Consider the following 270,371-nt stretch of genomic DNA (forward strand, 5'->3'; position numbering starts at 1 on the left):
TTGTCTACATGTATGCACGTGTACCTCATGTGTGCCTGGTACCCTTGGAGGTCAGAAGAGGGTGTCAGGTCTCCTAGAAGTAGTTACTGATGGTGTGAGCCACCTGTGGGTGCTGAGAACCAAACCCAGGCCCTCTGCAAGAACAAGTGCTCTTAACCTCTGAGCCAACTCTCCAGCCCTAGTGTTGAGTTTGGACCAGGATCATCGGGTTTCATGTGATCCAGGTTTGCCTTGAACTCACTATGTAGGCAAAGATACCCTTGAACTCTTTATCCTCCTGGCTCTACCTCCAAAGTCCTGGGATTTCAGGTGCACACCACCACACCCAGGTTATTAATTAGGTGTTGACATTGGATGCACAAACAATCAACTAAATGAACCCTCTAACTTTGTCTTAGATTGCTTTAAAATCACTAATTATGGAGGCCACACACTGTTTCCCGCTATTTCTCTACATATCACACCTAAGAGGTGTTAACATTTGTCTACTTTACTCTGCCAAAACATGAAGACCATTTCTGCTAAAAGCACAGTGTTACTTTTCTAATCTCTGGGATGAAAACCTGACAGAGCAACTTAGTTTTATTTCAGCTTCTGTTTCTGCCACAATGTAAGGTCTGTCTCCACTGTCAAGTCCAGTAGGCCTTGCTGAGTCTGTTTCCTCATCTGCAAATGGAACCTCTCAGCCTATGACAAGGAAAGCTACACCGTGCAGACGTGGCATCCACGTGCAAAATTTTATTATTAAAGGGGGAGGGCAGAGGAAAGAGAAAAGGCAGCCTCCTGGAAGGAGAGGGAGGGAGAGGGGGAAGGGGCTTTCCTTTAAAGGGGACTTTATGTAAGATGACATCATGCTGGGCAGGTCCCCAAGGGGAAGGCCAGAATGCTAACATTTATACCACATACAACTAATTAATTGGATAATTATGCTTTTTATTTATTTTTATGTGTATCTGTGTTCAGGTATGTGTACATGAGTACAGGTGCCTATGGAGGCCAGAAGAAAAGCATTGGAGCCTCGGTGGTGGCGTGTCTTTAATCTCAGCACTTGGGAGTTGGAGGCCAGCCTGGTCTACAGAGCAAGATCCAGGACAGGCACCAAAACTACAAGGAGAAACTCTGTCTTCAGATCTCCTGGAGCTATGAAGTGAGGAGCTGTGAGGCTGTGGGCTGCCTAAATTGGTAGCCTGGAAACAAACTACCAGTTAGTGCTCTTAACTGCTAAGCCACCTCTCCAGCCCCCAATAATCCACCCTTTTATTTCAGCCACAAAATCACCTGTATAAGAAGCAATATGGCATGTTAAGAATGTCCATGAAAAGTTCTTAACAGGAATAGTGTGCTGAACAAAGAGTGTACTGTGAAATTATTTTTGTTTTGTCAAAGTCCCATACATACATATTATTTGTATTTTATGTCTACAAAATAAGTCTCACTACGTAGCCCTGACTGGCCTAGAACTATGTAGATCAGGCTGCTCTCGAACTCACAGAGATCCAGTTGCCTCTGCCTCCTGAGGTGCACCCCACACCTGGCACACTTCATATACTTCTAAAGCATTTTGTTTTTTAAGGAGATGCACTCCCAACATACACTCCCATGGATTAAACTCAGGACTTTCTATGTGTTAGGGAAGCACTAAGCTAGGTCCCCGACCCTCCTTTTTAAAAAGCATCTTTTTGAAATAGTCTCAAAAAGTTCTTGGCTAGCCTAGTGCTTGCTATGTTGGCCAGGCTGGCCTCAAACTACGGTAATTCTGCCTCAGCCTCAGCAGTCCTAGGGTTACAGCCATGTGCCACCAGGCTGCCCATCCCTCCTCCTCTTATGTGAGAGTGTCTCCATAAACTGCCTAGATTACTATTAGCTTGTAATGTAATGACAGTAGATAGTGTGTTTTAGTTTTTTGGGTAATTTTTTTTTTTTTTTTTTTTGGTTTTTCGAGACAGGGTTTCTCTGTGTAGCTTTGCGCCTTTCCTGGGACTCACTTGGTAGCCCAGACTGGCCTCGAACTCACCGAGATCCGCCTGGCTCTGCCTCCAGAGTGCTGGGATTAAAGGCGTGCGCCACCACCGCCCGGCTGTTTTTTGGGTAATTTAAATGAATTTAGAAGTAATTGTGGTTCCTGTGGTCCCAGCAGAGTGGTTAACAGCGTTTTTCCTGTCTCCACACCTGGCACCTGCGTCCACGAGGGAGCAAGAGAGGCAGCTGGAGCATCTTTAAGATGCAGACTGGCTTCAGAATCTGAAAGCCAGGAATCAGCATTTTAGGTGCTCATCCATGCCAAGTGGCAGGTATGGAACTGCAGGACACCCCGTCGTCTCAGCAGCAGGTTCCCCCGGGCTGCGGGGTTCTTTCAGGATCTGGGTCACTTCAGCGGCAGGTTCACCTCTGACAAATTCCGCTCTCCACAACTTCAGCACTGTGACAGATTCCCCTCGGCAGCAGATTCGTCTCACGCACAGCAGGTGGCTCTGCGCCCCAGGTTCCCTTCGGTGGCGCATGGTCCTCACTAGCAGATTCCCATCAGCACCCGGTTCGCTTGAGCCGCGCGCGGGCTGTCCCCAGCCACAGGCTTGCCTCAGCTGCAGGTCCTCGGCCCGATTCCCCTCAGCAGCAGATTCGCCTGGTCCCGAGGTCTCCTGAGTCCTAGTCCCTCCTCTTCCTGGCTCCGCCCGGCTCGGGAGTGCGTGGCCGTGGCCGTGGCGCGCGCGGCGGGGCTCATGGCGGCCGGGCCGCAGTCCTCGGGGTCCGCCGTGTCGGCAGCCGCTTACCCCGACTCACCGGTGGAGCTCCCCGCTCGCCTGCACGCCGGCGCGATGCGGCGCCGCTTCTGGGGCGTGTTCAACTGCCTGTGCGCCGGCGGGTTCGGGGCCCTGGCCGCCGCCGCCGCCAAGCTGGCCTTCGGCAGCCAGGTGCGGACTGCGGGGGCGGGCGCCTGCCCGGCGGGGGGCCGGCGGGAGGGGAGGGGGGCCGCCAGCCTTGGTTCGGGCCTCCTGGGGGAGGACATCCTCACCCACCTCCCACTTAAGCCCCTTGGACCCCGTGCCCCAGCCTTTGCATGTGACTCCTCGGGCGACTCCTCTTCCTGCCTTTGGCAAGAGCTCTGACCAGTGAGCACCTGGGGAGAGGAGCGGATGGCCTTCCCACCTGCACAGTCTGAGTCTTGAGCCAGCCTCCGCCTCATAGAGAGGCTCGAGACATCGGCAGCCTAGAATTCAACCCTGACCGGAATAGGAGACTGCTTGATTCTTTACATTTATGGCGATTTAGAGCCAACCTAGTAGTTGCAATTGCCAAGCTTGAAGCGCATATCCCTTTGGGTGTTCATCGGTGCATAAGTGGTCCAGAGTGAAATGAAGGACTCTAGACCATGAAAGTGTTTCTTAGTCTTTTTCAGAAGTGATCAATCAGGCTTTCATTATCCACTGTGTAAGCAGGCTGCCCTCGGCCCTTACGATGCCCTTTGTAAATCATCCCTTTCCAAAAGACTACTCAGCTACAAGAAATTTGAGGTCTACACAAAAGAAAACTACCCCCTGCCTACAGCATCATTCTCTGTCAACAAGGTCTGCATATTCTTTGTAGGAGACTCCAAAAGATCCCCCAGCCTCTCAAGTTTCTGTCCATGGTGGTTGTAGCTGCAGTGATACTTTCTCCTGCAGGTGAATATTGGCTTTTGTGTCTTAGGCATTATTGCCATGGCAAGCACCAATTCTCTGATGTGGACCTTCTTTAGCCGGGGCCTCAGTTTCTCTATGTCTTCAGCCATTGCATCTGTCACAGTGACTTTTTCGAACATACTCAGTTCGGTGAGTAGCCTGGTGACCTTGTTCTTACTCAGGGTTCTAGGTGAGTTGTCCTTGGGGAACCCCTGCTTTTTCAGGCTCAGGAAAGAACAGGAAGTAAAACAGGTTGGAATGGCGCCAGCTAAGGAGCAGTTAAATATGGAGAGCTTAGTTAGGAATGAAATCTGAGTGTCATTCTGGGCTAACACCAGCCATGTGAAGACATTCCTCAGCATGTCTCTCATAAATCTGGGAACTTTAGCTATGGGGAGAGAAGGGGCTGGTCAAGGTTCTTTGTGTAAGTCCAAGGCCAGCAAGGTGGAGCAAACCCAGTCAGTCCTGAAGTGGAAGGAAAGACAGCCTAGGTAGGTTTTATGATTTACTGGCCCCACCTGCTGGCCTGTGTTGGGCCTGTTGTTCAGTTGGTGTAGCTCCTGACTTCTGCAGAGGAGACAGAAGTGCATGGATTGATCTGATGAAGGTAATAGCTGATGTGAAGCAGCAGACTTTGGCCAGCCGCTAAGGAATGGTAGAGCCTACTAGAGTAGGCCAAGTCCCTTAAAGCTGTCTCTCCCACAGGCCATCTTAGGCTACGTGCTGTATGGAGAGTGCCAGGAGGTCTTGTGGTGGGGAGGGGTGTTCCTCATCCTCTGTGGACTCACCCTGATCCACAGGAACTTCCCACCCACCTGGAAGGCAAGCAAGCAGCAGTGACACCAGTTGGTGGATAGACCACGGTAAAGATGACCATCATGACACCATTTGGTGGATAGACCACTGTAAAGATGACCATCATGACACCATTTGGTGGATAGACCACTGTAAAGATGACCATCATGACACCATTTGGTGGATAGACCACGGTAAAGATGACCATCATGACACCTTTTGGTGGATAGACCACTGTAAAGATGGCCATCATGACACCTTTTGGTGGATAGACCACTGTAAAGATGGCCATCATGCCCAGCCATGGATTGACAAGTAGGCCTGCTTCTGGGGTGACCCAGGAGTGCAGCCTTTGACTGTCAGCCACAAGGAGATGCCAGACCAACCACAGGCCTCTGACCACCTCGCAGCCTGGAGGGTTGAAGCATTAGCTCCTGTAAGAGGAAGACCACCACCACAGCATGAGGACCAAGTCCTTCAGCGTTGGTACAGTGCTTTGATTCTTGTGCTCCAGGGCTACCTCAGTGAGTCCTGGAGGACTCTGTGATCTTGCCCAGCAACATGGCAAGTACCTGAGAAATGTTGTGATTATGATCCTCCTACTTGACCATGACCCTTCATTTACCCCAGAATCGGCAGCTGGGGAGCTTCCTAAAGAAAAAAAAAAAAAACATGTGATGTGTCAGATAGTCTGTCACATCCATGAATCCATAGCAAAAGAAGGACATTTGGGCTAATAAATACTTATTTGTAAGTATTGTTAAAGCTACTGGGTGTGGAATCTTAATTCTTTTCCAACTGTGAGGGTAAGGGAATGTAGCCAGGTAGCTGAATTCTCAGAATTGGATTAGTGGAGATTGTGTGCCCCTGACTCCATGTCAGCTCTGCCCTCCCATACTCATCTGACAGAAAGAGCATACTGACACACTTCCACTGCTTCTGCCAGCTGGGACCTAGCCTCTCGTCAACATTCACACAGGAGTTTCTATCTTGACATCTTTTCTGTTCCTGCATACTGAAGTCTCCAGTGACTAGACATGTAGTATGGAAGTTCACAAGGTCCACTTCTGGTGTATGCTTTTGCATTTGCTCTCTCCTCTGCCTTAGACTCCCTCACTTGCCTCACTCTTGGGAACAACCTCTGTTCCTAGTTCCAAACGCCTTTAAACCCTCCTGGGAGCCAAGACAAGGCTGTCAGTTTCTTAGTCCACTTTGACATATTAAAACCTCTTGACCACTACATGAACAAGATGCTCTAGTATTTGTAGATGAATTGCTGAACCGTTTGTTTAAATTAAAAAAAAAAAAAAAGTGAGCCAGAACCTGGGAGATCAGAGGAATAGGGGAAGCCACAGCTAACCTCACCTCACCAACTCTGCAGCTTCCAAAGAACACTACTTCCTGTATACCCACGCCTATATGCCTTTCTGTTCTGCCAACTCATTTCCTCTCCGCCCAGCTATATTACTTCCTGCCTGTACAGACCTCCAGACCTTTATGGTTAACTAGTGTTGGAATTTAAGGTGTGTGCCACCATGCCTGGCTCTGTTCTCAGTGTGGCCTTGAACTCACAGAAATCCAGACCAATCCCTGTGTCTCAAGTGATAGGATTAAAGGCATGTGCTACCATTGCCTAACTTCTATATTTAATATAGTGGCCAGCCACTCTGTCACTAACCACTTCCGTGTTTATGAGGACTTCATGTTCCATGTGATGGTCTGTTTTGATCTTGTCATTCTCCCAGAGAGAAGAAAGCCATTCAAGGCCCCATAAGGTGTGTTCCCATGTGGGCCAGGTGCCAATCAAGACCAAGCATGAGGGCTAGAAAAATGGCTCAGCAGTTAAGAGCACTTGCTGTTTTTGCAGAGCTCCTGGGTTCATTTTCTAGCACCCACATGATGGCTTACAACTATCTGTAACTTAGTTCTAGTGCATCTGATGCCTTCTTCTGTCCTCTGCTGGCACCAGGTGCACATATGTCACTTAAACATATGTGCAGACAAAATAGTTACTCACATAAAATAAGTCTCTTAAAAAATAAAAAAATAAAAAAGACCAAACATTGAAGGTTGCTGAGAGCCCCTGGTAGGGTCTCTCTGGGCAAGCCATCCCTCAGGTCAGAAGTCTCTCTTGGCCCAGGTACTATCCTGAAGGGATTCTGCCTCCTATCTAGATTCCTGCTGAATTCGTAGAGAAACTTGATACTGGCTAGTCCACAGATACGGAAAACCACAAGATCAAGATCTTTTCCTACAGAGAGGATGAATTGTTCTCTGGAAAGCAGAAATGTCTGCCTCTGGAATCACCTAAGAAGACTGGCAGCATTCATATCTTTGTTGCAGAGGGTGGTTCTTTTGCAAAAAGAATAAACCACAAGACAATATTTGTCTTTCTGATGTGCATCCTGGATTGTGGCTTGAGTTTTGTTTGCTTCAGGGCTGGAGATTTGACATCAGGTTCTTTTTTTTTTTTTTTTTTTTTTTGGTTTTTTTTCGAGACAGGGTTTCTCTGTGTAGCTTTGCGCCTTTTCTGGAACTCACTTGGTAGCCCAGGCTGGCCTCAAACTCACAGAGATCCGCCTGCCTCTGCCTCCCGAGTGCTGGTATTAAAGGCATGCGCCACCACCGCCCGGCCTGACATCAGGTTCTATAGCCTGTGGCCTTGATAGGGTAGTTACCATTTTCTGTTCTTGTTTTTTATTTATATTTTAAAGGGTGCAACTCAGCAGTTTTTTGGTATATCCACAAGATTGTCAACCATCATTAATTCCAGAACATCTTTGGAAAGATGTACTCAATAAAAGTCATACCCATCAGCAGTTATTCTCTGTCCCACACCTCCTCTCCAGTCCCTGCTATCACAAATGTTTCTGTGTCTGTGAATTTGTCTATTCTAGATATTTCATATAGTGGACTTTTTCCTATGGTCTCTTGTGTCTGGCTTTTTTTTCCCCACTTAAAATGCTGTTTCTAAGGCTCATTATTAATGTAGCACATTTTAATACTTCATTCCTTTCTGTGGCTCAATCCCACCCTACCTTGCAGGTAGTTTGATCTTGTTTTGGACAAGGTTGTTTCTACTTTGGGGCTCTTATAATACTGGTACAAATATTGGTATTCAAGATGTTTTGTGGAAATGTAATTTCAACTCTATTGAGTATATACCTAGAAATGGGATTACTGGGACACATAAGCCATTTTAACTTGGTCTTTTTCTTTTGTTGTTATTTTGAGACAGGGTTTCCATATGTAGCCCTTGCTAGCTTGGAACTTGCTATATAGACCTGGATGACTTCAGACTCACAGAGATTCATCTGACCCTGCCTCCTGAGTGCTGGGCTTCCTGTTTAACTTTTTGAGGAACAGCTGTGCAGCCACACCATTTCATAGTCTAACCCTTCAAGGATGAGTGTCCCAATTGCACCACTTCTTTGGCAACACTATTATTACCCATCTTTGTCAGTTCTTATGTTAATTGTACATTAATTATGACATTTTCATGCATATAAAATACTTTGATCATACTCAACCCCCACCTTTGTTCTTTTTTTTTGTTTTTTTGTTTTGTTTTGTTTTGTTTTGTTTTGTTTTGTTTTGTTTTGTTTTGTTTTTCAAGACAGGGTTTCTCTGTGTAGCTTTGCGCCTTTCCTGGAACTCACTTGGTAGCCCAGGCTGGCTTCGAACTCACAGAGATCCGCCTGCCTCTGCCTCCCGAGTGCTGGTATTAAAGGCGTGCGCCACCACCGCCCGGCCCATCTTTTTTTAATTTTAATCATTGTTTTAGTTTCTTTTCCTGTAGTTGTGATAAAATACTCTGACGAGTCAGCTTGAGAAAGGGTTGATTCTGCTCATGTTTCCATCACTCTGGGGAAGTCACAACGAGTGGAAGCAGTTGGTCACATTGCATCCACAACTAGGAAGAGGGAGTGATCAATGCTTGCTATTGCTCAGGTCCTTTTCTCCTCTTACACAGGATTCCAGCCAGAGAATGGTACCAATCACAGTTGACCATTCCCCACCAGGCATTCCCAGAGGCTTGTCTCCCTGCTGGCTCAAGTCTGTGGGATTGACTATTAACACTGTCACAGCCATCCTCGTGGTATCTTCTATGACTTCATTTACATTTCTATAGTGAGGACCGTGTCAAGCATCTTCACTATGCTTATGAGTCATTTGTGTGTTTTCATTGGGAAAAGTGGCTTTTTTGGGACTTTGGGCATTTAAAAAAAATCAGACTTGGAGAGGTCTTGGTTTGGGTTTTGATTTTTATGATGAACTCATTATATAGGTCAGGCTGATCTCAAAGTCATGGCAATCCTCCTGCCTCAGCCTTCTAAGTGCTGGGTCTATAGGAATGAGCCACCACACTTGGTTGGGCCTGAGAATCTATAATAAATGATGCTTTAGTGTCTATCTCTGCAAGGAACTGGGGTTAGAGATGACTCCAACTCTTGCCCAGTTTTCCTAGCTGCTGCTTAGGAGAAACGCTGGCCACTTGGCACCAAAACAGCTGAGCATTGAAGTGGGGTAAGAGAGAGGAGAGGGCAGCAGAACTGAGATCCTCAAATCCAATTCATGCTGTAGTTTCTGCCTGAGGGGAGAGGCTCAGGCAGTCCTGGCCAGAGCCTCCCACACTCAGCCCTGCCGTGGTGATGGTTCACTGCCCAGAGCTATTTGTGATCTCTGCTCATACACTATCACATTACCAAAACTCAGTCCACATCTAGACCCATCCTGTTCTGGCTAGTTTAATGACACAAGCTAAAGTCATCAGAGAGCCTCAATTGAGAAAAACAAAACAAAAGGCTCAGTGGAAAGAACAGGCTGTGGGCAAGCCTGTAGGGCTTTTTCTTAGTGATGATGGAGAAGAGCTCAGCCTCCTGTGGATGGGGCCATCCCTGGGCGGGTGGTCCTAGGTTCTATTTAAAAAAAAAAAAAGAAAGAAAGAAAGAAAAAGCAGGCTGAGCAAGTCACGATCAGCTCCAGTAAGCAGCACCCCTCCCTGGCCTCTGCATCATCCAAGTTCCTGCCCTGTTTGAGTTTCTGTCCTGACTCCCTTTGATGATGAACAGTGATACTGAAGTGTAAACCAAATAAACCCTGTCCTCTCCAAGTTGCTTTGCTCATGGTATTTCATCACAGCAGTGGTATCCCTAACTAAGACAAAGCCTTTAGTCCTGGATACAGACAAAAGGAGGGAGGCCCCTCTGGACCAAGGGCCTGAGTACCTTCCAGGGGCCTTTCTTCTATTGAAAGCTAGTCTCTGTCTTGAGCCCTCCTAAGGGAGGGTGGCCTTAGTTTACACCCCATCTCTTTTATCAGGACCCCCCACCCTGTCCAAGCACAGCACCCAAGAGCTCTGACTGGGTTCTCTCTCTCTCTCTCTCTCTCTCTCTCTCTCTCTCTCTCTCTCTCTCTCTCTCTCTCTCTCCCCCCACCTTCTCCTCCCCCCCCCCCCCGCCCCCCACCGCCATGTGCACCTCTCTGTCGGCCTGGCTTCCCCTCTTGCTGTAGGAACACTGACTTTACAGGTGTCTGCCTTGCTCAGCTTTACATGGGTTCTGGGATTGAAGCGATTTTAAAACTGGGTTATTTTTTTTAAGTGATAATTGTCATATTCTTCAAAGTATAGCACAAAGTCCCTTAGCTGTATGATTTGAAAATACTCTCTCCCTTTGCGGAGTTGTCTTTTCACTTCCCTGAACTGTCAAGGTGCCTTTTGAGTCAATGAGTTGTTTGTTTGTTTGTTTGTTTGTTTGTTTGGGTTGTTTGGTTTTTAACCTTCAGTTTTTTTATTTTATGCATATGGGTATTTTGCCTGCATGTCTGTCTGTGCACCACCTGGTGCCCGAGGAGGCCAGAAGAGGGCATCAGCTCCTCTGGGACTGGGGTTAGAGACGATTCTGAGCCACCATATGGGTGCTGGGAATTAACCCTGGGTCCTCTGGAAGAGCAGCCTGTGTTTTTAACTGCAGAGCCATCAAGCCCTGTGAATGAGTTTTTCACTTTGATGAACACAAATTGGCTTTTTTTCCTTTTCCTTGTGCATTTGGTGTTATCTCAAAGAATACAGTCAAATAAGAATGTGAAAGCATCCAGATAATACAGATCATTGAAGTGACTTTCTTTTTGACTCTAGATAGTTAACCCAATTAACATTTTAAAGGGTTAGTTTATGTTTAGAACATTCTATGGAAGGCAAGGGCAGAAGCGGGTTGTTGGATCCCCGTAAAGCTGGAGTGACAAGTGATTGTGAACCATCCGACATGGATACTGAGAACCAAGCTCAGGTCGTTAGAAGAGCCAGAAGCACTCTTTCTTTGATATTTTGGTCTTTTGTTTGTTTTTTGAGACAAGGTTTCTCTTTGTAGCCCTGGCTGTGCTGGAACTCACTGTGTAGACCAGGCTGGCCTTGAACTCAGAGATCTGCCTGCCTCTGCCAAGTGCTGGGATTAAAGGTGTGTGCCACCACAGCCTGGCTGCAGGAAGCACTCTAAACTGCTGAGCCATCTCTCTAGCTCCAAGCCTCACCCAAGGTATTTTTTGTGGGAGACCCCAACAAGGTACTCTTGAGTAGGGAGAAGTGAGAAATATTTGGATAGAAATATAGAGAGGAGAGAGACAGAAACACAGGATAGCCTCTGGAGGGCCTGGATCAAAACCCACCCGCCCCTTCTGTCTCTACAAAAGGACTATTTATAGAAATGCCAAGGGGTGGAGCAAAAGACCTTCCCCTAGCACAGCCAAGTGCAGACCCTCCAAACTTACCTGGTAACCACACATGTGGTCAGTCCATCCCATATGCAGCCCTGCTGGGTAAAGGAAGCTCAGCTCTATCTCACTAAGAAATTTTGTGGGCTCCCACAATTTTAAGGTGGGGCCAGCAGAACTTTCTCAGTGCTCAATGTGAGTATGAAAAAGGATAGTTGATGGTACCATGATTTGGGTCCGATAATTGGGAGAGGGAAGATGGCAGCCATGAAATGAAGGCTGTAAGAAAAACCTGGCTGGACAAAAGGCCTTAAATGTGGGGTTGGGGATGTAGTTGAGTCATAGATCTTTTGCCTAGCTTGTGTAAGGCCCTGGGTTACAAGCATGCATGTGCACACATATACACTAATGTAGACCTCTTAATTTTTTAAATGTTAAGAGGTGAGAGCACATATGATACGAAGCTCAAGAAGAAGCTTCGTAGTCAGCCACACAAAAGAGGTACTTGAGATCATGAGTGATGAGACCTTGAGGGAGAAGAGACCTGGAGACTGAGCCTGGGCATCAGAGTCGGTATGGCAGAAACCAGATGAGTAGGAAGAAATGGCTAGTGAAGTGGGATGACCATACAAGAGTGGCCACCTGGAATCATTTCCAGATTACAGTGATTACCCAAACTAAAGCTGCTAAAGAGTAGACTTGAAAAATGGCCACTGGATTATTAGAGATGACTGACAGGATCGCCTCTGAGGAATGGTGGTGGCAAAAGCCTGGCTGGATTAGATTCAGGAAAGAATGGAGGATCATCTCCATCAATTCAGAAACTACATCTGACATACTTCAACTCCCTTACATAATAAAAAGGGAAAAATAATAGAAGAAAATTTCCTTAATGTACTACTATCTAGAGCAATTAGTCAACAAGAAGAAATCCAAGATACCCCAATTGAAAAGAGAAGTAGAATTACCTCTTTCACAGGTGGACTAACAATGAGAAATCTGAAAGCGACATTTATAAACAATTCCACATACAACATCATCAAGAAGAAGGGGGAAAAACTGCCAGGCAGTGGTGGTGCATGCATTTAATCCCAATACTCAGGAGGCAGAGGCAGGCAGATCTCTCTGAGTTCTAGGCCAGCCTGATCTACAAATCAAGTTCTAAGACAGGCAAGTTACACAGAGAAATCCTGTCTCAAAAAACAAAAAACAAAAAAAGAAAAGAAGAAGAAGGGGGAAAAAATCAAATAAGTAAATTTAACTGGGAAATTACAAAACATTGCTGAAAGAAATTGGGGAAACATAATAAATGGAAAGACATGTTCATGGATTAGAAAATTCAGTATTGTTAGGATGACAATACTACCTAAAATTCATATGTAATCTTTTTTTAAATGTTTTTAATATTTTTATTTCATATGCATTGGTGTTAATAATTAGAAATTTTTGAGATAATAATATCAATGGGGAAAAACAGAGTGAAGACAAGGCATGGATTGTGTGGATGAATAAATCTCAAAACTCTAATTTAGGGCTGAAGAGATGACTCAGTGGGTAAGGTATTTGCTGCACAAATATGAGAACCTTGAGTTCAGGTCCCCAGAACCCACTTAAAAGCCAGGCATGCTAGTACATCTGTAATTCCAGTCATTCTGTGGCAAGATGGGAAGCAGAGGCAGGAGAATTCCTGGAGGTTTGCAGGTCAGCTACCCTCTCATGTGTAGCGCTGTGCCAAACATTACTTCAAACACGGTGGAAGATGACCCATACCCGAGGTTGTTCTCTCTCTCTCTCTCTCTCTCTCTCTCTCTCTCTCTCTCTCTCTCTCTCTCACACACACACACACACACACACACACACACACACACACACACAAAGTGGCATGAGTATGCCCACACACACATCATACATACCTACATCATACACACACCATAATGTGGAGTCAAAAAAATTAAGGACACTTTCAGTATACTACCCTTTATAAAAAAACTTAAAATTAAAAAAATTTTAAAATAGTCACATGGATGGTGCTTTTAAATAAACAAGGGGACTGAGGATATAGCTCAGTAGTAGAGTGATTGACTAACTGGCCTGAGGCTCTGCATTTAATCTCCAGTTCTTAGATAGATGGTAGATAGACATATAGACAGACAGGCAGAGATAGATAGATGATAGAAGGAATAGAGATATGATTAGATGATGGATAGAGAGATGATAGATAGATAGATAGATAGATAGATAGATAGATAGATAGATAGATAGATAGATAGATAGGCAGATAGATGATAGATAGATAGATAGATAGATAGATAGATAGATAGATAGATAGATAGATAGATAGATACAGATAGATGATTAACAGACAAGCGGGTGGGCAGGTGGTAGGCAAAAGAAGCCCTAACACAGAGTAGTGTTTACATTTTGACAAGGCAGTGGTGTAGGAAGGGGACACAGGCTGGGGCATAAACGTAGCCACAATGTTTTAGTTCCTGACCTTGAGAAGGAGATAGAAATTTGTATTCCTTTTCTTTTTATAAGTCTTGTGAGTCTTTAAAGATTTTCTTTTCTTTTTTTTTTTTTTTTAAGCCTACAGCACCCGGTATTCCCAGGCGGTCTCCCATCCAAGTACTAACCAGGCCCGACCCTGCTTAGCTTCCGAGATCAGACGAGATTGGGCGCGTACAGGGTGGTATGGCCGTAGACGAAATTATGATTTTCTTAATTTTTATTTTTGGTTTTTCGAGACAGGGTTTCTTTGTGTAACAATGGTAGCTGTCCTGGAATTAGCTCTGTAGACCAGGCTGGCCACAAACTCACAGAGATCCGCCTGCCTCTGCCTCCCAGGATTAAAGGCATGTGCTACCACCACCCAGCTGAAATTAAGATTTTTAATATGAAACATGAAGTTACAGTTGCTTTGGTGGTTCAGCTAGGAAACACACATTATTCTCACTGGTCTAGCTGTGCTCTGCCTTCTATGGACCTAGACAAGGAAGTGTGGCAAGTGAGACATGTTTGGTGGTGTACATTGCACAGTGGATGCCAGTGGAATTGGCCCCAGAAATGGGCTGGACAGAAAACGGTTCCTCAAAATTCCCTTCTCATGCTACTGACTTTTTAAGACAGAGTCTCATGTAACTCAGGCTAGTCTCAAACTCACTATATAGCTGAGGACGACTCCTGGTCTTTGCACCCCTGCCTTCTCATTGCTGGGGCTACAGGTGTGTTCCACAATAGTTATTCACATCCTACATCCTAGGAAACAGGGTTCAGAGAGCTCATGTTTCCTTACATCTACCACCTGGACATAGAAGGGGGCGGACAGCCTTCCAGCTGCACTTCCTTGTCCCCTGGCTGACTGCCAACAGCATCCTGAAAGGTCTTTTTACTTGAGACCCATGACCATCAGTCCTGATCATCCTTTGCACAGTCTGTCGCAGATGACAGACCTTAATCAAGTCAAGGAGTCAAGCCTCAGACCCACAGCAGGTACGGCAGAGGAAAGCACAGTTCTTCACTGCCTGGCTGTGCCTCCCAGCCGGGCTGATGGTGGAGAAATGCCTGAGCAAACACAGGGACTGACCTGGGCCTGTGAGCAGGGCTAACTCTGAGATCAGCGTGTCCCAGGCAGCCCTGCCACAATCAATTTGTCAAGCACTGGAATGGCTTGATGAGTAGAGATTTCCTGGTTTACTGGAATCTTTTCTTTTCTCTTGTAAAGTTTGTGTGTGTGTGTGTGTGTGTGTGTGTGTGTGTGTGTGTGTGTGTGTGTGTGTGAGAGAGAGAGAGAGAGAGAGAGAGAGAGAGAGAGAGAGAGAGAGAGAGAGAGAGAGAGAGAGAATAGAGATAAGCAGAGGTTCATGTTTACCAACTCCTCCCTGTCTCCACAGACAGGGAGGTCAGAAGTAAAAGAGGACATCTTTATGCTCCAGAACCAATGTGTGGCGCCAGGCAGCTCCTGTGTCGGTGGGATGGCTGCCAGGCCTATGGCTGCTCCTTTCTCAGAACTGGGAGGTGAGAATAGAGGTTGGGTAGGAGGGCAGGCATGAACCCCCCAAAGCATCCCTTCCCAGGCTTCCCTTCTGGGAGGAGAGAACCTTGTGTCCCCAGCTCTAGGAGAAGAACCTGGCTCACAAGCTATCACTCAGGTGTCCCCAAGGTTCCTTCCACTGTGTCCATCCTGTGTGCCAGCTGAGCTCTGTACCCCGGCCCTGGCCAGGCATGCAGTTGCCACGGCCCTGTGAGCCACATCCTCACACATTAACTTAGTTAACTCAGTCTCTTCACATACCCAGTCCTGAGCAAGACCTCTGAACATGAGCCCAGCGGTGGGGTAGAGGCAACAAGTGGACAAATTCCAATCCTGGCAGCAGTTTCATGTCTAAGTGTGTTTTCTGTCTCCTACTTCTCACCTGCAAGTTTCCAAATCTTTCCTGCCATCCCCCTCTCTCCTCCAAGACTCTGCCATCTCTGGATTGAGGTCAGTGGTACCCATTTCCCAGGAAGGTGCATTCAAAGCCTCTGTTTCCTGGTGGGACCCATGCCTGGTCACCTCTATGAGCAGAACAAAGGGTGTGGGATGGGGTGATAACTCAAGCTCTACCACCAGGCTCTGGTACACCTTAAATAGCAGTTCTGGAAAGTGACAGCCCCTGTGATATAACCAGCTACTGTTCGCTGTGGGACAGACTGGGAAGATAAGAATAGGAGGCACTTAGCTAATAGTGAAGTGCCACAAAGTAAAGTAAAGGCCAGTTCCAGAGGAGGCAGAGAGAGAGAAGCTGGCTGGGTTCCTTACATAACACCACACAGGGCTCCTCACTATAAAGTTAAGGCAGCATCCTTTGTGGAGCATACCTTCTGTTCTAGGTACCAAGAGCCTGTTGAATAACATGACCTTGAAAGCCTTCTCATAGCCTGAAGCATCAGCATTCACCATCTCCCAGTTTCTAGAGGTTGAAGACAAAAGCACAAAGAGGTTATTCAAGGTAAATAAATAAAGAGCTTGTTCAAGGTACACATTCTATTCTCCATGGATATGTCTGCTCTTGCCCTGGTACCCTGGGTTTTTGGCCCATGACACTGGAGGAAATTTATGCTTTTCAGGTCCCTCTTTTGCATAGACCAAGAGACTAAACACAGACCCTGTGGTCCCTGGGCCAGGACTGTCCAGAAGCTTCTCTCTTTTCCATTTGAAATGATGAACAGCTTAGTTTTACATAATCCATGAACATGGTCCTAAATTCTGATGCTATAAGAGGAAATAGAAAAGTAAGTCACTTGCTAGTGTCCTTGGCCTGAAAGCACTGTGTAGAACTCTGCAAGTGAGCCTACCTTGGCTGTTCTGTTGGGAAATATTGTTTTAAAGTGTGTTGCATTTTTTTCCTACTGCTTTGGTTAAAATTCAAAGATGTGTTGATTAAATAAAATTAACCTGTAAGCAAGAGGCTGAGGCAGCAAGTAGCTGACAGGAAGTGGTAGGAATGAACCATGAGTAGCAAGAGTTTTTAAATGGGAACTGAGAGAAGGATGTGGGGGTTTTTTGGAAGCTGCCAGCAAAGGGAGAAGGTTAGCTACTGGCTATTCAGCCTCTCTGAGCAAGCAGAATTGCACCTAAACCGTTGACTCATGAGTTCTTTAGATTTAGATAAGTTCCCTTATTAGCTCTGCAAAAGCCAGTGCCTGAGGAAACAGAATCTCCTCAGGCTGCAGCCCTTGCTGTGGAAGCCCTTGCTTAAGGGTCAGCCATTGCAGATGATGAAACAGTTAACAACACCGTTCTTTTTTCAGTTCCAAAGCAATTTGGGACAAGTCTCGGCACTTAAGGTCTGCAGGTGCAGATTCCCAGCCTTTTGGTGCCAGAAAGCTCCCTGATATCCAGAGGGACAAGGGCCAGTGAGGGCCATTGCTGGTCCATGGGCCGTGACCCAGAAGAAACTCAGGCCCTCTGACAACTTTCCAAGGACACAGCAGCAGTCACTAAATGTTGAGGCTCAAGAGGTCTCACCCCTGCTCTGGGGCTTTTGCTGCAGTGTCAAACCAGCTTTCACTAGAATCAACATCACTGAGAAAGTTACAAGTATGGGAAGACAGTTCAGTGGATAAAGTGCTTAACCAACGTGAAGACCTGAGTTCAGATCTCTAGAAACCATATAAAGCTGATATGGCAGTGCATGTCTGTACCCCAGTGCTGGAGAGAATGGAGACAGTAAGATCCCTGAAATTCGCTGATTAGCCAGCCTCAGTGAAACAGTGAGCCCCAGATCAGGGAGGAACCTTGTCTCCAAATAATAATGTGGTTAGGCTTTGTTGGACCCAAAGTCTGATGTCCCCAAAGACCACTAAGAGACCGATCCAAATGTAAAAGCAAAGAGTCTTTAATTCAAGAGTTTAAACTTGGGCCCCTGTCCATCCATCTCAGTGGCGGAGTGAGAGGGACCCCAAGCAGGAACAGGATAAGATTTTTATAGTGGTTAGGGTCGGGGGTCTAGGGGAATTCCAACTCTATATTGTTACAAGCTCAGGACTGGTGCTTACTTCAGGTTGGAGATGCTTTGTTTGAACTGTTTGGAGAGTTGCAGCTGCAAGGAAATTGCCATATCCTCTAGCAGTTTATGTCATAGCATCTGTATCACGAGCAGACCCATTACCTCTGACAGTTAGACTTCCCATTTTTATCTGCAGGAAACTCATTCCCTCTGACAGCTATGATGTGCAATCTATAACAGCAGAAAACATCCCACAGGACATATCTGGTGCTCTGTTTAGTATGCCAGTTATGTTATATCATATCCTTTAGATTATGGCAGGAAATGTCTGGAACTCGTTTTTGTGTAACTCCTAATTGTCTGGGTCTAGGGGCAGGGGGACAGCACATCCTCTGCTGGTTTTTTTTAGAATAATTTGTTCAAGGGCCTGCTGCCCCCTGTCCGACCCTTCTCTAAGGTGGCTGCAACCCTGTCATCCTCTCAGGCTTGACAGCTGCTCAGCAGCTAATAACACTTGCTGTTCTTGCAGAGGATCTGAGTTTGATTCCTACCACCCACACTTGGCAGCTCACAACCACCTATAACTCCAGCTCCAGGGGATCCAACACCCTTTTCTGGCCTTCATGGTCACCTGCACTGCATGTGTACATTCACATACACACATATGTGCATAAAATAAAAATTTTAAAAGGTGGATAATTTTATAAGGCAACACCTGATATTAACCTCTGGCCTCCAGACATATGTGCACAATCAAGTGTAACCTGCACATAACATGTCCAGGTGAGTGTACCTACATACACATGCACACATAAATACAAACCCAATCAAACAAAAGACCTTATAGGTACTCCTAAGGAAAGCAGAGAATAGCTGCCCACGAGGCACACATCTGGGCATGTTTGGACCAGTAATTCCACAGTAAGGCCTGTGGTTCTTCCTATAGACACAGGATAAGGATGAATAACCTCTGTGAAAGCCTTTCCCTGCAGCAATGAAGGGAAGGAGCTGCTGTTTAACTGTGGGAAGAATGATTGGCTTAGCCACATGTGGACAGCAAAGTCTCCAGCACCTCCAAGACCTCACTACAGATTCAGAACACAATGGTATGTGTACTCCATGTAATACACATACTGTCTTCTCAGTGGACACAGCATATCTGCCAAGGCCTAAAAGAGAGTGAATTGTCTGTGCAGTATATGTTCAAATTATAAACAAAAATAAAAATATTAGTCATTCCTTATTTAAAATAAATAGAGCTGTGAAATAAGTAAAGATCTTCCCAGCTTCGCTAGAGGACACAGGATCCTGGCTTTTGGTGGCCTGTTCCTGGGGTCATGGGAGATACATGGCGCCGTTCTCTGTGCTCCTTCCTTTGAAGTCAGCTCATCTTGTCTCCTGATTTCCTCCTAGGGATGATATGGAAGACGATTAAAGTTTTATTGTTTTTGATTGATATGGTCCTCAAGCCTCACCCCTTGGCAGCCACTGCAAGGTCACATCTACCCCAGGACCACATAAAAAGGGCCACATCCTGCTCTGAGAATAACTCTCGCAGTGCTATTGGCATCAGACTGGAGTCTGACAGGGCTGCAGAGAGAGGCAGTGGGACCATGGACACCAGGAAGGGTGAGTGAGTACAATCTGCACAGTGGTACCTTGGCCTTCTGAGCACCTGTTGCTGCCCAGCCCTCTCATCCAGCCACTTGCCCAGGGCGCCTGGGCCATTGTCCTCCTGCCTAATCCATGGCTTGCTGTCTTATTCATTGAAGAAAGCCAGCTTTCAGATACACAATAATCAGATTCCCCAAACAACTGCAAGAATAATGCCTGTTGACTTTCACTCATGCTCCCTCGTGCTGACCACATTTAGTTTTTCACGTGAGTCTGTTAGAGTCTTCTGTGAGCTGGCATCAAGCATCATGCAGCCTCTTTCTGGATGCAGAGCCATGGTTTGGGCAAGGAATGACTACTTTAGAGCTCTGCAAAGGGGTGTAGTTTGAGTGACATTGAATGAAAAACATGGTTCTTCATAGTCCCTAGGCCACTTCGATTCTTCAGATGGTTGCATGCTTGTCCACATTCAGAGGAGGCGTATAGAGGGCCAGGGGCTTGGTAAAGGCTGTGTGTGCTAGGAGGGGTCTGCTGGTCAGGGAGGTGGCTGAGGTTGAAGTTTGCTGTACACTGGTTAGCAGTGTGGCTTTGGGTTTCCCCAGCCATCATAAAAGACAAGTCTGTGAAAGTGCTTTGCGAATGACTAAGGACAACTGTTGGCTTGTTCACGTCAATTTGACACAGGCTAGAGTCATTTGAGAGGAGGGAACCACAACTGAGAAAAGTTTCCATCAAATCAGCTGTAGGCAGGCCTTTAAGGCATTTTCTTAATTAATGATTGATGTGTTGAACGGTCCAGCCCATTGTGGATGGTGCCTTTCCTGGTCAGGTGGTCTTGGGTTCTCTAAGAAGGCAGGTTGAACAAGTCATGAGGAGCAAGCCTGTAAATAGCACTTCTCCACGGCCTCTGGATCTGCTTCTGTCTCCAGGTTCCTGTCTGGTTTAAGTTCCTGCCTTGGCTTCCCTCAGTGGACTATGACTGGGATCTGCAAGCCAAATAAACCCTTTCCTCCCCAAGTTGCTTTGGTCATGGTGTTTCATCATAGCAATAGAAACCCTACTAAGGGGCTGGAGAGATGGCTCAGTAGTTAAGAGCATTGGTTGCTCTTCTGGAGGACTTGGGTTCAGTTCCCACTACCCACATGGCAGCTCACAGCTAGCTGTCTGTAACTCCAGTTCCAGGGAATCAAACAGATATACATACAAGCAAAATACCAGTGCACATAAAATGAAAACAAGTAAATCATTGAAAGAAAGGAAGGAAGGAAGGAAGGAAGGAAGGAAGGAAGGAAGGAAGGAAGGAAGGAAGGAAGGAAGGAAGGAAAAAGAAAAAGACAACAGCATGAAAAAGGATGTAGTTTCTTGGCCCAGCCAGCATGTTGAGGGGAGAAATGGCCAAAGACTACAAGTTCAGGGTCACCAATGATGGAGTATTGTGGGGAGGGCCTAATGCATTTGAGATGTCCTTTTTGATGACTGAGGACTTTCAGAATGGGTGAGAGGATGAACCATTTCTTTAGGAACAAAAGAATCACAAACAAAACAAGTAATAACTGGTCATTGCAAAAATTGACCCTATCCCACCCGTGGCTCCAGCCCCTTCTCTAGCGGTGGCCAGGACAGAGTGTCGTCACAGCGGTTGTGTCTGCAGCAACGGAGGCCTGTTGGTCGCAGTAGCAGGCTTATTGCCAGGTGTTTAATCCTCTTCCTAGAACTGCGCTGACGCTCACTTTCTCACCACCCCAGTGACCCTGTCCTTTCCGTGCTCCTCTCTTCGTGGACTGTGCGCTCCCTGCTGCTGCACCTCTTCCTGGAGCTCCCCTTGTCCTGCACACTGGGCCCTCTCACCCACTCACACATCTCTAACTCACTTCCATGCTGACTTCTGTTTGTCGAGATTGGGTCATGCTCCTGGGCTGATTCCTAGATCACAGTTCTAGTTATGTGTATGCTGATTAAACTTGTTTGCTGGGTTTTTAAGAGAGAGAGGAAGAGGGAGGGAGGGAAGGAGAGAGAGAGGGAAAGGCTATTACACAAACATGTGAAGTCACAGGCAACTAACAGGGCCCTGTTCTCTTTTCCCATCATGGGGGTTCTGAGGTTGGAACTCAGGTCATTAGGCTTGGAAGCAAGCACTTTTACCCACTGGGGCACCTTGCCAGCCCTTTACTGTTTTATTTTGTTTGTTTTTTAGTTTTTATTTATTTTACTTGTGTGTGTGTGCCTGGTGCCCATAGAAGGCAGAAGAATATGTTGGATCTCCTGAAACTGGAGTTATAGGCAGTTGTGAGCTCACAAACTTCTAAAAATAAAAGTTATTGAAACTAAACACACAGTGAAGGCAGCTGGAGAGATGGCTCAGTAGTTAAGAGCTCTGGCTGCTTTTGCAGAGGACCATGGTTCAACTTTTATTTTTAGAAGTTATTTTAAATCTATCTTGTTAATATTCTTTTATTTTATTTTGTTTCGCTTTATTTTATTATATATTATATATATTATTATTATATATTATTTATTATATATATATGAGTGTTTTGCTTACATGTATGTCTGTGCACTACTTGTGTGTCTGTTGACCAAGAAGGGCCGAAGAGGGCATCTGATCCCCTGGAACTGGAGTTACAGATGGTTGTGAACCACTATGTGGGTGCTGAGAATCGAACCTGAGTCCTTAGAGGAGCAAGAAGCACTCTTAACTGCTGAGCCATCTCTCCAACTCCCCCTCCCACAACTTTTTAAATTTCTTATGTCTCTAGCAGTTTTTTACTTATCTATTTCATAGTCCAAAGCATCTAATTTATTTTCTTTTGGAGTGGAAGTGAGACAGATTTGAGACTCTCACTTTGGCAGCCCAGGCTGGCCTGGAATTCACTTCGGCAGCCCAGGCTGGCCTCACCCTTGTGCCAGCCACCTGAGTGTAGAGATTACTGGAGGAGCTGCTACCTGCTGTAAGCTTTGGTTTCTTTGGAGAGAATACTTGTACAATTTTTGTACAGTGGATAATTCTGTTTTTAAATCTGCAAATTCATCTGTGGAAATCCTGTAAAATCCTGGCTGAAAATGAGTTCGTTTGATGAGAATTAACATGTGTTCTCTGAATCACTGACAACTCTTTGGCATATGTACCTAGGGCAACAGTTTGCACTCCCAATTTGGAGGGGCCCCAGCCCTCTGCAGGAAGAGGTAATATTTAGAGTGCTTAACGATTGCTGTGTTCAGTGGGACTCCTGTGCCCTGTATAGCACTTCTATTCAGACTCCAGGAATGCCTGCTGGAAGCTGCTGGTAGCCTCAGCAGACCATGAACACAGTGTCTTAGTTAGGGTTTCTATCACTGTGATAAAATACCATGACTGAAAGCAACTTAGGAAGAAAAGTGTTCATTTCAGCCAACAGCCCTCAGGTCACACTCCTGTCATTCAGGGAAGTCAGGGCAGGAACTTTGAGACAAGAGCTGATGCAGAGGCATGGAGGAATGCTACTTACTGGCTTGCTCATTGTGGTTACCCACCCTGCCTTCTTATAGCGCCCAAGACTACCTGCCTAGGAGTGTCACTGCCCATAGTCAGCTGGGACCTCCCACATCAATCACTGATCAATAAAGCACCAAATCTGGGACTCACTCATGATCCTTTGAGCTCCAAAGGGCTTCCCTATCATCCATCACACATATGGCTTGTTACTAGGCTCAGGCCAGCTCCACTCCACAGCTGCTGCTGCTTTTGTTGGCTTTCCCATGTATTGACATCTCTAAATTGCTCTGGTCTCCAGTGTAACTGTGCTGAACTTTTACCAATAGCCTCTCCTGGGCTCTCTTCAAGGACTCTAACCCTGCCACATGGCCCAAGCCTCAACTTCTCTCCATGATCCCTTCAATTCTGGGGTTTTCCATCTCTCAGCTCAACCCCCTGTAATCCTGTGAGGCCAGTATGCACACACCCATTTTATAGGCAGGAAACCAAATCTCAGATTATTATGGCCTGCAGGGATACGATAGGGGAAACCCTCTTCTCTTCCCTGAACTGTCAGAGTTAGGAATCAACCCTGTGTCTTCCCACATACTGTGTGCTAACAGCGCTGGTGGTTTACTCTGTGAACATGGAGAAAAAGGAGAATGCTGCCGCCCACCACACATTGGATTTCCAGACCACTAAGCTTGTGCTCAGACGTGGACAGTTATTCAACATGAAGGTGATACTAAACAGACCTCTCCATCCTCAGGACGAACTGAAGCTGACGTTTTTTGTTAGAGGTGAGGCCTCAGCCCCAGAAGCAGGATGGAGGGGTGGGACCACAAGGCTTATGAATGTGCAATGGTCAAGAGTGATTTTGCTCCCTAAGCCTTAGCTTCCCTATGCTGAGAATGGACTGGGAACTGGGTTAATCACCCTGGCACAGTTGATGACACCCTTGGCCAATCACTGGAGATGGCCAGGGAAGGGTCAGAATGGACAGAGGCCAGCCGGTAAGATCTGGAAGCCATTCTAGTGATGAATCACAGGACTGTTTGCTGACACTGTAGCTCTGTAGGGTTGAGGCAAACCATGATAGTTATCAAAAGTCCAGTGAGTGGTGTGCCTGTCATACACAAGCATGAGTACCCGAGTCTAGGTCTCCAGTACCTATGTGAAAGCCAAGCAGTATGGTGCATATTTGGTGGAGCTGTAGACAGACTGGTCCCTAGAGCTCACTGCCCAGTCAGCTTGGGCTAATTGGTGAGCTCTGGAATGAGTGTCTCAAAAAAAAAAAAAAAAAAAAAAAAAGGTGGAGGGGCTGGAGAGATGGCTCAATTCCCAGCAACTACATGGTGGCTCACAACCATCTCTAGTGGGATCTGATGTCCTCTTCTGGCATACAGGCATGCATGCAGATACAGCACTCATATACATAAAACAAACAAACAACAAGGTGGAGAACGACTGAGGAAGACATTCAGTGTTGACCTATGACATCCACACGCACATTTACCCACACACTGCAGTTTGGCAGGAAGATGATTAGTTTAATGCATGTTGTAGTGACTATACTGGCCAAGGCTAAACAGTTTAACAAAGCAGATAGAGATGTGCAAGAGAGGCCTGGGCTCTGGAGTTATAGGCAAGGATGTAGAAAGGAGATGGGGTAGCCTTCACTAATTTGAGCAGACAGTGCAATTTAGATAGCCAAGGTGGAAGAAGACCATGCGCCCCTGCAAGGCAGAGGGACCACCTACCAACTGAGGACTGCAATCCAGTGGCTTGGTGAGTGGGGGAAGATGGCCATCCTGGGGTTGATGTCAAGACTCACTTCCCTGTTGGTGTTTCCAGGATCAAAAGAGTCATCCTTGGTGGAGCTTAATCCGATGACATCCTTCCGTTCTAAGGGCTGGCAGGTGAAAATTGCCAAACAGTCCGGTGAAGAGGTGAGAGCCACAGTGTGGGGTTATTGGCTGTTGGCTTCTGGATAGTTCCCTGTCTCAACTGAGTAGTTCCTATTTATCCATTCCTTGCTTTCTAGTGTATAATGCTGCTTACCACCAGTAGCCATGGCTCTGGGTACCTCAGCTTCTTGCTTACCCATAGCACACAGTAGCTCTGACTAGCCAGATGCTGTATAACTCTTGTTCCACATTTATGTTCACTGGAGGAAATGAACAGAGGAAAATGAGTAAGAATAACCCATCAGGGCCAGGCATGATGGTGCACACCTTTATTCCCAGCACTTGTGGAAGACAGAGGCAGGCAGATCTCTGTGAGTTCCCTGCCAGCCTGGTCTATATAGTGAGTCCCAGGACAGCCAGGGCTATAGAGAGAGACATTGACTCATAGAGAGATGGAGAGAGAGAGAGAGAGAGAGAGAGAGAGAGAGAGAGAGAGAGAGAGAGAGAGAGAGAGAGAGAGAGAGGAGGAGGAAGAGGAGAGGGGAGGAGGGAAGGGGAGAGGAGGGGAGGGAAGGGAAGAAGAGGGGAGGAGAGGGGAGAAATAACAACGCTTTTTCTTACAAATGCAGTTGGTGATTCTTCCCTCCAGGCTTTTTGTTTAGACTCAAAGCGGATGGAAGCATCTCCTTTTCTTAACAGTGTTCCTTTTGGTTAGGTTGCCAGCCTAGCATGCAGCCTGCTCAAGTGTGTGGGCTTGGGATGGCTTCTTTGACATTCTTTGTAAAGCTGTCTTCCCAGTGTTGGAAAGTCTACCAGCTATCACCCTCTCCTAGCTAGATCTCTGAACTAGTAGTTTATGGCCACTTCCTTTGGACGTAGCCTACAGATCCCATTGCTAAGTTAATTGCAAGATTTAAAAAGGGCAATGATCTTCAGGTTTTCTGGAAGCAGAATTTGCAGCTGACAAATGAGTGAGTGAACTCTGTTTTCAGCCCCTCCCCCATGCACCTCTCTTTTTCCGTTCTTTCTGGCCAGAACCAGGGCTCCAATTCCTACTTTGCAGCAGCATTTTGTGTTTCTCATGTATTCATGACAGACTCTCTAGGAGAAGGCCTTTGGCTCAGTCTCCTTCTCTAGGAGCCTCAGTTTTGGTTATGGAGCTGGAGGGAATGGGACAGGGGATGGGCTAGCTTTCTTCACTCAAAAGGTGTTGCTAAATATTTTTTGTTTAAAATTGTTTATTTTTTATAGCACCCATGAAGGAAGTGAATCTTTAATACCCATGGAAAGGTTTTTTTTAAAAAAATATATAATTCTTTATTTTTAATCAAGTGTGTGTGTGTGTGTGTGTGTGTGTGTGTGTGTGTGTGTGTGTACTCTCCACTGATATGTATATGTGAGTCAGGTGCCCAAGACACTGGATCTCCTAGAGTTGGAGTTAAAGGGAGTTGTGAGCTGCCTGACATGGGTGCTGGGAATTGAACTTGGGTCCTCTGCAAGAGCAGTGTAGTTCTTTAACTGATGAGCCGATGAGTCATCTCTCCAGCCTGTTTTTTTTAAACATGTGAGCACATATGTAGGACCCTGTACAGGTCAGGGTGTCTGACATTACCTATACCATGGAAGGGTGGGCTTCCTGTGTTGCTCATAATAAAGGATGGCGAGGATTCTAGTCTGTGCTGGGATACAACAGGAAAGACCTTCCTTACTAGCCTAGAGCTCTGCCAGCTGAGTAATGGGGAATGGGACTCTGTCCCAGCTGTCCTGTTGATGCTCAGGAACACTTTCTCGTGAAACAGCCCCTAATCAAGACAGCCAAACGCCACTGTAGGTGAGAGAGGACATTCTGCCTTCTAAGAGGCTCACTCTCCTTACTGCCTTGTGTATGTGTTGCTCATTTAATTCCCACAACCACCAAGGGAGATGGAGAAGGAGTTAGCAAGCTTTCAAGCAAGGAAACTGATGCACATGAGAAATTAAGAAAGTAGCCAACACCATTCAGCTAGCAGAAGGCAAAGCTAGTGATGGAAATGGCAGCCATTGCTCCTAGAATATACCTTTTTTTTTTTTTTTAAGTTTTTTATTTATTATGTATGTAGTGTTCTGTCTGCATGTTTGCCTGCAAGCCAGAAGAGGGCACCAGATCTCATTACAGATGGTTGGGAGCCACCATGTGGTTGTTGGGGATTGAACTCAGGACCCCTGGAAGAACAGCCAGTGCTCTTAACTTCTGAGCCTTCTCTCTAGTCCCTAGAATATACCTTCTAATAACAAGTATCTCATAGATTTGGAAAACCCTGGGTTGTGTGTAATGATGGGAAATAAAATTCTTAGTACAACTATAGGTGCAATAATATCTATGTCTTAATTTTTTACCCGGCCACTACCTACCCTAAAGCACTGGATGGCAGCCTAGGTGCCCTTGCAGATGCTTGAGGCACTACAGGGCTGGAATATGATCTAGGATTTCCAGCATGCTGGGCAAGTGCTCTACTGCTGAGCAGCACACGTACCCTGTAGAGAACAGGAGCTGACATTTTCTTTGCCTCTTGAAGCCCTGAGTGCTAGATCAGGCTCCTTATATTACAGCCATAGAGTCTGCCTTATGATCTGGGAGGTAGCACCATCTGCATGCAGGAGTGAAGGGAATAAAGCTTGGGATAAAATGCACCTATGAACTGCAAACCCAAGTTTATCTGCCACTTTGGGAAACCTTCTAGACCTTCCTGCCTTGTGAATCACATCTTTTCCCATTGGGGTACCCCTGGTCACTGGGCTGACCCTAGAAAGGATAGTTTGTCAGAACTGTTGATTCTTCTGGGAGGCTTCATAGGATTCAGAGATGAGTCAGGGATGAAAGTGTCCACCATGTCTTGTGTTTCATGTAGGTCAAACTGACTGTCATCAGTGCCGCCGATGCTATGGTGGGAAGGTACAAACTGCGTGTGAATGACTATAAAGTTGGAGAATTCTTCCTTCTCTTCAATCCATGGTGTGCAGGTAACTCAGAATCTGGCTCTGCTGTGGAGTGTGTCTCCTCCACTGGCAGGTCTTGTGTGACTCAACAAAGAGTGCCCATGCTTGTGCGGAGTTTGCAGGGCAGAGTCCCTGAGGAGCTGTTCTTTGCTCTCCAAGTATTCTCAAACCAGCTGAGAACGTGGCCCGGGCACCGTTAATGCATGCCCAGAAGATCCTCTGGGGGCCAAGTGCATGCTGCATGCCTCTTCTGCCATTTCAGCTTGTCTTCACTGCCTTGCCAAACCGCTCAGAGGCTGCTGGGAGCCACAAGTGACTCCTCTCATCGTCACACTTGGCTCTTCTGCCCAAGTTATCCCTTCCTGGCTACCTTTGAGCCTGTATACAAACATCACTCTTTTTTTATTTTAAATTTTTCTTTTTTTAATTTAATTTTATTTTTCTTATTTTTATTAGTTCTTTGAGAGCTTTGTACAATCTGTTTTGATGATATTCATCCTCCTCCCCCAACTTCCTCCAGATCCACACACTCTTCCCTATCTACCCAAAGTGTCCTCCTTTTCAAAATTCATCAGCCTTGTTCCAGAAACACAGGAGCAGAGACACTTCAGACAAGCTCTGCTCTGATCTTTTCTCACATTGCCCTGCAGCCTTTTTGTTTGTTTTAATTTTTCAGTGTGTGTGTGTGTGTGTGTGTGTGTGTGTGTGTGTGTGTGTAACTTGTCAACTCAGGTCATCAACCTTGGTGGTAAACAGCCACCTCACCCACACAGTCACCCTACTCGTTCTTGACATGACACTGATGGTCTGGTGTCAGGGACAAGGACAGAATCTCTAGTTAGTGGAAAAATACAGACCCCCATAAGACGGGGAACTAGATCAGCTTACAGTCAGGTTGCCTAGTAACAGGACATTGAGTCAGAGCCCTTGACCCTCTCACCCTGTAAACATCCTATACAAACATCCTGTTAGCTTGCCCCACCTTATGCAGATGACAGCTTCTTGCTCCCTCCACCCTGCAGGAGCTATATAAACCTTTCTGGAAGGAAATAAAATTGCACCTTGTTCAGACTCTAGACTTGGTGTATTTTCCTTTGTATTTCCTGTCCCTACATTCCTTCCTTAGGGTGGTCGAGAACCCATTGTAGCCCTGCAGGTGGGGCAATCTAGGGTAGTGGTTCTCAACCTATGGGTCATGATCCTTCTGGGGGATCACATCAGATATTTACATTATGATTCATAACAGTAGCAAAGTTACAGTTATGAAGTAGCAATGAAATGATTTTATGGTTGTGAGTCGCCATGACATGAGGAACTGTATTCAAGGGTTGCAGCATTAGGAAAGTTGAAAGTCACTGCTTTAGGGGAATAAGCTCCTCTTCTCTTTAACAGAAAAATCCTAATTTTTGTGATTTGTCTGGTGATTTATCATTCTTAGATTCAAGCCACATGCTCCTACCTGGAATATTATGTGAATTATGTTGAAAATCATCTGGAAGCATAACATATATCCTTGTTCCTTAACTGGGAAACATTAAACTTGCATCATTTGATCTAGATATTATCTGAATTCCCTTATATCATGATGATGTTTCCTTTCATAGCTAGTAAGCAGCTTATGTGGAAACACTTTACAACCATGCCGATATGTACTCCTCATTAGAACCTGCCACTTCTGAATTTTGTCTGATCCAAGCAGTCTTCAGTGGGATGTTATGCAGATTTTCAAGCCTCAGCCCTCCATCCACTCTTACCAGATGGACCCTGGCATTCTCTTGTTTCAAGAACTCCCTCCCAATCCATATTCATCCATCCATCCATCCATCCATCCATCCATCCATCCATCCATCCATCCACCTACTCATATTCATCATTAATCTGTCCATCCACAGCATCCATCTATCCACATCCATTATCCATCCATCCATGATCTGCATCCACCCATATCCATTCATCCACACCTGTCTATCCACAAACACCTACATCCCTACATACCCATCCATCCATCCACCCATCCACCCATCCATCCATCCATCCATCCATCCATCCATCCATCCATCCATCCATCCATCCATCCACCCATCCATCATCTCTGTGAACTTATAGATTCTCTCTCTTTTTTAATTTATTAATTTTATTTTATGTGTATGAGTGTTTTGTTTGACTGTGTACCACATGAGTGCCTGGTACCTGGGGAGGTCAGAAGAGGGTATCGAACCCTCTGGAACTTGAGTTATGGATGGCTATAAGCCACTGCATGGATGCTGGAAATGGAACCTGGGTCCTCTGCAAGAACGAGTGCTTTTAACCACTGAGCCATCTCTCCCAGCCTCTGGATTCTCTCTTTTATTAATGTTTTATGATTTATATTTCATCATAATTTTCCTTATGTTCAAATTTCTCCACATTTTTTCAGTTGAAAGAGCTTTACACTTAGCTCAGGATGTCCTTTTGGAAGTTCTTTGTATTTTTGTTTTTGTTTTTTCAACAGAGTTTCTTTATGTAGCCATGACTATTCTAGAACTCTCAATGTAGACTAGGCTGGCCTCAAACTCATAGAGACCCACCTGCCTCCCAAGTGCTGGTGTCAAAGGCATGAGCCACTACATCTGGCTGTTTGTATTTTCAATGTATTACTGTGATCCTTCCTGCTTCCTACACCCATTCCCCCAACATTTGTTGTCTCAACTCTATGGTATATCTGCCTCTATCTCAGGAGTAGTCAATAACCCATGTTTGCGGTCTTGCTCCAGATGACAACGTTTACATGCCTAGTGAGGAGGATCGGGCAGAGTACGTCCTTAATGATTCCGGCTACATTTACATGGGTTTTGCCAAACAAATTAAAGAGAAGCCCTGGACCTTTGGTCAGGTAATGGATTGTCTTCTTGTGGCTGCACCATGCATGTTTCTTTCTTAGGGGTTATCAAACAAAGGCCGTGAAGCAAAGTGGGTTCACTTCAGCTGAAAACCTAGACTTACAAGTGTGAGACTGGTCTGAGAGGACTAAGCTACACAGACCCCACAGGAGAAGTGGTTTGAGCCAGAGACCCCTTGCTCAGAGCCCACCAGTGCCTTTCTTATCCTCTGCTCTGTCTGATCCTCTATATTCCAGTGCATTTATCCAGCAACCATTTAACAAGTCCTTATGAAGATGCCTGGTGACAGTGTGACCAGGAGACGTAGAAAACTTGGGTGCAGAGGTCCTGATGGTGGAATGATAGGTGTCTTTGTGCAGCTATGAGAAGAGTGACAACATGGGTGGACACAAGTGTCACTGTGTCAGCATCATGGCATGAGAAACTGCCAGTCTTCCCCTCGAACTTCACAGGAAAAAATACTCTTCCAAACTTCCTCCTATCCCTGAGCTCTTGCTCTTGTTTGGTCCTTATGTTTTGCTGTCTTTCCCATTGGGTTACAACATGACCAACACATATCACTTCCATGGACAAACACAGACTATGTTACCTTATGGGATGTTCATTGTATCTTAGTAAAACTGCTTAAACAGGATTTAAAAAGTAACTCAGGCCTGGACTGAGCTGGATACAACTGGCCTAGCTTGTGTGAGGCCCTGTTTCCATCCCTAGTAATGCTTATCACAAAAGACTTAGAAAATATATAGGCCAGGTTTGGTGGCACATGCCTGTGATAAAAACACAAGAGAGGGTGAATCTGAAGCCAGTATAGGGCAAATAAAAAGATATTGTCTCAATACACCAGTGTGAATCAGGCATAGTGGCCCAAGCCTTTAATCCCAGCACTCAGGAGGCAGAAGCAGGCAGATCTCTATGAGAATAGAGCCAGCCTGTTCTATATAGCAAGTTCCAGGACAGCCAAGGCTACATAGACCCTGTCTCAACAAAACAACAATACCAAAAAGACCTACAACAATCATCAGCAAGTGGGGAGGAGGAAGAACAGAAAAGACACTACAGTACATGCAACAGAATGTCAGTTTTCCTTGGTGATGACTTTACAGTTTAGAGCATTTCATTCTTTTAAATATTTGTTTGACATTTATCATGTGTGTGTGCACTGTAAGTGTTACAGCTCTGAGGGAAAGGCTTCCCCAATGGAGGTCTTACAGCTCTTGGGGAAGGCTTCCTAATTCAAGTGTTACAGCTCTGAAGGGAAAAGGATCTTGGCAATCGGGAGCTAAGGAACACCACAAAGTCACGCCACACAATAAACCTCACACAAGAGATTTACTGGGAGAGAGACACAAGAGGGGGGCTGCCTCTGCTCAGCCGAGAAGCAGCAGGACACTGAGGAGACAGGCTTATATAGGGTTGCTTGGGGGTGAAGTTTCCCAGGGTGGAGATTGGTGGGATCTCCAAGCCAAGCCCAGGGATTGATGGGTTTTGAGGCTCAGGTATTAGTGAGTCTTGGTAGGTTTTCAAACCTGGAAGTGGGCTCAGACTGTTTACCATACATGCACACATGCCACAGTGTGTGTGTGGAGGTCAGGACCATTTTCAGGAGTCATTTCTTTCTTTCCATGGGGTGGAGCCTGAGGATCAAACCAGGTGCTTTTACCACTAAACCAACCTCCCTGCCCTATACTTTATTAAATGTATTTATTTATCTTATGTGTATTTTGCCTGTGTATATGTCTGTGCACTGTGTGCTTGCCTGGTGCCTGTGGAGGCCAGAAGAGGGCACTGGATCTCCTGGAACTGGTTATGAGCCACCATGTCAGCGCTAGGAATTGAATCTGGGTCCTCTTCAAGAGCGACAAGTGCTCTTAACCATGGAGCCGTCTCCCCACCACCCCCCATTTATTTTTTTATTACTAATACTAACCAAGTTGAGATAATATTTCTTGTACACAGCTTGGCAGCTTGTTTCATTTATTTAGCTTGATTACGAAGGAATCATGGTACTTTGTGTATTTCTTTATATGTGTGTGTATTTTACCCTTTGAGCTTTCTTCCCAGCCCCCTGTGTTCATCTTTTCAAGAGCTGTGCCCTGTGAACCTTTGGATGTACTTAACTGGTGTCATGTGTCTGGCTGTCTAGTGGCTTCTACTGTGGAATGTGGAGGTTCTTTGGGGGGATTGTAGGCAAGTTCTCTTACTTGGGAGATGAGTTATCCTTCAAGGCAATGCAAATTAGTGTCTGACACAGAGCAGAATCTTGATGTCTCTTTCTCCATGACAGTTTGAAAAGCACGTTCTGAGCTGCTGCTTCTCCCTGTTGGAACAACTGGAGCACGTTGACATGCAGAGCCCAGTAAATGTGTCCAGGAACATTTGCACTATGGTATGTGGAGAGGCCAGACTACGTCTGGGCTCCTGGAAGTCTATAATTAACACCTGCTCAGCTGATGTAGGTTTTCCTGCAAACAGTAAGCTGCTCTCCATGAAACACACAGGGAGCTGTGGCTGAGCAGTTAAAACTGCCAAGGAGTGTATTGTTTGTCATTGTCCTTCTGAGCACAGGCTCTCACATTTGAGTTCAGAAGGCCAACTTTGCCACTTCTAAGTTCACCTTAGGAAAGTGACTTTTCCAGTCTACAAAATGGTGTAAATATTCAAGGTCCTCTCCCTTCCCTGTAAGCCTGGCTGCAGCTGGGATAAACATTGGCATGAGTGCAGTACATAAGAATTTGTTGACTAATTTACAAGCAATGTCAGTTTCCTTAGCAGCAACATACCAAATAAGTAGTCCTGATTTGCAAGCCAAGGCAAACATAGGTTCTTTTATTTCAATCCTATTAATATTAATTCTTGGATTACACATCACATACTAAATAAATCTACATATATGAATGTGTGTATGTATGTATGTATGTATGTATGAATGTATGTGTGTATGTATGTATGTACAGATGTAAGTTATAGAACAGTCACAAAAGGGTCAAAGAGGCTGTAGCAGAATTCAAGGAGTTTGAAGAGACCTGAGAGGCAAAAGAAGCTGATAGGGATGCATGAAGGTTCTCTGCTGGGCCTCTGGTGTGTGTGTGTGTGTGTGTGTGTGTGTGTGTGTGTGTGTGTGTGTGTGTGTGCTAACTCTGCTGAAGATATATTGGAAAGTGTGGTAGAGTAAAACTGTGGGATTATAGGATTGAACCAAGCCTTAGGGTCAAGTATGGCTGTAGAAATGAGGCATGGAACAATGGAGGCATTGGGTGATGTGCAGGGCAGGGTCCTGACGGACAGCAATTGAAGCAGCCCTATTGTCAGTGGGGATAGAGCTGAGCAGAGACCCTTGAGACAGTCAGTTCCCTTGACAATAACAGATGCTCAGATGACAGGTTGCTTTTATGTTAGTTGTCCTTCACTTCAGGGTCCAGATGAAGGTGTGTGGTAAGGTATTGGGCCTGACTTTCCTGTTATGATTTAAGATGCCTATGTGCTCTTATGGTTTAATTTACTTTGATACATCTGTAAGCTGGTTCCTTTTTACTGTTAGGCATGTCATGTATCAGTCTGTACCTCATAGGTATTCTGACAAGTAGTGTCTATGTGCCTGAAAGCCATCCTGCCTCTGCATCTGCTCCCCGAAGTCAAATGCTGTTTGTAAAATGGAGGTACTCAGAACAAGGCACAGCCTACAAAACCATCGTTTTACACAACATGGAACAACTTAGGCAGGGCTTCCTGAGTTCAGTAAGTATACTGGTCCAGGGACTTTGCTCCTGTTAGCAAAGGACACTGTTTTGTGCTAGATACACAGATGGTCAGCCACCCTCGTCTATTGTAGCCTTTTAAGCAGCAGCTCTCAAACTTTGTGGTCTCAGGATGTCATGATATTGTCCAAAAGTACCAAGGATCTCAAGTAGCTTATATTTATATGGCTTATGTCTATAAATATATAGAAGTTATATTTTATGATTGTATTAATATACACAATATATTACAGATGTATAAACGTATTTAGAAAGTATATTATTTCTAAGTATTTATTCATACACACATACATATATTATATATATTAGAAATTAAAACTGAGTTTAACTGGGCTTTGTGGCACAGGCTTGTAATCTAGCTACTCAGGAGACTGAGGCAGCAAGTGTAATAGCAGCCTGGGTAACACAGCAGGACTGTTCCTCAAAATAAAAAGTAACCAACCAACCAACCAACCAACCAACCAACCAACCAACCAACAACAAATAGAGCTGGGTTCAATACCCAACACAGTAAAAAGAAAGAAAGAAAGAAAGAAAGAAATCCTCAGAAGTCTAAACATACTTATTTTAGCTGGGTATGGTAGTTCATACCTCTCAGCACTCAGGAGATTGAGGCGGGAGGATTGCTTCGAGTTTCATGTAAACCTGGGCTATATACTGAGATTTTGACTCAAAAAAGAAATTTTGGGTGGCTGGATGGGTGGCCCAGTAATTAAGAGCACTTGCTGTTCTTACAGAGAGCACAAGTTTGGTTCTCAGAACCCACACCAAATAGTTCATAACTGCCTGAAACTGCAGTTCCAGGGAGATCTAGTGCCTGGCTTAGATATCTGCTGCAATTCGCATCCATGGAGGAACCTTGTTACATCATTTTGGTTAACACAAGTGAAGACGGTCTGTCTCACGTGGGCATATTGGCACAGCCTTTCCAGATTACGGTAGATGCTCTTCTCTGACATTTTACTCTTGTTCAGTGAGTGATGGTTTCTCTGGGGGAGTACAGCAAGGAGAGACCGAGCCTCCCTGTGTAGTCAAGGCTAGCCTTAAACCCGTCCTGAACAAACTCCAGGGTCTGGGGAGAGCACGGATGCTAACCCTGCTCTGTCCTGTGTCAGATGTGCGCTGCGAACAATGGCGTGCTGGTGGGGAACTGGTCGGGAGACTACAGCAACGGCACCGCACCGTACGTGTGGGCCAGCAGCGTGCCTATCCTGCAGCAGCACTACTTCACCAAGCTGCCTGTGTGCTTTGGCCAGTGCTGGGTTTTCTCTGGAATCCTGACCACAGGTGAGCTGCCGCTGGGGCAGGGGCCACTCCGCCCCACAGACGCTAACCATCCTGTCTGGGGTCATTTCAGCGTTGAGAGCAGTGGGCATCCCAGCTCGCAGCGTGACTAACTTTGAGTCAGCCCACGATACAGAGAAGAATCTCACAGTGGACATCTACCTGGATGAGTCGGGCAAGACAATTGCACACCTGACCAAAGACTCTGTCTGGTAGGCTCCCTCCTGGCTGGTTGGGGTTCCTCTTCTGTTCTCCTGTGGGCTTTGCAGCCTCCTCTGTAGACTGGTTCAAGCTGTGAGCAGTGTCAACTCCAGAGATCCACTTCGCATAACCAACCTCATTGTGTGACCCAGAACTCCTGGGAAGGCTTGTTAAGCATAAAGATCCCTGGGCTGTAGCCCCCATGGAAGAAAAGGCCAAGAACTGCCCTTTACTTCGAGCTTCTAGCCCTGGAGACTGAGACAGGCATCTGTGTGCCACCCTCTGATATAACTGGCACCCCAGTCAACAAGAGGTACTGTTTCCTCTGCTCTCTGACCCAGTGCAAAGCACCTTGCAGGCTAAAAGTGCAGAGATTTTAAGGGAGGGAGAGTGTTAGGAGGGTTGGGTGGGGACATGGCTCCAAAGCTGGATGTGACAAGTCTTTCACTTTGGCACTATATGTTGGAGACTCCAAACTCTGTTAATCCATATGATGTAACTGTCTTAAAAATAGCAAAAATAAGCCTGGCAGTGGTGGTGCATGCCTTTAATCTCAGCACTGGGGAGGCAGAGGCAGGCAGATCTCTGAGTTCAAGGCCAGCCTAGTCTACAGAGTGAGTTTCAGGACAGCCAGGGCTACACAGAGAAACCATGTCTCAAAAAAAAAAAAGGCAAGAATATGGAATATTGTCCAGCTACAAAATTATTCATCAATAAAATCATGAGTGGGGAAAAAGGTTTACAGTCATTTGCTCATTTCATTCATTCATTCATTCATTCATTCATTCATTCATTCATTCATTCAGCAGAGGCTGAATGTGTCTTCTGGCATCTGTGAGTCTCGGGAGCCTCTCCTCCACTGCCCATCTGCTCTAAGCTCTGCTCTCTACACAGCACTTCCCACTGTCCTTGCCTTTGTTGATAAAGGTCCTCCACTTCAGAACCTTAGAGGGCTGTGGTGACAGGTTCTCTAACTGCATGGCTGGCCCTGGTGGGGCTGTTTCCACTGCCACAGGAATTTCCACGTGTGGACAGACGCCTGGATGAAAAGACGGGATCTACCCCAGGGCAATGATGGCTGGCAGGTCCTGGATGCTACGCCCCAGGAAATCAGTGAGGGTGAGTTTGTATGGGGCACAGGAGGTGTGGGGATGAAAGCTATGTCTGGGCTGCTCTTCTGACTAGTCTGTGGGTCTTGGATGGTGACACTCACACTGAGCAAGGCCTTATGAAGAGGACACAGTGACAGTCACGTGATATAACAGTAAGTGCAGGTGCTCACTGGATGTACAGCTTGCAACTCACCTTTTCAAAAGTTTTAAAGTTACGTTTATTTATTTACTTGTTTGTATGTACACACACATGAGTCATGGTGCGTATGTGGAGTCCAGAGGACAGCTTGTGAGTCAGTTCTCTTCCTTCTACCGCATGGGTGTAGGAACTGAATTAAGGCTGCCAGGCTCAGCAAGTGCCATAGGCTACGTGGCTGTTTCATTCGCCCACAGCTAATCTTTCAAAGCAAGTTTTGTCATTATCTGCATCTTGCAAATCCAGGCTCAGGGAGGTGAAGTGAATGTGGCTTTCAGCCATAGGTCCCTGAGCAGTGGATCCACAAAGCCCAAGTTGGATGGAGTGGGAGTGTCACACCTTGCTGTTTACCTATTATCTGGTCCTCGGTGGGAAGGAGCTTGGGGAGTTTCTGGGCAGGTAAAATCTGGTCTGAGGTTACCTGGGAAATCTATGGAATTGTTATAGAGTTAATGTTCCTTACCAGTGAGACACTTCCCTACACATTTAAAAGATTAGTAAAGGAGAAAGCTCTTTAAGAGGGTGCAACTGTTTCTAGCTAATGCACAACAGGGAACCAGCCTCAGACACAAAAACTTTCCAGCTTATGTAGGCCTTAGGCTTACATATTTCATTTATACTGTCATCCTTAAATCTCTTTCCCATCCCAGCCCCGGGTTACACTCTGAAGAACTGAAACAGACACAAGACCTCAAGTCTGGCTACTTGGGCAAATGGCAGATTTACACAGCAAAGACATTGCCAGAATTATTTCTTATGTACACCAGTGCTGCTCTTTATGAATGGTTGTTACCCAAGTTTATCTTGCCCACCTGGTAAAATTATGCTCTTCTGATAAGAGCACAGGAGACTTAGTGGCAGACCAAGACTTAACGATGTTTATGACCCTGCACTGCCCCTAGAGCTGTCCATATTAGAGATCTGTCCCTTTATATGGGGATGGGCCTCCTGGCCAGTTTTAAGTAGGGGTTGTCTCCTTTTGTTATCAGAAATGAGACTAATCTGAGATAATCTTGGTGAGCAAACATTAGCAGAAACTTTCTCAGTAACCCTAAACTTCAATTTTGGTACAGAATTTTTGTTCCTACCATTTCTAATAAGTCTGGTTGGCACACTACCTATCTTCCAGTCATAGTACATGCAGCACAAAATTTTTTAGCTTTAGCTAAATTTTACTTTGTGTAACTTAATATTTCTTAAGCAAGTTTACTAGTAAATCCTTCATAGCATCAACTTCTTTCAAGTTTCTCCTCCATCAGAATCAAGTTATCTTCATTAATCTATATTATTTATTTAAGATTTTTCAAACAATGACAAAAGAGGCCATAATTTTGAGAAAGGGCAAGGAAGGGAATATAGGAGGGTTTGTGGGATGCCCTCTGCTATGTTAGAAACAGAAGTGTTAGTTAGTAGCCTAGTGGTGAAATTATTAAGGCCACTCCATGTAGTTAAAAGGGAGGTTTATTTTGTGGGGTAACTTACAAGTGAAGGGATAGTTTACAGAGTCTGGGAAAGGCGTGGCACAGTCCGGCAGTGTTCTCTGGAGAACAGTGCTAAGTACCATTATATATTACTTTGTTTGATTTTTGATGTTTGATGGCCTTATGAGGTCAGTACTACCTTCATACCCAATATCCAGGAGATGAAAGTATAGGTCCTACAGGGAATAGGCAGCGTGCTGTGATGAGTGGAAACAGGGGCATGGTTCCTTACCTCTGGGCCTGAGATTTCCTGAATATTTAAATTCTAAGCTGGGATGTGTCTTTGATGGTAGATAGCAGTTCAGGCTGCTGGGGAAGCACCTGCCTCCTCTTGTTTGTGTGGGATTTCTTATGGTTACTGTGATGAACTTAGGGACAGGAAGCAGGGTGAGCAGAGACCCCAGCAGCCATCCTCTCTTACTTCCCCTCAGGAAGCTTCCGCACTGGACCTTCTCCACTGAGTGCCATCCGCCAGGGAGCAGTCCAAACCCAGTATGACACCAAGTTTGTCTTCACGGAGGTCAATGGTGACAAGTTCATCTGGCTAGTGAAGCAGAACAAGGGGAAGGTCCTCCTCGCCGTGGAAACTGCAAGTATTGGCAAGCACATCAGCACCAAGATGGTGGGCGAGAACAGACGTGAAGACGTTACCTTGCAGTACAAGTTCCCAGAAGGTAGCTGTGCAGGGTTTCTACCACTACAGGCTGGTCCCTGGCACAATAACCCAGCCTCATGCTCTTTGGCAAGAATGTGACAGCATCCCAAGCAATGTGAGATGAGGCTGGACATGACTCATAGTGTGTCCACTCAAGGGCAAGATGAGGTAGCCAGATATGGGGAGGTTAGGATAAGGGAACTGCTTTAAGTTTGAAGCCAGCCTCGATTACACTGTGATGTCCTATTTAAAACAAAAGTTGATTGCAGATTGCCTGGGCATGCAACATACACCAGGCTCCAAATGTATGGCATCCTCTGTTCCCGTGACCTTGCCACGTCCTGCAGTGCTACAGATGCTTTAGGAAGCAGGCACAGAGTTGAGAGAGGTCCAGAGATGTTCTCATTGACTTAGATTCACCCAGTGTAAAGTGGCTGAGTCAGGACTTTTTTTTTTTTTTTTTTTTTGGGACAGTCTCACTATGTCACTATGTAGTTCTGGCTATTCTGGAACTTACTATGTGATGTAGGATGGCCTTGAACTCACAGAGAACTGCCTGCCTCTGGCTCCTGAGTGCTGGGATCAAAGGTGTTGGCCACAATACCTGGCCTAGGGTTATGTTTTTTAAAGTACTGGAGCTGGAAACTAGGGTTTTATGCACATCAGGCAAGCACTCTGTCAGAACCACACCCCAGGCTCAGGTCAGGCTTTGACATGGGAGATTCTCTGTCTCCTGTGTCTGGGTCTGCCCCACTGTGCAGTAGATCTGCCTAGATTTCACCAAGCCAGGCTGCCTGGAGAATTACCGCCTGTGGGCCATGGGACATCTGATGCTGTCGTGCAATGTCTGTTCCTCGGCCACTAACAGTGGGTAGGTGGTCTTGAGGAAGAGGCTCCAGACATGGTGGTTTGTTCCCTAGAGCACAACAGACTGTCCATGAGGGAGGCAATCAGAAGAGATGGCTTCAGGGGTTGCCCTGGTGTTGCCTTCATCCCAAGACAGCAGTCATTCCTGTATCTGGCCTTGCTCTGCTCACCCAGGTCCTCTCTGCCTGTCCATGATGGTTGTGGTGGTGGGGTGCTTGTGGGCAGCAAGACACTCATCCACCTCCGTGACAACCCTGTTTCTAGGGCTTCCCCGTTTCTCCAGCCCAATTCTTTGCTGGCTGGAGATGTGGCTCAGATGGTAGTGTGCTTGTTTAATTTAATAGAAGTCCTGTGTTCAGTCCCCAGCACTATAAAAACAAGGCATGATAACACATGTGATAGTCCCAGCAATGAAGAGGTAAAGGCAGTAGTATCAGAAGTTTAAGGTCATCATTCACAACATAGTGAATTTGAAGCTGGCCCAGGATGCAGGAGGCCAGATCTGAGAGAGAGAGAGAGAGAGAGAGAGAGAGAGAGAGAGAGAGAGAGAGAGAGAGAGAGAGAAAGGAAGAAGAAAAAAGAGAGAGAAGGGTGGTGAGTGTGAAGAAGGCAGGAGCTGCTTACTGTAGTGTGAGAGGAGGGAGCAGTCTGAACCTGTGAGCTGTGAGCAAGCAAGTATGGGTTAGGACTCAGGACAGTGTCTGCTCTCTGTAAACAGCTTGTCAGGCTGGCGGTTGTGGAATATTATTTTAAGGTGTGTTACTGCTTTTGTTAACAATGCAAAGACATGTTACATTTGTTTGATTAGATTGATGTGTGGTCAAGAGGCTGTGTCAGCAACTAGTTGACAGAAAGTGGTAGAGTGGAACCATGTGTAGTGGGGGTTCTTAAGTGGGGGCAGAGCAGAAGGATGGGTTGCTTTTTGGGTGCCGCAAGCAAGGAGAGAAGGTTAGCTCTTTGCTATTCGCCTGAGAGCAGAATTTTACTTCAACCTTTGAATCCTGTGTTCTATAGAAGGGTAAGGATTAGATAAGGTTTTTTTTTAAATTGTTGTTTATTTATTATGTATACAGCATTCTGTATGTGCCCCTGCAAGCCAGAAGAGGGCACCAGATCTCATGACAGATGGTTGTGAGCCGCCATGTGGTTGCCAGGATTGAACTCAGGACCTCTGGAAGGGCAGCCAGTGCTCTCAACCTCTGCGCCACCTCTCCAGCCCTAAGTAAAGTTTTCCTTAGTTGCAGGGCAGGAGCAGTAATAAAGAAAAACGACAGGGCAGGTCCTTCACCCCCTGAGCCATCCCACTGTCCTGGAGGAGATTTAAGAAAGAAAGAAAGCCGGGTGGCGGTGGTGCACGCCTTTAATCCAAGCACTCGGGAGGCAGAGCCAGGGGGATCTCTGATCTATGGAGCGAGCAGGACAGGCACCAAAACTACACGGAGAAACCCTGTCTCAAAAAACCAAAAAAAAAAAAAAGAGGAAGAAGAAGAAAAGAAAAAAATTAGACTTAGGCCTGCCTCAGGGAGAGAGAGGGCTCCGTGTACTGTTGCTTTTTCCTTCTGCCTTGAAGACTAACCTAACCTCAAATCTTCTGATGGTTTCTTGTGCAGTCTCTAAGCTGTTATTGACTTTTAAACTATTGCAAGTTCTTTGTTGATAGTCTCTGATGAGCTACTGCTTTCTCTGTCCTTTCAGTCCTTGAATATACTTACAATGGTTTTGCACTTATTTAATTTTGTGTATGTGTGTGTGTGTGCATATGTGTGAGTGAGCACACCACAGTGTGCATGCGGAGGTCAGGGGACAACTTGTGGGAGTCAGCTCTTTCCTTCCACCATGTGGGTCCTGCAGATTGAACTCAGGTCACCAAACTTGGAGTAAGGGCCTTTCCTGGCTGAGCCATCTCACCAGCCCCAGGTTTTTCCTCTAATAAGTTCCAAATCATGCTTCTGCAGGGGTTGGTTTCCCTTGTGGGAGGCCCATACCTTTTGAAAGCTATAATCTTAGAGGATACACTGGCAGTCTGGAGACCAGACCCTGCTTGCTGCCCCTACTGTGTGCATATGCATTGACTCCCTGAAGCACCTCTCTGCAGTCTGTACTAATCATGAGTAGCCTCCGAACTCTTCTCCCATTCGCCCCATGGTCAGCTGGGGACTGGTGTGTAGCTGCTTTAACTGTCTGGGTAAGTGAGTAAACTTGCCTTGGCCCAGGGACTGCATCCAGTTGGGGGACACTCGGCGCCCTGCTTTCTCCTCAGTTGTACAGAGCCTCATGATGAGAGTTCACAGCTTGCTGTCTTTGTTCTTCCCTGCCTTTCTCTTCAGGTTTTAAAAATTGTTTTTCAAATACACCAGGAAAGCTGCTGTTTGTTGTAAACTGAGTCTGGTCAAGTAAAGGTGAGCTCTGTGAATGGACATTTCCAGGGACAATAAAGCTCTTGAGGGGAGGTGGTGGGTATGCTCCAAACCCACACACCACCAGACAAGGAGGCTTCCGATTTGACTGTGACTAGTACCGTCAACTCTCAAGATGACTGAGGGTCTAGGAGGAGGGAGAGACAATGGGACTACCTCATGCCTTCTGAGTTCCTCCTGTCTCTCTTTCTGTATTTTGAGATAAGGTCACATTTTGTAGATGGTCTGAAACTCACTCTGTAGTCCAGGTTGGCCTTGAAGTCATGGCAATCCTCCCTGTCTCAGGTTTCCAAGTGCTGGGATTACAGGTATGAGTCACCACGCCTGGCTCAGTGTGTTATTGTGGTTAAATGACCCTTAGGTTGATGTCGAGAGTCCTGGGCAGGTTGAAGGTGGAGTCACTCTTTGCTAGTGTTCTCACAGCTTTTAAGAAGGAGCAAGGGTGCTCTGGTCTTCCCGCTGTCATACCCACTTATGACAAGTTCCCAACCTTGGGAAATTCTCAGTGTGAATCCTTAGCTCCTGGGGGCCTCCATAGTCCTAGTCAATGGGTGTCTTGGTTTGGTTTCTATTGCTGTGATAAAGACCATGATGAAAAGCAACTTGGAAAGGAAAGGGTTTATTTGGCTTATGTATCCCAGGTCAAGTCCACTGAAGGAAGCCAAAGCAGGAACTCAAGGCAGGAACTGAGTCAGAAGCCATGGAGGAACACTGCTGACTGGCTTGTTCCTCATGTCTTGCTCAACCTGCTTTCTTATACAACCCAGACCCACCTGCCTAGGGGTGGCAGATCCACAATGGAATAGGCCCTCCCTCATCGTTCATCTGCCTTACAGATTTGTCTATGGACCGATCAAATTGAGGCATTTTCTCAAGTGAAGTTCTCTCTTCCCAGATGAGCCTGCTTTGTGTCAAGTTTACAAAAATATCTAACCTGTACAACTGACTCCTTGTCAACTTGACACACAAATACAACACTATTAAACAATACCCTTTCCTGTCTTGCTTATCCCTCAAGATCTTATATTAATATCAATATCACAATATAAAAACATTCCAACTTTTAAAAGTCCCACAATCTTTAAAAATTCAGTTTCTTTATGATATCCAAAGTCTCTTAACTGTGGGCTCCTATAAAATAAAAAAAATAGGATATATATTTCCTTTTTTTTAAAAAAAAAAAAAAAAGATTTATTTATTTATGTATACAACATATATGACTGCAGGCCAGAAGAGGGCACCAGATCTCATTACAGATGGTTGGGAGCCACCATGTGGCTGCTGGGAATTGAACTCAGGACCTCTGGAAGAGCAGTCAGTGCTCTTAACCTCTGAGCCATCCCTCCAGCCCCTAGGTTATGTATTTCTTATTCCAAGAAGGATGACCCAGGGCATAGTCACAATCAAATCAAATCAAACCCCAAATTATTATTTTTTTTTTTCGAGACAGGGTTTCTCTGTGTAGCTTTGTGTCTTTCCTGGAACTCACTTGGTAGTCCAGGCTGGCCTTGAACTCACAGAGATCCACCTGGCTCTGCCTCCCGAGTGCTGGGATTAAAGGCGTGCGCCACCACCGCCCGGCCAAACCCCAAATTAAATGTTCAGTACAAAACATTCAGTGCTTTGCATCTGAGACCTACACAGTCCTCTGGATTCCCAAGGGCCTACCCAGTTCTGCTTCTCTGGTTCTGACATCTGCAGCACACATAGCTCATCTCCTAAGCTCAAGTTGGCTCCATGCTACGCGTGCCACTGTACTTGGTGGCCATCCCATGGTCTTTGCATTTCCAATATGCTGGCATCTCCATGGCTGTACCTTCCCCAGTGACCTCTCCTGGCTTCTTACAGTGCCACGCTTCAGTTGATATCCAAGACATCTGTATGCCTTCAAAACTAGTACCACCTGGGAAACTCTTACATTACCAAGGTCAGCTGCTAGCATGAGATGCAGCCTTGGCCCTCTCAAAACCACAGTCTCTGTGTGCCCACAGTGAGGAAATACCTCCCAGAAGATCCCACCCCAATGATGCTGGTCTTTTTTTTTTTTTTTTTTTTTTTTTTTGAGACAGGGTTCCTCTGTGTAGATTTGGAGCCTTTCCTGGAACTCACTCTGTAACCCAGGCTGGCCTCCAACTCACCGAGATTTGCCTGCCTCTGCCTCCTAAATGCTGAGATTAAAGGCATGCACCACCACTATCTGGCCTGATGCTGGTCTCTTAATCACATCTGATTTCTCACCTCCGGCTGACCAGTCACCAATTGTCTCATAAAAGTTTCACTTTAGTAGCACTTGCTTCTTGATAATCAGCTGACTTGTGTGTGTGTGTGTGTGTGTGTGTGTGTGTGTGTGCGTGTGCGCGCGCGCACGAGACAGAGAGAGAGAGAGAGAGAGAGAGAGAGAGAGAGAGAGAGAGAGAGAGAGAGAGAGAGAGAGAGAGAGGTCGTCACTGTGTAGCTCTGGCTAGGCTAGAACTTCCTATGTAGACTAGGCTGGCCTCAAATATATCTGCCTTCCTTTTCCTCTCAAGTGCACAGCTGATTCTTCAACTCCAATTGACCAGGTACCACAGAGTCTTAATTCAAATATATTATACAGATGTCTCTGACAGATCCTTTAATGGACTCTTCAAGATCCTCTTGAGACTTTTTAAGCCAGGATTCCAATGCCTGCATTGCTCTCAACATTTTTATTTTCCAGGTTTCCACAGAATAGCCCACTAAGCTTTGAACACTCAACAGCTTTCCCAGACCAAAGTTCCAAAGTCCTCCCAAAGTCCTTCCATAATCCTTTCCCAAACAACATGGTCATGTCTGTCACAGTAATACCACACTCCTGGTACCAATTTCTGTTTTAGTTTGATTTCTATTGCTGTGATAAAGATCATAGTGAAAAGCAACTTAGAAAGGAAAGGGTTTATTTGGTTTACATATTCTGTGTAATAGTCCACCGAGGGAAGCCAGGGCAGGAACTCAGTGCTCACACTGAAGCAGAAGCCATGGAGGAACACTGCTTGCTGGCTTGCTCCTCGTGTCTTACTTAACTTTTCTTATACAACCCAGGCCTGTTTTGCCAGGGGTGTTAGACCTACAGTGGAAGAGGCCTTTCTAAATCAGCCATTAATTAAGAAAATGCCTCACAGATTTGTGTTTGGGCCAAGCAAATGGAAGTTCCCTCTTCCCAGATGACTCCGGCTTGTGTCAAGGTGATTTAAAAAAAAAAAAAATCTAACCAGGACAAGGGAAAGCTCTCTCAGACCCCAAGGGTGTGCTCAGACATTTGATTGGCCCTTAGAGAGGTGTCCTCAGAAAATATTCTATGTCTCTGCAGGCTCCCCGGAGGAGAGGAAGGCCATGGACAGGGCCTCTGGTAAACGTCCTGATGAGAACAAGCCCACCTTGCCACATAACAGCTTTCTTCAGATACATGTCCGCCAGAACTCTGTGGAGCTAGGGTATCCTATCACTTTGACCCTAGTTTTGAAAAGGAAAACGCACACCCCACAGAATGTCAGCATTTCATGTTCCCTCGACCTCCAGACATACACAGGCAACAAGAAGACAAACCTGGGAGTCATCCAGAAGTCGGTGCAGATCCAAGGTCAAGGTACCAGAACCAAGGGCAAAGGGCCCCAGAGACCAGGACCCCCACCACCTGATGTCTCTTCTCTGTGAACTACTCCCACACTCTATCCTTTTGTTTGAATAGACACAGCATTTATTGAGCACTTACATCTTGGTGGTGATAAGGAACCCAGGCACAGTAGAAAAAATGGGCCAAATATATCAGTGGGCCAGGAGTCTTGGGTGTAGCACACAATCACAAATTAAGGGCACTAATGGTGTCAAGAAAAGTCTCTAGACAGCAGAGATTTTTGTTTGGAATTACTATTCTCATCAGTGGGCTGTGGGTACCCTCAGCATGAGCAGACTACACTAGGAACCCAGAATGGGCCTGGAGATCTCAGTTAATCACTAACTCCATTTGGACCCTGGGTGCAGGCTCTCCAGAGAGGACAGGACTCCTCTAAGGTCAAGCAGCTCTATCCCCAGAGCTGATCTAGTCCTATGCTGGCCAAGAACACACTTCTCCTTTCTTCCCCACTCCCTCACAGAATCAGAGGTGGCTCTCAGCATGGACGCCAACTCCTACATCTACAAACTGGGCATGGTTGATGATGAGGTGGTCATCAAGGGGTTCATCATTGCAGAGATCACGGAAACCGGTGACAAAGCGGCCACAGACACGACTCTATGTTTCCTGTACCCTGCTTTCTCTGTTGAGGTGAGCTGCCTGCAAGCCAGAAAGGGCTCCTATTTTGAATTTGACCTTGGAGAGGGGCAGAGTTCAGGGTCTTTTTGTTCCCCCGGTTGACTGATCATTGGGCGATTGCATTCCTAAGGAAAATGTCACATCATTTTTCCATACAGGTGTTTCTGAGAAGTGATGTGTCAAGCAATTTCTCTTTTTTTGACTTTTGGCTAACTGGATTTTAAAAATAGGAATACCTGTGCACAGTACAAAATTATTATTATTATTATTAAAGATTTATTTATTATGTATACAGTGTTTTATCTGCATGCACCCCTGCCCACCAGAAGAGGGCACCAGATCTCATTATAGATGGCTGTGAGCCACCATGTGGTTGCCAGGAACTGAACTCAGGACCTGTGGAAGAACAGCCAGTGCTCTTAACCTCTGAGCCATTTCTCCAGCTCCACAGTAAAAAATTATAAAGATGTAGTTGGCACAATGAAAATTTCTTCCCATCCTCCTCAGATGCTCAGCTCCTTTTACCAGAAGCGATTCATGCCATCAGCGTCTTGTCTATCTAAATGTTTTGGAAACAAACCATTGAAACACAAGGCTTGCCATGTGCCCACCCCTAGTGCTGGTGCCAGACCAACTTGGGCTCTCTGTTCAGTTTTCTCCCAGGCAAGTGGGAATCAATGACAGCTTGCATAAGAGGCTCTCTTTATGTTTCTGATGACCTGTCAGGGACCATCATCCCAGAGTCCTTCCCTGGGGAGCCCTGGCCTATCCTAGGGTTCATTGTAGATATTTGCATCTCAGCAGGTATCTTTCCTATAGGGATTTCTCAGGCTAAGGACATGGCCCCCTTTGGAGACAGTATTTTGATATTCTGTGGCAGTGTGGTTGAGCAGGACATGAGTCACTGACTCATCCTTAGCCATGGCCTGGTCCCCACTCAGTGAAGCAGAACTTGCATGCTTCACAGGACCCACTCTACTTGGAAGCAGCTTCAGTGCACTCACTGTGGCTTAATCATCAAGAATCTCTAGTGCCAGGTGGTAGTTGCACACGCCTTTAATCCCAGCACTCGGGGAGGCAGAGCTAGGCGGATCACTGTTTGAGGCCAGCCTGGTCTATAAAGCTAGTTCCAGGACAGCCGGGGTTACACAGAGAAACCCTGTCTCAATGCTCCCCCACCACCAACAAATGAGGGGTTGGGGATGGATCAAGAGGTTAAGAGCTCTTGTTCTTACAGAGAAACCAGGTTCAGTTTTCAGCGCATACACAATGGCTTACGGCCACCTGTAACTCCAGTTTGAGGGGAGCTGATGCCTTCTTCTGACTTCTGTGGGCACTAGGCATGCGTGTGGTGCACACACATACATGTAACCAAAACACTCATACAAATAAAATATTAAAGAATAAATTAAATTTCTCTTGGGAGTCTCACTCCCACTCTCCTCCCAGTGGCTTCACAAATGTCTGTGGACATCAGAGAATACTTGTCTCTGAGGCCAGACATGTATGGTTGGTGCTTCAGATGTCCTGGAAGTAGGCACTCTAGCTTTCTCAGGCCACACTTTCCTTTACCAAATTGACTGTACTTCAGGAACTAAAATTTCTAGTTAATACATCTATACTTTGATTGGATGGAGCTACCACATGGAAAGAGTAGGGAGCAGGACAGCTTCAGGAACCCTGAACTTGTGAAGAATTACAGAACAAACCTGAAATATGCAGGCACAGATGTGAGCCCTGGGGTGCCCTAGGCAGGGGAGGTGGGGCTTTGAGGAAGGAGGCATAGCCAGGACAGATATGGCAGGGGCAGATACAAATTTCAAATGTTCTGGCTTTGGACAGATGAAGGGTGGAACATACTCTGAAGGATGAACACAGCCTGTTTTTCTGATGTGTTTCTCTGGGCTGTCCTTTGAGGCCACTTGGTATTTTGGGTCATTGGTGAGCTGGGATCAATGCCCATCCTATAGCTTGGGAGTTCTAACAACTGTTCAGGCCTTGGGCTTTGGCAAAGGGGCATCCTGACTAGCTGGATGAGATCAGGATTAGTTTACCCTAGGACCTCTGGCTACCATGAGAGTACATATCTTGAAAGTATATACCTTAAGTTCCTTAAAAATATGTCCGACAAAACTAAAGGGGTAAACATGTGCAAATATATGGAATTTCAGAGAGGCACAGGTAGGTCAGACTCTCCACAAGTCTCCCAAGAGAGCACAGACCTACTGACACTCTAGGGTAGAGACAGGACCAAGAACCATCTTTCTTTTTTTTTTTTTTTTTTTGGTTTTTTGAGACAGGGTTTCTCTGTGTAGCTTTGCGCCTTTCCTGGGACTCACTTGGTAGCCCAGGCTGGCCTCGAACTCACGGAGATCCGCCTGCCTCTGCCTCCCAAGTGCTGGGATTAAAGGCGTGTGCCGCCACCGCCTGGCAAGAACCATCTTTCTTGATAGAACCTATCATCCAAGCCCTCATCTCCAGCTGGTCACACCTGTCTTTTCTCCACTCCCCTCTCTTAACAGATGCCTAGCACAGGCAAGATCAACATGCCACTTTCATTCAACTGCTCCTTCAAGAACACCCTGCCCATCCCTTTGACTAACATCAGGTTCTCAGTGGAAAGCCTGGCCCTCTCTAAGATGCAATCCTGGAAGCAAGGGTGAGTCTGCCCGAGTTGTTCTAATGATACAGATTCTGTACATGGGTCTCACACATGTGCCATACTTCTGAGATGTAAATTTCTAGTATGGGTTTTAGTAAAAATATAGACACGTTGCTGGTGCCAAACTGCAGAAGAGACTGCACTAGTACTCTACCAGTGATAAACCTTTCTGTCTCTTGTCAATCTGTTCTACAGAAATACCAAAGCATCCCCCTGTCTTAATTTGTATTTCTATTTACAGCTCAAATTTTCTTGTTGACTCTGCTGTAATTTATTAGTTGTTTCCTTTGCCTATTTCCCCCCCTAGGGAGTCATTACTTTATTAACCTAAGTGCAGCCTTTACTCAGTAAGGAATGTTGTGGTCTAATGTTCTTGTAGGAGTTTGATTGTTTATTCATTTTGAGACAGTCTCATCCTGTAGCTCTAGCTAGCTTAAAACTCACTATATTGCCCAGGCTGTCCTTGAACTCAGAGATGTATCTGCCTCTGCTTCTTCAGTGCTGGGATTGAAGGTGTGAGCTGCCATGCCTGGCATTGCAGTGTGTTTGTTTTTTGAAGGTATTGTCCTGGAAATTGAGCCCAGGGCCTTGTATATGAAAGGCAAATGCCCTCCCGTGGAACTATTCCCTAGCCTAGACTGTTTAAAATCCTAAGATGCCTTCACCATTGAAACTCACATTAAATTTTTAATCTTCTCTAAGGAAAGCCCCCTGGTTACATGCCCCAAGGGGTTTTCTCCCGATTCTGGGGGAAGGTGCTTACAAAGATATCAAATGAACCAACGCACACCGTGCTCTTTCAGTCCATTCCTTCACTGTTCTCAGTTCCCTGATCTCTTTGCTCTTCTCTCTTAGATCTTTCTCAAGTCTACAGCCTTGTTTCAGCTCGCATCCTTCTCTCTTGCCTGACTTTTCACATTTCTAACAGGAGACTCCTTGCAATCCTGAGAAGTTTCAAAACCCTCTAGGTCATAGCACATTCCTAGGATAGGTGATAAGGTGCAGAACCATTACCATAGTAACACAAGGTTCCAAGGTCTCAGAACGATTTCTGCAATTTATGGCTCTACTTATATAATTATTGCTGTTTTAATTTTGATGTGAAATAATGCAGAGCCCCAACTTTGTCAAATAACCTATCATTTCCCTGGTATTCTGAAACTTTGTCTATATGTATTCCCTAAATATACCTCAGTCTCTGGACTAATAGGCTGTTTCATTTGTCTTTGTAGGTGACCTTGTGCCATTTAAATGGCTGTACTGGGAAGTATACCATGCTATGTGGAAGGCAGATAGATTTCCTCCCACAGTTTCTCAAAAAGAGAACTTTTAGAATCATTTTGATTTGGGATTTAAACTGGAACAATGTTGTGCCAAACAAACAGCCATGCTGGGTCTCACCTTGCAGGGACTTGGCATAAGTTCCCATGTATCCACGAGTCTCTTTTGTAAGGGACACATTCCTAGTTGCTGCCTTTGTGCAGGGGATGTTTTTCATTGCTTTCTGACTGATGAATGAGATGGATGCTATTGATTTTGGTATGCTGACATGCCCAGTACAGGATTTTATTAACTCAAATGCTAGATCTCCCAGGTAAATCCCAGCAGACTCTTGTTCTGAAACTAGGGTTTCTTAAACCTTCACAGATATACAGATTCCCCGGGAACATTGTTAAAGTACAGATTCTGTTCAGCAGTTCTGGGGTGGGGCCTCAGAGTCTAACACACTCTCAGGTAATGCCATTGTTGAGTACCTACAGTTAGACAGCACCTTCTTGTAGATTCACCATGAACCATGTTCCTGAGAACCTCCAGGACAGCTTAGGAATGGCATAGCTGGAAAGCAGCCATCTTGTCTTACAGCTGAGAAGTGGCTGCACTCCAGGTGGAGGCCCCCTTTACTGAGCTCTGGAGTACAGGAATCAGAACCTGGTTCCTCATGCGATGCATTTTCCTTCGGTGGCATCTTTGCTGTCTGTTGGTTGTTTTTGCCCTTTTGGGGGGCCCACCACCCAGCTCCAAATAAATTACAGATGGAGACTTATTCTTAATTATAAATGTCCAGCCTTAGCTGGGCTTGTTTCTTGCCATCTTTTCTTAAATTATCCCTGTCTACCTTTTGCCTCTGGGCTTTACCTTTTCTTACTTTTGTAGTCTTACTTCCACTCTTACTCCATGGCTGGCCCCTCCTCTCCTTGTTCTCTTGCTCTCCTTGTTCTCCTTGTTCTCCTCTCCTTGTTCTCTTGATCTTTCTTCTTTTCCTCCTAGATTTCTCCTTCTATTTATTCTCTCTGCCTGCCAACTCCACCTATCCTTTCTCCTGCCTCGCTATTGGTCTTTCAGCTCTTTATTAAATCATCAGGTTTTTAGACAGGCAAAGAAACAGCTTCACAGAGTTGAACAAATGTAACATAAAAGGACGCAATGCATCTTTGTGTCATTAAACAAATGTTCTACAGCATAAACAAATGTAATGCACCTTATAATAATAATAATTGTCTGTGTGCATTTGAATTTTCTAGGACACTGTCACCTGGAATGTCCCTCAATTTCCAAATGAAATTCACCCCAGTGAGAACTGGAGCCAAGAAATTTATTGTCAAGTTTACTTCTAGAGAAGTGAAGGAGGTTGATGCCGAGAAGATCATTCTCATCACCTAGCCCAGCTGATACCATGGAGGTGGAGGCAGGAGCCCTGATTGGCTCTGAGCCTTGACTAAGCATGTTAGCATTTCCTAAATTGTACTTAGCTTTCAGGTCAGGGATGATTATATTTAATTAACTCATGTGAGGGCAGATTCAAGAGCCAGCCCAGGAAGATAAGAGCTCAAAGGCCAATGTAATCATAGGCAGTAGCCCCATTGGGCCAGGGCACCTCCCTACAGCTTGAAGCATACATCATAGGCAGACATCTTAAACACAAAACATATTTAGGAGTCAAGGACTCAGAAGACAGTGCAACTGTCATCTGGATTCAGAACCATATACAAAACCCAGAGCTGCTATTCAGTGGGACTGAAAGTGTTAGAGGCATCTTCCATCTGGACTATGGATTCTATCAAGTACAGGGGGACCTAGAGGATGACTAGACAGTCCTGTAGCAAAGTATCCTGGAGCTGGGCCTGGGCCTGGCACTATGTGCTCATCTCAAGGCTCTGCCCTCTCAGAAGCAGGCCTCACGCTGGCGTGAGGCCCTCTTGTCTCTAGGTGAGCCACGGGATGGAGACCCCACAGCCTGCATCCGTTCAAGTAGGAGTCTATGGCCAATGATAAGTTCTGGGGAAGCAACTTATCCTGCTCTGCTCATTGGAGTCTGTGCTTTGCTCTGCCATCAAGGGATCTGCTCAGATGATCACTATGCTTTGAATTAAACTCTGGTTACTATAAGATGGCTATGTGGTTCTGAGTTAATTTTTCTTTTTATGCCAGCATGCTGCTTAATGTAACCTGAGGAGTGTCATTGCCTCTGAACTTCATGGATCCAGGGGCTCTTTCCAAGGGGTTGGCCTCCATAGTCTGGGCTGTCTTCATGATAGTCAGCCTCTCTTAAGGGCTATACTTTCTAAGTGGACATGTACAGCCTCCAGAGAGGCTGAGTACAGATTGAATAAGGGATATTTTGTGTATTCAAAGGATACTCTTGTCTTATGATAAAACACTATGACCAAGTTTAACCTGGGAAGGAAAGAGTTTATTTCATCTAACTTCCAGGTAACAGTCAGTCTCTGAAGGAAGTAAGTTAGGGAAGGAACCTAGAGGCAGGAGCTAATGCAGAGGTCACAGAGGAGTGCTGCTTACTGGCTTGCTCCTCATGGTTTGCTCATTATGTTTTCTTATACCATTCAGGACCACAAGCCCAGGGGTGGCACCATCCACAATGGGCCAGCTTCTTACATCAATCATCAATGAAGAAAATGCCTTACACACTTGCTTATGGGCTAAATTTTTTTTGTTTGTTTTTTAAGACAGGATTTCTCTGTGTAACAATCCTGGCTGTCCAGGAACTCGATATGTAGACCAGGCTGGCCTCGATCTTACTGAGATCCATCTGCCTCTGGCTCCCAAGTGCTGGGATTAAAGGTGTCACAACTGCCCAGCACTTACAGGCCAATTTTTTTTTTTTTTTTTTTTTTTTTTTTTTTTTTTTGAGACAGGGTTTCTCTGTTTAGCTTTGCACCTAGAACTCACTCTGTAGCCCAGGCTTGACCTCAAACTCACAGAGATCCACCTGCCTCTTCTTCCCGAGTGCTGGGATTAAAGCGTGCACCACCGTCTGTTTTTTTTTTTTTTTAAAATAAATATTTTATGTGCACTGGTGTTTTGCTTGCATTGCATGTCTGTGTAAGGGTGTCAGATCTTGGAGTCACAGACCATTGAGAGCTACCATGTGGGTTCTGGGAACTGAACCCGGGTCCACTGGGAGAACAACCAAGTGCTCTCAACCGCTGACCCATCTCTCCAGCTCTTACAGGCCAACCTTATGGAGGCATTTCCTCAACGGAGAGTCCCTCTTTCCAAATAACTTTAGCTTGTGTCAAGTTGATATAAAACTAGGCAGAACACCTGTCGTCACCTCACCTTCATTCAAAACTAGAAAACCCCAATCCTGATTCCTTTTCCCCAGATGTGCACCTCCCTAGAATGCAGTAGGTGTCTGGTATGTGCTTGCTTGTGGGATGACTTTTCCATGCTGGAACCAAGAAGGACCAGTAATCCCATGAAGCCACTGTTAGTGTCTGTATAACACTTGTTGGACCTGAGAGGAAGGATGCTGTCCAGAGCTTTGGGTTGGGAATCTCCTACTAAAAAGAGGTGCCTCTAGCCACAGAGTTAGATCAAAGAACTTTTATTCAAATAAGAGGCAGGTGTCCAACTGACCTCCCTCCCAGAAACACTGGGCCTCTTCTTATCAGTTGCAGTGCTGGGCAGAATCTCAGGAGTCACCATGGAAGGAAGGCCACTGTGTCCTGCTGTTAAGGCACAAGGCTCAGGGCTGGACAGACTACTACCTACATGATCCTGGCTGTCCAGTGCCTCCTGGACTTGGGAGAGATGCAGCTGAGGCCCTGACATGATAATGGGTTTGTTGAGGAGGGAGGAAGACTTCTAAACCTGTGAGAGCAAAATGCCTGCGCACCTCAACTTTTCTAGGGGAAGTACTCTGAAAACAAATGGCTGCAGGGCTGGGGAGCACTTCTGCTGCTGGTCAAGCTGGTCCAAGGAAGACGCATCTCTGCGCCAGGTGCAAGGATATTCTTGAGGGCCTGAACTCAACACAGATCCTGACTCCAAAGCTCCTTCCTTCTGTTAACTGCTGCTCCTTGGAGACTCGGTCACTAGCCTTTCTTTCTCCTGGAGTCTCTGGTATATGGTCCAGCACATAGGTCATTCAGGTCTGTTTGGGATTAGGGCAGCCAGAGGCCTGCTCCCTCCAAACAATGTCAGCAGTAGGCCAACCTGGGCTCCTCACGTTAGTAATAATAAACATTAAAGCAGATCTGCTCGGAGGAAATGCATCTGCAGTGGAGTGGGGTAGGCCACATCTGTTAATGCTGGAGTCCTGCTGCCACTCTGTAGGGTGTACTATAAAAAATCTGATGGACCTCTACCCCCCAGGGACTGCCTAGGATGCTGCCTGAGAGTGAGACCACTGCTTGGCTCTCCATAGCTTTCCTCTCTCTGTGTCCTGAGACAGTACCTCAAACAATACTGACTCATGCCACCAAGGCCACAGGTAGGTTCATTTGGTCCAGGACTCAGAGCTGGAAGAAGGGATGTAATACACAATCTTCCATCAGACTCAGTGCCAGCAACACTGGGGAATTCAAGGCCTGTGCTGGGGAGCTGATTTGCTTCTGGAGAATAACTGGCTAGACCGCAGAAGCTGCTGTTTCAGCTACCACTGCAACAGACTGGGGAGTGCAGGAGGCTGCCCAGACTGCCACCAATCGCCAGATGCCCCAATCTCCAGTGAGCAGACAAGATCCAGTAGTCTGCATGTCCTGGCCACCAGCTGTTCTTTTGAAGACAGGGTTTTACTATGCAGCCTGGAGCTCTGTAGACAAGGCTGTCCTAAAACTCACTAAGATCTGGCTGCCTGCCCCAAATGCTGGGAATAAAGAAAGGCATGTGCCACTGGGTCCAGCCATGCAGTTTTTTTTTGAGGCACCATCTTAGGAGCTGTTCTAAAATGCAAAGGTGGCCATTTCTGGTTGCACTTATCCCCATGTTTTACGAGACTTTCTCCAGGAGCTCAATATATGTCCTCTCCCAGCTCTGCTGGGAGTGCAAACTTGTGGCCACAGAAAGGCTGGCTCCATTGTGTCTCAGAGAAGAGTCTATTATCTATAGGATGGGAACTAATTTTGGGTGACAGTCATAACTCAGGCTCAGTTCCATCTTGGCAGCTTGCATGCAGGTGGGTGGGGTGCTCTTTCAACCAAGCCGAAGTCCTGAGGGCAGGTTCAGTAGCCCCTCCTTTATCCCTGATTCCCACAGCCAGCCAGTCAAGGAATCCCTTCCCTAGGAATTGCTGGAGAATCCCTAGACTTTCTGGCTGGTCATCCCTGATGTCAGTGTCCTTCCCCAAGGCCCTCAACCTCCCCAAGACAGCCCATATGAAGCAGAAGTGGCTTTCTTCCCCCAGGACATCCCAGTCCCTATTCTCCTCTACCCACACTCCACCCCTAGTCCTAACTGGAGAAAGGGTGCGGTGACAGAGTTGGTAACACCAAGGGAGTGGCCTGTGGAAGCCCAGGGAGCTGGGGAGTACTCATCAGGCCAGCAGCTACTGTTGGTACATTATTCTCCACAGCCTCTATTCATCCAGCACCTCCACAGAGTCCCTGTCTTTTGTCTCCTCCAATTGGCTCTCAGTTGTTTCCATGTTGTCTGTGTCTGACAGAGATGACACTTGCCGTACCAAGCCCTTGTCAATCGGTGTCTCTGGTTGACAAGGTCTGGTGAAAGGGTTGAACCAGTTCAGGGAAAAGTTCCCACCAAAAGCCTCCTGGACGGACTTCCAGCTGCCCGAGTGCTCCCTGGGCTGTTTCTTTCGCTGGAGGCGTTCAATGCCCTGGAGGAGAATGGGGCAAAAGGTCAGTGTGGTATGACCTGTGCTACACAAACACACCCTTTGCCTTGGCAGAGCAGGGGATGGAGTCCAATATGGCACAGCTTGCTGTGGCCCAGGCCACCCTGGAAGCCCCATAGGGCTGCAGGCCGGAGCAGAAACTGTAGAGCACAATAAGCAGACATGGCATTGGGACTACCTGTCACCCACTCACCCCCAGACCCCTTCCTCCACAGGCAGAGATCTGCTGCTGGACAGGAAGCAGACCTTCAGTGACCAAGGATATCATGGCTCCTGTAGGCATGAGCTAGGTTATCCATCTGATGAAACCACTAAGAAAGAGGCCCCTTGCCCACAGTAGGACCAGCAAGCTTGGCATGGGGAAGGGGTGAGGGCACAGTACAGGACACAAACATGCAAGGGGAAGCAGCAAATGCCACATGCAGCAGGCACCAAAAGATGCACAGGCTACTGTGGGGTGTGAGGGTTGGTGTCAGGCCTGTTCATGCAGTGGATGTTCCCCATGGCCTCTCCCGAGCTGACTACTCACCTGCTGTGGGTGCTGGCTGTAAGAGGGTGATGGGTAGAAAAAAGCCCAAAATTGTTATAGATACAGCCAGATCAGGTCTCCAGACCCACAATATCCTTACAGAGGCTCTGGGCCTCTGCTTTCTCCACCTCTTCTGGAAGCCAAGGGAATTTACTGAGTTTGCCTGACAGATATAGATGTGCTCATTCATGTGACTCAAGGCCTTCTTCCTCTAATGAAGGCCTCCAATGTTCCTAGTTCTACATCTTCTCTTCCATGCAATCTTCTCCCATAACTGGCATAATGAACACCCCTTTTGTTATGCAGACATCTGAGCACATCCTATCCCAACACTCCAGCACTCTTCCATTGACACTCAGTTAAAGAATCTGATCTCAGCTGGGTGTGGTGCCACATGCCTTTAATCCTAGCACTTGGGAGGCAGAAGCAGATGGATCTCTGAGTTCCAGGACAGCCAGGGACAGTCTCTTCATATGGGACATCAATCATGAAAGGAGCTAATGGCCATTTTACATCAGTGAAATGTTACAGGAACAGATTTAACACAATGATCAAAGTCAGAACTGTCACGGCTGCAGAAAACCACAAATGTAACACACCAGTGACACTCTTGCCCCAAACCAAGACATAAAGGCTACTGAACAAGTACCTGTCCACAGTCTGTACTGGGCCAAGGTCTGTGGCAGAACTATTTTGGAACCGGATATAAGTGGTTTATTCTGAATTTGATAAATGCCACAGAGCCAACTATACACTTAAAATGATTCATATTATATAAATTTATCCTCAATAAAAAAAATGTAGATCATGACAAATTTAAGACTGAGGAACTGCCAGAAATGGGGTGAAGATACAAACAACAGAATGTGGAATCCCCAGAGGCAAAAGGGGCAGGAGAGGAACCTCAAGAGAGCTCCTGAAGTAGAGGGCAGTATGTCTCAATGTTTTTGTTTTTAAAGAGAAAATGGGTTTCATTCTGCTATATGTGTAGGCTGGTCTCAATCTCCTAGTTCAAGTGATCTTCCCACCTTAGCCCACTGACTACAGGTATGTGCCACCATGCAGACTTCAAGGTTTTTTTCCTCTTTTTTAATTTTTGAATTTTTTTAGTTTTTTCAGAGTTTCTCTGTGTAGCCTGGAACTAACTGTCTGTCCTGGAACTAACTCTGTAGACCAGGCTGGCCTCAAACTCAGAGATCTGCCTCCCGAGTGCTGAGATTAAAGGGGTGTGCCACCACTGCCCAGTCCTCTTTCTTTTTAAAATGATTTTCTTAAAAGAGAAAGGAATTTTTTGTTGTTGTTATGTATGTAAGATGTTTATCTTTGGCATTGAATGTCATATAGAAGATACACAATTTTGCTGGTTTTTATAAGTCTAAAATTTCACAATGAAAAGTTTAAACAAATATCAAAAAAATTAAAGACAGGTTTCACACTATAAACCGGAACACTGAATTATAATGAAAAGTTGAGGACTGGAATGTGCAGTAATGCAGACTAATTTTATAAATTGCAACAGTATGTGGCAATGAGAGATGGTTGACAGTTTCACATGACCCCGGGCCACCAGGAACCTTTGTGTATCATATGGGAGAAGCAGTATGCACAGGACTCACCCATGGGACTGTTGCCTCTGCAAATGGTGCTTATTTCTGTGGACCTGTCCACATTTTATGTTTTCTCCATGGAGCAAACAGTTTTATATAATCAGGACAAGAATCAGGTTAAGACCTGAGACTCAGCAACCCCTGTAAATCATGCACACAGATATATGCTGCTCTTGGCCATACCTTTCTTGCAGCAGCAGTGACAGCAGAGACAATTCATTTTCAGGGACTCTGCATCCCCTGCCTGGTGATCACTTGTAGTCGGTCAAGAAGGCCTGGGGCACTACAATGTGATGACAGACTAGGTGTATCATACTGCCTTGGATTCATCCACAGCCAGGCCCATAGGTCCTGACACCCACCTTGTAAGGAAGGTGTCAGTCGGTACTGATACTCAGTAGAGGCCAACAGGCTGAGACAGCAGCCCAAGCTTGATTGGAAGGTTACATAGAAACAGGACAAGTGCTTTTTTTCCTCCACCAGGTGTTCTCCCCACTCTGACAAAGCTTCACTCTGCCCATGTGGATCTCAAAGTCAGGTGGAGGGACAGAGCAAGCCAGGATAGCCACTGTCCAATGACGTGCTAGGATCAACTGGCCCGTGTGCTGACATTCCATAGCGGACAGACAGCAAGAGTGTCAGCTTTGAGTCTAGAAAGGAAATATGCTAAATAAATGGATGCATAAAACAGGCCTAAGGGCTTCTTTTTCTAGGAGTCTTGTGTAGCCTTAAAAAAGTATCCTGAAGGCAAAATGTCTCAGGTCAAGAAAACAGACTGACTAATTCAGTCAGGAGGCACTGGGCTTCACCTGCACCTCCTGTGGACACTCACCAACACTCCAGCATGGATATATGAGGCCCAAGACTCCCAGGGGAGGCAGAGACCTCAAGGCTTGTGAGACTCTTGGAATAAGACCCCAATGCCAGCAGATGAGTTGGCCAGCATCCCACAGCATGCTATCTAGAGCTGGCCAGATGATACTCACTCACACCCTTCTATTGTAGCACATAGTAGTAAACGTTGTCCTATTGTGGCCCTTAACACACACATATTCACAACCAAAAGCCTTTGGAACATCATTCAGCAGGTAATGTACTAAAAAATGTTTTTTGCTAGGCATTATGGTGCATGTCTTTAATTCCAGCACTTAGGAGGCAGAGGCAGGTGGATCTCTGTAGGTTTGAGGCTAACCAGGGTTACACAGATAAACCTTGTCTCAAATCTACCTCCTCAACAAGAAAAGTTTTTAAGACACGGATGACCCAGACTGGACAAGCCCAGCTCCAGCGCAGCTGTTACACACACAGAACCCAAACCCCATACCACTCTACCTTCTGCATTTTTATCCGGTGCTTGCAGCAACCATGAGAGAACAGAGGCTTAGGGAGACTGTCAAAGCTCATTGGCAGTAAATGGCCAAGCAGGGGTTTGAAACACACACTAGGGTTAGACAAGTGCTGCCACTAAATTCATCACCCTTTTGAAGGATTCCAGGCGTCCTTTGTTCCAGGGAGCTGGTACCTGTTCCCAGAGGGTTTCTGGCATGCCACCCCTGTAGTACTGATCATTATTCCATTTCATTGTCCATGGAAGAGTAAGAAGGACCTGGGCTTCTGTGTCATGTGTATTAAGAGTGAAATACAGGGAGGGATCCAGGGCCTCTCTCTCTCTTTTTGTCCAAGCTATAACTTTCTTTTGAGGGAGAAGGTAAGAAGATGAAGGTCCTGGCTTTGGAGAGCATGCTGCTCAGTGGCTTCTTCAGGGTTTCATTGTGCTGCCTAGGCTGGTCTTGAACTGGACTCAAGCCACACTCCTGTCCTGACTTCCTGAGTGTTGGGTCTACAGTCACATACTACTGTACCTGGCTCTTTAGGGTCTCATGTACCACAGGCCAACCCTGAGCTCTGTAAACAGCCAAGAATGACTTTGAATTGAACCTCTTGCCTCTATTTCTGAACCTGCTTGGATTACAGGTGTGCGCCTCCATGGTTGGCTTCGTATAGTCAAGAATCAGTCCCATGAGTGATGAAGCCACAGTGAAAAATGAAGACCAGGAAGGACACTGCCTATGGCTGGGCTGCTCAAACACTGTGGGTCTTGAGAACTCACTAGATGTTCCTCACAGGAAGGCTGGCTCCTTGGTTTTACCTTTCTCTTGCTGGCTCTTCAGTAAAGGTGCTCTTGGTCAAGACAGGTTTGAACAACATGTTTAAGGATCATGAGAGCTGTTTTTTTTTTTGAGATAGGATTTTTCTGTGTAGCCTTGGCTGTCCTGGAACTCACTCTGTAGACCAGGCTGGCCTCAAACTCAGAGATCCGCCTGCCTCCGCCTCCCGAATGCTGGGATTAAAGGCGTGCATTACCACGCCCGGCTGAGAGGCTGTTTTATACATTCCAGGTTTCCTTGGCATTCATCTGTGGGAAAGTCCACACATAACAGAGTAGAAGTGGTTGGCCAGTGGTTGATTTGTGGGAGCACCTGCTGGCCTCGGATACCACCTCCCACAAACTGGGGAGCAACAACATCCATCACTACCACCAGTAGAAGTAGCCTGAAGTTCCATCCCCGTAACTCTGAACCACTTGTGTCCTTTGGTTAGTTCAATCTTTGAAGCTGGTGCACTTTGTTTTGAAAGAAGAGAAATGGAAAACTTATTAGTCTAGTGTGGAGAGTCCAAGCCCATCCTCTTGGAGTGGGGTTGTCTGTGATGCCAGTCTTGCGTGGGTTTTCCTTAATAAGCATCTGGTAGTTTGTCTCATTTGGAAGGTTTCACATCAGGATACGAAGTGGCTGAACCACGATGAGCAAGGCTGGCTATTCTTTAACTCTTGTAAGGTCTAAGTGTTACAAAGATGAAGTGGCATTAGGGAGAAGCCTGGCACGTTTCCACTTTGGTGCACCCTGTATACACGTCATCCAGCCCATGTAAACATGCAGACACGACGTCAGAGATGAACAAGAACGTGGGATCACCCAGGCCAACTGGCAAGTCTTTTTCTCTACACAGTTCCCGTTCTGAAAGATGGGGTACAGAGGTTCCCTTACCAGTGGGGACCACTGAGAAAAATCCTTTTACTACATCTGAAGAAATCAGAAGAGCTCAGAGGCAGACTCACTTGCTGATACACACACCTTGGTCACTGTGCTCTCAGAAAAGTGTTCCTGGTCTCAGAGAAAATGAAAGAGGACACACACAGGCCACTCTGAGGTAGTCCTGAGTCCCTTCTGCTCTACTCTGAGCATTGGGACTTGTACTAATATAAAGGCAAACTCAAATGAGACCTGGGATGTAAGCTGGGAGCATGCCTGTTTCAGGACTCCACCTCCTGTAGATCACCTACTACATTCCTTAGAAACTCCACAGGGAAAGCCACGAGCCACTTACAAAATGCCCTTGAAGGCTATTTCTTGAGTTCTAGTCTTGAGAGTGGAAGAGAGTGTGTGTGTGTGTGTGTGTGTGTGTGTGTGTGTGTGTGTGTGTGTGTGTGAAAGAGAGAGAGAGAGAGAGAGAGAGAGAGAGACAGAGAGAGAGACAGAGAGAGAGAGAGAGAGAGAGAGAGAGAGAGAGAGAGAGAGAGAAAGACAGAGAGAGAAATACAGAGAGAGACAGACTGACAATGGCAACAACAGAAATCATGGCTGCAGCGTTGCTTGCCTGCTGCCCAGCGGGTCCACCCTGAGTATGAGCAAGGCTAGACTCTTCTAACCTACTGAACCTGGAATAGGCCACACCTCTTTCATATACACCTAGAGAACTATAAATAAAACTTAAAAGGTACCTGGAGAACAAATGCTATGAACTTGATCTAAAAAAGCCTATACATGTAAATATATAAAATTATGTGTAAAATTACACACACACCCACACACATCCACCCACCAGGATCTCCACCTAAGCAGCACAGTAGAGGCAAAGCCAGCAGAGGTAGGGAAGGTGGCCAGGTGCTCAGTTAAACACTCCAGGGTTGTCTCATCATTTGATACCATCAGCAAGAACCTCCACAGCAGCACTCTAGAACTGTGGGTAGGGACTCTAGCCACTTTGTTGGCTTAGCTTTGTTCTCTGCTGGGCAGGCTCTGGCCTAGACTCCAGAGATCAACCTCCTGGATCCATACACAGCATTCTGACTGCAGGAAGACCATCAGTAACAAAACCAAACTCCCTCACCCTGCAGCCTGACACCACCTACCCTTCTGCACAGGCCTTGAGGAGAAACCGGAGCAGAAACAGAGGTTTGGAAAAGGTTTATTGCATTGTTTCCATGTGGAAGCACTGACAGAGTTGAGAAGAGGCAGCATGTCCCACTGACTTCTGAAAAATCACAGGGCTACATTAACTTTCTTCCTACCCAGGACTAGAGTGAAAAACCTTATCCCCACCCCCACCCCAAGCAAAAGCTAAAAAGGGAGTTTTGTGGTGACTGCTTTAAAAACCACTGGTGTGGAGGACTTCAAGGTGCTCAAGGTCTACATGGGATGCAGTGTTCAAGAGTAGTCTTTTTTCAGCATCTCTTGCATCCCCTGGTCTTTCCCCAGCTCGGGACCAGCTCTTTCCTGTGACACTCTGCCAGAAAGTACCTCCTGATGGGAAAGCTAGTCTGTGTGGTGGGCTGAGGAGCAGGTGAGTGGGAGGCTACCTGGCAACTCTAAGAATGTTGCCTAACATCTACAAACCACCTCCCAGGCTAAACATAGGTAAGATACAGGACTGTGCACATTTGGAGGGCTTTAAACTCCAGAAAATATATGCTCATGACAGACTTAAAAATGAGATGATCCTGATAGCTGGCTTGTCTGTTTCTCTCAGAATGAACATAGCTTGATTGACATTTTGCTGGGAAAGGGCAGGAACTGGGGTAGGAAGTAGTTGTAACACAGGGAAATGTAGTTCTCCTGAAATTGTGATTTTCCTCTTGTGATTGGATAAGGCATTTTTGAACTGGCAAACATCTCTTTCATGGTCTTCCAAAAAGCCAGAGGGACATAATTGCTGATTCAGAATACAAAGACTCCCTTACCTCTCCAACCTCACCCAAATCATTTTGTACATTCATGCCCATCAAGTACAAGGCTGGCAATTACTTTTGAGAATGAGGCAAACTATGTTCACTTGGGCAGGAAGCCACTGCACCCAGAGCCCTTCTGAAGGCTCCAGCCCCAATCTTGCCATGCTTAGGCCTCAAGGGGTAAGCATCATCTTCCACGAGGTTCTGAGTCTTGTGGGTGCCAGTGCAGCCTTGTGGGCAGGAGGAGGTCAGGGCCCTCGGCTTTCCTACTGGGCCAGTTCATCCACGCACAGCATCGGGGAGCATTCAATTAGTAGAAGGGGCAGGGCCTGGGCAGCACCCTCGACGTTAGTCATGCTGACAGACAGCAGAGAGGAAACAGAGGCCAGAGAAGTGATTTTAAAAGGAAAAAGAGCAGCTTCACTCATCCAAAAATTGAAAAGATGATTTTTTTTAAAAAATAAAACATGGGGACTTTTTTTTTCTCTGCAATGCTCAGCCATTTTTCTGGAGACATAAAAAAAGTTTTAATAGTCACTTTGTTTTGCTTTTGGCCTAAACATTCATGAGAGCGGATGGGACGGTGCCATGATGTGGTCTGAGTGGCAATGCTGGTCAGGGGTCCTTCAGACCACATACTGGTACGGGTCTGCCTTCCCTTGGTCTGGTGTGGCAAAGGGGCTGGCCCAGCCTAGAGAGAAAGGGTGGCCAAAAACAGCTTTCATGTTCATCCACTTTGTTTTTTTAGCCCATCTTCTCTCTTCCTTTTTCAATTGTTCTATTCCCTGAAAACAAGAACAATCACACTTTCAGTCAATCACTCCACTGCTGTAGTTTTGGGAGGGATGTCCACATGCCTCCGATGACCAAGAGTGAACACTTCTTTTTCAAAGCAGCAAAGCTACCTACATGATGCAGTTTTCTTCTGTCTCTCCTAAGAAGCATCACACATTTACAAGCCTCCAAAGAGGAAGGGGCAATGAGTTCTCAGCAGGCACCTGGGCCACTGCTGCCAACAAGACCGATACTGTCTAGTCAAAGGGTTTCCATGCCAGACCTGAGTCCTTGCTGGGTCAGGAAGCACTCCCAGGCACCTGTGTACGCAAAGGTTTTGGTGCAGGAGCTCGAAATTCTGACAACCAATGGTGGCTGTTGGTGTGGGAAAGATATGAGAGCCGAAGCTACAATGACCACTTTGCAGAAGGAAAAAAAAGGCAGCAGACCAAGGGACTGCTCTGGTGCTGTCTCACCAGCCCAGAGGGTCCAGAGGCAGCCACTGGGCAGCTGGGGAGAAACAATGGGAGAGGGTGAGACCGTGAGAGGCAGTTGGTGAGGGGAGGAATCACCACAAGAGGAAGAAGGAATTAGTGAAGGTTAGGAGGAAAGCGGCTTGCAGCCTCAGTCACGGTGAGGAGGTGAGGAGGGTCTTCCCAGAGCTCCCTCAGGGAGGAGCATGGAGGCCAAGGCGGTTCTCACAGCTTGTGCCACTTTCCCTGTAAGTCTCAGGGGGAAAACAAAACAAAAAAACAGGGAGTAGCAAGAGTTTCCTTTCCCCACTTCAAATAGAGCTGCTGAGATGCCAGAGCAGCAGACAGCAGGGGCTGTCTGTCTGCTATGAGTCTCTGTCAAGAAGGGATGGGGGCAGCCCATGTTTTCACAGCCTAGGGATCTGGGAGGACACCAGTTAAAGAGCATGATGCTCTCCTTATGAAGCACAGGCCTTTTGCTTCTTTTCAACACAATTCTCTTTAGGGACAGTCTTGATAAGGAAGAACAGCTAGGACCAGACTGCCATTTTACCTTTTGCTCCCAGAACATGCTCTGGGGAACTGGAAGGGGTCTCCAAATGGGCAGAGCCTAACAGTCATCACATTTGGGTTCCCTATAGGTCTTATGTGGAGCATCTGGTCCCATTTACCAACTGGATATATGGGTGAATATATGCCAAGGTTACTACATTTACCAAACCTTTTGCAATGACATGAACTCTTACAAATGAAACACAGTGGTCGAAAGCATCGGAACAACCTAGAAACACAATGGCACTTTGGCAGTGGACAGCACTGTCCCCTTTCTGTTTCTAGGCCCATAGAGCAGGAGCACCTGAAGCCATGGAAGAAGCTGTCCTCCATCTAATACTGGTTACAGAAGAACATGGGGTCCCTACCCACAGCTGAAAGCTTCTATCTGGGGAGGTAGGTGGGTAGCACTCATAAGGCCAGGAACAAGTAAGAGGCTGAACCCAGGTCCCCATGATTCTTCTGCACATTCACACCAAAGTGCTGCCCACATCATCTTCCAGAACCCAAAGCACAAAAAAAAAAAAAAAAAAAAAAAAAACCAAAAACAAAAAAAAAAAAAAAATGTTTCATCACAGCCACTTTAAAGCTTCCAGATACCTTTGGAAGGCCAGGAGCTTGGCTGTAGGACGAGGTGAGTGAGAGGACAAGATGATAGGATAGGCAAGGACCAGAATATGCTGCCCTGGGAGGCTCAAAGCATATCTGTCTCCTGGATCTAATCATGAGATCAGCTCTAGAAGCTGATGTCTAGAGCTTTGTTGGGAAGGGCAAGACCCTGGCAGAATGCCCGATAGGGATAAATGAAGAAGGAACTGTGCTGAAGGAGCTTCTGGGTAAGGCTGCAGACTGGGCCATTCCCATGACCCTGAACCCTGAGCCCTCAGGCCTGACACCTGACCTGGGTCCCGAAAGCCTAGCTTAGGAGGTAGGCACCCTGCTTACCGTCTCATCTGTGCAGATGGAGTGCACTTGGGTCCCAAACATCACTGATGTGAAAATGAGGAAGAGCAGTGCCTCAAAGCACAGCAGGATGAGCAGGATGACTGTGGTGGGTGGCGAGAAAGAGCTGCACTCTGCAAGGAAAGCGGCATGGGGAATTGTGATGCTTCATGGCTCCTTGCTCCACCCACCAAGCTCTCACCCGGCCTCCAGGTCCTATCCTTTTTATCTCTTACTCTCTCAAGAAGTCCCCAAGAGACTGGGCCCAGTGGGGAACCCAGGCAGAACTCCACACACAATAAAAACTACTGTACACCTCAGACCACACAGTGGCCATCTTGGAAGAAGACTATTAGGCCTCATGACTCCTCAGGAGACCTCGCCTCTCCCTAGAGAGCACAGACAAAGGATGCATGCTCAGAAGCCCCAAGTTCTGCCTGGCCTGTTCTTTCCTGCACAGGTATTCCTCCGCCCCACTCCCAGCCTCCCTATGCTTCCTTTGGGCTCTAGGTAAGTGACTAGGGTAGGCCCAGGAGTGCCTGGTAGTTTAGAGACTTGAAAGCAGACTACTTGGCAAGGAATGCCATGACCAGTGTATGGAAATGCCCCTTCCTGCCAGGGACATCTATGTAACTCAGATGGTCAATCTCTTGATGGAGCTTTGACTGTTCCGCTCCGGGTTGGGGTGGCCCCAGGCACTCACTCCTCCTTCCACTGTAAAGCAGTGATATATGTGACTACAAGTGTGGTTTCTGCGCAGTGGACTCCTCTGAACAAAGTCTAACTCAAACACACAGTGCTCTAAGGTGCTGAGGGAGATAGTGTTCCAACAGGGAAGGGAACAGGCCATACGTGTGCTATGTTCAGCCCAGCAACAGCACTGGTGATGTGGTGCGGGCCTCTTGGTTTGGCTAGTGCAGGTTAGGCCTGCTTCCTCGGCTGTAGGGGCTGCAGGGATCTTGACTATCTAGGTAGGTGGAATGTGGGAATGAACAGGAAACGACACTGTGTATGCGTTGAGGAGGTTGACATGGAGTGCCTCATATGAAATGCCTTCCTTTTCTCTGGCTTCCCTGGAACTTACACCTTTACATGAATTCTCTTTTTCATTTATTTTTATGTGTATGGAGTTCTGCCTGAATGTGTATCTATCTACCACTGTGTGCCTGATGCCTCTGCCATACCCACTGAAACTGGTCAACTCTTTTCTTGATGCCTAGATGGGTAGTACTTGGTCTTGGTAACCCGCTAGACAGAGGTGCTGGCTGTAAGTGATCACAAGCAAGGTGACTGACTACCTGCCTGGCCCTGAGTAGTGAAGGGTTCTAGGAAGAAGTAGGGCTCTCAAGTCTGACCATCATGGGTAAGGGACAAGAGCCTGACCATGAGCTCTAACTATAATGGCCCTAACACTGCACACAAGCCTGGCTTTCCCACCCCTTCCATGTGGAATTGGAAGTGCCCCCTTTTTCCCCTTACCTGACACCTACCTCTCCCACTACACCTACTTCAGACTCTAGGCAGCAAGTATCTTGTTCTCTCTTTGCCGTACAATCCATTTTGGAATGGTGCCCGGCCATAGGTCTCTGGGCACAAAGCTTAGGCGTCCTGAGACTTACTTTCCCTTCAGTACAGGTAAATGGATAAGAAGTGGTAACAGAACACCTGTATAACTCACTTTAACTGTGTGGTGTGGTGTATGGTGTGTGTGTGTGCACACACATACAAGATAGAGGTCACACCACTCTCAGCTACACTGTATACTAAGGGCAGAGCCAGGGAGGCTCACCACTTCTTTCCCTTCTTGTCCCAGGTTTTGAGAATTCCAATTAGGATTTGGAATGGCAGGATTCAGGCCTAAGAAATGTAGAACTCCCTACTTCTTTGAATGTTAATTCAGAGCACCCATCTGAGGGCACAGTTTCTTGAGCTCTCTTATATAAAATCTATTATGGGCTCAACAGCTTAACCAGAGCCAAGCAGGGATGACATTAACTATCACCCATGTGCAGGTTTCTACTTTGGGCACTGCCTTCCCAGCCTTGCTGCCCTAGGAATGGGTGTCTGGAGTCCACTCCACTAGGAATCTGGCTGGGAGGACCCTGTGCACAGGAGGCAGCAGGTCTGACACCAAGGTTTGAACTGCAGGCCCTCTTTTCAGGTGAGAGGTCTCGGTACTATGCTCATACTCTGACCTCAGCTTTTGTCATATATAAATGAGGAGCATTCTCCTATCCTGGGGCTTTTAGAGTCTAAACAAAGCAATGCTAAAAATACCCCCTGCATGTTACCTGGCTCCTAGTGGGCTCTAACCATCCTGTCAGCACCGCTACAAAGTAAAGACAGCCAATCACCTCTGTGACAGTTTGGGTTATGCAATCATTGCCCACAATTAACCTGACACAGGAAGGAGGTTTGTGATGATAAAATGACCTTGTTGGATACCTTATACCAAGGTTGCCAAGGCCACAGCAGAATTGACTTGGATTGTCAGGGCTAGTAGAATACATGTACTTTCAGAATGCTCACCAAGTGAGCAGGAACTGATTGGACTCATTCAATTCTGCAGATGGTATCCTGCTTGTCCCTGCCCCCCGCCCCCCACCCCCACCCCCCAAACTGTGGTGGATACAGAGAGGGCAAAAGAGTGAAGATGTAGAAGAGGGCACTTACCAATGGTAGAATTGGAAAGCAGAATTGAAAATTGTTTGGGACATCTGCCTTGCAGATTCCGAGTGTGAAAGATCTAGCTTAGCATGTGGCTGCTTATTATTTTTTGCTCTTCCACCACCCGTTTCTCCCTCAGTATTATGGCAGTCTTCTAGCTACACTCCCTTCCTCAGCATCTGCACATTTAAATGGAATACTTGTGAAGCAGGGAGACATTGTCTACAATCTTAATCTAAAGTATTGTCAAGACAGGCAATCTGAAAATAACAACTCCTCCTCCTCATCCTACACACACACACACACACACACACACACACACACACACACACACACACACACACACAAAGTTAAAAACCATCTATGCCTTAGGCAAAAAGTTAAAAATAGATCTATGGGAGATTGGGGTAAAATGACCTTGATTACAGTGCCCTATTTAGAGCTGGGATGTTGCTTAGGAGAAGAGAGCTTGCCTGGTGTAGCCCTGGGTTCCACATCCAGCAGTGAAAAGAGTAAAACAAATGCCTTGCAGACCCAGACTCAAAGCTCTCTTTCCCCTGCACCTGTAGTCTCCTGGGACATGCTCAGTCTGGTGCCTGTCCAACTTACTATGTTGCCTGTCTAACCTGAAAGGGCTGCTTTTTGTCTTTTATGACCTGATCAGTCTGTAGGCTTTCAGAAGATCTAATTAAATAAGGCTGGGCCTAGTACTGCAAAGGGGATAGAGGTCCTCACCCCCACTTAGGTCCTATATCCCCTCTACAGCAGAAAGAGAAACCCTGGCAATACTTACTTGTCCAGTCTTCTTCAAAGCAATGCAGGAAGTGGAATCCCACCATGATGAGGGCGTGCAAGGAAATGAGAGCTATGTACATCTGAAACAGGAAAGCAGTGCTGAGCCATTATAGGGAGAAGTCCTAACTATGCAGTCTCCTTGAACAGGCTACTCAGAACATGTGCTATAAGAACACTTTGCTAGGCTGAAGCCAGAAAAGTACCTGTGATTCCTCCAGCCCATAGGACCCTCCCCCCTGCCCCCCCATGTCCTGTTTTGAGTGGGAAGTAATCAGCAATTCTCCAGGAACACATGGAACCAGAACAGACACACAGCCTAAACAAAGGCATGACTCGGGCTGTGCGGGAGCACATAAGATCCGCTGCTACTTTTAACTTAGAAGGTCAGAGTGCCAACTGTTCTCCACCTACCTGCAGCTCAGAGCTTGAGGTCACCAGCAACACTGCCTTCTTGAGCTATGTGGGACTAATGCTTTGAGTGACACCTAGAACATAGCACTTGCCTCCAGCTACTCAAACCACATCAGCTTTCTACATGCACAAGTGAAAGACACTTGCTGAGCCAGAGAGATCCAGAGTGAGAAGGCAGAGAGCCACATAGGCAGGCAGTGTTCTCAACAGCAGCAAAAACTGCTAAGAGTGCTGAGATTTCCCAAAGAACAAGAGTTCTATTGCCTTGGGGAGGCAGGGCAGAATTCAGAAGCTGACTTACTGTAAACAGGACAAAGTACTTCTGGTTGTTCTCGCCGACACAGTTGTTGACCCAAGGACAGTGGTGGTCCATCTTGCGAATGCACCGTTTACAAACACTGAAATGACCATAATTCAGACTTTTAGAAGGAATTATCACCACACACAGTTTGAAAACAACCATCACACAAGTAACAAACCAGCAGGTCCAGGGTGACCCAGAGGAGAACATCGGAGCTGTGGCTCCAGCTCCACACCTCTGCGCAGCAGCAATAATTGCACTGGGCTTGTGCTGTAAGAAGTCTGGAAGGCAGAGTCAGGACCTCCAGGGTCAAGTCATTCCCCACAAGGGGTCAGAAGCTTCCAAGGCATCTGCACACATTAACAGGCTAGAACTGGCTCAGGCAAGAGGCTGTCTGAAGCCTCATGAAACTTAGTTGGGTTTCCTGAGGAGGCCAAGTAAGAGGAGTCTAGAAAATGTTACTCTAGGACAGGACATGGGGCTGGGAGGGTGGGTAGTTCTAGAAGCTCTACAAAGCACTAGCAGAGATGGAGTGTACTTTTTCAAGCTGTAGTTACTATAGTAGCTTGGCAGACTTGGGTCTGCTGGGCTACCTTAGTCACCCTGGTGGGTTCCTATCAGTTTGCCTCAGATGAGCAGAGGTTTCATACTGCTCTATGCTGCTCTTGTTCTTCCCCATCACTCCAAGGCATGCTGCCAACAAGCAATGCTCAGAAATGCTAGCCTGGTTCCATGATCTCCAGGAGCAGGAAGGCAAAGCAAGAAAAGGAAGTTCTACACAGATGCAGAAGGAAAACAGTCAGGACCAGCAACTCTACCACTTGTCTGTCTGCTCTGCCTCTTCTGTTACCAGTTCTAAAAATACACATGAAAACACATGTGAATTATGTACATAATACATCGATTAACACTTTTTGCACCCCCGCCTGCTGTGGGATGGTCTGTATGTCAAATGTGTTGCTCTGATTCGTTGCCCCGCCTGCAGGGCTACAACGGGTTCTCGACCACCCTAAGGAGGGAATGTAGGGACAGGAGATACAAAGGAAAACACACCAAGTCTAGATTCTGATCAAGGTGCCACTTTATTTCTCTTCCACAAAGGTTTATATAGTTCCGCAGGGTGGGGGGAGCAAGAAGCTGCCATCTGCATAAGGTGGGGCAAGCTAACAGGATGTTTACAGGGTGAGAGGGTCAAGGGCTCTGACTCAATGTCCTGTTGCTAGGCAACCTGACTGTACGCTGATCTAGTTCCCTGTCTTATCAGGGGTCTGTATTTTTCCACTAACTAGAGATTCTGTCCTTGTCCCTGACAACTCGTCAATAAATAAAACACTGATTGGCCAGTAGCCAGGCAGGAAGTATAGGCAGGACTAACAGAGAGGAAAATTGAGAGATCAGGAAGGCAGAGGGAGACACTACCAGCTGCCGCCATGACAAGCAGCATGTGAAGACGCTGGTAAGCCACGAGCCATGTGGCAAGGTATAGATTTATAGAAATGGGTTAATTTAAGATATAAGAACAGTTAACAAGAAGTCTGAGCCATTAGGCCAAACAGTTTAAATAATATAAGTGTCTGTGTGTTTATTTTATAAGTGGGCTGTCGGACTGCCGGGGCTTGGTGGGACCCAGAGAGAAAACTCTCCAGCTACAAATGGTGCCCAATGGCACCATTTCCACCTAAAACCTGAGAAAGATGATTCTGAAATGGAGCTAAAAACAGCTTACTAGTTGTCTCTCTTGGGTTGGTGGTGTGAGTGCGGGCTTGACCTACGCTATGCTACACAGGAGTGTCTCCAAGTAGCACACTATGCTGCTGTGTCATGGGTTTAGCCTTTGCTGGTATTAAAAAAAAAAAAAGGTTTCTGGGCTACAGGCTGCTTTGATAAAAGCATAGACCCACGATGGCTCCCAGAGCTGACGGTAAACGTACCACCGCCATGTTGGGAAGCTGAGGTGGGCAGAGCTCTAGGGTCCTTAATGCTCTTTTCATCTGAGGAACAAACTCCTGAGAGTATCCACTCCTTGTCTAGGCTCCAGAGCAGGTCCTTTTCCACCTTACTGACGTCTAGGGAGGCGTTCAAGTGCATGCCTGAGTCAGTGAGGGCTCCACTAGAGAGACACCAAGTGGCCTCTGGCTCTGCAGGCTACGGAGGTTTTAAACAAGTTCTCAAAGCAAACTGTCCTTCACACTGGAGTGGAAGAGCTGGGCTGGGTTTCACAAGGGGCTCAGGTGTGCTGGCAACCAGATTAGACAAGCACACGCTTGAGAGGGCAGGGGAAGTGACTGCAGTCCTCGAGGGCTGCACAAGTGGGTGGGTCCAGACGGTTCCCTGTTCCCAGGGGGATGAAATGCCAAAGCAGCGCCTCTCTTCTCCTTGGGCCAGAACGTGTCACATAGGGAAGGCAGGGCTGAAGAGACTGAGATAAGGCAACAGCCAAGTCACTGACTCCACCAAATGCCTACATGGAGGTATTTCCTGGTGCTGTGATTCCTAGACCCCCTCACTCCTCTCTTTTATTCCTCTGTTTAAACCAATGCTTCTCTTTCCCCTCCTACCACTTCCTTGCCACTTTTTAGCACTCAAACCTTAGAGACATTTACAAGTTCTTTGGCTTATATTCATTAACACATCTGCTCTTGGGTTGTGTTCCATTTCCAGGAGGCATAAGGACCCATCTTTGGTGTGTATCCTTTAAGCAGCTCACATAAACAAGCTCTCTTACCTATCCTGGGTTCTGGACCAACATTAGAGACATAACCATGTCTCACAGGAACTATTTCTCTCCTTGCACTTATCACAGTCTTAAGTATCCCACCCTGCCTGGGTGGAGAGACTCTGGGCTGAGGGCTGTTTCTAGCCCACCACTATAAGCTAGAGTTGAGCCCAAGGCTTAGCCTGGCTGGGTCTGAGCATGAGGGCTACAGCTCAGACAAGATAAGCAGATCTAGAAAATGGGTGGAAACACAATGGAGTAGGGTAAAAGGCCTAGAGAGCCAAGGTTTCATATACAGGTCTTCATCATATACCTCACTGACTGACAAAATTGTAGGCAAACTAATACCATCTTACACTCTAGCCTAAAACAGTTCTGAAGAGACAGTGCAGCCAAGTTAAGAACAGAACAGAGATCTGAGGACCAATCTCCATTTTGTGTGAGGTGAAGAAACAGGCCCTCCAAATAAATCTGGGCCCTCGTCCGCCCCTCAGGTGAACACCAGGTCACATGAAGATGTGTTTGGTGACAGTGAGGGCTGGAAGACTAAGCAAGAGGAGTCTGTCAGGGTTCTAGGAAGCTGATGAGGGCTCAGCCTCAATGTGTATGTTGGAGGGTGGTATAGGGAGTACAGGGTGTGAGGCCTAACCAAGGCTAGGCTTTGCTTCCCCTGGGAACCTATCACGTAAGCCCAAGGCCTTGGCTCTATATTAACATAAACCCATACAGGTTTCTACAGCCTTCCCTGGTCCTTACAAATGGGAGGACTCTAACAGAATGAAAGCAGCCTGGGGTTACAGGGCTTCTCCTGGAAGGAAAGGCCCGTCTACAGATGCAGGGCTAGAAGGCATACTCTAGATCGGTGATCCTCAACCTGTGGGTTGCTACCCCTTGGAGGGGGTGTCAAACGACCTTTTCACAGGGGTTGCATGTCAGATATCCTGCATATCAGACATTTGCATTAAGATTCATAATTAGCAAAATTACAGTTATGAAATAGCAATGAAAATAATTTTATGGTTGGGTGTCACCATGACATGAGGAAACTGTATTAGAGGGTTGCAGCATTAGGAAGGTTGAGAACTACTGCTCTAGATGGAAGGTTTATGTGTGGCTACAATCCCCACCAGAGTTCTGGGAATGGAGACAATATCAACCTCTACAGACTCCAGAAATAGGTCCATGTGTGGACCTCTACCCGAGGACAACATACACACATCTCTCTCTAACCAGGACCAGGTAACAACCTCTGGGCAAACAGACCATCAAAAAACCAATCTGTATCATGTTTTAGGAACCCTGCTTATCCTAACCAGGGTTCTGTGACAGCCTGGGCCACCATGCACCATCACAAAACAGCAGCTGGCAGCACACATTTTTGGGGGCAGACACAGGCAATTCAGCACCCTCACTAGGTTACTCTGAACCAGCAGCTCTTGCTTTGTACGAACTGTTAACTAGCACTTGGATGCTCACTTTGGATCACTTTGCGGGGGAGGTGAAGAGGTGTGGTAGCTGTATTAAAGAAAACACCAGGTGCTGGGCCATAGCGAAGAAAGGAACCACTGCGGTGGCATGAAAGCTGTTTCCTAACAAAGTTAATCCTCTGGTTTCTGGCCCAGCCTTTACAAACTGTGCATATCTCTAACCCCTACACATGGTTCCATCACTAGCTTTCACTTATTGCTGGCCACTCACAGCTATTTACATTAAATCCTCACAATGAGGAAGGAACCACCCCTGTTTACAGAGGAGAAAAGTGTGCCCCACAGAGACGAAGACTTGGCTTGAGAATTGCACTGAACTTAGGTCAGGCCTCCAGGGTGGCAGAAGGGTAATAAATGCCACCTCAAGCACAAGGAGCAAACTTCAACAGACCTCAAAGGCAAGTTAACCCAAGACAGAAGTCCTCAGTAAAAGCAATGTTTCTCAATCAAACACTTAAACAGCTGCCATTGTGTGAATCACTTTCAAGTTGGAGTTCTAGGTAAAGTCAGAGCCCCACAAGGACTGAGAGGCAGAACAGGCAGGATCCAGACCTGTCTCAAGTATCCACTTGACCTTCAAACAGTCACTTGATATGAGGCTAGCTTCCCCATCTGGGGCATCCAGTGGTGGCCATGAAGATGGAAATAAGATTGGTGGTGAGGAGAGAGGGTAGACTGCGGTTCCTGGGACAGAGCAGGGACTGGGGAGCTGACTAACATCTGGATGATAGAGACAGAGCGTTTCATAAGGCTGCACAGAAAAGACCTTTCAGCCACGCAGTGATCTCTTGTTCATGCACAGTCTCTCTACCTGCAGTGTCTCAGGCTAGCAAAGCTCACTCCTCCAAACATACGGCATGTTTGCTGTTGTGACATTGGAGGTCTCTGTAATTTGCCATTTATAGATCCCTGTAATGAAAAAATGCAATTTTGAACAAGATACCTTCTCATAAGGAGACTCAAAGAACCTTGATACGATCAGAATACCTGTAACAGCTCAGAGGGAAAAGAGACGTCTGTTTGAGAGCCGTTCTTGTCACAAGCTCTGCAAGTGTTGCTTCAAGGAAAGTCCGAGAGATGCCTTTGTCTCAAGTACTGTACGCTCACAGGTTTGCCCAAGCCGTGAGATTATCAGGAAATCAGGAGTCCCTCCACCTTACATACACTGAAACAGAGGCTGCATCAGGCGTCCCTCCCCCAGTCCAATGCCTTTTCCACCGAGTGGTCACTCCTTGCCTGTGTGGGACCCTCAGAAGTCCCGGTGATGGCCGGGCGCTGAGGAGAGAGCACGCACGGTACCTGCAGTGGTGGGCCCGATCGGGCTTGATGCTGCAGCACTTGGGGCACTTGTACACCACCTGCCCAGGCTTCAGTTGAAGGCTCTCGATGAACTCTTTAGTGGCATTTCCTTTGGGCACTGCCCCCTAAGAGAAGAGGGAAGGCATCAGTGTCAGCTGTCATTCTGTAGTGGAGGCAATCACGACAAAGCCTCCCCTCCCCCCAGGCCCTGTGTTCCAAATCACATCAATACAAAGAATTTTCCCAAGGAATTGCTGTTGTATGATATTTTGTTTGTATTCTGACAAATAAAGCTTGCCTGGATATCAGGGGGCAGAGTTAGCAACTAGTTAACCATAGAGGCCAGGCAGTGGTGGTACACACCTTTAATCCTAGCACTTAGGAAGACAAAGCAAAAAGATCAGAGAAGCAGAGCAACCAGCCACCAGAAACTTCTTACCTCTACGAATCCTCAGACCAAATGGGGGATCCTGTCTCTACCAATCCTCAAACTGAATGGGCCAAGATCCTGTCTCCACCTGCCTTATTTATATTCCTGTCTCCACCTCCTGAGTGCTGGGATTAAAGGTGTGAGCCACCACCACCTGGCTCTGTTTCTCTTTTAGATTGGTTCAATCTCTTGTAGCCCAGGGTGGCCTTGAACTCCTGCTTCCTCCTCCCAACTAGGTATTAAAGGTGTGTGACACCACTGCCTGGCCTCTATGGTTAACTAGTGGCTAGCTCTGCCCTCTGATATACAGGCTAGCTTTGTCAGAATACAAAGAAAGTATCATACAACAAATTGCTACTAGGTCACACTGACCCCATGGTTAATTTCTTACTTTCATTTGTTAATACTGTTTGTGTTGATCTATTATTTCCCCCCTGGGAATATCACAGTAGTAGTTTGGCTCACTGACTATGATTTCTGGGAAGAGCACTGACTTTGGGAGAGTCCATTGGTGAGTGCCATATCCCACAGCTCACCTCTCCCATGCCAAAATGTGGTGCTTGACATTCACTGGGGTCTGTTTTGCATTATTATTATTATTATTATTTTAACCTAAATGACTATTCTGAAGAGCCATGGCCCTTGGGTATCTAACATGTTATTTCATGCTGGTAATACACAAATACTTGGTACTCTGGTTCTAGAGTCTGCTTGGACTCCACACACATCTGGACAGAAGGACCAACTTGAACAGGGTCTCAATAGCCAGTGCCACCAAGTACCTACCTGGAGCTAAGCCCTGGGCTCACCACTCATTACTCACTATGGACTCAGTCTCCAGGACTCACATTGTTTTTCCTCCCATGTGTCCACCTCCTGCTTACTTCCCCAACAGGTGCAAGGGTTTGTGTGATGTAGAAGTTACTGTGTTAAGAGATCAGAGGAAGCCAGTCAGTGGTGGTGCACACCTTTAATCCCAGCACTTGGGAAGCAGAGGCAGATGCATCTCCAAGTTCAAGGCCAGCCTGGTCTACAGAGTGAGTTCCAGGACAGACAGGGCTACCCAGAGAAACCCTGTCTCAAAAAATCCAGAGAGAGACAGATAGATAGATAGATAGATAGATAGATAGATAGATAGATAGATAGATAGATAGATAGATAGAGAGAGAAGGGGGCAGGTATCAGAGGAAACAGCAGCCAATAACTAATAACCAGGGGATGGAAGCTTCAAGACACTAATGTCTACTGGCTGCTGGAAATGGAAGGGCATGCTCCAGACAGAACCATGGGAAAGGGGGAACTGCAGAGCCCATGCCAGGCCACAGGCTGGGAGGGGTTTCTTTCTAGGTGGCCCGAAGTCATCAGTGTTACAGGCAGAAGCTTAGGCCCCTGTGCTCTGTGAGCCAGATAAGAAAATGGATGGACAGAGTGACTACTGACGGTTCACGAAGTGAAGGGAAGCTCAGACATGAGACATGACAAAGCATATGGAGCAGAACTAGCGTCAACTGTGGTCGGGGTGATGACAGAAGGAGAGAAGATAAACACCAACAAGGGATGAACTTTCAGGTGCTGGTAACTTGTAAGCCATGCAGAGTACCAGAGGCAAGGTGGGAAGGAGCTGACCAGGAGAGCCGGTGTCAGCCATGTACCTGGGAAAAGGTGTCCAGCAGAATGGCTGGGAACACAGATCAAGAAGAAAAGAGCAGTCAGTGGCACAGCACAGGGTGCTAACTAGGCCTGCTTGAAGCCTAAGTTCCACACTTGACACTGGTGCAGCAACACAGGTGCCATCACTGGGCCTCTGCTTTCTAACAGTGAGCCGGGACCCACTTATCCTCGCCTGGAAGGAAGGTGAGGGCTACAGCACACAGCGAGTTTACGGGAGGCACTTGGATGTACTCTGCACAGCTGAGCGCTCAGGATATGATCACTCCCGTTTGGAGTCCGGTACTGCACCAAAGCTGCGGAGCTCTACAGAATGCCCAGACTCTCAGCAGTTCTGCTGTGCAAAGACAGCAAGGAGCAAAACAAAGCCTGGACACCTCTGCTGCACAACATCTTCAATAGGGAGTTGGATGTGGAGAGAGTGTGGATGACCGGGCTTCACACAGAGCACCACTCTGCCCACCCCCCAAAGCTGACAAACTTCAACAGCCAGTGCGGCAGAAGGGACAAGAACTGATTGTCAGGATCTATCCTATGGAAAAACTTTAGGAGGGGAATACCACTAAAGAAATGCCAAGATGCATACAAGTTGTAGTTTGCTTTTGTCAAGGAGATATTTCACAGGGAGAAGACTCCAGCTAAAGTAACTGCAGATACCGGCTAAGCAACAGTTCTATCCTGCAAAGAGAGGCTATGTTAGGAGCTGCAGGGTACACAGACACAGATGCAGTGAGGCAGGCTAGGGGAGTACCTAGTGAAGGTACCAGCCCCCAGAATTTTCTGTAAACCTTAGAGAGCCCACACAGGGCTGCTAGAGGAAGCCCCTTTGTAAGAGTAACAGGAGTCTCATGTAAATATTCTCATTATTGTTTATTAGTCAGCTGGTAATTATAGCTTTCCTGAAAGTGTGCCTCTCTGGTGTGCTTCCAATTGCATAAACCTCCCAGAAGACTAGCTCCCATCAGGGCAAGACCCCACCTGCCCAGCCACCTGAGCCAGTCCCAGCCAAGGACCAGCTGCTGGCCCCTGGTAAGGATCCTGTGATGCAAGTGCCACCCCAGAATTGGCTATTCCACACCTGCCTGCTTCAGTCTAAGGCCTGGAAGCTGTTCCTACCTCCTGGTGAGGAATTCTGTGTTTTGTTAAGTGTAGTCCTTGCTTGGTGCAGGGCATGGGTAGGAACTCAGTGCCTGAGACACTCTTTCCACTCTCATCCTTACCCACCTCATGGGAATGTCCTGAAGCTGCAGATCCCTGGAGCCTGCATATTCAAACACACTGAGTTTTCTTCTCATTTCTAAAGTGATAAATATTTCTTTATGTTTTTTAAAAAGGAAATACAGATAAGAAAAGGGAAAAGGAGGAAGAAGTCTTGGTGGACTCTTTCATAGAGCAAAGGGAAACAATGCCTTCTGGGAATTGAGCTAAGTTTTAATCTAGTCTTTAAGATTAGAAGTCAAAAACAAAAATATTAAGGAAATGAAAACCTAATTGACCTTTGAAGCATTGTTATGTGGAATTGAGTGGGACTTTTGAGGCCTTTCTTCCAGAAAACAAGGACTTGGTTGTCAGGCCTATATTAGGCCTAAACCTTGGTGCCATGTATTTGTACTTAAATCATTTCAATGGAAAGTGTCTTAGTGATTGGAACTTCTAGTGCAGTTTGGAGTTCTTCCATTTGAAAAATGTGATATTTGCATGGGATTGTTTGAATCTTGTTTTCTAGTCCCTCCCCATCACCATCCTCATAGTCTGAAGGTAGATTTTTCTCTTGATAAAGGAACAAAAAAGTGAACATCTTGTTTGTAAATTGGTATCTAGTAACTAGTGGTAAACTTGAAATGGTAGAATTCTTTAAAGCCTAATTCTAGGTAGCCTTAGGAAAATGTATCTTAATTATTTTTGTACCTGTATTCACCTTGATTTTTTCAAATATTTTAAGTTATATTTTCTTTTTCAGAGCTGCTTCTTATTTGGGGCTACTTTTTTTTTTTTTCTTTTTTTTAAATTGAGGCGAAATTTATAAAAGGGTACATTGTTTTGATGCGACTTTTTACAACTGTGGCTGGATGTCTTTCTTTAGTCTTCCAAGAAGGGCCATTTTACTTTTTTAGAGTTACTTTTTAAAGTCATGAGGTCAACAACTTGGACTACTATGCATGTAAGTGCTAATGCAAATTAAAGCCCAAGTTGACCTCCAGCAGCAGTTCATTCTATGCTGACAGTGAGAGAACACTTTGCCTGTTAGGATACTGTTACTCGTGGACTGAAATGCTGAAGAAACCCCTCCCCCTATTTTGTTTTTTGCAAAAATCAAGGTATATTCTAGGGTTTCCTGGTTGACCTCAACAGATAAACTGAGCTGATAGTCTTAGTTCAGAAATGATCTGAATGTAGATTTACAGTCTACGCGTACAGCTGGCTAAGTGAGATCGCTTTCACGGTTCTGCATGTATCCCATTGGCTCCCCATTAGTTACTGAACTTTTAAAACTGGTATTGTAACATTAAAAAAAAATATCTCTTACATTCTAAGAGACAAACTTTTGCTGAACCTCACAGCCAGAGTGAATCATATACCTTGAAGTTACTTAAGATTTAAGACTGCTAGCCACCTATGTATTCAAACTGTTAGCTTAACCTGACTTTAAGAGAACAATGTAACAATATCAGTTGCCTTGGATATCCCATATGATCCACTTTTACAACTTAAGCTAATGCATAGCTGCAATCTTATGTACTCTTCCATGTCCCAGATCCCGTAATACATGTGTATCATTTGCTGAAAGCAAATACAGAAGTTGAAAGCAACTTCCTAGAATCTACCATAAATGTTGAAATCAATTATTTAGTGGTATTGGTTGATAAAAAATGATGCTTGCTATTGAAATCAACCATTTATGGATATTGGTTGATAAACACTGTTTACTATTTAAATCAACCATTTATAAGTATTGGTTGATAAGCAATGATGTTTGCTACTGAAATCAACCATTTATGGGTATTAATTGATAAACAATGATGTTTGCTATCTGGGTCATTTGGAATCCACTGGAGCCAGGGATTTAATCCCTTGTAAAACTCTGTTAAAGATTTCTGTAAAGTATCCCATTTCTTTCCCATGTGATATTTTCTGTTCTGTTCAATAAATGCAGAGTGGAAAAAAAAAAAAAGAAAGAAAGAAAAGGGAAAAGGAAAAAACAGATTTGATCACCCAAGAGGAGTATTACCTACACTGTGAAGCATATATGTCACACAAATCTTAAAATGTCTTATAATAAAAAACCCAGAGCCAGATATTGGGGTGAAAGCTGAAAAATCAGAAAGCAAAACAGCCAGCCCACTAGCTTACTTCTACAAAATCCTCAAGGGAGTGAGTTCCCGTTTCCTCAGGCCTTACATACCTTTCTGTGTCCTGCCATATCATTTCCTGGGGTTAAAGGCGTGTGTCACCACTGCTTGGCTCTGTTTCTCTCATGTAGCCCAGTGTGGCCTTGAACTCAGAGATCCAGATGGATCTTTGCCTCCCAAGTGACAGGATTAAAAAAAAGTGTGTGCCACCACCTGACCTCTATGTTTAATCTAGTGGCTGGCTCTGTCCTCTGATCCTCAGGAAAGTTTTATTGGGGTACACAATATATCACCACACATATATTAGTCTTTTCTTTTGGTACAACAGTAGGCTGAAAACACTTAAAACCACAGTTGCAAAACATGAATCAGCCTCATCACAAAGTCAGGTAAAACATGGCTGACTAAGTCCACAGGACAGCATAAAGCTGCTGGAGGTTTCCTGCCCTGGGCATGGCATAGCTCTCTACCCTCTTGCTCAGTGGTATCCTGGCTGCCACATGTTATCCAGGCTAGAAATCTAGAGGCCACCTTCAGTTCTTCTGAGTTTAGTACATCCTGTATCCCCTCTGCTGGGCTACTTCTACCTAAGTCTGAACCCTAAAACTGTCCTCAATCCCATGCTCCCCTCCATATCACTATAACAGGCTTTCTTGGCCCTGACTGCCTCTGATTACTTCCAGGGCAAACATTCTAAATTGTAAATGGCCACATGATTCCTGGCATAAAGCGTTCATTAGCTCCCTGGTGACCATGGATCAGAGTCTGAACTCTTGGGCTGGGTACACAGGCCACACCTGACCCTGGCCCCAAACTAGTTCTGGGTCCTTCCTGACACAGTGCTGCCCTGTATATGCCTTGACTTTTGCAAAGGCACTACATACATCTCAAGCTTCTTTTCTGCCCCCAGAACATGTTAGCACCATCTGAAGCCCTCTAAGAAGCTTGGCAGGCAGTAGTCAAAGTCCTCTGTACCCATTTCAAAACCACTGGAGCTCCTTCTGTCTTCTTCCTGACAGCCTAAAAGTCACATCACCCACAGCAGGACCCATAGGCAACCTTGATTCCCACAGTCTAAACTGGTATTCTAACACATAACATATAATTATATATTGCATCTCCAACATGACTGTGAATTCCCAAGAAGATGATGTCTTTCAACCTATAGCTTAGGAAATTGCTCAGAGCCTGGTATTAGGCCTGCATTCAATACACCCAAGCCAGACAATAATGATACAACAGACAAGTTATTGAAGCTTATACAGTTCAGGCACAGTCCCAAATGCTTAATGACTAAAAACATTTGGCAGTTAATTCTGACAATAAATCTATGAGGCAGAGACTATGTAATCCCTCATTTTATAGTAGAAGTGAGTGGAGCAGAGTCACACAGCTCCTAAGACAATATTGGTTAAGGGTCAGCAGATTGCAGATCCAGGCCCATGCAATAGTCAAGGCACAAACATATTTATCAGGTAGTTCTAAGAGACTTGGAAAAGTTTTCTTTTTCTGTATTGCTTTGATGCTATCACACTCTACTGCCAATGACTGTAGTAGGTGAATATGAAGATTAAAACAAGACAGTGAGGTTTGTTTCAATGTCTATAATAGGGCGCACGAAAGGAAAGCAGTGGAGATAAACTCCCAACAAGAGATTGAATTTGAAGAAGAAAGAGGAGGAGAGGGGAAGAGAAACAGAGGCAGCACAGGTGGATCTCTATGCGTTCAAAACCAATCTGGTCTATAAAGTGAGTTCCAGGCCTGCCAGGGCTACACAATGAGACCCTATTGCAAAAGAGAGAAAAAGAGATGGGGCTGGAAAAATGGCTCAGGGGTTAAAAGTACTTGCTGCTCTAGCAGAGGATCTGAGTTCAGCACCCACAAAAAGTGGCTCACACCACCTATTAACTCTAGCTCCGGGGGGAATCCAACACCTCTAGCCTCCACAGGCACTGGCACAAATGTGTACACACCCACTTAGACATACATACACATAATTAAAAATAATAAATGCCTTTGAAAAGAAAGAAATGTATTATTAATTCTTTCAAATGCTATCAAGGACTTGGCATTGCTGTCCACTTGCAGCAAGAGGAACGAGAGGTACCGTTGTATCTCAAGGGAAGAAACGCCCCTCACAGCTAGCACCCCCAGGAAAAGAGTGGCCACCATCTGTGTATAAAGAGTGGAGGTAGGTGACCCACAGGTAGGATCCTATCCCCCTCTCTGGAGCAAGGAGGGCTTCCTTCTTCTTTTGTAGATTGTTCAGAGGCAAGTGTGAAGAGCCCCTTGACACAAAGAGAATGTTGAACTCCACAGTGACCCTGGATGACCCCACCCAGCTAAGGGAACACACCAGAATAACATCTCCACAAAGGAATACCAGGTAAATTAAACTGAGCCCCAATGTTTCCAAGGATGACTTGGACAGTGGAGACTAAAAGTGGTCTGAGACAGTGTTCACAGGGTAGGACCTGAAGGGAGACACTGGCAGACAGATTAGTTTTCTTCCTTAGTGTGGTCAAATTGAGCAGATTTGTATGATACCTTTCCTCAGCTCTCAGATTTGAAATAATTCATGGGTTAATAAATGATTAGGCCCAAGGAAAGGAGAGGCAGGAAGCGCCGACCACAAGGAGTCATGCAATTGTAGCAACTGTGCAGTGTGTGGCTTTGAACTTCCTGGCAGTGGGGACTGTGCCTCAGTTTTCAGCGTCTTCTGGGAAAGATATTGACTGTCCCAGAATGCAGAACCAGAATGAATCTGGAGCTGGAAAGAAGTGGTGGAGAAAGCAAGGTGGTGGGGATGTAGGAAGGACTATCTTCAAGGGTGCCTCCTCTAGAAACCATAGGCATATGGGCAACTTCTTCATGTAACTTGCTTGTGCTCCAGGACCTGCTTGGGCCCAATCACATATATACCACTTCCATTTGATAATGGATGACTGCTGTGCAGTCCTACTTTATGACTTGGTGGGTCAGAGAATACCCAGCTCATGATAGGCAGCTCAGGTTGCATGATAATCTGGTAGCTCACTGACTTAGGGTTTCCACTGCTGTGAAGAGACACCATGACCATGGCAACTCTTATAAGGGAAAACATTTAATTGGGGTGGCTAGCTTACAATTCAGAGGTTCAGTTCATTATCATCATGGTGGGACATGGCAGTGTGTGTGTGGGCAGATGTGGTACTGGAGAAGTAGCTGAGATTCCTACATCTTGCAGGCAATAAGAAGTGGTCTGAGATACCGGGCGGTACCTTGAGCATATATGAAACCTCAAAGCCTGCCTCCACAAGGACACTCTTCCTTCAACAAGGCCATATATACCCACTCCAACAAAGCCACACCTCCTAACAGTGCCACTCCCTTTGGGGGGCATTTTCTTTCAAACAACCACACTCACTGTCATTCAGTTTCCACTAAGGTCCAATAGGCCAAGAGCTGTCCCTCAAAGGGAGAATAGTTGTCTACAGATGATAGTAGAGCCTTGCTCCAAAATCCCAAAGGTGTCCTCTGTGTAATATGTGGCTTTGAACTTCCTGGCAGTGGGGACTGTGCCTCAGTTTTCAGCGTCTTCTGGGAAAGACACTGACTGTACCAGAATGCAGAACCAGAATGTATCTGGAGCTGGAAAGGAAGTGGTGGATTCACTGCCAAAGGCTCCAAAACACATCCCTACCTACCACTACCTCTTCGATTACTGTAGGTCTCCTGGATCACAGAACCCATATGGTAGAGCAGTATGCACAGCAGCCTTTCTCCTATTCCAGGCCCTACTCAAAGCCAGCAACTTTCTGAGTCACTTAGTACATGGACTCTAGTAACACACCAAAAAGGACAATGTGTTGTCTTCAGAATCATATTGTCACAATGAAAGTTGCACTTCTTTCTTGGTGGTAGGAGGGGTCAGGTGCAATAAATTATCCTTCACCCTAGAAGGAATATCTCTATGTGTTCCGTACTACCAGATTCCTAGAAATTTCACTGATGTAGAAGGCCCTTGAATTTTGGTTGGATTTATTACTTATCCTCTGATGTCCATATGTGTTACCAACAAGTCTAAAGTGCTACCTCCGGCTTACTTGGTCCAATCAGCATGTCATCAATACTTTGGGCCAGTGTGATATTTTGTGGAAAAAACAGATGTTCAAGCTCCCTTTGAACTAGGTTATGACACAGGGATAGTAAACAACCGGGCTGGAGAGATGGCTCAGCGGTTAACAGCACTGGCTGTTCTTCCAGAGGTCCTGAGTTCAATTCCCAGCAACCACATGGTAGCTCACAACCACCTCTAGTAGAATCTGATACCCTCTTCCGGCATAAAGTTGTATTTGCAGATAGAGCACTCATCTACATAAGATAAATAAATAAATCTTAAAAAAAAAAAAAGAAAGAAAGTTAACAACCCTTGAGGCCTTGAGGTAAAACTGCAAAGGGATATTGATGGTCTGGCCAGCTGAAAGTCAATTGCTTCTGGTGGTTGTGGTGATATTTTGTGTATGCTCTAACAAATAAAGCTTGCCTGAAGATCAGAGGGCAAAGCCAGCCATTAGTTAGCCATAGAGGCCAGGCAGTGGTGGCACACACTTTTAATCCCAGCACTTGGGATCTTATGCCTTTGCTCCCAGTATTTGGGAGGCACACATGCCTTTAATCCCAGTACTAGGGAGGTGGAGACTGGAAGTGATATGGCTGGGCGGAGAGAGGAATATAAGGCGGGAGGAGACAGGAGCTCAGGTTCTTTCAGGCTGAGGATTTTGTAGAGGTAAGAACTAGTGGCTGGCTACTCTGCTTCTCTGATCTTTCAGCTTTCACCCTGATATCTGACTCCAGGTTATTGTTAAGACCAATTAAGATTCATGCTACAGGGGGTCCTTACAGACAGGTACTGAGAAGAAGGCATTGCTAGATCAAAAGCTGCATATCACACACCAGGAGATGTGTTAACTGGCTCAAGTAAGGACACCACATGTGGTACATCAGCTGCAGTCAAAATCACTTACTTGATTAAGTTGGTGATAGTCAACTATTGTTCTCCATAATCTCTTTTGCACAGGTCAAATAGGAGAGTTAAAAGATGACGTGGTAGGAACCACCACTCCTGTATCTTTCATGTCCTTGATGGTGGCACTAATTTCTGCAGTTCCTCCAGAGATACTGGTTTGGGTTCACTATTTTCCTTGCAACTCCAATGGATTCCATTTGGCTTTTCAACCATAATTGCTCTCACTCCACAGGTTAGAGAACCAATGTAGGAATTCTGCCAACTCCAGTATATCTAACCCAATGATAGATACACTCTGGAACTGGGGAAATAACCACAGGATGAGTTCCTGTGGAATCATTCCAGATTTCCAGAACATAGCAAAGTGCTATGGGTGACATCACTCAACCTCAGAGTGGGCAAGAAGAGCACACAGCATGATCCGTTCTCATCACACACCTCCAGCCCAGAGTATGAGGGAGGCGTCCATGTGCCTCTTGGTCCAGCTGTCCTCTCTCTGTTGAAAGGCCTGTTTCTTCCCCAATTTCAAATGGTACCATTTTTGCTTTTCATACACTTGGAAGTAATTTCTCTTTTCCCCTTGCTGTGTGGATTCAACTACTGCTGTGCTCGAGTCAACAACTAACTGATGGATGGTCCAGAAAGCCGTCATGGCTTAACTGCTCTGGTGTGACATCTGGAGTGAAAAGGTACAAGTTGGAAATGGTACAGTAACTACCTAGTGGCCGACCGTGATACCTCTTCTCCTGCCTTCCCTCCTCTACCTCCCCCCGCACCCCTTTCAGTGCTAACCAAAATGACATAACGCAAATGCTGTTTAAATTATGGACAATACAAATTCTTGAGATATAAAATATCATCTCCTCTCCATTAGGAAACTTCCCAGAACACACCGTGACTCCACACTAGAAACAGATTCCATTTGCTGATTAACAAGAAGTCCTTAGCTGATCTGTGTTTGACCTGAGATCTGGACTCCAGACTATGCTTCCTAGGAGCTAGTGTGCCCTGGTGGTACCTTGCAGGCCTTACTTCTACAGCTCCACTTCACTGTTTTACACAGGGGGTTTCATAAGTCATCACGTGCTTCAGACAGAAGCATGAAGATCCTGTGATGGGGCTTGTTTTGAAATGTTTGCCGCACTCATGGTAGTTCTACGGCAGATTCTTCATTTATATCTATGGAGAGCTACTTGGTACTCAGGACTGTGGCTCTTGCCTACTGTGATGGTTAATTTTAAGTGCCACAGTCTAGAATCACCTGGAAGATAGTCTTAATTTGGGACTGTCTATATCCTGTTGACCTCTGAACATGTCTGAGGGATGGGGGAGATAACTTTTGATTACGTTAGTTGATGTGGAAAGACCTACTCCAAAGCAGACAGCATCATTCATTCCTTGGGTTTAGGTCTTGAACTGTGTAAGAGTGGAGAAAGTAAGCTTGGCACAGCACACATGCATTTGTTTAATGTTCTCTGCTTTTGACTGTCTACTGTATTAACTTCTCTGCTATAATGGGCTGTAACCTGAACTTTGAGCTAAAATAAATTCTTCCCCAAATTGCTTTTGTCAGGGCATTTTATCACAGCAACAGGAAAGAAACCTACGATTGCTACCTAGGATTGGAAGCTGAGTCACAAAAGAAGGTAAAAATCAGAAAAAAATTCTTCTGCAGGGCTGCCTGAATAGGTCCCTGGAGAAGCTTCCATACAGTAAGGAGGAAAGCACAGGTTTGTGACGGCAGCCCAAGTGCCAGCAGGAGCTTTCTGGTGACATCCCGCTCCTCAGCCCTCTATACAACAATAAGTCTATCTTCCACCCTCCGATCCCGACTGGCTCACCTAATCTCTCTTCTTGTACCTAATATCTGGCAGTTTTGCCACAGAGAAGCTTTGGTTTGGCCTCCTAAATCTATTCCTTACTATCCTTTCTCATGCAACAAGTGGCACTAGCATCCACAGTTGTTCCTGCCCAAGCTGAAGGTTTCCTTTGTGATCAATCTCCATTTGTCAGCTTTTCTCAGCCCTGGTTGAATTCAAGGGACCCAGGGGCATTTTCAAGTGTGTCAATACCTAGAGCTCTGCCCCAAGACTGATTAGAGTGGAACCCCTGAGGGCAGGGGACAGTCACCAGTACTTTAAAAAACTCCCTAAGGAATTCTTACTGTGTAGCCAGACTTAAGAATGAATCAGTGGCTTAAATAAGCTCCAAATCCAACAGCTTTTCTGCTTCTACCAACATCCAAGCTAGTGCCATGTCTTCCCTAAACCACTGCCAATGCCCCAGTCTCATTCTTCTGCAACTCCCACCTGAACCTGACTACAAACACAACGCCATTACACCTATCCACCTAAGGTCTGGCATGATCCTGCCTCGTGGCCCTTTCCACTCTCCCTGTTCACCATGCTTTAGTCTCACACTCCATGCTCGGGTCTCTGCACCTCTTTTCTCTTCTGCCTAAATCTGCCTGCAAATCTTCTCATGCCCTGGCTTTCAGCTTCATGTTATTCAAGTCAGCTCCGATGGCATCACCACGGAGAGGCCCTCTTGGATTATCCTGGCCTAATGGGGTGCCCCTTTAAAGCCCAGCACACCCTCCTGTTGCTGTTCTGCTGTCCTTACAGCAATTAGCAATTACAGCCATGACCTCATTTATCACTGGAATATGAAGTTCCAGAGGGCAGGGGTTCTGTCTGCCTTTTTCTCAGTGGTACCTGCTGTTCATGAAGGAATCTTTTGCAGGGCTGGCACCCAGTCAACACAACTGTTCATCCACCCATCAGTGCCCAGCAGGGCCCTGCACATTATTGCTACAGCCATCCTTGTCCAGTAATACTCTGGTCTTGTCACTCTTTAGTTAAGAATTCTTACAGCCAAACTCAGTAGCACACACACACTCTCAGCAATTGGGAGGCAGAGGCAGGCAGACCTCTGTGAGTTTGAGACCAGCCTGGGCTACAGAGTGAGTTCTAGAGCTACATAGTGAGAACCCATCTTGAAAAAAAAATTTCTTGGGGCTCTAGACTCTTTCCTGTCCTATGTTTCTTCTTTCATAACCACACAGACACCAAAGATAAATCCATATCCCTGGTGGTCTTCCCATCCCAACAACCAAATGCTCAAAGGAGCCACTGCCTGTTTTTCTGCACAGGAGGCTCCCTCGACCCTCCGCTCTTCACCTCTCACCACCAACCTATGATTGGCTGACACCCTCCCTTGTCCACAGAAAGCTACACTTCCTCTGCCAGGGTTGTCCTCACCTGTCTTTTCAATAGAGGCATCTTGATGGGAGAGCTGGTACTAAACTGTGAGCTGAGAGGAAGAATGTAATTTCCTCCATTATCTCCAACAGCAAGGGCATCACACAAATTCCTGAATAAATCCTTAGTTTTCTTAAGCTTTTTTATACCCTTGTGTATGGGGCACTTTCAAGAACCCAAGGGCTTCACCTCCTCAGGTGGTGATTGTTCTACTCTCCTGTAGGTAAGTAACATCAGCACCAGTCCACAGGCCCCAGGATATGAAGCCTTGGGCGGTTCTATCTGGACCAGCCACACAGGTAACTGAGCCAGGAGGAAGCTGCCTTTCCTTGGGAGGGATTAACAATCCATTTTCAAGAAGGGAACTGACTCAGGCCTGTGGTCTGTGCTTTGCTTTTCTGGGGCTCACAGAAACTGTGTGGCCATTAGCAGAACTTTCTCTTTCTCAATTTAATGGTGACCACCCACATACCAAAACAGTTCATCCACAGGGGGGCTTTTACCCATGTGGTTGTTTACCATACAACACAATGAAAAGTCAGAAGGGTTTAACATCAGGGTATAAAAAACATTCAGGGGCCTTTGCCTCACTTGATATATTTATCTAAGTCATTAAATGGAACAAGTTTTACCCACAGATACCCAGAGGTGTCTGCTATTGTGCCAAACAGGCCTGGTCAGCTTTTCAGGAAAAAAAGAATCTTTTTTCCCCCTGACAAGGCGTCTCATTATGTAGTTCTGGCTGGCCTCGAACTCACAGGCATCTACCTGCCTCTGCCTCCTTGGGGCAGAGGTGTGTGCCACTCTACTCAACCAAGAAAAAGAGGAATCTTGTGCAAGCTAAGTGAAGGCTAAATTCATGCAGGTCCTGAAACTGGATGTGGCTGCAACATCAAGCCAATCCAACTAAGTCCTCTTTTTCTTCACTTTCCCCTAGAATGCTTTCTGCTACGACCATCTGGCCCAGTCTCTAAGGTTATCTGATTGCATCCTCCAAACAGAGGCTGGTTTTCCCTCCCTTGACACAGCAGGATCAACAAATACATACAGCAGTGTAGACAGTGCCATTCAACCTACCCCATATGCTTTAATACAGGCATCGGCCCTCTTCCCCGGTCAGAGTCCCAAAAAACGCTAACAAGAGGCAGCTCACTTTTCCATCCAGCCTTGGCTGTCCTTTTTTCACATTCCCAAGATCTATGGGGAGCATGCAGGCTACGAACATGCCAGGGGCCAGAAGGACAGAATGTGGGCTGGTCAAAACAAGCCCAGACATACTCACGGGGTCCGTCAGCATGGCCCGGCAGTGTGAGGCCAGGGCCAAGAAGGCCAGCAGGTTGAACACAATTCCGTTGATGATGCTGTACACGTAGTCTCGGGATGGAATCAGCATGACAAAGAGGACTACAAACTCCGCATAGAGGACCAGAAACCAGGTGACAATGGCACAGGCAATGCCACAGCCATCGCGGATGAACCACATGGTTCCCGCGGGACCAGGGAAGGGAGGTGGGGCACACTTCTCTGGCTGGAGGTATTCTGGTTTCCGCTCAATGTCTCGGAAGTGATGGGTGGGAATAAGCATCATAAGCTATTCTGTCCATACTGGCATCTGAAAGGAAAGGAAGCAGAAATATGGTGTTATCTTAGCAACAAGGAGACTTCACAAGTGAATCACAGTGTGTATGTACAGATTTTGCACAAACACTGCCTGAGCACCTTGTTCACCTAAGGTTTGTTCTCCCTGTCACTGCCACTGTAAAGAAGAACACCTTCCCTAAACCTTCATATGGAAGGTGAGAATGAAAAGAGACCTCGCAGGGCAATGCCTTGCCCAAGGGCAGATAGATCAGACGGCAATACAGCTACTGGGGTGGGACTAGAGCCCAAGTTCCCTTCGCTGGGAGGGCACCACTGTGCAAATAGTCCATTAAATTAAACCTGGGACAGCAAATGCTGGGGGAAATCTCTTGTCAAACAGACGAGCACTAAACTGAAATGGCTTGCTTTCTAGGACAAGAGCTCTGCTCTCTTTGTGAGTGATGGGGCAAATAGTAGAGATGTTCGACAGTGTACTCATGGTTCCTATTACAAGACACTATTGCTCCCCTGTAAAGGGCTGCCCCTGCCAGGGTTGTTGGCTCCAGAGCTAGAGGATTTTGGGGAGGGGCTCATGTTGAACATCCTGCATAGCTTACTGGCCATCCACAAGTATTCTCTTGGTAAGACATTCTTTCCATTGGAAAAGTGATTGGTAAGCAACTTTCTTCCTAAGAGCTACAATACTGATCTCTGGAGATGCAATAACTAACTGGGGGATGAAACAGAACAAAGTATAAGCATAAAGTATAAGCATGAAAATGCTGTAAGGAAACCCACTACTTGTATTATTGTTTTGTTTTTTGAGACAGGGTTTCTCTGTGTAATAGCCCTGGCTGTTCTGAAACTTGCTTTGTGAACCAGGTTGGTCTTGAATTCAGAGATTCACCTGCCTCTGCCTCCAGAGTGCTGGGATTAAAGGCCTGTTGCCACCATGTCTGGCTAAATAATAATAATTACTTTTAAAGAGAAGTAACTAAGAATCAAGGTTGCATGCCTATCCATCCACAATGGGCTACAGGACACAGAGAGAGTAGACATCCTCTGTTCATCTCAGCTGCTAGCTTGCTGCAGCACCAACCAGAATTCTCAGTGAGAAACTATGATGGCTCAGTCCATTCTCCAATACAGAAACCATGGAAAGCCACACATGGCACAGGTGGAAGGCAGGAAAATAACAGCTCAGCCTTTGGAGAGTAAGTCACTCTACAGTAGAAGAAATGGCCCTGGCCCCATGATCCTCTGAAGGCTCTGGGCTATCAATGGCTCTGTTACCCTATCCTAAACTCTTTCTAATTCTCCTTCTTTCCTTATCAGAAAGAACATCCGGATGGAACAAAGCATGGCCATGAAAGTCTGGGGAAGCTAAGGGTGGCGTGAAATGTTGCTCAGGCTGATCATGCACATAGTCCAGCTCTGCTCCAAATGTAGCACAAGATTAAAGACAGATGGGCAGCTAAGTATGTATGTACCATGTGCCTGTCTAAAGGAACATCAGAGTAACAAATCAGAGTGATTTTCCTACAGCAAGTTTTACATAGTGCTGGGGAACAGTGTTGTGACATAGGAAGAGTAAGTAACTTTCTCAGGCAGAGTGACACAATGTCTCTTCACTAGGATTTTCCAGCAGAGCAATCTTATTCTTGCTCTCTGGAGGAGAGTGACACTTCAGTGCTGCCTGAACAACATAAAGGCATTAAAAGATGTAAGTTCACCTTCTGAAGCACTGAACAGACACTAGGAAACTGCAGACCAAGAATGTCTGGGAACTAAGCCGGGCGGTGGTGGCGCACACCTTTAATCCCAGCACTTGGGAGGCAGAGCCAGGTGGATCTCTGTGAGTTCGAGGCCAGCCTGGGCTACCAAGTGAGTTCCAGGAAAGGCGAAAAGCTACACAAGAGAAACCCTGTCTCGAAAAACCCAAAAAAAAAAAAGAATGTCTGGGAACTGACCTGTGCCCAGTTGTGGTGGTATTGTGTTCCCCAAAATATTGTGCACCCTAATAAACTTATCTGGGGTCAAAGAAAAGAATAGAGGCTAGAAAATAGTGGCACTCACACCTTTAATCCTAGCATTCCAGAGGCAGAAACCCCTCTGCATCTCTGTGAGTTCAAGACCACACTGGAAACAGCCAGGCATGGTGACACACGCCTTTAATCCCAAGAAGTGAGCCTTTAATCCCAGGGAGTGATGGCAGATAGCAGAAAGGTATATAAGGCGTGAAGACCAGGAACTAGAAGCCTTTGGCTGGTTAAGCATTTAGGCTTTGAGCAGCACAGTTCAGCTGAGAGGCATCCAGTCTGAGGAAACAGGATCACCTGAGGAATTGGCAAGGTGAGGAAGCTGTGGCTTGTTCTGCTTCTCTGATCTTCCAGCATTCACCCCAATAACTGGCCTCAGGTTTGATTTTATTAATAAGTACCTTTAAGATTCATGCTACACCCAGCAAATTCTAAAACCCTGAATTACATTCAACTACAACCCAAATCCAATAAAGAGCCAATATGGCACAAGGAGTCAAAAGGCCAATAGAAGAGAAGTACTCTCCAGAGGCAGGCATTCTTCCACTGAGTAGATCTGCATGTTTATCACCTGTGCTCTAGTTACATTTAAACTCACCCCTACAGATTTCCTCTGCTGGTTTCAGCATTATGATGGAGAGCTGCCCAGCTAAGGTGTGGGCTGTATCAACATACAAGTCTTAAGTATTTACTCTGAGTCTTTACGGAAAAGTTGCTGAACCCTGTCAACCACTAAGTAAAAAACAGACCATCATGACTCAGGTTCCTCCGCAACGCAGATGGTCAGTTACAAAACACTCCAACCCCCTGACAGAACATCTTCCTGTCATCTCTGCTAGTACTCCAATTATCACAAGGGTTGTAGTTTTTATAAATGGGAGACCACTAAAAATAAACTTCCAGGGACACAGGTAGTTAACTTCATTCTGCCCTTCAGGAGGTGTTCATTCTCAGTTGTATATGTAACAATGGTGTCAAGGACACTAAGGTTTTGCACATTGTTTTACTAAGGAATAAGCCCTTCTACAAAGCAAAGTTTCCCAAGCAACTGGAGCTTCTTTCTTCCCTTTTTTTTTTTTTTTTTTTTTTTTTTTTTTTTTTTTTTTGTGGGGGGCAAGGGTGGAGAATTGAGACAGGGTCTTGCTATGTAGCCTTGGCTAGCCTGAAACTCACAGAGATTCACCTGCCTCTGGATAAAAAGCATGTACCACCATGCCTGGCTAACTGGGACGTCTTTTAAAGCAGAAATACCTGTCAAACATTTGGATGGTTAGTGGAAATCATTAAAAAATTTTAAGAGAGAAAAGAAACAGAGAGAAGGGTTAGGGTTAGGGGAACCCTGCTCCTACATCAGCACAATAACCAGAACAATTTAGTTAATTCCAATCACCTGTGCAGGCCATTGTACTTCCAGCGTCTCTTTTGCACGGCTGTCTCACTCTTCTGGAACTAACCACTGTCACTTCTGTGTCTACACAGTGCCCTCTGGTTACTTCTGCAAGCTGGCAAGGCTAGTAAAGGTCTTACTAGAGGTCTCTGTAAAGGATGCTCATTTGGGGTATCAAGTTCCTTCAGGGAACCTACAGCCCTGCCTCTCACTTGGCACCAAACAGCACCTCAGTACATGTGCTCACTAGGGAACAAAGAGCTTTGCAAATCACAGGGCCACCACTAGTGGGCCTGGTCTGCTTCTTCTCGGGCGAAAAAGGGTAGACCAAGTAGGATCATGAAGTAGGTGGACCAACACTCAAGAAACCAGAATGTTTTATCTGTGACTAATCAATCTGTGACCAAATAGTGTATAGGAGGAGCTATTTTCTAGCCTTTGCTGGGAACAAGAACCTACTTGATGCGAAAGATCAGGAAAAGGCCCACCTGGCAAAGTCAGAGGCTAGTGCCATGCTGAGGGTAGCTTTCCTACCCACACCCAAGCTTCACAATATCCCAAGAGTGCATGCAAGGTTCCCTAACACCTGGCCTCTCCAGAGTAACGGAAGTAGCTCTAATAAGGACCCTCCCTTGAACTAGCCAATTGAACTGTGGCAATCCTGCTTCTGCCTCAAAGGGACTCAATGTGAAAAAAGGTGTATATGTTCCCTTCAGCTTCCTCCAATAACAAAGGCAGATGAAGACCCTTCTTTCTTATTTCGATTAACCTTACAGCTCAACAGCAACTCTGACAAAGACTTACCTCCCTTCACTTGTCCTTGCTTCTAAGGAGCCTGGTAAAGCTGGGTGCTCAGGTTAGGGGAGGCCCAGGAGGTCCACCCCCAAAACCACTCCTTGCAGGCCAGCCATATCTCCAGAGGAACTATCTCTGCTAGGGTCCTCTCCTAGTCCCTTTATCCTTCTCCTTGTCTGAAGTCTCCTCTCTTCAGTCAACTCAAATCAGCATGATCTTGAAGGAGCAGCCACTGTATGCAAGGAACTGTACAGCATCCCCCTGCCAACTCCCCTGGGATGTGAGGGCAGGAATGTGGGTACCGCCCTGCTTAGCTCTCCCTCCCCCATCTGGGAAGACTGGGCTCATTTATTTTCTTCTGTTGACTTACAAGCTCCATTTTGTTGAACTCTGCAGCCTAGCTGGTAGTAGGCATGAGATATGTGCTCAAATTCAAAGTTTTTTGAGTGAACGAAGATGTCAAACAGGTAACTAACAAATAGCCAACACAACACAGGGCAAGCAGTATCAAAACAGCAACAAAGCAAAAACCCCCATGCTGAGGGAGATGAACAGGCTTGCTCAGGGTAAGAACTCATGGAGAGTGGAATATGAGAAGACACAGGTGAGGAGGACCTGGAGATCTGGCAGGGAAGGCTGGGCATCTAGGCTGTGCACACACCGACTGTGTTGGAGTGGAGAGGGAGGAGTTGCCAGGGACCATGCCACCCTTTGGCAAGGCCGCCTGACAGATAAGGCAGATGAGTTTAGAAGCCAAGGAGCCCAGGACAGCACCTGAGTAACAGGCTCTAGTTCTATTTGGTGATACTAGGTTATCTGTTCCTCTAAGTGGTTACCAGTTTTTCTGAGAAAAATAACCCATTTCCTAATCTTAATTAGTGACCTATACTTTACTCTCATCCAATAGAAGAATGCCTGAGGCCTAGAGAGGCAAAGGAACAAAGCCTGTGGCAAGAAACAAGGAATTCTCAGAGTGGAGGAAGGCATTCAGGAGTGCTGGGCTCCCAGTCTTTTCAATGTGTAGGTCTGTGCATGTAACATGCAAGTGCCCAAAGAGGCCAGAAGAGGGCGTCAGATCTCCTGGGGCTGAAGTTACAGGGGACCATGAGACACCTGATATGGATGATGGGAAACAAACTCAGGATCTCTGGAAGAACAGCAAGCAGTCTTTCAGCCCCAAGCTAGCACACAGTCTTGATGGTAAAATACACATCAGAATGTACTTTGAGATAGTGTGTGTGGTGATATATTGCGTACCCCAATATATTGTGTACCCTGATAAACTTACCTGGGGATCAGAGGACAGAGCCAGCCACTAGATTAGACATAGAGGCCAGACAACGGTGGCACAGACCCTTAATCCTATCACTCAGGAGGCAGAGATCCATCTGTGTGTGTGTGTGTGTGTGTGTGTGTGTGTGTGTGTGTGTGTGTGTGTGAGAGAGAGAGAGAGAGAGAGAGAGAGAGAGAGAGAGAGAGAGAAAATCTGTAAGAAAATTAAATAAAAATGTCCTTCTGAAAGGCTCAACCAAAGCTAAAAATGTTTGAAATTGGTGCTAACTTTCTAAGAAATCCAATCCAAACCACCTTCTTTTGGTACAGAGCCATGTATACAGCACAGGTTTCACTGTTCCTGACAGCAAGCATGCCTTTCTACCACAGATTGACAGACAGACAGACACAAAGGCACTGTATGAGGTGGATCCTGCAGCCCAGAGCTCCTAGGGCTTGACTGCTGGTTACTTCCTGAGATGTGCTGATCATCTGTTCATAGGCAGCTCTAGGGCTGAAAACAGCCGTGTGAAGGCCAGGCTCACAGGCCCTGCCCACTGTGACCCACTATTCAGACTTGGCTGGACTCATAGGCAGAGTCCAGCTACCATGGCTGTGGTTTATGATTATTTGCTGGACGAGGGCAAATCCCTATCAGTCTACTACTTGGCCTAAAAACCTAGTCACAGTCTATGCTTTAGGGACAGGAGTCAAAGGCATAAAAACACAAATTCTCAAAAGTATTAATAAAAATGTTATATTTAAGTAACAAAACCAAAACCAAAAAACAACCATATGCTACTGTTTTCATCCCAGCAAGTACCCCTGGTCCTTTTCCACTTCATCTGCTCTCCTAAGGCGCGATCCAGTCCTGAAGTCATGAAATGCTTCAGACAGGTCTAATACCAAATCCTTAGAATCCCTTTTAAAGCACTGTGTGAAGATTTTGTTTCTAAAACATTACACCCACTCTAGTTCTCCACCCACAAGTGCATTCCTTAACAGCATGAAAGTGGATTTGTGGAAAGTAACACTTGGTAGCAAGACAATGAGCCGAGCTGGTAAAGCTAACTCAAATCTTTTGCAATTCTTTTCCCTAGTTTTAAAGACAAGGATCATCTAAATATACATGCAGTAACAACAAAACAAATATCATGATTAAACCATTTAGGTCTCTATAAGTAGAAACTATATAGATAAATCTTTTTCATCCACTTCTTCACATCAGCAAGCAGCAGGAACTCCTAAATGGGAGGCCTAGGCTGGTTCCGATGCTGGATGCTGTGGGAAGACAGGGCCTGGCTGCTGTCTCCCTTAAACTCATCCTAAACATGTAATATCTGTTTAAACTAGTTTCTTTCAGAGTTAAGTGACTGTCTATCCTCACAGTCACAAAAATGTCATCTCAAACACTGTGGCATCTTTTCACAACTCTCTTGAAATGTGCCTAGAGAATTAACATCAACTTCCACTGTTTAATGAAACTGTTTTAAGAATATGGTATTGAACTCTTTTAGGCCATTTTAGAATCAATCATCAATTTCTACAAAAGCATTTATTCACAAGCTAGTCTAGTAGCTTCATGGGTAGGAATGGCCTAGGTCCTAGATGCTTTAGAAATGAATGGAAGTTGTGGGGAGGGAGCTGGAGAGATAGCTCAGTGATTAAGGGTACTTATTGCTTTTTCAGAGAAGCTGGGTTAAATTCTCAGCATCCATATCAGGTACAAATGCATACATATGCATAAATAAAAATGAATACATAAAATCTTAAAAAGACAAAAAAAGAATTAACTGGGCAAGCAGAAAATTCATTTATCTGAGCTATACTTAACCTAAATTTGTATAAGGATCCCAAATGATTGTGAAATGTATGCCCATTTTCTGATGAGACTCCAAAAGTCCAGTAATGAACAATGAATTGCTATGTTTGAAACATTTCATTAACATAACAGAATGAATCACTAAACTTTCCACAAACGTAAGGGTGTGGCCACAGCCTGACAGAGCAAAGGTACCTTATCTGCTGCCTCATGCCTGCCAGGGAAGGTGTTCAGGCAGGCAGACCTAGCTATCTTACCTAATGGGAACTCCACACAATCAGCATTGTTTTCTCCCTGACTGCCACACTCAACCCTCAATTAATGTAAAAAAAAAAAAAAAAAAAAAAAAAAAAAAAAAAGAGGGGGGGGGGAGTAAACTCCACACCTGTGCCCCAAACCTTCACCAAAAAACAGAAAATAGTAAGCCAAGTTTCCTCTCTGGTCCCACAACTGGCCATTTTCTTTTTGTTTGTTTGTTTTTGAGACAAGGCCTGAACTGACTATGTAGCAGAACAGGCTAGCCTTGAACTCATAAGATCCACCTGCCTCTTCCTCTGAGTGCTAAAATTAAAGGTGTGCCACATCATACTCTGCCTTTATTCTTAGCCAAATGTTTCTTTCCAATTAATTGACCATTACATTTCCAAATTTTGGAAATGTCCAACAGATCATAGAAAGATATTTCTTTAGGCCCAGGCCAGCCTGGGTCTCAATATCTGCCTCACCCAACAACAAAAAGCAAAGCAACCAAACCAAACCAATAAAGGATTCCTTCTTCCAGAAGCCATTTTACAAGTCCTTTGAAACACAGCCTCCTGGAGACCCACTGAGACTAGCTAGCCTCTTCTAAACTTGAGCCAGCCTGTTCAGTGCTCAGAAACAAAGCTCAAGGAGTTGGGGTGTCTATGAAATGACCAGAGGAGGGTAACTCATTCTATGAGACTGGCCAACAATACCTGTTGCAATCTGCTAGACTGGCTGCTAGGGCAACTGCCCTGAAGTAACCCCTTGTAGGCAGTCTGTAATGCAGAAATTCTTCCTATTGGGAACAACAATAAATCACCAATCTAGTCACATAAGAATATATACCAATGAGTAAGATAACCTCACAGTCTGAAAAGCCCTTCATAAACAAATGTATCATCTACTTGATAAGGAATTGTCTTCTGCCGCTGAGGGTAGCTTCCAAAAGGCTAAACTGTTGCTACATTTGGGGGGTGGGGGGTGTTTACTAACTGGCAGGCACCGGTGCTGTCTCATCCTCAAACAATACCATCCTGTAGGCACTAAGCTCCACTTTCCTCTTTCCTTGACTGATGAGGAAACTGAAACGTGGAGAATCTAAGTTCACATCTCCAGGAAGCAGTAGAGACAGGATCCACCTCCAAAGCTGGCTTTCAACTGCTCACCACAACCAATGAATAAAACAAAAAAGGGGAGGGACATCAATATTGGCACCAAGGCCCTGGGTTACTTACAGTTTTGCCATCTTGCCCTCACATGGTATGAAGAGCAGGTGCTATTGGGTGGGCTAGCCCCCTGCATAAGTTTTAAAAGCTGCAGGCCTGAACAAAAGCATTCTAGATTGATGCGGGGTCCTGGAGGAACACCAACCCAACATCTACAAGACTGATCCTGCTCTAACCTAGGAGGTGGGAAGGCCATGACACTTAAGCCAGGACTCAGTCTAAGACTAAATACCAACAATCTGCTGGAAACTACTTCCTAATGGGCCAGTGTTTGTACACAGCTTTTTCTGAGAAAGCCCACCCATGTCACGCAAAGCCCAACTAAGCAAAGGTTCCCACCTGAGAGTGCTGAGGATGGCCCCTGGCCTCACATTGTGCCATGTGCAGACATACAGCCACTGTGACATCACCCAAACAAAGGTCTGACTTTTGTTAAGTACTAAAAGCAGAAGCTTGCAAGGATTAGAAATAACAGTTTTTCAACTGCACTAGTCTTCAAGAGGGGAGAGTTTAGCTTTCAAGTCTTTACTGTTCCCCCTTTATACCAGGCATAAGGAAGAGCTTCATGGGGGAACCTGAAACACCTAGGCTGGCTTCAAACTCCTGCAGTCCTCTTGCTACAGTCTAGCCAGTGCTAGGGTGCTAGGATTACAAAAAAAGGGGGCAAAGATGAAGCTAACTGCAAAGGTCCCTGCAGGGATTTGATCCTGAAATCTTGTCAATGCCAAATTCAACATTTTCTTTGCTGACTTCTTAGTTTTTTTTTGGGCGGGGGGACCAAAAGCTTAACTCCCCTTCCCTATCCTTTACTAATATTCAAAAGAAACCCACTAGTAACTGTCTCTGTTAGATTTTCCCAAGCATTTTTAGTGTTTACAAGTGTAAACAGCATTATCAAACTACATCAAATAGGGGTTGGGGTTTAGCTCAGTTGCTAGAGTGTTTGTTCAGCACCCAGAAAGTCCTGGGTTCAATCCCCAGCACCTACAACCCATGTGTAGTGGCAAAGGCCTATAATCCCAGCATTTGAGAGGTACAGGCAGGAAAATCATTAGGTCAAGATCATCCTAGGTTACTTAGTGAGTTAAAGGACAGCCTGGGCTGCACATGACTGTCTCAAACAGCTTAACAAATAAGAACAGCATAAAAACCACCAAATATTACAAAATGATAAATGTGAGAAGTCTTTAAAAGCCCAAAGTTAGGCTGGAAGTAGCAGTGCATGCTTTTAATCTCAGCACCCAGGAGGCAGAAGCAGGCAGATCTCTCTAAGTTTGAGGCCAGTATAGTCCACAGAAAGTTCCAGGACAGTCAGGGCTACACAGACAGACTCTATCTCAAACAGACAAACAAACAAGTGCTGTGGGATGGTTTTCCTGTATGCTGTGAATATGTGTTGCTACTACTGGTTAATAAAGAAGCTGTTTTGGCCTATGGTAAGACAGGATAAAAGCCAGGTGGGAAATCCAAGAGAGACACAGGGAGAAGAGGGCTGAGTCAGAGCAGACGCCAGCCCCACTGCCAAGGATCAACATGACAGCAGACTGGTAAGGCCATGGCAATGTGTCAAAACATAGATTAATAGAAATGGATTAATTTAAGATGAAAGAGCTAGCTAGCAAGAAACAGACCAAACAATGTGTAATTAATATAAGCCTCTGTGTGTATATTTGGGACTGAACAGCTGTGGGACTGGGCAGGACAGGAGAACTTCTAGCTACAAACAAGCACTCCAAGTTAAACACCATTTTGAGCCATTTTCAATATTTATTTATTTTTACATTTTTAGGATAGAGTCTCACTATATAGCTTGGCCTGATCTGTAACTCACTATGAACATCAGGCTGGCCTTGAATTCAGAGTCCTGTCTTCTCAGTGCTTACTTTTTAATTCTTCATTTTTTACTTGTGTGTATGTGTGTACACAAATCATGCATGATGCATGTAAAGGTCCGAGGACTTGTAGGAGTCATTTCTTTCCTTCTACCACGTGGATTCTGGAGGTCAAACTCAAGTTGTTAGAGTTGATGGCTGGCATTTCTACCCACTGAGCTATCTAGACAATATTTAAATCTTTGTACATCCAGGATATAGTATGAATTTTACAACCTAGCAAGAAACTAGTTTGGGAGTAAAGTGAGGCTAGAAGGTTACAGACACAAAGCAAGTCAGCAGCAAAGCTCAATCTACAGCATGAGAAGCCTAGTAATCTTTTCACTACAGATTTATATCTTCCTAACCAACCTGTCTTTCTGGATTCTTTGCTACTGACTTGGTCTGGAAATAGACTTTATATGCCAAGGTCAAGACTTATTACAGCAGGACTGTGACTAGGTGGATACTAGCCTTACTTTGTTAAGGTAAGAAATGGAACTCAAGCAATGTCCTCAGTCAGCAAAGAAAAATCTAGACTTCAATCAAGTGTTTGTGCATCCTGAAGGCTACAGTTTGGAGGAGACTATAAAAAAATATGATTTCCTAGCTTTTCTGAAGTGCTGAGATGATGAAAGCAAGAATATTTGCCTCTAGCTTTCTCACCTGACCTGGCCAAGTGTCTCAGGAAATTTCTCAAGAGGAAAGCAAACCATTTTCAAAGGTGTCAACCTCCTTTCCCTTCTATGTCAATACTCAAGTATTACCCTCACTTTAGACCTCAGACTCTGAGCACAGCTCTTAAGTGTGTATTCTACACTTGGAAATTGGGATGTGTGACTCATTTTCTCACATATGATCTCACGAGACTCAGACAGGCCAGCCTCTTAAAATGACACACGGCAGACCTTTTCTCTAACGGGAAATATGCATGGCTCATGTATTGCTATCAAGCTTTCTATCACTATAATCCTAAATCACAAGATCTAAGATAAGACATACAGACCCATGGTTAGATTATGAAAGGCTGTTTATATCTAGTACTCATGCAAGGCCAGGTGAGACAAATGCAAAGTATGCAAAGGAAACAGATCTTTAGGAAAAACAGTAGCTCATTTGGTGTTCTTCTGTGAGGCTAAAGGTAAAAGTACAAAGGAAAATACCTAAAATCTGGCCGTGGTTGGTCTACAACTGGGCATAAAATACCCCCTTGCTGAGTTTCTAAGAGTTCACAGCAGTGCTCCAGGCTCTTTTATAGCTTTAATGAACCAGGGGTGGGTGGGACTTATTTACTTCTGCTTTATATGATGTTACTGCTGTTAGCAGCAGCTCTTTCTCTTTTGTACTTGGTGCTTGACCTGAACAATTAGCACCTTATTACAGCCCTAATTACTAACTGGCTCAATTAAGCATTTCATTTTACTGTCTGGTTCATGCACTAGCTCAAGGGCCTGAACACCTCAGCTACAATAAATCCTAAACTTCTTTTAAGCAAGTGCCTGATTTTTCATGTCTTTAGGTCCATGAGAATGTCAGGCATTCATAGGCATTAGAACACTTCCTGAAATGTTTGGCTCTCCAAGCATGTACATTATACAGTCAACCCTTTCCTTCATTCCAGATCTATCAGACTCTGCTCTGGAGGGCTTTCTTCTTAGCTACTTGGAGTTTAGCTTTACTGTTCAATGTAACATTTTCATTTATCTGATGAGGCGGGCTAAAACAGGCACAAGACTTATCAACATCACATTCCATGTGGTTCTAGAAATAGGATTCAAGATAAGTGAGTTCATGCTAGAACAACCATCCTTGCTTTTGAAATTAAACCCGTTGGCCTGGAGATACAATTCAATGATAGACAAACATGGGCTTTATGCATTAGGTCCCCTGATGGATGACACAGAGATTGTGAGGTGCTACAGAAGGTGACATTTCCGAGTGCAGGTTTGGGAGCTACAAAGCCTCCACTCAAATCCTGTCTCTGCTACTTATTAGTTATGTGATCAGTGACTTTGCTCAGACACTTATGTTTTCTGTGCCTGTTTTCCAAACTGTAAAATTGTCCTCATAAGGCTATTTTGAGAACTGAATCTTTGTAAAGTTTCTGACACACTAAAACCATCACACAGTATCATAGAAAATTAATAGAGCATAGAGTTTTATAAAAGACACAGCAACCAAACAGCATGAAACAAAACAAACAGAAAACAAAAAACCTAACAGAAACGGAAAAGCAAACTGGTATAACACAATATAATGTGCCATCCTTGGTTCTTTTATTTTTTCTGGTTCTAATATGTTTGAATTGTTTCAACAAAAAAGAACTATAAGTTGATGAGCTCTAAAGACATCTAATGAACTTAATGAATATGATGAAAATGATCTCGTGGCACATAGGAGGAATAGCTGAAGATGTTACCAACATTCTAGCAGAGAATATAAGCTCCATTGTTTATGTTTCCTTAGGCTTTCTGAACCTAATATCAGATATCACTCATAAAATTAGTCACCAAATAAATAATGCTGACCCTTCTCCACAAAGAACCTGATGCTGGTTGTCAGGGTAGGGTGTATATGTGTGGTACTGTGGAGGGAACCTAGGGCCTTTGCACATGATAGTGTCCTACCACTTATATATTTTTAAAGACATGTTGAAAGATGCCCCCCCCCCCAGGAAAATGACTCCATGGTAATCAAACTCAACATTTCTGCTAGTGTCTTTTCTGACTTTTCAACTGGCAGTCATCTTTACAATCTTCAGCCTGCCCCCCTCTATATACTATTAAAATGGTTTATTTTCCCAATAATTTCTAGCACAAGGTACCCTGACTAATGGCAGGAGTCCTTATTATTTCACCAGTTCCTCACACAGAATCTAACTGTCCAACCAAAAACAGAGATGGAGTGTAGGTGCTGTGTTTAGTTTGGCACCTGTTCCTCCACAAAAGGAAGAAAACCTGTCCAGTTTCACTTTCCCCAGTTACCCTAGAGGGCAAAGTACAACCCTGCGAGAAGTCTTCTCTCAGGAGCACCTGTAGTACTATGTATGGACCCAGGAAATTCATGTCCACTCTATCAATGAGAAAAGACCATCCATTTTAGGGCTCAACAGTTAACAGTTCAGGACCTAGGAATATAGTCAGGCATTTCCTGTTACTTTTTTGACTCACCTGGCGATCCCACTACTACATCTCTAAGCACCATGTTCTGTGGCTATGCTTACAGCAGACTTCCCTTCTGCCCTGGAAGATTCTATGGTCAGAAGTTCTGTTTATTTAGTTAGCTGTGAAGCTATATGGAAGAAACGCCTCTTTTGTTGTTGTTCTTTAAGACAGGGTCTCACTATGCAGCTCTGGATGTCCTGGAACTCACTATGTAGAGTAGGCTGGCCTAGAACTCACAGAGATCCGCCTCCTAAACACTGGGATTAAAGGCGTTTGTGTGGCTCCCACTTTTTATTTCTTAATGATTAAGCTGTGAAGGGTTACTTTCCTCAAAAATAAAACATCATCAGATAAGTGACTTTTCAATCAATTCCTCCTATTTTCCCACATAGTTCCTTTAAAACTCGGTTCATATACTATCTCTTTTTCTTAAAGAGCTCCCACGATGACCCCAGCTTCACCTTGGAGGCATCCTTTCTAGATATCCAAGTCCCATTTCCTTCCAGGGTTGGTTCTTTTCCAGGCAGTTGTCCAACCACCTCCCTCACCTCCATCAAGGCATTCTGAAGCGCCAAGACACTCTCCCTACTCTCTCTGGGGCAATACTCCAGCAACCACACGAGGCAAGGGTAACTCACAAAGCCCTGGGTCACTATTTGATGATGGGCAGTAAGGGAGAAAGAGATAAGGGAAGAGACAACAGAAAGATCGACCTCTGGAGTGGAGGGAGGAATAAGTAAACTGAGAAGCCGGAGCCCCACTCCTAGCTCAGACCCTTCCCGACCAGAGTGACTTAACGAGGGATCCACAGTCTTTTCAGCCACCCTAGGGACCAACTAAGGGGGTTTAGGAGATGTTCCCTCATGAGCAGCACGACTTCCGCCTTTCTGAGGCATCTCACGTGCACGAGCTCAGCTACTTCGACTCCGGCCCCAGGGCGCAAGGGTGCGCGCTTCTCACCGAGTCCCGGCTGGGGCCCCGCACCTCCCTCCTCCTGGGGCTTCCTCTCCAAACTGACCGTCAACCTGAAGGCAGCTCGCAGTCCCGCGCCGCCAGCTGCTGCCCCTATCCCGGGGCCCACCCTCCAGCGTCCGCGATGGCTCGGGCACCGGGCGCCGCGGCTTGCCGGACTCGGCCTCACACCGGGCGGCGCGCAGGAGAAGCCCATGGAGCTCCAGGCGGTGGCGGCAGCCGCGGCTGCGGGAGCGGCCACCGCGCGGACTGATGACGCTCAGGCACCGTGGGGAGGGGCGCAAACTGATGACGCGCAAGGGCGCGCTGTGAGCTGAACAGCATGGCGTCGGTGGCACTAAGCGAAGCTGAGAAGGTTTACATCGTTCATGGAGTACAGGTAGCGGTGGCGGCTCTGGGTGCAAGCCTTATCGCTGAGGGAGAAGGTGCGGGGCGGCTGTGTAGCGGAGACCGACTCTCCGAGGCCTAGTGCGGCCTGAGGCGAGCGTGCATCCAGCATGCCTTGGTTCTACAGCTCTCGGGATGGAGATTCCTAGCCCATCAGGGAGCAGTGGGCGTCTCCTAAGACTATTGCTTAGTGGAGGAATGTTCTTACGGCCTCCTCTTACTGAAGGGCCTGTGCCTGAGATCCTGTAACCAGAATCCGGGTCCGTGGATGGACGTCTGCAGACTTTGCACCGAGAGATACAGAGGCTATGCATCAGAGGGAGAAAGGCTTTCAAAATGTAAACTAACAGCACCCTCATCCCCCGCCCAGAAAAGGGAAGGAAAGAAGGGAACCTCAGTTGTAGCACCTCAGTAGTAGAATGCTTGCCTAGCATGCACAAGGCCTTGGTGGCTAGCTCCTGTAATCCCAGCACTTGGGAAGTGGAGACAAGAGAATCAGGAGTTTAAGACCAGCCTGAGCTATACAGACCCAGTCTCAAGAAAAATCACATTCACACATGCGTATTGCTTACAAATGGGGAAGAATGGAGAGTGATTTGTTTTTCTTTTGCCGGTACTGGAGATTGAACCTTATGGTCTTGTGCATGCTAGGCAGGCATTCTACCACTGAACCGCATTCCCAGCCCTTTTCTCTTTTGGGGGGCGTGGGAGGGTGGATGGGGGGTCTTTGTATCCCAGGCTGGTGTGGGACTCATTGTATTCCCATCACCACCTGACTGAGAAGATTTGTTTTCAAAGCAGACTGGTAGACAGTGGTATAGTTGTTGATTTTTCTGTTTTAGCTTAGATTCCTGGGTAGCTATAACGAATACCATAATGTAGACTCAGTTCTACTTTTGCACATTCAAGAGAAAGCGGTGAAGAGTATTAACCTGGCAACCATCTGTCTGATATCTTGCAAGTCTTTTCTCTGCAGTTGATCTTTGATGTAGCCATCAGATTAAAGCAACCTGTTACCATTTAAACTCCATAATGCAAGTGAAGGCCATGGTCTTTAAAATCATATAACATACTGTTATCTTCTGTGCTCCTTATAGAGAAGAAATGCCAATATTTAGTCAATAGGTTGCATATTATTAACCCTGATTAATAAAATCCACTAAACTCATTAGCTTTTCAGTTCAAGATTAGCAATAGTGGGGTATTATGCAGAATGGTGTTGTGAGGGAATGTTAAAGTGGTCAGCCCTGGTGTGGGAATCAGCCCTGGGGGCGATTGTTGCTTCCCTTTCAGTTTTTTTGTTTGTTTATTTGTTTTTGTTTTGTCAGAAGTGTGGCTTTGTCCTAAACCATTCATTCCACATCATTAGCCTTCATGGTGACTGCATTAAGAGCTGTTGAAATTTAAATTCTTCAAATTGAGGAAATATTAAATGACCTGAAGAAAAAGTGGGTTCACTGTAAGAACTGGAAAGCTTCCATACAGCTTCAAAGTACCTTCTCTCAAAATAACCATAACGATCAGTGACTATCTCTGGTAATTCATCTACTTTTCTTTGCCAAACTATATTCTTTCTCAGTGACCACTTGCTTCCCTTCCATCTTGGTGAAATCTGTGCAGCCGCCCCCAACCCCTGTACCTTTAATTTTGCATGGCTTCTCCATCCCCTCTCCATCCTCTCTATCACATTATGTCCTAACGACTCTTTGCTTTTTTGAGACAGGGTATCACTATGTACCTTGGCTGTCCTGAAACTCATAGAGATCTACCTGCCTCTGCCTCCTGAGTGCTGGGTACAAAGATGTGTGCTATTATGTTGGGCTAGTTTAACAACTCTTAATTTGATCAGAGATCCAGTTCCACTGAGAGACTTGGTCTGGGCTGCTAGTGGTTTGTTACAGAAAGAGCAGGTCACCCTCTATGTGGCACTTACCTCTGACCCTGTGGAGGGTGGGTAGTAACTCAGGTGGCCACTGGAGCTGTAAGCTCAGTGGGCTTTTCCTGGTCTATCCTTGTAGATGTAACCAACCGTCTTATTAAATAAGAAACACAGAAACAATGTAAAAGAGAAAGCCGAGAGGTCAGAGCTCAGAGCTAAAATCTCACCCTTCCTCCTGCTGTCCCAGCTTCGCGAAAAGAGACCTACTTCCTCTCGGTTCGTATTTTTAAAGTATGTTGTTCTGCCTTCTCATTGGTTGTAAACCCAAACACATGACTGCCTCGTCACTGTCTGAATGTACAGCCCCCTAGGTCTTAAAGGCATATGTCTCCAATGCTGGCTGTATCCCTGAACACACAGAGATCTTATGGGATTAAAGGCGTGTGCCACCACCGCCACACTCTTGCTATGGCTCTAATAGCTCTGACCCTGAACACACAGATATCTATGGGATTAAAGGCGTGTGCCACCACCGCCACACTCTTGCTATGGCTCTAATAGCTCTGACCCCCAGACAACTTTATTTATTAACATACAATCAAATTAATATTTCAGTACAAATCAAAATAATATTTCAATACAATTAGATTACCACCACATTTCCCCTTTTCTATTTTAATAAAAAGAAAAAAAGCAAAAGGTTATGACTAACAAAAGAAAAACTATATACAAAAGTACAATAACTATATACAATATATACAAGTAATAAATACCTAAACAGGTATTTGACGAATCAGAGAAAATAATTCCATTATCTATCCTATTTTGATAATTCCAAGATGTATCTAATGTACTTTCTATCCTAATTAATTTTCAACTATAACTAACTAATCTTCAACTCCCTCAGAGACCCAAGAAGGGAATAATATTAGCTAACAAAAATAAAAACAGGAAGTGCATGCAAGCAACTTCCAAAAAAATTTTGTGAGTTGACAGAAACAGCCAGCTGCCTGGGCAGTCACCTGAGGTTTCTCCGCAGTGTTGGGGCATCATCTTCAGCCTATAGGCTTAGTGTATCTGACAGACTCATTTGTGAAGTAGGATGTACACAAGGTCAACAGTTCAACCTCACATTGGGTGAGAGCAGTCCACGTACCAGAAACACCTGAATTCCACTAGTGTCCTGTCATGATTCAGGATTTTAAATTCTGGAAATTGTTGACAGTTTTTTAATTCAGCTGTCCATTCTTCTTGGCTGTGTATATATGGCTTCATCTCAGCATCCCCTTCTTCTCCACATCCCTCTATTAAATGCCAGTCTACTTTTGAGAGGCATGAGCTTTCAGCTGCTGTTCCATTGTACAACAGAATCCATCGGCCCTCTGCCTGTTAAGCTGCCTTCGAAGAAAAGGGCACCGTACCTTTTCCGGATGCGAAGGCCACTTCAGGGATGGGGCCATATTGTCCTGGCCTCAGAAGATGCCTTTTGATAAAGCCATAACCACACTTGTTTTGGCAAGAATCAGTAGTCCCTTGTTTCGTGATCTGTCTGTCCATTTTGTCCTGTTGATTCGAGGATACTTTGTTGTCCAGTGGCTAACTTTTGCCAGAATGAAAGTTGACTCCATATGCAGTTTCTTCAATGCCCATATTTTCTCTAAAGTAGATTGGTACTGCCAGGAGCCGACATGTCTCAAAAAAGAAAAATTTTCTAAGTTATTAAAACATTTTAAATGCCATATTCTGTAGATCTCTGAAGGGTTTGAAGATGACCTGTCTAAAACATCTCTGCTCAATTTTTAAAACATATCCAATATGACTACAAGTTCTATGATAATGTCTAACTACTAGCTTTCATTTCTTTATATCCTAATAGTTGATAATAATAACATTCAAGGATCAGAAATTTGCATTACATTGTTAAATGGATGGAATAAATACAATTAGAAATATACATATAGCATTTTCTAACAATATCAGTTTCAAATTTGTGTACAATATAAAACAATTCAATCCAATGTAAAGTATTTAAAACTAGTAATTGTCTTTCTCTTTTCTTTTTTTCTTTTTTTCTTTCTTTCTTTCTTTCCTTCTTTCTTTCTTTTCTTTCTTTCTTTCTTTCTTTCTTTCTTTCTTTCTTTCTTTCTTTCTTTCTTTCTTTTTTTTAAACAAGAACCTTAAATCTAATCTCCTTTGCTTAGCCTTTTTCCTAACCCTTGACAATAACTTGTAACCAACCCCCCTAAATACTGAAAATTATCCCAGACCCAGAACCCATTAAAAAGACCAAAAAACCACCTGCCCCACACCACCTCTTTGGGAATGTGGGCGTCGTATTCTTAAAATTGCTTCCTGCTGGGTATGGGCGAAGTTTTCTTTATCCTGAAAGAAAAATTTTAGGTTAATTGTCAAATTCTAAGAGAGGTAACTATATCCTTCACTATCCAGTCTGTGTATAATGCCAAAGTTCAGGGTTTATCTCAAGTCCTTATTCAAGTAGTCTTTGAGACTGGATCATCTCAGCTAGTCATCTCAAAATTGCTCTGAGCACCTTGTAGTTCAAAGCTGATCTGTGGATGATGTTTGTCAGCTTAATGATATTATTATTGTCCACGTGGAATTGTTGTTGTTGTGGGGCCCCATCTTCTTTCTGGAGACTTCAGTTGATATTAGGCCTGGCCGTGATTTCCTGCAGAAAACTGATAAGAGACTCGAACACAAAAACATATATATGCAGCTAGCCTTTTTTCTAGAATTAGTTAGTACTCTATGTGACCATTCATATCTTAACAAAGTTTAAAATGTATATATATATATTAATCTTGTAAATTTTGATATAAAATTTATACTTTGAGAAAAGTTTAAAGAATCAGAATAGAATCAAAGAGTTGAGATTAGTAATAGAATAGTCTCTTAATTAATTTTGCTTTTGTCCTGTACCATAGCAGAAGATGGCTCTTATTCTGGCATGATACAGGGAGTTTGCATTTTCCTTTTAACAACATGCTTGATTTTAAAGAAGGAGAGAGCCATTCTCCAACTCCAAAGTCAGCTTTAAATTTTAATTGAACTGGGACTGTTAGAAGACCAATAGTGTTAAATCTTTAGAGAAAAGCAGAAACAAACATTTAGGTAGACATAAAATTTTTTTTTTAGATAATATATACCCATACACCGTTTCACTCTGTTTCTTGGGATAGATGATTTGTCCCTTTTCTTCAGTTGTCTCATTTGTCCAGTGTTCTTCAGATTCCTTAACCTTCATTCTCCTAAAAGACAAAAACAAAAACTTTTCCCCAAGACTAATTTTGGGGATGTTCCTTTTTGGCAAGTTATTATCTGATGAAATGAAAAGGCATGTTTTATTGATACAAGTTAGTTTAAATTGGATGTTCATGCTGGTTGATGAACTATCACCTCCTCTAATTAAGAGGTCTCTCTTGTTCAAATCGAACCTTTATCAATTTTGATGGTACCCACAGCTTATCTTCTCCTGTAGAAACAAAAGCAAAACCACGTCCCCAATGTAATACATACCCTGGTTTCTATTCTGAGGTCAGCACATCCTTAAAGTATATAGGCTGATTTAATTCTGTAGTTTTTTCTATTATCCAATGTCTCTCTGCAGCTGTTGTTCCTTTCTCATTGGCATTCAGAAAATTCAAAGTTAGAAGAGCATTATGCAGTCTATTTCTGGGGGTTTTTGTTACCCATTTCTGTTTATTTAGCATATCCTTTAGAGTTCTGTTTGATCTTTCTATAACTGCTTGACCTGTAGGATTATGTGGTATGCCTGTAATATGCTTTATATTGTAATAAGCAAAAAACTGTTTCATTTTAACAGAGACATATGATGGAGCATTGTCAGTTTTGATTTGTGCAGGTATACCCATGATGGCCATAACTTCTAGCAAATGAGTGATTACAGAATCAGCTTTTTCAGAACTCAAAGCAGTTGCCCATTGAAATCCTGAATAAGTATCGATAGTGTGGTGTACATATTTCAATTTTCCAAATTCTGCAAAGTGAAACACGTCCATCTGCCAGATTTCATTTCTCTGAGTACCCTTTGGGTTACATCCTGCTGGTAATGGCGTCTGATTGTAGAAGGAACAAGTAGGACATTTCTTTATTATTTCTTTGGCTTGTTGCCAGGTTATGGAAAAATCCTTTTTTAAACCTTTACTATTAACGTGATGTTTTTTATGAAATTCTGAGGCCTCCAGCACATTTCCTATCAATAATTTATCAATCTCTTCATTGCCTTGTGCTAGAGGGCCTGGCAGACCAGTATGGGATCGAATGTGAGTTATATATAAAGGATGATTCCTTTTCCTGATTGTATCTTGTAATTGAATAAATAGTGAAGTTAATTCTGAAGCATCAGGGATAAATTCTGCAGTCTCAATATGTAACACCACTCTTTCAGCATACTGAGAGTCAGTTACTATGTTGAGAGGTTCTGAAAAATCCATTAATACCAACAGAATAGCATACAATTCTGATTTTTGCACTGAATTATACGGACTTTGAACCACTTTACTTAAATTTTCTGATTTGTAACCTGCCTTTCCTTCTTTGTTGGCATCTGTATAAAATGTACGAACTCCAGATATGGGTTTTTGCCGTACAATTCGAGGCAAGATCCATTCAGCTCTCTTTATAAGATCAATTCTATTGCTTTTGGGATATTTGCTGTTAATTTCTCCCAAAAAATTACTGCAAGCTCTTTGCCAAGGTTCACTTTCTGTCCATAATTTTTCAATGTCCTCCTTAGTTAATGGTACGACAATTTCTGCTGGGTCTATGCCTGCTAATTGACGAAGTCTCAATTTTCCTTTGTAAATCAAGTCAGAGATTTTTTCCACATAAGTTTTTAATTTTTTATTTGGTTTATTTGGTAAAAATATCCATTCCAATATAATATCTTCCCTCTGCATTAATATTCCAGTAGGAGAACGCCTAGAAGGTAAGATAACCAAAATGCAATCCAGCTTTGGATCAATACGATTCACGTGTCCTTCATGCACTTTCTTTTCTACCAATGCTAATTCTTTCTCAGCTTCAGGTGATAATTCTCTTGGACTATTTAAGTCCTTGTCACCTTCTAAGGTTTTGAACAAATTAGTCAGTTCATCATTTTTTACCCCAACAATAGTTCGTAGATGAGAAATATCTCCAAATAATCTTTGAAAGTCATTAAGAGTCTGTAGTCTATCTCTCCGAATTTGCACCTTTTGGGGTCTAATTTTTTGTAGCTCTATTTTATATCCTAAATAATTAATAGAATCTCCTCTTTGTATCTTTTCAGGAGCAATTTGTAATCCCCAGCGAGGCAAAATTTTCTTTACTTCTTCAAACATTATTTCTAAAGTATCTGCATTTGAGTCAGCTAGTAAAATATCGTCCATATAATGATAAATTATAGATTTAGGAAATTTTTTACGTATCACTTCCAATGGCTGTTGTACAAAATATTGGCACAGAGTTGGGCTATTCAACATTCCCTGTGGGAGGACCCTCCATTGAAATCTTTTAACCGGTTGAGAATTATTATAAGTAGGCAATGTAAAAGCAAATCTTTCTCTGTCTTTTTCTTGTAAGGGTATTGAAAAGAAACAGTCTTTTAAATCAATAACTATGAGAGGCCATCCTTTTGGTAACAGAGTAGGCAAAGGCATCCCAGATTGTAGAGAACCCATTGGCTGAATTACTTTGTTAATTGCCCTAAGGTCTGTTACCATTCTCCATTTACCAGATTTCTTTTTAATAACAAATACAGGAGAATTCCAAGGGCTGGTTGATTCTTCAATATGCTGAGCATTTAACTGTTCTTCTACCAGCTCTTCTAAAGCCTGGAGTTTCTCTGTTGTTAAAGGCCATTGCTGGACCCATACAGGCTTGTCTGTTAACCATTTTAAAGGTAGAGCTGTTGGTGTCTTTGGAAGATCATCAGTTATTGTGCCCTGTTCTTGTATAATATGGATGGCTGGTGACCACTCATTAGAACAATATCTTCTAATATTTCTCTCAGTAACATGTGCTAGTTTATGATTTGTTTCTGAGATTGGAGGGATGTTAATCTGAGTATTCCATTGTTGCAACAAGTCTCGACCCCACAGGTTCATAGTTATGTTAGCCACATATGGTTTTAATTTTCCTCTCTGTCCTTCTGGACCTATACATTCGAGCCATCTTGCACTCTGTTTCACCTGAGATAATGTCCCAATTCCTAACAGTTGAACGTTTACCTCCTGAAGAGGCCAAGTTGGATGCCAAAATTCTGGTGCAATTATGGTAACGTCCGCACCTGTGTCTACCAGACCAGACAACAAAATACCATTTATTTTTATCGTTAATTTTGGTCTTTGTTCATTAATAGAAGTTTGCCAAAAAATTTTCTTTATGTTTTCTCCTGAATTTTCTATTCTCTCTGTTTCATCATTCTGACCAGCATGATTTATTCCAATAGGCATTTGGTTATTTAATCGCTCTCCAGAGCAGGCATTTCCTCTATGGCTGCCGGAAAGGTTTGAACTGGATTTGCACTGGGGGCCTGCCTGAGGCCCCTCTGGGAGTTTCCCGAAGACTGAGGCAAAGGATTACCCTGTCTGTCCTTTGTTGATCTACATTCGTTGGTCCAGTGTTTTCCCTTACCACACCTTCTGCATACTCCAGAAGGAAGGGGCATTCTGTTGCCATTGTTCCTTGAAGAAACATTGTTTCTGGAAATGACCTGTCTACAGTCCCTTTTCAAATGTCCTTGCTTTCCACATCCAAAACATCTAACACTCCTCAAACCTTTTGAAATTACTTCTCCTACCCATGTATCATCATGCTCATCAGCTTCAACATTAATTGTTTCTCTAATCCAATCTTCCATAGGTGCAGATCTTGCCCTTAATGGCCTGATTATTCTTTTGCATGCTGCATTCGCATTCTCAAAGGCCAAAGATTCAATTATTGCCTTACCAGCTTCTGAATCCGAGACCGTTCTCTTTACTGCTGAAGCCAGTCTTTGTAAAAAATCTGTAAAAGACTCTTTTGGGCCTTGCTTCACCTTTGTAAATGACTCAGATTTTTTTCCTGGTTCCTCAACTTTGTCCCATGCATTCAAGGCTGCCGTTCGACATAAAATTAGGGTTTGGACATCATATAAACATTGTGCTTGTGCTGAAGCATATTGGCCTTCGCCCATAAGCTGATCCTGGCAAACTTGTACTCCTTTATCCCTCCATTGTTTTTCTATGTTTTTAGCCTCCTCCTTAAACCAAGTCAGAAATTGAAGTCTCTGGCTGGGTTCCAGAACACCTTGTGCGAGGTCCCGCCAGTCCTGTGGTACTATCCTATTATATGTTGACCAAGTGTTTAACATTTGCTTTACATATGGGGAATGCATGCCATAAGATACTATTGCCTCCTTAAACCTTTTTAAATCCAACATTTCAATTGGAGCCCAAGTATTTTGTGTAGCCATTTGATCAGGCATCTGCTGTACTGTTACAGGATAAATTAAGGGTGACTGTGTGAAAACAGGCTTTCTTTCTGCAACCTTATGATCCCGACTTGAAACAACTTCACTGTTAATTTCTTCTGTCTGAATTTTTACAGGTTTAACAAGTTCTTCTAACGCTGTTATCCTGGCACTTAAATTGACTATCTTTTTAAATATTAAAATGTGGATTATTATAGTGATGAGGTGCATAATTCCACCAATACTAATATTATATAGTTGTTCCATTGCCAGACTGCCTAAAATTTCGAACAAAAACCAATTTTCTTCCAATGTACACATAAAACCCATTTGTTTTTTAATGTGGAAAAAAATTCTCTTTTAGATAGTTTCCTTTAAAATATCTGATATATTATGACTTACCAAATCTGCGTAGAACAGTAGAAATCCGAGGGGATTTTCAAAGCAGCCACCTAGTGTCCCAGGTGTAAATCCAGAGAGAGAGAGAGAGAGAGAGGAAAGAGAGAATGCACAAGAAAGCGTAGCCGGCTAAAGCTTAAATGCAGCCACGTGTTCCCTCTTGTGCCGAGTCAAGGCTTGGGTCTGGCTTCCTTAAGCTCCGACCACGTGCGTTGGCTTTACAGGCAGGGCCCTGTTCGGCAGGGCAGGTCTGAGTTGTTTGTAGCACCGGCTTTAGGCAAGCTGCTCACAGACCTAGGCCCGGGCTAGAAGTTGCTACCCGGACTAGGACGCCAGCAGCTCGGACTAAGAAGCCGATCGCCGCCGTGTGCCGCCGCCGCCGCCGCCGCCGCCGCCGCCGCGGGCCGCCTGCCGCCAAGCCAAGCAGTTTTTAATGGATTCTTGTCACGTTGGGCGCCAGATGTAGATGTAACCAACCGTCTTATTAAATAAGAAACACAGAAACAATGTAAAAGAGAAAGCCGAGAGGTCAGAGCTCAGAGCTAAAATCTCACCCTTCCTCCTGCTGTCCCAGCTTCGCGAAAAGAGACCTACTTCCTCTCGGTTCGTATTTTTAAAGTATGTTGTTCTGCCTTCTCATTGGTTGTAAACCCAAACACATGACTGCCTCGTCACTGTCTGAATGTACAGCCCCCTAGGTCTTAAAGGCATATGTCTCCAATGCTGGCTGTATCCCTGAACACACAGAGATCTTATGGGATTAAAGGCGTGTGCCACCACCGCCACACTCTTGCTATGGCTCTAATAGCTCTGACCCTGAACACACAGATATCTATGGGATTAAAGGCGTGTGCCACCACCGCCACACTCTTGCTATGGCTCTAATAGCTCTGACCCCCAGACAACTTTATTTATTAACATACAATCAAATTAATATTTCAGTACAAATCAAAATAATATTTCAATACAATTAGATTACCACCACATATCCTACTGAGTGTTATAACTATAACTGTAACCTCATAGCCAAACTGTTAGGCTTTCAAAGAGGCTTTCCTCTTGGGGCTCTGTCAAAGCTATTACATTGTTTTGTTCTTGGCTTTTGGAGGAAGACATAGCTCAGCTGATATTTTCTGTATTTCTGTTCCTTTTCCATGGCTTTACCTTTTAGCTTAATTTATATCTGAGTCTGGTCTTTAATGATAAGATTGAGAAGTCAGCCATCAGTTGCTTAGTCTGACCATTCAGAACTAAAACTAGTCCCCAGCACATTCCCTGTTTAATCCTTTGCCCTTTCCATTTACAAACCCAATGCACAGAAAGCCTGTGCCCCTGTCTGTGACCTTATTGAGCTACGTCTTTTCAAAGGGATGCAGAGCTGCTTAGGAGGATTGGAAAGTGAAATAACAATTTCTCTCTAGTTTTACTTGCCGTTTCTTGGGCCTGGTCCTGCAAAGCTGGGCCAGGTGAAGTTATTTTCTAGTAAGAAGACACTTAAGTCTCAGTTCTCCTCTAAGAAATGCTGAGGTACTAGACATGTCAAAGCAAGGTAGATGAAGGGGTTACCTTTGAGAGCTACTTCTAGTCTGGAATCCTGCTGAGTATGTTGAAGTAGTAACACCAATTGCCTTGTACCACATCCAAGTAGCAGAGTTGTTATAATGACATGAATAATAGCTATGCAAATCACCAGGAGCTAGCCCAGCATTGAGAAGCTCTCAGTCTAAGATGCTTCAGTTGATCCATGCCATCATGATGCCCAGATACTGTTTCTTTCCCTGTTGACTTTCAAACTGGAGCCTTCAGTCTTGGGTAAGTGTCTTAAGTATTCGATATATAGATTGATCCCTTTGCTCCTCAGACTGCAAATAAATAAATAAAAAGTGTAGTAAGGCTTCAAGTGCTGAGCCAAGCCAGGCAGGTCCAGGTACTTTCCTCAGCATTTTATAAGGAAAACTAGATTTTTTTAAAAAATTGTTCTCAGTTCAGTGATGCATGGACTAGTTGGTTTCTTTCATTCTCTTGAGTGTTTTCTGTTTGCTTTCCCTTTGAGGGACTGGAATGTATATTATATATGAAAGGAAAAAGTATAGGTTTTCATTCATCTTACTCAACTGCTCAGCCTTTCCTAGAAGGCTGAGGGTTATTAAAGGCTGGAAAGGCATGGTCAAATGACCATTTTCTGATACCCATGCAGCCCCATGTGGAAACAAGTCACAAGGATGGCATTTTAAAAGCAGTGCTTGAAACCCTGTGACTGATTGTATGGCCTACTGTATTCAGAGTCACCCCCATCTTGATCAGGGCCACGTCATAGAGCTATCCATTTCATCTTTGGAAGGTTGTCTTCAGTGACTAATGTGAAGAGACCCTTTTGAAGTCACAGGCTGTAGACTAGTGAGTAAGAACTCTGGCTTTGAGTTCAAATGCTGCTTACTGACTGGAGGGATTTAAGACACTAAGTTAGGAGATGTGCCGTTAAGAGTAGCTTATTGAGTTATCTTCCCAAGGGCTCATTTTCCTAGACATTAAATTCTGCTGTTTTCCAAATACATGTCTCCTGATACAAGAGGATTTCTTCCAGTGAAAGAGTGAGTTGGGTGTATATGGCTGCACGTGGACTTCCACATGATTTAGGTATTTAATTCCTCTCAGAAGTTGCTAAGAGGGTTAATGCACTGAAGCAAATATGACAGATGGTCAGTGATAGTATCGCAGTGGGAGCATGCAGCAATGTTTTGGTTTTTTCTGTTCAACTTCTCAAAATAAAGTCAGGCCGGGCGGTGGTGGCGGCGCACGCCTTTAATCCCAGCACTCGGGAGGCAGAGGCAGGCGGATCTCTGTGAGTTCGAGGCCAGCCTGGACTACCAAGTGAGTCCCAGGAAAGGCGCAAAGCTACACAGAGAAACCCTGTCTCGAAAAACCAAAAAAAAAAAAAAAAAAAGATACATAGGCAGCCTGACAGTTGTTTTCCCCCCTCTCCTTTGGAGAACATCAACCCCTTTGAGAACCTGATGAAGTTCATTATTTAATTATATGTGTGGTTATATACACAAGTGAGTGCAGATGCCAGCAGAAGCCAGAAGCATTGGATCCCTTGGAGCTGGAGTTGCAGGTGGTTGTGAGCCACCTGACATGGGCACTGGGAACCCTACTCAGGTCTAGAAAAGCGGTATGTGCTCTTAATCACTGGGCCATCTCTCCAGCCCCTTGTTACTATTTTTACTTAAAAAAAAAAAAAAAAAAAGTGGGCTAGAGAGATGTCTCAGTGATTAAGATCACCTGTTTCTCTTGCAGAGCTCTATTCCCAGCACCCACATGACATTCCATACACATAGAGAACTACCCACATGGTAGTTCACAACCATCCAGTACTCTAATTCCAGATCTGATGCCCTCTTCTGACCTCCTCTGGCACCAAGCACATACCTGGTGCACAGACAGACAGACATACAGGCAAAAGACTCACACATAAAATAAAATGAATGAATCTAGTTTTAAAAAATACAGATTAAAAATGCTTTCAAGGTTATTTATGAAAAATTAGAAAGATTTATTGTGTGCAATGTGTGCTTCAAGAAAGAAGTGTATTCGAGGCCAGCCTGGGCTACAAAGTGAGTTCCAGGAAAGGCGCAAAACTACACAGAGAAACCCTGTCTCAAAAACCGAAAAAAAAAAAAAAAAGAAAAAAGAAAAAGAAAAAAGAAAGAAGTGTAAAATGAATATATAAAGCACTTGCTAGAGAACTCAGGTTAAGGCCCTAGCGCTCACACAGCTGCTTACAACCATATGTAACTCCACTCCGAGGGATCCAGTACTGCCTTCTGACATCATGGGCACTAGGCTTGCATATGGCACACATACAAGCAGGCAAAACACTCATACACATGAAGTAACAATAAATCTCTTTTTAAAAATAACATGTAAAATGATGCCACCCTTCATGTATGAAAAGGGGATTATTACTCAAAAGTAGATCATTATTACAAGAAAGCCAAGTTGTTTCAATAGAGGGGTCCAAAATCCAGAATTACGCAAGTGTGCTTTTTGTAATAATGCTCAATTTTAAAGAAAAGGGTTAAAATTTTTGTCTGCTCATTTGAACAGATGAAATGCAAGATAAACTAGATCTCAATAAGATCTGGCCAAGGGTGGATGGGAAAGAGATGAGAAGAGGGGCATGGAAAGAACATGGTACAGCTAAAGGGAAGAGGATGCTACTCAGAGCTTATTTGTCTGGTGGAATCATGGTGACATTCCATACGCATGGAAAAGTAAATAAGTAATTAAGAGTAACCAGGATTCAGTGAACTCAAACTGAAATATAAACAGTTGCAAATGAGTTTGGGTTATAAATGAAAACTGACCACAGGGAGGGAAGGGCAAGAAGAAAACAGAGAACATTGTATCTAACTGTACTCTACTGGAAAGTTTATTTCTGTCGGGAGAATGGATAGCAGCTCTGAAACAATGTATATATGAGAGAGGCTACATGAAAATGGGGGGGGGGCAGATAATGACAGCCAGGTTTCTCCCTACCTCCTCCTCTAGACATTTGGTAGTGGGACTCAGAAAAAAGTTACAAATAAGAAAAATAAAGTCTGGGGCTGGAGATATGGCTCAATGGTTAAGAGCACTGACTGCCCTTCCAGAGGACCCAGGTTCATTTTCCAGCACCCACATGACAGCTCACAACTGTCTGTAACTCAAGATCTGACACCCTCACACAGACATACATGCAACCAAAACACGAACGTACATTAAAAAAAAAAAGGAAAGGAAGGAAGAGGAAGTCTGGAATGAATTGTCGACATTAGATGGGAAGTGAGCTATTGATTTGAACTTCTGGCTTCTTGATAGGTAGGTAGGGAACTAATGAAGATGTGTTAACTTTGTGTGTGTGTGTGTGTGTGTGTGTGTGTGTGTGTGTGTGTGTGTGTGTGTGTGTGTAAAAATTCCCCCCAGTTGTTTGCTGTGAAGGTTTAGAAACAGTGAACTTAGCACCCAGATCCTGGATTTTGAGTAATGTATGCCAGTAAGAGGAACCAGGGCTCCTTGGGGGAAAGGGCAGGGAAAACTAACCAATGGCCAGAACATTTTGTGTTGTCAGAAATATGGAATTTTCTATAGATTAGATTAGATTAGATTAGATTAGAGTCCAACAAAAAATGGATATCTCTGAGTTGTGTGGTTGTAAGTAAACAACAGGAAACATAAATAGATGGGCAGAAGGGACAGGGAGCATATAGCCCCTCTGGAAGCCATCTCAGGCAGCAGGGATTAACGAACTGCTGCTATAAGGGACCAGGTGGGCGTTTGTAGGTTTCCTCTCGGCTAATAATGGAAAAGCATTCAGAGTGCCTAAGGGAATGAGCATGGCTGTGTTGTGACCTAATCACAGAAACACACTTGCATTAACTTGTTGACCCTATTTTAGAAGATTGAGTATTCAGGTTGTGCATAACCGGTCTTGTAAACTGAATTTAGGGTGAAAAGGGCTCCAGTTGAGAGAGGTAGTTCAGCAGTTAAGAACACTGCTGACTGATGTTCCGGAGGAACCAGGTTCAATTCCTGGGTTGCCCAGAGTCCATCATGCCCAGATAAAAAGACCGTGTGGCCCTTTTCCTTCCCTTTAAGAGGGCGTGTACAACATCAAGAAGCACCGCCTGCCTCCTTCGGGCCCTATAGCCGAAGGTCATGGGTGGAGCAAATACTACTACACAGTTGTAACTGAGCTCTAGCAAAGCATAGCCTTGCAGACTTGGAGACGAGTGGTTTTGTTGTTGTTGTTTTGTCCATTCTGCTTGTTTTTGTGCATGTATTCTGTACATCCAGATATAGCAGGCCTTTGTAGTCAGAGACAGCTGACATGAAACCATAGCTTTGTCAACATTAACGGTAGGGTAAGTCATTTGAATCTCTTCCTTATATTAATCTGGTAGTATTGTTAGTAGTAGTGAGGGCAGATTTTGGGGTTACCCTCTGAGAAAAATGGAGATTAACTATATTTCTCTAGGGGAGGAAGGGAGTCTATGAGTTTGGGATCACAACCTGAAAGCTGTTGTTCCCTTAGGAAGACCTTCGGGTAGATGGCCGTGGCTGTGAGGACTACCGATGTGTTGAAGTAGAGACTGATGTAGTGTCTAACACCAGTGGGTCTGCCCGAGTCAAGCTGGTAAGTTCTGTGGTCACAGTTCATACCCAGGTAGAGAGGTGAGTAAGCTGTAAGGGTTGATTACAGGCACTGCTGGCTTTGGGAGGGTACACATTGGTCCTGGTGAGACTCCAGTCCCTAAGCTATACTGGGAGAATACATCTCTCCAGATCCAAAGTACCCGTCCATCGTCTTAGAATACTGTATGTATCTAAGCTACAATGCCATACCTGTCTCGAAGAGGAGTGTGGTCATTCCTGAGCAAGGACTCTTGTATGTGTTTACAGGGTCATACAGACATCTTGGTGGGAGTGAAAGCAGAAATGGGGACACCAAAGCTGGAGAAACCAAATGAAGGCTACCTGGAGTTCTTTGTTGACTGGTCAGTACTGTGCAGGTTGTTTTAAAGGAAAGGGAGTCCTGGGGATGTCACTCAGTGGTAGGGCACTTGCATAGCATGTGGGAGGCACTGGGTTCAATCCCTGCCTCTCACTGGAAAAAAAAAGGATTGAAAGATGAAAATTCAGACCATGAACTATGTTATGTTTGTTTAGCCATTCATTTATCTAGGAGGTATTTACTCACTTGTAAAGTGCGGGACAGTAGGAACCTGACCTTGTTTTAATCACCTGGTTCTTGCTAATCTTTTCTTTCTCTATGAAAAAGGCCATCAGCTTAGGAGCCCAGTGTATGGTCATTGTGAGGGTTAAGTGAAATAGTAGATGGTAAGGTACTTTAAAAAATACCAAGCAAGGGTAATGTGGATCATTTGTTCCACATTACCCTGTTTCTCTTTCTGATCTTGCTCTGCTGACACATGTTTTGATTGGCAAGTGGGTCCGGAATTAGCCAAACAACGTGGCAAGCCGGGAAAATGGCCATAATGCAGACAGCAAGTGTGCTGGGAAGAACCAGGGCTCTGTGTTATATGTGTCCAGCCCTAAGCGAGATTGTGTGATCTCAGTGTATACCTCAATCTCTTCATCTGAAAGGATGGGGGCTAACGTGATGATGAGGAATAGTTAAAACAGAGCAGCTCCTAGACAGCGACTGACTCATGAGATTCAGAAACTTTCTTTTCCCCTTCTAGAAGTGGGACTTTTTAATTTTTTATTTTATTTTTTATGTGTGTGGGTGTTTTGCCTACATGTGTATATCTGAGCACCAGATGCATGCCTGGTGTCTTTAGAGAACAGAAGAGAGCATTAGATCCCTTGGAACTGAAGTTACAAGCAGTTGTAGGTACTGGGAATTGAACTTGGGTCCTCTGCAATAGCAGCAGGTACTTTTAACCACTGAGCCAAATCTCTAGCCCTAGGATTGAGACTTTTTATTTTATGGCCTAATTTCAACTTCTGTCCCTGCCTTGCTTCCAGAAGCTAGTGTTGACAACAGCAGGCCTTCTTTGTCGGAACACAGTCCAAGAATGGAGTCCTGTTAGAATTCTTGTTAGAGTGCTTGTGAGGAAACTTCAAGAAAACAAGACAAGAGTCTTATGACCTCAGTTTCTTCAAAAACACAGAATTGTTCTTGGAATATGCTTTCATGCCTCCCAGGTGTAGCCGGTAAAAGTGAGTGTAGACGAATTTCTAAATGGTCTTATAAAACAAAAAATGTGGAGCCAGATATATGGGTGAAAGCCTGGGAGAGATCAGGGAAATAGGGAAAGCCACAGCTAACCTTACCTCACTAACTCTGCAGCTTCCAAATGCGAGTTACTTCCTGTCTACCCACACCTATATGTCTTGCTGTTCTGTCATCTGATTTGCTTTCTCTGTCCAGCTACATCACTTCCTCTTCCTGCTCACCCCTGTCTTCCTGTCTGTCTGTACAGCTTCAGACCTCCATGGTTAACTAGTGTTGGAATTTAAGGCATGTGCCACCACACCTGGCTCTGTTTCCAGTGTGGTCTTGAACACACAGAGATCATGCCTGTCGAGTGATTAAAGGCATATGCTAACATTGCATGACTTATGTGTTGTGGCTGGTTTTTGACTCTGATCTCCAGGCTTTATTTATTAAAGCACAAATAAAATATCACCACAGGCGAGTTTACTTCAGATTATTCATTACAACTGGCTGCTGCTGTTTGTTTGTGTGACTCTATGGAAAAACATGTTTTTGCCGCATGCAGCTTATCCTGTGATTATATACAACTTCAGTTCATGAGAACTTTACTGAAGTAACCTTTCTTAACCCTCAGGGTATAAATTTTCTTATGCTCTGAATAAGGTTTGTTGCGTGAAACTTTAGCCCACCTCATTTGTAGGTTCCATTCTCCCAGTTTCTACCACCTCTAGACCAGTACACATTATCAAGATCCTCTTCTGGCTTCCGCTAGGTCTAGGTGTGTGTGTATCCTGTAGCCCTAAGACTTCCTCCACATTTGGAGGCTTGTTAGAGGGACCATAGGACTTAGCATATAGTACACATGACTGAAATTTGTCATAGCTTTGTAAGTGCAGCAACTTACTTAGGACATTTCCCACTCAGAGATTCTTCATTCAGGATTTTTAGTAGGTGTAGTCACCTGGGCACCTTCTGCTGAAGTCTAGGCACAGTGGTCACTGTGTCAGCCCTTTCCATATAGGTGGGCCCATGTTTGTATGGTAGTTAATTTTCCTGTCTTCATTTCCAAATCCAAAAGTTGGTCCTCACTGGACTAACCCTGTTAGAAAAAGGCAAATGAAGTGTTTAGAGAGGAGGTACCTGCCCACGGTCAAATGGCCAGAAATGCCGCTCCAGTCTGTGTGACTCTTTATCTTGCTCTTTTTGCTCTTACAGCAGAGGCCAGTTTAAGAAGCATGTTGAGGGGGCTGGAGAGATGGCTCAGGGGTTAAGAGCACTGACTACTCCTCCAGAGTCCTGAGTTCAGTTCCCAGCAACCACATGGTGGCTCACAACCATCTCTAGTGGGATCTCATGCCCTCTTCTGGCATAAAGGTGTACATGCAGACAGAGCACTCGTACATAAAATGAATAAATAAATAAAAAGAATTTTAAAAAGGAGGATATTGAGCTTGCTAGGAATAATGTTCGTCCCTCTTTCTGGTCAGTTTTCTTTCCAGCTCTTCCTCCCACTGGTTGTCTTGACTCATCCTGCAGGTTAGGTGTGAGCAGTGCTGCCCCTCCCTTCACTGTGAAGGAAGCAGAATGTCTCCTGGCTTCGTCCGCAATTGCTCTCTTTTTCCTTTTCCTCCCTTGTGTTTTCTGCCTCACTCATCCTGGGCAGACCCATTGTAAGAGGTGCTGTACTCAGATGCTGGGGTTCAGGGAAGGAAGGGTTTCTGGACTCTGCCTTGTGACTTTTTCCAGGAGATATAAAATTATCTGTTCCTCCTCATCCCCTGGGAGTCACAGCAGCAGCCTAGAGAATGGCTTGTTTCATGTTCATCCTAGTGAGTGTAGTGAATTTAAATAGGGCTTGCTTGGGGAGTGGAAGATGACTGTGGATGGCTGCATATTCCCCAAGTAACTAACCCTGTTCTTGTTAGGGTCCTTTTTTATCTTTATTTAAGTCTTTGGCAACACTGATACAAGCCTGGGTCCAGAGAGATGCTTAATGTAGAGGTGACCAAGGGTTTGCACAGCCTAGGTACAGAATGAAACCCAACTCTGGCACAGTTTTTGTGTGTGCACCATCCTTGCCCTTATCAGAGAATCTGCTGGTTTCAGGAAACACTGTCTAGCACGGAAAGTACAATGTTTTTCCTGAACTATGACATGCAAAAATACCATGGCTTGCTGCAGAGTGGAGTTCCTCTGGCCAGAATTCAGAGAACTAGTCTCACTGTGAGCTGTGTGTCTGGATATGAGGATGGGACTCCGGTTAGCCTGCTGTGCTTGGCCCTTCTGTATCCTAGGTGCCACAGCAGGAGGACTCCCATGTGAGAAGATTCTTTGAGCTACTCCCTTTCAAGATTTAGTTTAGGAAGCAGCCTTAGCGGTCTGGCTGAGAATGGCTGCCCACTGGTCTATTTTCCTCTTTTTCGGTCTCAGAGGACCTCACTAGGAGCTCCGGTTTCCAGGGGGTTCTGAAGCCTGTCGGGATGAACAGTCTCAAGGTAGTGAATCCTAGCTTCTTTACAGCTTGGCCAGTGTGGTTGGCCCTAGAGGCAGAGTCACACCCGTACTCTTGGTTGTGCCTTGTTTTCTTCTTCGTCAATCTTTTTCTCCTAATTCCTGTGATTACGCCTATATTGAAATATCTTTAATAAAACTTCCAACTCTGCTTTACTATAAATAAAAATAAAATAAAAAGAGAGCTTGGGATGTAGCTCAGTGATACAATGCTTGCCTAGAATCCACAGTGAGGAGCTGAGGTATGTGGGTCATAAGTAGTAGAACTCTTGCCTAGTTATGTGGGAGGTACTAGGTTTTTTCCCTAGTCGCTCCAAAATAAATAAATAAATCCTCAGAGGAGACAGAAGCAGAGAATGGTCCATAACACAAGTAAATTTGTCCCTTGTACCTCCTTTATCAGTGCTTCAGGGTCTCCATAAGAGTCACAAAACGCCAGTCCTTGCTGGCTGCCATCTGTTCTAGAAACTCACGAGAGACTTCAGGAGGCCAATCCCTTTCTTACTGCCTAGAAAACTGAAATGGCTCTTGGATGCCTCTGGACATGGCCAGCAGTATGTATACCACACACTGAAGAGCTCCACTGGAGATCTGCAGGTCATACCAGTTGCTCCCCAGTGGGAGGAAAGAATTAAAATTGGTGTTGGCATGGAGTCCCTCCTGCCACTCTGAGCCCAGCTTGATTTAATTCCTTATCAGCAACTTCCAGGTTTTATTATTTTAGTTCCCAGTTGTACTGGTCTCTCAAAGCTAATTGCTTTTCTGCTAACTCATTCTCTTCAGCTTTGTCTTCTTAGAATGATAGATAATGTTCCTCACTGACTCAATTCGGCCTGCTTGGGAAGGTGAAACACCTTGACACCTTGCTATGTCTCAGCCATTGGAAAGGAACCAGCTACCCTGACCCAACCCGACTCCAGCAATGTCAGGCTGCACTTACACTAATCTGCAAGCAAAATGGACCTCAAACCTTCTCATGGGTCTTTGCCTTGTTTGTAGTAACAAATGGAGGAAAGTCCATTTTAAAAGACTATTTAAACTTTAAGAAAAGTTGGTTTCCATCCAAAGCCAGGACCAAAGAATTCAGTAGGCTGCGAGTTACTTTGAGCTGCCATTAGGGGGCAGCTCACTGAATCACTGCTCAGCTTCTGACTTTCATCAGAGCTTTTACTTGGGAAATCTAGGAGAATGTTTGTTATGTCTGAGTTTCAACATGCCAAGTATCTGTTAGTTCCCTGAGTTTTATTTTCAAATAAAAATAAACTTAACTGGCTGTATTTTTCCCTAGCACAGAACTAGTCTTTGAAATCTGGTGGGTAGAAATGTGTATCTGTCTTTGCCTGTCAGGAGAACACCATTCTTGACTGAAGGGCTGGGGATGGTGACAAAGCAGAGGGTGGCTTAGAATGCCATTTGAGGTTGGTTGCACTTAGTCTCTGGGGCTGATGGCATAATTAGCAGAAACATTAGCGATTACAAAGCAAGGTTGAGAACGCTGCTGTTCTTGCCACCCAGTATGTACGGAAGGTTCTGCAGTCGCAGAAATGAGTGCATGCATACACAGGAGTCCACCAAGGTCAGCCATTCTCTCCAGTAGCCTGTCCTATCCCCAGGCTGCATATATTTTCAGGCTGTCTAGTTATAAGGGGAGCAACGGTGGGCTCAGAGTCTGGAGTCCCACTACAGGTAGACATAGCTCTGATCTCACCCTACTCCAGTTAAGCAGTAGATATGCCAGGCAGCAGGAGCAAGGTAGAGGGGAGGTCCCATGTTCTTCCAGCTGGTGAGCTGTTTCTTGCTCTGGGAGAGGGACTGGAACATGCTTTATAGAGGGTCTGAGTTGGTTTGGTAACTAATAGCATTTGGTCTTAGGATCTACTTTGATGATACATGTAAGCAGAGGCCTGGAATTACCAGCCTTTTGTATGTGTGCGCTCTCTCTCTCTCTCTCTCTCTCTCTCTCTCTCTCTCTCTCTCTCTCTCTCTCACTCACTCAATTTAATAGAGGTTTTCATTAGATCTGCTTTCTATATCTATGGTCTAATATTAGGTTCCATGACTAGAACACTCATTCGTTATCAGAAGCAAAATTTAAGTGCAAGGGAAACTAATCTGAGATCATACTGCAAGCTGAGCTCCATTGACACATCAGGGAAGCTGCTGGTAAGGCCTGAAGTGCCAGCCTGAGTTAGACCCTTAGCTCTCCTTAGCTCTTTAGGCACTGTTCACTTGACCTCCAGCAAGTTATACAACCTACCTGACTCCTTTCATTATCTAAATTGTGTCAGAGGTTAAGGGTGTAGCTCAGTGGTAAAGAGCTTTCCTGGCATTTGTGAAGCTCCAGTTTTGTTTCCCAGTACCGCATTAAAATAAAAAGATAGTTGGTACTGCCTAGAATTGTCATGAGAATGAAAAGGCCTGGTGCATCTGAAGTGCTAAGAGTGGTACATAGCACATAGCAAGCATTTGTAAAATTGTTTGTGTTTGCTACCCTGTAAAATGAGGATTGCTTCTTCTGGGCCTTACAGCATCATCCTGTAGGTCACTTGTTTTAGTTTCTTCTATGTGGTGCATGCTTTATTTTTCCAGAGGTTTTTTTTTAAAGACAAGGTCTTGCCAGGCAGTGGTGGTACATACCTTTGATCTCACATTTGGGAGTCAGAGGCAGACAGATCTCTGAGTTCAAGGCCAGCCTGGTCCATAGAGTGAGTTCCAGGACAGCCAGGACTATACAGAGAAACCCTGTCTTCAAAAAACAGAATAAAAGAAAAAGAAAAGACAAGGTCTTACTATGTAGCCCTGGTTGGTCTGGAACTCACTATGTCGACGAGGCTGACCATAAATTCTCAGAGATTCACCTGCCTCTGCCTTCTTGAGTGCTGGTATTAAAGGTGTGTACTACCACACTCTACTACCAAAAGAATTAAAATGTCTTTAGTCAGATCCGGGAAATGGCCAGTGTCTCCCTTGTTGAATGTGTTGCTCACCGTTGTGTGGGCCGTTTGTTTGGGTGCATGCCGTTACCTGGCTAGTATCTTTGAGGCATTTGGTTTTTATTTCCTGGAGATGATCTGTGGCCCTTTCCTCTGCTCAGCTGTTGCAAAGGGTCCCTCCTGTGTTGGGAGCCCCAGTGATGGACAGAACCTTCATCTCTCTGCTCTGTCTGTTCCTTCTTTGCTGGAATATAGGTATTCTGGCTCTCCCCACCCCTTTATGTGTATGGATGTTCCATGGAGGCCAGAAGAGGTTGTCAGATCCCCTGAGACTGGAGTTACAAATAGTTGTAAGCAGCCATGTGTGTGCCAGGACAAGAACCTTCTGTTGGTTTGTTGTTCGTTTTCTGAGAAAGGGTTTCTCTGTATAGTCTTGGCTGTCCTGAAATTCTCATTCTGTAGACTAGACTAGCCTTGAACTCAGAGATTTGTCTGTCTCTGCCTCCCAAGTGCCCGGCTAAACCTGGATCTTTTGGAAGAGCAGCTAATGCTCTTAACCATTGAGTCACCTCTCCAGCCCCTCTCCGGCTTTTATATGCTGCCCAAAGCATGTGCTCTGTTTCCTGCACTGAACACTTAGCTCCTTTCTCCCTGGCCTCCACTGTATCGCCCCACAACTGGGGACCATGCGGATAGTACTGGGCCGTGGTTGCAGAAGCCTCTAATCTTCCTCTATGCCTATGGGCTATGCTAAAAGAATGATGTGTTCAAAAATGAAAGGGTGTTTTAAATGGGTATTTAAATTTAAAAAGTGTGTTTTAAATTTACCTTAAATTACCTTAGTCCCAAAGAAACAATGGGGCAGATGAGTGTAGACAGTTGAACTGGGGAAGCTGTGAACAGCTCTTAGGGCTTCAGGGATGTAGACGATTAATGTTTTACCCTGGGACTGGGAATTTGAAGATGTGACTCCTGCATTCAGTGAACATAAGATTGGAGGACAAGCATCTCTGATTGTGCATACAGAGACCTGTGTGATGTGTCCTGGGTACTTCCCACATAGGGCTTAATATTGGCTGCTTGGTGTTGAGTTAGAAACAGGCTGTGTGGGGGCTGGAGAGATGGCTCAGAGGTTAAGAACACTGGCTGCTCTTCCAGAGGTCCTGAGTTCAATTCCCAGCAACCACATAGTGGCTCACAACCATCTGTAAAGAGATTTGGTGCCCTCTTCTGGCATGTAGACATACATGCAGGCAGAACACTGAATACATAATAAATAAATAGGTCTTTAAAAAAAGAAAGAAAGAAACAGGCTGTATGCTGCTGGCTGTGTAAAGGTTTGACAGTTGGTCTTGGCTGTTTCTCCTTAGCAGAGCTACTTTTTACTGCTGTAGCTGAGGCTGGCAGGGAGTTTTGGAAATCATCATATTGCTATGGCGGCAGTGAAATTTCTTCATATTTTTAAATTTGGGTTCTGCTTGCTGATAATATAAGGGAAGAACAGGTAATTAGAGAATCAAAGTTATACAATAAATGCTGTTCTGTGATGCACTCTTAGACTATGTCACTAAGAAAGATTCCTTTCACCATTAAATAGATACGTGGGCCCAGCTGTGGGCGACCATGCTGGTGGTACTTCCCCCTCTCTCCTCTTGCTGCTCTGATAGCTGCTTTCCTGGGGTCTGCAGCCTCTTGACCCTCCAGGACTAAGAGAAGTATATCGACATATATTCCCACCACCACTCCCATCCAACTTTCCCAGTCTCTAGCTTCTCACGCTGGGCATGCACTAATACCTTCTAGCTTTTCCGGAGTCAGGATGCCTCTGTAGATGACTTTGTAAAGTCTGAGCTGAAGCAGCTGGCCCCTTGCCTTTCCTACCACATAGATGAGTAATGTTTATTTACCTCACAGACTTAATAGGCTGGTTTGTGTCCGTGCAAAACTCTCAAAAAGTCCTGTAAAGCCTTTGAGTCATGTCAGAGTGGCACATGTGAATGTTTGTTAATTCTTTGTTGAGGTAACTGGGCATAAGTATCAAGAGTCCAAAATGGATTTTTTTTTTCTCTTCTGAAAAATACCAAATGACATCAAATACAAATAACAGGTCAACAGTTTTTTCATGCTGTCATTCATTTTCCTTCTCAGTACAGTGATAACCTAGTTTCCGATCTCTGTCCTGCTGTCATATGTATCCCTAAGTCGTATTGGTGAAATTATTAAGGCCACTCCACGTAGTTAAAAGGGAGGTTTATTTTGTGGGGTAACTTACAAATGAAGGGATAGGTAGGTCGCAGGGTCTGGGAAAGACGTAGCGCAGTCCAGAGGTGTTCTCTGGAGAACTCTGCTCCGTCTACCTCCAGCATCCAGGGTTTGGGAACTAAGAAGGCGGTGCATCCGGATCTCTGGTCTTTAGGGGTCCTCTCTCGGCTCCGCCTTATAGGCGTGGCAGTTACCGAAGCCTCAATGGGGATAGTACTTCCAGGTCAAAGCTGGAATGGCTATCCACTACAAAGTCGTTCCAGAAGGGTTTACCCTGCACTGAAAGCCCGGGCTGGTGTGCAGGGTGAGAGGCATACTTCACAGTCGTGAGGCTTCCTAGCTTTACAGGCCAACCAGGGAAGAGTGTTTATTTTACTCTGAAGATAAGAGTTCATTATACCAGCTGAGGTTCACGTTACCACCAGTCTTCTCCTCCTTGGCTGAAGAAGGCCTCTGCTTAAAGGCCTGCTACACCCACTGACAGGGGCAGGGCACAGTACTGGGCTCGGTCATTGCACATGCCCATAAGCCCCCGAGGTAGCCGATACCATCCTTTTCTCATTTCAGTGACTTCACTTTTTTCCCTTTTGCCTTATGCAAGCTAGGACAGCTCTCTGATTTTTGGCCCTTGGTGACATTCTTTATGCTGGCACTCCAGCATTCCACAGAGAACAAGTTCTTTGTGTTTGTAGAGACTCACACAGCTTTTCTGTTGCTGTCTTATGTAGTTCAGCCAATGCTACCCCGGAATTTGAGGGGCGAGGAGGTGATGACCTTGGCACAGAGATCGCTAACACCCTCTACCGGATATTTAACAACAAGAGCAGCGTAGACCTGCAGTCGCTCTGCATCAGTCCTCGGGAGCACTGCTGGGTTCTCTGTGTGGATGTGCTGGTGAGTCATCGTGTATCGTCCCCCGTCTTACACCACCTTTGTTGAAGACCTAATGGTTTCTTTCCTCCCTCTACTGTTCCTCCTCATGGGGAAGTGTTTTTGGGGAAGAGATGGTCTCCTGTAATAATCTTGTATTTACAAGATAAATACAAAACATTAATAAATGGTACACATAACACCATTCTATAACAAAATTGTGGTCATAGCACATAGCATAGCACAGTGAGTTGTACCTAAAATCACCCATAGGAGTTATCAGGGAATTAAAAACAAGGACCCTCTGGATGGTACCAGACAGATTATTAGAGTTTAGCAAGTTGGCAATTGGTGTGGGATGATAAGCTCTTTTCATACCTTTTCAGGTAAGCCTTCCAAACCTTCTGTGAGTAGACACTAGAGACCTAAAGAAGAAAGGGAACTAGACTGTCATTTCTGATCAGTGGGAAAAAGAGCTCTACAGAAGTAAAGAACTCGGCCAGTGTGAGGCAGGGCCTTCACTTGGCCACACTCTCTGGGCCTCACATGCAAAGGATGTTCTTCCAAGGGAGGCTGCCACATACAAGAGAATTTGAGTACTCTGTTCCTATGTTCTGATTAGGACATAGATGGTCACCTGAAATAACTGCTACTGAATATTTTTAGATTCCGTATAAATATACTTAGATGAGTATGGGGCAGGAAATAATAACAACAAGGCTTCTTGGGAATTAGAAGCTGCTATGCTGTGTTGTCAGGAAGAACTGTGGGTTTCCCTTCAGTGTAGCCTCTTAGAATTCACCCAGGGCTTAAGTACAAGAGCTGGCCCTTGGGAATGTGTTGTGGTAGAATGTTAGTTAAAGATGTGTTACAACGCCAGGTGGTGGTAGTGCACGCCTTTAATCCCAGCACTCGGGAGGCAGAGCCAGGAGGATCTCTCTGAGTTCAAGGCTAGCCTGGATTACAGAGTGAGTTCCAGGGCAGGCACCAAAATTACACAGGGAAACCCTATATCGAAAAACAACAACAACTACAAAAAAGTGTGTTACAATTGTTTATCCTGTGGAACATTTGTTTAATGATGCAGTGATATGTTGCATTCTATTATGTTGCATTTGTTTAACTCTGTGAAGCTGTGTTAACTGTTCTTGTCTAAAATACCTGATGGTCTAATAAACAGCTGAACAGCCAATAGCGAGGCAGGAGAAAGGATAGGCAGGGCTGGCAGGCAGAGAGAATAAATAGAAGAAGGAGCAAGAGAACAAGGAGAGGAGGACACTGCGGGACAGCCACACAGCCAGCCACAAAATAAGAGTGAAAGGAAGATACACAGAACTAAAAAAAAGGGAAGAGCCCAGAGGCAAAAGGTAGATGAGAAAATATAAGAAAAGCTGGCAAAAAAAAATAAAAAACAAAAAACAAAAAACAAAAAAAAAAAAAAAAAAAAAAAAAACAAGCCAAGCTAAGGCCGGGCATTTATAAGTAATAATAAGACTCTGTGTGATTTATTTGGGAGCTGGGTGGAGGACCCCCAAAAGACCAAAGAGTAAAGCATAAAATATGTGTGCTGAGTGTTTTGCTCAAAAACCTGAGAAAAGGATCCAATTTTTAATTCTAGAATTATTTTTCATTTGGGTCTAAAGTATGTGGCCAGCAATAGGCATTTCTATATAGCTGGATGTTGTTAAGGGTCTTTCTCAGGAGGGATGATGAATGTACAAATACATAAAATGTCATATCCATCAAAACTAGAAAGAGAGATTCATGACTTCTCTTTTTTAAAAAATATTTATTTATTATGTACACAGTGTTCTGTCTGCACATGTCCCTGCAGACCAGAAGAAGACACCAGATCTCATGACAGGTGGCTATGAGCCACCATGTGGTTGCTGGGAATTGAACTCAGGACTTCAGGAAGAACAGTCAGATGGCTCTTAACCGCTGAGCCATCTCTCCAGCCTTGATTCATGACTTCTCAACACATGACTTCTCCATCTCCTTGAGGAGTCTGGTTATTGGCTTTTTTCCAGAACCTCAGACAGAGGCTTCTTGGGAGGGTAGATTTGCCGCTTCCATGTGAGGTGTGCTCTGATCTCACCTGCAAGAGTCTACCAGAGGTAGACCTGGGATTTTATAATTAATATACTGTACAGTGGTATAGGTCTGAGCACTGGGTGTGTGTCCCCGACTCCATGCATGCATGTCCTCTGTCAGTCATCTGATAGCAAAGGTAGAGCGAGGCTTGCAGTGCAGTTGGCAGCCGTCTGGGCTGCAGCCCCTGCTTAGGTACTGACGCTGCTGCTCGTGAGTCCCTGTCACCTCAGCGGGGCAGCAGCTTCCTGCATGTGTGCCTGTGTAACCGCACCTATGGACAAGCAGTGGCATGTCACTCTCCTCATGGTTGGGCTAGCCAGGGAGGGCAGCCCACCTCCTTATCTTTATTTTAGCTAATTTATTTATTTATGGTTTTTGTAGTCTTTTTTTTTTTTTTTTTTTTTTTTCTTTTTTGAGACACAGTCTCACTATGTAGTCCTGGCTGTCCTGGAACTCACTATATAAACCAGGTTGGCCTCAAACTCACAGAGATTCACCTGCCTCTGCTTCCTGTGACCTGGGATTATAAATATGAACTACCACACCTGGTTTCATGTCTTTTTTTTTTTTTTTAAATATACATTCAGCATGGCTTAGGAATCTGTTTCTTAGCTGGGTTAATGCTTAGTGATAAATAATGCTGACTTTTTGTTTCTCAGCTGCTGGAATGTGGTGGGAATTTGTTTGATGCTATTTCCATTGCTGTCAAGGCTGCTCTCTTCAATACGAGGTGAGTTTCCCTAGAGACCAGTCCTGTGGGCCTGTGTAGGACTTACCATGGAACACCGACAAAGAAATTGTATGTCTAAAATGGTTCAGTGTTGACAGGGATGCTATCTAATGCTAAGCTCCAGGAAAGAGATTTTGTGAACTAAAACTAAGTAAGATATGTGTATTTTTGTGTTGTTTTTTTTTTTTTATTGTTTTTATTGGTAAACGTGTGTCATGTAAACAATATTAGGAAACCAAAGATACAAAAAAATTACACCTTAGCTTCAGGTTGTCTACCTATTACAGGATGGACTCTGAAAAATGCCTTTCACTTTCTCATGTTCCATTTCTACACATAGCACCTAGCACCCAGTAGGTGTTTACACGTTCCTTGATTGTGCATATGAATGTTCTAGGAAGGGAGCAACTTGGTTTTGGTTAAGAACAGTGGTCCCCCCACTGTGTTTCCTTTCATAGATAGGCTGTTAACACACACACAAGGAGCTAAAATTTGTGTTTCTTTGATTATATCTATGAAGAGAGAGAGTCTAGCAGCTGAGTAATTGTGTAGGTCAATGTGTGTTCATTTCCTGAGGTACCTTGGGGTAAAGTGGGGTTTAAAAACTTGTGATTGAGGCTGTTAGGGTAGCTGAGTTGGTAAAGAGCTTGAGAACCTTAGTTCAGTTTCCAGAACTCAGTTTAAAAAGCCAGGAGCGGTGGTACACACCTGTAACCTAGTGCTGAGGAGGCAGAGATGCGAGGATCCATGGTACTCCCAGCCAGCCTGCCTAGCTGAGTCAACAAGCTTAAGGTTCCAGTGAGATACCGTCAGAAAAATAAGGTAGGGATCAAGGAAGATACATGAGGTCCTCTGATCTCTACATGTATGTAAACTTGTGCACACCACACGCACAAGCCACTAGGTAAAGAAAACTTTGAATAAGTGAGCAAATATGTTTATTCTGGAACATCCCTCATGGTTTTTTTAATGGTGAAAGTTGAGCAACCTGAGTCTCAAAACATTGGAGATTAAAATACACACAGCAGTATCTTCAGAGGCTTGTTAACAAGGAAATCTACTCACTAAGTGCAGCTTTCACATCCTGTTTAGATGGTTGTTTTACTTTGATTTTGGCTATTGTGTTTGGTATGTCTGGAAATAACTCAAATGCTCACTATCTTTAGTTTATGGACAGTGTAACACATAGAGATTTTAGACTCTTTCTGTTGTTTCGACTACAGAACAAATACAAACATAGTCAAACTTACATAAGAGCTTGCAAGATGGAGTATTCATGAGCTTAGGAGCTATAGTGTCCTCCACCCAACCATGCCACTGGATTCTGTTAGACCTTCTAAGAGGTGGTCCAGGCACTCATGTGATGAGAGTTTGCATGCTAGATCCCATCACACCAGCAGCCAGCACCCGGGCTTTGTCAAAATGAGAAAGGAAGTTGTCATCAGAAGTGGCTTAAGATGAGTCTCCTTGGCTAGCTGGGTCCCATGGGTGCCAGGGAGCTGGGGAAGCTGTTTTGCTGTGAGGGAGTCCTAGTCTTCACTCCCAAGCAGCAAGGAGCAGTGACCCCTTGATGCCCTTGGATAGAGGATAGAAAGACCTTTGTGCACTGGAGTCCCCTAGAGGAGCTGATGCCCCTCGGTTGCCTTTCCCAACCCTCTGCCCAGCTATGCTAGGGCCAAAACATTAAGAAGTTTCTCTCCCTCCCTCCCTCCCTCCCTCCCCCCCTCCCCCTCTCCCTCCCTCCCTCCCCCTCTCCCTCCCTCCCTCCTCCCTCCCCCCTATCCCGCAGTGTGTGTGTGTGTGTGTGTGTGTGTGTGTGTGTGTGTGTGTACATGTACATGTACAGGCTCCTTTTTTGACATACCAATCCCATTTCAAACTGTTTACTGCCCAGTTCAAATAGGATATTACTTAGTACTCTGGGCTCCTGACATGGAAGCTCTAGCCTCAGTTTTTGACAGGTGATGAGGATGAGGATGAAAACAAGATGGAATTAATGAAATTCCTACTTGTAAGAGAAGAATTTCAACTCCTCTTCTCAAAAAACGCTATGTTTCCTCCTTCCAGTAGATGACAATTTTAATTCTGCCTCTGTTTCCAGGATACCAAGGGTTCGTGTTCTGGAGGATGAAGAGGGGGCAAAGGACATTGAACTGTCTGATGATCCTTATGACTGCATCCGACTGAGTGTGGAGAATGTCCCCTGCATTGTCACCCTGTGCAAGGTGTGAGCTTGTTTCTTAGCATTTTTGCCATCTGTGGGGAGGTGGGTGTAGCATGAATCTTAAAAGTTCTTATTAAAAACAAAACCTAGGGCTAAGTATTGGGTGAATGCTGGAAGATCAGAGAAGCAGAACAAGCCACAGCCACCTCGCCTCGCCAGTTCCTCAGCTGATCCTGTTTCCTCAGACTGGATGCCTCTGAGGCCTCATCCAAATGAATCTCAGCTGAACTGTTGCTCAAAAGCCTAAAAGCTTAACCAGCTTAGTTCCTGGCCTTCACGCCTTGTATACCTTTCTGCTTCCTGCCTTCACTTCCTGGGATTAAAGGTGTGAGTCACCATGCCTGGCTGTTTCCAGTGTGGCTTTAAACTCACAGCGATCTGGATGGATCTCTGCCTCCCAAGTAATAGAATTAAAGGTGTGTGTGCCACATTTTCTGGTCTCTGTATCTAGTGGCTGTTCTGTTCTCTGACCCCAGATAAGTTTATTAGGGTGCACAATATTTTGGGGGGGACACAGTATCACCACAGGTGGGTCTCCTCCAATCCTAACCTGTTGAGATTACTTCATAAGTTGGGAGGTTGTAGTTGTACAAACCATGTAGATGTATCTTTAACCCAATTCTAATAATTCAATTACATTAGAAACTGTCATCTGAGCCTTCTGCTTCCTTAGCATTAGGGCTGTCCTCTCCCTCGGCAGGCCCTGCACTTTATTGTACTGCTCATGTCCATTAACTCCTACCCCAGAGTCCAAGGTAACTGAACACTGGTAGATTCTCAAACAGTATTCCTCTGTGGACCCTGATGTCCACATATAGGAGCTGAGGATGTGGGACCAGGTGTCCCATGCCAGGTGTGGTTTTCACAGAGCCCAGAGGTTTTCTGAGCCTGACATCTAGCATAGCCTCTGGCCCGTGTTGGCTGGGATTGCGACTAATTCCACAAGAGACTCATTATATAAAAATGAAACTGAGCCAGGTGCGGTGGCTCATGTCTCTAATTCCAGAACTCAGGAGGTGGGGGCAGGAGGACTACTGCAAGCTTGAGACTAGCCTAGCCTATTTATCAAGTACCTGGTCAGCACGGCTGTACACAAGACCTTGTTTCAAAACAAAACAAAATGAAAACAAATTTCAGTCATTTAATTCCACTGAAAGTCCTTTCAGAACTGGGATTGTAAAGAAATGTTCATGGGGTGTTGGGATTGAACAGAGCTCTGGAGAGTGGCTTCATTTTGCTTGTCCCTTGGATTGGCTCTCTGGATTCACTGTTGGAGTAAACAAGATGTAATGTGGCCTCATATATGCATATCTGGTCTGTGTGCCCTGTTGGAATGCCTAGTGGCCTCTGTCCTGATGAACTGTCTGCCCCCACACCCCTTGTTTCCATTTTTTGTCTTTCATTATCTTATTCACACAATGAACTATATTAACAATGTTGAACATTCCTTCCAGCATTTTCCAAATGAGCAGAATTTAAAATAAGGTCTGGAATGAGCCATGCATATGAAGTCTTGTAGGCTTTGTGTGAGGGGAATCTGGGATCTCTGGTGTATTGCTCACATGTGTATTAAGCAGCCCTGATCTTGCAGATTGGCTGCCGGCATGTGGTGGATGCCACACTTCAAGAGGAAGCCTGCTCCTTGGCCAGTCTGCTAGTGTCAGTGACCAGCAAGGGAGTTGTGACGTGCATGAGGAAGGTGGGGAAGGGAAGCCTGGATCCTGAGAGCATCTTCGAGATGATGGAGGTAAGTCCATAGTGCTGGGGCAAGCCTGACTTCGAGAGCTTGCTGCTTCATTATCCATGTGTCTTCTCCATTCACACTCAGGACCCCACCTTGGGGCTGGGAGAGCAGTGGGTAGAGCTTTGGGCTGGGGATCAGGCCCTGCTGGTGACTGTGTTTATCTCCTCTAATCCCCATTGGCTGCATTTAGTCTGAGTATTGACTTCAACCATGTAAAGAGTCACATAACTCTCTCACAGGATGAGGAATTGAATTCCTGTCCCTTCTAAAAAGAGTGTAGATGAGAGCAGCACTAAGGAGTGACCCATCACAGTTCTTCACAACCTGCAAGTATTTTGGGGAAAGCTAGCAAGGGTCAGATGAGAAGCTCTAGGGGTGGGTGAGAAGATAACTCAATGAGTAGTGATTGTTCCATACGATGGGGACCTGAGTTCAAATCCCCAGTGCCCACGTAACTGGGCCAAGTGGTGCATGACTGTGATCCTAATGCTGGGGGGCAGAGACCAGTAGATCCTAGGGGCTCGCTGGCCAGCTATTCTAACTGGTAGGTGAGCTTCACCTTTAGTGAGAGACCCTGTCGCAGAAATTGAGGTGGAGTGATAAAGGAAGACACCTAATGTTGACCTGTGGCCTCCACAAACACATAAAAGGACATGATGGAGAGTATGTTTGGTCCCAGGTGTCAGCCTGTCCCAGTAAGGCTAAGTCTCTGAGGAGCAAAGCACTTCTCAGTTTTATTAAAGCAAGCAAAACATGATGTGATGCTTACAGTTAGCTTAAGCAAATACAAGTACAATGAGGGAATACACCTGGTGTTATGTCTTACCATCTTTGGTCATGTGAAAAGAGCCAAGAATATTCCTCCCAGGCCTTTGTCTTTCCCACAGAGATAGTGTGACATGCCAGGGATTCCCTTTCTACCCTTGCTTTCAAGTGCATTCACTTACATAGTTTGTGCAGTTCTTTATAGAAGGCCACCTGCGGGGAAAACATTCTGTACTCTGCTCCAACCATAGTTCATAGCTTTCTTACACAGGCTTCCACATCTACAGGTGTAGGCTGTGAGTTCCAGCTCAAGGCTGCAGGTGTCTCCTGCAGAGTGGGAAGGATGACTCCCTAAGCTGCTCTGAGGATGTGAAGGACAGGGTGGGGGAGCTGGTGTGTCATCGCCTGATGTTGTCAGTGACCATCAGCTCCTGTTCTCTGCTCTTTTTAAGCAGCCTGGGTTTGGGTTTCTCTACATGCTGTTAGAATGTAGTAGAGACCCAAAAAGACCCCTTTAGACAAGAGGAGCTCACATCTTCCTTTAGAGAGGGCTCACCCCAGAGAACTTAATGGTAAATCTGGGTGTTTTAAACAGTAGCAAAGATTTATTGTATACTATGTGCCAGGAACTGTTCTTAGTATTCTTCTCCATCTGTTATCCTTCACAGTTCAGTCTTTGAGATGAAGAACCTGAGGCACATAAAGAATAACCAGATCTCTCTGGAGTGCTGTAGCCATGCCTCCAGGGCTTCAGTGACTGGGAAATTAGCTCCATCAGTGAGCTGAGCCTGGGTTTCCCTGACGTTGGGAGTGAGGTCTGCAAACTTGGATCTAGGAGCCACAGGGCTGTGGCTGTTCATTTCATAAATGGACACAGTGGTTCTGAATGCCCAGTGGTTAAGTGAGAACCTCTGAGTGCCTCTGCTGACTGCGGCCTCTGCTCTCCACCCCTGTTGTCCTTGCTCCCACCATTCTCCTCCTCTTTCTCCCACCTTCATTTGCACGAGTAATCAGACCACCTATTTCAGAGAACTGGACATTTCCTAGTGTAGGGCGTGTGTGTGTGTGTGTGTGTGTGTGTGTGTGTGTGTGTGTGTGTGTGTGTGTTTGCATATTGTGTGGGTGCATATGTGGAGAGGTGCTTGTTCAAGTGTGCATGCATGTGGAGACTAGAGATTGACATTGAGTGTCTCCCTCAATCATTCACCACCTTATGTATTAGGGCAGAAGCTCTCACTTGAACCCAGCGCTCATCAATCCAAGCAGTGTAGTCAGCCAGCTTGTTCTAGGGATCCCTTGTCTCTGGCACCCTGTGAGCTGAGATCACAGGTGGGCTACCACATCTGCCCACCATTTACTGGGTGCTGGGAATCTGAACTCCAATCCACAATAATCTTTTCATAAGTAGCGGTACCTGGAGGCTCACCTCACATGACAGTCAGGGCCAGGATAAACACAAAGGTTGTGACTGGCCTGGGGCTGTGGTACAGGCCTGGTGTCTTTCTCGATGACACTGAGATCCAGTACAGAAGCAAAGTCACAGCCACAAGCTATGGGAGCATTCAGAGCTTGCAATGGAGATTTGGGGTTGGTATTGTTGTGCCCAGATCGTGACCCCCAGAGAGACCACCAAAGACGAGCATGCCGGAATGCAAAAGCAAGGTTTAATTCTGGATATCCAAAAGCAATACAAGCCTAGGCAGGGACTTCGTCCAATGCATCCAACGCAGTGGAGGCTGGAGGAAGCACCCACCTGTCTGCAAGCTCAGTTTTTAAAGGGAAAAGTCATAAGGTTACATCATTTAGGGGTGCTAGTACAGGTACAATTCTGATTGGCTCGCTTCTAGGGACTTCTAGAAATTACTTCTAAGGGAGTGGTTGCCCGCCACCATTTCTCATTGGCTGCCCTCAGGTGGGGGCATTTCTGTGGTCAGTTACCCTGGAAACTAGGGAGAGGACATTCCATAGTCTGGCAGGCATTACCTCGTGACTATCTTGTGGCTCTGTACTTTTACACTTCCTGGTTTCTGGAATCTGAACTGACTGGTCTCAGTAACTTCTGGCCTGTTCCAGTAACTTATGGCCTGTAGCTAAAAGGAGCAGTCTTAGGCCTTTAGTTTTGGGGTGAGAGCATTTTGGTCTTATTTTGGTTCCACATTTCCCCCTTCTCATGTGCCTAATGGAACCCAATCATGGGTTTTGGACAGTTAGCTCCTAAGTATCCCTCTCTAATAATGGCCATGTATAGTTAGCCATCTTGTCTCTATGCCAGGGAGTTTTCTTTTGACCCAGCATTTCAGCCTTTTCTGAACAGGGAATATGGGTGATGTCTTCTCTTCTGGAACTGCTTCGAGCTGGCATTGGGGCGCCGCTTTCAGGGGCCCCAAAAGGCTGAAAAGCTGGTCAAAGACTGGACAAGGGGGCATTTGTCAGAAGCATGTAGCTGCCTGACTCCATAGGGACAGGGAAGAACCATATTAGCTGGGCTGGTCCATGTCAGCTTTTAGCAAGTCCGGAGCTCACAGTCGTCTGGAGCAGTGGAGTCAGCAACTGAAACTTGGAGGTGACTGCCAGCCAAATGGAAATCTGTTGAGACAAATTTAAACTAGGAACAGAAGTTAAAATTTATGAACTTATTTGGAACCCTTAGGTCCATACCCTAAGTAATGGGAAAATCAGTAGTCCCAAGACCAGGAGAGAGGAAAAATACCATCTTTAGGAATACTTATCTGGGGTCCTTTTGACCTCTGCGAAGTGGGTCTAGGTTTTTATGACTCTTTTGATCCTTTGAGGCCTACTTACAAAATGACATAAAAGTTTTAGATACATTACTCAAATCCATATTGTAGACAAAGCAGGTAATGGGTATCTTGTAAAACAGCAGAAGTGGACTCATACCTTTGAGTCCCAACAAGTTACATTTCTAAAACAAATCCAAAATATTGAGCTTGTAACTGAACAGTAAGTAGTCATTGCTCTATCAGCTCATCAGGGCTCCTAAATGTTAAGCTCTGAACCATAGAACAGGAGAGTAATCTGAAACATATCTCATTTTAGACTCATATCTGAACCTTTATGACTTACTTAAACTTTTATATCTTAGAACATTTTCCTAAAAGTGAGCTAATAAGCTAGCTATGGCCTTGCAGATGGATCTGGTTGATGCTGCCATGCTGACAAAGTTAGAGCTAGCCTGGCCATCAGTACTGTCAGAGATCTGAGAAGGATAAACTATATCTGAGTGCAGACCAAGAAGCTTCCAATCCTATAAATTACAGGGATCAATCCCTACCCAGGTCTTCATATGTTGGAGGCACCAGTCAGAACAGCATCAATCTTCTTCCGCCATCAGGTCCATAAGGCAGAGTATTTTTCCTGTGGAATCGGGACATGGAAGACTGACCTTGATCACGCAAAAGGGTGCAATCAATTCCAGTGTCCTACTGCTTGTCCACAGTCTGGGTTGGGTCCTGGCGGCAGGCGTTGCATTGGGGCATCTTGCCCTGTGATCAGCGTTGTCATATTTCAGGCAGATACGTTGTGGTGCCTCATATGTAATCTTCTTTGGAGACCTTGGGTCACTGCTAGGATCTGGAAGCCTGTCTGATATAGTAAGCTTTTAGATCAACATTTAAATGCCATATTCTGCAGATCTCTGAAGTATGAGGGCTGTCCAGGTATATCTGAATAGACAAACTTTGTTTCTAATTACTTGTTTCAAGCTCAACCCTAAAAACATATGCAAGAGACTGAGTAAATGAGTAAACTTACATCAGTACTTACTTACCCTGACTACAGTTAAAAAAAACTTGATTACTTATGACTGACTATTTATGTTCTCTACAAAAGTAGCCTAAAAACAATGCTTTTAAGTTGAAGCTCTTCTAGCATCAAATACAGGTTCAGTAAAGAAACCAAAACAAAATGTCATTATACAACATTCTTAAGCCTGAACGTACCTTGGGTAAGAAGAAACATTTTAAGCCATTGTTTTTTAACTATAAAAACTGTTCTTAAAAGACTGAGATCTCTCAAATGTCTTTCACCACTGCAACTAGACTCTTTTTGGAACTCTAGTCCTGCCATACATTTGCAAACCTCAGCTGTTTCCTATGATTCCTATGATTCCTATGTTGCAAAGTTTAGCTGCCAGAGCAAGGTATATTCCTGTGAATAAAAGCATTGATGTGCAGCTTTAATATTAATCAAATAAATTCTCTAGAAACTTGCTGTTGAACACTTGGTAAAGACATAAGTATTAGGTGTTAACCCGAGTAGATCTTTATAACCTTAGTAAAAGATGGCTGCCAGCTACATGGCTTCCCAGGAGGTCACTAGCCAAGATGGAGGGAGCCATGTGGTTGCTGTTTAAAGCTCGTTTTTCTAAACAATAATTACTTGCACATATACATACAGTTGGATCCAAGTTACACATATACATACATACAGTTAAAGCTTACTTATATTTTCAAGTCACATACCTGTCCACATACACACATAAGCAGTTTGCAGAATCATTAGCCATTTTTAAGATGAAAACAAATAAGAATTAACTTTCAAATTCAGTATTTGCAGGTATAAGAAACCATAACAATTTACATCACATCCCCTCTGACCTTCTACGACCTTCCATGTACCCTCAGTCCGTTCCTTTGATCCCTCAGACATTTACTCCAGACAAATTCCACCTTTTTTTTCCTTCAAAACAGAAACTCTTACCAAAGTCTTTCTTGTGATTTCCCTCAGTACTCTAGAATATATTGTAAAGTTACAATATTTTAAACAAGAACAGAAATACATGCATATACCATAACAAGAACAACTCTCAATTTGCATCAGCACTGTACCACAGACAAGAAACTGTTGGTGACATTCCATTCTTGGAGCCAGACCTTGATCAGGTTTTAGCCCCAGGGCAGGTCTTGGGAGCCCCACCCAACAGCATGGAAGAGGAGGACGGGGAAAGCGGAAAGCGGGGAAAGCATGCACCATGGAGACAAAAGATGACTCCACGCCCTGGCTGGGCCCACAGACTTGTAGGCCACTCCTCAGCTGTGACCCTGGAGGGGCAGCTAGTTCTCCACCAGCCCCCCACACTGAGCTCCTTGAGGCTCCTGCTGGCTCCCGCCAGCTCTGCCCCATGTCCACACAGGAGCCCAGCCAGAACCTGCCGGCCATACACACAGTGCTCACAGCCCGCTCTAGCACAAAGCCATGCCTAGTTCCCATGCAGCCAAGCCTCTACTCCACAGCTTTTTGAGCGAGCTGGGGCCCCGAACCCACTGCATCTAGACCCTGTGATGCTCATGGGCCGCCTAGCCCTCTCAGCGGCGCCCTGGGTCCCCGAAGTAGCATCTGTGCAGCTGCTGCCTGTGCTCTGGTCAGAGAGAGCAAGGAAGCAATGTTAGGTTAGTCTGTGTCAGTTCAACCACCAAAGGGGTCTCCATCCCTTCCACTGGCAATCTGGCCCACAAGTCCCAATGCACACACAAGCTCAGGCATAAAACACTCACACATGTGGCCACAGTTCTCACACATTTATACATTTATGAAAGTATAACAAATAACACTGACGAACAAGATAGGCAGACAAAAAGGAAGAACAAGGGCCCTACAGATGGTCCAGGCAGACGAGAGTCCGGAGAAGGAGCCTCGATAATGCCAAAGACCTACAGATGGGACAGGGAGAATTCAACAGAGTTTCCCGATCCCCAGATGGATCCAAACAGACAGACCCTTCATGGGCATCTCCCGATCCCCAGACGGATCCAAGCAGACGGACCCCTCACGGGCATCCTAACAGACGGACCCCTCTCGGGCGTCCTAACAGACGGACCCCTCTCGGGCGTCCTATGACGGGGGGACCTGTAAGGACCCCCGCGTCCTGATGAGGGGTTGGAACGTCTTCCAACTCCTCCAGCGTCACCTTACAGGCGCGTCCGCCAAGGTGAGCCTGTCAGATTCAACCGCCGGCTTCGGATAAGAGAATGAAAGTAACAGGAAAACACAGACAAGAAAATGGAGCGCTCTTACCGATCGGTGCAGATGGACCTCCGGAGCTCTTAGGTGTCCCGGCGGGGGGTCTCTGGGGATCCCGGACGAGCCCCCAAATGTTGTGCCCAGATCGTGACCCCCAGAGAGACCACCAAAGACGAGCATGCCGGAATGCAAAAGCAAGGTTTAATTCTGGATATCCAAAAGCAATACAAGCCTAGGCAGGGACTTCGTCCAATGCATCCAACGCAGTGGAGGCTGGAGGAAGCACCCACCTGTCTGCAAGCTCAGTTTTTAAAGGGAAAAGTCATAAGGTTACATCATTTAGGGGTGCTAGTACAGGTACAATTCTGATTGGCTCGCTTCTAGGGACTTCTAGAAATTACTTCTAAGGGAGTAGGGAGTGGAAGCCCGCCACCATTTCTCATTGGCTGCCCTCAGGTGGGGGCATTTCTGTGGTCAGTTACCCTGGAAACCAGGGAGAGGACATTCCATAGTCTGGCAGGCATTACCTCGTGACTATCTTGTGGCTCTGTACTTTTACACTTCCTGGTTTCTGGAATCTGAACTGACTGGTCTCAGTAACTTCTGGCCTGTTCCAGTAACTTATGGCCTGTAGCTAAAAGGAGCAGTCTTAGGCCTTTAGTTTTGGGGTGAGAGCATTTTGGTCTTATTTTGGTTCCACAGTATGTTGTGTTCTATTTGTTTGTTTTTTAAGACAGGGTTTCTCTGTGTAACCTTGGCTATCCTGGAACTTACTCTGTAGACCAGGGTGGCCTTGAGCTCACAAAGATCCCCCTGCCTCTGCCTCCTGAGTGCTGGGATTAAAGGTATGTGCCACCACCACTTGGCTGCACCATAGTCTTAAAATGATTCATGAGCCTGAGACAAAATGAGCCTGGAGACAAGATAACAAAGATTTTGTTTTGGGGGTCTTTGGAACATTTTGTACATGTACATTTAGTCTTTTTGTTTGTTTGTTTGTTTTTTGTTTTTGTTTTTGTTTTGTTTGTTTTTGTTTTTGTTTTTAATGCCTGCCATGTGGCTGATAATTACAAGTGGATAGTCTGACTTCCTCACATGTCACTCTTCTAATGTGCCCCTGTGGGTAACCAAAGACCCCATCCAGGGGCTGACTTTGGCCCCTGAGCATTTGTGCTTGGAGGTCTGGTGCCAGGTGAGTTAGGAATGGCTTATTAAGATGGCCTGGGTAGTTTTTGCTCCTCCCTCAGCGGGAGGGTTCTTTGTGGTCTCTATGCCTCATAAGACAGTATGTATGCCTCAGCCAGGTTTGGTTGGCAGTGTGACTGTTTGTTGTGGCAGCAGGAACATTGATTGTTGGGCAGCTTTTTCTGGTCCTCAGTGATTTATTTGTGTGTGTAGAGGATTTCCAAGTGTAACCATGATGCTGTTGATGTTTATAGTTCATTTGGTATTAATTTGAAGTCCTTTGGTGAGCTAGGGTGTTGGAATGTGTGCCTAACTTCTAGGGAAAATGAAAAGCTGTAAATATTTCAGTGATGCAGACAGATGTGTGGGTGTTGGGCAGGCTGGCAAGCAGGTAGGGGCTTCTGATCAGTTTGTGCCTCACCAGCAGGCGACCTCTGTTGTAGGTTGGTTGGTTGGTTGGTTGGTTGGTTGGTTGGTTGGTTGGTTGGTTTTTAACTCTTTACTCTTTGGTCTTTGGGAGCCCACTACCCAGCTCCCAAATAAATACATGGAGTCTTCTTATTACCTATAAATGCCCAGCCTTAGCTTGGCTTCTTTCTAGTCATTTTCCTTAATTTATCCCATCTACCTTTTGCCTCTGGGCTTTTATCTTTCTCTAGTCTATATACTTTCCTTTACTTCTTATCTGTGGTTGGCTGGTCCCTAATGTCCTCTCTCTTTTTTCTCGCTCCCTGATTTTCTCTCTCATTTGTTCTCTCTGCCTGCCAGCCTTGCCTATTTCTCTTTTCTGCCTGACTATTGGCCGTTCAGCTCTTTAGTAGACCAATCAGGTGCTTTAGACAGACAATACAACATAGCTTTATAGAGTTAAACAAATGCAACATAAAAGAATACAGCACATCTTTGCATCATTAAAAAAGTATTCCACAGCATAAACAAATGTAACACATCTTCAACTAATATTCCACAACACTCTGTCCTTCCCTGTCATCCTGCAGAGCAGCAAGCGAGTGGGCAAGGTGCTACACATGTCCTTGCAGAGCATTCTACACAAGGAAGAAAGCCTGGGGCCCAAGAGACCGAAAGTCGGGTTCCTGGGATGATTTGTCATCACTCCTGTGGTGGACATTGGTTATTTCACTTCTCCTATGAGACTGGTTTGTATATATTTTTCTTAATTGTTAAAATGTTAAGTCAACATTTGTACATGTGAAAATAAAGTCTTTTTTCTGGTTTGGTTTGGTATTACTAGCATCTCCAGCTTTATACCGTGACTCCATCTAGTTTAGCATTCTGCTGCCGAGAATGCAGTTGAAAAGGTCACCATCCTCCAGGGAGCTGCCTGCTTCCAAGGTACACGAGGATGACAGCAATCCGTAGAATAAAGACCCTGTAGAAGCGAGTATATGGTGCCATATACTTGTAATGCTGGTGTTGGGGAGGATTTCAAGCTTGGCTATTTAACGAGACCCTGTTGTTTGAATCTTAGATGGCCTTTTAATAAAAAACCCAGAAGCCGGGCGTTGGTGGCGCACGCCTTTAATCCCAGCACTCGGGAGGCAGAGGCAGGCGGATCTCTGTGAGTTCGAGGCCAGCCTGGTCTCCAAAGCGAGTTCCAGGAAAGGCGCAAAGCTACACAGAGAAACCCTGTCTCGAAAATCAAAAAAAAAAAAAAAACCCAGAGCCAGCTGTCAGGATGAAAGGAGAAAGATCAGAGAAGTGGAACAGCCAGCCACTAGTTCTTAGCTCTACAAAATCCTCAGCCTAAGAGAATGAGTTCCTGTTTCCTCACTCCTTATAAACCTTTCTCTTGCCCAGACATCATTTCCTGGGATTAAAGGCATGTGCCACCACTGTCTGGCTCTGTTTCCAGTGTAGCCTTGAACTCCCAGAGATCCAGATGGATTTCTGCCTCCCAAGTGCCAGAATTAAGGGTGTGTGCCACCATTGCCTGACCTTTATATCTCATGTAGTGGCTGGCTCTGTCCTCTGATCCTCAAGCAAATTTATTAGGGTATACATTATATCACCACATTTCCCCTTTTTTGTCTAAAATAATAAAAAAAAGATTATAACTAATATAAGAAAAACTATATACAATAAGTACATACAATATATACAGTCAAGAATTACATTAACAATGTCCAGTCTATTAACATTTGACAAATTCAGAGAAAATACTCTATTATTTATCCTATTTTGGTGAGTCCAAAATGTACCTAATTCACTTTCTATCCTAACTTGTATTACCAACCAAATACTATCTTTTGATGTCTTTCAATCTTATACACTTTACACCTCTTCAGTGAGTTTCTTTTCTGAATTTGTTAACTAGGAAATCTATAACTATTTAATCTTCAACTCCCTCAGAGACCTGAGAAGGAAATAATATTACATGATTACCTAAGTAATCAGGAAGTACAAACAGGAGACTTCCAAAAAATGTGAGGAATGAGAGAAACAGTTGGTTGCCTGGAGTCACCCAAGGTTCCTCTGCAATGTTGGGGCATCCATCTTTGGCCTACTGGCTTAGCATAACTGACAGACTTATCTATGAAGCAGGATTTTCTAAAGGGTCTTCCTACCTTGTCTTGGCAAGGTTTGGCAGTCCTTTCTTTTGTGTCCTGCTTGTCCATTTTGGACAGCACACTGTCACAGTCGATGTAAGAGCATTTTCTTGCCCAGTGGCTAACTTGTGCCACAAAGAAAGTAAATTCCATATGGAGTTTCTTTGATGCCCATCATCTTCTCTGAAGTATATTGGTGCTGCCAGGAGCAGACATATCTCATTGTCATTTAAAAAAAAAAATCTGTTATTGAAACATCTTAAATGCCATATTCTCTGTAGATCTCTGAAGTGTTTGAAGATGACCTGTCTATCTAAAATACATTTTTGTTTGACCTTGAAAACATACCTAATATGAATACAAGTTTGATTGTAATGACTATTAACTTGCATTTCCTATATCCTAATTAGTTGGTAATAATAACTTTCAAGGACTAGCAATTTGTGTTACATTGTTAAAGGAACTGTATAGGTATAATCCCTTGAACAAGATTAGAAATATATGTACAGTATTTTCTAACAAAATCAATCTCAAATTTGTATCTATATATATATATAATGTATATATAATATACAAAAATCCAATCCAATTTAAAATTAGTAGTTGCTTTTAAAAAGTAGATTCAATAATCTGCCATTTTCTCTACCTCTTATCTATATCCTCTTTTTTCTTTTTCTTTTCTTTTTTTTTCCAAACAAGAACCCTGAATCTAATCTCCATGTTTAGCTTTTTTTCCTGGCCATTATCAATTAACAGCTTGTAACCAACCATCCTAAACAAAGACAATTATCCATCACCCATTGAAAGGCCAAAAACCACCCACCCCACCTCTTGGGAATGTGGACTTCATGTTCTTAAAATTACTTCCTGCTGTCTGGGAGCAAAGGCATCTTTAGGGGATCCTGAAAAGAAAATTTTGGGGTTAATTGTTAAGTCCTTGGAGAGGAAGCCGTATAGTTGTTGTCCAGTGTCTGAGTAATGGGAAAGTGCAGGGCTTGTCTCAAGTCCTTGCTCTAGTAGTGTGTGAGGCTGGATCATCTCAGCTAGCCATCTTGAAATTGGCCTGGGCAGTTTATAGTCCAAACTGTGCCCAGGTTGGGTGACAGATGTTGTTTGAATCTTAGATGGTGTTTTAAAAAAAAAAAAACAGCCGGGCGGTGGTGGCGCACGCCTTTAATCCCAGCACTCGGGAGGCAGAGCCAGGTGGATCGCTGTGAGTTCGAGGCCAGCCTGGGCTACCAAGTGAGCTCCAGGAAAGGCGCAAAACTACACAGAGAAACCCTGTCTCGAAAAACCAAAAAAAAAAAAAAAAAAAACAACCAGAGCCAGATATCAGGGTGAAAAGGTGAAAGATCAGAGAACAGCCAGCCACTAGTTTTTACCTCTACAAAATCCTCAGCCTGAAGAGAGTGAGTTCCTGTTTCCCAAGTGCTAGGATTAAGGGTGTGTGCCACCACTGCCTGACCTCTATGTCTAATCTAGTAGCTGACTATGTCCTCTGATCCTTAGGCAGATTTATTAGGGTGCACATTATATCACCACAAACCCAGTCTCCAAAACAGATTCCATGCAGAAAATGATTTAAGGAAATGGCTTGTGGTAAGTATTTTGTGAATATTTTTTTTTCTTCATAAAGCTTTCACAGTAAGAATCACAAGGCTAGGTATGGTGGCACACCCTTTAATCCCAACACCTGGGAGGCAGAGGTAGATAGATTTCTGAGTTTGAGGCCAGCCTAGTCTGCATAGTGAGTTCCAACCCCAGCCAAGGATACATGGTGAGACCCTGTCATTAAAAAAAAAAAGAAAAGAAAAGAAAGAAAGAAAGGAAAGGAAAAGAAAGAAAATCATAAAAGAATAAGGAAGCCATGGCCACAGAGAAGGGTCCGAGCCTCCTGCCTGTGTGCCTGCGAGGTCCTGCCAGCCAAGAAATCCAGGAGACCTTCCCCTTGGGTCAGGGGCTTAGGGGCCATTTGGGTTCTTAGCCAGCCTTTCTTACCATTCTTAGATTTTTCTTGTTTTTGTTTTAGGTCAGTCTTATGTAGCCCAGTGATGCCTTTGAATTTCCAGTCTTCCTGCTTGGGATTGGGTTACAGGCATGTTCTAGCATATCTGACTCCACTCATGTTTTGAAATTCCTGTGTGATTTATAACCCCTCCCTGATGTTTCATAAGATGGCCATGTTTTATCAGCACTATAATGGCTGTTTAAGGGATGTTGTCATTTGACTTACAGGCCAGCTTTTATTCTCTGAGGACAGTAAGGAAGATATTCTACTCAGTGCAGCATGATAGAATTAAGACTTCGTAGATAGAGGAGGGTTTTTTTGGTTTTTTTTTTTTTTTGGTTTTTTTTTTTTCTCCAAGAGAACCAAAGCTCCTAAATCAGTCTCATAGGGCCCTTGGGAGGTAGCTGATTCATGGAGAACATTTCAGCCAGTGGTATTTGCATTCTTTGTTGAGTCAGTCAAATGGTGTGAGGTGTTAGGAATTTATTACCTAATGGAAAGGACATAGTGTGAGCTGCAGCCTCATGCATTTGTAGATGTAATTCTAAACAGTCTTATTAAGTAAGAAACACAGAGCCAAATAAAGAGTTAAAAGCCCAGAGATCGAGCAGTAGCCAAGAGCTAAGACCACCTCATCTTACCACTCGCTGCCGTCCTTCCCCGAGAGACCTTCTTTCTGTGTCCTGTCTATTGCCTTTCTGTTCTGCCTTCTCATTGGTTCTAAACCTAACCACATGACTTCCTTGTCACTGCCTGTCTATACAGACCTCCAGGTCTCTATGGTTCGTACTGAGATTAAAGGTTTGGGTCACCGCTTGGCTGTGTCCTTGAATACACAGAGATTCTGCCTGCTATATGATTTGATTAAGGGCGCGTGCCACCACCGCCGGACTTTTGCTAAATGACTTGCTCTTAGCTCTGATCCCCAGGCAACTTTATTTATTAACATACAAATAAAATCACATTTCAGCACAAATAAAATACCAAATGCTTTACTTTCAGATGCTCAGGCGTGGGCATCTCCCCTCATGTGATCTGGTTCATCCATGCAATACACATCCATGTGTATCCCAGGGAAGCTGCTTACCTGCTGACAGCATAGTTGTCATATTTATAATGTGATGTATCATAGTTATGTGCTGGGCTGTTACCTTATGTTTTCCCAATGTATGCTGCTACAGACGCCATGACATGGTACTCCCAACAGGGCAGGAGGCAGGCTTCATCCTCTGCCCCGTTCCTAGTGCGTACCTATAGGGAATGATTGGCAGTGGTGATGCAGACACGTGCTTCAAGTGTGAATAAGGTACACAAGCCTTCAGTTACAAGGATTGGATGTGTAAATGACAACTAGTGCTTTGTATTTGCCTGTGGGTAATAAAAGTGAACATTCAGGTTAGGCACTTGTCATAGGTCACCCAGATTTCTATGCCACCTTGTTTACACACACCTCTCATCTACCTCTGGCTGTATAGGAAAGAAGCTGAAAGAGGAAAACCCAGGTCCGGTTTGTGGATAAATCGGTTCTGCATATTGAGACAGCAGTGAGGGAGCCAGAGCCATAGAATACTTGGTGGTTTGTTTTGCATGAAGGGAGAAGGATATTTAGCTAGTAGAAACTTGTTTGGGTCACTAGACAACATTCTCAAAGAGAAGAATGATCAGAGAAGGAATGTGCTGAGGAAGCAAAGAGGGTGGCATGGCCTAAGATCCTGGAGAAGAGAGGCCCTCTGCAGGACGCAGTCTGTTACCAGCTGGGCTTTTCCTGAGGGCATTTGTAGACTCAGGGTGTGCGCTGTGGATCAGGCCCCAGCATAATAGTTTTCAGTATGCAGGATCCCAAACACTGCTGGGTTCACACTTGCCAAAATCCAAGACAATGTGTGGGGAAGAGTCTGAGTTTAGACTGGAGTCAGGGAGCATCTGGAACATAATCAGGTGAGTGCAGGACTGAGCTCGGCATGCCTGTTTGTTTTTCTGGAAATCACAATAAAGGAGAGCAGAGAAGACATCTGGCTCCTCCTCAGCACTGCCCTCACTCCCTTAACCTTGCAGGTTATCAGCTGTCTCCCACAGGTGCCTCCTTGTGTCACTTGTCACATGGACAGAGGAGTATGTGTCCAGAGGACACAACTGTCAAGTGTCTCTCCAGAACTGGAACATGGGACTCCTGGTTCCCTTTCCATCAAGTATTGTGAGCCGCAGGAAACCTGAGACCAGGCTGAGTAGCCTGTTGCTGTCCTCCCCAACACAGGCCGTGAGACACAGAGTAGAGCCAAGTACTTAAACAGATGGCCAGGGTCAAAGGCTGTTTGTGTTTGGTTTTGACTAAGGGTGGGACCTCCCTTGTTCTCATCTTGGAAGTCTACTCTGAATGCTCTGGCCTTTGAAGGGGGGTATGGCAAGTCAGGCTCAGGCTAGGCCACACTGCTGCTGGCACAGGGCCAACAGGGCTGGGCTGAGGGAAACATCTGGGAGGTTGGGTAAGGGCCAGTTCCTTGCTGGGCCAGAGTTTTCATGTTTGGGCACATATGGGTGGGGTACCCAGACCTTGTTTTGTCTAATTCTGACCTTAAAAGTTTTTCAAAGCGAGGGGGGTCAGGGGCAAACAACATAAACAAAACCTAACCCTGTAAAGCCACGGCACACCTTTACCCTCTTCATAGGTTTCTGGCTCTAAGCTTGGTAAGATTATTCTCTGTGCAGAACATTTAGCACACATTCCTTGGAGAAACATTAGTATGTCTATTCAGGCTGAAGCCAGCCCTGCCTGCTCTCCTGTGGCACATGGTGGGGACTGGAGGGGATGGGGCTCCCGGTGGCCTCTCAGAACCTGTTGCAGCTGGCTGGACTGGTGCTCCACACCTGGGTGGGGAGTAGTGGAGTGGACAAGAGGATATGAATGCTCTACAGACCCACGGTCAGCATGGGTAACAGATGAACCAGGGTTATGGTTATAACTAGTGCACCCAGGCTTTGTACTAAAGTCCAGGCTGTGCATAAGAGACCCCATGTATAGGCTGTGCTCTGAGAGCTGCACTACCATGGGTTTTAAAAAAAATCCAGGAAATGGGGCTGGGGTGTAGAGTGCTTGCCTGGTATGTACAAGGCCCTGGGTTTAAGCCCAGTATACTCTACGGTGGGTTGGACTGGGGGCAGGAAACTTCGAGGAATAATAGGAAGAAAAGAGAAGAAGGAAGTCGGGGAAGGGACAGAGGTGATGATGTCTAGTTGTTAGCCTCTTGAATGACTATTCCAGGGGCTGGTGCCAGGGACCACTGAGTAACATTTTGGAGGCCAACCTCAAGCCTGCAGGAGCATCATACACCGAGAACAGGCCTTTTCCAGTATGTGTGTTTCTCCTCTCCTTTCCTCCCGTTCCTCCTCTCCCCTCCCCCTCCCCTCCTTCCCTTCTTCCCTCCCTCTTTTTTTTTTTTTTTGTTTTTCGAGACAGGGTTTCTCTGTGTAGCTTTGCGCCTTTCCTGGAACTCACTTGGTAGCCCAGGCTGGCCTCGAACTCACAGAGATCCGCCTGCCTCTGCCTCCCGAGTGCTGGGATTAAAGGCGTGTGCCACCACCGCCCGGCTCTTCCCTCTTGTATAATATTAGAGGGACCAGCTTTAATATTATACATCCCAGGGGCTCAGGAGAGAGAACTACTAACAGCGAGGACTATTTTCGGGAAATAGACTCTCAGCACACCGAGCTCTTAGTCCACTTGCTTTAATTCCTCTGGCATAACATCCTTTATACACAGCTTCAGTTCTGTTCTCATGTCTAGCCCCTTTCTTGCCTGATTTCTCTCTATATTTATCTACGGTTCCCCTCTAGGTTCTATCTTAATTCCTTCATCTAGTTCTGTCCCTTCTAGGTTCTCATCTATCTAGTTCTTTCCCCTATCAGCTCCTCTCCCATCTCCTTCTCACTCATCTGGCTCTTCCTCGTCTTCCATCTCGTTCCTCTAGTACTCTCTTCTAGCAACCCAATCTAGTTCTTCTCCATCTCAGTTTGTTCCTCTCAAGTTCTTACCCATCTAGTTCTTCTATTCTCTGTTCTCCCTCCTCTGCCCTGGAAGTCCGAGTATATAAAGGGAGGGTCTGAGCTAAATTGTGTAAAGCTATTACTTAACGCCCACCTCTCTTAGGCGGTGTCTCCTTGTCGAATTTACCTTAAGTCAGGAGACTTGCATGTGGGCTGCTCTTGTTAGTCCTTGAAAGTTGGACGCCCCCCTGGGTGGTGTCTCCTTGTGGAATTTAAGTCAGGAGACTTGCAAGTGGGCTGTTATCATTGTTATCCTCGGAAGTTGGGCGCCCACCTGGGTGGTGTTTCCTGTAGTCCTTGAAAGTGGCTAAGGGAGATAATCTGATTCCAGAGAAAGCCTTTCCTGAGGCTGTTCTCCAAATTCCTGGAATGTGTATGTCCAGAGAGTGATCAGTCCACACTGTTAGTCCTTCTTAGAGAAAAGTCAATTCGGAAAACTATGAAGGCACACATGATTTTCTTAACAGAATACAGCTGATATATAATAAGCCAAGTAACACCAAAAACTCCTTGGGATTTGGCTTCCTCTGGAGAAATTCTCTGATCCCTCTAGGTAGTGACTTTGCCATAACCAGCTGAGTTCTTATGATATATTCCTGCGGCCTGCAGCACCTCCCCTCACCAAACTCAGAAATCCACCTGCCTCTTGAGTGCTGGGGTTAAAGGCATATACCACCACTGCCTGACTCCGAACCTGTTCTTTAAGGAAGATTTGAGACACAATGGTCCATTGTGTCCATTTCTTTTGTGAAATCCACTGAAGCAATTAAAAAATGACAAAATGCTAAATGGGGCTATCTGTAGTGATATATTGTGTACCTAATAAAATTTGCCTGAAGATCAGAGAACAGAGCAAGCCACTAGATTAAACATGGAAACCAGGCAGTGGTAGCATATACCTTTAATCCTAGCAGTTGGGAGGCAGAGATCCATCTGGATCTCTGTGAGTTCAAAGTCACCCTGGATTACATGGGATTGATTCAGTCCAGGAGAGAAACAGCCAGGCAATGGTGACACACACCTTTAAAATTCCAGTATTTGGGAATCACACACCTTTAATCCCAGCACTTGAGATCTCACGCCTTTGTTTGGGAAGCACACACACACACACCTCTAATCCCAGCACTAAGAAGGAAGTGATGGCTGGGTGGAGAAAGGCATGAGGAGACAGGAACTGAAGCTTTTTCAGGTTGAGGAGTCCTAAAGGTAAGATGTGGCAGTGACTTATTCCTTTGTTTCTCTGATCTTTCAGCATTTACTCCAGTATCCGGCTCTGGGCTTTTTATTATAAGACCTTTAGAGATTTGAGCAACAGCTATCTTAGGGTTTCTGTTGTTGTGAAGAGACACCATGACCATGGCAACTTTTTTTTTTTTTTTTTTTTCTGTTTTGTTTTTCCAGACAGGGTTCCTCTGTATAACAGCCCCAGCTGTCATGGAATTCTCTGTAGCCCAGGCTGGCCTCCAAGAGATCCACCTCTGCCTCCCAAGTGCCGGCATTAAAGGCGTGCGCCACCACTGCTAAGCCCATGGCAACGCTTATAAAGGAAAACATTTAATTGGGGCTGACTTATAGTTCAGAGAGTCAGTCCATTATCATCTTGGTGGGAAGCATGGTAGCATACAGGCAGACATGCTGGAGAGGTAGCTGAGAGTTCTATATCTGATCCAAAGGCAGCAGCAAGAGAGTGACACTGGGCCTGACGTGAGCATCTGAAACCTCAAAGCCCACCCCCAGTGACACACTTCCTCCAGCAAGGCCACACCTAACAGTGCCACTCCCTATGAGTTTATGGGGGCCATTTTCATTCAAACCACCACAGGGGCTACATAAATAGTGATATATGTTTACATTTAAATGCCATTTTTGACACAAATACACAGGACAGTGTGCTATTTACAACATGGGTTTTGGGGGTTTTTGTTGTTTGTAAATTGTTTTGAGCTCTTTACACTCTTCCAGAGAACCCGAGTTCAGTTCCCAGCATCTATTCCCAGGCAGCTCACAACCACCTGCAACTCCAGCTCTAAGATATCCAGTGCCCTCTCCTGGCCTCCATGGGCACATATACAAACTCCCATACACATAATATATAATTTAAAATAAAAATGACATTTGTGTGTGTGTAAGTCAGAGGACAACCTAAGGGAGTTGGTCCTTGCTGTGGGATAATGCTTTTGTATACTGGTTTAATAAAACGCTGATTGGCTAGTAGCCATGCAGGAAGTATAGGCAGGATAAGCAGACAAGGAGAATTCTGGGAAGAGGAAAGCTGAGTGATGAGATGCAAACCCACCATCCAGGGAGCAGCATGTAATGGCACACAGTAAAGCCATGGAACATGTGGCAACAAACAGATTAACAGAAATGGGCTGAATTTAAGTAGTAAGCCTGAGCTAATAGCCGAGCAGTTTTAATTAATATAAGCCTCTGTGTGATTATTTTATAAAAGGCTGCGGGACTGTAGGTGAGAGATATGTCCTGACCACGGGCCAGGTGGAACACAAAAAAACCTCTGACTAAGGGTTCTCTTCTTCCTTTTGGGTTCTGGGAGTTATACTTAGGTCCTCAGGCTTAGAGGCAATTGCCTTTACCTGCTGAGTCTTGCTGTCCCCCAAAGATTGTAATTTTAAAACATTTTGCTGAGACAGGGTCTCTATAGTCTAGGCTGGCCTTAAACTGGTAGCAGTCTTCCTGCCTCAGCCTTCAGAGCATTGGGATTACAGGCATGAGTCACTATCCCTGGCTTTGAAACCTTCCAAGGTTGCCATACTTGCCACTGGTAGGCACAGGTTTAAAGCTGGGTGATAAATTGTCTTCCCTCAAAACAGCTGGAGTGTCTCCAGCTGTTCAGATCTTTTTGTGGAGACACAGCAGGTCTAAGCCTGGGGAAGCCCCTAGCCAAGACACTCTTCTCATTATCCTAGTTCTAGAGAAGGCATTTTAACAGCACAAATAGAGTACCTTGTGCTTGCATGGAGCTCTATGTAGTGTGTGCACGCACACACACCCCTTCCAAAGTCCTGCAGGTGAAATGACCAAGGATGTTGCCTGCTGCTTGCTATAACCCCCACAAGCTGACCATAAAGGTTCAGAGTTCACTTGCTAGGTCAAGTAGGAAAGAGTTACTCCTTAAGGCAGGTGAAGCCCATGCTTGGAACTGATGTTAGTCCCTGATGTGCCTCTCACTCTCGTGTTCTGATCCCAGCCTCCCCATGTGGCTTATCCATGGCTGCCAGTCTTTTCACATGACTTGCTATTTCCATCTGCATTGCTAGCTTTCCCTCTCTGTCCCCACAGGTGCTCAGGATCTAGGATGTGCCTCTCACTAAGCTACAAGTCTTTTCTCCTTTTTCCCTGATCCCCACATGGACCACCCTCCCTATTCTACCTCTGGCCTGGCCAAGTCCCCTGTTGTAGTCTCTCTCTACCTACTCTGGCTGTTAGGTGCCCAGTAGTGCCCCTCTGCAGACCCCAGGGCACAGCGTGAGTCTTTGCTCTGCATTCCCAGGATCTATTATGGCTATGAGGCACTATGGGCTCGCATAGCTCCCGATATGCACTGGCCCACTAAGGCTTTCCCATGGTTTGCATGCCTGGGACAATCTCCCCAGCAAACCTAAGGCAGGGTCTTAACAGTCAGGCCCATTTTAGGAAACAGGTCTTGGACTAACACATACTTAGGTACTCCCCCATGTCTTATGTTGGCTGTATGGAGTCAGGCCAAGGTGAGGAGTTGGGAAATCAAAGGAGTTTTTGTTTGTTTGTTTTTTAAAAGAACTATTAACTTCCCCCTGCATTTTCTACCCACCCAGTTTTCCTGGAAGCAAGACTCCTTGTTAGGTTATGCAATCGTCAGTCCCCAGATTACCTCACTGAGGTTCCAGCTGTGAGTATGAACCCTCTCCCACTTAATAAAGTGAGGGGTGGTGCTCTTTCCATCAGTTAAGGGGCCCTGCATATGTTCTGCTTCCAGCTGGGTGCCTCACCCTTGATACCTCCACAGGCTGACCATCTACGTCCTTCTCCTGGGCCTGAACAACATGCCCCTCCCCAGCCAGATGATCAAGGCTGGTCCAGAGAGCAGGGAAAAGCTGATGACATGGTACTGCATTTTTTTTTTGGCCTTTTTTTTTTTTTTTCTTTTGAGACAGGGACTCATGGCCTTTAAGTACTGAACCTTCTGCCTCAGACTCTCAAGGGCTGTGAGTACAAGTGTGCACAATACCTGTTTATTCCATGCAAAGTATCAAACTCAGAGCATCCTGCATGCTAGGCAAGCACTCTACCAACTGAACTACACCCCCAACCCTGCATTTCATTTTTTAAAAGGTCAGATTCACAGAAAATTTCAACTACTCTACAAAGGACTTTGTCCCCAGAAGCCGTTTTTGAATAAGTGGTCCGCCTGGGCTGCCATGCTGTGGAAAAGTGAAAACATGCTCATACATTGTTGGAGCTGGGACAGGAGCAGGAACATAGCTCTACCAGGTGCCTTACATCCCATCAGTTGTCAGCTGTGTCCTTCAGCTCCAAGGGTCCAGTCAAGAATTATTTGTAGCACTGAATTGTGCATTCATCTCCTCCAGCCTGATGCTGACACTGGTGTGATGGCTTTCTAGCTACAGAATCCCCCACACTGCTGGGTTCACACCGTAGGCGGCCCCTTCAAGCTAGCTGTACCCCACTGATGGGTCCCCAGAATTCTTTAAGTATTCTTGCTTTTTGGCAATATGGCACGTTTGGGTTCATCTCCTGTCCTTAGGTAGAATGTTACAGTCTATACTTCCATGTCAAGAGGGCTCAAGGCTTTGGAGGACTTGCAGCTCCAAGGCCTGTCCAAGGACAGCTGGGAGGCAGATGTTAACTACACATACGGATTTCTCTGATATGCTCATGTTCACAGGCGCTCACCGGTAACTCTGCTTTTAACCATACGCTGCAGGGTTCATTCCAACTCCCTCTTTCTTCATAAATCCCTTCTCTGAAACTTAGTTCCCACTGTCTTTAGTAGGGTCTGCGTATGCCATTCAGTGTCCTTGTGGTCTCTGCCATTACTCTCCTGCTTGCACAGTTTTTCCTGGACTTGGGCTCCCGCACTATAGCAGGGCCTCCACCTTTCTGGCAAGGCCTCCCTCCATCCTGCAGAGCTCTGATGCCTCTTGCTGCACATCCAGGGAATGATACCCCTGCTCCCTCTCTGACATCACTGCTCTAAGACCTCCTGGTTCCCTTCTCTGCTCTGGTCCCCTCCTTTGCTCTGTCTCTCTTATGGCTTCAGGACAGATTTTTGAGGGAGGGAAATGTGAGGAAAGGAAGGTTTATCTTGCTTTTTTTAATGAACAAAATCAAAATAATCACAAGCATTCTGGACCATTAAGGCTGTTAACCTGGTCATTGTCCCTTAGAGTAGCTTGTAGACACTCTCCCCACCAAGTCTCAACAAAATGGGAAAAGACAATTCTCTGGGCAGAGACTCACTGAGCCAATGCCAGGCCCAACCCGGCTCCTGCCTGAAATAATCACTGGGCGGATTGAGCAATGGCAGCTATTGGCTGTCTATTAATCCCTTGAAACGATGACTTTCTGGGAGGCTAGCCAGGCTGCTGGGTGGTTGTCCACAGCGTGTAGCTATGGCTCCCAAGCCTTTCGCCTTTGGCAGGCTAGCTGCTTCTTCTTTTTTTTTTTTTTTTCTGTTTTGACTGTTCTCAGCCAAGTTTTCGGAGGGTTTTCAAGACAGAGATCCTTGTGTCCACAGTCTTAAGCCGCGCAGCCCAGGCTGCAGTGACACTGCTTTCTGACCCAGGCATTGCAGCCAGAAGCAGCAGTATGGGATTTGGGGGCACCTACCTGCTTTTCTGCCTCTTCTCCATCTTGTCCCAGGTCACTACAGAGTCACCCACCCCCAAGACCAAGAAGGCTACAAATGTCAAGAAAGGTAAGCAGGGGCAGCTCCCTCATTGTGCTCCCTTGTGCTCCTAACCTTCATGTCTGACTTTGGTGAGAGTCCTCCCAGGACCTTTGGTGAAAGGACTCTGGTGGCTGGAGGGTCCTCACAGCAGGGATGGTTGTCAGAACTGCAATAGTCCCTGACTCTTAGAATGGAGAAGAACCTTATAGATTTTCTAAACTGGCATCTGCTCCCCCTCTGGCACCCATATGTTAAAGAAATTGAACCTCCATCTTGGAGAGGGTAAGTTCCCACCAGGTAGCACCAGCATGCGTTTCCTCAACTCTGATCCCAGGAGGAGTAGAATGTACTCAAAGACTTGCAGTCAGCATTTAATAATGTAAAATATATAAAGCTCCCCCTAGAAAAACGCTTGGCACACAGAGGGGAAATGGGGGACAAGTGGACTCTTACTTCAATGGGGCATCAGCCTTATCACCTCAGATTGAGTTCAAAGCATCTCCACTCTCCTCTGAAATGCTGAGGGTGAGGTCATCCTGGGATGGGTGGAGATGAAACAGCTGAATGTTATGATAATGACTGAGGTTGTCACCCCTACAGGACAGGGAGGATGGTAGGAAGAGTCAGAGGTGGAGACTCAGGGAGATGGTAGAGCCAAGCCAAAGGAAAGGGTGTGGACAATCTACAGAACCTCTGTACCTAGATAGTGAAGTACAAAAATCAGCCCTGGAGCACAAGACTACAGGAAAGGATGGGCAGAACTCAGTCAGTAGGGTGCTTGTATAGCATCTACAAGGGACTGGGTTGATCCCCAGCATCACACAGGAACCAGAGCTGTGGTACATACTAACCCAGCACTCGGAAGTGGAGGCGGGAGGGCTATAAATTCAAGGTTATCTTCAATTATTTAGCAAATTTGAGGCCCTGTCTCAAAAAAAAAAAAAAAAAAAAAAAAAAAAAAAAAAAAAAAAAAAAAAAAAAACCTCCAGGGGTTAGAATTAACAGCTTCCTGTGTACTCTGTTGTGCTTGCTTAGAATGTGTGATATCCTGATTCCATCTTCAGCACTTCAAACAACAACAGCAAAGCAAAGCTAAGCATGGTGGCACAAGCCTTTAGTCTCAGCACTCTGGAGGCAGAGACAGGTGGATCTCTGTGAGTTCTAGGCCAGACGGGGATACACAGGGAGACCCTGTCTCAAAAACGACAAACAAAACCAAAATTCCAAAGACTAAGTTTACAATGTGAACAAAATTCAAAACAGAATGGATATGATATTGACATCACTTTGACAAAGGAATTTATCATGAGGCATATGTATATGGAGATGAATGCCACTAACCTGAGCAATTAACATGTGTCGATAATTTAGAAAATTGGAATGGGCCAACTAAAAGTAAATAAATATCTGTTGAATATGTATAGAACTATTCCAGAAAGAGCTATATATGTAACAGAGACTACTCTGGAAAGTAAAACAGGAAGCAGTCTGGATTAGGAAGGATAATTTTTGGATAGTTTTGATTTCTTTAATCAGATAAATATATAATAATTGTCTACAAATTGCTCTTTTTTTTTTTTGGTTTTTCGAGACAGGGTTTCTCTGTGTAGCTTTGTGCCTTTCCTGGAACTCACTTGGTAGCCCAGGGTGGCCTCTAACTCACAGAGATCCACCTGGCTCTGCCTCCCGAGTGCTGGGATTAAAGGCGTGCACCACCACCACCCGGCAAATTGCTCATTTTAAAATAGGAGGACTGAATACCCTGCATGGTTCTATCCATGAGCATTGCCAACATTGCCACCAAGGCAAGTTGTATGAGGGATTTAGATCCAAAGGCAAACAGGATTTCTGAATATGGAAAATGATTGCCAGTTTCTCAAGTTTTCCTCAGTCTTATAAATCATGTCAGTTGTGGGAAAGGAGAGGATCAGAGCAGGGCGGCCTCAGTCTTCAGAAATGGCCTCACTCATACTCTGGTCCTAGATGGCTCCCATGGGAGCTTGAGCTAACTAACACCCTGGTTCAGTTTCTGACTCACTTTATCTACATGGTGCCCTGTGCTGGTGATCCATATGATTGTGCACAGCTTCTGGGAATCCAGAGGTTGAGGCAGAGGTGCAGAGTGACCCTGCTCACTGGCTCCAACCCTGTCTGCTTTGTTCTTGTTCCTCTGGGTGTTATCTTCTCTACGCTTGATAAGTTATATCACTGGTGTTTGTACATGCTAGTCCATGTCTTCTTTTGTTTGTTAATTGGTTTGTTTGCTTTTGAGACAGGGTTTCTCTGTATAGCCCTGGCTGTCCTGGAACTCACTCTGTAGAGCAGGCTGGCCTTGACCAGGCTGACCTCAAGATCTCTCTGCCTCTGGCCTCCCCGAGTGCTGGGATTAAAGGCGTGCACCATCACCACCTGCAAGTCTTTCTTGGCCACAATTCCTTGGCAAAGCTTCTAATGGGTGGACAAAGGCTCTGAACTGATGAACCCAAGACTTCACATGAAATGGCCCATGGAGGGAGGGACTCCCTACTCTTTGCCTCAAGTCAAGCAGAGCTTTCCAAGGAACCCCTGAGACTTCAGAAAGACAGAGGTCCACCCAGAGCTCTCATCTAACACACACACACACACACACACACACACACACACACACACACACACACACGAGTGTCTCTCACCTACACTTGCTGATGCACATGTCATTCACCCATACAAGTGGTCCCTATCAAGAGATGCCATGTACCATGGAGCAGATGGGAAGAGTGTGATTCTGTGGCTACTTGGATCAGGGCTTTGGGCTAGCTGCTCTACCATCCTAGGCAGGTCATCTAAATCTGACCTCAGTTTCCTTGTTTGTGAAATGGTGAATATCCAGGATGGCACTTGCCCATGGCATAGGCTGGTTATGAGCATGGCTGAGGTGGTGCCCAGCAAGCCCCTACCCTTCTGCAGTGGTTGCTCTGTGGGAAGCAGCTCCCCTGCTCTCCCTCAGCTGCAGTTGGATGGGCCCACACCCTGTGTTATGTCATTTCTCCTGAGTTTCCTCATTCCAGAATGCTGTTGTCCTCTCACTGTATACATGAGAAGGTGGAGCTGTGTTGGTGACCATGTGTCTCTGTCACCCTCAACTCAGACTGGGGCTTGCTGTCTCTGCTTGGTCTCAGTCCTGGGGGAGCTGATCTCTGTGATTTTATGGCCCATAAATAGAGCTGATGAGGTGGCTGTTTCGCCAACTCCTGCTGATCCTGACCCCACCATGACAAATGCAGAATAGGGAAGCCTGGAGAGGAACCAGGAACAGGCCAAAAGGGTCCACTGGAGGGTCAGGTCCTTAGGGAGGGGGCAGAGCTGGTTGGGACAGCAAGAGATCTAGGCTGGGAGAAGTCATCCCCGTTGCCTCCTCGGGGTGGCAGACAGGGAAGGGAGCGTCTCCTGCCTCGGTTTTCATTGCCCCATGCCTCTCCGTCCTAGATGCGGTGAGCCCAAAGATGTTTGAGGAACTCAAGAGCAAGCTGGACAGCCTGGCCCAGGAGGTGGCCCTGCTGAAGGAGCAGCAGGCCTTACAGACCGGTGAGTCCAGTACAGCTGTGTGGAGGAACACACCCAAGGCCAGACTGGCAATGGGCAGCAGTGAAGAAGTCCCAGTTTCCAGCCAGCGCCGAGCTGTGTTCACATGCTTCCTAGGGGAAGTTCCCTAACTCACATCTGCAGGACCCATCCTGTCAGGCACAGCGGGGTCTGGTCACAGCTAGAGGATGTGGAGGTGGAGTGCTTCCGAGGCCAAAGGTACTCCCAACAGGAACTACCAGTGCTTCGTGGAAGTGAGAGCTTTGAATCAGGGCCAGGATTGCAGTACAGCCTAGGCCAGCTTCAGGGGAACTGTACTTAACAGCCTCACAGCCCTGGGGCACATCACCCTCCCTTCCCTGCCCACTCCCCATGTCTCCCTCCTCCCCTGTGTCCACACCCCTGTGGCTTTATAGATTGTCTCTGAATCACAGTAACCAGGCCAGCATCTGTTAGTCCCGATGTGAAGATATGCCAGCTGAAGGGACCTGGAGAGATGGCATGGCAATTGAGAATTTGATTCCCAGCAACGCTTGTAACTCCAGTCCCAAAGGATCAAATGCTTGGTGTCCTCCATGGGCACTTCACTCATGTGCATTAACTCTCTCTCTGTCTCTCTCTGTTACACACACACACACACACACACACACACACACACACACACTTTAAAAATAAAAATAAGGCCAGGCATGGTGGCACACACCTTTAATCCCAGCACTTGGGAGGCAGAGGAAGGCAGATCTTTGATTTCAAGGCCAGCCTGGTCTACAGAGTGAGTTCCAGGCCAGTCAGGATCATACAGTGAGACTCTATTTCAAAGACAAAACAAACAAATAATATAACAAATAAAAAACAAAATCTTGGAGCTGGAGAGATAGCTCAGTCATTAAGAGACCTAGCTGCTCTTCCAGAGAACCTGGGTTCAGTCCCCAGCACCCACATGGTGACTCACAACCATCTATAATTCTAGCTCCAGGGGATCCAATGCCTTCTTCTGCCCTGAGGGCAACCCCACACAGACATGGCATACACTCACACAAACATACACATATACACATAAAAATCTTTAAAAAATACTTTTAAAAATAAAAGATGGGCTAACGGAGGCAGAGTAACACAGTTACCCTGCTGGGGGCGGCAGAGCAGGGACAAGACCTCCCATTTCGGGCACTCTAAAGGCCAGGAGAGCCAGGCTTTGTTTTCTTGCGTGAGTAGTCCAGTCTGGCTAAGCACAGAGCTTTGGGGCTAGGCAGTTCTTCTTCAAGTTAGTTGTCCCTCTCCATCATGGCCTTCATGCGTGTCTCTCTTCCCACTCTCCCTATGACCTTACCTCACTCCATGGTGTGGAGTGAGCATACTATGTGTGTGCTTGGCCCTGATCTGGGTATATGATGTACCTGAGCATGTGATGGCTGTGCTACAGAGTCTGTGGATAACCAATTCTGTGAGGACTAGTTGTCAAATCCCTCAGAGACATGGGGATGTTTCTCTTGAATATTCGCTGAGTGGAATGACTAAGTGCATGGGTAGGGGCCAATATGTACCTCTGACATATGTGACCCCAGACATACCCCATCTGCCTGATATTCAAGTTAGGAATCAAGCTAAATACAAACTGCTACACCAAACTCACCATAAGTACCTTCCTCCTAACCTGGGAGGCCAGTGTTCCACTGAGCACTCTAGTTCAGATGCCCTTTGGATAGCCTGCCTTCCTGTTCAGTCTTTTCTGCTGCAAATGTTCCTGTAGTCTCAGCTCATTCTCCCAGCTCTACCCAACCAGCCAGGGACCTGACTGGGCAGAGGTCCCCTGTGTAAACCCCCTGTGGTGAAACTTGCTGGCCCTCAGGCAGGGGTGGTAGGCCCTAAGTATCTTAGACTGTGGTCTCCATTTTAAGTAGGCAGATGCCTGGCACTGTGAGTTAGTGGCTTGATCCTGGGGGGTGGGGTGGGGCTGGTGGTCCAGCTCGGTTTAGGGGGCCCTAGCTAGTTGGGGAAGCTGCCTTTGAGATGCAGTGGGCTGAGGCTGCATGCCTGGGGATGTGAGAAAGGAAGCAGACCCACGAGAAGATAAGCTCAGAATAAGCCTGGTGCCAACCTCTGTGGCTCAGGGAACTATCCTGCTCTGAGCAGAGGCCAGGTGACTTTTGCTTCCCTTCATCTCTGGAGTCAGTGACCCTGGCTAAAGAACCCTTTGCAGCAGAGGGGTGGCCATTCCCGGAGCAGGGCACCAAGTCCTCTTGAACAGTAACCTGGGTTCTGCCACAGCAGGATCCTGAAGTGGGCGGGAGCAAGCAGGTTTCAAGCGATGGATGGGATAGGTTGGAGGCTGCGGGCTGTCTGGATGAGGTCTATCTGTCCTGGGGCCCTGAAACTTAATGTGACAGATATCTCTCCCTTCAGTGTGCCTGAAGGGCACCAAGGTCAACTTGAAGTGCTTCCTGGCCTTCACCCAGCCGAAGACCTTCCACGAGGCCAGCGAGGACTGCATCTCGCGTGGCGGCACGCTGGGCACGCCGCAGTCAGGACTAGAGAACGAGGCACTGTTCGAGTATGCGCGCCAGAGCGCAGGTAGCGAGGTGGAGATCTGGATGGGCCTCAACGACATGGCAGCGGAAGGCGCCTGGGTGGATATGACCGGCGGCCGCCCGGCCTACAAGAATTGGGAGACGGAGATCACCGCGCAGCCTGATGGCGGCAAAGCCGAGAACTGCGCTGCCCTGGCCGTAGCGGCCAACGGCAAGTGGTTCGACAAGCGATGCCGCGACCAGCTGCCCTACATCTGCCAGTTTGCCATCGTGTAGGCTGGCCCTGAGCGAAGGGGCGAGGCCTGGGCCAGGGAGGGGCGAGGACCATAAAGAGGCGGGGCTGTTGGTGGGTGGGGCTTATGGGTTGCTAAGGGGCGGGTCATCGGTGGGCGGAGTCGAACTTCACTGAGCCGGGAGTGTGTGGTGGTTCCAGGGGAGAAAAATGCTGATGTGGGGGCCCTGAGAGGGGCGTGGAGAACTTTCTGCCTCGGGTTCCTCCTTGCCTGGCTTTTGCAAATAAAGTTGGTTCAGAATCCCTGAAGTTGGATGGTCGCCAGGTCAGGGTGGGGAGAAGATTCCAGGAGTCTGGCTCCAAACCCGGGAAAGCCTTAGTCACATTTCCAGCCTACTTTTTGCAGAGGCCACTTCCCTCTGTTAGAATACAATACACACTCCAATTCTGGCTGGTGTGTTTGGGGGTACTATCCTTTCTCTTGTTGGGATCCATCCGGGGATGCCCGGACATGCAGAGGCCTACTGTGGGGTTGACAAGGCTTCCCAGGTAGATTCCTATCTGCCTCTATCCTCATCCCAGGGGTTCTGGGAGCCAAATATGACAGCGGCCTGGCTAGTGTGTTCCTTTCCCTTCCTCTCCTTACAGCCAGTCAGCCAGCTGGCATTCCACACCGTTCCATGTCAGCACAGAGCATCTCTGAGCCCACCATATTGCAGGAACTTTAAATACACAGTCTGGTTTAGCTTTATCCACCAGGACAATCTGTGTCACTGTGTCTTACAATAAGGAAGTGCCGACACAGGGAATCTCAGGGGCTCCGGATGATGGAGATCTAGTGATTGCACAGCCAGGGTTCAACCCTGGACTGACCCCCCAGGCCTGGACCTTCCTGCCACCATTACTTACTGGTCTCACACGACTAGAACTCTCCAAATATGAAACATAATTAGCCTGGTGCCTCCCTTTCCCCACAGGGCTATTGGCTAGCTTCTAGTGTGATGTGGCCTGTGGACCCCTGTGGACCCAGCCCTCACACGTTCTCCTTACCCTTAGCACAGCCATTAGTTCCCCGAGGGACTTTCCCAGCACCTCTGCTTCTGCATAGTCCCACAGTTCTTGCCATCAGTTCCAACCTGATGACGAGCGATTTGATTGACGGGGATGGGAGGCAGCTTGTGGTGGAATGCCAGCCATAGCTGTTAGTGTGGGACCACTCAAGAGTGAGGCCAGCAGGGCGACTGGCACTAAGAGCCCTGACTCCTAAGAGTCCTGGTCAGATCTCCTTAAGAGTGTGCTGTTCCGAGAAGCTGTGGGTCCTGGTAGGAAGGCAACCTGGGCAGGTAATAAACATTGCCTTCTTCCATCAGCAGATGGCAGTGTGGGAAAGAGAATGATTTCCTGTTCTTCAGCAGCCTGGAATGTTCTTAAGTTTAGAGCACCTACACTGCAAACCGGGTCTACCTGTGCTCCTGGCCCTGGTTTTTTTTTTTTTTTTTTGTTTTGTTTTGTTTGTTTTGTTTTGTTTTTGTTTTTGTTTTTGTTTTGTTTTTTTGTTTTAAGAAAAAAAATCTCATTGTGTTGTCCATTGTGTTGACTTTGAGCTTCAGAATTCATTCACGAAATCCTGCCTCAAAAGGCCAACTCTTCACCGCATCCTGATCTTCCCATACATAGTATGTTGCTCTAAGGTATGAAAAACTCTAGGATGGAAATCTGAGGGACACTTTGAAATAGGGGTTAAGCTTATGAAAGACTCACTAAGATTCATTTTGCTAATTTAGTTTTTTGTTTTGTTTTAGTTTTTCAAGATGGGTTTCTCTGTCCTGGAACTAACAGAGCTCTGCCTGCCTCTGCCTCCTGGGTGCTATGATTAAAGGCATGCACCACCAATGCCCAGCTAATTTAGTACTTTTCAATCCTTTGCCTTCAGTATCCTTTGCAAAGAGCCTAAGTTTTCAGCTGATCACTATGCAAGATACTTTCCAATGATTAAAAACCACTTTTAACCTGTACCTTAGAAGTCCAAGCATGATCGCTCAACACTATTGTTATGAATTATTGTGCAGGGGGAGGGGGGAGAGACCCCCAAGGGTATCTTGAGCGTGCAGGGAAACATGCTAAGCAGATGCACGCCATGTGGGCATGGTGGCGATGGCCAATAATTCACAGCCCAGACGCTGCATCCATGTGGAGAGTTTATTATAATAGAGAGATGAAGAGAAAGATAGGAAAGAGAGAGACAGAGAAAGAGAAAAGAGAGAGGAGGAGGGTGTACACCTCATGGGAGGAGAAGCAGAAGAGAGAGAGGAAGGGGAGAAGTTTTTCCTTAGAATGAGGCTTTTGCATCAGGACACAGGGAGGCACCAAGGGGTGGGATTTCAAGGGGCAGATCAGAATATTAACAACTATAACAAAACTCCTTCCAGTTCACTAGCTTAGTCATCTGAACAGTTTCATTTTACAAGTCTATTTTTATTTTATTTTTAAAATTGTGTCTGTACATGCAAATGAATGCCACGGAGACTAGAGGTACCAGATCTCTCTGGAGCAGAATTTACAGGTAATACTGAGCCATGTGATGTGGGTGCTGGGATTTGAACTACAAGAGCAATATGTGCTTTTAACTACTGAGCCATCTCTCCAACTCCCCATTTTACAACTCTAAAAGTAGACAATAGAAATAATGTTGGTGCCAAATTCTGCTCCATTCTAGCCATTAAAACAATAATACTTGTCTGAACCAGGATGATAGTGTAACAAATAAAAGTGGCTTCCATACAAACCTGAGGATCTGAGTTTGATCCCTGTGTCTCAAGGTAGAAGGAGACAGCCAACTCCCCAGAGCTGTCCTCTGGCCTCCACACATATTATCATGGTGCCCCCATATGCATACGAAAAAAATTCATCTAAGTCTCGTGTTGGGGCTTATGTCTGTAATCCCAGTCATCTGAGGCTGAGGTGGGAGGAATGCTGAGCATTCAAGGTCAGCCTGGGCTGAGATGTAGACCCTATCTCAAAAAAAAAAAAAACAAAACAAACAAAAACTGCTGGGCATGGTGGCACACGCCTTCAATCCCAGCACTTTCGAAGCAGAGGCAGGCAGATCTCTCTGAATTCCAGGACAGACAGGGCTACATAGAAAGACAAACAAATACAACAACAATAACAACAAGCCTCAAAAATCCTACCAAGGGTCCCCTACCCCTTTATCTGATTGAGGATATTGTATTTGCTGGGGCTCAGTGATATAATGATTGCTTAGCATGCATAAGACTTGGGTTTAAGTTCCAGCAAAACACCTACACACACAAAATAAATAAATGAAACATTTCAAAAGGGGGTGACAGCACTTGGTGTTGGTATGTGTTTGTGATTAGGAGTGCATTAACTGTGTAAAAATACAATTCCATTCACTGTTTTTAGGGTTATTTCCAAGGCTTGATGTCAGATTATTCCTCACGGGCTTTTCATGAGGCAGTGGCTCACATAAGAGCATGGTTTATCAATTAAGTTGGAAGTCCTGGCCCAATGCTCAGAACACCTCCCTCCTCCAATAAAAAGCACTGTTGTTTTATGTACTGTGAACACACAGCTGAGATAATACAATTTTAAAATGAAATTGCCACAGGGGAGGTTAAGCTAAGGTCTCACAGCTAGCTGAAGATGAACTCTGGGAGTTTCTGTCCCCTGTAGCAAGCAGCTGGTGCAAAGTACTTTTGCAAGCAACCCACTAGCCTAGACCTGGGTCCTTCTATAGGACTGCTGGGATTAAAGGCATGTGCCACCATGCTATACTTTTAAAAAATATCTCCAGGTCATACTTTCTAGGTAGAACAATTTGGGGTTATTAGTACTCTAGAATGTTCTCTCAGTGTTTCTATCCAGTATTTATGAGGAACATTTCTAGTGACAGTTGACAAAACTCAGATTCTAAGTAAAGAAAGTTCAAATCACATTCCAAACTTGGCTGACAGGATGGCAGGACAGGTGTGGGCATGTCTCCCTTGGATGTCAATGTGTGCAAAGTACTTTGCTTGGCACAAGGCTCAAAGTATAATCCTTTTGACAATTGTTTCTGTAACTTTGCAAGGTATGTGTTAGAGGGTGGGAGGGCTTGTCATTTAAATAGGAAAGAGGTTGTGATTCTGCAGGCACCAAGACTTCTGGGTTTCGGTAAAACTGAATAGAAGTTGTCATTCTTTAGGCAGCCTGACTCCAACTGCTGTGTTAGGTCAGGGCTGTCTCTATGTGCGAGTTCATACTGCAGATGTCTTCTACCCAGCAGCTCTGTCCAGAATGTTCCTCACTTTTCCCGCTGAGCACTCGATGCCTGTACCACTGGCTTTCTTGCATGAGGTTTAGAAAATGAGTAGGGAAGAGCTTCCTGACCTGAGCACTGTTGTTTGCTGAGTGGACACTTAGGTGCGGGCCATCATGTGTGTGAAGGCTGTCACCAGTGTTCCTGATTCTGCCCACCCAAGCCATCAGCTCTTGCTCCAGTTGGGACAACTATGTTGTCTGAAAACATGGCCAATGTGACCCCTGATGGGAGCCACTGAGGTTGAAGGAATCCTGGAACACTAGCCAAGACAGTGCATGATTAAGATTTCAATTCTGCCCCTTGATATTCATTTTCAGGAAAGCACATTCCCGCATTAAAACTTAGGGTGTTCAATGAAAGCTCTTAAGAATCTCTCTGATCAAATCAGACACGGTGACACACACCTTTAATCTCAGAAACTGGGAGGCAAAGGCAGATCTCTGTGCTGGAGGTCAGTCTGCAAGAGTTCCACGACAGCCAGAGCTACACAGAGAAAACCTGTCTTGTAAGACCTCTTATCCAGGAGCAGTAACCCTGTAATCCCATCACTTGGATCAGACATAGGAGGACTGTAAGTTAACATCTACCCTGGGAGACATAAAGACACTTGTCTCAAAAAACAAAAAAAATAAGCAGTCCCCCTCCCATGAATTATCATTGCTCATGATGCAGGCTTTCTCCCTTCTTCTTCACAGCTGCTTCTCTTCAGAGATCTCCCTCACATCTGAACTCAGCTCAGCATCTGCCTCTGGCAGGTCCTGAACAGATTCAGTAATTAAGAACCTTGTACAGGGGGCTGGGGGGCTGGAGAGATGGCTCAACAGTTAAGAGCACTGACTGTTCTTCCAGAGGCCCTGGTTTCAATTCCCAGCACCTACATGGCAGCTCACAACTGTAACTCCAAGGTCTGACAGCATCGCACAGACATACATGCAGGCAAAACACCAATGCAAATAATAAATAAATTATCATTATTTTAAAAAAGGAAAGAAAGAGGGGGCTGGAGAGATGGCTCAGAGGTTAAGAGCACTGACTGCTCTTCCAGAGGTCCTGAGTTCAATTCCCAGCAACCACATGGTGGCTCACAACCATCTGTAATGAGATCTGGTGCCCTCTTCTGGCCTGCAGGCATACATGCAGACAGAACACTGCATACATAATAAATAAATCTTAAAAAAAAAAAAAAAAAAAAAAAAAAAAAAAAAAAAAAAGGAAAGAAAGAAACTTGTACCAGGCTCAGTAAGATCTGCAGCTTAAGATGCCTGCTGCAGAGCCTGGGATCTGAGTTCGATCCCTGGAATACACATAGTGGACAAAGAGAATTGACTCCCAAAGTTTGTCTTCTAACCTTCACATAGGTGCTGTGGCACACGCTCACTTAGCCTTACACCTCCACACAGATTAATAATAAATTAAAAAATTTGAATTGATAAAAAACAAAAACATAAGTCCTTTTAGATTTTGATAGCACCGCCAGGGCAGTGGCATGCCTTTGGGCTGCCTTTGGGAAGTGATTGAGTACAGCAGGGACATCACTGTGGCCCTTCCTGCCAATGACACAACAAGGGTCGCCTGGTCAGAGCAGTTATCTGGGCCAGTCCTAGTCTCCTCCCCTCTCCTCACTTCTGTAACCCTAGCACATAGGAAGTAGAGAAAGTGGAGGCAGGAGCAGAAGTTCAAGACCATTCTTGACTACTACTAAATTCCAGGCCAGCCTCAGCTACGTGAGACCCTGTCTCAGAAAAAAAAATCAGCTAAGAACCCTCATAACATTTTACAACTGTCCCTCCAACCATAATCCCTATTCAGTTTATTGCTCTGGAATCAAGGTTGTCTCAGTGTTGCTGATAGCAGGACATACAGCTCAGCGTGAATGGCTGGCTCTGCTGCCCAATTGTTTTCAGAGATCTCCAGCCAGGTGAAGCTGTGATCTTTACTGACAAAGAAGAAAAGAGTTTCAGGAGGGATTGGTATGAAGCAAAGCTGGGACTTATTAGGCCAAGCATGAGTTTGTTGAGTAAAAACATTGTGTGGTTTATAAAGAAAAAGCACATACAGATTTCAGCCCAGAAGTTGCTGAAGAGTTGCCTAAGGAAAGGACAGCAACACACACCCAAGATAAGGGGCGGGAGTGGGCTTCTCCAGAGAGATGCAGTCTTGAGTTTTCGGATAGCAAGACTGTGCAAAATGGAGCGGGTATTATTATTTATGTGTTAAAGAGGGGAAGAGGTGAGGAATTCTGGGAGTGTGATTTTCCCAGAATAGGGTTTCCTCAACTTTTCTATATTATGTCATTTTCTGGATGTATCCTGGCATCAGATACATGATGGGAGCAGGTGGTTCTGCCAGACTAATGCTGTGTAGATCATTATGAAACAAAGAACAGTGGTTGTGGTGGTTTGAATAAGAATGGCTCCCATAGGCTCATATTTTGAATGTTTAGTCACCAGGGAGGGGCACTACTTAGAAGGGTTAGGAGGTGTGGCCTTATTGGAGGAAGTGTGTCACTGGGATTGCTTTGAGATTTCAAGACCCCGAGCCAGGCGCAGTAGCTCTCCTCTTCCTGTTGCCTGTGGATCCAGATGTAGAACTTTCAGCTGTCTCTCCAGCACCATGTCTGCCAGCATGATGGCAATGAACTAAACCTCTGAAACTATAAACAAGTCCCAGTTAAACGCTTTCTTTTATAAGAGTTGCCATGGTCATAGTGTGTGGTGGTATTGTGTTCCCCAAAATATTGTGCACCCTAATAAACTTATCTGGGGTCAGAGACAGAACAGCCACTAGATACAAAGGCTAGAAAATGGTGGCACTCACACCTTTAATCCTAGCATTCCAGAGGCAGAAATCCATCTGTTCAAGGATACAGCCAAGCTTGGTGACTCGTGCCTTTAATCTCAGAAAGTGAGCCTTTAATCCCAGGGAGTGGTGGTAGAAAGCAGAAAGATATATAAGGCGTGAGGACCAGAAACTAGAAGCATTTGGCTGGTTAAGCATTTGGCTGGTTAAGCATTTGGCTGGTTAAGCATTTGGCTGGTTAAGCTTTCAGGCTTCTAGCAGCAGTTCAGCTGAGAGCCATTTGGATATGAGGACACAGAGGCTTCCAGTCTGAGGAAACAAGACCAGCTGAGAAGTTGGCCAGGTGAGGTTAGTTGTGGCTTGTTCTGTTTCTCTGATCTTCCAGTTCACCCCAATAACTGGCCTCGGGTTTGATTTTATTAATAAGACTCTATAAGATTCATGCTACAATAGTGTCTCTTCACAGCAATAGAATACTGACTAAGGCTCTGGTCTTCTGAGTTAGCTGCACTGGTCCCAGCTGATTTGGGATGGTCTTTCTGTAATGTGACTCTGACATTGCATTAACCTGTTAAACTGGGGATATAGCTCAGCTGGTAGAGTGTTTTCCTTACATTTTTGAGACTCTGGGTTCTGCCCCCAGCACTGCAAAAACAAAACAAACTATATGTCAGACTACATGTAGATTGCTTCTTGTTCCTTACCAGCCTTATTAACAGCTCAAGGAAAGTAGTTAGTGGAATGGACTCAGCCTTACCTTTGGGTCATTCTTGGCAAATGAATGAGCAACTGCCACTACCTGTGCTCAGTTCCCCTCCTGCCCACCCTGTGTCTGTGTGCTTCCTCACAGCATGGTATATGGCAACTTCTCTGTCACAAGCATATAGCTTGGGGGGGGGGTTGCACACCGTGGGTATTCAGTAAGAGTGACTGTAAATAATTGGATTGGATCAGATGTCCAGAAGAAAAACTCCCTTTGCTTTAGTGCTACCAACAATAAAACTCTTCATGCAAGCCAAAGCAGATGCGATGCATGGTTCAGTTATGGCTCAGGCCTTGGCAAGTATCTGAAGGTAAAGTCCGTCCAAGAAATCTATGCTGGCAGCAATTATAGCAAAGTGCAATTTTTCATCTTAAAAATCAATGTCCTTGGCTTGGAGGATGTAAATGAAACTTTTTTCTTTAAACACAAAAAACAAAGGCTATATTATCTCAGAGGGACTTTGTTATCAATCCATATCTAGGCTATTTAAAGTAACCTAATTGAACACTAGAAGTGATTGGACATTAGAGGCATATGACAATTTTATCTTCATTATTGGGAATTTCTGCTTGGCCATGTTTGTCAAAGAGGCTGAAATTATGAAGTGTCACTGAGTTTACCTTTGGAGCAGATTCGAGGAGATGAGGAAGAATCCCCTCTACAGAGCACACTTCCCAGCTCTCCTCCTTCAGCAGGGCCTGAGAGACCGTCAGTAAAATGGACAGTTTGGTTGTGAAGTAAATATTTTGAAGTAAATATGCCTTTTGATTTGAGATCTTCCTTCCTTTCTTTCTTTCTTTCTTTCTTTCTTTCTTTCTTTCTTTCTTTCTTTCTTTCTTTCCTTCCTTCCTTCCTTCCTTCCTTCCTTCCTTCTTTCTTTCTTTCTTTTTTTTTGTTTTTTGTTTTTTGAGACAGGGTTTCTCTGTGTAGTTTTGGTGCCTGTCGTGGATCTCACTCTGTAGACCAGGCTGGCCTCAAACTCACAGAGATCCGCCTAGCTCTGCCTCCCGAGTTCTGGGATTAAAGGTGTGCGCCACCACCATCTGACCGAGATATTTCCTTTTTTTTTAACTACATAAAATTTAGAGCAATGTTAGCAAATAGCAAAATTTGTGTATTGTTTTCTTCCTTTTTAAACTTTATTTTAAATTATGTGTATCTGTGTCTGTCTTTGCATGGCTATGTACATGTGGGTGCAGATGCTTGTGGAGGCCAGGAGAGGGCGACAGATTCCCTGGAGTCCCTGGCAGTTGTGTGCCACCTGACCAGGTGCTTCCCAAACAGGCTCTGGTCTCCGCCAGAGCAGCAAGTGCTCTTAACCATCGAGCATCTCTCTCCACCCTTTGTTTTTTTAACTGGGGATTGAATGTAGAAGTTGGTGTGTGCAAGGCAAGTGCTTTACTGCTGAGCTATGAGCCATGCTTTTCTTTGAATTTGTGATCCTCCTGACTCAGTTTACACACAAGTAGCTGGGGTTACAGGCCTGTACCAATAGGCCTGGCTACTGTTGGTATGTTTTTGTTGCTTGTTTGTTTGATTTTCTTTGTACGTTCTAGATTGGCCTATGTTCTATGTAGCTTAATTGGTCTTGAACTTACCATGATTCTTTTGCCTCAGCCTCTCAAGTGCTGGGCTTACAGGGGTGAACCACCAGACATGGTATTTGGTGTTTTTAATTTTTCTGTCATTTATATATTCTCAGAGTGAAATGTCTCGCCTTCTTCTTCTTCTTCTTCTTCTTCTTCTTCTTCTTCTTCTTCTTCTTCTTCTTCTTCTCTTCCTCCTCCTCCTCTTCCTCTTCCTCCCTCCCCCTTCTTCTTCTTCTTTTGCCAACTTTTGACTTGGATTATAGCATTCATTTATTTATTTCAAGGAACAGGGACTTCCTGTGTAACCCAAGCTGGCCTGGTACTCTCTGTGTAGCCTAGGCTAGAACTCATAATCCTCTTGAGCCAGCCTCAAGAAGGAGGGCTTTTCTACTGAGTTGAGGCCAGCCCCCCTGTCTTTCTCTCACTGTATTTTCTCCATCTAGGGCTCACCGTGATTCTTGGCTCTCAGTAATCCAGGCTTGTTCCCTAGGTAACTGGACGTCATGCGGGTTTATTTGATTATTATTCCTCAGAGAGATTTCCCCAACGTTTCTCTCATCCCAGCTTTTGCTTTACAGCACTTACATAATACAATGCATTACCTATCAATTTGTTTTTTGTTACTGCTTCTTCCAGTTTTCAACTCTACCAGAAGCCTGAAGCCAGCTTACTGCTTTATCTCCAGGGCCTAGTTAGCATTCAGTAAATAATTCGTTGCCTGACAAGATGAAGGGATGAATAACTGTAAACCTAAATGACAAATTTACTTCTTAACCAGGTGCTGATTATGACTTTGAGCGCCCCTTTTTGGGAAGCCAAGTTTGCTCAGGAACAAAGGTCGTGAATCAAAACCTTAGGATGGGAAATAAGAGGCGGCCATGAAGAGGCTGATGAAACCAGTGCAGGTGGTTAAATCCTGGAAAGCTTCTCCCTAGAACAAGAGCTTCCTGTGATTTCTGTGGGTTAGGGGAGGGAAATAATTTGCACCTCATTCCTTGTGAGCTCTCTCTCTCTCTCTCTCTCTCTCTCTCTCTCTCTCTCTCTCTCTCTCTCTCTCTCTCTCTCAAATGGAGTCTTATATAACCTAGGCTGGACTTGAACTCTTAACTTCCCAAATCCTGGAATTATTGGCATGTACAACCTCATCTGGCTTCCTCATGAGTTCTTAAATATCCACACAGCAACTTACCAATTGTTTTCAAATGAACATCTACTCAGAGCCCAAGCTGTCCTGGAACTCACTCTGGCCTTGAACTCACAGTGATCTGCCTGACTCTGTCTCTCGAGTGCTGGGATCAAAGGCATGTGTCACCACACTGGCCACGAATTTATATTTCTTTGACAACTTTAAATTTTGCTTTAAACCCAGTAGTAACTTTATTTATAGCAAGTCATATGAACAAAAGAAGGGGAACAGGTCAGTTCTCTGCTTCATGACCCTTGTTTCTCAGGCATCTGCTTTGCTTTAAAGCTCTAAGAGGCTTCCAGGAGCTCTGAGTTCCTGGGCTGAGAGATGAAAAGCACTGCAATGGTTTCTAACTATACCTTGTAGTGATGTGTGGTGTAGAGGAAGCCCCCACCAGGGTTGATCCAGCAGATGGGCAACTCCTAACAGCTTCCCACTTTCTAGTTGTAAGGATTTGTCCTGTGACTACCCTTCCCTTTCTCCAGTATTCTAAATTCCTGAGAAAAGCCAAACCTAAATGATTAAGATGCTAACTGATAATTTTTTTAAATAACCAATGAAATCCAGTATCTCTGGTGATGTCCTGCTAACATCAAAATGTGTCTAGCTCTGAATCAGCAAACACGAATCAAACACATTGCTAAGAGGTTGAATGTATAGAAAAGTACTGTAGGGAGTCAAGGTTAATTGGAATGTTCCATCCCTGACTTCCCTAAGATAACCTTTATATAGATGATACTCCTCCACTCCCAAGTTCTTTTTGTCTATTTTTGTTTTTTTGAGACAGGATTTCTCTGTGTAACAGCCCTGGCTGTCCTGGAACTCACTCTGTAGCTCAGGCTGGCCTCGAACTCACAGAGATCCACTTGCCTCTGCCTTCCAAGTGCTGGGATTAAAGGCATGTGCCACCACCGCCTGGCTCACCCCCGAGTTCTTACAGTACTGACTCTGGAATATACTGGATTTCTTGACCATTAACATTTGTCTCAGGGGTATTGACTTTCAAGTGGTAAGCAGATGGACTTGGGTCTGACAACAATTTTGGACAACATTCTTCAGAATTCCTAATACTGTATGGAAAGAAAGAGATGGGAAGGTGAGAGAGGGATAGGATAAATCTAGATGTTTTTACTTCCCTGAGTTGGCAGGTGGTTCTAAGAACTTATTCAATTCAGTGTATATTGAATTTTTATGTGCTCAGGGCTGAATGTAAGGTAAAGTGAATGTTTTTAAATGTACTTTGCAAACTAAAAGTATCAAACTTATCATACAATCATACAGTTGGTCTGGTTGAGAGCAGGGACCAAGTCATTCTCAAACCCATTCTTTTCCTGAAACACCAACTGCATGGCTGCCTGCATCCATAGCCCTGCCTGAAATGATTTGTAGGCTCCATACCAGCAGGGTCTTCTGATGTTTCTGGGCAAATCCCCTTTGCCCTCTTCCACCTCAAGGACTGTCCTGCTCCATGTTTCAATCAAGGCTGTTTCTCCTCACACACCTCTACTGTTCCCAACCATCGCGAGACTAGCCTGTAGGCTCCGTTTCATGGGAGCTTGCATTCAGTACACACACACACACACACACACACACACACACACACACACACACCACATTGTAGGATACACTGCTGGGACTTCTCAGTTGCCTCTCTTCAATACTGAGGTCCTGTAATCTAAATACAAGGCTGGTTTGGGATAACTAAACATACTTGGCTTAGTCTATCTTGTTGCTTTAACAGAATGCCTGAGAATGGTTATTTTGTAAAGAAGGGTTTATTTGGCTTGTGGTTCTGAAGGCTGGGGAGCCCCAGGCCATGGCACTGGCATCTGCTCAGCTTCTGGGGTATGTATATGTGTGTAAGTGCATATGCTCATGTACATATGTGTGGAGGCCAGAAGACAGTTCAGGTGGCTTTCCTCAGGTGCCCCCTACCTTTTGAGACAGGGTCCTTCACTGGCCTGGAACTTGTCAAGTAGGCTAGGCTGGCTTGCCAGTGAGCGACAGGGATCCACCTGTCTCCACCTTCCCAGTGCTTGAATTATAGACATGTGCCACCATGCCCAGCTTAAAAATCTCTTCTAGGTAAGTGCTAACTCTTGGGGCTGGAGAGACGGCTCAGCAGGTTAAAGTGCTGCTGTTCTTGAAGAGAACCCCGGTTTGTTCTCCAGCACCCGTAACAGCTGACAACCACCTGTAACTTCAGTTACAGGGGAGCTGACACCCTCTTCTAACCTCCATGGACACCAGACATGCACATGGTGCACAGACATACATTTAGACAAAACACTCATACACATAACATAAAAATCTGAAAAAAAGAAAAGAAAAAGCTAGACATGTGGCTATAATCCCAGCACTGGGGAGACCAGAGCATCCCCGAGACTCACTGCCCAACTAGTTTAGCCAAATCAGGAGTTCCATGAAAGACCTTGCCTTAAAAAATAAACTGCAGGCCGGGCGGTGGTGGCGCACGCCTTTAAACTCGGGAGGCAGAGCCAGGTGGATCTCTGTGAGTTCGAGGCCAGCCTGGGCTACCAAGTGAGTCCCAGGAAAGGCGCAAAGCTACACAGAGAAACCCTGTCTCGAAAAACCAAAAAATAAATAAATAAATAAAATAAAAAATAAACTGCAGCCAGGCGGTGGTGACATACACCTTTAATCCCAGCACTCGGGAGGCAGAGCCAGGTGGATCTCTGTGAGTTCGAGGCCAGCCTGGTCTACAGAGAGAGATCCAGGACAGGCACCAAAACTACACGGAGAAACCCTGTCTCAAAAAACAAAAAACTACATTTCTGGCCTGACTCATTCACTGCCACAGACCTCCAAATGGATGGCAGAATATAAGGCTTTTTTTTTTTTTTTCATGCTGTGCAGCCCAGGCTAGCCTTAACTCACAATTCTCCCTCAGTCTCCTGGTGTGGGATTACATGTGTGTACTACCACACCTGGCTAGGACTGATTATTTCAAACAACATATTTGCTTCCCACAGGGCATGGCGTCAGATGAGAGGGAGGAGGCTGCAGCAGAAAGCCTGATCTCCTGTGCAGTGAATCCTTGGTAACAATGGAAAGGGAAACCACTTAGCCCATGTGGAGTTTGTCAAAACAGCTGTGAACAGGGAGCTCCATGGAAACGGCACAAACAGCAACAGCATCAGTAACTGGATATGCGTTTACTTTGTATATCTTTATTTAAAAAAGTATAGGAAATGAATAAGATGTTATTTAAAATGTCTCTACATTAAATAAATTATTTTCATGTATGCATTGCAGATCCACAGAGACTGAGGTTACGGCTGATGGATGTTGGCTTGTCCCCATGAAGAGCCGACCCTTTTCTTTCATATGCAGCCACAGCCCAGCCAATGGGTGCAAAGGCTTCTTGGGCATCAGCAGAGCCAAGGTAGAAAGACACTGGGCTGACACACAGTAAGAACCAACATATGAGATTGATTGTCTCCCCAAGGGGCATTTGAAAGTCAGTGGAGAGGAAGGAAGCACACAGGGCCCCCACCCAGCGTAGTGATTCCAAGTGAGGGAAGGAACCACAGCTGCTCCTGGCCCTTCATGGAGGGTGGTCAGCATCTTGAGTAGCTGGGTAGGAGTTAGCGGAAAGCTTTCAGAAAGGAAAGTGCAGGAGCAGCACCCTCCTTTCTGGAGAGAACTCAAGAGGTCTTGGAGTTCAAACCTTCCAGGAGATGCTGGTAGAGCTGTCTCAGATGCTACGTGGGCAAGATGACGAGATGCTTTCTAAGGTCAACTCCCTGAACATTATGGAGCACATTCATTTCTTGAAGAAGGTTTACCAGAGATCTTGAACTATACTACCACAGCTTTCTCTCTAGATCACGGCAGGAGGGATTTTCCACTACCTCCTCCCTCTGTAAATCATGGGAGCTCCACTCTTTGCTTTTCATACAATTCAATGTCAATTTACAGCCACAAGCACACAGCATCAAAGCACTGGCAACAGGGAAATTATATATATAGACAGGATTTCTCTGTGTAGACCAGGCTGTCCTGGAACTCACAGAGATCCACCTGCGTCTGCCTCCTGAGTGCTGGGATTAAAGGCATGAGCCACCACTACCTGGCTTATTTATATATTTTTAAAGGATAAAATAATTCTCAAAATTTGTTTAAATGTCAAAGTACTGCTGCAGCTGGGAGAGACACACACCGCAGAGGAAATTTCTCTTATTTCTAAGAGTAAGGAATGAGAGGATCTGTGGTAAATTCTGCAGGGGGACAGCTGTATGCAGCAAAGGAGAACTGGGAAGTCTCTTACCGAGTAAGAGATACACACATGCTCTCTTCTGGCTGGGTAGATCATCAATCATCCCCATAGGCGCACATTTATCTAGTGGTCTGCAGAAACTAAAACACAGCTGTCTAAACAAGTTAGCAAGAGATCAAACCACTACACTAGATCAAAGGAGCTCAATTTATGGGGTTTTTGTTTTTTTGCTTTTTTTTCAAGACAAGAGTTTCTCTGTGTAGTTTTGGTGCCTGTCCTGGATCTCGCTCTCTGTAGACCAGGCTGCCCTTGAACTCACAGAGATCCGCCTGGCCCTGCCTCCCAAGTGCTGGGATTAAAGGCATGTGCCACCGCTGCCCGGCGGTTGGGATTCTGCTATGATCCAGCTGCAATGACCTCGGCTCAGGAGTTGGGCAGGGGGGCTTGTGTCTTGCATCGCGCTGGTCAGTGCATGTGTGGTGTAGCTCTGTAGGCCCACCTGTGCATGTTCATCGGGAACCCTTGAAGGCTACACGCAGACCCCATCCTCTCTCTGTTCTGCTCCCCCCTCACCATCTTTCTCTCTGCCCTCCACACGTGCTCTTTCCCAGGCCTGGTTCTTCTCCCCCTGCCCCTTTCCTAATAAAAGCTCTCTGCTACCAGGTAGCGTGGCCGTGGCTCCTGACCTTTTTGAGTGGTAAGTGCCATTTATCATTTATTTCGCCGGCCATTTATGTTTTTAAAAGAGGGTCTTATATAGACCAGAAGGGCCGCCAACTTACTACACACTTTATGATGACCTTGAAATTCTGGTCCTCCTGCCTCTACCTCCCTAGTGCTAGGATTACAGGTATGCACCATCATGTCTGGTTTTAGGCTGTGCTGAGAATGGAACCCAGAGCTTTGTGCATGTTAGGCCAGTACGCTACCAACTGAGCTATACAACCAGCTCCACATTCAACTTTTTAAAACATAAAGGACTACCAAATAAATACTACTACTACTATTACTACTACTAATAAAAAAGCATATTGTCATTTTCATCCAGAGGACTCCAGTGAGAGCAGAGACCTCAAGCAGAGCTCCTGGGAATCCGTTAAGTCTCTGCTTATTATTGAGAATCCAGGGCTCATTGTGGTACTGTCCGGGTGGACAATGTCTCTCTTCTGACACCATGGCCAGCCCCAACACAACCTGAGTTCAGGAAGACCCAAGCTGTTAGGATGACATCCCCATCAGAAGCCACGATTTGCTCCTCACTGGAAGGAGTCCACCAGGAAATCAGGATTTGGTGGCACTTTGCAAAACCTACTGTTCCTTCTATTTGATTGCTCTCCCATCTGACTTCTATTTAGGACAGTTTTTCGTGTCTCAGTGCCTGGTGTCAGGCATCTCAGCAAAGTCTTTGAAATGGGGCCAAATTATTCTTCCGTCTCCACTGGTCCCTGGGTGTTGAGTAAGGGGATGTCTGTCTCCCTGATGCCTACCTCCCCCTTGTTGGGGTGTGAAAAAGTGTAGGGTTCACTCTCAGATTCAGGAGAACTACTAGGAACTGGCTCATCTGCAGTGAACTTTGCAGTCGGGGTCCTGGAGAATATAGGGGGTGGGGAGGGGGGGCAGTCCCCCGTGGGGCCCTGGAAGGGCCGGTAGGTGTCCACCTCCGGCTGGATGAAGGATCCACCGGAGTCCTGCAGCAAGTGCCCATATACCATGGTATCGTCGATGACTGCATACACATGAGAGTCATTGTCCTTTCGTCTTTTCTGGAACTTTTGAGTCTGGGGCACTTGGGTATTGACATTGCCATTGTAGATACCCACAGCAGGGCCCTTGTTGACCTTCTTCCTGTTTGCAGAGAGTGACAACAACAGAATGAGAAAACTGTGTCAGATGAGTGACACATAGGACTCCTTGGGGTTCTAACCTTATCTCACCTGAGTCCTTGAAGCCTACTAGCATTTGAAACTGGAACTGTCCCAGGGACTACTCAGAAGCAGCCTTTGTCTCAGGTTTCCAAGGTGGAAATTGAAGGATCATAAATGGAAGAGGTGGTTTAAGTGAGTTTGTTTTGACTCTGATAGACTTCAGGGGAACCAACAATGGAGATAACTTGTAATTCCTCCCCTTCTTCTTCTTCCCAGTAATAGGGATGCACAAGCCTTTCTAAACCACTTTAGCTCAGCACGCCCAGGCCAACCTTCTAGAACATACAGTACTACCCTCCCTGTACTGATGCTGCTGCTTCTGTTGCACAGAGCAAAGCTAATTAGCTAATTCCAGTTAATATCCGAGACTCGGGAGGAGAGAAGGGCACAAACTAGCTAATTTTCTGCTAGAGTTGAGGTCGGAACAGCTCATCATTAGCTGAGTGGCTCTGTCCCTGTCCTATCAACAGCAACCACCAGGGAAAAAGCTAAAGTGCAGACAAAATCCAGGATTCGGTGAACCATTAACTCGGGGTCTGTGGTGCTCTCTGGTCTTCAGATGTGGACAGTTGTTGGCATGTCTGCCCTGGGCACACAGCTTTGCCTTCAGTGAACAAAGCAGCAGGGATTTAGACAATAGCTGACTCCAGGAGGCGTCAGTCCAATTAGCAAAATGGGCTGCAGAATGCAAAGGCTGGCAGCTCACTAATCCTAGACTGCACTTCTGTGAGGTAAAAGGCCATCTGGTGTTGACCTGCGGCTCCCCAGGCTCTTGCATGAGGCCTTCAACAGATGTCCCTCCCTCATGTTCTCACAGTGCCTGGCTTTTCCCTCTACCCTTGGATAGTAGAAAAGACTGTCCCTGTTTTTTTTTCCCCCAGAACATTACCTGGGTCCTAGTGCCAAGGAAACCCTATGAAAACACCTACAGCAGGAACAAGTTCAGTGCCACTCACTCCCCTTGTCCTTGCAGACCCTGCCCTCCTGCCTCCACTACACATACAATTTAGGGGCTTCACACAAGCGCATCAGACAGCAGCCTCATGCAGTTGAAGACCATAGGAAGACTTCCTGTGCTGGCAAGCATCAGGTCAATCTGGAACAGTTTGGAGAAGGAAGCATGATGGCTGGACTCTTGCTCTTAGCCAAATCCCTCTGCTGTGGGATGTCTTTCTGCATGCTGTGCTTATGTGTTGCTCTGATTGGTTAATAAATGAGCTGCTTTGGCCTGTGGCAAGGCAGCTTAGTGGCAGGTGGGAAATCCAAAGACAGAGACAGAAAAGAGAAAGGTGGAGTGAGGGAGACGCCAGACTGCCATCCTAGAAACAACATGTAATGGGATGCAGGGAAAGCCACAGAACACGTGGCAATATAGATTAATAGTTATGGGATCACTTGGGAGGCAGAGCCAGGTGGATCTCTGTGAGTTCAAGGCCAGCCTGGTCTACAAAGAGAGTTCCAGGAAAGGCGCAAAGCTACACAGAGAAACCCTGTCTCAAAAAAAAAAAAAAAAAAAAAAAAAGTTATGGGTTGAGTTAAACTATAAGAGCTAGTGAGCAAGAGGCCCGCCATAGGCCATACAGTTAACAATTAATATTAAGCCTCTGAATGATTATTTTATAAGCAACTGAGGGACCTTGGGCTGGGTGGGACTGGAGGAACATGGGACTGTGGGGCAGGCAGGACCTGAGAAAACTTATGGCTACATCCCTCCTTCCATAAGGCATCCGGGGAGTCAGTGTTAAACAAATGTGTCCCAACTGAGCAGGACATGCTGTGTACCCCAGACAAGAAAGCATCCTCCTTTCCTATGTAGTAATGTGTACTTCACAGGAAAAGGCTTCATGGACCAGGAAGGAGCTCATCATTCCTTAACAGTTGGACATTTCTAAGACAGTCAGTCCCACTGCACATCAGGAATTTGCTCAGAGCCATAGTGAACTTGAAAGAAAAGTTTGGGGACCGAGGGAATAGTTGGTAAAGTGTCTGTGGTGCAAGCATGAAGACCTATGTCAGACCTCCAGCAACCATGTAAAAAGCTGGGTTTGGTGGCATGCATCCGTAATCCCAGGGGTGGGGAGGAGGAGACAGGCAGGCTCCGTGCTGAGCAAGCCTGGTGAGTGATGAGTTTGAATCCCAGGACTCACATGGTGGAAAGAGAGAACCAATTCTCACACACTGTCCTCTGGCCACCAAACATGGGTTGTGTCATGTGCCCATGAGCATGCACATACATGCACACACACACACACACACACACACACACACACACACACACACACATAATAAAATGTAATAAAAATTATAAAAAATTTTTGTAAAATTGATTTTGAGGAATGACACCTGATATTCTCCTCTGGCCTCCAGAACATGCGTGTGTACCACACATACCTGCACACTCACACTCACTCACAAAAGTTTTTTTTTTCCCTGGGGCTTATACAGGGACACTTGGCTCAGCCTGGGAGGAGGGGACTGGACCTGCCTGGACTGAATCTACCAGGTTGAACTCAATCCTTGGGGGAGTCTTTGCCCTGGAGGAGATGGGAATGGGGGGGAAGGTGGGGGTGGGGGGTGGGAGGGAGGAGAACAAGGGAATTCGTGGCTGATATGTAAAATTAAATTTAATAAATAAATTTAAAAAATGAAAAAAAAAAGTTTTTTTTTCTAGAAGGTTCAAATCATGATAAAGTAAATGGAGATCTCTGATCTTCATCAGACGTAAGAGAATTGATGAAGTCTGATGTCAAATTGGACTTATTTAAAAAGTCATTCACCTTTCAAGCAACGGAAGCTGCAACGGCAGTTGTTTCCTCTTAACTCTAGGGCTACCTTTTGGCACTGGTCTTCAGCCCCCAGATAAGCACAAAACAGATAGCTTAAGAAACTACAGGAGAACAAACTAGGGCAAGAGGTTTGTTTTTTCTCCAGGTAGCAGAGGGTAGTGGGTCCCGCTAAGATCATTCCTGCTACCATCAGCTTAATGAGCAGACACAGGGGACTTAGTACTATGACCAGGACGTCACAGTGTGTGTGTGTGTGTGTGTGTGTGTGTGTGTGTGTGTGTGTGTTTTATTCCCCCAGATATGCCTCCCCACCCTCTGAAACCATAATTCACCCTTGGTAAGAATATTTAACATTGATCTTTTCGGGGAACTGGGAAGCAAAAAACCCCAATATCATTGACATGAATAAGATGGGTGTGGTGACACATGCCTATAATCTTAGTGCTCAAGGAGCTAGAAGAGAACCAGGAATTCAAGGCCAGGGATATATAAGACCCTGTATCCATCCACCCACCCATCCATCCACCCATCCATCCATCCATCCATCCATCCATCCATCCATCCATCTATCATCCATCATCTATCCATCCATCATCCATCCATCATTATCTATCCATCCATCCATTATCCATCTACCATCTATCCATCCATCAATCATCCATCCATCCATCTTCCATTCATGCATCCATCCATCCATCCATTCATCATCCATCCATCAACTCATCCATCCATCCATCCATCCATCCATCCATCCATCCATCCATCCATCCAGTCAGTGTGTGTGATCCAAGGAGGCATCAAATCAGCCAAAGCCAGCTAGAGAGATTTCACTTACTTCTTTTTCACAAAGCAGATGATGAGTCCCAGGGCAAACAGCAACAGGGCTCCACCTCCTACTGCACCAATGATAACAGCCAAATCTGTGAGCAGAGACAGAAACACAGAGGAGGAGATAAGAGGGTTGGCATAAGGAAGAACTTGCTAAGTCTCCAGCTCCCAGCTTCTTCCCTTCTGAGCAGAGAGGCTAGAAACTGAAGATGATTGGGTCCTTTCTGAGCCTGATCTTTTTTTTTTGGGGGGGGGGGTGGTTTTGAGATATGGTTTCTCTGTGTAGCCCTGGCTGTCCTGGAACCCCCACTGTAGATGGTGCTGGCCTCAAACTCACAGAGATCTGCTTGCCTCTGCCTGCTGAGTGCTGGGATTAAAGTCATGCGCCACTACTGCTTGGCCAGAATCATTTTTTTTTTTCTCTCTTTGAGACAGGGTTTCTCTGTAAACTCACTCTGTAGACCAGGCTGGCTTCAAACTCACATAGATCAGCTTGCCTCTGCCTCCTGAGTTCTGGGATTAAAGGTGCTGAGATTGATCTTTAAGGGAACTGTCAGCTAGTATGTTCTCTATGAGAGGAAACCAGCCAGTGTACAAAACATCTATGTGGAGGCCACCCATGTTACTCATGCAGAGTCTCCAAGGGTATAAAACTCAACTGAGCCAAGAGGGAAAACTAAAGCTCTAGATGCATGTCTCCAGTTGAACTATTCCATTTGAGCTGTTTGGTGCATGTGTATGAACCACTGTGTTGTCTGAATTTCTGACTCAACTGTTTGTTATGAGCAAACAAAATAGTTACTGTCTAAGCCAGTGGCTCTCAACCCTCTTAATGCTGCAACCCTTTACAATTCCTCATGTTGGGGTGACTCCCAACCATAAAATTATTTTCATTGCTACTTTATATCTGTAATTTTGCTTTTTTTTGGGGTGGGGGGTTTCAAGACAGGGTTTCTCTGTGTAGCTTTGTGCCTTTCCTGGAACTGTAATTTTGCTACTACATGAATCATAATGTAAATATCTGATATGCAGGATATCTAATACGTGATCCCTGTGGGGGTTGCAACCCACAGATTGAGAACCACTAGCCTAAGCCAGAGTAGTTTGTATGTATATACATGAAACAGATATGTTTGTAGGGGATCACCTACTTTCCACCTATTGGCTACTCCTGGCTTCCACCAGGTGTGTTCCCGGTAACCAGGCTGTCTTAGAGAAGGAAGAGCAGAGGGGAGAGCACGGACTCAAATGTCAGGAGTGAAGGACAAGGTCATTTCATCCAAGTTGTCCTTTCCCATACTGCACAATGGAAAAAGAGCACCGATCTGAAAAGGAACTCCACACCAGACAGGGATTTAGGATTCCTTGCTTGCTCACCAAGAAACAAGGGTAAGATTCAGAGGACACAGACAAAATGACAGAAAAGGAAAGTAGGAAAGGAAGAAAGTCCAAGTGGTAACCTCAGACCTGGAGTTCTCAGTAGTGGCTTCTGGTGAGTTCTCTCTCTCTCTCTCTCTCTCTCTCTCTCTCTCTCTCTCTCTCTCTCTCTCTCTCTCCCCTTCTCCCTCCTTCCCTCCTTCCTCTCCCTCCTTTTCAGGTCCTCATGTTTTAATCTTCATTATTGAATCCCTATGATTCTTCTTTTTCCTTCACTCTACAGGTGAAAATCATAGGAGTGAAGTGAATTCTATATATCATGGAGTCAAGAAAGAAGACTCGTAGCAAACTGACAAAAAGGATCCAGGTGAGTCAAAAGAATGTGGCAGAAGGGGTGGTGTGCATGTTCCTTCTATGCTTCCTTTGGTGTCTTGTGCCTTTCTCAACAGGACCAGCTACGCAGTAGATAATCAAGAAAGCTCAGTTGTCTCAGATGATTTTGGTGAGGACTTTTGTGAATAACAGTATATAGCCAAGATCAGCAAAGTCTCATAACCAACCTGTACTGCCTGCAGATCAATGAGTGAGCCTGATAAGCCCAGCTCAGAACACACTTGCTCAGTCAATGTGTGAACAACAATAATAAATGCTATACCATAGCTGACTGATATACTAGTAGCCAGGACTCAATCTGTTTTTTTACTTGCCTCCAAACTTGCTCCCTGCCCCTCAAATGCCAATTTTCTTTCCTTCACCATCTCTGGGAGACTCTGAAAAGTCCTTACCCGTAGTCCTTGGGGTGAGAGTCACCCAGAAGAGCAGATCTAGCTGCCTGCCATTCATGGGGCTGCAGTTGGAGATGTTAACCCAGAAGCTGTGATGATGGAAACTTGGCTTAGGCAGCACTTCCTCTTCTAGGCTGAAGATCTCCTCCGCCCGGGTCTGCTGCTCCTGGATGATCATGTATGCTCGCCCTGACTGGCAGACCACCCCAGAACGCTCTTTGAAGAAGGTCAGACAAGCCACTTGGTTGCTAGGCACACTGATGTTCCATGACACTGAGGAGAGGGCAGGCAGGCCATGGTCCCAGTTGGGGGTCCTTAGGTAGACCTTGTTTTTTGTGTCCGGGGTCACTGTGAAAATGCCTTCCTCTGTAGGAAAAGGTAGAGATTCAGACAAATGTTTGACTCAACAAAATGGAAAAAAATGGGGACAATGTGGGGAATGCTTAACAGCCTATCCCAGCCCCATCCAACAGAACTTTCTGCCATAAATGGACATGTTTTTCGTTATGACTATTCAGTAGGCAGCTATTATTCACGTGCCTCTCTTGAGCACTTACTATGTGCCCAGTGTGACCAAGTGGCATAATCAGCATCTGAACTTTCTCCCATGTCAGTGTACTACAGGCTCAGTCACCAGTCCACAACACTACTGGGAGGTGATAGAAACTGTAAGGGGCTTCCCAAGTGCTGGGATTAAAGGCGCCCACGCCCAGCTTGGTTGGTGGTGGGACCTTTAAGGGGAGATGCCAAGCAGAAGGAAGTTAGGTTATGGTGGTGGAATCTTTTTTTTTTTTTTTTTTTTTTTTTTTTTTTTGGTTTTTCGAGACAGGGTTTCTCTGTGTAGCTTTGCGCCTTTCCTGGAGCTCACTTGGTAGCCCAGGCTGGCCTCGAACTCACAGAGATCCACCTGGCTCTGCCTCCCGAGTGCTGGGATTAAAGGCGTGCGCCACCACCGCCCGGCTTTGGTGGTGGAATCTTTAAGGTTGAGGTCAAGCAGAAGGAGGTTAGGTCATCGGCAGTGGGACTTTTGTTTGTTGTTTTTCCAGACAGGGCTTCTCTATGTAGCCCTGGCTGGCCTGGAACTCTCTCTGTAGACCAGGCTGGCCTTGAACTCACAGAGATCCTCCTGTCTCTACCTCCCAAGTGCTGGGATTAAAGGCATGCACTACCACACCTGGCTTGGTGGTGGGACTTTTAAGGGGAGACATCAAATAGAAGGAAGTTAGGTCATGGTGGTGGAACCTTTAAAAGAGGAGGTCAAGTAGAAGGAAATTAGGTCCCTGGGGACACACCCTTAAAGGGGCTGTTGGGAATCTGTCCTTCACTCTCTTTTTACTTTCTGATGGCCATGAGGTGAGGAGCTTCTCCCATTACACATTCCTACTGTGATGTACTGCTCTAACACAGATCCCAAAGTACCTGGTCCTACCAAGGATGGCCTTCAGTCTTAAACTGTGAGCCAAAACAAACCCTTCCCGAATATAAGTTCATCATCTCACAGCAATGGAGAGCCAGGACAACAGAGACTCATATTTTTCATTTATTTAATATTGATTTTGGTTTACGTAATCACATGTGGTTATTGCACTGGTCAGTGAAAGACACATCTGTTAGACTAGGTGCCCAGGTTCTTTTCAAACAAACAAACAAACAAACAAACAAACAAACAAACAAACAAACATCAGAACAGTTTGCCAAATGAGTGTTCTCAGTTTCCTTTCAGAAATGTTCCCAGTTCCCAACAAGGCAATCCCCCTACCCCACTCTGCTGTGGGAGTGGCATATATCTGTTTCTGCCTCAGAGAACAAAAAAGCTTAAGGTTTGGGAAGAAATCTAGAATTGCAAGGTTGAAAGAGCTTCCAACATGCCCACTGGTCCGCTGTGTGCTCCAGGTGAGATAAGACCCTACATTCTGTCCTGATGAAAATGACCCTGATTTTCAGACTTCCCAAAGGGGATTCCCTGGTAACCTTGGAGAAATGGCAGGCAGCCTGGGTTGACCTTATTCTATCTCCAAAGATCCATTTCTTTCCCACTATGCCACTGAAAGTCAACCTCAAATAAAAGTCTCAGCCAATTTTAAAATGACCTCTAATTCAACATAACCATTCTTTGAGCAACACACAATGGTGACTGTGACTTTTGCAATCAACTGCATACAGGTCACTCCAGAGCCACTTAGACCTCATTCTCTACCTCAGAGCACGGTAGACCTTGACCTCGCCTTTGCTGTGTGGAAGAACAGGACCCTTGTACTGCCACGTCTTCCCCAGTAATTCCTTTCTGTGCTCTCCATGTTACGTTCTTAAATGTAAAAGCGGAATCATAACAACCCAGGGCTGGGGAATTTCTCATTTCCCTCTGTCAGCTTCCAAAAAAAGACTAGAACCTGATTCTTTGCCTTGTTGCCTACCAGCCATTGCATCCCACTGTCAGAAACATTTTTTTTTTTCAATTTCTAAGCTCTGGAATTTCCATGGGAGATTGATAAAAAGTCATTAGGACCCAATGTTCTGCAGCCTTCCAGTGTGAGGAACCACTGCAATAATCCCTTCTCTCTAAATTGGCAACTTTGCATGGTTTTAATGTGAAAAGTCCCCCGTAGGGCATGTGTTTGAAAGCTTGTTGTCTCCTGAGTGACGCTGTTCAGAAAGTCATAGAACCACAGGAAATAGAGACTTGCTAGAGGAACTGGGACATCTGGGCCCTTAGGTCTTACAGCCCCACTTCCTGTCCACTCTCTGCTTCTTAAGTGCAGACACGAGGCTCGCACTGCTATGATTTCCTCACTGTGATGGACTGTTCTGGTAAGCTGTGAGCCAAAATAAGCCTTTCTTAAGCTTCTCTTCTTATGTATTTGGTCATGCAACAGAAAGTAACTAATATAGCATAAAACAAGATGCACTGAATATCTAACAAGAACAGCTAAGAGGGTCTAGCAGTGGGTGAGCAAGGGACCACATACCTTTGAAATACGGTATGAAGGACACTGTCAGGCCTTGCCTGGAGACCTCTTGTTGGAAGCTGGGGGCATATGTTCGAAGCGTCACAGAGCTGTTTTGCTTCACCTGGATCTTCTCAATAGAGCCTCCTGGACAGAAGGAGCCAAAGTACAGGCCCTGGCCAGGCGTGGTGCTGGCCATGAGGTAGCCGAAGCTGGTGTTGCAGGCCCTCTCACGTGTGTGCTGCTGTAGCTTCTGGCCTGGTACCAGCATAAGGCTGAGCTTGTCCTTGGGCACCAGCAGCTTCCAGGAGAAGTCGTGCAGCTGCACAGGCAGCTGGAGGATGTCTCTGGGCACCTGCAGGTGGAAGGACTTCCCGTAGCAGTAGCGGTGGTCCAGGCAGCCTGGAAGAGAGAGCTGGTAGTAATCATATGCAGGGTGGGGGGTGGGGAGCATGGAGTGTACCCTCTTTGGCACACCGACTGGCCTGAGGCCAGAATCTGAAGCTGCCTGCTTTCCTTTCTACTTGTGACTCTTCACTAGCTTTCCTGTCCACTCTCCTCTTCTTGTCTATCAACCTTGCAGCCAAGCTCCTGTGAGTACTCAGGACAGAAACATTCTCTTCTTGCTTGTACCTTCCTTTGGGATGCTACGACACAAATCTCTACCCCAACATGTTCCCACACTTCATTGTCAGGTTAGAGCTGTGAGTGACATCATGGCCATCTCGGCTTGCATTGTGCCCCATCACTTCTAATTGGGTGGCTTCATTCGAATTTAGCTCCTGTGACCCTCATGGATTCTCAGCTTTGTGTCAGAGATCATGGTATCTCAGCAGGAGGTGACTGAGTTTTCTTTTTTCTTTGAGATAGGGTCTCTTTGTGTAGCCCTGGCTGTCCTGAAACTCTATGTAGACCAGGCTGGGCTCAAACTCACATCTTTGCCTCCTGAGGGCTGTGATTAAAGGGGTACAATACTAAATCTGGTACAGGTTTTTTTTTTTTTTTTTTTTTTTTTTAAAGACAGGGTCTCATATAGATAGGCTGACCTGGAATTCTATGTAGCCAAAAAGGACCTTGAACTTCTGATCCTCCTACCTTCATTTGTCAAGTACTGAGAATACAAGGGTGTGAGCATGGTTCAAGCGCTGCTGGGGATAACTGAGGGCTTTGCAAATGCTAGGATATGACTGTACCAGCTGAACTTCATATCCAATCTTGAGTATGAGTTTTGCTGCATTTGTTAAAAGACTCACAAGTCACAGAAGGAGTCAGGCTAAGTCCATTTTGTTTGTTTTGTAATATAGGCTCTCATTTTTCCAAAGCTGAGTTTGAACTTGCATAGTCAAAGAGCAGTTGGTCTATGTTGTGTAAGGAATTAAAGCCAGGACCTAATGCACTCATTAGATGATATGCACTCATTAGAATGATATGCAATCATTCTACCAACTAAATTACATCTTCATGTTCCAGGAGGCTAAATTCTTGACTGAAAAAGAGGCAGGAAGTAGGTAAGTGGAGACATAGGGATGGGGCAGCTGAGCAAAGGAGAGGACTTCCCCAGGAAGAGGCTGGCAGGTTGGGCAGAGACAAGCAGGGACATTAGCCTGCTGTGACCTTCTGAGGGATGAATGGTCAGCAGACATTGGTCCTAACAAGGCCTGTCGACAATTGCTGCTTCTCTCTCTTGTTCCTGTTCACCTGGCCTCAGTGGTCATTTCAGACTATACCCTTTACAACCCATCTACTAAGCTCAACTAAGATAGGAAAGATGGGGGCCGGGCGGTGGTGGCGCACGCCTTTAATCCCAGCACTCGGGAGGCAGAGCCAGGCGGATCTCTGTGAGTTCGAGGCCAGCCTGGGCTACCAAGTGAGCTCCAGGAAAGGCGCAAAGCTATGCAGAGAAACCCTGTCTCGAAAAACCAAAAAAAAAAAAAGATAGGAAAGATGGGGCTGGAGAGATGGCTCAGAGGTTAAGAGCACTGACTGCTCTTCCAGAGGTCCTGAGTTCAATTCCCAGCAACCACATGGTGGCTCACAACCATCTGTAACGAGATCTGGTGCCCTCTTCTGGTCTGCAGTCATACATGCTGTATACATGATAAATAAATAAATCTTAAAAAAAAAAAAAAAAAAAAAAAAGAGGAAAGATGAGGCCGGGTGAGGTGGCTCACACCTTTAATCTCAGCACTCAGGAGGCAGAGGCAGGCGGACCTCTGTGAGTTCAAGGCCAGCCTGGTCTACAAAGTGAGTTCCAAGACAGCCAGGGCTGTCACACAGAAAAAGCCTGTCTCTAATCCCTATCCCAAGCCCCACCAGAAACCAAAAAGGACAGGAAAGATGGCTCAGTGGGTAAGGCACCTGCCACCACACCAGACAATCTAAGTTTGATCCCTGGAACCTACATGGCAGAAGGAGAAAACTGACTCCCATAAATTATCCTCTGACTCCTGCACACACACACACACACACACACACAAACATTGAACACTGAATTTTTTTCTTTTTAAAGAATCTGAGGCAGGGGATGAGAGAACCTCTATACAGCCTGGACTTCTGGGTAAAATATGGTCAGGGTTTTTGGGAAGGACATACTTAGGGTTTTCTCCACATTCACCCACAGGCGTGTCAAGTCATCGCACAGGAAGGAAATCTTGTGTTTGGAGCCAGCTGTCAGGGTGACATTGGTACTACAGGTCCGAGACTCTAGACACACAAAGCACCCAGGAACAAACCTGCGGCCATGTTTGACTGGCCGTGGCTCTATGGTGAGCGACATGGTTCGCTCTTGACTCAGGTCCACCATGTAGGTTTTATCTGAAATCACAAAGAGACAAGGTGTGAGGCATGGATAGGCAGCTACCAAGTGAGGTGCCAAAGTGACAAGTCACCTGTTGGGATGAGCTTATTCAGATGAACACACACACACACACACACACACACACACACACACACACACACTCTTTCTCAGCACTTCCTATGCTATTCTCTTCCTCTGGCAGGTTCTAGGTTCTGTGCTTGCTCTACTGCTGTTAACCTGTAAGACTCAAGGCTAGTTCCACATTCCTCTTAATCTTTTGGTTTGATTAGAATTAACTGTGGGAGCCCGTTCCCAGCAGGTCCGCATAGAGGATGATTAGGACCACGGGCCTGAGTGCAGGTGTCTGAGATGGTCTGCACTTGGCTGTGCTGGGGGAGGAGGTCTTTTGCTCCACCCCTTGGCGTCTCTATAAAAACCCTGGGGCCGAGACAGTCGGGGCCCTTTGGAATAGGTTCCAGGCCCTCTCGAGGCTATTCTTTATTTTCTATCTGTTTATCTCCGCAATAAATCCTTCTATCTAATATTTCCTGCTGCTCACACTCAAGAAAACTCTGGGGAGCTATGGGGTTGGTGGGTAAACACCCCACAATTAACTAAAACTACATAATGTTTGATATGGTTAGCACAGGGTTAAAAATGTAGTGACTCCAAGGTAAGAGGATGTTCAGCCAAGAATCATGAGAGTTACAACCCCACTGTTATTGCTGATGATGCTAACTGACATTCTGGCTCCCACTGCAGGGTCAAGACAAGAGGTCTCACAAGGCAACTTTTCAATGTTCTCATTAAAAACAGACTAGCTGGGGCTAGAGAGATGGCCCAGTAGTAAGAGCACTTGCTGTTCTTGCAGAGGTTCTGAGTTCCCAGCACCCACATCAGGTGGTTCAGAACTGCTATAAGGGCACCTGGACATACACGGCACACACACACACACACACACACACACACACACACACACACACACACACACACACACACACACACACATCTTTAAAAAACAAAAACAAAAAACAAACCAGCCTAGGACCCTGTGCTTGCTTTTTACTGTGCTAACACTGAAGTGTCTACCAGTGAGCCTGTCTCCATGTCTAGCAACCCACTTCCTGAAACTCCTGCATTGTTCAGAGTCCATGTGTCCTGGTTGCTATACATGCAGAACAGGCAACCACCTCACCCAGGCAACACAGGAGGAGGGAGGGTATGGATTACTCACTGCTTTCATTCTGTGGACGTTGGACCAGAACTTGAAACTGGAGCCGAAGGATCCCTGGGCTCTGGGCATCCTGGTCACAGCCTTGCAGGGAGAGGTTGAAATTCCCAGCCATGTTCCCTGGCTGCTTATCCTCTAGTCTGAACACCTCCGGGTTGGTGGTGGATCCTGGGATGTAGTATTCAACACGCTCCTCCTTCCTCTCACAGTTAGAGACATTGAAATTGAGGAAGGAGACACTGGCCCTTAGGTGTGCAGGGACAACAAACTGCCAGGTCATAAGCTCATCCTCAGGGAAGCCTCCTGGGTAGTTGGCGGACATCAGGGTGGCTGAGCCTTCACCCTCAAATACTGACTCGATGATGCACAGGCCTGTTGAGACAGATCCAAAACAGAAAGAAAGGAGATGTCTACACCTGTCCTCATTGTCCATGGCTAAGGGCAGGATTACTGGGGAAAATGCAGTCCTCAAGAGTGGGGCTGCACATGATATTTACACTGAGGGTGGGGATTAGGAATGAAGACCTATTAGCAGTGTATGAGCAAATGTTTAATACTGACTGAGTTGGAGAAAAGCCAGTTTGTTCAGTGTACCCATCTCCTTGAGGTTAATATAGTCCCTATGGCTTAATACAGCTCCCAACAGATCTGAATGTGGAGCTGGACTGTGTTCTGACATAACACACACACACACATGATCGAGAGCACTAGGCCATAGCAGAATCACAAGGAAGTGATTAGCTTTGGGCTTTCATTACCTTTTCCTCTTCTAAGATTATTCACTCAGCTAAAGTTTCTATAATCCTATTTTTCGTAATGTTGAGCTGTTGAACTCTCACTCCTTCAAGATTTACTTGACCCTAGGGCAGCATGGGTGAGCAAATGGGCACAACAGTGACACACTGACATGCCTGGAGAAGACAGAAGTCAGGGTGACAAACAGATGTGCTCCATGACAGTGCATCTGTAAGATGAAGCCCAAGTCATGTTGTGAAACAAACATTGTATGCAAAAAGGACAAAGAAGTTGGGCATGGTAGTGGACACTTGTAATATCAGCACTGGAGAAATGGAGGCAAGAAGATGGGGAGTTCGAGGCCAGTCTGGGCTACATGAGACTTTGTCTTAAAAAATAAGTAGTTGCCAGGCAATGGTGGTGCATACTTTAAATCCCAGCACTCAGGAGGCCTAGGTGGATCTCTCTGAGTTCAAGGTCAGCCTGGTCTACAGATCGAGTTCCAGGACAGCCAAAGATACACAGAGAAACTATGTCCCAGATAAATAAATAAATAGCTGACATTGCATCTGGAATACCCTGGAACATCCTGCATATGTCTGTCTGATTAATAGGGATAGGAGGTGCATGCTCACGTTTTATAGATGACCGGTTTGCGATACTGAAGCCTGAGATGTTCCTGGGTATGTTCCATGGCAGGTTTAAGGCCAATTTCACACCCTCTTGCATCTTGATCCGGGATACGGTGCCGTTACTGCAGAAGGTCCCAATCTTGACCTCAGTGGCATCAATACGACCACTGATGGAGTGAGTCACCCCATCGGCACAGTGCTCGCCTGGGCCAATCTGTCTCAGGCGAGGGGTTGAGAACTGTAGCTCCAGGCCAATGCTCTTATGAGCTCTGACGTCCCAGATGTAAGTTCTGTTGAGGGTGGGCAGCTCTGATGTGGATGGCTGAAGACGAACCTCCCCAAAAGGACATGGGCCTGACATGCAGTCTAAAACAGACACAAAAACAATTTTGAACACAGATACAAGACCACATGCTGCTCCTCTGCAGCCTCTAAAGTGTCCAGGTGGTTTTTACCACTCCTAATTTCGCACTGGTGGCCTTTTGCTAGTCAGTGCCAATATGGTGGTATTTTATTTGTACTGAAATGTGATTTTAATTGTATGTTAATAAATAAAGTTGCTTGGAGGTCAGAGCTAACAGCAAGCCATAGCAGAGCTGGGCATTCGTGGCACACACCTTTAATCCCAGCACTTGGTAGAAGAGCTAGGTAGATCTCTGTGGTCAAGGATACAGCCAGCATTGGAGACACACACCTTTAATCTCAATACCATAGAAGACCTGGAGGGCTGTACATACAGGCAGTGACGAGGCAATCATGTGTTTGGGTTTACAACCAATGAGAACGCAGAACAGAAAGACTATAGAAAGACAAACACATAGGAAGTAGGTCTCTTTCGGAGAGGTAGGACCACCGCAGGAGGAAGGGTAAGGTTTTAGCTCTGAGCTCTGACCTCTTGGCTTTCTTCTTTGCATTGGTTCTGTGTTTCTTATTTAATAAGACGGTCGGTTACATCTACAGTGCCTCAGTTGGGGAGTTATTTTGGCTCAGAGAAGACTAAGAGGAGGCTTGGCTATATTCTCATTCTGATTTGGGCTGCAGGACTGAGAAGGCCTGGCCCCACTGCTTCAGATGGCATAACCTGGCGCTGACATTGCATTACTTCAGTCCTGGAACATTGTATGTGTTTACCCAGGAGAGGCTGGACTTTAGCAGAAACAGTCACTCCATGCTGTGCTCCTGGTCCCTCTTTTGCTTCTCTCTGGCTGGACTGGGAGCATTCCCTTGTGGTGGGTAATTTAGACTATCCACTTGACAGGATTTGGAATCACCATGGAAACAAATCTTGTCTGCGAAAGATTTTCTAGATTAGATAGATTAAGGTGGGAAGACCCGACTTGAATGTGGGCAGCACCATCATCACCTGGGTCCTGAACTGAATGGAAAGGAGAAAGTGAGCTGAGCACCAATGTTCATCTTTCTCTGCTTCCTGACTAGAGGGACAATATGACCAGCCACCTCCTGCTGTCAAGTCTTCTCCACGATGACAGACAGGATCCCTTGAAATAATAAACCCAATATTCATCCAAAATAAACCCTCCTTCCTAAGTCACTTTTGCAGGGTATTTGATCACAACAATGAGATGAGTAATAATATGGAGACACACACACACACACACACACACACACACACACACACACACACACACACACACACCCCTTTGGACTGAAGACTCCTGACACTGTTTCCCAGGCACAGTGCCTGTTATCTGGTTAGTTGTTCCCAACTGGCCTTCTAAAGAGCTACAGGGAGCCTGCACCTTGGGACAACTTCCTTCCTTTATTTAGAAATTAATTTCATGGTTTTGAGGGCACACTGCCAGGCTCCACCTTTTAAACTTCCTTTTCCTTCTACATCTCATTAATATGCTGGGCACATTCAGCACACAGTTCCCCTGACTGGCTGATCCCAAGGCACAGTGAGCTTCCTGCACTGAGGCTCTCTTGACTCTATTAACACTGCAGAGGAATCATCTTAAAGCTAATAACTAATTACAACCTTTGATACATGTTGTTTCCTAAGCCTTTTAAAACAACATAATTACTATCAAGGAGGATTTATGTAAGACTGAAATAACAGAAAGCAGGCAAAGCCACTTCAGGATTTTTGTGCTGTACATAGAGGATAGAGGATGTGAAAGTACAATGGCCTTTGGTCTAGTGATCAGAATCTGTGGGTCCTTACTTGTGCTCCACTTGGGTGTTTGAAAGTGCTGTTGATGGGGTTGGGGAAAGTGCTTGTAATGTGAGAATGAGGACCTGAGTTCAAATCCCTAGGACCCCATAAAAAGCTGGGCATGGCAGTACATTCCTGTAACCTCAGCATTTAGGGGCAGAGAGACAAGTGGACCAGAGCTTTCTTTTTTTCTTTTTCTTTTCTTTCCTTTTCTTTCTTTCTTTCTTTCTTTCTTTCTTTCTTTCTTTCTTTCTTTCTTTCTTTCTTTCTTTTTTTTTTTTTTTTTTGTTTGTTTGTTGTTTTGAGACAGGGTTTCTCTGTGCAACATCCCTAGCTGTCTTGGAACTAGCTCTGTAAACCAGGCTGGCCTTGAACTCCCAGAGATCCTCCTGCCTCTGCCTCCCAAATGCTGGAATTAAAGGCATGCGCCACCACCACCCAGCAGACCCAAGCTTTTAAAAGCTAAGTGAGAGATCCTGTTTCAAGGCAATAAGAGCAATGGAGGAAGACACCCAGTGTTCTGTTCTGGCCTCTGCATGTGCATGCATGGGTCTGTGTACCTGCACATTCATGTGCATATACCTCTTACCCACACACAAAAGCTGGGTGGGGCAATGCATGCCTGCAGTCATAGAGCTGAGAGGCAGAGACAGGAAGATCCTGGGGTGGCCAGCTAACCTAGCTAATTGGTGAGTTCCAGGTTCAGTGAGAGATCCTATCTCAAAAAATACAGTGGAGGGCAGTAGAGAAAGACACTGGACATCGCTCTCTGGCTTTCACATGCATGGACATGGATGTGCCTGTACACACACACACACACACACACACACACACACACACACACACACACACTGTCAACTCCAAATAGAATTAAGAGAACTCAAGAGCAGTCTAAGACCTCTGAGATCATCCACATCAAACCTCTCATTATTGCAAAGCAGCCTTCAGATGACTTGTATTTGGCCACTTGCAGATACAGCTGACCCAGCACTGAAGCTGGGCTGTCTGTGGTTAACCTGCATTCGTGTCGGGGCACTGCACAGCCAAACCAATAAAACAGGATCAGATAAAGTGGTGACTAATTTGGCTAAAATTAGACTGTGTGTTGATAAAGATCGTAGCTATTTTAGGAGTTCATAGAAACGTCACTGTGTGTATGGAGCAGCTCTTAGCTTCCCACTTACGTTTGTGTGTGTACATGTGTGTGTTTGTTGCTGGGCATATGGAAGTCAGAGGACAACTTATAGGAATCGATTCTCTCCTTCACCATGTGGGTTCCAGAAATCAAACTCAGGTCATCAGGCTTGGCAGCAAGCGTCTTTACCCACTGAGCCATCTTGCTGGCTCCCCGGTCATTTCCCACAGTGCCAGGGCAGCAGCTAGTTCTTTCCACTGTGGGATCTTAGTCCCTACCGAGGCCTGGCTCCTGAGACCTGGTGCCCTAGACTTACTCATAGCCTGGACTACTCAACAGTTCCTGGTTTGATTCTCAGTCAAGAAGCCCAATCTCTAGCCTCAGCTCTGTTGCTAAACACAACACTGAGAGAGTCACCCATGTTTGCAACTGTCCTTTGTCATCAAAAGCCTCAGCCACAAAGATGGAAGTGGTTCGGTGACAGGCCTGGCTATAAATCTCCTGCATTCTGCCCAGTGCAAAAACTCAAGTAAGTCAAACACTTCCTCTCCAGAGAGGGACATGTCACTCAGAAGTGATTCATAGCTCATTTTTCCCAGCAGAACTCTACCTTCATAAAATTTCATGGAACTGCTGTAGAATAAGAACTAAGATGTCAAACTTCACTAAAGCTTCCAGATGTTTGTTGGGAAAGGAGATGAGGAGCAGGCACACCACTGGACCCAATCCCAGGCCTGTATCTATTATTTTTAGAACTGACACTTTATCACCTTGACAAGTTGGAAGCATGCATTTTCACTACCCACCAGATGACTCGGGCATCCTAGTACTGAAGGACTAAATGTACTCAAATACTTTACTTGTGAGATGGCTTCTTAGACCATTTTCAAAATTAAGGTCACTTTATTGGCTTATTTGGTTATAAAGTAACACATGCTTTTAAAATGACAACAATCAAAAGGGCAGTAGAGACAAACAGAAAGGAAGGCCCAGGGCGTCACACTTACCTGTGACCTTCCAAGTCTTTGTCTTCCATTCTGCTGTAGTGGATGTTTGTGTACTCTCTAAGATCCACAGGTAAAAACCCAGTTCCAAGCATGGCAACATTAAGAGATGGTGCCAATGGGAGGTAATTAAGTCACAAGGTGGATGACATTAGCATCTTAACAAAAAGGCTCAAGTGGAAGGGATACTAGCTTTTGTGCCTGTGCCTTGGGCTTGCCAGTCTCTAAAACTGTGAGAAAAACACACATCTGGTCTTTATAAATACCCAGCTTCACATATTGTGTTATAGCAGCAAAAATGTCCTATAGTGAGCCCCTTGTTTTTTAGATCTTTCCAGCACATGAATCAAGAGCCTCACAGATCTATAGTTTGTGGGTCTCTCTTGTGTTCTGTGAAGAGATGGTGTGGCCACGTGGTTAAGAACAAAAGACTAAAGTTGGGTGTGCACCTTTACTCCCAGCATTTGGGAGGCAAAAGCAGGTGGATCTCTGTAAGTTTCAGGCCAGCCTGGTCTACAGAGTGAACTCCAGAACAGCTAAAGGGTATATAGAAAGATCTTGTCTCATAAAACCAGAAAGCAACAAGCAAGCAAGCAAGGACTACAGGCAGAGTCTCTTGCTCCTGTCCTACTCTGCTCCTCGTGAGCTCTGTTAGCCTAGACCAGTTCCTCTCTGGTCTGCCTGGGTTCTCTTGAAGATTAACCATGAGCCCATGGGAAGCACATGGGCCTATAAATGGCCATGTAAGAGTCAGGTTGGAGAGCTGAGATTTTAGAGTGGACCTCTGTCCAGCATCAGAGCCTGGCACAATCTGTGCAAGAGCAGTAGGGCAGGGACCTAGACAGCAGCTCATGAGGGCCAACTCACCGATATTCTTCTCAATCCCCAACACAAAGTGCTTCTCCGGATTGATGCAGCTGAAGGTAAAAGACTTTCTTTCTCCAGGTTTGACAAGCAACTCGGTCATATGCTGTCTAGAAATGATGATGTAGCAGGGTTTCACAGGCAGGGCTGGGCTCGCCAGCCTGATGTGCACTGTAATGCCACTTCCGTGGGGCAGAGTAATCTCAGATGCTTCTAAAGGAAGAAGCAAGAATTGACATGAGCAAGGGATACAGTCTGTAAACTTACCATGGTCCCCCTGGCCTGGGAAGGGGGACAGCATGAAGTGACAGAGTTGACTTTCCCAATGGCAAAAATCCTGGACCTGCTGTCTGGGTAGGAATACCACCTCTTGTTAAGTTAAAAAAGAAAGTTAACTTAAAAAAATTATCTTTATTTTCTGTGCATTGGTGTTTTGCCTGCATGTACGTCTGTGTGAGGCTGTTGGATTCCCTGGAACTGGAGTTACAGACAGTTATTAGCTGCCATGTGGGTGCTGGGAATTGAACCTGGGTCCTCTGTAAGGACAGCCAATGCTCTTAACCACTGAGCTATATCTCTCCAGCCCTTGGGCTATTAACTTTAATAAAAAAATAAAAGCCACGCTGCTGATCTCCTGGGTAGTGTGTTTTCAGATCCCTATACATGCAGCATTAATGACAAGCAGAGACATTGTCCTGCCTCGTTTCTTTATGACTTTGGCTGCTGTGGGGCGGCGGTGGCAGCGGCGGTGGTGGTGGCGGCGGCGGCGGCGGCGGCGGCGGCGGCGGCGGCAGCAGCAGCAGCAGCGGTGGCAGTGGGGGTGGGGTGGGGTGGGGTGGGGTGGGAGGGTGGGGGAGATTACAGTTGCATCTGTCTGCAGAGACACTTGTCTGCAAAGAGCTGCTGCAGCTGCTTCTTGCCACAAATGCTTTACAGGCCAAGAGTATACGTTTGTACCACAGAGGACAGGACATCTGCTAAAATTAGAGGTAAAATATACTGGCCCAGCCTAGTGGTGCAGGCTCATCATCTCAGCTCCTTAGTAAGCTGAGGCAGGAGGATCAATGTAACCAGCTATTTTATGCTTTTGCCTTTCCTACCACGGTGGGCTATATATCTCTTCTTCAACTGTAATCTCAGAAAAACTCTCCTTCCTCAAGACACTCCATGTCAGGTATTTGGTCATGGCAATGAGGAAAGTAACTAATAGAGTCTCATTCACACAGCAGCTCTCTCTGACCAGCTTTCTGCAGTGCTCCTCCTCCCTCACCCAGACGTCCTGGGCCCCCTCGGTTCCTCTGGCTCTAGTCTCTAGCCTGAGGGCACCCTGCCATCTGCCCAAGTTGCCCCTCTCACTACCAGCAGGCAAGCTCCCATAGGAGGACAGCAGAACTCACCATCTTGCTCAGCAGTAGTCTCAGGACACAGAAAACTTCAAGCCCCCAAATGATTCTATACATAGGTACAGTCTGGCCTTGTCTTTTCTTGCATTTGATTGCTCACAAATATATGACCACTCCCTTACTTCGGTGAGGACCAATTAATCTTCCCTGGGGTAAAAATGCTTCGTCCTGAAATAGTGTGACAATTGAACCTTCCAAGATTCAAAATCCAAGGAATTCTTTAAGACAGCAGATGGCGCTGAGACCCACATTCAGAATTGTGGTGTTCGGTTTTATATCTGAGCTGTCTTATCACAGCCCCTGTGTTGTTTTTGCAATTGTAAAACTGTCTTCCATACTGACTATAAAAGGCTTGCAGTTCCCTTTGTCAATTACATTGAATTTTATAAAACATGTGTATCATGATGTCAGTTTCATTAGCCATAATCATTCGGTCGATGAACACTTACTGTATGCCTAGCATGTGTCATTAAGAGATGGGGGTTTTATTTGGATTAATAAATGGAGAGAAACCCGTTCCAGGCCAACAAAAAAAAAAAAAAAAAAAAAAAAAAAAAGGCTTGCAGTAATCCTCTCTCTAGGTTTGGTTTCCACCCTTCACAACAGCCTCCAAGCCTGGGTAGCCAAGTCCAGCTAATTCAACATCAAGGGCAGTCAGGTTGTGATGCTACCAGTTTCCTTCATTCTTACTCCTGTTTTTTTCACCTTTTAGCCAAACCATAAATGAACATAATTACTATTGTTAATTAATGTCTTTTGTTTCTTCTCCTCCTTCTCCTTTTGTTTTGTCTTGTTTTTTTTTCAAGACAGGGTTTCTCTGTGTATCCCTGGCTGTCCTGGAACTCACTCTGTAGACCAGGCTGGCCAGAACTCAGAGATTTGCCTGCCTCTGCCTCCAGAGTGCTGGGATTAAAAGCGTGCGCCACCACAGTCTGGCAATTAGTATCATTTTAATTGGTAGATACAAGGCAGCTAGATCAGCAGTTGTGGAGCTGGAGTAGGGAGAGGGAAGGAGGCCCAGGAGACTCTGAAGGATGCAGAAGTTGCTGCAGGTCTTGACTAGTGTGGTGACGGCCTATGTTATACAGATGTCAATATCTATCAGTCCGTACCCCAGATTGTGATGGCATTTTATGTTATAGCTTAATACATTAAAAAACAAGTTCAATGTTATACCTTAATACATAAAAAAAAAGAGTTCAAATGCCATACTTTAATATACAAAAATAAGTGTTCATAAAAAGTCACAAATACATCTAGAATACAGTTTAATGTTTTGTGGGGGCTATCTTTCCTCAAAGAGTACATAAACATTTCAAATCTCTTGAATTTATAACTAGATTCAGAAGACCAAAGCAGAGTTTACCAAAATCTCCCTCTCAGGTAGCTTCTGTTTGCAAGCAGGCCAGGACCCAAAGTAATTTTGATAATTGCCATTCATTCTGTTATTAACAACAGCCAAAGAAAAACACGTGATGTCTTTTAGAAATTCAGGATTTTTAGAATCTTTGAAATCAGATATTTATTCAACAAATACTTTCTGGGTTTGTAATAGATTCCAAAGGCCACACTTGGTACAAATAATTTACTGACAGGCCAGGCATGGTAGCACAGTCTATAATCCCAGTACTTGGGAGGCACAGGCATGCTGATCTCTGTGAGTTCAAGACCAGCCTGGTCTACATAATAAGTTCAGGCCAACCAAGGCTATACAGTGAGACCTTGCTCTAAAAATTAATTAATTAGTTAATTAACAGGAATATCCAGAGTCCCTGCCCCCAGGGAGCTAATAGTCTAATTTGTCAATTTAAAAAAATAACAAAATTCCCAGACCTGGTGGGTCTGACATAAAATCCGTTCATCTGTACTAGAAGCACTTTTAAAAATTTATTTCTTTTTATGAGTTGTCCTGTCTGTGCACTATGTGTGTGCCAGCAGAATCCAGAAGATGGCATCAGATCCACTCTGGACCTGGAGTTAGAGGCAGCTGAGAGCTGCCCTGTGGGTGCTGGGAACTAAATCTGGGTCCTCTAGAGAACAGCCAGTGCTCTTAACTACTAACCCATTGCTCTTGACCCTGGAAGTTTGTTTTTTGGTTTTGGTTTTTGTTTTTGTTTTTTCTAGCACTTTGACACTCACTTTCAGCTTTTTATTTTTCCATCATGAAGAGCCAACTATTCCCATCTAACTAGTGAGCACAGCAGTGGTTCCTCCACAGAGCAGAGTAGTCACTGTTGTGGACATACTCTCTATTTTGGGTCTAGACAACCCAGATTTTCATATGAATTCATTATGCTCTGACTCCCAACAGACAACTGAGTTCCACTCTCCGGTGCATGGTGCCGCCCAGCCACTGTGCCTTTGCTACAATTTGAATATGAAACGTTCCCAAAGGTCCATGTGGCTTGGTCCCTGATGGATACTATTTTGGAAGGTTTTGGAGACTAGGAAGTAGGACCTAGCTGGAGGAAGTGGGGGTATCTTGTTCCTGGCCCCTTCCTGTCTCCATGTGCTTCCTGTCCACCATGAAGTGAAGAAGCCCTCACCACATCCTCCTGCTGCTGTGATGGTCTACACACAGCCAAGCAGCCATGGCCTGACCCTCTGGGATTGAGTCAGAATAAATCTTTCTTCCCTTAAACCATTTTCTCAGTGTTTTAGCAGTGGGAAAGGTAACCAATATGTTGTCCTCAGTGAACCAGATCATTAGCCCCTAGTAAGCTTAAAGGCTAGGTGACTCAGATTGTTAGCCTCTAGTGAGCCCACTAAGCTAGGTAATCAATACATTATCCTCAGTGACCCAGATAATTAGACCCTAGTGAGCCCACTAAGCTTCCAAAGGAAATACTGAGTTAAAGAGTTGTGTTCAGCATTCCCATCCACATTTGCAGCAGAAGGAGGGAGTTTAATTCACAGGCTGTTTTCCTGAGTCACAACCAAGGACTCTTCACTCACATGGCTGCCACATGTATCTGCCCCCCTCATTCTGAATGATATGTAAGACAACAGGAAGGGCAGAGAGGGAATGAGGAGGTAAGGATTCCACCTGGAGCTCCCTAGACCCACTTCAACGCTCTACTGCTTCACCATAGTGAGGGGTCATGGGGACAGTACTGCTGGCATAAAATAAATCAGAAGCTCATTTGATCACAGGTACTTGGAATTTGAGAACATTTTGTTTACATGATTTTTCCTCATACCCACTCAACCATTTATCATACCTTGAAAGAGGAAAAACCAACACTTGGAAGTGAAACCTCAGCCTTCCCACCCATTCCTCTGTTGGGCCCTGGCACACCAGAGCCCTGGATGAAGTTTGGAGGAGAGGAAAGCATTTCTTTCATCTCTGCAAGAATTTCATACTTCATTGGTGGAAAGTTCAAAAGGTTTGTGACCCCAAGTCCAGAGAAATACAGAAAACACTTGCAATACTGGTTTGATTTTGAGGTCTTCTGGGCTGAAAAAATCCAAGTCAACCTTCTCGGGAAAAGGTGTGGGGCCCTGGGGAAAGGTTCTGAGGCCCCAGTTCAGCTCCTGAGTCACACACAGCTCTCTTCAGCTCCCCGCTGTCTTAATTCTCCTTATTAGGGCATCTTCACTCATCCCACCTTGCCTGTGCCTCTCAGGTGGGAATTCCAATGTGTCTAATCATTGTTCATTATTCATATCACAGGATACTCCACAGTTGTCTCTTGTTACTTCTTCCCCCACTGTCCTGTTTCTTACTCCAATTCTCTGTGATGGATTTGAAACGCTAAGGAGCCATTTCCTCCCATATCTGTCAAACAGTTTCTAAGACTGACACACACACACACACACACACACACACACACGCACACGCACACGCACACGCACACGCACACACACACAATTTAAACACTTTTAGATGCCTCAGAACTAGTTGCCTTCATGCTTGGTATGGTTTCTTCTGGGACTCAGTTCATATTCACTTTCTCCGTCCAATCACAACGCACTAGGCAGCATCCCGTCAGGGACAAGGCTAAGCCTGGATACCCTCAGGCCTGGTGCCCTGGATGTCAAGGGAGACAGACACGGAGTGTTAAATGTGAATCAGCATGGGTGATCAGTCATGGTTTGTGTGGGAGTCAGAGTCCAAAGTGGTACATGAGAGGATGATGCTGATGAACGCTGCCCTCTCTTAGAAGATGTCACATTGTGCAGCGACCTCTTCACTCGATGGGCTCACCAGCTCATGTTTCCTGCTTCCATGCTTCAGATCCAAGTTTCTTGGTTGAATATCAGGTAAATGAGTGATTTGCTTCTAGGACTGGGTTTGCAAAACACACCTCATTAACTGATAGCTTGCTCAGAGGATGGGGTGCTCACACTAGGAGGGCCAGGGGAGTGGCACCACAAGGAACACTCACACCCGATCAGTGACTTCTCCCACCTTCATCCCCTGTATCAAGGGATGATTCAGTGTGAGCTAACTATCAGACCTCATCAGAGTCAGTAAGCTGAGGCCACTAAGCAAGTTCAAAATACTCTGAAGACACTGGGGTTTAGCCATCAGTTACTGTCTGGAGGTATATGGTGCTGGCCATGGAGTTTGGGCTTCCTTCCCTTGTTGGGACCAGAATGTTTTCACAGCTGTGTGTTGGGGTGAATAGAGTAGATTTAGAATTGGGTTGCTGTGCTGCATGCTGCTGTGTCTGCTTGGACAAACTGCTTAGGGATAAAAATGTAACTATTTTGAAGTCTGAATGAGTTAAAGTATTCATAAAGCACTTAGGAGGGTTTGAGAGTCAATCAATATTCACCATGTTTACAATGGAACTTTTCACTGCTAGTGGTAGTGATGGTAATTAGGGAATAGTGTCCAGTATAGTCCAGTACAGTCCAGCATCACCAGCTTGCCTGAGCCCGGAGCCTAGAATCCTGGCTAGTGGGGCAGAGCCTGGTTGAGGCCAGGATAGCTCCTTCAGGACAAACGCCTAGCATACTCTCACTCTGAGGCTGTGTAGTGCAAGCGAAACCTCACATTCTGTCAGCCTTCCTGCTCTGTTCACTGACTGTAATGGCTTTCCCATATTTGTTGACTCATGTGACTCCAGTACTCCTGGAGACTGAGACATGACATCACTTCCCTACTGGTATTGCACTCTGGAGTCAGTTGAAATAGCCTACCTACCCTGCTCAGGGACCACAAATGAGCTGTCCTCTGCATGCTGCCAAGCTACCTAGCAAAGGGGTACTGCTACCATTCTTAGGAAGTAAATAGAGTTGAGTTATTGGCTGCTGCCAAGGGGTGGGGTTACCACCACCCCCACCACCCACTCTGAGAGGGAGTGACTGTCCTGCCAGTCTCCAGCCTGAGGACTAAGGCTCAGACAAGTCAAGGAAGCCATCCAGGCTTCTCCTCTATGACTAAGAAGAGGCAAGGCCAGGCCAACACCAGAGAGGTCTGATACCGGAGCTCAGGGCATGCTGGAAGTACTCACAGATCTAATTCTGCTCTAGGAATTCCACCACAGCCAGGATGAGCTGATGAGAATGGTTTGTTCTCTCTAACATGGTAAATTAAGGCAGAATGAAGCATTTCTGAGAACAGGAAAATTCTGCTAGTCCCCAGTCAACAGCTTCTCTCTCTCTCTCTCTCTCTCTCTCTCTCTCTCTCTCTCTCTCTCTCTCTCTCTCTCTCTCTCTTCTTGTTTTTTAAGATGGGATGATAAACATTCAATCAGGCCTCTGGTGTGATCTGGCAGGAAATGCTTCTTCAGAGACCCCCATCTATCCTGGGCATGTGGACCATGAAACCACTTGTTCACTGGGTGGAGGTCCAGTAGGACCTGGCAAGCCATATAACCACTCTGCCCTGATCCTTCCCACCTTATTCCCTGGAGCCGCTTGGGAAAAGCAGGGCAAATTTCTCATTCTCCTTAAAAAACCACATCAGGTGGAGAAGAGAGGTCAAAGCAGATAGCTGAAGTTAAAAAAAAAAAAAGGGGTTGGATAATAGGACCAGGAACATGGGGATGGCAGGTTAAAAAACTCCTTAAGTCATCTCAGTATTCCAAGAATCACATTCAAAGACCTTGGGGCTTAAGGGACATGAACTGCCTAAAGAGACCCACAGTCCTATCCTATCTTCTCAGAACACAGACCCACAGTTGTCTCTAAAATAACCTACTATTTCCATAACCCTTAGAGCAATGACAGAGGAGAATAAGATAAAGTTCCATAAGCGGTGTTAAGATCCCATGTGTAAGCCTACTCAATCCAACCCAGTGAGACAGCTGATCAAGACTGTCAGGGGCATCTATTTACTCCTCTCTTCATTCCTAAGCTCTTAACAAAGGAAATGATATTCAATGATGCAAATTATCTACCTTACAAAGCTACAAAACCATTTCCAAAAGCAGTACTAGTGGCCAGCTATGAAAGGGCTTGCGATTTAATCCATCTTTCAAAGTGGTGACAGGTTTATGTGGAGTCATCCAAATCCTTCTGTAGTATTTATGCCCAAAGACACAGGGCACATAGTACATGATGATACATGTACTATGATGAAGGCTGAATGAGCCTGCAACAAATGGACACACAGCCCAGCCAAGACATCACCATGACTCCAGATGGAATCAAACCATATCAGGTGGAGAAGAGAGATCAAAGAGGATAATGAAGTTAAAAAGCTACGTGATAAAAGGACGAGAACATGGGGGCTACAGAAACAACAGCTTCTGACCACTGTACGTAATTCGTGATGATGAGGCATGCTACAGGACTACTTCAAGTCATGGCAACATTCTATGAAATGTTAGAAAGATTGGTTCTGTCATACCTCAAAGTGTGGGTCATAAAAGTCACTGAAAACCACAATGTTAAGCAGGAAGAACCACAATATGGTTCAAACAACTCACCAGTTGTTTGACACACAAGGATGGTGTGTTGAACACATCCGAAGGGTCCCTTCCCCACCTGCTTGGATGTTTATAGGCTTCTGGGTTTCCTGTTCCCCTACTTTTCTTCTCTTCTTGTTTTCCTTTGTTTTCTTGAAACAGGGTCTTGTGATCAACTCAAGCTGACCCTGAACTTGGTCTACTGGACTTTGGACCACCAGACCTGGCAGAAGGTAGTCTTTTAAACATCAAACACTTTAGGACTACTGGTGATTAATAACAGAGCTATCCTATAGTTAATCTCAGGGTCTTATTAATGGTTTCCTTTAGGCCTCAGACATCAGAATACCTTGTTTTCTCCCTTTTTTTTTTCAAGATCACATTTTTAAAAAATTATGCGTGTATATATGTGCATGTGTGTTTGTATATGTGTGTATGTGCAAGTGTGTCTGTATAAATATGTGCACATGAGTGCAAGTGCTTGAGGAGTCCAGAGAAGATATCTGTCCCCTGGAGATAATTATGGGCAGTTGTAAGCTACCTGACGTGGGTGCTGGGAATTGAACTCAGGTAATCTAAAAGAGTAGTGCATGCTCTTAACAGTTGAGCCATCTCTCCATCTGATAACTGGTACTCTTAAACACATATCTTTTGCTATACTTACAACACTGGACAGAGTCACAAGCTCAAATATAAAAGGCATAGTAGGGAGGAAGTATTCTTGTTGAACAGACAGTGCATGCTCTATCAGGTAATTTGCAATCCTGATTTTTTTTTTTTCTAAAACATATCAATAGTCCCTAACCTCTCCCCTCCCCCATTTATAGCCACTGGCTATCTATTTGGAGCTATCTGGATGGTGAAATGTGGAAGGCAAAAGGCCAGAGCACACAGAGAACCTCCAGTCTGTAAGCTAAAGGGACCTTGTTACCAAAATGACCTGGGACTGGGCTTGATCTTTTCAAGACTTTCCAAACAAGAAAAACAAAGCCAAACTCATTGAGTTGGCTCAGTGCTAGGCCTTATAAAAGCCGATAAAAGCTAAAACGAAAACCAAATGATATTCATCAAGTTGTTCTTCAGAGAAAATTGCTCTGAGGAGTAAGGCATGCATGGCCATCCTTTCTCAAATCCTAGTAACTTAACACTATCCTTTCTACACAACCAAATTCTTTTTTGCTTGTTAGTTTTTTTTTTGAGACAGGGTCTATGTTGCCCAGGCTGTCCTTGACTCTGGATCCTCCTTTCTGCCTCAAGAGGGCTGAAATTATAGGCATTGCACCATCACAATACTGGGCTCCACAACCAAACATCCATCTATCTATCTATCTATCTATCTATCTATCTATCTATCTATCTATCTATCTATCTATCTATCTATCTATCCACCCACCCACCCCTCCATCTATCTATTTGGGTTTTTGGAGGCAGGGTTTCTCTGTGTAGCCATATATATATATATATATATATATATATATATATATATATATATATATATATTTATTTATGTTTTTGGAGACAGGGTTTCTTTGTGTAGCCCTGGCTGTCCTGGAACTCACCCTGTAGCCCAGGCTAGCCTCAGACTCACAGAGATCTGCCTGCCTCTGCCTCCCGAGTGCTGGGATTAAAAACCACTGCCTGGCTTGTTTTGTTTTTTTGAGACAAGGTCTCTCTATGTAGCCCTAGCTGACTTGGAACTTGATGCAATGGGTAGACCAAGCTGACTTTGAACTCACAGAGATATACCTGCCTCTGCCTCTACACCTGCACTCTACAAATAATTTCTCGAAGAAAGCAATCTCAGACTTTTTTGAAGATAAGACTATACTTCAGAAATTCATTTTAATGTAACAAAGCTACTGACTGCTAGTGACTCTTAGCTTTTAATTTTTTTTTTAATTTAAAAATATTTTAGCTGTAGTCCCAGCACTTGGAAGGTAGAGGCAGGAATTCAAGGCCAGCCTTGCCTATAACAAGTTTGATACCAGCCTTGGCTACTTGGCTACATGAGACCCCATCTCAATAATGTTGCATTAAAGGCGAAAGTCTGGTAATAGAAGACAAATCAGTGGTTGCCAAACAGGAACTGATTGTAAAGGGGTCAGGAAGAACTTTCTGGGGAGTTTTTCAGTGTTATACACACTCAGCAGGACCTGGACAAACAAGCCATTGAGATTGGTGAATTTTATGGCCTTATGCCTCAGTAGAGTTAAAAACAACAAAAAGCATCCTTCACATTTAGATAAATAAAGCATAAAGTAGAAGGATTGACCATTAAACACCCTTTCTTATTCTTGAATCTGCTTCTTTTCCCAGAGGCAACCACCACAGCCAGGTATGGTCTTCCTGAGCTAATCTACAGCTATGTGTGTTCACCTATACCACTTCCATTTACTTTCTGTTGCCAGAGGCTGCATGTCATAGCTGCTTTTTGGACCTTTGTTTCCTGCCTGGGCATCAGTCCACAGCAGTTTACACAAATGTCACCTCATTCTTTCAAAGGCTGCCTGGCACTGCACTGGATATAGCAGAACAGAATCCAGCTACTTCCCTCCTAATAATGGACCTGGAGGCTGTTTCTAATCTCCAGGCACTGAGCAAGGATAAGATGCCTACTTAGAGTTGAAAGGTTCCAATGGGACACACTTCTGCCAGCTTCCCTGGCTCATTGCTGAAAGGAACTGCAACAGAGCAGAAGCCTGTATCTAGAAAATGTTAATTCAAGGGGGTAGAGATGTAGCTCAATTGGGAGAGTACTGACCTAACACACAAGAAGCCAAGAGTTCATTCTCCAGCACTGCACAAAGCAGGGGTAGTGGCACATGTCTTTCACCTTAGCATTTCGGAGGTAGAGGCAGGAGGATCCAACATTCAAGGTCATTTTCAGCTATAAAGAGAATTTGAGACCAACTTCAGCTGCAAGAGACCCTACCCCGAGTAAACAACAACTTCCACCCCTCAACAGCATCCTACATGCACGCAACCACAAAAATCAAAGGATGGAACCCAGGTCTTCATGCATGCAACTGAGTTACATTCCTAGCCCCTGTGCAGGCTTCTGCAAGATGACCCTAATACTGTTTACTATATAAACCATGTCTTCTTGTTCTGACAAGATAAGAGCTTGCTCCTGAAATTTAATCCAAGAGCTAAAGTGTCTGATAAGACTGTTAGCATTCTAGGCCAGTTCTGGACTAATACCCCATCTCTCAGCAGGGAGGGATTAGAGGCCAGGGCTCCAAGGGACAGCCAGCTCTGGTTTCACATGCAGCTTGCTCAGCTCAGCTTGAGTGTGTAGTACTTGGTCATAAGGAAAGCTGCAGTCCTGAGAGACTGGTGTGGCATTTCAATTGAGTGTGCTGACTGAGCTATACAGAACCTGCCTGGTCAGTTCCTTGGCTAACAGGAAATTCATGTGTGAGTAGACACTAACAGTGTTTAAGAATGTGTTCTGAGTGTCATGGGAAACAACTTAGAGCTTCTAATTTAGCAAGTTCACTTCTAGGAATTTCCCCTGAGAGCCCTCACACATGCTCAAAGTGAGCTCTAGTGGGCTGAAGCACATGTTGCCACACTGAATCTCACAAGATGAACTATGATGAAATGAACGGTCACAGTTCTGAGCAGTGGAAGGATCTGCTCTAGGTCAGCAGGGCTGAGTGACTTACACACACCCTCCCAATGGGACCTTGGCCAGCTTCCAGGTATTGCTATTTCTATGTTGTACCTGAGGTCAGTCTTAGGTTAGGTAACCTGTCCAGTTGACCTAGTTAATAAGCAGTGGTGTCATGATTTGAACCCTATGTTACCCAGTTACTGTGTAGATGAGACCTTCTGTCCTGGAGAGAAGACCCAGAAATCTTACTAGTCTCCAGAAACTCTGGAAGTTACAACTTTCATGAGCCCTCACCCTAAGGTTGTAAGGCACTAAACATTGTGTAGAGAAAACTCTTCAGTGTCCCTACAATTGTAGAGAGAGCTCCATTGATACAGCTTTCATGAGCCATTTCCCATGCTGGAGTGGGCTTTCCAATGATGCGACTGCCTATTTGTTCCTGTAAGTAACCCCAATAAACTCACTGGCTCATTAAACTAGACTTAGGTGGAATCAATTCTTTGGTCTATTACTGATATACTATCTGGGGTGAAGAGACATTTGTTCACATCTTCAACTCCAAAGCTCAGCGGCTGAGCAAAATGGTTTCCAGGAAGAGAGTCAGGCCCTTGCCACCATGAGGGACATTGTCCAGGGATATGGGGACTACAGCAGTGAGCAAGACCCAGAAGCAAATACCATAGTGACTGAGAAACGCTGGTCATATGTATCCTTTGTGATGCTGAGCTAGGCTTGTCAACTGGACCATGGAGAGCAGATGGCCTATTGCCTCAGACTGAACCCTCCCAAGACAGTCTCCAGCAGGACAGACAGAATTCCAGCATGCACAGAGGTTGTGAGGCTCTTGAAGAGCAGCTCTCTACTCTGACTGTTAGGCCAATTTGCCAGGAGTCCAGGACTTTGCCTACTCCATAGGCTCATAGTCCTTCCAATGCAGGGGTAGTTCAATTAAAATTTAAAGCTGACTTTGGAGTTGGAGAATGGCTCTCTCCTTCTTTAAACTCAAGCATGTTGTTAAAAGGAAAATGCAAACTCCCTGTATCATGCCAGAAGAAAAGAGCCATCTTCTGCTATGCGACAGGAGAAAAACAAATTAAGGGACTATTCTATTACTAATCTCAACTCTTTGATTCTATTCTGATTCTTTAAACTTTTCTTAAAGTATGAATTTTATATCAAAATTTACAAGATTAATATATATAGATAGATATACATTTTAAACTTTGTTAAGATATGAATGGTCATATAGAGTACTAACTAATTCTAGAAAAAAGGCTTCAATTAGCTGCATATATATGTCTTTGTGTTCGAGTCTCTTATCAGTTTTCTGCAGGAAATCACAGCCAGGCATAACATCAACTGAAGTCTCCAGGAAGAAGATGGGGGCCCACAACAACAATTATTCCACGTGGACAATAATAATATCACTAAGCTGACAAACATCATCTACAGATCAGCTTTGAGCTACAAAGTGCTCACAGCAGTTTTGAGAGGGCTAGCTGAGATGACCCAGTTTCAAAGACTACTTGAATAAGGACTTGAGATAAACCCTGAACTTTGGCATTATACACAGACTAGATAATGAAGGATATAGTTACCTTTCCTAGAATTTGACAGTTAACCAACGCCCACATTCCCAAAGAGGTGGTGTGGGGAGAGTGTTTTTTTTTTTTTTTTTTTTTTTTTTTTTTTTTTTTTTTTTTTTTTTTTTTTTTGTCTTTTAATGGGTTTTGGGTCTGGGATAATTTTCATTGTTTAGGGGGGTTGGTTACAAGTTGTTGTCAAGGGTTAGGAAAAGGGCTAAGCAAAGGAGATTAGATTTAAGATTCTTGTTTTTAAAAAAAAAAGAAAGAAAGAAAAGAAAAAGAAAAAGACAATTACTAGTTTTAAATACTTTACATTGGATTGGATTGTTTTATATTATATACAAATTATATATATTGAAATGGATATTGTTAGAAAATGCTATATGTATATTTCTAATTGTACTTGTACCATTCATTTAACAATGTAATTTTCTGATCCTTGAATGTTATTATTACCAACTATTAGGATATAAAGAAATGAAAGTTAGTAGTTAGACATAATAGAACTTGTAGTCATATTAGGTATGTTTTCAAGATTGAGTAGATATATTTTAGATAGACAGGTCATCTTCAAACCCTTCAGAGATCTACAGAATATGGCATTTAAAATGTTTTAATAACTTAGAAAATTTTTCTTTTTGTTATGACTATAAGACATGTTGGCTCCTGGCAGTACCAATCTACTTCAGAGAAAATATGGGCATTGAAGAAACTGCATATGGAGTTAACTTTCATTGTGGCAAAAGTTAGCCACTGGACAACAAAGTATCCTCGAATCAACTGCTGACAAACAGAACAGACAGGACATGAAACAAAGGACTACTGATTCTTGCCAAGACAAGTGTGGTTATAGCTTTATCAAAAGGCATCTTCTGAGGCTAGGACAGTATGGCACCATCCCTGAAGTGGCCTTTGCAATCCAGAAAAGGTACAGTGCCCTTTTCTTTGAAGTCAGCTGAACAGGCAGTGGGCCAATGGCTTCTGATGTGCAGTGGAATAACAGCTGAAACAGTTATTTTTGAAGCATAACTAAGCTCACGCCTCTCAATAGTAGACTGGCATTTAGTAGAAGGATATGGAGAAGAACAGGATGCTGAGATGAAGCCACACACACACATAGCCAAGAAGAATGGACAGCTGAATTAAAAAACCATCAACAATTTCCAGAATTTAAAATTCTGAATCATGACATGACACTAGTGGAATTCAGGTGTTTCTGGTACATGGACTGCTCTCACCCAATGTGAGATCGAACTATTGACCTTGTTTACATCCTACTTCACAAATGAGTCTGTCAGATACGCTAAGCCTATAGGTTGAAGATGATGCCCCAACACTGTGGAGAAACCTCAGGTGACTGTCCAGGCAGCTGGCTGTTTCTGTCAACTCACATTATTTTTGGAAGCTGCTTGCATGCACTTCCTGTTTTTATTTTTTATTAGGTAATATTATTTTCCTTCTTGGATCTCTGAGGGAGTTGAAGATTAGTTAGTTATAGTTGAAGGTTAGTTAGGACAGAAAGTGAATTAGGTACATTTTGGACTTACCAAAATAGTATAGATAATGGAATTATTTTCTCTGAATTTGTCAAATACAAATGGACTAGACATTGTTTAGGTATTTATTACTTGTATATATCGGATATAGTTATTGTACTTTTGTATATAGTTTCTCTTATGTTAGTTATAACCTTTTTCCCCTTTTTCTTTTTATTAAAATAGAAAAAGGGAAATATGGTGATATTTTATTTGTACTGAAATGTGATTTTATTTGTATGTTAATAAATAAAGTTGCCTGGGGGGTCAGAGCTAATAGCAAGCCATCGCAAAAACTAGGCGGTAGCGGTACACACCTTTAATCCTAGATCTTGGGAGGCAGAGCTAGGCGGATCTCTGTGTGTTTAAGGATACAGCCAGCATGGAGACACACACCTTTAATCTCAATACCAACTATAGAAGACCTGGAGGTCTGTACAGACAGGCAGTGATGAGGTGGTCATGTGGTTGGGTTTACAACCAATGAGAAGGCAGAACAGAAAGTCTATATAAAGACAAACACACAGGAAGTAGCTCTCTTGCTGAAGAGGATAGCTGCAGCAGTGAAGGGTAAGGCCCTTAGCTCTGACCTCTTGGGCTTTCATCTTTGCATTGGCTCTGTGTTTCTTATTTAATAAGATGATTACTTCTACAGGGGTTTCATCTCCTGGAAGGTGCATACCATGGTGGCTTGGGGACAAGTGTGTATAAGCTATTCTGGAGCTACATGTTTTCAGAGTTGCAATAGGCTGATATTTGCACCTCGAGATGAGTAAATCGTCCTGTTCAGATGAATGCAGCTCATGCCTAGACCTATCCTACCCTGTTAACAGCTCCCAATAAGAGCACATGGTTCCGAGAACCAGAGACACACTCTCACAGCCCCAGGGTTTTATGATGTGGCAGATGGGTAGGCAGTGGATAGATCCTTTCTGATGCTTGAAAAGGATGAACACAGAAACCATATGCTGAAGATGGGTGAGCCAGAAAGTGGAAGAGGCCTGGGTCCCCTTATCTTGCCTAGAGGAAAGCCTGTTTTGTATTTTCTGTGAGCAAAAAATAAATATCCTTGTCTGGTGAAGTAGCTCAGAAAGTAAAATGCTTGCCTTGCATGCATGAGGACCCGAGTTTGATTCCCCAGAACTCACATAAAGAAAAGAAAGAAAGAGAAAAAGAAAAAAGCCAAGCATGGTGCCAACACTGGGGAGCAGAGACGGGTATTGATCCCTGGGACTTGCTGGCCAGCCAAACTTGCCTACTTGGTGAGTTCCAGGTCAGTAAGAGACCCTGTCTCAAAAACATGGCAGATGACTCCTAAGGAATGACACCTAAGGTTGACCTCTGGTCTCTACACACATGTGCACAAATGCAAACTATGCCTGCAGAAACATACATACCCCCATTCACAAAGAAAGAAATATGTGAGCTAGGATGCATATTTGGTATTGAGAGTTTCAGCGTTCAGGATGTGCTTTACCTGAACCATCAGACTTAGCTCAAAACTAACTGTGCATGGATGGAAATTCTAAGCTGCTAGAGCCCCAGGCCTGAGCACAGCCTCCTAATACACAGTGATATTCTGAAATGGTCCAGAGACATGAAGAACACACAAAGTGTGCTCATGAAGGACAAGGCACACAGAAGAAGCCAGGGAATGAAGACCAAGCTCAAACACTCTTTTTAGACACTTGTTAGGAGAATGAGAAGAGGTTAACACACAGGGACACCAGTCCACTGGTGTTAGTGTAACAAGAGAAGCGATCAGAAAGCAAACAGCCAGGGGATGGGGTGAATGTGACGTTACGGTCCACAGTTAAAGGTGCTGTTTGGGAAGCTTATGGAACCTTTAGGAAGTAGAGCCTTGCTGGAGGAAATGCATCACTTGGGGGCGGGCTTTGAGGATTTATATCCTGGACACACTCCCTGTTCTCTGTCTCTCTGCTTCCTATGTGTGGATGAAAATGTGACCAGCCAGCTTCCTGTTCCTGCCACCGTATTTCCCTGCCCTTTGCCATGCTTTCCCTGCTACAGTGAGATTGAGCTCTTCTACCCCCTGTTTTGCACTGTGGTCACATGTCACTTAGTAGGATACATCTGGAAAATGTGACATTGGCCATTTCACAATGTGGCGCAAATGTCATTGAAAGTATCAACACAGACCTAGAAGGTACAGAGCCACTGGTAGACCTGGTTCTTGATGAAGTCAAGCTGCATGATAACAGGGGTAACTGATGGTATAACATGGAGTACTGCTGTACAGGAAAATGAACACTCTAAAGTAACAACAGATGTATGATAAACACACAAGTTCTTGCCTCTTTGTTTACCACTACATTCATCTTCTAGGCTACTCACACTATATATTTATACAATGGCATGTAAGTTAACTTTACCAAGTTAGCACAAACATGAGTGACATACCTTGCACTCCATATGGGGACAGCTATGCAATAGAAATTTTTGCTTTGATTTGTTTGAGACAGGGTCTTGCACTCAGACTCTCCTGCCTCTACCTTCTGAGTGACAGTAGCAACTTCATCTGCACTGTGATCTCAGGAGCTGGCTACTGCTCACATGGCTGGTTGTTGAACCAACCCTGTTTCTAAATCCTTGAATATGAACAACAAAAAAAGAACACCCCCAACACACACACACACCCCCAGACACAACTAGGTATAGTGTCACACATTTGTAATCCTAGTACTCAGAGGCAGAATCAGAAAGGTCACTGCAAGTTTGGTGCCAGCTTGGGCTACATAGGAGTTCCAGGTCAGCCAGGAATACATAGTGAGATCCAGTCTCAAAAAACCACCTCCAATAACACAATACATACAAGCTCACCCACTGGCAGGTGGCTAGAAGCCTGTGCACTAGGAGAGATGGGGAAGTTGCATATTTCCATCACGGTGGCTTCTGTTTTGGCTTAGCCCTTCAATCTAGTGTTTCTGAAGTACTAATAGCAACACAGATCACCATGGTTCTTAAAGCAATGGAATAAATTGTGTTTCAAGAAAATCACCTAGAAATGTTCCTGCTTCCAGGGCTTTTCTGACATGCTTAGGAAACCTGGTGGGATTTAGAGACGTTCTGCTGGGAAAGGTAAGACAAGGGTGACTCACAAATCAGTCACCTCAGCTAAGCATGGCAGTGCACACCTGTAATCCTGTAATTGGGAGATAATAGCATACACCTTTAATCTTAGCATTCAGGAGGCAGAAGCAGATGGATCTCTGTGAGTTTGAGGCCAGCCTGGTCCAATGGTAAGTTCTAGGACAGCAAGGACTATGTACAGAGACCCTGTCTCAAAAACTAAAAAAGATAAATTAAAATAAAAATAAAAGAATTCTTAATGAGAGGGGGGGGAGAGAGAGAGAGAGAGAGCACATTCCTAGAATAAATGCAAACACAGTACTAAGTCCTATGTGGGTCTTTTTTTGCTGTTTTTAAATCAAGGGCAGTTTCTAGGATGCAGACAATACCTCAAGGCTGACCAAAAGTCCCGAGTATCACCTCAGTGTCCCTGTAACCCAGCTGGGTTATCTCAGGCAAGTTACTTCAGCTCTCTGTGCCTACCTCTTTGCTTGGGAATATGAAGGCCCATTCATGCCTCCCCTGTCTACATTTTCTCAGGACAAAAAGAGCCTAATTTTTAATTGTTCAAAGATTATGACTTCTATTTCCTCCATCAAAGTTACTCTGACCAACGTCTATTTTGGAAACATATGTTTATAGCTCCAAACAACACTTAAAAAGATGTACTGAGAGTCTCTGCTTGTGTTCCATGTGCCAGGAACTGAAGAGATCAAGTGCCAGTAGAGACCCTGGAGTGTCCACAGAGGGAGGTAAAGTGGGTTACCCTGTGCCAAGAGACCATGTGTGATAAATTACATATATGGCCTGGCAGTCTCCAGTCAATGCTATATGGACTTCACATTTAATAACATTGGTTGATAATTACATGTGTGTATCTATCTGTGTTTCACTACGCATTCTGAACCTGCTGGGGGTACTGCATGGCCAAGCAAAAGGTTAATAATTGTCCCCACCATGAAATAATGAGACTTAGGACATCACGGTGATTGGCTTTCAGGAAGGGATTATTGATGTTAAGTAGGATACCAAACACAAAATAGTAGCTTTCACAGAAAATGTTTCATATGCTTTGGCAGCTTGAAGGAGTAGCAGTAGCCAGAAATTGTAAAAACTACAAACAAGGGATCTGCTTAACGATCGTAGGACCGCAGAGCAATGCTGATAATTAAACCTTATTTAAAAACAAAACCAAAAAACTACCAAATACAAACAAAAGGTTGTGAAGGGATGAGCTGGGGCTGGGTTCTTCTTGTCAGGTTGTCTAGTGTTTTCAGTCTCTCAGAAGAAGGTGATGGGCTAATTACAAGGTTGTGGTAAGTGGCTTGAAATAATTTGATTGGGAGAGAATTTTTATAGTTGGAGTTACAATTAAAGGGTGTGAACTTTTCTTAATTAACAAAGCTGAAGGCCTTAGCCACAAGTCCCCCCATCAGGAGTCTAGGTACTCTCCACTACCTCACACAGTGACCTCACCCTTCCTTCCCATCCCCATTAGCACTGCTGGGTAGAAATGAGTTGAGGTTTGTGCCATAAGCGAGGGTGTGTGTGTGTGTGTGTGTGTGTGTGTGTGTGTGTGTGTGTGTGTGTGTAAGTCAGAGGGCAACTTGACAACTTGGGGAGTAGCTTTTTTACTACTATGTGGGTTCTGGGTATTGAACTCAAGCTGTTAGGTTTGGTGACAAATGCCTTATTAGCCCACAGACCCATTTTTCTTGCCCTGTGCTATTTAATTCTTAATGCCTGTCCACTAAATAGAACTATCCGAATGAAATTGTGGTGTGCCCATTCATTCATGTAGCCCAGTATAACCTGGGACTTGTCATGTAGGATGACCTCGAAACTCTGATGCTCCTACCTCCATCTCCCAAGTGCTGGGATTATATTTGTGCAACACCATGCCTGTTTATTCAGTGCTGAGGATTAAACCCAGGGCTTTGATGAGCAGGATGGTGGTGGCACATACACACTTTTAATTCCAGCCCTCAGGAGGCAGAGGCAGACAGATCTCTGTGAGCTAATTCTAGGACAGCCAAAGCTACACAAAGAAACCTTGTCTCAAAAAACCAAAACCAAACAAACAAAAACAAAACAGGGCTTTGTACATGCCAGGCAAGAGCTCTGCCAATTGAGCTACATTCCCCAGCTCTAAAAAATGTTTAAAGTATTATAATTATTCTAGAAAAATTTGCAATATATATCCAAGTGGAACAAAACATTATCTGTGAGCAAAGGTGAACTCTGAGCAGAGCCTGTGGATGGCATGAAATCCTGAATGTCTCCTGTGACTCACCCCAGGGCAATTTGTGGGCTGTGGGGGAGGGCCGTGGAACTCCACCTCCTACTAGTAACACCTCCAGACAACAGCCAGAGACCTCAATTGAATCTGTGTCATTTCCAGTTTTGGAAGAACAATGGCAGCAAGACAATGGGGTCACTGACATGGACCCTGGTATCTGGTTGGAAGCAAGCAGCATGGTGTTTTCAAAGGTTTTCATTCTAATCCAACCAGCGCTTCCCTTCTGGCCAGGAAGGAGCTGGTGGAATACCAAGTATGCCTCCTCCAATCTCAAGCTTTCCTTTACTCTCCATCTCTACAGTGACACTGAGTTTACTCCCACTATTTGTTGAGGTGTGCCAGGTCCTTAGAGGCCTCCACCAGTTGAGACAGAGCCTGACTTCAGGAAAACCGGGCACTGCTGAGTCAACCTGTTACGTGACCTCATGGGGCCCTGCTCCTGAGGTCACAGAAGAAGAAAGTGAATTGGTAAAATTCCTGGTATTTATACAACTCAGCTAGCCCAGACCTTCCTGGAAGGAAGGACTTGAGTGGAGTTTCTGGAACTAAATGACAGCCTCCTCCGGTCTGGGTGAGTGAGACATGTGACATGTGAAGTGAGGTGCTTTTTAGACCTACTTCTATGCTGAAGATCCTGCAGACTGGCAGGCTCATTTGAACTTCCTAACTATGGAGAGTTGGAATGTTGCAGATTGAGAGTTAAAATTATTTTGGACAATCTATAGTCCCCTAAATAGGCATTTACCACCCACCTCTGTATATGATCTAACATTTTTCTTACTGTAAGGTATTACCTTAACTTAGGAAATCCTTAGCTTCTGTGACCCCCACAGCCAAGAATGTCATCAGACAGCATCTGAGACTAGCCCAGGGACTTCACCACTTGAAGTAACCCACCTACTGATGTCCCCACCAAAGTGTTTAGAAAATGCCTTGATTTATAAGTTTCTTTTGTTCTGTGACTATAAAAGTTCATGTAACCACCTCAAAAATCCATGTTCCCAGGCTATGGGTCTAAGAATAAACTCGTGGTGTAGATAGACAGCAACCAGTTCAAAGCAAACTGCAGATCTTGTATTCAGTGATGACTGGACTTATACCACATTCTTACTAGAGAAGTTTTTGACTGTTATCTTAGAAAGTCAGAAACATCTCAAAACAACCTGTAGAGTGTCATCTGCCTCCAACAGTGCTGGCACACACCACACCACCCCTCTCTCATGCATACATATCTTCCCTCCCTATTTTTTTTTAATTCTTAAAATGTATTTTTAAGACAATATTTCATACAGCCCAGGCCTGCCAAGAACCCACTATGTAGCTGAGGATGACCTTGAATTCCTGATTCTCCTGCCTCCACCTCCACCTCCAGAATGCTTGGATCACAAGTATGAGCCACCATGCTCAGTTTATGAAGCACTGGGAATTGAACCCAAGGCTCTGTACATGCTAGGCAGGCACTCCACACACTGGACTAGATACTCTGCCCTTTAAACTGATTGAAAATATAGTCCTAAGCAAGTACACTGGCTGCCCACATCTGTAAAATGAACTGTAGCACTCTCGAGGTGGAGGCATGAAACTCAGTGTGTTCAAGGCCAGCTTGGGCCTCAGAAAAAACACAAACCAAACTTTAGCAATAACAAAAATATATACCACTGTGTGTGTAATTTTAAATGTGGTCTTACATTTTTCTATCTACCATGCAGTAATATATTACCTAATGTTGGAAAAAGAAACCAGGAAGTTTTCCTGAGGTTTACGCCCAAGTTCACCCCACCATTTCATTTTTATTATTTAATTTATGCTAATTTATATACCTGTCAAACACAAATACCCCCTGGGCATTGGAAAAGATATCACAGACCTCAATCACGATTTGGACAGCACTATTTTTTTTTTTTAAACAAAAAAACTTGTATGAGTCTGAGAAAGAGCCTCACATCAAGTTCCTGGAGCAGATCTCTGGGTCAGGGCAGCCTCGGCTCCCAACACAAACTACTTGAAACCCACAGGCTCAATGGAACAACTGTCCAGCCTTCCACCAAGGAAGGGGCGGGGCACCAGTGGGGCTCCACACCTAGACGCCCGCTGCTGTCCACTCCGCCCGTGATTGTCCACTTAGAATTTTCCTTTCGAGTTAATGCTCCTGGTCCTCAGGAACATGAGGCGCGCGGACAGGTAAAGAGGTACCTCAGTGGGACCTCAACCCATGGTCTTTTAGCACTTCTCTAGCCCAGGTGGAGGATGGGTCTGGAGAGGAAAGCTCTCCCATGCCTTAATCAGGAGTCTCCAAGAGTCTCAGTAAACTCCCCAGGACACAATGCGCCGCCACCTTGAGTGCATCCTCCTAAGGCTTGTTCCGCGCGCGTATTCGATCCTGGGCCCGCGCGGAGCTCACCCAGGTACAGTACTCTCCCACGTGCGGCGGCCTGCGCTCAGAGCCAGTCGTGCCAGGACCCTCGCGCCGCCAAAACTCTCCGACCGTACTACGGGGACTGGATCGCACGCGCCACGTCCAGGCGCCTCCCTGGCCATAGCTTGCTCTTACCTGTCCTGTGCAGCAGGCGCGCTGTACCCAGCAGCAGGGCGCCCAGCAGTGCGACTGAGAACCCGCAGGCCGAGCGGGCCATGACTCTAGGGGCGCCTCGGCCTCTGTAGGGCACGACTGTGGCCTGTGTCTGCTAGAGGCCTCAGCGGCGTCAGGGCACCGAAACGCAGCTGCGCCCCGCCCTGCCCCGCCGCTCACCTGCACGCAGGACCCCGCCCCGCCCGCTCAGCAGGAGCGAGGGTGACCCAGGCTTCCTCTCTGGCCTCCTCCTCTTCCTGCTTCTGCTCAGGTACTACCCTCCCACGCCCGGTAGCCTTGAGGCGAATTTGTCCCCGCCTCCTCGGCTTCAGTTCCTTTCTCAAAGTCCAAAGTACCTTGGTGACAACCAGCTCCTCCTCACTTCGCTGTCCCGGTGTGCCTGTTTAGAAGGTGAATCTTCCTGTGGGTCACTGATCCCCAGCCTTTCAGCTTTCTCTGCAGCTCGACTTAGGACAGATGCAGTGACTCAGGGTGGGTTCTACCCAGTTGATATGTTGTTCTTTATTGAAGCTGGGGTCTCATAGATGCTGGCCAAGGTTGCTTGTACTGAAATACTCCAGAGACCCTACGTTGAATGGGTGGGTGAAGACTAATTTGGGTGAGTGCATGAGGCTGCAAAGACCCAAGAGAAGAAACCCAAGCAGATCCACAAGGCCCCTTTAATTGAGCAGCGTGCACAGTGCTGTTGAGCTGTGAGTGAGTGTGAAGAATTCAAATCAGAAGTTGGTCTTTCCTACAGTGTTGCTGGCATCCAGTCCCTTCTCAGATGCAGCTGGCCACCTACCTCTGGTTTCAGAGATCCTGTGGGGTCTCCTGTCCTCTAGGCCAGTGGTTTTCAACCGTCCTAATGCTGTGACCCTTTAATACAGTTCTTCATGTTGTAGTGACCCAACCATAAAATTATTTTTGCTGCTACTTTATAACTAATTTTGATACTGTTATGAATCGGAATGTAAATATCTATGCTTTTCAGTAGTCTTAGACGACTCCTATGAAAAGGTCGTTAGACCCCTCCCCAAAGGGGTTGAACCTAGGCCATCCCATGACCTGGATCACAGAGAGTGATAGTAGATGGCTTAGGAGCTCTTGGCTGGCAGGCCAGGATTCAGCCTGTAGTGGGTAGCCATTCCAGCTTGGATCTGGAAGTTCCAACCCCCATTGAGACTCTGGCAACTGTCACGCCTTGGGCGCTCTGGAGAGCTTGCCCATCCCGCTCTCGGGTCTCCAGGCGCCTCCCCTGGCCCCGCCTCATAGGCGTGACAGTTGCCAGAGTCTCAATGGGGGTTGGAACTTCCAGATCCAAGCTGGAATGGCTACCCACTACACAGCCCAAAGTACTCCATGGCCCTATGGGTCCATTGTGCCCATGGGCCAAGGTCGCTCAGACCTCTCAAGGAACCTAGGACAGGAAAAGAAGCCCATGCCTCAGCATCAAAGTGTCACCCAACTTCTCTTTAGTTCCTGGAGAAGCTGAGCCTGTCATACCTCCCCCACCTCGGCGGGTCATCCGCAGCGATGAGAAGTCTCTGGAGCTTCATCTACCTTCCCCGCTTCTCCGTTTCCACTGAAGAATAAAGCAAGTGCTCTCCACCTCTGAGCGAGAGCAGCTGAGGCAGGACCTCATCACAGCTCCGCCTACACAAGGGCCCATAAACTCCGGGAAAGAACCATCAAAAAATGCTACTTGACAAGTTAAGCCTAAGGAACAAATTATTTTATTTACAACTCGATTCTCCAACATTTGGTTAACTGACTTCATGGTTGGAACAGTTGATACTGACTTTCTGAAAATGAGTCATTCCCAGATGTGAAGAGTAACGATGGTCCAGACAACAGCAGCAAAGATGAGATGAGGAAAGCAAAGAGACCTTTGGTGACCAGACTGTACCACTGGTCAAGACGTCCCGGGATGACATTTTGGTTCTTGGGGGGGGGGGGGGAGGAGTACTAACCAGATAAGAGCTCTGTCTTCTTCACATGGCTGAATGGGAGGAGTCAGAGAAATTCAGGCAGCTAAATCTGCTTGCTGCATGAGAGAAATGGCAGACTGAGGGGTGAGTTCTAAAATAAATCCTGTGGGGCCAGCAAGACAGTTTAGCAGGTCAAGGCACTTGGCACCAGGCCTGATGATAAGAGTTTGATCCCCAGCCCCACATGATGGAGAGAGAGAACTGATCCCTGCAAGCTGTCCTCTGATCTCCTTATGTGTACCGTGACATGTGTGCCTTACAAAATAAATAAATATATGTATAATTAAAAAAAAATTTAAAATAGACCCTGTGTCTGGCTGACTCATGCTGAGACTGATAAAGGAGGATCACAGGTTTGAGGCTAGTCTGGACTATATATAGAGAGACTCTGTCTCAAATAACAACAAAAGAAACAAAGTGATAGAACAGACTATTGTTCTGTTTCAAACCTGGACTAACTAACTAACTAACTTAGGCTGAGGTGCTTATTTAACATACCAAAGCAGACCTGGCTGCTAGGTTCTCTTAGCATCCCTCAGTTTTTACCTGTTACAGGGTGTGGATCTCAGTATACCCCACACTCTACCCAGAACTCTCCAGCCCAAGGGCTGGGCATCCCTTTCCCCAGAGGCTCTTCCCTATATAATCCAGACATTATGGTTACCCACCCTTTTTGGACCTTTGACCTGGCTGCTGCACCTGGTCCCCCTCTCTTCTCTGTTCCCCTCCCCCTCTTTCACATGGCCTGGCTCAGCCTGGTCATGTCCACTCGACTTGCCCAGATATATCCGCTTCTACCTAAGCTCCCCATTTATCTGCAATAAACTTTCTCCTCCACAGTACTAGGAGCAGTCATGTCCTTTCCTTTCCTTTTTTATTTCTTTTTCATTCAACTATGCCACCTCATTTTGACTTCTCTTGAAACTCTTTTACAAAGGCTAAAAGCACCGAAGTTTACACAGATGTGGAGGAGAAAAGACAGCAGCAAAACCGATGCCGTGGCTGGAAAGAGAACAGGCTATAAACGCCTACGGAGCCTAGAGAAAGTGGAACCTTGGTCTGGCAAGGCGGAGGTTGTTAACAGGATTTACACTGTGAAAGCCTCAAAAGAAAAGAATCCATAGCACTCAGGAAATGGCAGCTCCAATTCCAAAACTGGGGGTGAGGAGGTGTTTTTAGCTAGAGCTGCTAAAACAAGGAAGGCTGGGAGAGGGCTGCAGGGAAGTCCTATAGTTAGCTCTAGGAGCCACTTCCTGTCTTCCTGTCTGAGCAACTGCTTCTGGAAATACAGAATCCTAGAGATCTGTGCTCAGAGCTGCTGGCATAGCTGAGGGCCTGGGAAGCATTCTAAAGATAGATTCAGAAAATGTATGCATCCAGAATACTGAGAGTCCATGGCCTGCCAACTGCTCATCCTCCCTGCTGAGGTGAAAGGGTCTTCCAGGAATCTGAGCAGTCCAAAGATGCCTACTGACCCCTCAATGGACTGGCCAGCTCCTTCCATGAGGTTCCTTGTAGTGGGTAGCCATTCCACCTTTGATCTGGAAGTTCCAACCCCCATTGAGGCTTCGACAACTGTCACGCATACAAGGCAGGGCCAAGGGAGGGGCCTGGAGACCCGAGATCTGGATGGGCCAGCACTCTCTCTGTTCCCAAACCCTGGACAGTGGAGGTGGACTGAGCAGAGCTCCAGAGAACACCGCTGGACTGCGATACACCTTTCCAGACCCCCGCGACCTACCTATCCCTTCATTTGTAAGTTACCCACTAAATAAATCTTCCTTTTAACTACGTGGAGTGGCCTTAATAATTTCACCAATAGTTCCTAGCTTGTAAGTCTAGTTAGAAGTAATAGCCCACAATGCAGCTCTCACTTCTAAGGGAAACTTTGAAAACTGACTTACCAAACAAGAAAAAGTAACATGGTGGGAAAAGACTGTCCAGGAGAAGATGAAAGCAAAGCCAGACAAAAATATTTGTCTTAATTTAAGTTCCTTAGAGAGATATAGGCACTGGAGGGGCAGATACAGGTAGATCTCTGAGTTAGAGGCCAGCCTAGTATACAGAGTGAGTTCCAGGACAGCCAGCGATACACAGAAAAACGCTATCTCGAAAAACAAAAACAAATTTGGGAAAAAAATCAACAGTAGTAGATACTTTAAAAAAAAAAGCAGAGAGTCTGGTAAAGGGCCTGCTGAGCACACACAAGACCCCAAGGGAAGAATATCGAGCTGCAAGTTATAAACTTCAGTAGGTTCTCTGGAAAAGGCAGATAAAACAAGAGGTCACTGACATCATTCAATCCCACCCAGGTAAAAATGACATGAGTCTCCATATTTGACATCTGATGGGGTGTCCTGAACAACAAATGTCATGGACTCTCATCATTGTGGTGAGATTTCAGAAACCTCTGACAAATAGATTCTATAGCTTCCAGAGGCAAGAAATGGGCCTTAACAAAAAGAACAGTCATGAAGATGGCTTGGATTTATTTTTTGACAGCAACTCTGGAAGCTGGAAGACAGCACTTCAAAAAACCTGAAGGAAGTTAACTTCTTAAAATTATAGGCCCAGCAAAACTTCCAGAAGTGGTAAGACAGAAAAAGGACAGGGAGGGAGTCTCTCTCACACACCTTTTCATAGGAACATACTGGGAGATACATTCCATTAAAATAAGAAATACATAAGGGCTGGCAAGACAGCCCAGGGAGTAAAGGTGCTTGTTGCCAAGTCAGACACTCTGAGTTGGCTCTCTAGGACCCACATGGTGGAGGGAGAGAATCAACTCCCCACTTTTACGTCCCCATGGTCTACTTGCACCTACACACACACACACACACACACACACACACACACACACACACACACACTCAAATAAAGAAGTGGAATAAATTTCCTTTAAAAGAAAGAGATGGAGCCAGGCAGTGGTGGCAGACACCTTTAATCCCAGCACTCAGGAGGCAGAGGAAGGTGAATTTCTGGGTCCGAGGCCATCCTGGTCTACAGTGCTAGTTCTAGGACATCCAAGGCTACACAAACAAACCCTGTTTTGAAAAACCAAGAGAAGAAAAAAATACACGAAACATAGGCAGGATGGACATAAGTTTCTAGAAGTTAAAACTGACATGAAAACCCAGAAAACGGACAACAAACAAAAAACCTGACTAGCTTAAGAAAAAGAATATAACGTTACAAATTTTAAAATCTGGTATAAAAAGTAATTATTTAGAATAAGGAAAGAAATTGCCACAAATTACAAACTTGAAAAAAATTTAAAAAGATCACAAATGTCTCCAAATCCAGAAAAGTAATATAATATCTTTACCATACCTGCCTGTTATGTCATTTTTTAGGTCATTTTGCAAGGTACATCTTATAAGAGGCCATTGATTTGTTGAGGTACACAAAATATGACTTTACCCATAGATGTACTTGTGATTCATATAGCCATTATATTCATGGGCCTTACAAATTTAAGAATTCTGACAAATTCCATTTCTGTGATTCCTGTTAAATATAAATATCAAAGCTTGATGGTGCATACCCGTAACCCCAGTGCTCGGGCAGTGAACACAGTAGGATCACCAATTTAAGGTCAGACTCAGCTCTACAGTGAGTTTGAAGACAGCCTGTATTACATGAGACCCCATCTCAACACCCCAACCCACTGTGTGTGTGTGTGTGTGTGTGTGTGTGTGTGTGTGTGTACTAAAGTAGTGTGGTATATTTATAATTATCTATGTTGTAATGATCTGGAGATTATTGGTTTATTTCTGATAGAAAAACTCTTTGATAAGGCATAGTGAGAACTGAGTCTAGTATTATGTTTAGGTTTTTACTGTTTCTTTTTTTAACAGTTATTTAATTTGTATGTGGACATGCCCATGACAAAGTTTGCATATGGAAGTCAGAGGATAATTGGTTTCCCTTACGACCATATGGGTCCTAGGGATTAAACTCAGGCTGTCAGATTTGGTGGTAGCAGCCTTTTCCCACTGAGCCACTTTACTGGCTATTTATTTTTCTAGAAGGCTCTCACTATGCAGTCTTGATTGTCCTGGAACTTCCTATGTAGACCAGACTGGCCTCAAACTCACCTCGTGAGTACTTCCAATTAGCCATGTTTTAATTGGGGGAAAAAAAAAACAAAAAACCTCATGGACTGGCTGTTTCTGGCTCTGCCCACTTTGAGTTGTGTTCATCTTCTGGAACTACCCACATACTTCCAATATTGGCCAGGGTTGGGCAGGTTCATAAGGGGATGCTGCTCTGGGCTTGTCCCTGTGACTCAGCCAGAGGTTGGATGGAGGACTCATTGAGGCCATTACCACAACAGTAGGCCAAATGAGAACTGTTACGTGGCTGTGAATTAGGTAAATGTGTCTTGCTGAACTCAGTGAAATGTATCTTCAGGAATTCAACATTCCCTCAGTCAGGTTCTGAAGTTCCTGAAGCCACTCCATGATACTGTATTCCATATGGAACTGTGTGATGGTGCAGAGGAGGAGGGAAGGAGAGAGAGGGGGAGGGAGAGAGAGAGATTAAAATATGTTCCTTTTCAAGTGTTACAGAGGTATATAGCCAGGGGCACCCAGCCTGTGGAAGGTACTGCCCAGTAATGCTTTTCTAGTTTTAAGGTAGATGTACCTCTAGAAAGGGAGCAGACGCCCCACCCAAGGGAGAGGGAAGGGGTTCCCAAGATGACGTATACCACAACGGAGTTGAGTTGTAAAACAGAGGGACAATGCTAGCGGGCACCCTAAATTCTGTATCTACTCTTCCCTGTGAGTGCCCAGAGTGGAAAGAATGGAATAAAATTGTACAGAGTGGTTATTCTAGTGATAAACCTTAAATGATAATGGTGCTTGGATGAAACAAGCATGCTCATAACCCAAGATCCTGGTGCTCTCCAGACACAGTTGAGCTTCCCAGAGAAAGAGCTAGCATTGAGTGTACCAGGCTTTTTCTTTTGGGCCACTAACTAGGTCCCAAATCATGACACAGAGACAATATTAGTTATGAATACTTTAGCCTTATCTTATGCTTGTTTCTTGCTAGTTCTTATAACTTAACTTGTTTCTCTTTATCTACATTTTGCCTCAGGCCTTTCTACCTTTTCTTTCTATATATCTTACTTTCCTGCTGTCTCCGTGTCTGGCTTCTGGCCCCAGCACCTCCCTTATTCTCTCCTCTCTTCTCCCCTTTCCTCATTTCTAGATTTTCCTCCTATTTATTCTCTCTGCCGAGCAGCCTCACCTATCCCTCACCTGCCTAGCTATTGGCTGTTCAGCTTTTTATTAGACCAATCAGGTGCCTTAGACAGGCAAGGTGAAACAGATGAAACTTATCTTTACATAATTAAATGCAATCCTTACATTGTTAAACAAATGCAGCATAAACAAATGTAACACATCTTTACACAGTTAAAGTAATATTCCACAGCAGAAACAAGTGTAACACATCTTTACATAGTTAAATATTTCACAACAACTGAGGCTGCTCGGCATACCAACCTGGATATTATGTGAGAAAGCAATACCTGCCATGTGTTTGTGTATGTGTGTATGTATGTATGCATGTTTGCATGCATGTATAGAATCCTGAAGACAACCCTGGCTGTGATTCCTTAGGTGTTTTCCTTGCCTTGTCTTAATCTTTTTTTCCTTTGTTCGCCCCCCCCCATTCTCTTCCCTTTCCTTTCCTTCCCTTCCTTTCCCTTCCCTTCCTCCTCCATTTGACAGGGTCTCTCATTGGCTTGAAACCCTTCAAGTAGGTTGGGCTGGCTGGCAATGAGCCCCAGAGATCTGCTTGTCTTTGCCTCTCCAGCATTGGAATTTCACACAGGCACCACCATGCCTGGTTTTTATTTAGTTTTGCCTGGGTTCTGGGGATGGAACTCGAGTCTTTGTGCTTGCACGGTAAGTGCTTTATTGACTGAGCTATCTCCTTTAAAGGCTTGGGTCTCTTTTTAAAAAATATATTTATTTTATTTAACTTTATGTGTGCCTGAGTGTATGTCTGTACAACGTATATATACAGAAGCCTGCTATCAGAAGAGGTGTCATCCCCTGAAACTGGAGGTACAGATGCTGTGAGTCACCATGTGGATGCTGGGAACTGAACCCTGGTGCTCTACAAGAGTGGTAAGTGATTTTAAACACTGACCCATCTCTCCAGCTCACCTACCTCCTTACATCTCCTTAAAAACTTACAGTCATTTAGAATTAAGCCTCATCTTAAGACAAGCATAGGAGATGCTGCTGGTGTTCGAAGAACAGACCCTAGTCATCACATTGGGAAAGCATTTGAGAGACATGAGATGGATGACTCAGCAGCTGGATGTTCCAGGTGGGTTCTTGCATTTAGAGGCTGGATCTGCAACTTCTTGGTTGTGTGAACTCCTTCATCCATATGTCTCAGTTTTCTTCATTTATGAGCTCAGACTATGAGAGGATGCCCTTTGCAGGGTCCTAGAAGGATGAATTCAATTAGTGTATGTCCCTTACTTGATGCAGTACTTGGTGAGAAGGCACACAGTGCAGCTGGCTGAGGTTTCTGTTGCCATGGTAGCTTCACATATGTGGATATGGAAGCTAGGGGTGTGGGACTTGGAAAAAGAGCTCTGTTCCCCTCACCCCTTTGGGTTTTTTAAGACACTGTAGCTTAGACTGGATTCATTAAGCCTCAAACTTCTACAGTTCTCCTACCTCAGCCTCCTCCTAAGTACTGGGCTTACACGTGTGTGCGATACAGCTAGGTTGGGAAGAGAACCTTGGAGACAGACTTCTTTAAGGTTTCATTCACACTTGGAAGTGTCAGCTATCAGACAGGAAGCTGTCTTTCTCTTATTCGTCTTTATGTTCCTGGGCTTAAAACTGTGCTTGGTAATAATAGTGCTTAACAAACAGAACTAACCCGGCCAAGAATGTGTGGATCGCCCTGCTATCCCACTACTGCCCTCAGGAGCTGTTTGAACTTTGCAACCCTGAAAGAGCGAACACAGCTTTCATTTTTAAAGAGGATCAGGGCTGGGGCTGGAGAGATGGCTCTGTGTTAAGAGCACTTGCTGTTCCTCTAGAAGACTGAAGTTCAGTTCCCAGCACTCATATTGGACAGCTCACAACTACCTGTAACTCCAGCTTCAGGGGATCTGACACCCTGGCTTATTTAGGCTCCTGCACGTGCGTGTACACACACACACACACACACACACACACACACACACACACACACACACACACACACACAATCTGGAATTTAGTCAGTAGAGACACTGGATTGCTCTCTGTATCTCCTCTCTCCAAGGAAAGAAAAGAAGGGTAATAGAGCCCCTAGCTTCCACAACAAGGCTCTGGATCCTGACCTGTTGGATTGGTTGGAGGCAGCTAGGCTGGGACTTAATCCAATTGGAAGAAAGAGGTGAGGGTCCATCAGTCTGAGTCAGGAAGCTTCTCTGAGTGAAGTTGTTCAATCTGGTTAGCTGAGGGAGATTCTGTCAGGACACAAATAGTTCTTAATTCTGCAAATGCACAGTGCATTTTGAGAGGGATGGGTCAGTTTGGATGAGGGCTCCTTTGTGAACCTGATGGAGAGGAATTTGTTGCATCTCAGGATGAGATAGGAGGTTCATGACATTAACTTTGCAAGTAATTTGCCCCAGAGGAACCACCTGGTGCAATTTTAGTCTTAGGATGAGTAAGCCAGGTTAAGGAAAAATTTTCCTGAGCTTTAAATGCACTGTCATGGGCTAGGGGCTGAGTGAACTCATCCATGTGACTAAAGAACTCAGCAGCAGGCAGGGAGTGCCTTCTGTGGTCATCTCAGAGTAGCCCAAAGACCAGAGGTGCACACTACTCCCTGAATTGCACCATCCAAGAGGTCAGTGTTCCAAGCTAGAGTTAGAACAGGGAGCACAGAGCTGGAGAATGCTCCTTCCTAAGCTTGTGCAACCGGCTCTCTCAGTCACCTGCCCGTGGGGGAGAGGGAATCAGGCCTGTTAGTTCTGGAGACCACAACGCCCTCAGATGTGATCTATAGCCTTGTCAAGCCCCAGCCTGCCAAACTCACTAGGTCTTTGCTGATGTTCCTATGAGTTTGCAAGGAAGATAACTTCTGAGTGAGTGTGTCGGACTTTCAGGGATTTTCCTCCTGGTAGAGAGCAAGTTAAGTACTGTAACTACAGGGCTCGGGTTTTGACCTGATGTCCAGTCTCTGTTTGGTATCATGTTGAAGATATCAAATTACCTTCAACTGCTATCTCTTCTGAAGCTCTTCCCAGCCTGGGGCAGTATCTCAGACTTACTTTGGATTTTTGAAACAGGTTTTATCTGTGTAACAGCCCTGGCTGTTCTAGAAATTGCTTTGTAGACCAAGCTGGGCTTGATATCTCAGAGATTCTCCTGCCTCTGCCTCCTGAGTACTGGGATTAAAGGGATGTGCCACCGTCGCCTGGGGAGCACTGGCTGGGTATGTTTTTGGATGCTTTCCATGCAGCCCTGACTACATAGACCTACCTACCTCAGCCTCCCCGAAGCTGGCTAGCTGGTGTTTTCCCCTTGGCTAGGCTAGGGTCACTGACTTTGGGCCAGGAAGACTGTAGAGGTCAAATGACATTTTCAGCTCATTTTACTAGTGCACAAGCTATTAACATGGCATTGCCACCCAGCCAAGATGGTGTTTACTGGGAATCTCTTGCCTTTCCCATGGCAGTTTTGAGAGGAATTTGCCACACCTCTCTCCTGCTGGATTCCTTTTCTTTTTATAACTGGAAGAAAGAGTGTAGGGGAGAACATAGAGCATGTAGGAAATACCTTATCTTTATTTTCATGTTTCTTTTCTAAAACTAATTTTGTTAGCATAAAATAATGGGTTTCCTTATGACATTCTCTCTTTTTCCTTGAAAACTAAAAAAAAGACATTTTGTTTATTTTCTCTCTGTGAGCATGGGCATGCATATGCCCTGGAGCACGTGTGGCGGTCGGAGGGCAGCCTGTGGGCGTGGTCTGGGTTTGAACTCGGGCTGTTGGACTTGGCAGCAGACCCCTTAGCCCACCAAGCCATCACACCTTCATCATGGTATCTTGCTCATGTTCTTCTCTCTTGTCCTTCTTCTCAGTTTCTTCCTGGTTCCTTTACCCCAATAGCTCCCTTCTGCTTCCTTGTCATGCACATACTGCTCTGAAAAGCTGCGTTTTCTTTGATCTCCCTTCCCCTCAGACCTCCCACCACCTAGATTCCCCCATGTACTTCCATGTTCTGCATATGTACATCTCTATTTATAGTTAAATCTAGATTTCACAAGTGAGAAAAAAGCTTTAAATGAAGATGGGAGGAGGGGTAACTCCTCATTAATTCAGCAAGAAGCCAGTGTGGTTGGTGGAACTAGGAGCTGTGTTGTGACTGGTGCAAATTCAAGCCTTTATTTGCATGCCATTCTCACACCTTCCCAGGTGTTCAACTCACTTTCTGAAACAGCTGTGCTGCCGATGGACCAGCCCGCCTCCATTTTAGGCTTAAAGCCATCTTATAGTAAAGAAAAACTAAATTCATTCCTGTTTATGATTAAACCTGTTTCTCAAGGGTTGGTTACCACCTGTAACCTTAACTACAACTGGTTATGTACTGCCTGTTCCAGGAAACGGCAACCATGCCTTTGTTTCAGAAAGTTATTATAACCATCTCGCAACCCTACCTTTGTTTCAAAAGGTTGTCATGACCACCTTGTTATGTTCTGCTTCTGTAATCCCACCTATTTTGCCCACCAAATCCCCTATTTAGAAACCCCAGACCCCTGAGCTATAAACCCTTGTCTTCCTCAAGTCCAATGCAGACCTCTTGAACCCTGCATTAGGAGGAGGCAGTCTGTGTACACAAAAAAGCTAGCTTTAATTGCCTGCCTTGATTAATCTGGCCATGATGATTTGGGTTGGTGGTCTTTCTCCTTGAATCTTTGGGATTAACACTGTCCCTTGCCTCTGAATCACTGGACCCAATAAGGTGTCTCTTGAATGGTCTTTTCTTGCCTACTTGAGATCTTCATCACAAGTAGAGTTGGTTGAGCTGGTAATGTGAAGAGGACACAATGGTGGTAGAGACAACCGTGGAAACTGCAGTAGAGGCTCTGAAGAATTCCAGAGAGTGACTGGAGTAGAAACGGGGAGGCTGCTGAGATAAGGAGGAAGAGCAGGAGAAGAAGGCAAGAGGAGGTGGGGAGCTATGACTGAGGAATGTGGAAGGTTGTGAGGAGACAAAGACTGGTGTGGGGAGCTGAGGAAGCCCTGGATGAATGTGTATTACTGACATAGGCACAGCCATGTCCTGAGAAGGCTTTGTCATTTTCCAGTCAGTCTGAGGCTAGGGTCCCCTCAGATGTTGATAGTGTGAGCAAAAACTGTGCCATAGTTTTTCTCCTCCCAGATATTTATGGTCTGAAGATGGCTCCCCTACAGGGACTGCTCCTACTGAGATTAGCTAAACCTGTCTCCTTGATCCAGCTGTGTGCCTGACCCCTGCCACCTTGTTTATCTGTATTTAATAACCCCACTTTCTTGTTCAGCTGTATGCAATTACCCTGCCTCTCTCTTCAACTGTATATAATAAACATGCTGAGCTTCCCGCACCCACTTGACCCCAGCTGTTTCTGTGTGCATGTGCCTGTCTTGTCTTTGTTCCCTTGCTACCCGCTAGGAGCTGAGAGTCCTGATACCCAAGGACCAAGTGCCGTTAGCACTGGCTGCTGTTAGAGTCCCTACACCCAGTCTATGAGAACCATAATGCTGGCCACTGCCTGATATCACCAAGGCCAGTGCCTGTCACAAGTTCTGGATAGATGGTTGCTTTGTGTGGGGACACCAGCAGCTGTGGCCCAGAGCTGAAAGCCTCTGAGCCTGTTAGTCTAGCCTGTGGGCCCTCAGCACTAAAATGTCTGTAACTGTCAATCAAGGAAGCTATTTCCACCCAGATGGAGCAAAAGAATCACAACCCATGGCTTGGGAAAAAAAATTCAGGCCCCGGAGACTGACTGGCCTTTGAGGCTGTGTTTCTCCTATCATGCCACTGAGCAGGATTTTCTGTCCACTGATGGTCTCCCCACAGCTCTCTCCTTGTTATTCAGAACATCTGCTTCATCTTTTTTTCTTCTGAGTGTTCTGGCTAGTATAAAAGTTCTGTCACCAAAAGTGAATCCTGATAGAAAAAGTGACACCTGGAAACTATGAACCTGCCATGTCTAATCTTCCCTCAGACACCGAGAGTCTCTGCTCCAAGGCCTGGCCAGGATTCCCATACCCCAGGAGGTGAATTAGGGAGGCTCTTATGCAGAGTTCAGCTCAAGCCTTGGGGTCTCAGGACCTGTCCTCAAGCAAGCCCAGCAAGAGGCCGCCAGGCTGCAGTACGAAGTCAGGATATAGCCATCAAAGTCAGAAGAAGGTTCTGAAAATCAGGCTGCCTTAGCAAAAAAAAAAAAAAAAAAAAAAGCCCATCTTAAGTGAGACATTAAAATGACACCCCAAGATTTTTCTGGGTGTTCCAGAGATGGCTGGCTTCCCTCTCCTTCTGTTCCTATGTCTTCCCCTTCTACTCTTCTCCGGCCTTCTTTCAAGTGTGAGTTTCTGAGTAAGTTCAGCAGCCCTTGGTGGGTCTAGACCAGATGGAATTAGAAGTCAATGTCAAAGCCACTGGCTACTCTGGGGGCTTGGAAGGCGATGTTGGGGGCAACTGGCTTTCCTTCTCCTGAAACTTCTACCCCTGTCTCTCCAAAACCCATCAAGGTCTAATATTTCCTTTATTCCTGGGATTTTATTCTTGGATTTTCTTTGAAGAGGCTCCTCTGGCTTAACCCACATCCCTCTCAAGACAATCCTTCTTTATTCATGTCTCCCTTATTCTCACTCCTAATGAAGCTCCTCTCTAGATTTTTTTTTTAGCTGAGGATCAAACCCAGGGCCTTGTGCTTGCTAGGCAAGTGCTCTACCACTGAGCAAAATCCCCAACCCCGCTCCTCTCTATATTTTAAAGTAAGTCTCTCCTTCCCTGTAAGTCAGGTGTGACTTGTGTGTTATCATTTTTCATCCGATGTTCTCCCCTCCCACCTTGAGGTCTGATTATGGTTTTGAAGTCCTTTCTCCTAATAAACCTCATTTTTAAAGAGAAAGTGTCAGCTTTGCTGCTCTTTGTGTTACTATAACACCACCCAGCCTATACCATTTACCTGCTGACCACAGTGTGCAAAACCAAAGCATGTGATTGCCCACAGTGACCTGGCCCCTTCGATGCTTTTCCCAAACCTGAGTTTTCTTTATCCATCCCTCATCCACTCACCCTTCCTTTTTCTTTTGATGTTTGTGGTTTGGGCTTTCTATTCTATCACACAAATGACAACACAGGACTTCCTTTTGCCCTCAGGGTATTTTGTTTGTTTGTTTGGTGGTGGTTTTGTTTTTCAGTATAGGAAGCCTGCATTTATCTTTGTGTGACTGAGCGTAGGAAGCAGCACCACCTGTTTTGATCGGCTCCTTAGGGGAAGCACCCTGTCAGCTGCTCTGCACACCCCAGATGCCTCAAGAAGAATTTGTGAGTCCAGGTGGGGCAACTAGCAGGTGGCAATTTAAGAGAGACTTGTGAGGAGCGTATTGAGAAATCTGTTCACAGGGTGTGGGCAGGTGGACGGAAATAGCCAGGAGGCCTGTTGTGCCAGGGCTACACCATCTAGTTTGAACTTTTGTCACTTGAGACCTCCTTTTCACCAGGGTCCTATTAAACATTAAATCTTTACATAGTAATGAGGTGGGTGTGTTTGTTTATCTCACAAAATACAACCTCTAAGATTATATTGATACATGCTGAGGAATAAAAGCAGGAAAATATTAAGTCTTTGTTTTCCATAATTAAATCAGATGGCCTGCTTCCTGCGAAGTGTGCACTTTTTGTGTGTCCAGAACCAAGGCTGCAATAAAGTTTTGAAAGTCAGTCTTGGTGGGTGCTACCAGAATCCCTTAGTTTCATGACCCATATGTTTTAAAATTAATTTCTGTCCATTTTATGTTCAGAAATGTTTTGTGTTGCCAACCCCCCCCCACACACACACACACCACCACACACACTGTTCCTTTACCCTATGTGTGGGTCACAACCTGCAGTTTAAAAAGCTTTGATCTAGGCTGTGTGACTTGCCTGAGGCCACACAGTAAAAGTCAAAGTTCTCTCAAGCAGTGAGCCAGGTGCCAGAGCTCCTGGCTAGGATTCTCTCTGGGTTTCCTCTAGTTATCAAAAAATTCATGGAAGCAAAACCCACACCCAGTTATTGCCATTCTACTCATGAATCTAGGAAAGACTTGAAATTAGTCTTTTGCACAGGCAACTCATCCCGAGTTTTCATTTCTGAATGAGTGAGAGTGGTGCATGACTTTAATCCCAGCACTAGGAAGACAGAGGCAGGGTGGATCTCTGAGTTCAAGGCCAGCTTGGTCTATTACAAATCAAGTTCCAGAACAGTCAGAGCCACACAGAGAAACCCTATCTTAAAAAAAATAATAATAATTTCTGTTTACTCAAAGCACAAATTGTTTTTTAAGCCCTGACTTCCAGGCCTTTTTAAAAGCAAAAGTTTGGAATCTGTTTAAGTCTCTTCAGATAGGATAATGGGAAACTAAGTGATAAAGCATTTACTCAAAGGAAATTGTGATCTTCTTGATCCAATATTTATGAAACCTTAGCTGCTACATGCAGACAAAAGGTGATCTCTAATTTACTTAGAATATTATCATAATTACTTTAATTCACATATGTACTAAAACTAACATACAAAATCTCCTAATACTCAAAGAAAAACTGAATGGAAAGGAAATAACATGTGTGTGTTGCTGACAACCTCTGAGTGGGTGAAATCTGGGTGATTTTTACTTCTTTCTTACAACATTCCTAAAATCTGATGCTTCCCTAACAATAACAGCATATTCTCCAACAAACAATGACAATTCACAGTTTAAAAAAAAAAATCACTGTGAGGGCTGGAAAGATAACTCAGTGGTTAAGAACACTGGCTGCTTTTCCAGAGGAACTGGGTTCAATTCTCAGCACCCACATGGCAACTCACAGCTGTCTGTAACTGCAGTTCACGAGGATTGGACACCCTCACATGCAGGCAAAACTCCAATGCACATAAGATAAAAAACTAGAACTTTTTTTTTTAAGTCACTGTGAGCTCTTCCTACACACATTGCTTCAGACTCATTATTTCTCTTAGGGATCTATCCCAAGGAAGTAATTCTATTCTCAGAAAAAAACCCTGCAGGCAGGAAGATGTTTCCTGCAAGGAAAAACGAAACCACTTCAGTGTTTAACAGTTAAGTGACTCAACATTCAAAAGATGTAGCCCAGTTGGTCCAGTGCTTGCCTAGATTCCAGAAGCCCTGGGTTTCCTCTCTAATGTCACTTAAACTGGGCATGGTGAATACATCTGTAATCCAAGCCCTTAAGAGGTGGAGACAGGAGGATCAGATGTTCAGGGTCATCCTTTGCTATATAGTGAGTTTGTAGACCAACCTGAGTCACACGAGACCCTGTCTCAATAAAAAGATTAAATGAAAAGTGTTTCAGCGAGTCAGTGCTACCATGTAGTCACTCAGAAAGAAAACTTGGACAAAGTGTACTAAATAGAAAACTAATTTTCCACAACTGACTATAAAGTACTACTAAAACTGGGTTTCAAACCCTGTGATGGGTTTTGGTGGGGGAAAATGATGAGCAAAAATGATGGGCAGGGTGGGATTGTAAATTTTTTCTTGATTTTTAAAAAAGCAGACAATTTAACTCTTACATTTTTGGTCCTGTTTTGCTTCATTTTGTTATTGAAAGAGTATCATATTATAGCCCACATTGGCCTCTAACTCCTGATCCTCCTGCCTCAGCTTCCTTAGTACTGGGATGACAGGATTCTATCACCATGCCTGGTCTGTATTATATTTCTTTATTAGGTTCTTGATACAGTGTATTGCTACTGACTGGCCTGGTGCTTTCTACATAGCTCAAGCTGTTCCTGAATTTGTAGCAATCCTTCTGTCTACGACTTGACTTGCGTTTAATAGTGATGGCTTAGGAGGAAGTTGTTTCTAAGTCACAGTGCAGCAGGGAAGGCTGATGTTGGTAGCCACCAAGAAGGAAGGTTTGTGTTATTTCCTGTTTTCGTTGCTGTGGCGAAATACCTGTGAAACAGCTTAAGAAATGAAGTGGTTGTCTTGGCTTCAGTCTGAGGGGGTCTGCTCCCCTGTGGCAGGGAAGGGGTGGGGTGGGGGTGGGGGGAGCGTGAGGCAGTTGTTCACATTGTATCTATGGTCAGCAGAGAGAGATGAAACATGGTGTTTAGCTTGCTTTCTCCTTTTATTCAGTCCAAGACCCCAACTCATGGTGTGGTACTACCAACAATTTAAGGTAAATCTTCCCATCTCAACCAAGCTCATCAATATGATCCCTCACAGGGATGCCCAAAGACCAACCTAATTTAGATAATTTCTCAAGGTATATCCAAAGCCTTATCTCCTAGGTGATTTTAGATCCTGTCAAATTGATAGCATTAACTATCATACTGACAATTGTTATTTTTCATTTATTCACCCAACAACCTTTACTTTGTGCTGGACTCCCGGGTAGCTATGATTGCTATGGGGTGAAACTGCCATAGACTGAGACCTGGTTGTTTCAGTATGGATGGATAAACAGGTAGGTAGGTAGATAAACAATAAGAAGGTAGATAGGTAGTAATTGATAATAGATAGATAGATGATAGATGGATGGATAGACTAGTAGGTATGTAAATAAAAAACACATAGATATATAGATGGATGGACAGGTAGAAAAGTAGGTAGATGATAGATGATGTATTATGTATCTATAGGCTGGTAGGTGGGTAGATAGGTAGATGATAGATCACTGCCCATTCTTCTCAGGTCCTTTACTAAGTACTTGACACATTATTTATTTAATTTGATCCTTACCATAACCTTCTGAGGGGTTTATGGCTCCATTTTACCTATAATAGCACCAAGGAAAGTTGATTAACTTGACCATGTTCACAAACTTATTCAATAGCAGAGTTGGGGCTGGAGCCCGGGACCCAGGACTTGAGATCCTGGCCCCCAGCTGTTAGCACCTTGTTGCATTGCCCTCCATGTAAACAATGGTTTAGGGACTATTACACAAGGAAGAAAGGGGAGGGCATGGAAAGTCATTGGAACAGGCCCAGCAAAGGCTCTAAGTGGTGCAGCTACTATGTCCAGGGTGGTTGGAGGGTATTCTCCATGGATATGAGGACAGGAGTCTGTCTGTGGGATTGCAGGTAAGACGAGAAAGTTAGGGCAGTGCCTTCTGGAAGTATATGAGTTGGAACCTGTGTGGTTGTTTGTATGTGGCTGTTCTTCTAGGGCTTGAAGCAGTTCCAGTCTCCTCTACCACCACTGTCAGTCACTTCTGAGCAGGTGTGACCCACTGCCCTGTTTAGGGCTGCCTCTTCTTTGGAATGTATGGGGTCACAGTTTTAATGGGACAAGTGTGTCTGTGTTTCTGAGTTTAAAAAATGAAGCAAGAAGACACTTTTAGCCAGCAGAGCAGCAAGGGCCTGTTCCATCCAACTTGTGGCTTAGAAGCAGACTCCAGCTCCAGCTCCAGCTCCAGTTCTCTTTTTTTTTCCGTAGCACTTGGCTGTTTTCTCAACTCTTATAGCATGTCCATGTTCCTGAGTCTAGACCAAGACTAGATACTTCTATTGATAGCTTGAAAGCTCTGCCCACCATTGTCTTCTGCTTCTCTGGGCATCTTAGTTCCTATTTCTCAGGGATGCTTCAACACCCGTGGTACAAGTCTCTCAGGATTTTACATGTGGGGGAAGGGAGTTTGGCAGGCCTGCATCTGTCAAGGGTTATCAGAGCATGTCTGTGTGGGTCTAAGGCATATTGCCTCTTATAGCCCTCTAGGGGCTTCAGCTAGACTAGGCCCACATCACCTTTGCTGAGAGTCTCCTTGCACTCAGCTCAGCAGGTCTCCAGATTTTCATAGTGTCTGTGAGGTTAAGTGATCAGAGAAGTTTCTTCTGATGCCAGAACACAGTTGTCCAGTGGCAGCTATTGTGGGGTATCTGCCACTTCTGGAGTGGCCTCGGCGCCGGTTGAATACTGAGGTGGTAAGTAGGCACCTCACAGGCCTCCACCTGCAGGCAGCTCACCCAGCAGAATTCAAACCCTGCTCTTAATTCCCTCTTCAGTGGGCTAAGAGGCCATGATTCTTAGGGTTCCTAATGCCTGAAAACAGACCTTGGGGAAGGCAGGGGCTCCTTTGGCTCCAGGACTCACCCTGTTATTGGAGTGTTTAGGGTCAAAGCCTGGAGTCTTAGTAGTCCCAATAAGCCAGGCTCAGCCATTTGTCACCAATATGCCAATTAAAGAGACAAGTAATAGTGAGAAGCAGAGAGAGATTTATTTAGTGTGGTCACATGAGGAAGAGGAGCAAATAGAGGCTAGTGACCACACTCCCTTGAACCAAGTCCATATTCAGAGTCCTAACATTAAGTAGATTTAAATAGAGGGCCTGAGACTGTATAGCTAAACAGTTCTGGTTAAGGTGTGGTCCTGTTCATCATTGTCTGACCAGTTGTCAAAACTATGAAATCTCTTCCTGAGAGGCAAGTTCCTCCTTCCTCTAGCATGAGGCTCCTAGGGGAAATTTTAATTTCTGGGGGTACATTATCTCATTAGCCTGACAGTGTAAGTGTCTCTTTAGCATATCTTTCATGCCTTTCTTTACAATCTGGTGGCTTTCCTCAGCTCCCTGGTCAGCCCTGTCTACTCTTGAAGTCAGAGCTGCCACACAGCAGACAGGAGAACCCACAACAATCCTTACAGTAATTATGTTCCAAATTGTGCGTGTACTACACATACAATTGTTCACCCGAGGCTTATTTTTATTTGGGTATGTCGGCTGCACATTTGTTAAATCAAGTGACCCTGGATGGGTCAGAGTCACACTGTAGGGCCTTGTTCCCTCTCAGCTTGGTTTGCTGACACCCATGCATTTTTCCTGATCTTGTCTGATTTTTCCTTGGCATGATAGTCTTGGGGGAGTTGGACTAACATGCAGAGGAGTCGGAAGCAGGGTGTGGGCATGCTTGACTTGCAAACATTGAGTGTCCTGTGCTGTGGGATGGTCTGTATGTCAAATTACTCTGATTGGTCAATAAATAAAACACTGATTGGCCAGTGGCTATGCAGGAAGTATAGGCTGGACTAACAGAGAGGAGAATTAAGGGAACAGGAAGGGAAGGGGAGACACTGCCAGCTGCCACCAGGACAAGCAGTATGTGAAGACACCACACTGGTAAGCCACGAGCCACGTGGCAAGGTATAGATTTATAAAAGTGGGTTAATTTAAGATATAAGAACAGTTAGCAAGAAGCATGCCACGGCCATACAGTTTGTAAGCAATATAAGTCTCTGTGTTTACTTGGTTGGGTCTGAGAGGCTGTGGGACTGGCGGGTGACAAAGATTTGTCCTGACTGTGGGCAAGGCAGGAAAACTCTAGCTACAGTCCTGGAGCTGGCATGGTCATAGAAGTGGCCTCTTCGGCTGCTTGGGCTCACATCAGGAAGGGAAGGAAAAACTGCTTTTTGTGGGCTCTGACTTTGAATGTAGTTCCCAAGTGTGGGGACAATCTAAACCAATTCTCTCATTCCATGGCATGCAGAGGTCCATGGGGTCACAAGGGAAAATGTTGGTCTCTGCTTTCTTCTTCCAGAGACTCAGGTTCTAAGGATGGTGGGTAGAGAGAGACACAGCTCCAAGTGTCTGCCTGAGAATTCCTTCACCTGGCCTGAAAGCTCTTTAGTTTCTGCTCTTCTGTGGGACCAGGAGAGCTGTGGGCTTGGCAGCCCTGACCTTGAAGGAGTGGGCCCGGTGGATGGGGCAGAGGGAAACATAGATGTGAGGAACAGACAGACACCTGCCCAGAGTACTGGGATGGGTTCCAACTAAACATAGGCAGGTAGGTGAGTCAGCAGGGGGGAATGTGCAGACTCACCCATGTCTCAGTTTCTCTTAAGGTGCAGGGCTGCCACAGGGGGCTGAGGGAACTGGAAAGAAAAAGTCAGACAATGGAGCTTAGTGGGAAACTTGTGAGAACAGGCAGGAGGGACAGGCCCTGGATGTTGTGCGCAGGCCTCTGGCCAGCCTCCCAGGTGCACAGAGAAGATTCTGTCTGTGGTGTTGTCCAGAGAATCTGGGATGAGCTGGACATGAGTGTTCCAGACCCTGTGGCTCTCACTGTTGCCAGCTTCCATTTGCCTCCAGGAAATGAAGATCAGGAACTTGAGACTCTATTGTGCATCGGAGGGTGGAGGTTGGGCCCGTCTAGGTGCACTTTGGGAAACTAAGTCACAGTCGAAAGAATACTCTTTAAAAGCTAGTGTTTCAGAGCATGCTAGAATTAAAGAACCCCTGACCCCACAGTGTGGACATGTTTCCAGACACAGCCCCATCCCTGGAAGGCAGACTTAATTTTCTGTCTTTTTTTTTTTTTTTCCAAATACAGTGACCAGTGGTGGGTGGGTCTCTGCAGATGTAACACTGAGATCTGTAATTACTGTCAAGCCCTATAGTCCTGATTAGTTCAGTTCACAAATTGGCCCATGTCCACAGGAGCACCTAAGTATTGTTCTTGTTTATAAGGAAGAAATAAATAGGAGCACAAAGAGATTTGGCATTTAGAGCAGGAGAGAGGACCCTCAGGCAAGCTCTCACCTGGACTGAGGCCCATCAAGTTTTGTTAAGAATGGCAGCAGAAAAAAATTACCCGAATTGCCAAGTCTGTGCTGGGGAACATAATGGGCCAGTGAAAGAATTCAGTTTAGATCAGATCTGGGAAAAGGACAAGTAATTTAGTACACTGAAAAGATCAGCAGTGGCAATAATAGAAGAATACAACAATGTGGGCTCTCCGTTGTGGAGCGATCCTCATTGGGTTAGGGTAAGATGTTGCTCATGCATTTCCAGTACAATTCTCTCCATGCAAATGAGGGCCGGCTGTCCCTGTGTCTGCTCACTGTGGCTAATTTTGACTGGTCAAGATATTCTTGTTGTTGGGGGTTTTTACTCTTTTTTGGGTGGGGGGCACCACCCAGCTCCCAAATAAATCACATGGAGATTTATTCTTATTTATGAGTGCCCAGCCTTAGCTTGGCTTGTTTCTAGCCAGCTTTTCTTAACTTTAAGTTCGCCCATCTACATTTGCCTCTGGACTTTTCCCATTCTCTTACTTTTGTAGATGTTACTCTTACTCTGTGGCTTGCCCCTGATGCCCTCCTCCTTCTCTGGCTACTTCTTTCTGATCCTCCATCTCTTCCTCCTCCCAGAGTTCTCCTTCTGTTTATTCTCTCTGCCTGCCAGCCACGCCTATCCTTTCTCCTGCCTTGCTATTGGCCGTTTAGTTCTTTATTAGACCATCAGGAGTTTTAGACAGGCACAGTAACACAACTTCACAGAGTTAAACAAATGCAACATAAACAAAAGTAGCACATGTTAAAATAATATTCCCCAATACATTCTGCTGTTTGCTATTCCACTGTTTGGGTGGAAGAGAGTCAATTTTTTGTTGTTGTTGCTGTTTGGGGAACATGCTTCCTTGTAGCATGAATCTTAAAAGGTCTTATTAAGAGGCTGGAGAGATGGCTCAGCGGTTAAGAGCACTGGCTGCTCTTCCAGAGGTCCTGAGTTCAATTCCCAGCAACCACATGGTGGCTCACAACCATCTGTAATGAGATCTGGAGCCCTCTTCTGTATACATAATAAATAAATAAATCTTTAAAAAAAAAAAAAAAAAAAAACCAGGAGCTGGGTATTTGGGGTGAATGCTGGAAGATCAGAGAAGCAGAACAAGCCACAGCCACCTCACTTTGCCAATTCCTCAGCTGATCCTGTTTCCTCAGACTGGAAGCCTCTGTCCTTATCCAAATGGATCTCAACTGAACTGTGCTGCTCAAAGCCTAAAAGCTTAACCAGCCAAAAGCTTCTAGTTTCTGGTTTTCACACCTTATATACCTTTCTGCTTCCTGCCATCACTTCCTGGGATTAAAGGCGTGAGTCACCATGCCTGGCGGTTTCCTGTGTGGCCTTGAACTCACAGAGATCTGATGGATCTTTGCCTTTGGAATGCTAGGATTAAAGGTGTGAGTGCCACTATTTTCTGGCTTCTATATCTAGTGGCTGTTCTGTTCTCTGACCCCAGATAAGTTTATTAGGGTGCACGATATTTTGGGAACACAATATCACCACACTTCCTGGAACTGACTTGTCCTAGGGATACATTCCCTTTCTGATGGCTCAATTGTAGTGTTCTCAAATGAGCCCAACAACCTTTTGTCTTAATAATGTAGATGCGTTCTTAAAACACAAGTAGAAAATGCATCCCTGTGACTGTGGGGAAATGTGATGTCAGCTAGTATAGGAAAGAGTTTGGGTCCGTGGCTGCTCCCATGGGAAACAGTGTATGTGCAAGGGAGCAGGGTATGTGGTGGTCACTAAATGTGTTACTGTGACGAGGTGTCTGACAAAAGCAACATAGGTCTTTGGAGTGGGGCATCAGGTAAGATGCTTGCTACAAGCCTGACAGCATCTCAGTTTGATTCCAGGATCCGTATGGGAGAAAGAACTGATTTCAGCAGATTGTCCTCTGATCTTACAGGCATGCACTCATACACATTACATTCCCCAAATAAAATTAATAAACATAATTAAAAATAAAAGCAACATAAGGAAGGAAGGGCTTATTCTGGCTCACAGTTTGAGGGTACCATGTCAGGGAAGGCATGGCAGCAAGAATTGGAGGCAGCTGGTCACATTGCATCCCAGTCCAGAAGGATGAATAAAAAGGAGAGCGTGAGCTGAGCTCTGGAAGTCATCTCTGTCTCCCTCCTGACATCAAACTTCTGCTTATTCTTGTTCATCTTGGTCCTCCTTGGTCACATCCATGATGATTTTATTATGGGAGTCTTGTCTGGAGGCCTAGTTTTGGAGGTCTACCTAAAAAAGACAAAACAAAACAAAATGCCATACTCCATGGCAGAGCGGGAAGCAGAGGAAAACCTGTTAAGGGAAGGAAAGCAGGAGGTTACACACATCTGCCCTCCCATTCTCTACTCAGCCCATGTGCTCCTCTGTAGAAAAGCATTCTCCTTTCATTCATTCTTTATGCCTTCATTCCTTCTTTCTGAGTTCCTATTTTTATTACTTATTAAATTAAGTTAGCATATAAAGCAATAGGTTTTATTATGATATTTTCATATATATAGTTCACAATGTTTTTTTTTTTAAATATTTGCTTATGCTTGTGTATGTATGTGGATGCAAGGTGTATGTGAAGGAGAACAGGCTCTGATGTTGGTCCTCACCTTCCACCTTGTTTAAGAAAGAATCTTTCTGTTCTTTGCTATTGCATTGTGCATTTTGAGCAGGGCTCAAATCTGGAGGATTCATCTGTTCCCATTTCCCATCTCACCATTGGAGTACTGGATTACAGACACATTCATCCCTGAATCTGGTGTCTGGCTTTTATGTGCATTCCAGTGATCTGAACTCAGGTTGTCGGGCTTTGTGGACAAGTGCTTTTACCTGCTAAGACACCTCTCTGGCCTAAATATTTTTCATCATCCTCCACAGCTGTCCTCCACCATCTTTCTGTCCTCCTCTTACTAGGCATCTTCTACTTTCATATCACATAAATTTCATTACCCTTTCTTTCTTCCTAAGATCTGTTCATCCCTTTACACAGCTCCCTTTCTAATTTTATGGTGCGCGCGCACACACACACACACACACACACACACACACACACACACTATCTAAATCCTTCATATGAGAGAAAACATGAAGGATTTGTCTTTCTGAGCCTGGCTTATTTCACTTAACATGAACAAATGATGACCCATATCACAGGTGCTCCTGGTATCTGTGAACCCTGTTTTGTGGTGTTGTGCCCAGATCGTAACCCCCAGAGAGACCACCAAGTACGAGCATACCAGAATGCAAAAGCAAGGTTTACTTCTGCTGCAAGTCATGACAGGGAACTCATCTCAAGTGAGGCAGGGAAGAGTTACTCTTTCTTGGGGAAGTTAGTTTTTATAGGCAAAACCCATAAAATTTCTTAGAGGGGAGAGGGTTAGTACGGGTCCATCCTTGATTGGTCCAGTTTTTCCCGGGCCTGGACTTGATCTTATTCTAGCTTATCTGTTTGCCCTGTCAGGAGTTTTACAACTCGTGGTTAATTGGTTACCATCAGACATCCTGACTCTGTTCTTTTGAGTTCCTGGGGCTGGCACCATCATTTCTGGGGACTTGAAACTGGCCTGGGTTTATCTATATTGAGATATCTTTGTCTAAGGCCCCCCTTTTGAGGCAATAGAGTGAGGGTCTTGTTGTGCCTAGATCAAGTCCCCAAAGCCACCACTGGAGATTTTAGGTACAGAATGCAAAAGTAAGGTGTTTTCTAAGTTTACAAGCTCCCAGGGAGGCTCTTCCAAATCTCTCACTTACATCAGGGAGCTTGGAAGGAGCGCTACCCTTTCTTTGTGAGGCTAGTTCTTAAAGGCCCAGACCATATAATTTATTTTAACTCGCCTCCCTTTTTAGTCTTTGGGTCGAATATCCTGACTGTGTTTTCCAAAGTCCCTGTAGCAGATACAGCCACCTGGGGAAAAAGGGTCTAAGTTCTTATCTACACTTAGGAATCCTGGTTTAAGCTTCTCTTTGTCTGTAGGGGATAGAGTGGGAGGGTTTTACTGAGGTATCACAGTGGTTCTTGGGGGACCCTTTCAGGATTCAATGTCTGCTGGGGGAGGGGTCTTTCCACGCTCCCTCCTTATTCAGATATTTCTACAGAATAAAAAGCTGCATGGTTAGATCTTGAGATACTGACTGGGCCACATCACAGGAACTGTCCCAGCCTTCCCCGGATGTGGTGGGAAGTGTGACTAGCAAAGCCTGCTTTTCCAGCCAGCCAGCCTTCTCTCTTTCACTTTCAATCCTGTGCTGTGCACACACCCAGCAAGATCTGCCTCTCTTCTAAGTCTCCTTCCTTCCTTATGCTAGAATCTGTGGATTAAGCACCTGAGGTTCAGAGAAGTCTATCTTGTGAGTGAAAATCAAACATCTGCTTATTTCTAACTGAATTACCTTCTCTAAACAAACTTGTGCGAGCTGGGTGTTGGGGTACACACTTGTAATACCAGCACTTAGGAGGCAAAGGCAGGAAGATCAAGAGTCCAACTGGGCAATGGAGAAGGGTAGAGAGAGAACAAAACAGGTCTTTGCCGGACGAGCATCATCTGCCATAGTCAGACTGAATCATTGATCTGTCATTACAGAGGCCGGGGGGCAGGGAGGGGGCGATTTTTATTAAATAGAAAAGGGGGAAAAGTTATAACTAACATAAGAGAAACTATATACAAAAGTAAAATAACTACATACAATATATACAAGTAATAAATACCTAAACAATGTCTAGTCCATTTGTATTTGACAAATTCAGAGAAAATAATTCCATTATCTATACTATTTTGGTAAGTCCAAAATGTACCTAATTTGCTTTCTATCCTAACTAGTCTTCAACTATAACTAACTAATCTTCATCTCCCTCAGAGACTCAAGAAGGAAATAATGTTACCTAACAAAAATAAAAACAGGAAGTGCATGCAAGCAACTTCCAAAAAATTTGTGAGTTGAAAGAAATAGCCAGCTGCCTGGACAGTCACCTGAGGTTTCTCCACAGTGTTGGGGCATCGTCTTCAGCCTATAGGCTTAGCGTATCTGACAGACTCATTTGTGAAGTAGGATGTGCAGAAGGTCAACAGTTCAACCTCACATTGGGTGAGAGCAGTCCATGTACCAGAAACACCTGAATTCCACTAGTGTCATGTCATGATTCAGAATTTTAAATTCTGGAAATTGTTGATGGTTTTTGAAGTCAGTTGTCCATTCTTGGCTGTGTATATATGGCTTCATCTCAGCATCCCGTTCTTCTCCACAGAAGTATAGCGTCCACCCTTCCCCTGAAAGTGGATCAAGGGATGGGGATCAGGCAGCAGGATGGGGAAGGACTGATGTTGGTGAGGGTGTTTTAATGGTTTCCGGAAAAGCTCCTGGCAGGTGGCGACTGGGGTCAGCCATCACAGAGACTTCTGTGTCCTTCCCACTCTGATTTCTTTGTATACAATTCTAACACCAAGCACGTCCTTTCTTGTCCTAGACTTTTTAAAGCTATCTCTATGCTTTTCACCCCTTTCCCACATCTGATTATCATAGGACCTCAGCAGATAATTCCTTGTCCTTAGGATCTCGCTTAGACACTCAAAGCCCAGAAACAGCTGGGGTTTTCAGCTCAGATTCTGTTCCATGTGGCTGCAAAAACATTCCATATAGCTGTCCTTCCAGATTCCAGGGCCTTGATGGAAACGCCCTTTGATCTTTGTTGGTTTCAGGGCCATGGTGTAAAGACATCCCAGTGTGCATGATACAATTTTAAATGCAATTTTAAAAGCAGCGAGGCTTGCAAATTGCCTTGTCTTGTGATTTGTTCCCATAATGGGGACATTGTCTGCCCAAGTGCAGTAAAACTTACAATGGCATGTCACAGTGCCCAACAGGGGAGATTTCTCTCTCTCTCTCTCCCCCACACACTGATTTATTTATTATGTATATAGTGTTCTCCCTACATAGAGGGCACCAGATCTCATTACAGATGGTTGTGAGCCACCATGTAGTTGCTAGGAATTGAACTCAGGACCTCTGGAAGAGCTGCCAGTGCTCTTAACCTCTGAGCCATGTCCTTATCCCCTCTTTTCTTGAAGGTCCCTTATAGCCCAGGCTGGCCTCAAACTAACGTTGAAGCTGAGGGTGACCTTGAACTTTTGATACTCCTGCCTCAGGGAGTCTGGGATTATAGGCATGTGCCATTGCTGTGTAACATTTTCCTCCCAGGTTGAAACATGCCATCTTTTGTAGCAGCAACCTCTAAAGGGTCTTATTAAATAAAAACAAACCTGGAGCCAGGTACTGGGGTGAACACTGGAAGATCAGAGAAGCAGAACAAACCACAGCTTCCTCACCTTGCCAGTTCCTCCTCAGAGGATCCTGTTTCCTCAGACTGGAAGTCTCTGAGTCCTCATCCAGAAGGAATCTCAGCTGAACTGCTGCTTGAAAGCCTGAAAGCTTAACCAACCAAAAGCTTCTAGTTCCTGGTCTTCACGCCTTATATACCTTTCTGCTATCTGCCATCACTCCCTGGGATCAAAGGCGTGTGTCACCATGCCTGGCTGTTTCCAGTGTGGCCTTGAACTCACAGAGATCCAGAGGGATTTCTGCCTCTGGAATGCTAGGATTAAAGGTGTGAGTGCCACCATCTTCTAGCCTCTGTATCTAGTGGCTGTTACATTCTTTGACCCCACATAAGTTTATTAGGGTGCACAATATTTTGGGGAACACAATACCACCACAATCTTTCCTTCAGAGAAGCTCTTTAAGCAGGGAGATAAACAACTCAAAAGAGCTTCAGGAAGTCCTTGAAACTGATCAGATTCACTAGGCCCCTCTCTTGCAACAAAGCTGCAAAAGAGACTCTTGAGACCAGACCAGCTTCCTTGAAGAAGCAGATACCAGCCAAGCTTCCAGGAAGAGGTGTAAGGCTAGAGTCACTTGGAAACAGCAGTCTCCAGACTGTTGATCTGACTTCAGGCTGTGCAGTGTGCTCTAGGCTCCCAGTTTTTGTGAGCTGTCACTGTGCTGGGGTGGGTTTTGGTGATGCAGCTGTCTGTGATTCATTTCTGCTCCTGTAACCCCTCATCCATAGTCTTGTAAGTAACCCCAATAAAATGTACTGGTTCACCAAGTTGGACTTGGCAACGGGAGGGCCAGGCAAATATCATGACAGCCTGTCCTAATAACTCAATTAAGAATTGTGCCTCGGTCCCAGCTTCTTGGAACTGAGCAGGCAGTTTCTGAGGAAGCCACAAGCAAGGAATGATCAATCTCCAACACCCCCAACAGCAAGGATGAGGAGGCCTGGTACATGCAGTACTAGGCCTGAGCCACAGCAGCTCAAGGTAATAACCAAATAAGGACAAAGCCTGGGACTTGTCCAGGCCTGCCCCCAAATGGAAAAAACTGTAACCTTAAGCAGCCCTTGCTAGCCCTAGCCAATTAGAACATACTGATATGATTGCCACTTGTGTAAGCCAATCTGAAATGACGTAACTGCCCTGGGAACTCCCCTTGGCTGTTCTTAAAAGGAGGCTGCGAGCTTCTCTTGGGGTTGTCACTCTTTCGCCTCTGTGTGGGATGCATGGCCCCAGCATGCTGGAATAATAAATGCTCATGTTGATTGCATACATGAATGGTGGTCTTTTGTGGGACTTCTTCAAGACCCTTCTCCAGGCTCCCTATCTGGAGTAAGTAGATAGGGTCTCCCTGGGAAAAGTTTTGTTACCCAACAGCCACAACTCCCTGTTTATTAGAGCCCAGGGCTCCATGCATGCTAAGCAAGCACTCTACCAACTGAGCTGCTGTCCGGCCTCACCTCCATTTCATTAAAATCATGTTTTTTCTTTTCCAAGACAGGGTCTCACTGTGTAGCTCTGGCTGTCCTAAAACTCACTATCTAGATCAGACTGACCTCAAACTTCCAGAGATTTGCCTGACTCTGCCTTCTAAGCACTGGGATTAAAAATGTGTACCATAGGAGGTCGTGTCCCACTCTTTTAATCCCAGTACTCAGGAGGCAGAGGAAGGTGAATTTCTGAGTTCAAGGCCAGCCTGGTATACACAGGGAGTTCCAGGACAGCCAAGCCTACACAGAGAAACCCTGTCAAAAACAAAACAAAAATAAATGAATGAATAAATAAAATTGTACTTTGATAAAATTAATGGAAAAAAATAACAGCGATCTTGGGTGGTGGTAGCAGTGGCAGCGGCGTATGCCTTTGATCCCAGCACTTGGGAGGCAGAGGCAGGTGAATCTCTGTGAGTTCCAGACTAGCCTGGTCTACAAAGCAAGTTCCAGGGCAGCCAGGACCGTTACACAGAGAAACTCTGTCTCAAAATAAATAAAAAAAATGTGTACCACCTACACACTTTTTTTTTTTTGTTTGTTTTGAGAAATGATTTTGCAACTCACAATGTAGCCCAGGCTGGCCTTGAATTTGACATCTTCATGCCTTAACCTCTTAAATTCTAGTATTAGAGACATGTACCACCAAGCCCAGTTATTTTGTTTGCTTTTGCTTTTGTTTTGTTTCTTCTTGACAGAGTCATATAGCTGTAGCTGCTGAGCCTCTCTGGGACTCACCCTGTAGCAAGGATGATCTTAGACTTGTGATCCTCTTGTCTCCATCTCCTGAATGCTGGGATTACAATCAGGAACCACCATCCTCAGAATGAAATGTAATTTTAAAAGCCCCTTTCTTAATTCTTAGTTCCTCAAACATTGTGTACACCATGGATATGAGGCTGCTGGTTGAGTGATTCCAGTTAGAAGTGTTTGTGGTGGGTTGATCAGAGTGGAAAGGCCACTCTGCAATCACCCAGCAGAATCTCATTATCTGTGTGGAACTGTAAAGAGGGTGGGAGATACGCGTTTTGTTGGGAAGAGGGCTGAGGGAGACAGGAGAATGCAGTGGAATCTGTATTTTGGATAAGATAGAGAAAAGTTAAAGACTAAAGCTATTCAAATGGAAGTATTTGAGACCCTGAGGCCAGTAAACTGGTTCAGAGCTAGAAAGCATTGTGGAGTACTGGCTGTGATGTGTACTGGCCTCCTCACCTCAGTGCTGGAGACATGGTTGAAGGGTTCACAACACGCCCCCACGGTCACATATACCAGGCGGACACTTCCGCCTAGCCAATTCCAGGTCAGGATAGGCATTTCCGGGTCAGGGCGTCTCTGGTAACCAGGATACCCAGCAGACCTGGACACCTCCGCCTAGCAAGTTCCGGGTCAAGGCGTCTCACGTAACCAGGATCTGTGACATTACATGGCCACGTAAGCGCGCAATGTGACCATGTGATCTACGCACACGCGTGGAGTAGTGATGTGACCTGGCCATGCCCCCAGCCGGTTTTAAAGCGGAGCGCCATGTTCCCAGTTCCCTCTTCTCCACGCACGTGTCTCTCCCACAGGCCTGTGCGCTCTATCCCTTTATCTCTAATAAACTCTTATAAGCGGATTCTGTCGTGTTTCGTGATACTTCCTTGCAGGGTAAGAACACAATGCAGCTAAATAACTAACAATGGTAGTCTACCAGACGTTCCATGCTGTGGCAAACCACTCCAAAAAACAACTCAGAGTGGGGCATTATTTCATTCATGGTCTCATAGGGTTCCATCCATCATGGCGTGGCGGGAGGTGTAGAGAACAGCTGCTTGCCCTCCCCACCTGGGCTACTTTCTGGCACCCTCACACACTAAGTCGCCTTGGGCAGTCTGAGTGCTCACCCATGCCAAAGAACAAGGGCAAGGGACACAGGACTGACATAACAGCCAGCCCAGAGTCACCAGCAAAGGGAGCTGAATTATATTCCAGCTCATGATAAAGAAAGGCTCAGTCTGTGGAAGAGCAAGGGGTGGGGGATGAGGTGGGAGATACCCTGTTGGTGTTTGGAAAATACAGCAGCAACTGCCCTTTTGAAACATGGATGAAATCTTTCAGCTTTCCTTGGAGAGGTTCCTGCTGCACATTCCCTCAATTCTTCTACCTGCTTTAATCCCACTTCTCTCCCAGCCAAGCCACTCAATCTGATGTTATCTCCTGATGTCTGTTTAATATGCAGACAAAAACCTCCAGCATTCCTGCGGGATGATCATTTCCTAAAAAGGCATGGAACTAGCTAACCATCTCCTAGGCAAAGAGGACACAAAAATCCATCAAAACCCGACAAGGAAGAGTGGCTGATTGAAACATCTCAGTTCTGTGAGTCTCAAACACTCTGTGAGATCCTTTATTACACTGGAGTGGGCGGACGGGGAGGGCTGGGAGAGAAGCTGGAATATAACCGGAAGATAAATAGACAAAGGATTTTCCCAGCCTGCAGGCGCCTAAGGACACTCCCCAGTGGCCAAGCAGTGAGTCAGCAACAGTCACCACACTGCTCAGTTTGGGGTAATTGTGGGCAACAGGCACAGAATCGAAGCTTTATTATTATTATTATTATTTTTTATCAACAGAAGGTACTACTCTGCAGAAGGTTCTACAAGAAATGAGCAAGGTGGTGGGAGGGTTGGAGGCAGGGTGTGACTGTTAGGGAGGAGGAGACTCCTGGAGGAGCAGGCACGCTGAAGGCAGAAGAGACCTGCCCCTGTGTCTGCCTCCTTCCCAAACCAGGGCACTTCATCGCCTTGTTTCCTGTTGGTAGCTGTCCTTTTTATATTGTATCAGGCGCACTGGCATCTTTGTAGAAACTGAGTAGCTAAAACTCAATCCTAATGTGAATTCTGACCTGTCGCCATACAGCAGTGTGAGTTTGGGCAGGCATTTACTTTCCTGACACGTTGCTTGCTCACTGCGACTGTGCACTGGGCCTATCACCCCGACCTTGGTGTCTTGATAAAGTGAGTTGAGTGAGAAAGAGGCTGAGCACTGTGTCAGACATCACAGTGCTTTATCATGCCTTTCTCTTTCTGTTCCCAGATTTCTCCCTGAGTATATATTTTTCTTTTTGGAATAAGTCTGAACTTATATTTTTGTCAGGTGTGTATTATCACAAAAAGAAGCTCCCTGAGATGGGTGTGGTGGTGCATGACTATACTCTTGGATGGTAGAGGCAGGAAGATCAGACATTCAGAGTCATCCTCAGCTACATAGCAAGTTACAGGCCAGTCTGGACTACATAAGACCCTATCTCAAAAACCCCAAACTCAAGTAACAAGAAGAGCAAAGCATTTAATATGAAGCTGTGTTTAGAATTAAGTATAGACTATACTGGCCAGTAATTGTCACTCTCGGGAGGGTTTGGCCAGAATGGCTCTTTTTATTTTTACAGCTTTCCTCTCCCATCTGAGCCTTTCAAACTAATTTTTTTTTTTTTCAGAGACCTTCTTCGGGTAGTTTGGAAACCACCACCATTCCCAAATAGCATAATTAAGCAGCAAGATGCTACTGTGTGTATATGTGGGGGAGGGGCTGTGCAGCTTACCTACACCCTGTTCTTGGATCCAGCATCCTAGGTCTCCCAGCTGGCCACCTGTTATCACAGGTGTAGAAAGGGGTTGTTTAGGGTGGGGATTGCTATGAAGTCTGAGCCCATAAAGCACACAACAGCCTTGTAACACAAGTGTCAAGTGGCCTGTACAAGCAAGTCCAGCCCTTGCTAATAAATATAGATCACTGATCATCTAGCCCTCAATCCTGTTAGCCCATCATCTATTCCACACACAGGTATGTGCTTGCCCAGTGAAAACTGGTAGCCTCAGGAGTGACACTTCTGCCCAGAGCTTATCTGGGAGTGTTGGTTTATGTTACTGGGTTGATGAAGTATTTCTGGGAACTCTCAGAAGAGCCAGGCAAAGACACAGGCATTTTCCAGGAAAGTGGACTATGCCATGGGTTTCATTGGTAGGCCTAGTTTTCTATGCTTTTCCTATACTGGTCTAGACTTTGTTGACCCATACATTTATTACAGAAGCAGAACCTTTCAGGAGCAGCTGAGAGAATTTAGGGAGTCTGTTTCAGGAAGCTCTGGTAGTCTGAACACCCTTGCAGGATGAGACACCAGTGGAAAAGATGCAGGGAGGTCGTCTAACAATGAAGGTCACAGAAACTCACAGAGGGTTGCAGATCCAGGGGATCTCCTGTCCCAAGAACAACCTTCTATGAGCAGAGATCTCATCACAGAGCCAAGACTCTGCTAAGTCAGTCTCAAGGCCGGAGTAGTGGGGTGCTCTCTATGACTGCCTCTTCAGCCTCAAATGACATGGCAACTCTGGACCCATACCTGCCCACTCTCCAGATGCAAGATGTGGTCCAGAGCAACATTTTCTAAGTCTTCACCCTTACAGTGAAGGGTGCAAAGGCCCGTTTCCCAAGAGTACCCATCCCAACACAGTTGTCTCCTTTTGGAAGGGCTTACTGTAGGGTACACTGCTGAATCATATTCCACACTGCTTTGTATGGATGTATCCACCCAACAGTACAGGGTCAGGTACTAGGATTTTAAAACTTGTTTGCTAATTTGACAAATATAAAGGTATGTTTCATGTATTTATTTGTATTTATATTTTTAAATTTATATTTAATAAAAAAATGGGATACTATTTTCAGTATCTCCTAACAAACATTTCTTTCTCTACAATTCATCCTTTTCCTTCTTTATGGCCTTTGTGCCAAGAAGCCACGACAAGGAGAAGCAAGGCTCTGTTAGGAATGTAGTGTTAATCAAAGATGTTGCTTGTTTTGCTTTGAGTTTTGAAGTCAACTTAAAATCTTACAGCAAAACAACAATCTCAAGAGCCAGATTTTCCGAAGTGAGTATATTCTTAAAACCCCAAGGCTGAGACTTTTGTACATCAAAAATCAAAGCTCAGAGAAATTGAATCACCACTAATGAATCACCACAGAAAAGGGAAAATGGGAGCGGTGACGGAGAGAAGTTTCTATCCCACAGGAAGGAGAGCAGATGTTCTGAGACTGGAAATGGGGAAAGAAAAGGCAGATCAGGGGCACATGTAGACCACTGTGTTTTCCTACCTGTCCATCAGTCAGCATCCCAGGTGTGAGAGAAGAGAGAAACACCCAAGAAATTAAAAAAAAAAAATCCAAGAACCCCAGGCTGGTACCCCTCTTCCCTGGGGTCTTCAAATCTTTCAGAGATGTTTGGGTCACACTGTGTCTGATATATCCAGTGCCACAGAAAAATGGTAGAGCTGAGACAGCACCACTGGTTGGTAATGTATAGGGCTGTATGTAGCAGGAATCTTAAAAGTTCTTATTAATAAAATCAAACCCGAGGCCAGTTATTGGGGTGAACACTGGAAGATCAGAGAGACAGAACAAACCACAGCTATCTCACCTCACCGGATCCTCAGCTGGTCTTGTCTCCTCAGACTGGAGGCCTCTGAGTCCTCATCCGGAATGGGTCTCAGCTGAATTACTGCTCAAAAGCCTGAATGCTTAACCAGCCACATGCTTAACCAGCTAAATGCTTAACCAGCCACATGCTTAACCAGCCACATGTTTAACCAGCCAAATGCTTCTAGTTTCTGGTCCTCATGCCTTATATACCTTTCTGCTTTCTACCATCACTCCCAAGGATTAAAGGCTTGCTTCCTGGGATTAAAGGCGTGAGTTACCATGCCTGGCCGTTTCCAATGTGGCATTGAACTCACAGAGATCCCAGATGGATTTCTGCCTCTGGAATGCTAGGATTAAAGGCGTGTGCTATCACTGCCTAACTAGTGGCTTTTCTGTTCTCTGACCCCAGATAAGTTTATTAAGGTACACAATATTTTGGGAAACACAATACCACCACAGCTGTGTGAGATACGGAGTGAGCTATGTAGAAGTGTCTGTGCTACTAGGGACCCCACCACCCGCTGGGTTGCTGGCTGGTGAGCTCACCAGGATATATGACCATGGCAGAAGGCAAAGTGACATATCACACAGCTGTAGGGTAGTATTCAAGACCAGGGATCAGATGGCTTTCCCATGCCAGCCTTGAGCCAGATGAGGCCAAGGCAGAGCCTCCTACCTCACAGGCCCCACTTGAAACTTCTACCCACGGCCAAGACATGAAGATACTGTTTCCCCTGCATCAGGCTGCCTCCATCTTTGAGATGAAGAAGAGAAAAATTTCTTTCAGTGGAGAGACCCAGAAATTTCATGATTTCCCCTCAGAGGTAAGTAATAGCCAGAAAAGACTAATACAGCATAATGGCAAGGTCAACATTTTGTTGGCAGCCATGGAAACGGGGCTCATGATCCACTTGGGCGTACTGACAGCTGTGCTGGTTCATCTGAGAAAGCTTGACCCTCATGGGTACTCATGATCCCTATAGTAACATGCTATACTCACAACATAATGTGATTTAATTTTAGGAAACTTAGGGTGGAGGAAATACCATAAAGAAGGATGTAAAAATGATCATGTGTGTCATCTTGCCAGCCATAAATAACCACTATTAATGTTCTTGTTAAACGGGGTGAAAGTGGGCCACGCCTTTAATCCTAGCACTCTAGAGGCAGAGACAGGCAGAGATCTCTATGAGTTGGAGGCCAGCCTGATCTACATAGTGAGTTCCAGGACAGCCAGGGATAAACAAACAGAAAATTCTTGTTTATTTCCCTCTAGTCTTTATACTATTTATTCTCTCTTCCTGTCTCTCTCTGTTGTTATAATTTTACGTCATAGATCTTGTTTGATGACAAGATTATTTAATATTTAAAGCATGTTGTGGAGAGGATTAGCCACCTACCACTTTATGTTATTTCATCTTTTAATAATCAATGGTTGTAAATATTAACAGCACTCATGGCCAATAAGTAGAAAATATAAGAAGTTGGCAGATCTCCTTCACTTGTTTACACACCGACTGAATATGATCAGTTAGAGCTCTCTAAGCAATTACTAATCTCTAATACATTCTCTCGTGCTCCTTAAATGTCTGAGAATGTTGATACTGTGATAGTGGTTTCCAAGCTGAGCGGTATTGACATAGAAGCATCTACAAATGTGCCAAGAGTAAATCCATGTCTCCATCCTCTTGTTCTTAGTCTTGACTTCAGAGGACTCTATGCTGGCTGTGGCTACAGAGTTAGCAATGATCCAGGTACTATTTGGATGATGAGCGTTTGACTATTCAGTTATGATCTGACTTTTTCTTTTTTTAAGCCCTTGTCTTTTGCCCCAAGTGACACTTGTTGTAGATGTTTTTCACTTTGTGTCCAGCTTGCTATATTCCCATTTTGCTAGTGGAAGGAGATACTGTTCTGATTTAGGGAGTAGGGAACCTTTTCCTTTTCGTCTTTCCCCTCCTGTTCTGTTTTTTTTTTTTTTTTTTTTTGGAGATAAGGTCTCAGGTTGGCCTTGAACTCCTGTGTTACTTGAGCTGGCTTTGAGCTCCTTATTTTCCAGTATCTACCACCCAGATGCTGGAATTACAGATATGCACCACACACCTAATTTTTCTTTTCTGTATTTCATGCTGGGAATGGAACCCAGTGATTTTGACATGCTAGGCAACTGTACTACCCCGGGCACACATCCTCAGCCCTACGGTTTTCTGATGGCTGTTTTGATCTGTCATGCTGACACATTTCTCTTTATAGCATTTCCTGGTAATTTTGTGAGTCATTGGTTTTTTCCTTGGGGCTGTTATTTATGAATTTTAGTAGCAGAATCAGATATGGTTTATTAAGAAGTATCATACTTTCAAGGAGGGAGAGATGGGCCAGAGCTGGGAAGTTAGAAGATCAGCAGTGATGTGCCCAAAGGGCTGTGACTTTTATGAGTTTCCTCACACCCTCACATAACACCAGCTTTTTACCAGCATGCTCCATCTGTTACATTTTGGCCTTGGTCAGGAAGGCTTCCAGTCTTCTCTCTGCCAACTGGTTTCTTTTATCCGAGGATCATGCAGCTCCCATACACCTTGCTCTCCATCCTATTCTGTGGCCTTAACTCTTTCCTGAGAACTGTGGTCCCAGGAATCCTTTTGTGAAGCTAACAGATATTCTTTATTTCTATGCTGACAAGGGTTGATGTCCTCATCTAAGAGGGACAATAAAGCTCTCTCTCTAGTTTATTTTGGGCTGTAGAGGAGGCTTTGGACCCTCTGCAGCAGGAATTGGCTGGAACCTCTGTGCATCTCAAGGAGTTTAGTTTGAAACTTCTGTAACCTAGAAAATATAATTTCAATGCCATTGTTTTAGTGGCTGTCTCACTAAATGAATGTCCTAAAAGCTACTTCACTATTGAGTGTGTGGGTTTTATCCACTTTGTTTTCTATCAGTGACTTCAGTACTCATTTTTTTCTTCTGTAGATAGATCATCCAGAGCCCACTCCTCTACAAATCAACAGAAACTTTAGAGTTAAATTGTGTTATAAATAAAATGGATTTAATAGACAGAATATTCAGACCAACAGCTGCCGAATAGCCAGTTCTTCTCAGCAGCCCACGTGAACTTTCTCTAAAATAGAGTACATTCTAATAAAACAAGTCTTAAAAATACTGAAATAGTTCCTTAAGTTTTCTAAAACACTTTAAACTTGTTCTTTGATAAGGTCATACATGTGTGTAATGTATTTTATCATGTTCGCCCCCCATTCCCTCTTATTTCCCTCCTACTCCTTCTGGGTCCCCACCTCCTAACAAGTCTACCTCCTATTTCATGACACTTTTTATTTTTTAGTTTGTTTTATCAGATTATAATGGAATAAAAATACAAACCTATTGTAAGAAAAATACAGAAACTATATAAGTATTTAGGGTTAGATTTTAGAATGCCTATACTTGAAAGAAAATGAAGACACAACCTATTGGAACCTTTGGGATCCACCAAAGGCAGTTCTAAGAGGGAAGTTCACAACTGTGAGCACATATTAAAGAATCACAAAATACTCAAATAACTTAGTGATGCATCTCCTGGCCTTAGAAAACACCAAACAAGTAGATAGAAATAAATAATAAAGATAAAAGAAGGGATGAATAATATGGGAAACTTAAAGAACAATGCCCAAAGTCCATCAACAAAGAGCTGGCTTGTAGCTGGAGTTTCCTCTCCGGGTCCCGCCAAGCCCACTTATAAAATAAACACACAGACGCTTATATTATTTACAAAATTACTGTATGGCCACAGCAGGCTTCTTGTTATCTAGTTCTTATATCTTAAATTAACCCATATCTATTAGTCTACAAGTTGCCAAGTGGCTCGTGGCTTACCGGTATCTTAACATCTTCTCATGACTGCGGCTGGCAGTGTCTCTCCTCCTCAGCTTTCCACTTCCCAGAATTCTCTTCTCTCCTTGTCCCGCCTATACTTCCTGCCTGGCTACTGGCCAATCAGTTTTTTATTTATTAACCAATCAGAGCAACACATGCAACACACAGAGCATCCCACAGCACTGGTTCTTTGAAAAGATCAACAAGATTAAAAAACCCACAGCCAAACCGACCAAAAAAAGAATTCCCAAAGAAATAAAATTAGAGATGAAAAGGGGGAACATTAAAACAGATGGTACTGAAATATGGAGAATCATTAGGGAATACTTTGAAAACCTATATTTCAAAACACTGAAAAATATGAATGAAATGGATAAATTCCTAGGCATGTACATGCAAAATTAAATCAAGAGAATATAAGCAACTTAAATAGATTTATAACCAACAATAGTTGATATAGTAATAGAGAGTCTCTCATTAAAGAAAAGCCCAGGATTAGACAGGTTAACTATTCTACAAACCCTTATTCATTATTTGTGTGTGTGTTTGTTTTTGTTTAGTGTGTGCGTACTTGTGCCACAGTCGCTGTGGAGGTGCAGGACTGTTTGCTGCAGTTGATTCTCTCCTTCTACCATGTGGGTTCTAAACTCCTGCCATCCAGTTTGACAGCAGGTTCCTTGACCTACTGAGCCATCTGGTCGACCTCTGACTCAGTTAGGGTTCCATTGCTGTGAAGAGACACCATGACCATGGCAACTCTTATAAGGAAAACATTTAACTGGAGTGGCTCGCTTACAGTTCAGAGGTTTAGTCCATTATCCTCATGGCAGGAAGAAAGGAAGCATGCATGCAGACATGGTGCTGGAGCTGAGAGTCCTTACATCTTGATCCAAAGGCAACAGGAAGTGAACTGAAACACTGGGTGTGGCTTGAGCATATATGAGACTTCAGAGTCTACCTCCACAGTGACACACTTCCTCCAGCAAGGCCACAGCTCCTGATAGTGCCACTCTCTTTCAGACCCTCTCAGCCTTCCAACCTTGTAAGAAGCACTAACATCAGTATGCCTCAATTGATCCTAAAAAACAGAAAGAGAAAGAATATCATAAAACTAAATTTAAAAAGTCAGCATCACTTTCACACCAAACTAGATAAAGACACAACTAAAAAGTATAGGCCAGTTTTTCTGATGAAAAGAGTGCAAATATTCTTTTAAAAATTTTTACCACATTTATTTATTGTGTATGTGTGTGGGGTCAAAGCATGTGGGAGGCTATTCTCTCCTTTTAACATTTGAGAATCCCAGGGATCGAACTCAGGTCATCAGCTTTAGTGGCAAGTGCCTTTACTCACTGAGCCATCTTGACAGCTCCAAATCATACAGTTGTGAATTAAGAGACATTTTTCATTAATGCTTTTGTTATTATGCTTAGGACTGGGGATCAAACCCAGGGCCTTGTGTCTGCTAGGCAAATCCTCTAGCATTGAGCTACATCCCATGACTGAAATAAAACATTTTCAATAAAATACTTGCAAACTGAATTCAACCATACATGAAAAAGATTTTATATCATGATCAAGGTGGTTTCATCTAGGGATGTAAGTATTGGTGAATATATGAAAATTAATAACTTAGCACACTAGTAAGCAGGGTGGTGATGGTGCACACCTTTAGTTCCAGCACTCAAGAGGCAGATCTCTGTGAGTTTGAGGCCAGCCTGGTCTACAGAGCTAGTTCCAGGATAGCCAAGGCTATTACACAGTGAAACCCTGTCGTGGACCTGCTTCAAAAGAAACCCCAATAATAATTCAGCCTGTATAGACTCAAGGACAAAGGTCTCATGATCATCTCAATAAATCTAGAAAAAGCTCCTGACAAAACTCAACATCCATTCATGTTAAATACTCTGAGGAGACTAGGGATAGAAGGGACATACTTCAACACAGTAAGGCTCTGTGTGACAAAGAGCCAATGTTAGACTGAATGGGGGATGCTGAAAGCAACTCCTCTAAAATTAGGAATGAGACATGGACATCCACTTACTCAGTACAAAACTTTAAATCCTAGCTAGAGCAATAGGGCACAGTAGAAAAGTAAAAGATATGGCTACTAAGGGAAGAAGTCAAACAAGTTCTGTTTATAGACTTTATTCTTTCAAACCCCAAATATTCAGCCAGAAAACTGAGATCTGATAAAGTAGCAGGATATAAAAACAACATGGGGAAAAAATAAAGTAGGTTTTCTATACACCAATAACAAATAAATTGAGAAAGAAATTGTGAGATAATCTGATTCACAGCAGCCTTCAAAAATACTGAGGTTTAAATCTGACCAAGGCAGTCTTAGGATACTGGGAGAAGTAACTAGGGGTGGGGTTGAGGTAGTCCCTGAACTCCAGGAGCTGGCTATCATGTCCTTCCCATGTTCCCATCTTCAGTTCCCAGACTGAGCCTGCCATGTTCCCCACCCCCTCCCCCCACTCCCCATCTTGTCTCTCAGCCCACCTATCATGAGTTACCTGCATACAGAGCTCAACTCAGCCTCTGCTACCACAGACTGTCCCTGAGACAGTGATACCTTTATTTTTAAATGTTAAAATATAGTTTTGAGAGAGAGACAGAGACAGAGACAGAGACACAGAGACAGAGACACAGAGACACAGAGACTGACCCTGTGGGTGAATTCAGGAACCGAGAATTGACTTTTACAGCTTAAGGAAAAAAAAAAAAAAAGCTGGGACTGGAGAGACAGCCAAGTTGGCAAAAAGTTAAGGATCAGAGTCCCATCCCCAGCACTCGCATTAAAAAACAAAACGAGAATGATAATGTGAATAATCCCAGCAGTAGGGAGGTAAAGCCAGGAGAATCCCTGCAGTTTAATGCCACCCCCCCAAGTATAACCATGGAGGTCTAGGTCCCAGAGAGACATTGAGGTGATCAGCTCCTGAAGAACAACATCCAAAAACAGCTTCTGGCCTCCACACAGACAGGCACACACATGTACTCACGCACCTATACACAAACACCACACAAAATAAAAAAGTCAGAATCCAAGGCAAGTCAAGAATCAGGACTTCAATGGCAGGAAAACAAGAATGGGACTGGCTCCTTTGTTGAGGTCCACAGAGGTTTCCTAGTGAGAGCTGAGCTTTCTTTACACAACAGGGGTGCATAGGGGATGGATTGACCATGGGCATGGTTACCAGGTATTTGGAAGGGTCTGCACTTGGCTGTGCTAGGGGGTGGTCTTTTGCTCCAGCCCTTGGCATTTCTTTTAAAAAAACCCTTTAGCAGAGACAGAAGGGGCCATTGGGTATTGATATTCAGGTCCTCCTGAAGCTATCCTATGTTTCTGTCTTTCTCCTTCTCAGCTAGGCCTATCATTCTATCTACAAGTTCCTTATTCCTCCCTCTTCCTTGGAAAGGTGGGGGCTTGTCTCCCACACTCCTTGAAACCATGGATAGATGGTTTTGCATTCTCTGTTACACTCATGCCAATTCTCAAGGGTCTTCTGCTGGGAAGTGATCAGAGGATGGCACCAGAGAACTCTCCTTGCAGGCCTGGAACCTTGCACAGTTGGGGCCTTACTAGAGACTTGCACAGTGGCTCAGCGCCACTGAAATGACAGCCCTACTGCACCTATTTCATTTGGTCACCAGGGCTGCCACCCTGTCCAGGGTCCAGAGCCTGGGCAGGAGTGGGTGTTCGAGTCCCAGTGAAGGACTGAATGTAGCTGTAATGTTCCGCTTGCTGCCCTGAGTGGGAGCCAAACTTTGGAGTGGCAAGCTGTGAAAGGGCAAGTGAGCACAGTGTCAACAGCACAGCCTGCTGGTGTCCCTGTCCCCCGTCCCCAGTCCCCCCCTCCCCCCCCCCCCCCACACACATACTGCTCACCACACTCCTGGAACTGGATAACTGCACACAGCATAAGGCCACACTTTTGGCTGGCTCTTCCAAGCTGTTGCCATGAACTGAGAGAACAATTTGCTCTCTAGCAGATCTGGAGTGAGGGCAGCCTGACCCTCTTGGAAGGGCTCCACCTGCTGGTAGAACCCTGTAGGCTCTGTAGTTTTACCCTCATGCCACACCTCTCTCAGCTGGCATCAAAGTCAGTCACCTCTGCCTCAGAGGTTCTGGCAAAGCCACTACCAAGAGTGTAACATTCCTATCTTTCCTGAGGATGGGTCAGCCAGATGCCAGAGTTCCAGCGCTGCTCTCT

General features: G+C 45.2%; 6 protein-coding genes, 1 long non-coding RNA gene and 2 other non-coding genes across 18 annotated transcripts; 5 read left to right on the forward strand and 4 right to left on the reverse strand.

Moving 5' to 3' along the window:
* Nucleotides 1-2,547: 2,547 nt before the first annotated feature.
* Tmem42 (transmembrane protein 42) lies at nucleotides 2,548-5,210 on the forward strand. 2 transcript variants are annotated; one of them, XM_076575535.1, is made up of 3 exons: nucleotides 2,548-2,912; nucleotides 3,663-3,809; nucleotides 4,365-5,210. In XM_076575535.1, exons 1-3 carry the CDS (start codon nucleotides 2,721-2,723, stop codon nucleotides 4,497-4,499), a joined length of 474 nt encoding a protein of 157 aa, XP_076431650.1. In that variant the 5' UTR covers nucleotides 2,548-2,720; the 3' UTR covers nucleotides 4,500-5,210. The 2 variants fall into 2 exon arrangements, with proteins under 2 accessions (XP_076431650.1, XP_076431651.1); XM_076575536.1 differs by having other exon boundaries at nucleotides 4,460-5,210.
* An 8,539-nt stretch (nucleotides 5,211-13,749) lies between these two features.
* On the reverse strand, nucleotides 13,750-13,868 carry LOC121831253 (5S ribosomal RNA). Its single transcript, XR_006074627.1, has one exon. It is a non-coding gene; the product is annotated as a 5S ribosomal RNA (ribosomal RNA).
* A 1,193-nt stretch (nucleotides 13,869-15,061) lies between these two features.
* Nucleotides 15,062-52,767, forward strand: Tgm4 (transglutaminase 4). Its single transcript, XM_076575529.1, has 15 exons — nucleotides 15,062-15,179; nucleotides 19,067-19,282; nucleotides 23,342-23,518; nucleotides 24,573-24,667; nucleotides 27,514-27,625; nucleotides 30,355-30,473; nucleotides 32,765-32,866; nucleotides 35,351-35,522; nucleotides 35,593-35,731; nucleotides 36,736-36,839; nucleotides 38,941-39,183; nucleotides 45,777-46,052; nucleotides 46,561-46,730; nucleotides 49,241-49,377; nucleotides 51,903-52,767. The coding sequence occupies exons 1-15, from the start codon at nucleotides 15,089-15,091 to the stop codon at nucleotides 52,039-52,041; spliced, it is 2,292 nt and encodes a 763-aa protein (XP_076431644.1). The 5' UTR covers nucleotides 15,062-15,088; the 3' UTR covers nucleotides 52,042-52,767.
* Nucleotides 52,768-54,210: 1,443 nt separating this feature from the next.
* Zdhhc3 (zDHHC palmitoyltransferase 3) lies at nucleotides 54,211-106,308 on the reverse strand. 6 transcript variants are annotated; one of them, XR_013052526.1, is made up of 8 exons: nucleotides 106,169-106,308; nucleotides 91,033-91,362; nucleotides 76,035-76,159; nucleotides 70,533-70,629; nucleotides 69,819-69,900; nucleotides 66,362-66,492; nucleotides 60,087-61,448; nucleotides 54,211-56,455 (listed from the first exon to the last, which is right to left on the reverse strand). XR_013052526.1 is itself a non-coding variant. In XM_076575532.1 (8 exons), the coding sequence occupies exons 4-8, from the start codon at nucleotides 75,609-75,611 to the stop codon at nucleotides 56,198-56,200; spliced, it is 633 nt and encodes a 210-aa protein (XP_076431647.1). In that variant the 5' UTR covers nucleotides 75,612-75,644; nucleotides 76,035-76,159; nucleotides 91,033-91,362; nucleotides 106,169-106,308; the 3' UTR covers nucleotides 54,211-56,197. The 6 variants fall into 6 exon arrangements, 4 of the variants coding, with proteins under 4 accessions (XP_076431647.1, XP_006990858.1, XP_076431646.1 ...); XR_013052525.1 differs by having other exon boundaries at nucleotides 59,942-61,448; XM_076575532.1 differs by lacking the exon at nucleotides 60,087-61,448 and adding an exon at nucleotides 75,547-75,644.
* LOC121831230 (small nucleolar RNA SNORA2/SNORA34 family) lies at nucleotides 99,255-99,347 on the reverse strand. Its single transcript, XR_006074606.1, has one exon. It is a non-coding gene; the product is annotated as a small nucleolar RNA SNORA2/SNORA34 family (small nucleolar RNA).
* A 43-nt stretch (nucleotides 106,309-106,351) lies between the features above and the next one.
* On the forward strand, nucleotides 106,352-148,529 carry Exosc7 (exosome component 7). 2 transcript variants are annotated; one of them, XM_006990795.4, is made up of 8 exons: nucleotides 106,352-106,501; nucleotides 122,335-122,436; nucleotides 122,703-122,797; nucleotides 132,419-132,584; nucleotides 135,314-135,384; nucleotides 137,486-137,609; nucleotides 139,200-139,355; nucleotides 148,280-148,529. In XM_006990795.4, exons 1-8 carry the CDS (start codon nucleotides 106,445-106,447, stop codon nucleotides 148,382-148,384), a joined length of 876 nt encoding a protein of 291 aa, XP_006990857.1. In that variant the 5' UTR covers nucleotides 106,352-106,444; the 3' UTR covers nucleotides 148,385-148,529. The 2 variants fall into 2 exon arrangements, with proteins under 2 accessions (XP_006990857.1, XP_042137871.1); XM_042281937.2 differs by having other exon boundaries at nucleotides 106,424-106,847.
* Nucleotides 148,530-161,613: 13,084 nt separating this feature from the next.
* Nucleotides 161,614-168,256, forward strand: Clec3b (C-type lectin domain family 3 member B). The gene is made up of 3 exons (XM_006990794.4): nucleotides 161,614-161,835; nucleotides 165,274-165,372; nucleotides 167,773-168,256. The coding sequence occupies exons 1-3, from the start codon at nucleotides 161,727-161,729 to the stop codon at nucleotides 168,171-168,173; spliced, it is 609 nt and encodes a 202-aa protein (XP_006990856.1). The 5' UTR covers nucleotides 161,614-161,726; the 3' UTR covers nucleotides 168,174-168,256.
* A 1,391-nt stretch (nucleotides 168,257-169,647) lies between these two features.
* On the forward strand, nucleotides 169,648-170,919 carry LOC143274385 (uncharacterized). The gene is made up of 2 exons (XR_013053031.1): nucleotides 169,648-169,820; nucleotides 169,932-170,919. It is a non-coding gene; the product is annotated as an uncharacterized LOC143274385 (long non-coding RNA).
* An 11,042-nt stretch (nucleotides 170,920-181,961) lies between these two features.
* Nucleotides 181,962-227,515, reverse strand: Cdcp1 (CUB domain containing protein 1). Of its 3 annotated transcripts, none has more exons than XM_076577443.1 (9): nucleotides 227,389-227,515; nucleotides 204,254-204,463; nucleotides 199,075-199,437; nucleotides 197,708-198,076; nucleotides 196,269-196,490; nucleotides 193,698-194,078; nucleotides 190,732-191,097; nucleotides 188,577-188,661; nucleotides 181,962-184,875 (listed from the first exon to the last, which is right to left on the reverse strand). In XM_076577443.1, exons 2-9 carry the CDS (start codon nucleotides 204,351-204,353, stop codon nucleotides 184,452-184,454), a joined length of 2,310 nt encoding a protein of 769 aa, XP_076433558.1. In that variant the 5' UTR covers nucleotides 204,354-204,463; nucleotides 227,389-227,515; the 3' UTR covers nucleotides 181,962-184,451. The 3 variants fall into 3 exon arrangements, with proteins under 3 accessions (XP_076433558.1, XP_042137866.1, XP_076433559.1); XM_042281932.2 differs by having other exon boundaries at nucleotides 227,191-227,390; XM_076577444.1 differs by lacking the exons at nucleotides 196,269-196,490; nucleotides 227,389-227,515 and adding an exon at nucleotides 227,191-227,382 and having other exon boundaries at nucleotides 184,309-184,875.
* Nucleotides 227,516-270,371: the final 42,856 nt, after the last annotated feature.

Source organism: Peromyscus maniculatus, chromosome 7 (genome assembly GCF_049852395.1).
Source record: "Peromyscus maniculatus bairdii isolate BWxNUB_F1_BW_parent chromosome 7, HU_Pman_BW_mat_3.1, whole genome shotgun sequence".
In the NCBI taxonomy this organism is placed as follows: domain Eukaryota; kingdom Metazoa; phylum Chordata; class Mammalia; order Rodentia; family Cricetidae; genus Peromyscus; species Peromyscus maniculatus.

Bases quoted from the DNA above. Each gene is read 5' to 3' on its own strand.
- Exosc7 (XM_006990795.4), top strand. From the start codon at position 106,445: ATGGCGTCGGTGGCACTAAGCGAAGCTGAGAAGGTTTACATCGTTCAT. The intron at 135,385-137,485 runs GTGAGTTTCCCT...CTCTGTTTCCAG, and splicing joins GCTGCTCTCTTCAATACGAG to GATACCAAGGGTTCGTGTTC. The intron at 137,610-139,199 runs GTGTGAGCTTGT...CTGATCTTGCAG, and splicing joins GCATTGTCACCCTGTGCAAG to ATTGGCTGCCGGCATGTGGT.
- Cdcp1 (XM_042281932.2), bottom strand. From the start codon at position 227,272: ATGGCCCGCTCGGCCTGCGGGTTCTCAGTCGCACTGCTGGGCGCCCTG. The intron at 199,438-204,253 runs GTGAGTTGGCCC...TGTCTGTTTTAG, and splicing joins GGGGATTGAGAAGAATATCG to ACTGCATGTCAGGCCCATGT. The intron at 196,491-197,707 runs GTGAGTAATCCA...TTGTGATTTCAG, and splicing joins ACGTCCACAGAATGAAAGCA to ATAAAACCTACATGGTGGAC.
- Tgm4 (XM_076575529.1), top strand. From the start codon at position 15,089: ATGCTCCAGAACCAATGTGTGGCGCCAGGCAGCTCCTGTGTCGGTGGG. The intron at 23,519-24,572 runs GTGAGGCCTCAG...TGGTGTTTCCAG, and splicing joins GCTGACGTTTTTTGTTAGAG to GATCAAAAGAGTCATCCTTG. The intron at 39,184-45,776 runs GTAGCTGTGCAG...ATGTCTCTGCAG, and splicing joins GCAGTACAAGTTCCCAGAAG to GCTCCCCGGAGGAGAGGAAG.
- Zdhhc3 (XM_006990796.4), bottom strand. From the start codon at position 91,338: ATGATGCTTATTCCCACCCATCACTTCCGAGACATTGAGCGGAAACCA. The intron at 66,493-69,818 runs GTAAGTATTGCC...CTTTCCTTGCAG, and splicing joins CTTTGAAGAAGACTGGACAA to AGTGCAGCTCTTTCTCGCCA. The intron at 56,456-66,361 runs GTAAGCAGGGTG...ATTCTCCTCCAG, and splicing joins CCATCTGCACAGATGAGACG to GGCATTGAACGCCTCCAGCG.
- Clec3b (XM_006990794.4), top strand. From the start codon at position 161,727: ATGGGATTTGGGGGCACCTACCTGCTTTTCTGCCTCTTCTCCATCTTG. The intron at 161,836-165,273 runs GTAAGCAGGGGC...TCTCCGTCCTAG, and splicing joins GGCTACAAATGTCAAGAAAG to ATGCGGTGAGCCCAAAGATG. The intron at 165,373-167,772 runs GTGAGTCCAGTA...CTCTCCCTTCAG, and splicing joins GCAGCAGGCCTTACAGACCG to TGTGCCTGAAGGGCACCAAG.
- Tmem42 (XM_076575535.1), top strand. From the start codon at position 2,721: ATGGCGGCCGGGCCGCAGTCCTCGGGGTCCGCCGTGTCGGCAGCCGCT. The intron at 2,913-3,662 runs GTGCGGACTGCG...TTTCTCCTGCAG, and splicing joins AGCTGGCCTTCGGCAGCCAG to GTGAATATTGGCTTTTGTGT. The intron at 3,810-4,364 runs GTGAGTAGCCTG...TCTCTCCCACAG, and splicing joins TTTCGAACATACTCAGTTCG to GCCATCTTAGGCTACGTGCT.